The sequence below is a fragment of the Perognathus longimembris genome, chromosome 5 (genome assembly GCF_023159225.1).
Source record: "Perognathus longimembris pacificus isolate PPM17 chromosome 5, ASM2315922v1, whole genome shotgun sequence".
Classification (NCBI taxonomy): Eukaryota; Metazoa; Chordata; class Mammalia; order Rodentia; family Heteromyidae; genus Perognathus; species Perognathus longimembris.
This window is the reverse complement of record NC_063165.1, coordinates 74,555,876-74,840,141: the sequence shown is the minus strand read 5'-3', so window position 1 is coordinate 74,840,141 and position 284,266 is coordinate 74,555,876. Positions and strand designations below refer to the sequence as shown.

At 40.4% G+C, this 284,266-nt stretch overlaps 5 protein-coding genes across 13 annotated transcripts; 4 read left to right on the top strand and 1 right to left on the bottom strand.

The window, feature by feature from the left end:
- Positions 1–6,987: 6,987 nt before the first annotated feature.
- Positions 6,988–33,790, top strand: Sec62 (SEC62 homolog, preprotein translocation factor). The gene is made up of 8 exons (XM_048347146.1): positions 6,988–7,145; positions 13,987–14,095; positions 15,257–15,362; positions 21,166–21,370; positions 22,208–22,300; positions 25,230–25,290; positions 28,525–28,644; positions 32,248–33,790. Exons 1-8 carry the CDS (start codon positions 7,110–7,112, stop codon positions 32,712–32,714), a joined length of 1,197 nt encoding a protein of 398 aa, XP_048203103.1. The 5' UTR covers positions 6,988–7,109; the 3' UTR covers positions 32,715–33,790.
- A 14,974-nt stretch (positions 33,791–48,764) lies between these two features.
- On the top strand, positions 48,765–75,414 carry Gpr160 (G protein-coupled receptor 160). 2 transcript variants are annotated; one of them, XM_048347145.1, is made up of 4 exons: positions 48,765–48,988; positions 49,192–49,302; positions 61,203–61,311; positions 73,890–75,414. In XM_048347145.1, exon 4 carries the CDS (start codon positions 73,956–73,958, stop codon positions 74,964–74,966), a length of 1,011 nt encoding a protein of 336 aa, XP_048203102.1. In that variant the 5' UTR covers positions 48,765–48,988; positions 49,192–49,302; positions 61,203–61,311; positions 73,890–73,955; the 3' UTR covers positions 74,967–75,414. The 2 variants fall into 2 exon arrangements, with proteins under 2 accessions (XP_048203102.1, XP_048203101.1); XM_048347144.1 differs by lacking the exon at positions 48,765–48,988 and having other exon boundaries at positions 49,144–49,302.
- Positions 75,415–83,598: 8,184 nt separating this feature from the next.
- Phc3 (polyhomeotic homolog 3) lies at positions 83,599–146,772 on the bottom strand. Of its 6 annotated transcripts, none has more exons than XM_048347138.1 (16): positions 146,682–146,772; positions 143,275–143,440; positions 136,837–136,992; positions 135,408–135,485; positions 127,179–127,337; positions 124,977–125,075; positions 118,732–118,978; positions 110,468–111,339; positions 110,127–110,174; positions 105,680–105,833; positions 100,853–101,103; positions 100,061–100,220; positions 95,765–95,879; positions 92,651–92,783; positions 92,329–92,560; positions 83,599–85,733 (listed from the first exon to the last, which is right to left on the bottom strand). In XM_048347138.1, the coding sequence occupies exons 1-16, from the start codon at positions 146,693–146,695 to the stop codon at positions 85,579–85,581; spliced, it is 3,039 nt and encodes a 1,012-aa protein (XP_048203095.1). In that variant the 5' UTR covers positions 146,696–146,772; the 3' UTR covers positions 83,599–85,578. The 6 variants fall into 6 exon arrangements, with proteins under 6 accessions (XP_048203095.1, XP_048203097.1, XP_048203096.1 ...); XM_048347140.1 differs by lacking the exon at positions 146,682–146,772 and adding an exon at positions 146,603–146,678; XM_048347139.1 differs by lacking the exon at positions 146,682–146,772 and adding an exon at positions 146,103–146,229.
- A 15,205-nt stretch (positions 146,773–161,977) lies between these two features.
- Prkci (protein kinase C iota) lies at positions 161,978–220,016 on the top strand. Of its 2 annotated transcripts, none has more exons than XM_048347135.1 (18): positions 161,978–162,329; positions 177,884–178,005; positions 184,554–184,643; positions 186,430–186,480; positions 188,701–188,786; positions 191,339–191,479; positions 194,051–194,105; positions 195,762–195,820; positions 200,431–200,607; positions 201,700–201,797; positions 202,458–202,544; positions 204,862–204,997; positions 208,654–208,741; positions 210,135–210,260; positions 211,935–212,014; positions 213,534–213,623; positions 213,986–214,101; positions 219,183–220,016. In XM_048347135.1, the coding sequence occupies exons 1-18, from the start codon at positions 162,229–162,231 to the stop codon at positions 219,268–219,270; spliced, it is 1,791 nt and encodes a 596-aa protein (XP_048203092.1). In that variant the 5' UTR covers positions 161,978–162,228; the 3' UTR covers positions 219,271–220,016. The 2 variants fall into 2 exon arrangements, with proteins under 2 accessions (XP_048203092.1, XP_048203093.1); XM_048347136.1 differs by lacking the exon at positions 161,978–162,329 and adding an exon at positions 169,746–169,803.
- Positions 220,017–250,416: 30,400 nt separating this feature from the next.
- Skil (SKI like proto-oncogene) lies at positions 250,417–282,618 on the top strand. Of its 2 annotated transcripts, XM_048347132.1 has the most exons (7): positions 250,417–250,602; positions 252,127–253,862; positions 271,050–271,147; positions 272,840–273,072; positions 275,918–276,147; positions 276,904–277,128; positions 278,383–282,618. In XM_048347132.1, exons 2-7 carry the CDS (start codon positions 252,771–252,773, stop codon positions 278,539–278,541), a joined length of 2,037 nt encoding a protein of 678 aa, XP_048203089.1. In that variant the 5' UTR covers positions 250,417–250,602; positions 252,127–252,770; the 3' UTR covers positions 278,542–282,618. The 2 variants fall into 2 exon arrangements, with proteins under 2 accessions (XP_048203089.1, XP_048203090.1); XM_048347133.1 differs by lacking the exon at positions 250,417–250,602 and having other exon boundaries at positions 251,817–253,862.
- Positions 282,619–284,266: the final 1,648 nt, after the last annotated feature.

Sequence of the window (284,266 nt, the reverse complement as noted above, 5' to 3'; positions counted from 1 at the left end):
GTGAGAGTGGATGGACCTGCATCATGATTCAATCACATCCTAGAAAGACCCATGTCCCAGAATCCCCTTTAAAAACAAAACCTCCAATGAACTTAGAAACCTCTACTGGGCCCTGCTTAAAGTCCACAGCATTTCCCAATGCCATCATTCAAGGCAACAGATTTTTAACAAAGGGACCTTTGGGACACATTCACCCTTCTCCAAACCATTGCACCTTTTTATGCAAATCAACATGCTACATCTGTGTTTTTCGCAGAGCAAACTATCCAGAGATTATTGCAATTCTTCCCTACAGGGCTTCCACACTCCTTTCAAGAGTTAGATATTATTCCTTTATGTGTACATACCATGCTTTGTATATCCCTTACTAGTAGACTGAATATTGTTCTAACTCAAGGTATACAGTGTCGCACTATCACAAGAAAATTAGTTGAATGAAGTTCCCTTATTGTTAAAAGATGAATGCAGACATCCATTGATCTTATTGGAGTACAAAGATTAGTTCATGAATTGAGTAGCACCTAGAACTAGAAGAGATTCAGAGTGTTCTGCTCTGCTGTGGCAGGGCAGGTAGTGAGCTTGTATAACTAATGCAGAAGTACACAAAGAATACAGATTTTACTGATTAAATAGCCAGATGGTACATCGAGGTTAATTGACATTTGTCTACCCCAATTCCTTGATCTCCTCATCCCCTCTCCAACTTTTCCTTTGGAAATATTATCAGACTTACTTAGAAAACTGCAAAAATGGCACGATGAATTCTCATATGATCTTCACCCAGCTTCTACAAATGTTACCATTTTATATAAGTACATATTATATAACTACCGTTTTATCTGCCAAATGGCAAATTTTCTCTTTTACCTACCTTTCACCCAGGAATTGGCAATGTGAAGTGCAGTGGTCATAATAAAACAGTCCCCCAACCCCCCTGCAGAGACCTCGTCATATTTTCACCAGGGCAGATCTTGCCAAATTACTTTCACATTCAATTGGTATTCTGCCCTTCAACTTTCTGCAATAAAACAAATGCTTAGGTTTAAGTTTTGCTTTTTGAAAATACCTGAAGAGGGGCTGGGAATATGGCCTAGTGGCAAGCAAGAGTGTTTGCCTCATATACATGAAGCCCTGGGTTCAATTCCTCAGCACCACATATATAGAAAACGGCCAGAAGTGGCGCTGTGGCTCAAGCGGCAGAGTGCTAGCCTTGAGCAAAAAGAAGCCAGGGACAGTGCTCAGGCCCTGAGTCCAAGCCCCAGGACTAGCAAAATGAAAAAAACATATACCTGAAGAGGGCTGGGGATATGGCCTAGTGGCAAGAGTGCTTGCCTCGTATACATGAAGTCCTGGGTTCGATTCTCCAGCATCTCATATATAGAAAACAGCCAGAAGTGGCGCTGTGGCTCAAGTGGCAGAGTACTAGCCTTGAGCAAAAAGAAGTTAGGGACAGTGCTCAGGCCATGAGTCCAAGGCCCAGGACTGGCAAAAATAAACAAATAAACAAACAAAATCTGTTTCTTTAAAAAATATATACCTGAAGAATCCCACACATGATTAGTCAAAGGAGAAGGTTGCTTGTCCAGTCTTAAATTCAAGGGTAGAGGAGTTTCTGTTCATTAATACATCTTTTCACTCTTTTTATTAACCAATACTGTAAAGTAAGGGAATTTTGTGCAGCCAGTATTGAAATTAAATTTTGTTTCCAACGTTTCTTTTCCTTTTTATAAATTATCCTTTAAGTAGTTGTGAACAGGGGTTTCAATTCTGCATGTCAGTTTATGTGTACAATGCATCTTGATCAACGTCAAACCTACCATCCTTCTTCCCCATCTCTCCCAATCCCATCCAGCCCCTCAATTTACCTGGTCCATTTCACATATATACATTAAATATTATGACTGTACCCACTCGACCTCTCTAAATGTATACATATACATATTAAACAGATAGGTAGGTAGATAGACAGATAATTAAAATGTGGTCTCAAGGAGTCAAATGTGTGGTTTCACAAGGGAGTAGAAAGGTAGGAGTGGATGATGAGGTTATGTTAAGGAGAATTAAAAGTATTGAGTAGGGTCAACTGGCACACAGTAGCAGATGGAATGCTGACACTTCATTTCCCAGCCTCCCTCTAACCCTGGTTCTGGGTCATTACCTGCACTGGGAGGATTTCAGGAGCACACATGTGATAAGGAGTCCGTTTTTACTGCTGCTGCTAGATAGCAAGGTCACAGAGACAGGGTATTTCTATAGCTTTAGTGCCTCCTCTTTTTGTGTTACTGACATTTGAACTCAGGGCCTCACATGTGTTACATAGGCACTCCCCTACCAGCCACTCCACCAGCCCTTTCTGCATTATTTTGAAGACAGGTTGTATACGCCTTAGCTACACAATGATTCTCTTTTTATGCTTCCCTTTTTGTCACTGGGTAGGCAGGCACTCACCAGCACACGATCTATTGGTTGAGACGGAATCATAGGAACTTTCCTGACCAGACTGGTCTCTAATCACAACCGTTCGGTCTCTGCTTCCCAACTAGCTACCATGACAGGCTTGAGCTACCACCTTCAGCTCAGTGTCTATTCCTGATCTTTGTGGAAGTAAAAGCAAATGCAAGAGCATTTGGCAAGAACTTTCTGATCCTGCCTTTCTAGCACTGGATCAAAGCCCACTTGTTTTCCTGTACTCCTGACTCTTCAAAGGTACAGGCCACCCTGGTTGGTCCCTGCAACAGTGTCTGGCAGACATTTGGGCAGACCCCCCTGGAGCCTGCTCTGCCAGCTTTCCAGTAGTTCTGGAAGGATCTAATTCCCCTAAGTCCCTTTCTTAATTAAAAGTAAATATCCATATTTTTTCTCTCTTTTTTTTTTGCACGGAATCTTGGCTAATACAGAATAAAAATAGGGAAACCTCATAGTTAAGAATGATTCCACTATCTTTTCTGTTTGAAATGATGAAACAAGATTAATTCTGTGAAGGAAACAAAGTGATTTTGGGAGGAGGGCATGGATTGAACTCAGGGCCTAGGCACTGTCCCTGAGCAATTTTGCTCAAGGACTTTAAGTCATAGTTCTACTCCTAGTTTTCCGGTGGTTTTCTGGAGATAAGAGTCTCACAGACTTATCTGCCCAGGCTGGCTTGGAATCATGATTCTTAGTTCTCAACCTACTGAGTAGCTGGGACTATAGGCGTGAGCCACCAGCACCTAGCTTAAACACAGGGATTTTATGCTTGTAGTCTAATGGTAGTATGTTCAAACTTACACATCATACTTTTTCACAACAAAGTATCTGCTTTTCAATGGTATATATTCTTCATCTTTTTTGAGTTATTTCTTGACTAGAAGTCTAAAGAATGGACTCCTTTATAATATTAATCCAATTTCCAAATAATATTAGGCTTATTTAATGTATATTAAATACATTTTGCCTTGAATTTACTTTCCCTTGTACTAAATCACTAACATTATTAACTCCATATTTTTTAATGTTTTTGTTAAAAATCATGCTAGGAAAACTGTGAGTTAGAAGCCAGCATGAAACAAAAAAAAAATAGAAACTGGTTTGAGTTACATAGCAAAACCCCAACCACTCCCCAGATAAAAGCAAATGGCAAAATATTCAAGATGTCCCTATATGTTTTTGATCACACATATGTTTAACACATAAAATGAGAAACGGAGAAATACAGTTTAAAACTAAAAACTGAGTATGTCAGCTTCCACATCGCATAGATCTGATCAATTTGTCCCAATTGATCCACTTCCACCTGAGATAGTAAACTACAGGAAACTGAATTTGATTCTTCAGCCATCCAGAGAGGAATTCCAGATTGGAGAAACCTTTGGCATACCATAGTAATGAACTGTTTAATTTATCAAATATACCCAAAGGAATGCAGTATAAGGAGTTCAAGTTTTCTACATTATAAAGTTAGAAAAATTATAAACTTTAGAGGCCATCCTAGGGAGAAGTGACAGAGCCCAGAGACAAAGAGATTCAGAAAAGTAGGAAATGTTCTAGAGAGAGAGAAAAAACATAGAGGAATGCAGGTAGGCAGGAGCACTGGGAATAGCAAAGGGAAGGCTTACAGGGAGAGTAGCCAGAGACCTCTTGGATAGCAACAACTGCAACACTCCAACGCTGGGAGAAGTGGAAGAAGAGAACTCAACAAAAGAACAAGAGAGGAATTGGGGGAGGGGGGCGGGCAGAACAAAAGGCTGCAGTGTCCTATGAGGAGGTAAGACATACCCCAGATTCTTTTTTTTTTTTTTTTTTTTGGCCAGTCCTGGTTCTTGGACTCAGGGCCTGAGCACTGTCCCTGGCTTCTTTTTGCTCAAGGCTAGCTAGCACTCTACCACTTGAGCCACAGTGTCACTTCTGGCCATTTTCTGTATATGTGGTGCTGGGGAATTGAACCCAGGGCCTCATGTATAGGAGTCACTAGGCCATATCCCCAGCCCCCCATACCCCAGATTCTTAGACTTAAATATCATCTATACACCAGTGGGTAGGAGAAGGAAAGCATTTTTCTCTCCATCTTAGGCCCTCCATGGGGAATGTGAGAAAATGTGAAATTAATTATGAATTAACCTGACCAAAGACAAACAGAAGAAAAGCACACAAATTCTATTTAATGTTAATGTTTTTCTCATTCATGGAGGTAAATTGAAATGTCCTCATAGGCTTGTGTATTGGACACTTAGTCCCCAGCTAGTGACACTATTTGGGTGAGATTTTTAGAAACTTTACTAGATCAGGCTGAAGGAAACAGGTTATAAGGTACGCCTCTAACGTTATATCTAGTTTCCAGTTCTTTCCTCCATGTGTTTCTGGTTCTCCACAAGGCCACCAGCTCTCCACCATACTTTCCTGCTGCCATGTTCCACCCAAGTACCCTGGACTCAACCTTCTGGAGCCATGAGCCAGTACAAATCACTCTTCCCTTACGTTATTCTCTCAAGTGATGACAAAGCTAAGGAATACAGAAAACTGGTACCAGAGAAGTGTGGTCATTGTTTCCTTCTCCCTGAAACATAAACTCAATGAGGGCAACAATGCTGAACTCTGAATCACTAGTATATCCTGGAATGCCTAGAACAAAGACTGGCAATCAACCCTGAATGGACACTGAATGAATAAATCTTTTTTTTTCTAAAAAAAAAAAAAAAAAAAGAACAAAAAAAACCCCCAAAACTCCCTTAACCAGTCTCTAGTAAACATTAGAGAAAGGAAGCGAGGCAGAGCTTCTCATCCAGGAGAGAGAAAACATTCCAAAGAAAGGAATGAGATTTCAAATTCAGAGGGAAATCAGAGCAAGATTTCAGCAAAATCAGAGGAGAAACTCTTCTCACTAATACCATCAAAGATATAGCTGGTGGTGGGAATTGGGCTAAATGTAAGGGAAATGTAAAGAAGATAAAAAAAAATATTAGCCATTACTCAAACTGCTACACACAATAGGGACTCGGGAAAAGGTTTTAAACAAGAGAGTAGATGACCTGGAATATAAAGAGGGTAGAGGTGGGAGAACTATTAGGAAACTATTGCAGTAATTGTCATGTAGGTGACAATAAAGACCTGGTGAATGCAATAGCAATAGGAATGATGAGGAAGGAAAGAATTCCAAACATCTCAGTTGTACAATCAGTAGGCCTGATGAGTGATGCACAGAAAGACATGGTTGGAATATTCCTAATGTTTCTAGCATGAATTGCTGAATGAATATCAGAGTTAAAAAATATATAGTGGAAGTGTGGGGGGGGGCTTGCTGGGGCAAATGGTACTTTTAAGTTAGACATCCAGTAGGGATATCCGAATGAGGTGGAAATGAGCACTGAAGTCGTATCTTTGAATGAAGCTAATAGGCATGAATGAGATTTCCCTGAATGTACAAAGAAAAATGAAGAAAAGTTGAAAATGATAGCATGGTGGGCAGTTTTCTAGGATTTGCAGTGTGGAAGGAGTTCATGGTAACGATAGATTTATCTTGCGGACCTGGCAGAACTCTGGAAGAGTTCGAAGTTTCCATCCCATGCTTTTATGTATGAGATGCACTGCATATGCATGAGGCCTTACGTAGGAGCTCATTAGGAAAAGGTCAGGCGAAGGAAGCCAGGCCTTCCACCGCACAGGTGCCTCAGCTGGGTTACAACTGGCTCAGAGGCTTTCTACCTTTAGGGAGAAGGCCTAGCAGAAAACTGATCACTAATTGCCTCCAAGGAGAAGTAGCCATGGGAGATAGTAGGGAGGAGAGAGGACCCACGGATGTGTCCTAGAGTGTGACCGGGAGAGCAGGGTTCAGCATTCTTTTCCTAGCGCTAACCTGCCTCACTAACAATTAGGCTGGAAGTTGCCTGCAGTCTTCACCCCCAATTCCCAAGTCTCTTTTTTCCCCTTTCCATCTGGCCCATCACAACACCCCTGTATCCTCCCAGCCCTGTGGGTTAAGGTGAGTTACGAAGAGCCGCTTGGAAATGGGCTGGAGAGTCCACCACTGCCCGGGGGGCCGCGTGAGTCAGCTGGCGTCTCCGCCTGCCCGCCCGCCCGCCCGCCGGGGCCCGGGTTTGCCCATCTTTCCAAAATGGAATTCCAACATCTAAACGAGGTGAGCTGGAGCCAGCCGAGAAGTACTACAAGAACTGCCCCAGGTGGGTTTCTGGGGCTCCGCAGGCCTGGGTCTGCCCCTCGAGGGAAGGCCCCAGCCCGGCCGGCTCCACCGGCCTCCAGGGAAGGCCCCACCCCGAAGGCCCGGCCGCGGCCTGCATGGCGGGGCCCGGGAATCTGCATTCCACCCGCTTCACAGGTGATTCAGATGCCCAGTCAAGCTTGATACTCGATGCCCTCGGCTTCCACGACCCACTTCTCCACTTCCTCCCGGCCCTCAGCCAGGCTCCAGTTCCCGCCACCTCCGAAGCCGGGAGGGAGAGTGAAGAGAGCGCGCCGCGCAGCCCCTCCAGCCCCTCGGTCTCCCGCTCCCTGCCCCCCCCTCCCCACACCCCGGCGGCAGGTTACATAACGGGCCGCGCGCCGCGTTCTCGCGAGATTTCCACCGCGCACCCCCCCCCCCGACTCCACGTCAGAAGGAACCGGGCGGAGCGGCCAACATGGCGGAACGCAGGCGACACAAGAAGCGGATCCAGGTAGCGAAGTCAGCGCCGGGGGTAGGGGCTTCGGCGCGCTCGGAAGCCGAAGCAGCGGGAAGAGCCCGCCGAAAGGCTGAGCGTGGGGGTGGGAGGGGGCGGGGCGGGCTTTCGCCACGGGGCCGCCGGCTGCGGCGCCGAGAGCGGCCTGAGGGCCGAGGGGGTGCGGCGGGGGCCGACGGAGGGCGCGGCGGGGGCGCCGGGACGGGGGGTGGTGACCGAGCGCCCCGCTGGGATCCGCCGGCCGGGCCCGCGCCGGCGCGGGAGGCTCCGCCCGCCCTGCCGCCTCGGCCGGCCCGCCGCGGAGGCCGCCGTCCCCGGGGTGGAAGGAGGCGGAGGACCGACCCCGAGTCCGCCGGGTCTTTGTGCCCCGGGTCGGGGAGGATCCGGACTGGGTTCGCTCCGCTCGGGGGTGGCTCGCGACCGGCCGCGATCTGGGCAGCCAGGTGTTCACCCGCGCTGGCCCTCCTCCCCTCCTCAGTATTTATAACTGGAATAGTCCATTTGAAGCTTGCCGCCTTTCTTGCAAGGCGACGCGGGTGTAAACAAACCCAGCCCTGTCGGTGCTGCAGTGAGCTAGCTAGCTAGCTGGTGGCGGCCCCAACCTTTTTTTCCTCATGCCAGTTTGTCATCCTCATAACCTACATAACATCCCTCCCTCAGCCCACGTGAATGTCATTCGTGCGTTTCTTCCCGGCAGTTGTCCCTCTATTGTTCAAGGGAGCTATATTTTTTTTTTTGCCTCAGGGATTGGGGGGCGGGGAGGGGGAGGGAGAATCCAAGTTTAAACAAGTCTTAAAACCGAGGCTTAAGGCCAGTAGAAGTTTCTAACAGTTCCTAATCTTTTCAAGATTTAGCTTGAGATGGATAGACAATATTGGAGTTTGTATTGGTTTGCCAAGTTTATACTTACTGCATACCTATACACACTGGACAGTACAATTCTAGGCTTTTTCAGACAGTTTCAACTGCTCTTTAATAATGGTTTTTAAAAGTGGTATATCTCGCTTTTAGACTATCTGTTTATATTTCAATTGTTACCTTCTACTGAACCGAATTGCAAGGAAAGAGGCTGTCAGTACTTTCAACAACGGTGGTCAGGAGCCAAAATGTCAACCAGAATGTGGCTGTTTGTGCCCCAGCTCCACCAATTAATAACCCCTTCTCTCCCAAGATAAAAAGTTTAGTTTGGTTTGTTGGTTTAGTTTTTATTATTAAGTACTGATTTATTAACAGCTCTCTATTCAGTAAATAAACAATTGGGTTGTGATTTATATGATGTATAGCTAATTACTTTCTATTTATTTGAATCTGATTGTTGAAAATCAGTTTGCCATACTAACAATAAATGAATGATTTTCTTATTTTCCAAGTTTTCTAAATGATTGTGTAGAATGTTTCTGGGTGATAGTGGAGTACTGAATTTGTGCAGTTTAATACATTAATAAAAATACACTGCTCTAGGGAATTCTTCACTTTTTCTTTCCCCTAAAGAACCAGAAACGATAACTGGCAACACTTGAAATAAAAAGATCACATGCAAAGACAAAGTTCAGAGTTTGTTGCAGGAAAGATTTCTATCTTAGGACTTTAAGGCAAAAGACTCTACAGTATCAACTGAATTTCCTGTCCTTTGTTACTTGGTACTTCATGTTTAGAAAGGATTTTTTGTGTTTAATAGAATCAGTGACTTTGGGTTACTCTTTGTACATTTGGAGGGGAGGGGTGTTTGATACAAACAAGTTCAGATTGAAAAAGTAACAAAATCTTTTTCCCCCTTAGCACAGCATTCTCATGTGTCACACAATTCTTTCTTGGACTCAAATTACTGGCCACTGGAAACCTGAAGTTTTAATGACAGATTGCCAAATGAGAGTAATAAAACGTTGTAGTTATTTAAGAAGTAAGAGTTGATGGGCTGGGAATGTGGCTTAGCAGTAGAGTGCTTGCCTAACATGCATGAAACCCTGGGTTCAATTCCTCAGCACCACATATATGGAAAAATACGGAAATGGCGCTGTGGCTCAAGCAGTAAAGTGCTATCCTTGAGCAAAAAGAAGCCAGGGGCAGTGCTTAGGCCCTGAGTTCAAGCCCAGGGACTGGCAAAAAGAAAGAGAGAGACAATTGTAAATGTTTTTAAGGAAAAAGGTAACTTTATAAGTAGACAAAGCATTGTTTACTAGAAGTATTGATTCAGAATCCTGTGTATGGTAAAATTAAAGAACTGAAAATTAGTAGTAGAATGTATCCTTTTTCATAAATTCAGTCTGATATGAAAGTACAGTGGTAGGCCTAGAGCTTATTGATCCCACTCAGCAACCTCGTTTTATAGATAAATTGAGCTCCAGGGAAGTTATATAACTTGACCTAGGAGAAAACAGTAAAGCTATCTTTGAACTTCCAATCTTCCTTTTATTTGTTAATACTCCCAATCAAATTGAAGAACAAATTGAATGTTCTTCAATTGAATGTCCATGTCACTACTGATAAAAAATAATTATTCTGAAATACTTTAATCCTGAATTCTATATAGTAATCTTTGTAACTTAAAGACTTAGCATAATTTGTCCCTGCTTCAGGGATTCATCCCATCTAGTATTCTGCTATGTGTACAATATCCAACTGAGTTTTATGACATTTAAATCACTGTACCTTCGAACTTTTATAACTTAAATCAGTTAGTTTTGTTGTATCCAGCTGCCTCCCTGGCAGTAAAATCCTGAAATATTATGTGTTTATATGGTTAATTTCAGGAAAACAGGGAACAAAAGAGAAATTTGGGACTGTTCATCCAGATTGCAGGTCTGTGTTCTAAAGAAAAGAGAAGGGACCCAGAAAAGCAGTCTTGAATCAGAAAAATCCCTCCCTCCCCAAAACCCTAACAGGCTTAATGAGGGCTTTGTCCTTGTATAACTAGCCTGTCACTACAGAAAGAACATGATAGAAGTGATTTGGAGGTATTACAGGAAAGTGTTGCTATAATCGAGGTAGAGTTGTGTGATTTTGAGTAAATGATTTATATAAGGTCCCCTTCACTTTTACTTGTGTTAACATGTTTGCATGTTCACAAATATTTCATACTGCTGTTTTGTGTCTTTGTGTATAAACTTGCAACTTAAAAACTAAGACTTTCTCCTTTGTGTTTAACTCAGCTAAGCTTATTTTTTTATTAAACATGGTTTAAAAATCCATTATCAGATATCATGAAAAATCATAGCTAGTGGTTTACTCAGAATGTATTTTTCCTTACAAAAGGTCAATTATTGGCTAAATAGAAATAGTAAACTCTTTCATTATTTAATTGTTGATGTTTTCAAATAAAATGGTATTTGTTTAGGCAATTTTCTGAGTGTTTTAACCAAAATTTCAATTTAAATTTTGGATTATGATTTGCATCATCCAGTTTATAGGTATTTGAGTGCAAAGAAAGGCTTATATTAGTAGTATTCTCAAAACAAAGCAAAGATGCTTAGAAAAGTTAGGGACATACTCTTGTTCACATTAAAAGGAAACAAAGAGGGGAGGAACATTGTAAGACTTTTTATATCCTCTTCAGGTGATAGGGAAATAGTGACAGGGAAGACATTTATTTGAGATCTCCTGTATGTCAGGTTCTCACAGTACTCTTCTACCACAGTCTTCATTTCTGTTCCCAGAACTCTTGATAGACAGCTCAAATTATATTATGTTCATTAAAGAGGGCCTACAATAAAGTGCTAATGGAGCTTGGTGCTGGTGGCTTACACCTATAATCCTAGCAGGAAGCTGAGGTCTGAAGATCATGGTTCAAAGCCAGCCTGGACAGGAAAGTTTGTGACACTCTTCCATTAAGCACCAAAAAAAAAATCTGGAAGTGGGGCTGTGGCTCAAGAAGTAGATCACTAGCCTTGAGCAAAAAAGCTCAGGGATAGCAACACAACCCTGAGTGCAAGCCCCAGGACGGGCACACAAAAGAAAGTAGTAATGGATAAATAATGTTGTGTCTAGATAGAAGAGATTATTCAAATACTTGTTTTCTTAATCTCTTCTGTTCATTGTTGTTAGTAGTATCTTTGCTGAGGAGGATATGCACTTGTTGTAGAAAAGTTGGTTATCTTAAAGCTTGTTGTAAAATGGGATTTAAAAAATTTACAGATACATAATAGTATCATATTCCTTATTGCATAATATAGAATCAACTTGGCTTTTATATAGTCTGATAAAACCAGATTTTACATGTGATATCCTGATAAGCTGTTGGATTTTAGTACATTAATCTGTGATCAGTAAGTAGTCTAATTAGGGGTTAGTATGAGTATTAAAATCCAAGCTCTACAACTGATATGATTATTTTCCACATCTACCTTCCTCCAAAATTTCCTTTGTGTTATTAAAGACTGTACTTTCAGTTGATGAACTTGAAAATCTGACTACTTTTACCAAGCTGTTCCATTTTTCTTTGGGAGCGGGGATAAGGTTGAACTCAGGTCCCAGGTGCTGTCTCAGAGCTTCTTTTGCTCAAGAATAGTGCTCTACCACTTGAGCAACAGCATCATTTCCAGCTTTTTGAGTAGTTTATTGGAGATAAGAGTCTCATAGACTCTTCAGCACATTCTGGCTTCAGAATGCAATCCTTGCACCAAGGCCTCCTGAGTAGCTAAGGTTGCCAGCATAAAACACCAGCGCCCAACACCATTTACGTGTGTGTGTGTGTGTGTGTGTGTGTGTGTGTGTGTCAGTGTCAGTCAGTACTAGGGCTTGACCTCAGGGGCCAGGCACTTGTCCCTGAGCATTGTTTTCAAGACTAGCACTCTATCACTTGAACCACAGCTTCACTTGGTGGTAATTAGAGATTAGGACTTGCCTGCCTTTGCTTGCTTCAGACCTCAGTCCTCAGATCTTGGCCTAGGATTACTGGTATGAGCCACTGGCACCCAGCTTATTTGTATTTATCACTGAATGCTATGTATGTACATTTGATAATGTTTCACATGACTCCATTCCCTTGGTACCACATAAACACCCCCACAAAAATAATAAAATTGTTTTTTAAAAGAAACTCACTCCTCTTTTAGTTACTCCTCTTTTAGAACTCTTCTTTTTGAGCTATTCTCATTCCCATTGATAACCTCATTCCTACTCTGTGCTCTTCTGAAATGTTTTTTCTACTTTCAGAAAAGAGTGATGGCTGTTCTTGATAGTTATGTAACCAAGGATACTTATCAGGCCTCACAAACACTGTGTACTACAGCATCCAAACATGATAGGATAAACACTGAGGAAGTATGCATGTAACTAAATGCTTTGTACTTTCTCAGGCCTTCCACACACACACACACACACAATTTTTAATTGAGCCAATTCTATTAACAAGTTATCAACTAATTAGATAAACATTAAAAATTGGCAACAGAAATATTAAATGAGGAAAAAAATAAACATGTATGTGTATGATTATAAAATAGCTCTCTGGAGCTAGGTGCCAGTGGCTCTTACCTGTAATCCTAGCTACTCGAGACTGCGATCTTTGGATTGTGGTTTAAAAAAGCCTAGGCAGGAAAGCTCTTGATACGCATGTCCATTTAACCACCAATAAGACAGAAATGGAGCTGTGGCACAAGAAGTAGAGCACCAGCATTGAGGGAAAAAGCTAAGGGACAGCTAGCTCCCAGACTCTGAGTTCCAGCCCCATGTCTGGCACACAAAAAGTTACTGAAAACTATTTGTCGTATTATTTTCAAGTCTTGTGTTTTCATTTGCATAAATATGTAGAATATTAATATATGAGGCTTAAAGATAATTAAATATTTCCATTTGATATATAATACCAACATATATTAAGATATTCTAGCATGTTTTTTAATCTTCTAATAAAGGAATTATCAACTTTTATTATGTTTGGAAATGTATTTTATAGGTAGATCTCTTAGTCAATCATTAGAAATCTTGTAGATGTTAGTGAATTTGAAGTGTTAGATTTTGAGTTTGTAATTTTTGTTTTTCTTTGGGTCATATTTTCATAAATGAAAATAAGCTCTTTTCATAAATACCAAGATTTTGCTATAGTCTTTTGGTTGAATGGCTTGAACTTTCAGTTTTTATTGTCACAAATGATAGCAGTGTATGTAATAGAAAACTTAGGAACTGACACCTATAAAGGAAAACAAGCAAGGGATTCAAGCTGCCTTTCTAAAGCTACTCTGTCAGTGTATTTCCATTAATCATTTCTTGAAGTGACATAGTAATATCTCCATTTCTGTAGTTATGCCTTTTTGCCTCATCCTTCCTGGGGAAGAGAAGTTAGTCTGGTGAGAAAGTGTTTGATACCTAAAAGCACAAAGGAGTGCACTTAGCAGCAGCTCACTGAATGTTATAGCTACCACACTGAAGCAGCTATCTGTAGTTAGTTTTCACAGTCCATTAGTCCTTGAACAAGGGACATTCTTTCAGTTGTTGTAGCATTTATTTATGGCACCTGTTTCTTTGACATTTTGGCACTTATGTGGCAATACCGTATCCTTTATTGCTTTGTAACTATTTTTTTAAAAGGCACACAAAAGCGAAAATCAATTTGTACAAAGTAGTTTCACTGGAAAAACAACTCAAATGGCATAGTTGAGGCCAAGAATCAACAAGCTCCTCTGGCCCTATCAATTTATATTTGAAAAATATGGAGTTGTTGTTGTTTTTTTAAGTATCCATTTTGTCTTTTGTATGCATTAACCAGGTTTGTTGGAGAGAAAACCTGAAAGCAGGGCCTAAATAAACTTCACTTAAAAGATTGAAGACTGTATCTGTAAATAGTTCTTTAGTGCATGAATTTCTCAAGTAGACGATCTCACAAAATATTCTTACATTACAGGAAGTTGGTGAACCATCTAAAGAAGAGAAGGCTGTAGCCAAGTATCTTCGATTCAACTGTCCAACAAAATCCACCAATATGATGGGTCATCGAGTTGATTATTTTATTGGTAGGATTAGATCCGTAAAATCATTTTACTGTAAACATCCTATAAAACTTCCTTAATTTGGGATATATGGAAATTTTAAAAATGCTTTTCAAGTGTGATTTTGGCAATGAGCATATGGCAGTTGATTGTCTTAGTCTTTTTTTTTTATTAAAAATGTCTATCATTAAAGGATAAAGTGCTTTCTAATTACATTATTTTGAAAAATTTTTACCTAGAGCTTATTTTCAGTGTTCTAAAATATCTTCTGATAGTATGTATACTTGGTACGAATCAAACTTTGGTTCTTCATATTATCCACAAGAGCTCAAGAAAGGCCAATGTCATAAATAATGTAGCCCATAGCTTATAAGTAGTGATTGTGCTTTCCTATCATCTATTAAAATTGAGCTGTCATAAAAAGAAATTCTTTATCTTTCTTTAGTGTTAATGATTTTAATATTCTAAGTTTAGGATAAGTAGATATGCCATTTCTTCACATCTGATATAGCAACTGCTTAGTGACAGTAGTGGATGGTTCTCAGAATTAATTTTTAGTGGATTACAGTAAAATTTAATGAGAATTTTTATTACTGTGAAGACAAAAGAAAGGTTTTTTGGCTTGATTATTTGATGAGTAATGGATACATACAAATAATTTGCTTTTTTTTTTTTTTTTAAACTGGGCTGTCTTTGAACTGCAACCCTCAGGTCTCAAGCCTTCACTGTAGCTGGATTACAAGCATGAACCACCAGTGCCTAACTTCCATTTTTGTTGAGAACATTTCCCCATTAATTTATTTTGCTTTACTTGGTAATTCTAAATGCCATTTGAATCCAGCATTACTTTGTTTTTTACCAGTCATGGGGCTTGGACTCAGACTGAGCACTGTCCCTGGCTTCTTTTTGCTCAGCACCACTTCTGGCTTGTGTATGTGGTGCCGAGGAATCGAACCCAGGGCTTCATGCATGCTAGGCAAGCACTCTACCACTAAGCCAGCATTACTTTGAAAAGATGCTTATCAATTTGTTTTTCAAATTGAAGTTTTAAGGAACTTTTATGATCATTAGACTTAATTTTCTTTTGAGCTTGGTTTTATTTTGTTGTCCTAATGTTGAAATTTACTTTATGAAGTACTGTATTGTTTAAGTAGACTTAAATCCCATGTGTTGTTTCTTCTTCAGCTTCCAAAGCCGTGGACTGCCTTTTGGATTCAAAGTGGGCAAAAGCCAAGAAAGGAGAGGAAGCTTTATTTACAACCAGGGAATCTGTGGTTGACTATTGCAACAGGTAGTGTTTCTTAGTGAAGGAAAACGTAACTAGTAATTTTAAATTTTCTCCATAGTTCTGAAGCTCTTTACCTATTTTCATCGTTAAATGTATTATTACAGTAGAGTTCAAACATAGCTTTCACATGTAACTTGGATTTCATCAATATTTATGGGAACATGTTATTAGACTAGTTCTTTCTAATCACATAACTTTTATTTGTTTTGCATTACCAAAGCTACTGAAGTATAGAATCATCAGTAAAAACATGTAGCGGTGGTGTCTACAAGGCTCAGTAGAGTAGATGATCAAGGAGTCTTTTTTCCCCACTGGTCTGGCAGGCATTCCTGTTATTAAGAGCTTATGCACTGAACCATAAACCTATCTTCCTTTCCGGTTTTAGCAATTACTACTGTAGTATTCCTCATGAAATCAAGGCAACCTCACCATCTACCTCATCTGTTTTTTAAAGAATTTCAAGATGAGGTACAGTCAACTTGCTAACATACATGTTTTTCACAATAGGTACTTTTTTCTTTGGACACCCCCACACAAAATCTTGATGGTGAATGATGTACCTGAAAGACAAAAAGCACTTTCCTTTTAGAAAGAAATAGGGGTTTTTCTTTCCATTTTGTTCCCCAATTTACTTTATACTTGTTAGGCGTATTTGTTAGTTGATGTTAACTAAAATAACTTTTCTTACCACTGACATTTATAATCTGAGAATTCAAGATTTTATTACTTTTTGTTGTTTCAGTGAGTACAAGTTTATTTGACACAGCTTTGGCAGGGAGACTGTCAAGAGATTAGTAAAACGCAACTTAGAACACCTGTGTCCTGACCATCCACTTACTTATTATAAGCTGCTAGCAACCTCAAAATGAAATTATGCTAGAGAGAGATTGCAAAAACTATGTCTTACTTTAAAATATTGTGTGTAACAGAATCTGAGATTTTTAATGATTATGTCTGTTTGGTAGGAAGATGCACATAACGTTCACTTAATATTGTGTTTAATAGTATCTAAATTATCAGCCATCTCAGAACTACTTATTTAAAAACACTTTACAACCTAGGTTCTTAAGCTGTCAAGTTAAATAATTATGAATTTTTTTTATTTTAGTTGCCCAGATATTAGAGATGACTATGGATACTTCACAAACTACTTCATTGTTGTTGGGGTGGAGATAAACTGAGAGTGGGCAGTTGATATTTACTTGCTTTTTATGGCAATTTGTCTCATTACAGTTAACTACAAAGTACAAACTTCTCTGCCTGCCTCAAAACATTTATCTTTTACATACACTATAAAAATTAAAAGGTCTTATACATACAGAAACAGACATAGAAACATTAAGAGCCCTGTCCAAAGCCACACAGCTACTAACTTCCACAGTCCCAAATGCAGCATTACATACTGTTGACCACTGTGCAAAATGAGGATGCATTTGATTGAGTAAAAATAAAATTAAGTCACCAGCTAGTACTATTATTTGTGGTATTCGTTCTGTGAGCCCAAATCTTGAGGAGAGCAGCCAGTATTAGTCTATATCTTCTGGTCTTTTAGGAGCCTTGGTACCTTATATGAATAACTCAAACGACTGGGTACAAAGAATGTTCAAGAGTCACATTCACTTTTCATCAGCTTATGTTTTTCCCATTCACATATAACCAGTTATATCATTGTGACCAGTCCTCATAGGCTCCTGCTAGACATAAAGAAAACTACAAAAGAACTTTTCCAGCTATGTTTTTTTTTTAAAGCACTCAAGTAGAAATGATGAAGTCTGGAGTAAAACACAAGTTAAATGTAGACTAGTAGCATGAAAATTTCACATAGGAACTCTTAAGCCTTGCTGCCATGAGATTTTACATTGTGCAGTAATGCCCTTCAGACTCTGCACTTATTCTCTCTTTTTTTTCCTCCCTGTGTGTTATGGGCCTGAACTCAGTTCCTGGGTACTGTCCATGATTCTCTTTGTGGTCAAGGCTAGCACTCTACTACTTGAGCCACAGCTCCACTTCAGTTTTGAGTGGTCTCATGGGGACTTTTCTGCCTGGGCTGGCTTCAAACCTTGATCCTCAGATTTCATCCTCCTGAGTGCTAGGATTGCAAGTATGAGCCACCAGTGCCTGGCTTAGTCTTTGTTTTAATCTTTCTGCAATCCTAATTTGCCGCTTTGCCTAAATGAATCTCTTTTCTATGTCCTACCTACCTGTCATTATTACAAACCCATCTTTCATGTTCTTTTTCAACCATGTAGTCTTCAGATCCTCTTATTAACCTTTGTATCTACGGTCCTCCTGATTCATCAAGGTAGTATCATCTAGTTTAGCCATTAACTATTTTAGAATTTTGCATATATGTTCATTTTTTTAAATCTCCTGCTAGCTAAACTGTCAAAAATGACTTCACAATGGGGCTGGGGATATAGCCTAGTGGCAAGAGTGCCTGCCTCGGATACACGAGGCCCTAGGTTCGATTCCCCAGCACCACATATACAGAAAACGGCCAGAAGCGGCGCTGTGGCTCAAGTGGCAGAGTGCTAGCCTTGAGCGGGAAGAAGCCAGGGACGGTGCTCGGGCCCTGAGTCCAAGGCCCAGGACTGGCCAAAAAAAAAAAAAAAAAAATGACTTCACAAGGATAATTTGTAATCAAATTTAAAAGTATAAATAGATGATTGCCCAATAAGCAAGAAAAGAAAGCATTTATTCCCAGGAAGAGGCACAGCATACGCTAAGATAGGGAAGTCTGAGTAGTTATGTGAACATGTCAGAGTTTTGGATTGGCTATTTATCCTATATCACATATTTTAAGCCAAACAGCAGAGGATCCAATTTTATTACAAACTCTAATGTTAGTCTTACTTTTCTATGTGGAGAATTAGTTTAAGTAAGACATTCTCTAAAGACTCATTAAGGAATAGGTCAGTGGCTAACATTTAGTGAATACATATATTCCAGGAACTATGTTCAGCATGCTTTTTATTTCGTCTTAAAAACCCATATTTGGGGCTGAGAATGTGGCTTAATGGTAGAGTGCTTGCCTGGCCTACATGAAGCCCTGGGTTCGATTCCTCAGTACTACATAAACAGAAAAAGCTAGAAGTAGCGCTGTAGTTCAGGTAGTAGAGTGCTAGCCTTGAGCAAAAGAAGCTCAGGGACAGTGCCCAGGCTCTGAATTCAAGTCTCATGACTGGCAAAAAAAAAAAAAGTATGTGATATATATAGACAACTAAAATTAAGTAACCAACTCAGTACCACCCATGTTGTTAAGTGGTAAAAGTGATTTTTTTACCTGTCTACTTAAATGTAAACTTATTCTTACACTAGCTTGATTAATAGTAGAGAATCTTTTCTTTTATGAATGTGGCACAGATATTCAGGAAGAATAACAGAAGCAGGTGGTTCTTTCTTCCCTTTTTTTTTTTTTTTTTTTTTTTAATTTTTGCCAGGCCTGGGGTTTAAACTCAGGGCCTGAGCACTGTCCCTGGCTTCTTTTTGCTCAAGGCTAGCACTCTGCCACTTGAGCCACAGTACCACTTCGGGCTTCTTCTATGTATGTGGTGCTGAGACTCAAACCCAGGGCTTCTTATATACGAGGCTAGCACTCTACCACTAGGCTATATTCCCAGCCCCAGAAGCAGATGGTTCTATGCTCTTCTCTATATGCTGTTGGAGAAAAGTTTTATTTTTTCTACTAGAGTTCAGTGGTTTCTTTCTTTTTTTTTTTTTCTGCTTTGGGTTTTTTTGTTGTTGATATACTAGGGTTTGAACCTGGGGCTACTTGGTAGGCAGGTCCTGTACTACTTAATTTACTCTATCAACCCCTTTGTGCATTGCTTTTTGAGATAGGGTCTTGCTTTATGCCTGGACTGTCCTGAACTGTGATCCTCCTATTAGTGCTTCCCTGCTTCGCTAGAATAGCAGGAGCAAGCCTCTATACCCAGTGATTGTGTTTACCCCATAGCTCAGGGTGCCAGATGTGTGCCACCCCATTGGCCTAGGTAAAGTTTCTGAATTTTTTTATTGCCTAGGTTGGCATCTAACCTCATTGTGTGATCCCTACCTCCCATGTTCCCTTGAGCCACTGCTTGGCTCAGTGATTTATTTCTTAAGTTTTTTTAAAATTAAATTTTATTGACAAGATGTTGTACAAAGGGGTACAGTTACACAATAAGGCAGTGGATACATTTCTTGTGATATTTTACACCCTCGTTTTTCTTAAATTATTTTAGAATAGTATTTTCCATTAGATTTTAGGGAACCTAAAGATACAGAAAATGATGTAGAAAAAAAGTAAATCACTGGTAAGAGTACCATTTGAAAATGCACCCTTCGATTATTTATAGGTATACACATATAGTGTATGTGTATGTGTGCATGCGCACATGCACACATGTACTGCTCCTGGGACTTGAACTCAGGGCCTGACTCTGTCACTGAGCTTTTTTTATTCAAGCCTAGTGTTCTGCCACTTGAGCCACAGCTCCACTTTTAGCTTTTTGGTGGTTAATTGGGGAAAGTATCTCACAGACTTTCCTGCCTGGACTGGCTACAAACTGTAATGAGCAGATCTCAGCCTTCTGAGTAGCTAGGATTACAGGTGTGAGCTACCAGCACCTGCTTCGCATGTACTTTTAGTATATAGACAGACATCTATAATATGAATGAATATCAAATACTATTTACTCAATTAAAACAAGGTAACATTTTTGCTTTTCTATTGAGCAGTATAGATGTTCCTTATAGAATGCGTGGAAATTTCATAAGTTCGCAAACAAAATTATATATTCTTCAGTGCATCTTGAAGCACAAAATATAAGGCTTTTCATCATATTTAAACACCACACTACTAAGTCCTACATTCTGTTCAACCCACAGGGTTCATTTAATTTGAGATCATCTGAGCTTCTGGACATAGCAGATAAAGGAGTAAAGTAAGGAAGGTCATTACTATTAACGAATTTACAGTCTAGGGAAGATGCAAATGTAAATTAGTAAGGAGTTATGTGTTGTGAATGAGCCAGCAGTAGAGGATAAGAGTGGGCCTCTGGTCTTAAACAGGTTAGGTTGCAGTTGAGTAAAGCTCTGAAGGAAATAAGAGAATGAACCATGTGGAAAAAAAAATGTTTATTTAGAGAGAGGACACACAGGTGAAGGGAAGGGTGTGCTTTTGTGAAAGCCCAGGAATGAGTACAATAATACCTTAAGAAAAAAGAATGTATTGAGTGAAATTAATGAAACTAGGAATACATAGTGCTTGCCACATCACACATACTTTTAGATCACTTGTTAGAATCTTTATCAGGGTGCAGAAATCTCATCTTAGTATATTTAATTACTCATTACTTAATTAAAGGGTTCACTATAGATGTAGGCTGAATCATGAAGTACATGTAGAAAAAGATAACATGAAAGATAGCTGAGAAGACATAAGTAGGATTAATAAAGGAAATAATCTATTAATATCCTAAACTGTTTTCCTTTGACATTTTAATTATATAAAGCTATATTCCTGATGAAGTGAGAAAGATGCTTATTATATAGATCATCTTAAACCTTTCATTTCCTTTATACCTAAATTAGTTAAAATTGAAAGTTCTATTCAGCATCACCCAGTTTTTACAACTTTCTATAATTAGTTGTAAACTTTTTTGACTAAGTGGAATTGACTTCTTCCATGAGCTTACTAGTTGAAATTCTTCTCAAGAGTTGCCAATTTATGTTTTTCTTTCCTCGTTTTATTTGGCTCTTGATTTTTTTTCTACTCATTTCTATATAATTGATAGTGTAATGTTCTACCTTCTTTTCCACCAAGGCTTTTAAAGAAGCAGTTTTTCCATCGAGCACTTAAAGTAATGAAAATGAAGTACGAAAAAGATATAAAGAAAGAAAAAGATAAAGGAAAAGCTGAAAGTGGAAAGGAAGAAGATAAAAAGAGCAAGAAAGAAAACATAAAGGAAGAAAAGACAAAAAAGGAAAAAGAGAAAAAAAAAGATGGTGAAAAGGAAGACTCCAAAAAGGTGAGTTCAAAATAATGTTGAGTGAGACAAGCCTAGAACACAGAAAACAAAGGGGCATGATCTCCCTGATATATGACTGTTAACAAAGGGAGACGGAGAGACAGTAGAGACCAAGTCTGTGAATACTGTATATGTTCTTGATACATTGTATATTGCATATATGTCAACCTGACCTAGACAAGGGATAGAAAAACAGGTTGTAAGATATCATAAGAAATGTACACACTGCCCTACTATGTAACTGAACCCTCTTTGCACAACACCTTGTAAAAAAATTTATGTCCAATTAATAAAAAAAAACAAAAACAAAAAGGTGAGTTCAAGTAAAATTGAAAAATCAAAATCAGTAGGGTGCTGGTGGCATGGCTTAAGTGATAGGATGCCTTCCAGGCAACCTTGAAGTCCTAGGTTCAAACCCCAGTATCAGCACCTGGACAGCCTCTACCACCACCACCACTCCTCCCCCCAAAACAGAAGTAAAAAGCTGAGTGCCAGTGGATCCTGCCTGTAATCCTAGCTACTCTGGAGGCTAGATCTGAGAATTGTTTTTGGAGCCAGCCCAAGCAGACAGCTCCTCAAGATTTTTATTTCCAGTTAACCAGCAAAAAGCTGGAAGTGAAAGACATGACTCAAGTGGTAAAATGCCAGCCTTGAGTGAAAAGAAAAAGTTGCATATGTGATCTCTGTTAGCATTTGGCCATATTTAAATTTTCAGTCAAGTATAACCATATTAGGATTATAAAGTGGTTGAGAATGTTTGTTTGTGTTATAAGTGGAAGTATGAGTTCGTACTGCTTTTTCTTTCTTGGCTTATTTCGCCTACTTGTGTATAAATAGGAGGAAACTCCAGGAACTCCCAAAAAGAAGGAAACTAAGAAAAAATTCAAACTTGAACCTCATGATGATCAAGTTTTTCTGGATGGAAATGAGGTAAGATAATATTAAACTGGATTATGATTAGAAATCCAGTTTTCCTATAGAATGTTTGAAATATGTTTGATACCATCTAAGAAAAGAAATAGTTTAGATAATTTTGTTCTCTTATGTGCACAATATTACTCTTAAAAATCTATTTCTAGGAATTTAGATTTGTACATTGTAAAAATAAGATTAGACTATTATAGTGTTGGGAAATCTGAAATACCAGTGGCTATTGTAATCAAGAGGTATGTACTACAGCATGGCAACTCCAAGGAGGACCCAAGACCTCCCTTTTCTCCTTTGGGATGTTTCATACTAACCTTGCTAGAGGAAAGCCTTCTTTTTAGGGACCTTGTCTTGTGGCCACTAACCAGGAAGCTGGTGATTTCATTTCTGTTTGGAATCCCTTGGGTTAGAATCTGGTCCACCTGGTCATAATTACCTGAAGTAAAGTTTTACAATTGCATTTTTTATACTAGAATGGTTATTTGCCCAGCTAGAATGCAGTTTCATATTAAAAAAATAAAAGGAGCCAAATGCCAATAGTTCATGTCTATATTCTAGCTACTCAAGGTTGAAGTCTGAGGATCATAGTTCAAGGCTAGTCGAGGCAGACAAATTCTCAATTCTTATCTCCACTTAACCAGAAAAAAGCTGGAAGTAAAGGTGTGGTTCAAATGGTAGATTATCTGGTGAATAAGAGAGCAGAGTGAGAGCAGAAGGCTCTGAGTTCGAGCCCTGCACAAAGAATGGGAGAAGGAGGGGAAGAAGAGGAGTGGAAAGAGGGAGAAGGAAGAAAAGAAAGGAGGGAGGGAGCACACGAGCAGAGCTGGGAGATGCTTACTGATGATTTATGTATAGCCAGGCACATCTTTGTGGAACCTGAAATTTTCAGCATTATTTGGGGGGGGGCTTTTTTGTATCTTTTATAATATGTGTAGTGGTAGGGAAATTTACATAGCTATATGGTAGTCTTCATTGAAGACTGTTTGGTATAGTCACCAACACAAAAACATTAGCTGTGTGCTGGCTATTGAACTACTATGAACCTCAAAGACATATTCTTTCTTGCTTTAGTTAAAGTATCATCTATAAAGTACTGTAGACTCCTAGGGCTATGTATTTGAAAATCTGAGAAAGCTTTTTGGTGTTGTTTTGTTTTGGTTTTAGTTTTTTAAGAAAAAATACATAGTGTAGGCTTATTCTAGACATTCTTGTATAATCTCTGGAGTGGAGGTTGGGAGAACAGGAAGTGTGTACTTGTATAAAGTATCCTCATGGCCAGGTGCTGGTAGCTCACACCTATAATTCTAGCTACTCAAGAGGCTGAGATCTGAGGATCAAGGTTCCAAGCCAACTCAGGCAGGAAAGTTCATGATACTCTTATCTTCAGTTCACTACCAAAAAGCTAGAAGTAGAGCTATGGCTCAAGTTAGTAGAGTGCCAGCCTTGAGCAAAAAAGTTCAGGGATAGCACCCAGGACCTGAGCTAGGTATCCTCACACAATTCTAATGATTAAAAACTTTGGTTTAGAACCAACTCCTGTAATAGAAGATAACAGGTTTTTCCTAAGGTGATGTAGCTCAAATACTTTCCATTAGGCACTGAATATCAGCTGTATACCAGACTTTTTGGGGTGCCAGTTCTGGGTCTTCGACTCAGGACTTGGGTGCTTTCCTCGAGCTTTTGTGTTCAGCCACTTGAGCCACAGCTCCACTTCCTACTTTTTGATGGTTAATTGGAAATAAGAGTATCATGGACTTTTCCTGCCCCAGCTGACTTGTAATGGAGATCCTCATAGCTAGGTCTCCTGAGTAGCTAGGATTATAGGCATGAGCCACCAGCTCCTGGCTGCATTCCAGAACTTTTAAAGATGGAAAAAATGTCTTCACATAAAAGTGTTTTGGAATAGTAATGAGTGAAAGTAATACGTGTGGTTCTGATTCCCAGGGGCTGAAGTGGAACCCTGGTTGTTAGAAGTGAGCCAGAAAGTCAATAAAGTTCCAGTTAAAATAGAACTAGGGGGGCTGGGGATATAGCCTAGTGGCAAGAGTGCCTGCCTCGGATACACGAGGCCCTAGGTTCAATTCCCCAGCACCACATATACAGAAAACGGCCAGAAGCGGCGCTGTGGCTCAAGTGGCGGAGTGCTAGCCTTGAGCGGGAAGAAGCCAGGGACAGTGCTCAGGCCCTGAGTCCAAGGCCCAGGACTGGCCAAAAAAAAAAGAACTAGGAAATGAAAGAATACTGCTAGTTATGGAAAGAAAACATAACTAAATTTTATGGATGCAGGGTAAACACCTGTAACCTGCATGATGGTGGATTCTGTTGTGATGTAGTAAAAACTGTGAAAAAACAAAACTGTGTAACAAAGAGTAGCCTGCTAAAAGTAAATCAAGCTTTGCAGCATTGCTTCTAGCTCCCAAGTTACAAACCTTCCATGGAGGAAGTGGGCAGGGAAACTAGTTTTCTATGATAGTCTGGTAATACTTCTTTGTGGTATATTGTCAGTAGGAGAGAATATGGTGGAGTTTAGAGCTTCTGGGTCTGCAACTGGACCTGGCTGGAATCTGTCTTGATTGTGTTTTTAGGCCAAATTGATTCATTATTACATTAGGGACAAAAAATAATGATAGCCCTATGTTGAATAAGCACTGGTTTGCACACATTAACAAATTGTTAGATGCATGTAAGTACATACACATTTACTTAAGTACATTATAGAATTTTTAGTTTTCTTAAAAGTAACTTTCTAGCTGACTAGATGCCCAAAGAACCACTAGTATTGAAAGAAGGTCTTTGGAATTTGTTTACCCTACTTGGAAAGTAGTTGTCATATGTTAAGGGTTGGTGACTACTTTAGAGAACTAAAGTATAGAACTTGACTTTCTAAAGCGGCCTTATAACTTTTAAGCACTGAGGTTCTTGGTTCTTCTAGGTTTATGTGTGGATCTATGACCCAGTTCACATTAAAACATTTGTCATGGGATTAATTCTTGGTAAGTAGCAATATGTAAGTAGTTTTAAAATACAATGTAAATTTTAGAAAACAAAATTACAGCACCACAAAGGAAAATACTTATAAATTTAACATAAAATAGTTATTGCTAAAAAGAGTATACTTTAAATAAACCCAGAAGATAAATAAATGATAAATTAAGAAAAATATATTGGGGCTGGGGATATAGCCTAGCGGCAAGAGTGCCTGCCTCGGATACACGAGGCCCTAGGTTCAATTCCCCAGCACCACGTATACAGAAAACGGCCAGAAGCGGCGCTGTGGCTCAAGTGGCAGAGTGCTAGCCTTGAGCGGGAAGAAGCCAGGGACAGTGCTCAGGCCCTGAGTCCAAGGCCCACGACTGGCAAAAAAAAAAAAAAAAAAAAAAGAAAAATATAAATACAAAGATCTCTGCATTTAACCCGGTAGAAAAGTGGCAAAGGTAGCCCACTGACAAATGAAATCATCACTCATTATGGATGATACCTACTCATACTTAGAATAGCGACAAGGATGAGAGAACTACAAAATTTGGCAGAGATGGCCTTAGGGGGAAAAACATTCCAACAGTTGATGAGTATGTCCCTTATTTGGCTTTTAGAGCAGGCGGTTTAGCAATATCTTTGAAATATTAAATGCATATATCCAGCATTTCTACTTTTAGAAATTTATCCCATTTTGTATGTGTAGTGCAGTGTATATATTTACATATAATCTCTTTTAATATAAATTTCTCAAATTGTATTTAAGATGGTAATCTAGCAAATACCCTTCAAATTTTACATTCCTAGAGCTTTTGCCACACCCATTCCATTTTAAGCAATTTATTTTATTATGCTTTTTGTTGTTTTTGTTTTGTGGTGCTTGGGATCAGAAACTAGACAAGTACTGTACCAGTGAGCTACATGCTTAGTCTAGAATTTGCTCTATTATATCATCACAGTTGTACAGTCTCTGGAGTGGAGCTTGGGAGAACAGGAAGTATGTAGTTGTATATCTGCACTATTAGGTTATTTACACCTCTAGTAAATTAAAACAGAAAAGAATTCAGATTCCCTAATAGGTGAAACAAATTACAACATAATAGAATACTATACATCTTTTAAAGAATTATGATGTGCTGGTAGAAAGATAACCTAGGCTATGTTAAAGAATAAAAGGAGTTGCAGAAGTAAAATTACCTAAGTATATTTAGAGAAGAAATTATATGTAGATAGTTTTAATCATTGATAGGCAGTCTCTGGGAATAGAAGTTTAGTAGTATTTACCTCTGGAGAATGGAATAGAATTAGATGAATGCTTAGTGCCTTTGTGTTACTTTTGTTTTGTCTTTGGTACTGAAGATTAAATAGGGCCTTTGCACACACTAGGCAATTGTGCTACCACTTCAGCCTACACCTCACCAAGCTTTTATTTTATTTTATTCTTTTTTGTGCGAGTACTGGGGCTTGAACTCAGGGCCTAGGCACTGTCCCTTGGCTTTTTTCACTCAGGCTGGAGCTCTACCACTTGAGCCATAGCTCCACTTCCAGCTTTTTGGTGGTTAATTGGGGAGAAGAATCTCATGTACTTTCCTGTCCAGGCTGCTTTTAAACAGCAATCCTCAGATCTCAGCCTCCTGAGTAGTCAAGAATACAGGCGTAAGCCACCTGTGCTTGCCTTCCCCAAGTCCTTTTGTTCATTGATTTTTTTTTTCTTTTTGGCCATATTAGAGTTTGTACTCCTGTCTCGAGCTTGCTAATTAGGCTTTCTGCAATTTAAGCCAATTTCCCAGCCCTTTTTTGCTTTCACATTTTTGCTTTATGCTGGCCTCAGACTTCAGTACTCCTACCTGTGCCTCTTTATGTCTGGGATTACAGACAAATACCAGTAGACTAATCTTATTTGTGGAGATAGGGGTCCCACTAATTTTTTAGCTGGGTTATTCTATAACCACAGTCTTTTCAGTCTGTAATCCCTGAATAGCTAGCTGGGAGTAGGCACATACCAGCTGTGCCCAAGAGTATTTTAGTTTTGAGACAGGGTCTTGAGTTACCTTTTTTTTCCCTCCTCTACTCCCCAAGAACTGGAATTACAGGTATACACTATCTTGCCTACCTTTTGTGTTGTTGTTTTTTATTTGGATTTTAAACATGAATATATCTTTCAGGTATGGGGGACCCAATTTAACAAATAGAAAAAGGTATTCTTAAAATTGGCTTGGTCAATATGATAGGATAGCATTCCAAATAAATAACTCAGGAAGAGTTGGAACTGTTAACTTGGAATAGCTAACTAATGGCTGTTGATTAGTTACCATATACTGACTATTTTTTCAAATACTTGACATTCACTGTCTCCTCTCTCCTCCCAACATTTTTGAAATAGGAACAGGCACTTAGGTAACTTAGCCTGAAAGAGTTAAGTAACTTGCCCAGGATTACTTACTGTATGCGTGATGGAGCTAAAATTTGAATCCTCTTATTTCTCAAAACCTTATAATCAGGCTTCTAATTTCTTAACAATTCTTTCATGTGGTCCCACTTCCAGTTTCCCTCGCTGCCAGAGCAAACCTCTATTAGAATTACTGGGTGTTGGGGCTGGGGATATAGCCTAGTGGCAAGAGTGCCTGCCTCGGATACACGAGGCCCTAGGTTCGATTCCCCAGCACCACATATACAGAAAACGGCCAGAAGCGGCGCTGTGGCTCAAGTGGCAGAGTGCTAGCCTTGAGCGGGAAGAAGCCAGGGACAGTGCTCAGGCCCTGAGTCCAAGGCCCACGACTGGCCAAAAAAAAAAAGAATTACTGGGTGAGCTCTTTTTAGCCTGTGGGTGTGAAGGATCCACCCACAATCAGTCTCTAGGGTGGGATCTTTGTAGTCTTTATTTTCCCAGAGGAAGGTGTTGTTTAAGCTCCCTAACCTAGTAAACAGGCTAATGTTTAAAAATAATATAAACATAGCTTGAAAATGTTAAAAGAGTTGGTAAATTAAGGAGTGGTTTTTAATTTCTGACAGTTTTTTTTCTAATTAAATATAAATTAGATTAAAAATCCTAACCTAGTTTAAGAACAATGTAAAAAGTTAGGTTAAGTAATGGGAAATTACTCTAATTGATCGGTTTACTTATACAAGTGACAATATTATGTTTCACAGTTTTTTCCCCTAAGAATGTGTTCAATGTTACTGCAACCAAGATATTTAAATTTTTATTCTAAAAGTTGTCTTTGTAACTCATAACTTGTTGTTTCTTTCAGTGATCGCAGTAATAGCAGCCACCCTCTTCCCTCTTTGGCCAGCAGAAATGAGAGTAGGTGTTTATTACCTCAGTGTGGGCGCAGGCTGCTTTGTAGCCAGCATTCTTCTCCTTGCTGTTGGTAAGTGATATTTATTACTAGTAATACTGACCTCAGTAAGGTAAGTATTGAGCAGTTGGACAGTAACCTGAAACTTCAGGAAAGCTTAGTAGCAAAATTAATGCAGGTAAATTAAAAAATGAAATATGTAATCCTACTTTGTGAGTCCATTCTGAAAAAAAGGTTTTACCATATGACTTTATAAAAATTATTTTATCATGGGCTGGGATGTAGTTCAGTGGCAAAGCGCTTGCTTAGCAAGTGCAACGTCCTGGGTTTGATCTCCAGTACCAAAGAATAAAAGACAAAAAAAATACAGTTAAAAGAAAAAAACAACAACCAAAAACTATTTTATCATACTTGGTTGACAAATGGTATGGCATACTTCATAGAGTACAATATAATGTTTTCATGTGTATACAATGTGGAACTTCAAGTAAATGTAAGCACATACATCACTTTGCTTACCTATCATTTTTATGGTGAGACATTAGAAATTTATCCTTAGTTACTTTGAAATATACATTATTATATGCCTCCTTCCCCTTTGTATGGGATTTGAACACAAGACTAGACTTGCTCCTCTTACTTATTCAGCTGGCCCTTTATCATTTTACCCACATCTCCAACTCTGGTTTTTGTTATTTTTCCAAAAAATAGGGCTGGCTTTGAATCTATAATCACCCTCCTAAGTAGCCAATATTCCAGCATGAGCCATTAACATCCAGCCATTATTCTTTTTCTCAGAAAACAACTGTATCTTAAAAATTAGCTGCAACAGGGCTGGGAATGTGGAATAGTGGTAGAAAGCATACCTAGCATAGCATGCATGAGGCCCTGGGTTAGATTCCTCAGTACCACATAAACTAAAAAATAAAAATTAGCTGCAACATGGACTTAATAATTTTTCAGTGGTGAATCATTTATTAGATATGATAATAAGTAAGCCCTTTTTATATTTAGCTTAAGGCAAATGCAACTTGTGTTAGATATTTAAGCTTCTAGGCATGATTCTAAACAATTTGCCACTTTGGGGAAAATCAATAATTTTCACTCGAATTAAATTCTAGGTTATATTATGTACTTAAATGCTTAAAAATCAAACCAAAGACTGGGCTTGGTAATTCAGGACTGTAATCCAACATACTTAGCTGTTGACTGGGGGATTGAATTTTGAGCCTGCCCAGGCATAGAATTTTGCAAGACTCCATCTCACTCAATGGCTGGGTGTAGTGACACAGGGAAGCACAAGCAGAGGCTTACAGCCAAGGACATCCTAGAGTTGATGTTAGTATATAATATAAAGTTCTAGTAATTTTCCTCAAATGACAGATTAATTTTTTTCACCAAGCTCTGCGATTATGTTTTCTTTTGCCAGGACTAGGGATTTAAACTCAGAGACTCATGCTTGCTTGCTCCAGCTTGCATTCTACCACTTGAGCCACACCTGTAGCCTTGCTTTTAGTTATTTTGGAATTGAAGTCTCTTAGACTTCCTAGCTTGCTTCAAACTGTTATCCTCTGGACCTTAGCCTTGGACTTGGATTACAGGCATGAGCCGCCAGCACCCATCTAAAAATACTTTATAAAAGAAAAACCAGGACCTACGTTGTAGACCTAATAGAAGACATAATTTGGCCAAGGTTTTTCTGAACTGAGTGCATTTTTTTCTCAGGTGCTGTGATATATAAAATAGATTATTATTATTATAAAGCATTGCTCCTACAGCCCTAAGCAATTTGTCTTCGTACATCCCTTTACTCTGGCCATCAAAGTGTCCTGATGTGGTGCCACCAGCCATGAACCCACAAGTTTTTCCAGTGCTGCCTTTCAGTCATATGTCTATGATCTCTTAATGAGGCTTCTCATTTTTCTTTGATCTGGCTTAGTCACCTTGAAAAAGAATCCCCTGCTGCTATAGTTGTGGGCCACAAAATAATATCTAAGCCTGTTGTGCAGGTAACTAGCGTTGGTGTAATCAGATAGTAAATTCGTAAGTTTAATCTGACATTAGACATAATTCCCACTCAAACCAATGAAATTTTAAAACTACTTCAAATTATTCAGTAAATTTTAGTTCTACTGAATAGAATTGTTCATATGTTTATCCTGTAATTAAGCCAGTATTCATTATTATTTGCTATTATTTTAAATGTGCATTATTAGCATCAATTCCCCCACCCCCTTTTTTTTCTAGTCCTGAGGCTTGAATTGAACTTTTGTGCTCAAGGGTGGTACTCTACTACTTGAGCCACAGCTGCACTTCTGGCTTTAATTATAGAGATAAAAGTCTCACAGATTTCCCACCTTGGTTGGCTTCAAACCACAATCTCAGCCTCCTGAGTAGCTTTATGTGTCACTTTCAGTATAGAAATTGTATGACAGCATATGACATCGTTTATCCCAGCTTCTGGGAGACAGAAGCAGGAGTAAGCGTTCAAAGCCTACTCCCTGTCTCCAGACAAAAACGTCAAAGGATTGGAGATATAGGCACTTGCCTAGTCTCCATAAATCCCTGGGTTCAATCCCCAGCACTACCTGGGGCTGCAGGATGGAGTGACCTTACTGATTATATATTTGCACGATCTTCCTTTTGTTCACTTTATGTTGTTTCTTAATATTGAGACAGGTGGTCTTTAAGCAAAAATTATGTAATTGAATTAATAAAACAAGAGAGATTAGAAAATAGAAACTTAGTGGTGCTAAGATTTTATCTAAGACTGACCTTTGTTTTAATGAAAGTAAAGATTCACAGTATATGTGGGGCTCAAAGAAGGTTTATTTTTCATTTCTTTTAAAACCAGAAATAATGATGTATACATTTGTGTATCATAGTACACCTGTGTGCATTTATATCATAACATGTATGAGATAATATAATTTTCACTTTATAATGGAATACGTACTCTACAAAACTAGAAATACTGAGGTCCAAGAAAGTCATATGGTAGCACTTCATTTTGCTTTTTAAAAGGCTTCTTTCTTAGGATATTTTTTTCCATTATCTACTCATTTTTTTTCTTTTCATACACCATAATCTCCTGAATGCTTAAATATCCAGTCTTACCACTGTGTTTACTGACGTAAATAAGACATTGAAAAGTGCATAAAGTCATAGCGTATATGAACCAGCCCCCAGAAGTAAACTAGTTGTGTATGTGTGCATGTATGCGCTAATGCATGCACTGGCCTAGGGGCTTGAGCTCAGGGCTGGGCACTGTCTCTGAGATTCTTTAGCTCAAGGCTAGTACTCAATTACTTGAGCCAGAGCTCCATTTCTGTGTTTTGTTTGGGGGGAGTAGTTATATTAGAGACAAGAATCTTGTGGACTTTCCTGCCCTAGCTGGGGATCCTCACGTCTCAGCCTCCTGAGTAGATAGGATTTCAAAGGTGAGCCACTGTCATCTGCTTATAAGTGGGTTTTGTTTTTAAGAATAACAATATAGCATTGTGCTTCCAAGTTCAAAGCAGAATGCCTTGCTCATGAGATATTGTCATAGCTGCTAAAGTTGTCAGGATTTAAATTCTCATGTTTAACATAAATGAAATGTGCTGATAAAAGGAAATGATGCTCCCTACTGAGTCAATGCTTAAATTATTCAACTGAGAAATCTTTCTCCCACAGCTCGTTGCATTCTGTTTCTAATCATCTGGCTCATAACTGGAGGAAGGCACCACTTTTGGTTCTTGCCAAATCTGACTGCCGACGTGGGCTTCATTGACTCCTTCAGGCCTCTGTACACACACGAATACAAAGGACCAAAAGCAGACTTAAAGAAAGATGAGAAATCTGAAAACAAAAAGCAGCAGAAGTCCGACAGTGAGGAAAAGTCAGACAGTGAGAAAAAGGAAGATGAGGAAGGAAAAGTAGGACCAGGAAATCATGGAACAGAAGGCTCAGGAGGAGAACGACATTCAGACACAGACAGTGACAGGAGGGAAGATGACCGGTCCCAACACAGTAGTGGAAATGGGAATGATTTTGAAATGATCACCAAGGAGGAGCTGGAGCAGCAGACAGATGGTGATTGTGAAGAGGAAGAGGAAGACAACGATGGAGACACACCGAAATCTGCACATGAAAAGTCATAATCTGACCAATTTGAGGACTGAATAAGTGCAAGAGGTTGGATTTTCTATGTTGGCCGGTCATCATAATGTACACATGACATTGTAGCATTCTTTAAATTGATTTACCAACGTGTATTTGACATTCAAGCAGTGATAGTCCTTCGTTTTATAGAATATTGGTACTATTCTTGGTACAGTCTACAGCCATTAATAAGTTTTATCCATTTGATAATTTTACAGTAAATAGATCTCATTCATTTTGATAGTTATCAAAGATGCATTTTCCACATTGACATTTAGATTAAGGGCATTTTTGATAGTTATATGGCTTTTTACTGTTAGACTAATCGAAATAACTTTGAAAAGAATAAAGTAACTCCAACATGTCAGATTCTGCATAGTTACATAGCCATTTCACAGTTTATTTAGAATGAAATGCTTAAACTCATTGTTCTCAATAGTTTTTCTCTTTATAAAATTATACCAGAAGTTTCTTCTAATATTCTGAGTTAGCAGGGATCAAAAGCGTTTTGTGGAAACAAACCAACTAATAACAATGCAACAATATTTTTAATAAAGCTACAAATTCTCCTTTTCCAACATAGGAAATCCAAACTGAATTGTACATTTGATTCAGAGAAAGATGGTCATCTCCAACAGACAAACTCTTCTTCCTTCTCCCCCTCTCCTTGTCGTAACGTAAAGTGTATTCTGTACATAATTTACAAATAAAACATTTTATTTTAATTGTTACTTATTATTTAGACTTCAACATAAATTTGTACAATGAAGACCATGTAAGGGTATGTTTTCGGAGGAATGAAAGTTTCCATAACCCACAGGACATCTGTGATCTTTCCACAGCAGCTTCAGTTTTGTGCCAACATTCCATGTATTTGAAAATGAGTAAAAACTGATCACTTTTAAACAGAAGCAGACCGAAAGTAGCTGTTTGTATGCCTTAATGTTCATCTTGATTTATTTTAAATTTTTCCATTCAAAAATGGGGTATTCTGTTATCCGACCAGGAGACACTGCTGTGAGAGTTTACTGTTCTGAAATATCAACTTAAAATAAAGGCTATAAAAGAAAACATAGACAACTATTGGACTTTAATTACTTCAATCTAGTTTTGCTATTTGATTTTCTATCTTGCATACATTAGTTACAAATCATAGAAAAGCCTGTTTACTTAGAGCATAATCACTCTGTAGTTCTATTCTTGTTAGCTAATAATGAGTAGTAAATGACTTTCCTCAGTCACTGAGCATTTTGTTTTGTGGATGAAACATGGCGTATGTAGGACTTTTTGTCATCTAAGTGTCTGACTAAAGATGTTAATTCTTTGCATTGTGAAAAAATACACTTCCTGTATATTGATGAATCTTAGGCAACACGACTCAATCACTTTGTTACTGTATTCCTTGTGAATTGGCAGGAATGTGGCTGTTTGATATTAGTGAAACACTGCTGGGCCACAGTCATTTTAACAAGTTTTTTCTTTGCAAAAGCTCATTGAGTTTAGTGCCTAGGTATATTCCCTTTAGATTTGCATAGCTCTCCTACTTTATGTTCATAGTAAAGTATAAGTATTGTTTCTCAGTTCTTGGGGTTTTTTTAATGCCAGTACTGAAATGAACTCTGGTCCTCTCATTGCTTTTTCTCTCTGCCTCTTGAGTCACACTTGGACCTCTGGAGATAATTGCTGGTTGACTAGAGATAAGAGTCTCAGATTTGACAGGGCTGACTCAAACTGCCCCTCAGATCTCAGCCTCCTGAGCAGTTAGGATTGTAAGCATGAGGCATAGGCACCTGGCTCTGAGTTTCTTAATTACTAGTAATAGTACCTATATTAGAGTATGGAAATGGTACCAGAAGTAAAGTTGATTTTGTTAACAACCTTTATTCTGATAATACTCAAGCACTCAGTTATCTGAAAGTTCTTTATAATACAACTGCATATGGAACATGCAGATGGGAGTTACGCTTCTAGTTGATGTGTGGATTCCTACAGAATGTTAGTACAAACTCGTAGAAATGTTTGGTGATCCTCTGGGAGAAATCTTATTCTTACTGTGGTTAGAAACTGAGCTAGAAGCTGGGCCCTGTAATCCTAGCTACTCAAGAGGCTGAGATCTGAGGATCACAGTTCAAAGCCAAAGCCAGCCTAGGCAGGAAAGCCCATGAAACTCTTATCTCCAATAAATTACAAAGAAAAATGTGGGAAGTGGTGCTGTGGCTCAAGTAGTCTGAGCAAAAGAAGCTCAGAGACAACATCCAGGCCCAGAGTTCAAGCCCCAGGACTAGCACACACACAAAAAAACAAATTTGGGATGCTGTTACAATAAAGAGTACAAGGGTTTTACACAATACAGGATTTGTGGTGGCATGGTTGTAAACTGGCATACTGAGGCAAGACTGAAGCAACCAGACTTTGACGTCTAGATGATAAAAATAATACATGTGTGAGTACTCTTGAAATCAGCTTACTGAAAAAGGGTGCTTTTCCTCCCCACTTAGAATTTTTAAGTTATATGGCCTTCTAGAGGATGTTAAATAATTAAATACTAATTCAGGAAATAATTTAATTCATTGCACTGAAACAATGCAGTAGTCATGGGTTTTGATGTTCCTTGCTTTCTGGTTTTATACTATGAGTTCCAATTAAATGCTGACGAGGAAATGACCTTTTGTGTGACTGTCCTGGGGCTTGAACTTTTTTGCTCAAGGCTAGCTCTTTACCATTTGGGCCACAACTTCACTTCCAGCTTTTTGGTGGTTAATTGGTGATCAGAGTATCACAGACTTTCCTGCCTGGGCTGGCTTTGAATCTTGGTCTTCAGGTCTCAGCCTCCTGAGTAGCTAGGATTACAGGTGTGAGCCACGGGTCCCAGCTTTATGTCTTTTTTTGTTTCCCATTGAATAAGAACATTTTCCCCCATACATATTTAGATTACCATTCTTTTTTTTTTTTTCTTGGCCAGTCCTGGGGCCTCAGGGCCTGAGCACTGTCCCTGGCTTCTTTTTGCTCAAGGCTAGCACTCTGCCACTTGAGCCACAGTGCCACTTCTGGCCGTTTTCTATGTGTGGTGCTGGGGAATCAAACCCAGGGCTTCATGTATACGAAGCAAGCACTCTTGCCACTAGACCATATTCCTAGCCCCTAGCTTATCATTCTTATCCTTTATCATTCTCTTTCCCTCTACCTGTTCCCCCTCGTCCCCACAAACAGACCAGAGTTGATTACAATCAAGTTCTATGTGTGTGTATACAGATATATATATACATATATATACATACACACACATATCATACGCACATGTGCATCTTTAAAGTCTAGATTCTGCAAGTGACCAGAACCATGAATTATTGGGCTTTTCTTGGCCTATCTCATCTCCATCTCCATATGCTTTCTTGCAAATGACAAAATTTCATTTTGCTTTAGCCTGTGGAGTGCCTTTGTGTACACATACCATATTTCCCATACACATACCATATTCCCATTTATCAGTTTCTATGCACCTCTGCTAACTAAACCCTTTACCATTTGTGAACAAAGACGCCATAAATGCATGTAAGCAGATGTCTTGTATATTGCTTTAGTCTCCTTCAGATACATGCCAAAGAGTGAGTCGTATGGTGGTCACAGAAAAGTAGAACAAAGTAAAAATATTTTGTAATAAAAAATTATGAGTCAAGGCCTGGGAATGTAGCTTGGTGGTAGAGTGCTCACCTTGCATGCATGAAGCCCTGGGCTCGATTCCTCAGCTCCACATAGACAGAAAAGGCCAGAAGTGGTGCTGTGGCTCAAGTGGTAGAGTACTAGCTTTGAGCAAAAAGGAAGTCAGGGACAGTGCTCAGGCCCTGAGTCCAAGCCCCAGGACTGGCAAAAAAAAAAAAAAATTATGAGTCAAAAATTCCCTTCTGGGCTGGGGATATGGCCTAGTGGCAAGAGTGCTTGCTTCATATACATGAATCCCTGGGTTCAATTCCCCAGCACCGTATATACAGAAAACAGCCAGAAGTGGCGCTGTGGCTCAAGTGGCAGAGTGCTAGCCTTGAGCAAAAAAGCCAGGGACAGTGCTCAGGCCCTGAGTCCAAGGCCCAGAACTGGCAAAAAAAAAAATCCCTCCTTCCATCCTGTCTGCACAATATGTCATCCTATTCTAGTCTTCTCCAGGCATGTTTAGAGTTTCTTCATGCATGTACAATAAAGTACAAATATAGATTCTTATTTCCGCTGAACTCTTTCTTCCCTTTTTCCCTTTTTAAAACCCAAAGCACGTATTTTGTTGTCTTCTGTGTGGTGCTTTTGTCATGACAGTATCTGCAGCATTACATGGTGAGCTGTGTGCTTCAGTACAAAGTCTTACCTGCCTGACGCGCATGTTCTCTGTGTCTTTCCTTGTTATCTAACACCTGTTACTTAACACCATAATACTCAGGCATTTTGAGGTGTGTTTTTTTTTAAGTGCAGCAAGTTGGACAGTAATTTGTTGGAAATATTAGCCAACTCTGGTTTTCATCTTCCAAATCAGTTGTCAAATTTAGAAATGAAAATCAACACCAGGATTGACTACTCATGAGGAGACAAAGTCCTACATTTTAAAACAAGAGCCTTGTTGAGGGTTACAGTGGGGAAAGATAGAAAAACTGGTCTTCGGGTTAATGGCAGGAAAATAGCAGTACTTCAAAGCTGATTGTGGTTTAAAAAAAACAAAAAACTTGGGGAACTTGGAAGAGTAAGATAAGACAGACAATTCCGCTTTGGACAACAAGAAAATATCATTGTCAGTTAATGTCTTGAAGTGACTGCCTTGAACTAAGCAGAAATATTATCTTCCCAGAAATGTTTGGATGAGAAAATAACTCACTTGCATTTTGTGTTTTGAATAAAGAATTAAGAATCCATTTCAGTCTTTTTAACAATAATACTATGTAATAAATCACAATTCAGGGATTTTAAAAAAACCAGCCTATACCTCAGATTTGGCAATGATGTATAAGATAAAATATCAAAACTACAATCCATGGCCGGGAATGTGGCTTAGTGGTAGAGTGCTTGTGTAGCATGCATCAAGCCCTGGGTTCAATTCCTCAGTACCACATAAACAGAAAAAGCTGGAAGTGGTGCTGTGGCTCAAGTGGTACAGTGCTAGCATTGAGCAAAAGAAGCTGAGGGACAGTGCCCAGGCCCGGAGTTCAAGCCCCAAGACTGGCAAAAGGAAAAAGTACAATCCACAAAGAAGCTTGATAAGGTAGATCTCATTCATGTTTAAAAGTTAGGATCTACAAAAAGACACTTTCCAGAACAGAAACACAGACCACAAGCACAAGATTTGCCAAACACTATCTGATCTATGACATATCCAAAATATACAAACTTAAAACAGTAAGAAAAGGGGAAAAAATTTAAAGTGAACACCTCATCAAAGAAGACATACAGATAGCAAATAAGCACAAGACCTCCATGTCATGTCTTCAAGGAACTTGAAAAATTAAAACAATGAGTGTATTACATATGTCATTAATGAACCTCAAATTAAAACAGTGTATTGGTCAGCTTTGCATTGCCATAATGAAATGCCTACGGTGGTTAGCATATAGAGAGGAAAGGTGTATTTTAGCTCCTCATTCTGGAGGTTCCAGTCTAGTATCTGGCAGTCCCATTGCTCAGTATAAGTCTCCAGGAAAAGCTGCAGCTCAGGGCAAGAGTATACTGGAGCAAGGAGAAAAAGAGAGGCTCAGTGAAGTCCCCTGATCCCTTTCAAGAGCCAATGACCTGACAACCTATGAGACTCGGCTTCCCAGTCCAAATGCCTTTGCATAGGGACGTGTGGGAGACATTCATCCAAACTAGCAAGGAGGTACCTCAACTCCACACACTTCTAAGAATGGCCAATGTACCAAGCACTGAAAGCACAAGGTTGGCATGGGTGGGAACAAAAGGAACACTTAATCGGTGGCCATCTGGCTGTGGCATGGTGCAGCCACTTTGGAAGACAATCTGGCAGTTTCTTACTGGGCAGAAATATGAAGCTCCACAAATGCACTGAAAATAGTAGCTGATCTTGAAGACTTGTAATCTGTGAGTTCTTGGTTGTCTCTCTCCAGGAGATCTGTAAAGACAAGTTGTCTTCATTATTATGTTATGGTGTTACTGCTTTTCTCCCTTACATCCTTCACAAGTGTTCAGTGGAATTTCCCAGTATAAAATGGAAACAGCTTAGCTGTACAGGCAGATAGGAGAATCTAACTTTCTTGAATTAAACTAGGTATATAAGGTTTTAACATAAACTTAGTGCCACTTGTCTTACTAAATTGTTGCTTTAGAAAGTTTTCATAAGGCTGGGGATATGGCCTAGTGGCAAGAGTGCCTGCCTCATATACATGAGGCCCTGGGTTCGATTCCCCAGCACCACATATACAGAAAGTGGCCAGAAGTGGCGCTGTGGCTCAAGTGGCAGAGTACTATCCTTGAGCAAAAAGAAGCCAGGGACAGTGCTCAGGCCCTGAGTCCAAGGCCCAGGACTGGCCAAAAAAAGAAAGTTTTCATAAAGAAATTTGTGTGAATATGTACTCTCTTTTATTGTTATTTTAAAAGATACATTTTGAAACTTAAGTTTTTAATTTCCAGTGTGGCTAATATGGAAAGCAGAGCTCTTTGGCATTTTCAGTATTTTGTTTGTGTGTGTGTGCCGTTACTGGGATTTGAACTCAGTGCCCGGAACTGTCTCTTAGCATTTTCTCTCAAGGCTAGCTTGGGCCACAGCTCCTCTTCTTTTTGCTGGGTCATCTGGTAAGAGTCTCATGGGCTTTCCTGCCTGCTCTGGCTTCGAATGGCAATCCTCAGATCTCAGCCACCTCAGTAGTTAAGATTATAGCCATGAGCTACCAACACCTGGCTTTCTAGAGTATTTAAGGGATCCTAAATACAAAATGTGTGAGCGCTGTTATTGTAGAGCAACATAACATTAAAACTTCCTTGATAACGCTAAGTGACAATAAGGAAGCTTGATGCCACATAGAATAGTGAGGTAGAAACAAAGGAAGGGTTTCAGAAATGAATTCAGACCAAGTAGGAAACAGAGATTACCTCAAGAGGGGAGGAACAAAGGGTTTGAGCAGTTAGTCTGTGAAGTATAAATCATTCACCTGCTCTGTGTGTAGACCAGTTGTGCCTGGCAAATATAATTACCTGGCAACCCCCAAGGTTAGTTGAGACAGATAGAATTGCAAATGCATATAATAATAATGCCACTTACATTGCATCTGGCACTAAGGAACATAGTCCAAATCCCTGTGGCATCATTTTTCACAGTTATCTTTCTGCCATCATGCAGTCATTTTATTTATAAAGAAATCACAGGGAGGGAAGATGGTGCCGCCACAGTCAGGAGATACCCCAACTTGCTCCAACTGAATAGCGAGCTGGGAACTCCAGCACCCAACACCCCATCAAGAACCCAGCAAACCCAACAACCAGAAGCAACAGAGAAACACAGGGGGAAAAAAAAAGAAGAAGAAGAAGAAGAGGCTATAACCTACACGGAGCCAGAAAATCTCCGGGGTACCCCCCCCCACCCGCCGACCCTGGCCCGAACAGGGCCAGGCTGGAAAAGGGAACCCAGCACCGGCAAGCGAGGCCACAGACCTTCAGCCACCAGAGAAGCAACAGCCAAAAAGTCACGCCAGGAGTTCCACGGACCCCAGACGGAGCGCAGACCGAGTGGCCAGGCAGCGGCGCGGGACGGAGCAGCCGGGAACCGGGCAGCACAGAAGGGGAGAGCCGGGACCGCCACCACCAAATGACTGATTGCCACACCCTGGCACCCAGCCTGAAAAGCCTACAGCAACGCGGTACACACATACACCTGTGTGTGTGTGTGTGTGTGTGTAGCATATAAAAATGTATGTGTGTGTAAAAGAGAGAAAGAGAGAGTCACTTTTTTTTATCTACTCATCCATTGTAGGGCATCTGGGTTATTTCCAAAACTTGTCCATTGTGCACAGTGCTGCAGTGGACATAGTGTGAAGGTTACCTTTATTGTATCCTATCTTGCAGTCTTTTGGATAACTGCCTAGGAATGGTATTGCTGGCATAGGGTAGTTCTGTTTTTAATTTTTTTAGGTATCTCCATGCTGATTTCCATAGTGTTTGCACCAGCAGTGTAGGGTCTCATTTTTACCCCATCCTCTTCAGCATTGGTTATCTCTATTCTTGATGATGGCCATTCTGATGAGTTAAATAGGATCTCAGTGCTGTTTTGATTTGCATGGCCATCTTGCCACAGGGTAGAACCTGAAAGTGAAGCCAACCTCCAGTAGGACAGAGGAGAGAGAGAAGGAATGTTCTAAGAGCATCCTTTGAATCTCTGAATCAAATTGTGCCAACTCCTTCGTAATTCAGTGCCATATGTAGAGGCAATGGAACTGCTGTAGGAATTACATTCTAACTACTTTAGATACATTCTCCTATACCTTGGTTCCTAACTTTGTAAAGAAAGCAAGGTAAAACTGTGCAAACCATCTCTGTCAGTGTCCTATGACTGCTGTAACAAACTCCCATCAGATCAGGGACTTTCAACAACACAAATTTTCATCTTCCAATTCTAGAGCTTAGAAGTATGAAATGTATTTCACAAAACTATCATTTCATGAAGGTATCAATTGTGGTTTGAGGCCAACCCAGGAAGGAAAGCACAATGGTGTGGACTTTTTTTTTTTCCTGTCAGTTGTGGGGCTTGAACTCTGGGCTTGGGTACTGTCCCTAAACTCTTCTGCTCAAGGATAGCACTCCACCACGTTGAGCCACAGCCCCACTTCCAGTATTCTAGTGGTTAATTGGAGATAAGAGTCTTACTACTCTCCTGCCCAGGCTGGCTTTGAACTATGATCATCATAGCTCAGCCTCCTGAGAAGCTAGGATTACAGTAAGCGTGAGCCACCAGCACCCAGTTCACACGAGACTCATCTCCAATTAGCTACCATAAAAGCTGGAAGTAGAGCTGTGGCTCACGTGGTAGAGCACTGGCCTTGAGCACAAAAGTACAGAGACAGGACCCAGGCCCCGAGTTCAAGCTCCAGGTCTCACTCAAACACATACACACACAAATCAATGTGTCGGTTGGACTTGTTTCTAGAGTCTGTGGAGAATTGACTTCCTTGCATTTTCCAGTGTCTAGAGTCTTCCACAATCCCTGGTCATGACCCCATCCCTCCATCAAAACCAGCATTAGCATGACCCATCTCTGCTTCCATCGTGACATCTACTTGTTGAACCCTCCTGCCTGCCTCTCTTACCCACAAGGACCTTTGTGGAGACACTCAGCCCATCTGGTAACACACGACACCTCCTCTTCACGACACCTCCTCTTCACAAGTCCTCATTTTTTACACAAGCACAGATCTTCCTGCCATGTAAAGTAACATTGAAGAGCCTTGGGGACTGGAACATGGGCATCTTTTTTAGTAGTAGGGGGATCATTATTCTGTCTCTTCATTGATTTTTTTTGCCTTATTATCCCATTTAACCATTTCTAAAGTTCTAACAGGAATTCAGTTATTACTTCCTCCCTCCCTCCCTGCCTCCCTCTTTTCCTTCCTTCCTTCCACAGCCATTTTCTGAGCATTAAGACTGAGCACCTTGCTGGAATACTACCATACATCTAAACTCTGAAGGTACTAACAACAGTCTATTTCTTTGGATTGCCTTCTTACTTGTCCAAAGTTAAATGGACTAGCCTCTGAATAAAGGCATGCAATCACAGCAGCACAAACCATAGTTCCCATGCTCTACTCTCTCTGCTAAGTTTCTACCCCTAGGGTCCTTAAAGCATTGTCTGATGCTCAGCAGGAAGAGTCACTAAACACAGAGAAGGCTAACAATAAAGAGTGGCCCGAAGGGCAGGGAAGGTGACCTAGTGGGAAAGTGGCCTAGTGGTGGAGTGCTTGCCTCGCATGCATGAAGCCCTGGGTTCAATTCCTCAGTACCACATAAACAGAAAAAGCCAGAAGTGGCGCTGTGGCTCAAATGGTAGAGTGCTAGCCTTGAGCAAAAGAAGCTCAAAGGGGCTGGGGATATAGCCTAGTGGCAAGAGTGCCTGCCTCGGATACACGAGGCCCTAGGTTCGATTCCCCAGCACCACATATACAGAAAACGGCCAGAAGCGGCGCTGTGGCTCAAGTGGCAGAGTGCTAGCCTTGAGCAAAAAAGAAGCCAGGGACAGTGCTCAGGCCCTGAGTCCAAGGCCCAGGACTGGCCAAAAAAAAAAGAAGCTCAAAGACAGTGCCCAGGCCCTGAGTTCAAGCCCCAGGATTGGCAAAAAAAAAAAAAAAAAAAAAAAAATAGGCTGAGATTTGAAAAGCTGGTACCACCTATGCCTAAGTGAGTTCAGGTGCTGAAAAAGACATCCACACCCTCACCAAAAGGTTCTCACCTCTGACCTCCCTCTCCTCCCCTCCCAGGAGAAAAACAACTGTAAAACAACTGAACCATTTCTTGGCAAATGTTCCCACAAAACTGATCTCAGGAAATGTTTAACAAAAACAATTGGCTCCAAACAGTCTTTGTGTTTTAGAAATACTAAGATATTTATAAGTAAAATGATATGAGGTCTTGAGGTCTTGGACTTGCTTCAGAACAAAATATATGGGAGATGGTGGGTGGGGTGGAGATCCAAAGCCAGGTGCTGGGAACTCGGGGAATCATACTATTCTTTTGTTTTTGCACATTTAAAAGTTTTTAATAGGGCTGGGGATATGGCCTAGTGGCAAGAGTGCTTGCCTCGTATACATGAGGCCCTGGGTTCAATTCCCCAGCACCACATATACAGAAAATGGCCAGAAGTGGCGCTGTGGCTCAAGTGGCAGAGTGCTAGCCTTGAGCAAAAAAGAAGCCAGGGACAGTGCTCAGGCCCTGAGTCCAAGCCCAGGACTGGCAAAAAAAAAAAAAGAAAAAGTTTTTAATAATAAAAAAATTAAAGGGAAAATGTTTCTCCCTCTGTCATAGCTGAACTACTTGCCTCCATTTAAAAATAAACAAGTATAGGTTTATGCATATTGACAAAACAGTCATTTCCTACAATCATTCCAATCGAAGCAAAGAGGAAAGAGCTACATATTTTATCTTTTGGTTATCTGGAAACAATAATCCTCTCCAGGGAAGGAACACATAAAACTCTGAAACATCATTCTGAAGTGTGGATGTGGGGCCACTGTCTTGTTTTTATCTCTGTCTTGGCACCCTAATAGAGGATGGGGACTTTCCTAAAAAACTCTAGAGATGAATTGCATCGCAGATGAGTCGTGTTGTTGAGCTCCAGAAAGTCTTGCTACAGGGAATTCTTGCCCTAAACACCTAACTGTTCCTCACCTGGATTGCTTTACTTATGTCATAGGTTTAACTCCTCACACCACATGTGGATTTGGCCTATTTAAGCTTTGTGCCAGCTACATTCACAGTTGCAAGTTTAGGGGGACATAAGCCCACTTGCAGATGCTGGCTTTTTAATAAAGACTCCCAACTCAGCCTCTTAAAGTGTGGTTTCTCTGTATCTTGCTGAACAAATTGCCATGTAACAATTCCAGTAATTGAATTTATAGGACTAAAGATGTCATCTGGGGAAAGGTAGTTCAACTTGGTAATAAAGGTGATGAACCAGCTTGACCTGTCTCAGAATTTTCAGATATTAATTTCCTGACAGCCTATTCGTACTGGTGTGGTATTATGAAATTGTGGTTCACAGTTTCAGTATAAACCTGAGGAAACAAGTGAGGTGAGAAATCTCCATCTGCCTTTTCAGTACTCCCTTAATTCAGTATTATCTACTAGAAAGGCCACAAACACTACAACCCAAAATGTGACTTGACTTCATCTCAGATACTGGGGGAGGATGGGGAGGCAAGTTCCAGAACCTCTCCCAAACTCAGTTTCTCTGTGTATAAAATATAAAATACTGGATACTTGGCACGAATAATGTTCTGGCTTGACTCTGAAAGGTCCCCCACAGGAGCAGGTGTTGAATGCTGGGTCCCCAGCTGCTGGTGCGGTTTGGAAAGTGAAGGAAACTAGGAGGTAGGGGTCTGACCAGAGGAAACAGGATATTGTGGCCTGACTTTGGATCCTGATCCCCAGTCCCTTCTTCACTCTCTGCTTCCTCCTCTGCCACACACTAGCTCTGCCAATAAATGGGCCGAAGAAACAATGACTGGACCTTCTGAAACTGAGCCAAAGTAAGTCTTTCTACTGTTACACGGTTGTTTGTTTTGTTTCATTTGTGCTAATCCTGGGATTTGAACACAGGGTCTGGGCATTGTCGTGAGCTTTTTTGACGTCTAGTGCTCTACCACTTGAGCCCCTGCTCCACTTCCAGCTTTGGGCATTTAATTGGAGATAAGAGTCTCACAGACTTTCCTGCCTAGGTTGACTCTGAACCTCAATCCTTTGATTTCAACCTTCTGAGTAGCTAATATGACAGGCATGAGCCACCAGTGCCTGGCTATCTTTAAGTTTTTTGCTCAGATATTTTGGTCACAACCGTGCAAAAGTAACAAGCACACATACTTTGAGGACTATGGAAAACATAGCAAATGCTTCTATTATCATCCAGTCTGTGAGAGCTTTTTGTATTTGTAATTTCACGTCATCCCTCCCACTAAAATGATTAGCATGTACAGAATGCAAAAAAAGTCTGTGAGACTATATTAAACCTTAGATGATATTAAGACTGTACTAGTATCCTCTCTTCACAGGCACTTGAAACCCACTCAAGACACCGCCCACTTAATCTTCCTTACCTTGAATTAACAGACAAGTTCTATCCATACAAGCTCCTAGCATCTCTAAAATCTAATGACTTCCCTTAAATTCTGTGACTTCTTCCATTCAAGATTTTCTCTTCTCTTGAACCAAGTCGATAGCTGTTGGGGACTCTGATTTGGCCTTGGTGGGGGAAGGGCACCAAGAGTGAGACGCTGCCCTTCCCCCCAGCCCTGGGACAGTGTGGGAGGGAGCCCCTCCCACCTTCCGGCCTCAACCGGAAAAGAAGCCCCCTGCCCTGGGGGCCGAACAGGTGCATGGCACCATGATGGGGTTGTCCCGCCCACAAAGGAAGTTTCATGACATCACCTGATGGACATGGTCTTTAGCCTATGACTGGCCCTTTGGCCAGCCCCCTTTCTTTCCCGCCATTACCTCTATATAAGTCCCTTTCCCTATCAAAGATTGTTGTTGTCCTTACTGTTCTGTGCGTCTCATCCGGGGGTTCCTGCAGATGGATTCTAATTTTTTTTTATTTTTTTTTGGCCAGTCCTGGGACTTGGACTCAGGGCCTGAGCACTGTCCCTGGCTTCTTTTTGCCCAAGGCTAGTACTCTGCCACTTGAGCCACAGCGCCACTTCTGGCCGTTTTCTGTGCTGGGGAATTGAACCCAGGGCCTCATGTATAGGAGGCAAGCACTCTTGCCACTAGGCCATATCCCCAGCCCCCCTGCAGATGGATTCTAACCAAAAGGAAATGTACTATATTTTAAAAAGGAGAAGTTGTTATATCGTAAGTTAAAATGTGGAATTCAAAACCACAAAAAGTGATTCTGTGCTAATTGTGTACATTTGGAAGTTTATCTTTAACACTGTATCAAGAAAAATTTCAGTCATATCAAATAGTTTATATAGTTTATGCTCACCCCTCTGCTTTAACAATTGTTCATTCATAGCAATATGTTTCATTTCTGTTACTGTTTGTCTGACCCTTCTTGTTTCGTTTAGAAGAAAACATATTTGAAAATAATTTGTATGCTATGTTCTGTTGGTAAAACAGAAAATAGGAGCCAGGCACTGTTGACTCACAACTGTGATCCTGACTACTCAAGAGGCTAAAATCTGAGGATCACTGTTCAAAGCCAGCCTGGCCAAGGAAGTCTGTGAGACTCTTATCTCCAATTAGTCACCAAAAAGCCAAAAGTAGAGCTGTAGTTCAAGTAGTAGAGTTCTAGTATGGAGAAAAAAAAAAAAAGCTGAAGGACAGAGCCCAGGCCTTGAGTTCAAGCCCCAGTATTGACACAAAAAGAAAAACCCCACAAAATATGGACTTAGTTGAAAAAAATGCATGACTCGGTGAGCAAAGATGGTAAGGGAAACAAGAAGAATGTAGAGGACTGTAAGGGCTAACCTGAGAACCTGCGTGACTAAATATAAGCTTTAGTGTTAAAATTATTACAGCTTCTAAACCCTGGTGATGACTCCATGCTAGAGGGCTGCACCCCCACCCGTGAGACTAGTTTCTTGTAGTTTGACATTTAAAAATATAGGGAGCTCTTGTTCCCCTCTGTACCTAGGTATCAACCATGGTAAAGAACAGTAAAAAGTGATCATGGTCATAGACTATAGAGATAACCATAATAGTAGTAGAAATGCCTGGTAACTGTTGGGTTGGTTTACTTATGATTAAGTACTGGATTGTTCTGGCCCGCTCATGCAACTTGCTTAGTGGTAATGGGAAAACATGGTAGCCATTGTTAAAATAAAGTTGGTACTAGGTCAGCCTGACAGCAAAATTCTGCTTCTGTAAACAGCTTGCTTAACCCATTTGTGACTTGCTCTACCCCCTGCATTAACCCCCTGCTTCAGTGCTACTTGACCACCTGCTGTCAGTTCCTGATACCAAGGCCAGTTCCCATTATCAAAGCCAAAAGAGGTAACTGAAAGGGTAGATAGCCAATCAGGAAAACGCACGCTGGAATTTCCCTAGTGTGAGCCAATGGTGTTAAAGAGCAGCTGTTGGCATTGCGGTTTGCACTTACTTTGCTTTAAAAGTACCCTGTGAGATCAGGGAAGGGTCGCTCCCCAAGGGGACGACCCTGGCCCCAGCCAGCTAGTGATCTCAATGCTTGACCCAAAATAAACCTTGTTATACTTTCCCATTTGTTCAGTCTTGTTCCTTTGATCACAGACCCTATTAGGACTACACTGATTTTGACTAGAGAAAATAAAGGAAGACTGGAGTGGATATTGGAGATTTTGCCCAGTTACAATACAACACACCATACAAGGGAAGTTTTGATTGTGGACAAGAACAGTGGTTCTACCAGTAGCGGTCCTGAGCAACCAGCTCCATACATTGTTCTTTCTACCAAATATTCACTCAGGGCATAAGAAAGACTCTTGTTTGTGGATCCACATTGGCTCCTCGGTCTACCTCAGCTGCAGCTGCAAGAAGGAAGCCCTGGAGCATCCCTGTCCTGCCTGGAGCCATTCTTAAGTTCTTGGTAGAGCCAGTTCAGACTAGACTTACTGAGAGCTGATGGAGGCCCAGGCCACTCCCTTTGTGAAAGGCTTTGCTTGGAGGGAGGAAGAGGAAATAAAGAGGAAACGGTGGCAAATTTTCAGTGTTTAAATCATGAGTGTTTAACAGTACTTTGAAACAGGACTGTGAACACACACAAAAAAAAATCAACCTAACAGTGTTCTTTGCAGATTTTTATTTTTAAAAAAATATCGAAGCTTTTAGGCAGTTGCTTAGTGGCATGCAATTTTAAGTCCTAACATCCTGGGTACATATTCTCCTGTCAGAGGATTGGCCCAAAGACACCCTGGAGTCTCTGCACCCCCAGACATTGCTCTGCCAGCCACAACCCGGTTGCTTGCCAGGTCTCCTGGGATAGCCGACCCTGTCGTCTCTTTATGTCCCCGCCAGCAGGGGGCTCCCGCGGCCTTCCTCCCACTGAGGCCACTACAGTCCTAGCCGGGCCCGGGGCGGTTCTGCCTGCGCCTCCCTGGGGCGCACAAGACTGAGGGAGAGGCTAAACAAGGTGCACGAGCAGCCTCGACCGTCTGGAGCAGTCATCCCAGGGTGGGTGCAGCCGCCTTAGGGCGGGGCGCGGCAGGTGCCTGAGCGGGATTGGCTGGGGGCGTGCCTGGGGGCGGGGCCTTCCGCGCAGCCACGCCCTCGCGGCAGTCACTCGTGGTGGAGCGCCGCAGTTGTGGGAGCGGGATTGGCTGGGGGCGTGTCGGTGGGCGCGGCCTGTCGCGCGCAGCCACGCCCTCGCGCCGCTCGGGGGACGTTGAGCGAGCGCCAGCCGCGGGGAGTGTGCGACGGCTAGAGGTGGCGGGCCGCGTCTCCCGCTTCGCTTCCCTGCCTGGGGCTGGGTGGTCGACGCCGCCGCTCCGCTTCCCGGCTTCCTGGCTTCCCGGCTTCCCCGCGGGGCGCTCCGCAGATGGGAAGAGGAAGATTTCCCTGACAGGAGTTGAGAGGTGAGGTTTCTCGGCCAGGGACGCGCGAGCCTCGCTGCTTCTGGGTGGGGACCGCGAAGCCCGGGGCGGCGACCGGCTGAGGTGGGCGTGGGCCGGGGTGCGGGCCCTCCCTCCGGGGAGACGCTTCCCAGACCTCGCTGGCGACGGGTGGAGCGGGCGGTCGTGGTCGTCCCCGGTTCCCGGGCGTCCGGCGGGGACCGCGGGCCGGGGAGCTCCCCCCCGCTGAAGCGCCTTTCTACCTGCGCAGGTGGCGGCGCGAGGTGGCCGGGGCGCGACCCCGCACCGCGAGGGGACCGCACCGACCCGGCCTGGGGAAGGCCGCGCAGCCGCTGTGCCCTCGCCTGCGCAAAATGACCAGGTAAGGGGAGGTGGCTCCTATCCGGAGATAGCCCTCACCCTCGCAAAGGACGTACCGTGGTTTCTATCTAAACATACTTAAATACATAAGTATATAGACACATACATTCATTTAGAAGCGGCGTTTGTGTGTGGTACACCGGGACTAAAGTTACTGGAACTTGTCAGTGGGGTTCGAATGTAAGAATCACCAAGAATGGCAACCTGTAAAAACAGTGTAATCGCCAGAATTAGCTAGAGATGCAGTTTGTGGACCTTGATTGGATCCTGATTTGGTGAATATTTTTTAAATTGAGATAATGAAGGAAACTTGTACCTGATTGTTGGATAGTACTTTACTTGCTTTGGGTTTGGTTGTTTTTTGTTTGTTGGTTTGTTGGGTTTTTTTTTGCAATTATAACTATTTTGTTTATGCTAGTCTAGCGTTTGAAGTCAGGGCCTCAGCTTGCCTGCTACCATTTAAGCCACATTCCCAGCCCTCATTATGGTTTTTAAAAACCCCTATCTTCTAGGGTTACTGGTCTAAGGGTAAACGATGGAAATCTGCTTCAAAATAATCCTGTTTAGAGGAGCCAAGGGGATGGGAGATTAGCCTTGAATTATTCTTAGTTGGAGCTGAACTAGGACGTGCAAGTCTCCACCATTATTTCTATTTCTGTGTAGTTTGGACATTTTCCTTTAAAACTAGCACCACTGCCCCTTTTTGCAGAAGGTACGTTTGGCACTAGAGATAGTTCTAGTCCTTCCGCAGTACTTATTTCTTGTAAACTGCCTCTCTAGGCTGGCTATCAAAAGACTTCTTTTTTTTCCTTTCTGGGAGGTGCTGATTTATTTTGCTCAGAAAGTTCGGGATGTTTGTAAGGGTGTCAGAGCTGAGAGGATCAAGTTGATGCAGGTGGATGCTGGCTCAGCCTTTTCCACACAAAGGGCTTAGCACGCTTGGGGAACCCATTGCCTCCACTCAGGAGAGTTGTATGAAATGTGTTAGCAGTTTTTCCCAGTTGCCCAAGTCCCAAGTTATACTCATCAACAAACAGGGGGTAATACTAGGGATGTGCTCAGTGGTTGAGCACGTGTGTTCATATGTGCTCTGGGTCCTGGGTTCAATCCCCACCTCTAGGGAAAAAGAAGTCAATAAATAAGAGGCTAGTGTCACCCACACCTATACACCACTAGAAGCATTGTACATATCAAAGGAAATCTCATAAGGTAAGTTAGGACCTATTCACAGTTTTAAAAGGTATCTGTGTTTCTCTGTTTATCTCTGCTAATTTGCTTCAGCTATCATGACTTGTTTTAATTAGCAAAGAACTGACGCCTAAAATTGTTCCAGGGTATATGTCATTTTTTTTCCCTTTCTAAGTATCCTGTTTGGGATTGGGGGCAACATCTATGTGGTCATCCAACTTGGAATTTTATAATTCCTACCTACTCATATTATTAGTGATTTGCAAAAATATTAGCTCTAGGAGGGACCTGTTGAAATTCAGTAGAAGGAGGAGGGGGAGACATATGCCTGAAAGATTAATCTACAGTTTTTAGTAGCCTCCTTGCAGCAGAATCAAATGCCAAATAAATGATAATCTGTGGTAATTAAAAGTTAAAGTGTCACTAGGTGCTGGTAGTTCACACCTGTAATCCTAGCTACTCAGGAGGCTGAGATTCAAGGATCCTGGTTCAAAACCAGCCTGGGCAGGAAAGTCCATGAAACGTATCTCTAATTAAGCACCCAAAAAGCCAGAAGTGGAGCTGTGGCTCAAGGGGTGGAATGCTAGTCTTGAGCAAAAAAGCACAAGGATGGGGCTCAGGCCCTATGTTTAAGCTTCCAGACCACACACACACACACACACACACACACGCACACGCACACACACGCATACGCACACGCACACACACGCACAAAGTTGAAGTGTCAGACAAATGCTCTCAGCCATCTGAGTTCACTAGTATAAAAGAAGTAAAGATCTCCTCAAAAAATAAAATATATACTGGGAATTGAACTCAGGGTTGTTCTTCCACTTGAACCATTCCCCAAGCCCTTTTTGCTTTTAGTTTGGTTTGCTTTGCCTGGGCTGACCTCAGATCTTCCTACCACCTCTCAAGTAGCTGAAATTACAGCTGAAATCCATACCCAGTCAGAAGTTGTAAAGTTGTTTTTAAGTTTCAGCTGAGGGATATTCCAACACATGTACAAACTTTACAGCAAAATGTGAGAAAATAATAAGAATCAACAAAAAATTCCCTTAGTGCTGGAAAACCGTGAATTCATGCTAGTACTTTAGTGAAATCATTTGGCTTCTGGTTCAGTTTTCTCTGTATGAATTTAAAAATGCGGGGGCTGGGAATATGGCCTAGTGGCAAGAGTGCCTGCCTCGTATACATGAAGCCCTGGATTCGATTCCCCAGCACTACATATATAGAAAATGGCCAGAAGTGGCGCTGTGGCTCAAGTGGCAGAGTGCTAGCCTTGAGCAAACAGAAGCCAGGGACAGTGCTCAGGCCCTGAGTCCAAGCCCCAGGACTGGCACAAAAAACAAAACAAAACAAAACAAAACAAAAATAATGAATTTAAAAATGCAACTTTCAGTGACTTTTCTACCTCAGTTTCCTTGCCAGTTCCCTAAAACAATAGAACTTAGAAACTTGCCAGGGGGGCCCTAGGTGACCTGGCAATGACCTAACACTTCTCTGGATGCTAGACTGGGACCCTGGGGAGTTCATTGCTAAAAGCCATTTAAAGGAATTACCACAGTGTGACACCCTGGTCTTTCTACTTTATGCCATGGAAGGGGATAAACACATTAGAAAAGCAAATTGCTCCTTTGTTGCCCTAGAAATGACAGGAAAGGGTGTTGGCAAACCAATGAGCACTATTCTACATTTGTAAGCACTTGGCTGCCCGCCACAGCACCAGGCGGGTGGGTTGGCTTTTAGTAGAGGGTACAGTGAAATCACAGAAGACTAAGACTTGCCTTCATTGTCATTTCCTTACGGGTCTGGCCGAAGGAAGCCTTAACATTTACTAAGAGTCACAGTAGTCTTCACATACTGTTTATTGGGGGAGAACTGAGACAGGGTCTCACTACGCAGCTCAGACTGGCCATGAACTCATGGTCCTCCTTCCTCAGCCTCAGGAATTAGAAGCTTGTACAACCATGCCCAGCCATGCTTTCAAAGTACACAAATCTGAATTGGGTATTATGGCCCCTTTTTTGAAGATGGAAATTGAGACAGGTTACTAATTTGCTTGAGGACTTGAATCTAGTAAATGAAGAGCTCAGATTCAAAGTTGGCTGTTTGTGGCCCCAAGGTCTGTTGTTATCTCCACACTCTGCAGTTCTGGGCCTTCAGCAAGCACTACAGCTGCACTCCCAAGGGGCCAGACAGGCTGTCTTTCACCATTTCCTGCCACCCTGACATCCAGGCCATGGGGCCACTCACAACCAGAGGAGGTGTTCTATCAGCCACACTGAAAACCAGAAGATCCCAAATGTTCTGTCCCCAAGAATGACATCAGGCAGTAATGGAGCAACTGCTTTAGGGAGGATTAGTGCATCCCAGATCCTTCTAGCCTTCACTGCTCCCCAAAATCTCCCTGGCCTTTGCATTGTGCTGCTTCTCTTACCGTGTGGTCACCAAGGAGAGATGGAGAAACCCTTGGTCTTTGGGGAAATTTTTGCTACCCTTGAAGTAGAACACAAATGGAAGCCGTGTGTGAACAGGCCTCAATAGGGAAAAGGAATGCGCCCTCTGAGTGGCAGGCTGGGCTTGTGTGCTAGACTCCAGGAACCACTTGGAGCCCCAGCGGTGCTTAGCTCAGGAGCTGCCCTGAGCTGGGCACCAGCCACTCTGATGACTTCCAGAGGCGTGGCTCTCCTTGTCCCCTCCGCCTACCTCACTGCTGCTAATGACAAACCTGCTCTCCACACCACCTAGCCAATGCCTCTCAGAAAGCTGCACAGGCTCAGAGGGGCCCCAGCCTTCAGGAGGTTATGCAAGAGTCCAAGGGTGGCTTCATTTCCTGCCTTGAGATTTCCGGTGTCACTGCCCAGAGGTTCTCACCCCAGCATGTACCTGGAATCTCATTCCAGTTTCAGTTCTATCTAGATCTATTTCCTCCTGAATTCACTCTTTCCTCCCTGTCCAGTTCTGAGAGTTCACAAGCCTGTGGGGAGGGGGTGGGGAGAAGAAACCCCACAAAATTGAGCCTGTAGAGCCAGGTGCAGGTAGCTCACACCTCTAATCCTAGCTACTCGAGGCTGAGATCTGAGGATCACTGATCAAAGCCAGCCCTGGGCAGGAAATTCCATGAGACTCTTCTCCAGTCAACCAGCAAGAAATGCAGCTGTGGCTCAAGTGGTAGAGCACTATCTTGAGTGGAAAAAAAAACTAAGGGATAGCACCCAGTCCCTGAGCTCAAGCCCCAGTTCCAGGACAAAAAAAAAAACCAACTTGTTGGCTGGTTTTGAGGAAAGGCCGGGTGCTATTTTGAAGCCTTTGGTGCTGTAACTGTCAGGATTCCTGTGGACATGTCCTAATGTGATAAGAAAGGTAAGCCCACCAGTGGAGTGATCTTGTTTAGACTGAAAGTAGAGGGAGATGCGTTGTGTAGTAGATGCTGGATCCTTTCAGAAGCTATGTGGGTTTTAAGTTTGTGGGTGTGTGCTTCCTAGCTGTACCAGTGTGAACAAACACAGCCTAGACAAAGCAATGGAAGTGGACCAGCCACCACTGGGGTTGATGTTTACCACTGTGTGTCATCAACTTATTATTTTAGCCTGCCTACCTCCTTTCCCCTCATTTCCAGTGGTCATCAGAGTGCCTGCCTTGTCACCGAGCTGAGGGTGAAATGGTACACTGGAGCCCCCCTCCCCAAGCTTGCCTCAGCAACAATCACTGTGGGTCCCTGTGGTTGGCTGAGCCTGCCTCCTTTACCTTCACTTTATGGGGGGTAGTTCCTCCCAATAATGTTAGATAAGCTCTAACTTCTATATTGAGTAAGCTGCCATGTGCTCTTAGGGAAATATTCTCCAGGACAAATGCTGCAGTATTTGCTGCTGCAGCCGCTCTGGAATGAATGAGAATGGGCTTAAACCTTCAGCTTTGAACTCGGGCCTCTGGATCTGTTGTTTGGCGATGAAAATCTTTTCAGACTACAAAAGCAGCAGAATCCCCTGGCAGTCATGTGGATATAAACTCCACCCCGTTTGCAGAAGTGCAGGCTGGTGTCAGCATGGAAGAAGAATTGGACCCAGGGGCCCTACCCCCTAAATGTGCCACCACCTGCCTGAGGGCCCTGCTATCAGCTCACAAGACTGAGGTGCCAGGTCCAAGTTTCAGGATTCCTGACACACAGCCAAGGAAGTGGCTGGCTTTTTGTTTTGCCCTTATTATCTTTTTTTTTTTTTTTGCCAGTCCTGGGCTTTTGGACTCAGGGCCTGAGCGCTGTCCCTGGCTTCTTTTTGCTCAAGGCTAGCACTCTGCCACTTGAGCCACAGTGCCACTTCTGGCCATTTTCTGTATATTTGGTGCTGGGGAATCGAACCCAGGGCTTCAAGTATACAAGCAAGCGCTCTTGCCACTAGGCCATATCCCCAGCCCCTTCCCTTATTATCTTACAGAGCAGAATTGCTGGGTTGAGTTTACTATCACCTAATGTTTACATATGCAATATATTGACTCCTCTACATCTATCTATTTGGTCTTTAACCAGTGATGTGGTGGTCTGGTCTCCAGTCCTGCCTATACAGAGAAGTGGGAGTGAGCAAAAATTCATGCCAGAGATAACCCCAAAATGGGAACATGGGATGGGCTTTATTTGACCTTATCAGAGTAACTAGTTCTTATTTCTTTAAGCCTAATGAGTGGTCCCATTCTGGGTAGAGAGAGGGAGAAAGCTGAGCTGTTGCTAGAAATCTGGACGCATCCACTGTGTTCATACATGAGTCTCACAGAAGTGAGTAAATGTCCAGGAGGGGTTGTGCTTCCCCTCACCCCCTCCAAATGGCTGAGCAGATGTTGATATCTCCAATGCAGGTGCATTCAGCAAGGGGTGTGGGAGGAGTTGAGGTGGTGAGCTTTGAGCCTCCTTCTCCCCCTGTACAAACCCATTGCTTCTGTCTTGCCTGCCTCACTCAGTGCTCTGCCGCGCTGCTGTTCTGCCTCACTCCCAGCTAGGTGTTCTAGGGAGAAATCCAGCATCCCGTGTGTTCCCAGGCCTATTCCTTTCTCTCTAGTCTTGAGTGGTTTTCTCTCTCCTCCCCTTCCTCTGCCACTTTCCATTGGTAGCCTTGCCTCCCAATCCCAACTCCACCCTCCTCCAACTTAAGAATCCTGGAAAGCCTAAGCGGGGTGGGGGGAACCTTTAAACCCCATATGATGATTAATCTTGTCACCTTGCTTGGGTTGAGAGACACCTAGGAGATTAGGAAAGCACACTTCACAGAGTACAGTTCTGTGTCTATGCTCTCTTCCTTCTGGTCCATTGTGAGGTGGTTGTAGTTTCCTCCACTGTGCCATTCCCTAAGGATGTTTCTGCCCTGCCGTGGAAGCCAGCCACCGTGAACTAAAGCTTGTGAAACTGTGATACAAAACAAACCTTTCCTCCTTCAAGTTGATTTTTTTCAGCCATTTGTCACAGCAACAAAGTCTGACTAACACATCATCACCACTCAGAGAGCATTACTATTTTGTCCTGTTTCTTTGCTGTTTTGCTTTTGCATAGACTTAATGAATTTAACATTTTATAAACATTTAATTCATCTGATGTTAGCACTTAAACATAGCTGTCATACTGTAATGAAAATTTATCATTACATTCTCCATGTCTTTTTTGAAATAATTTTACATTTTATAAAATGTCTTCTATATATTTTATAATTTACAAACTTGATAAAGTTTCATAAACATACAAATATTCTTTACTTTTCCTTTGTAAAATATTTTAATGGGTTTCTTTGGGGGTGTTGGGGGTTTTGTTTGCTTGTTTTTGGAGTTTTTTGTTTTGTTTTGTTTTGTTTTTGGTGCTGGTACTGAGGCTTGAACTCAAGGCCTGGGGGGCTGTTCCTTAGTTTTTATCTCAAGGCTGTTGCGCTATCACATGAGCCACAGCTCCACGTCTGGCTTTTTCATAGTTAAGAGTCTTTTCTGCTCATGTGAGCCACTGGTGCCCAGCCATTTCAGACTTTTTTTTTGCCATTCTCTTAAAATTGGACAGCTGGGGTGGCAGCACAGTTGTAGAGCTTTTGTTAGCATGTGTGAGACTCTGGGTTCCAACACTGCAGACAATTAGGGTAAGAAAATAATAAAACAAGTAGAGAACAAGGTGGTTGCTTCTTTTAAGTGTTACAAATCATTCTAAGTTGAATATGATAAATGTTTGATTCTGATATTTGAGATGGATCCCTATAATTAGCCAACTCCACACCATAAGAATAATTATCCAAGTCTAAGGTTTTGAAGGATACACGTAGAATAACTAAGTCAAAGGTTGTGAAGGATAATTTTTTTCTTACTACAAAAGTACTAAAATTTTAGAGTGACAAACATAAGAAATAAATACACACCCATAGTCTCAGCAGTGAGAGTCTGCTAGGGTAGCTTGGTCTGCCCCTGTGGCACCTTGCTTTTCTATTGTGAGCCAGCAGCAGAGGTGCTCTTCTCCCTAGAATGCAGACTCTCAGGCCACCTTGCTATATTGAATTAAGATCCCTTTTTAAGTGATATCCGTCTTCAAGTATGAGAAGAACTGATGTACAATGGCTTTCCAGTCCCACAGGGCTTGGTAAGTACACACACACTTACAGTATAGGTGTACATAGATGGTTTTACTACTCACCGGGTACTGGGCTAACACCGTGTGGCTCACTGGTTTTCAGCCTTCCCCCTCCCATACCATGACTGTGAGAACCAGTGTATTCTGTCCTTGACCTTGATTGAGTGATCAGTAGACTCGGGAATGATCACTTCTGCTGTAACAGGCTTTGCCACACATGCCATTATCTCGTTTCTATCAGCAAACATCATAGTTGGCAGTGTTCTCCTGTTTAATTTTTCCCGGGAGCTTTCCTATTAAAGCAACAAGGAAGCATTCCATGTACTGACTGTATTGTAATTCATTTGACTACTTTCCTGTTGTTAGGCAATACACTGTTTTGACTTCTTTGTGGGGCAGGATATTTTTGGAGTTCACTGAGCCGGCTGCTCCCACAGTGGTTCCTTTCTTCACCTCTGATTACTTCCTTGTGATGAATTTTTGGAATGTCAATACTAGTTCAAAAGTACAGACAGGGTACTGGGGGTTCATGTCTGTAATACTAGCTACTCGGGAGACTGGATTTGTGGGACATGGTTTAAAGCTAGCCTGGGCAGGAAATCTCTAAGCACCAAAAAAGCCCAAGGTAGAGCCATGGCTCAAGTGGTAAAGCACTAGCCTTGAACACCAAAGCTCAGGGACAGTGCCCATGTCCTGAGTTCAAGTTACAGAACTGGAAAAAACAAACAAAAGAAGACACAGACATTTAAGTGCTCTTTAAAATGTCTCATACAGGCTGGGACTGTGAGTTAGTGGTTGAGTGCTTGCCTAGCATGCATGAAGGCTTGGGTTCGATTCCTCAGTACTACATAAGCAGAAAAAGCTGGAAGTGGCACTGTGGCTCAAGTGGCAGAGTGCTAGCCTTAAGCAGAAAGAAGCCAGGGACAGTGCTCAGACCCTGAGCTCAAGCCCCAGGACTGGCAAAAAGAAAAAAGCCATGCATGTAGAAAGTGCCCTACCAGGCCTAGTAGTGTGGGGGACAGATTTCCTCCATCCTCACCATGCCTGCAGGCCTGGCTTGGGCCTGCTCTGCTCTACTCCAAGGGAAAGAAAAGGAACAGAGAGATGGACAGCAGTGTGTGGTGGCAAAGTCCTCTCTTCCTCGGCTGAGCCATAACAGATGCTACTGAGCAGGCAGCAGCCCCTTCAGGGATGGGCCTGACATGCATAGAGGCCAGATAGGACTTTCCCAGAAGTCCAAATATCCCAGGACCTGATTGGAACCAAACTTGTTTTTGCTTCCGAAGTCTGAGACTGTTAGGTTATCTAATGCTTCTTTCCTCTCTTGAAATCAGGGTCCTCACATTAAGTAGACTTTATTCTGGAAGGTATCCTCAGACTCTTACTCTGTCTCTATATATCATTTACTGCATTACTATTATATCAGTGATTTAGGTGGAATTTGAACTTGAATACCTGAACTATAGTTTTTTTGTTTTTGTTTTTTTCAGTTTATTATTATAAAGGTGACAGAGGGATTTCAATTACATGAGTCAGATATTGAGTACATTTCCTTTCATATAGTGGTCTTCGTGCCTCCCTCCTGTACCCTCCCTCCAACCCACCCAAAGATATACATTTGAATATACTACATAAAGAAAATAAAACAACCATCAAAAAATAAAACATCTAAAAACTAAAAAAGAGGCACTTAGACATTGCACCTTTACACTTCTCTTTTGAATATCCTCTTTTGGTCTCACTGTGTGTGAATAGCTAGACTCATATAATTTATCATATCTCAGTATATTTTAGACCTAATTTCCACATATCAGAGAGAACATGCACCATATGTCTCTCTGAGCTTGGCTTACGTGATTTGCTGAACTATATTTTTGATCCTTAAAAAATACTTTGGAAGAAATGAGTAAATGAATATAGGAAGAAATGATTGTAAATGAATTATGAAGAATAAGTGAATTTATATTTCATAATATGTATGTGAGATGTTTTGTATATGCTACATGGCCTAATTAAAACATTTAAAACAGTGTTAAATCGGGCTGGGGATATGGCCTAGTGGCAAGAGTGCTTGCCTCGTATACATGAGGCCCTGGGTTTGATTCCCCAGCACCACATATACAGAAAATGGCCAGAAATGGCACTGTGGCTCAAGTGGCAGAGTGCTAGCCTTGAGCAAGAAGAAGCCAGGGACAGTGCTCAGGCCCTGAGTCCAAGCCTCAGGACTGGCCAAAAAAAACAACAAAACAGTGTTAAATCAGTTTTATAGTCATTGTTACATGTTAAGGTGACCAGATAGTCACACAGACAGCAGACACGTGTACCTTCTAAATGTGAGATTCATTGAGTTTGAGTTTGTCTTGTAGTAAATCTCATGAGGTAGGGACATTTTGGGCATTGATAAATGCATAGTAAGTATTGAGTTTACTGTGTTGCTGTCAGTCTCCCTGCTTTGGACAGAACTGGTCTGATTTCTAGCACCGTAAATGAGCTCTGCCTATTTTGGAGCTTTCTGTAAGTGCAATGCAACATACATAGAAGAATGAAGTGACTTCCTCTGTTCAGCTGTTTCTGAGATTCATGCCTGTGATGGCATATTTCAATAGTTCTCTACTAGTAACTACTATATCATTCTTTGAATATATCATAATTTACTCATTCTCCTCTGACCATTTGTGTTGTTTACAAGTTTTAGCTCTTATGAATAAGGACGCTACAAAAGCTTCTTATACGACTTTTTTGCCAGTCCTGGGGCTTGAACCCAGGACCTGAGCACTGTCCCTGGCTTCTTTTTGCTCAAAGCTAGCACTCTACCACTTTGAGCCACAGCACCACTTCTGGCTTTTTTCTGTACATGTGGTGCTGAGAATTGAACCCAGGGCTTCATGCATGCTAGGCAAGCACTCTATCACTCAGCTACATTCCCAGCCCCTTATATGACTCTTAAAAAAACTATTTTATTGAAGTATAGTTTATCTGCTATAAATCTACCTATTTAAATTCATAATTTTGTGATTTTAAAGTTTATATGTATTTGTGTGTCCATCACCATAATTCAGGTTTGGAAGTGTGGGGGGGTACTTAATTCATTGATCCACTAATGGGCACATGAATTGCTTCTGGCTACTATGAATCGTATTGTTCTACTCATAACTTAGCTCTCAGTTCACAAGAGTGTCAAGTTTGTTTAACTTCTTAAGAACTGCCAACCTGTTTTCCAAAAGTGGCCCTCCGGTGCCAAAGTCCCTGTAACAGTGTGTGAGGCTTTTGATTTTGGTTATTTGGAGTTTCACAGGACTTTTCTGTCCAGGCTAGCTTTGAACCACGATCTCAGATCTCAGCCTTCTGAGTAGCTAGGCTTACAGGTGTGAGCCATTGGCACCCAGCTCTGGCTTAACTTTTTTGTTAATGCCTTTTTTTTTTTTTTTTGGCCAGTCCTGGGCCTTGGACTCAGGGCCCGAGCACCGTCCCTGGCTTCTTCCCGCTCAAGGCTAGCACTCTGCCACTTGAGTCACAGCGCCGCTTCTGGCCGTTTTCTGTATATGTGGTGCTGGGGAATCGAACCTAGGGCCTCGTGTATCCGAGGCAGGCACTCTTGCCGCTAGGCTATATCCCCAGCCCTGTTAATGCCTTTTAAAGAAAAAAAATTAAACTTTGATGAAATCTACAGTATTGATTCCTTTTACAGTTTTAGGGTCAATATCATAACTAAAACCTAGATTGCTTAACTCATACAAAATTAATAAATAAATTAGCCATTCTGGCAGAAGTTGCTTGTCACTATGTTGTTGCTTTTTTTTTTTTTATAAAGATTAATGCTGTTGAATTCCTTTTGGGGTGTTATTGACTATACATTTTCCTTTTGAAGCATCTGTTCAAATATTTTGCCCATTTTTATTTTGAATTTTTCATTTACTATTGATTTGTCACACTTCTTGTATATATAGTCTTATAGTGTAGACACAAGTATGGACACAAGTCATTTGTTGGTCTCAGTCTCCTGAGTAGCTAGGATTACAGGCATGAGTGACCAGCACCTGGTACACATTTTTAATGAGCTATCTTTACCAATTTTTATATTTCATATTTTGAGGGCCTCTCCTTAAGAACTTTTGACTTGTTCTTAGGTTGTCAAGATGATTTGGCTGTGTGTCAAGATGGCAGAACAGAGGCGCCTGTCACTCCCCCCCTCCACCAAGAAGAACCAGAACAGCAGCTGGCAGGCTGCATTTTAAGGTGGGTGACCATGGGAGAACACTGGAAACAAACAAGAAAAGGCCTAGAATTTCATTACATTCGGATGCCTAGGACATCAGCATAGCACAAAATAATATCCTGGAACCTAGCACCCCAGCTCCATAGTTAGAGGGGAGAGAGACTCCCCTTTGCAAGGGGAAGAGTAGCAAAGCCCTGGTAAGGTCTCTAAGCAGGGGTGCTGGCATTCCTAAGTTACTGAAACTTTTTCAGGTTACGTACATAATCTGTCTTGCTTGGATGAAGGATCTCATGTCTCTCATGAGCCCCAGAGTGCTATCATGAGGAGCTATCTCAAGAAGTGTTATCTATCACCTGGATTTGGATTAGTCTTGGGGTCCGAAACCCTGATATTCCCATCTCTAGGAGTCCACACTTATGGTGGGGAGTTGGCTCCTGAATCCTCCTAAGATTTCTGGTCACCCTGCATTGTAGGGGACAGGTGTTATTCCATAGAGGAAAAGAGAAGGTCACCTGTGAAACTAAGACTGTGGCTCTTTCCCCCATAAGGGAGGCTGACCTCCCAGGGCCTGGCCTGCCACCACATGTGGACACAACCCTGTGCTGGGGCTGAATGTGGGCTCCCATGTGGAACCGGCCTTCCCCACTGGGCCGTACTCAGGTTTCTGCTGCTGACAGGGCATAGAGGGTACTGCAGTTCTCACTGCTGCCTGGACCACAGGGGCAGGCAAGGGGCCTGCAAGCAACTCCTCCATCCCGCCATTAGCTGTTCCTAGGTGCCCGTAGTTCAGGGGCCCTGGAGAGGAACTTTGCTCGGCTCTGGCTAAAGTCCTGCTCCTGATGGCACTGGCCAGGCTTGTCCTGCCACCCCACCTGGCTCAAGCACTGGCCACACTCTGCTGTCTAGACAAATGATCATTAGAGATGATTTTGAAAACAACAACAACAAACACCTTATATAGCTAACAAGTCAGGAAACCTAGAAGAAATAGGCACAGTTCTAGATACATGATACCAAAACTGAGCCAAGAGGATTAAACAAAAAATACGTCCGAGTAACTAGACCAATATCAGCTAATGAAATTGAACCAGTAATTAAAAGTCTCATAACAACAGCAAGCCACTGAGCTGGGGGCTTGGCGCCAGTGGTAAAGCAGTGGGAGACTCAGCCCTCACTCTGTGGGGTCTGTCTAGCAAGCCTGAAGCCCTGAGATCAAACCCTAGTACTTCTGTTTTGTTTTGTTTTTTGCCAGTCCTGGGGCTTGGACTCTGGGCCTGAGCACTGTCCCTGGCTTCTTTTTTTGCTCAAGGCTAGCACTCTGCCACTTGAGCCACAGTGCCACTTCTGGCCATTTTCTGTATATGTGGTGCTGGGGAATCGAACCCAGGGCCTCATGTATATGAATTAGACACTCTTGCCTCTAGGCCATATCCCCAGCCCAAACCCTAGTACTTCTATGAGGGGAAAAAAATAAAAGAAAATTAAATGGCTTCACTGCTAAATTATACCAGGCCATAAAGAATGCCAGATCATCTAAACTATTACATAGAATTGAAAAGGAGAGAATCCTTCTAAACACTTTCTGTGAGACCACCACTACTTTCATGAAAACTACAGACTGTGATCCCTGAAGACTATAGACAAGTTCTCCACAAAATAACTATCAAATTCAATGGCTTATCAGGAGGTTGATTCTCCATGATCCAGTTGGTTTTATCTCAGGGATGCAACATAGTTCAATGATGAATAGAATTTTATTTTTATTCATTGAGGAATAAACATTTTATGATCTTGCTTGAAAGTATTTGATAAAATTTGCCATCTCTTCATGATGAAGTCTTGAACTTACTAAGTGTAGGACTACAACATGAGAGCTATATATGACATGACCACAATAAACATTATACCAAATGAGAAAAATCTGAAACTATTCCCTCTAAGACCAGGAATGAGATGCAGGTATCCACATTTATTACTTTTATTCAATATGGTACTAAAATTTTAGCCAGAACAATTACGCTTATTTGCAGATACTCTTCTACACTTAGAAAAACCTAAAGATTCCACAAAAAGACTATTAGAACTAATTAACAAATTTAGTAAATTTACAAAAGTAACATACAGAAATCAAGACCAGCTATGATGTACATGCCTGTAATCCAAGTGCTCAGGGCGATCTTGAGTTTGAGACCAGCCTGGGCTATATATATAGCAAGTTTAAAGCTAACTTGAGTTTCTAGATTCTCGTATTCTCTATTTAATCTTTGACTCTAATTCCTGATGCAGAACTTTTAAAGACCTCTGTAATTTCTTGATAGTGATAATGATGACCTCCTAAAGTCCTGGGGATTTCCTGGCTAAGGAAGCATCTTTTGTACTGACATAACAGATGTTTTCCTGTACAACCTCTGAATGGGATCTTGTCAGGATAGCTACCATGTGATTAGAGGGTCTCATCCCACCCTCCATCAAGGCAGGGAGAGGGGCTGAAAGGGGTGTTAATTACCAGTGATCAATAACGTAATCCATCAGGCCTCTGTAGAGAAGCTGCCATAAAATCAAAAAGGACAGGAGTCAGAAAGCTGAGGTAGCACCCCCAGAGAGGCCAAGACGCCTTCTACCTGCCTGCTGCTGTATGTCTCTCCATCTGTCTGATCTTAGGTAAAACGTTTCTTTGGGTTTTGTGAGCTGCTACGGCAAATCCAGTGAAGCAGAGGAGAGGCTCATGGGAACTCCCAATTTATAATGGGTTGGTCAGAGGTGCAGCTCATGTGTGTGTAGTTGGAATCTGAAATGAGAAGTCTCGGGGGACTCAACCCTGAATCTTCTCCAGGAAGAATTAGAATTGACTAATATGACACGCTCAGTTGTCTGCTGGAGAACTGCATTTTCTGTAAGGAAAATCTCACACACTTCTGGTGTTAGAAATGTGTATAAGAAGAGCTAGCAAAAAAATACTTTTCTTTAGAAATCTCTTTCCTTGATGGGCATGACGCATGCCTGTGAACCAGCACTTAGGAGGGAGGCCGGGGCAGGAAGATCATGAGTTTAAGGCCAGCCTGGACTACACAGCAAGAGCCAAAAGAAAATCCAAAAGAAAACAACTCTTTTTTTCCCCCTTAAGTTTGAAGGAGAGATGATAATCGTTGAGAGCCTGGAGTCCGCTCTAGCTTGGACTAACCCTCTTCTGTTCATGTGGTTTGAATATCCTGTATTTGCTCATGTCTTTAGATATATTTCTGTTTAGTGCCACCTGTCACAGGTAATGAACTCCTATCTCATTAACTCAGAACATGATTAATGATGTTACATGCTGCCACCCAAAGTTAGGCTAGATGAACATGGGCAGAGAATTGTCAGTGAATTAGATGGTCATGGTGTGAGGGAGAGATATATGAAAATGTATATCACCAGAATTTTAATTCACAAGGAAACCTAAGCATTGGGTAAAAACGAATGACAGCTGCATGGAACAATGAATCCTATCAGCATAACCTAATTTTTAAAGGCAGTTGCAAGGATCTGGAGGGAGCAAGGCACATATTCCTTCCATGGGCGATTGATTTAATTCTCAACCGTTCATTATTAACAACCCAGGGAAACACACGTTAGCCTAGATGGTAACACTGTTAGGTTAGGAAGGTCATACAGAGCCATTGCTAAGGGTATATGCCGGGACGCGGTAACTCTTAACATAGCCCCAGCTCATCACTTTTGATCCATAACTGGTGCTGTGTTAGGAGATCTGTTTGTGTGCCAGAAATATTGGAAACAGAGTTGAGTAACCTGGATACATTGGGTGTTTCTAAATTGGGCAAAATCAAATGAAGGCTAATTAATTTAGTAGGCCGTTCAAAGCAGAGAACAATTGGCTGTGTGCCTCTTCCTGGCAGAAGCAGCCTCGTGCTGTGGCGAGGCCCTTGCGCAGCAGCTGTGGAGCAGGCGGCTCTGCACGCTGCACGCTGCACGCTGCACGCGGCACGCAGCACGCTGCATTGTCAGCAGGGCTCTGGCTATGAATTCTTCTGCGAGCCTGAAGAACAGGCAAGAGACAGAGTCAGCCCATGATTTGCAGTACTGAACTATGCGTAGCACATAAAGAACACAGCACAACACTTCTGCAGGGAGAGGTAGGGGAGAGAACAAGACACACATTTAAGTTTAGACATAAGGTCAAGAGGAGACAGGAGTTCAGACTTGAGATGTCTATTAGAGGTAGCCATTCTGGTTGCTGAGCATTCTTTCACTGTTGCCATAGGCTAATGGCAACTCCCTCCAGTCCTGAGCCCCCAGCCCTCTAAGCAGAGGCTTAGAGCTCTAAGCCTTGAGAACTGGACAATTAGGACTCCAGGCTTCAGATGTCAGAGACTCAATGCCTCTGGCCTCCAACCAAAGGCTTATTGCTCTGAGCTGTGGGAGCCCAGCAGCAAGTGACAGCTTGTAGCCTTGCTGTCAGGACCTCACTCTTAGCCTCTGTGGGTGACTGCAGCTCCCTGGGACCCTCCCAGTGGCCAGGCCTGCAGCCTTGTTGCCTTCTCAAGTCTGACTCCCACCTCTCTAGCCACCTCAACAGCTCTAGGTCTCTGCTCCGGGCCACTCTCTTCAGTCGCCCTCTAGCGACTGCTGCTGAGCATGCAGTCTGTAGCGCGCTCCTGGTGCAACCAGCTCTGACACAAGGGGCAGGCAGGGCAGGCAGGGCAGGCAGGGCAGGCATGGCTTGCTTAGCTGGTCATGTATGCTGGCTGTCAGGGTGGAGGAGGTGCTCTGCCCCACTGGATCTGGAACTGCTGTGTGAGGTCCAGCAGCCGCAGGCAGGGTCCTGTAAAGGTCATCTGAAGCTGTCACATGTGGGACAAAGGCTCCCATCCATACACGGTGCCTGGTGCTGAGGTAAAAAGCAGAGTCCTCTGAAGCAGAACCTTGAGATCAGTGGTCATGAAAACTGCGGTGACTTCCAGGGCTGGAATAAAGTCTCCTCAGGGATTGAATTGGGATTTCTTGTGGACATTCGGCTAGATTGGCACATTTTCCTGAACATCAGCCTCAGCTGTCATGGTGACAGCTTGAAGTGATAGTTGCCATGCTCTCCATGAAAATGTCAGTGCTGGAGTTGCACTGGCCGCTGCATCTTCAGGAGCCACTGAGTCACTGTTTTTAATCCCAGAATCACCAGGCAGCAATGGGAGTGCTGATCCATCTTCTGTTCAGCCTGGCCCAGGACAGTTGCTCAGTTCCATTCCTGGGCAGCTCTGCTATAGAAATTAGGTGTTCCGGTATGTGCCTATAATCCCAACATTGGCATTGTTGAGGCAGAAAGGTTTTGCCATAGGCCATAAAACCAAAAATTACTCTAAGAGCTTACCCATGACAGCACTAATCATTTCAGACAGAAACATTAGTGTTCCCAACATAGATCTAACAAAACTGGTCTGAAATTAACATCCTCAGAAAGCCTGTGTAACTACCCTTAAATCCCAGCCACACACAGGGGCATAGGTGTTTCATTATCAAATCGAGCAGCAGCCAAGTGGGTTTACTGGGGTTGGACTGTAGTTATTCTGTCAGTAAGAGACACTGCAGGCCACTGGCCATGTAGTTCAGAAGCCTTTGGAACTGGTGGGAGAAACTGGAGAAAATTTTGGAGCATGGGCTATAGAAGCCCTGGAATATTATAAACAGAGCTTAATAGATGATTCTGAATACTCAATAATGCAGACAGAAAAGACTGAATTCCTAGTTCAGATGGGAACAAGGACTCTTTGGGAATTTGGCTAGAAGCCATTTGTGTTCCATGTTGGAAAAAGAAAAACTTGTGTGCATTTTGTCCATACCCCAAGACATTGAGGGAGGCTAGATTTAAACATGATGAGCTTGTTAATATTGGGGCAGGGGAAGTTCAAGGCTGCCTTGGCAGTCCGTGAGTAAAAAGCAGAAAGGCTTGAAAACCTTGAACTTTGCCTGAGGTGAGGAAAGGTTGACAACGTTGGGAGTAAGGAAAATGTGAATGTTGAAAAGATTAGTGCCAGTAAAAAGAAGAAGCAAGTACTTTGCACTGGGTCACTAGGAAAGATGCCTGGTGAGTCAGCAGGACCCCTCCCACACAGGCTCGATGAAGGGTACACTCATTAGAAAGGATGCCCTGAGAACAGTTCCTCCAGGTACTCTGCTCTCACATGGCGTGTCAAGATGTTTCCCCAGATCCTATTTCACCTTGCTCAGCCCAAGGGGGCTGGCTACTGCTCAGCCCGGTAGCTGTGACCCTGAGGTCATTATACAGTGCTGGTTTGGAGGCTTCCACCCAGCCTTCAGAGGAAGTGGGAGGCCAGCGCGTGCAGCCGGGCCTGAAGCCCTCCACACATTCCAATAGGTGTGTGAGCGCCAAGTCAGGTACAGTGAAGATTCCAGAAGTTAGAGGGGCCAGGAACAAGATCAGCTGCAGCAATGAGTGCAGCAAAGTCCAGGAGGAGAGGCCCCGTGGGCCACCACTGGCAACACTCAGGAGTCAGGCTGCCCACGCCTTTGGAGCCCACGTTGTGGAGCCCATGGCTGCATTTGGACGTGCATTCGCTTTGGTGGTGCTTATGCGCCTGTGCCCTGAACACACTTCATGTAGCAAGGGCTCAGGCTCTCACCATTCTTCCACTGTTTTCCAGCCTTAGACTTCTGTCACCAGAGGTTTATTCTTTTCTCTTTTTTTGCCAGTCCTGGGGCTTGAACTCAGGGTCTGGGCACTGTCCCTGAGCTTTTGCTCAAGGCTAGCACTCTACCACTTGAGCTACAGCGCCACTTCTAGGGTCATCCTCCTGGAGTCCCCCCAAACTTAAGTCATCTCAGAACCTGAGAATATGTCCTTATTTGGAAAGATCTGGCAAATTTGAGGTGTTTGGGTGAAATTAGCATATGGGCAAATGGACTTGGTGATTCATAAATACAGTGATGGTGTTCAGATAAGCTGGGGGAAAGGGAGGCACAGGGAAGACCACGCAAAGATGAGCTCAGCCTTACCTTGCCATCACCACGAATGCCAGGCTCTTCCTCCCAAAGCTGGAACTGGCAAGCAAGGGTTCTCCTCTGGGAACATCAAAGGAGGACGCTACTTGAACCCTCATTTCCAATTTCTAGCTTCCAGAACTGTGCGAGTTTTACATTTCCAATGTTTTAAGCCATAGTTTAAGTGTTATTCCCAGTGGTAATTTGTTATGGCAGCCCTAGGAAGCTAACATATCTTCCAGAGTCAAAGACCTTTTCCCTGCTCCCTAGAAATTTGTTTTACCTCTATATATAGTTGTATGGTCCAAAGCAATAGTCTTATTTTTGTGTGTATAGTGTTGGGTGAGGGTCAAGATTCATGGTTTCTCCTTATGGATGATCACTTCCCAGCCACCTGTAGAAAGACTCTGCCTCTTTTGTTGAAAGTCAATGGACTATAGTATAGATGCATTTCTTCTGAAGTCTTTTCTGTTTCATCAATTTACAATTTTTCTTCTTTTTTTTTGCCAGTCCTGGGCCTTGAACTCAAGACCTGAGCACTGTCCTGGCTTCTTTTTGCTCAAGGCTAGTACTCTACCACTTGAGCCACAGTGCCACTCCAGGCTTTTTCTGTTTATGTGGTGCTAAGGAATCGAACCCAGGGCTTCATGTATGCGAGGCAAGCACTCTATCACTAAGCCATATTCCCAGCCCCATCAACTAATAATTTTTCTAACCTCACACTATCTTGTCTATATAGCAAATCTAATGGGTTTAATAAATCCTCCAAGTTTATTCTTAAGAAATGTTTTCAAGTCAGATGCTAGTGGCTCATATCTGAAACCCTAGCTACTCAGGAGGCTGAGATCTGAGAATCATGGTTTAAAGCCAGCCAGGACAGGAAAGTTAGAGATTACAACTCCAATTAAACAACAAAAGAGCAGGACTGGAAGCCTGGTGCAGGTAGAGAATTCCAGCTGTGAGCAAGCAAGTCAAGTGAGAGCTTATGGTTCTCCCGAGCTCAACCCCTGGGTAACAAACAGAAAAGTTTTCACTCAACTAGGACCTTTGTTTTTCCATATAAATTGTAAATTAGCTTGCTAATTTCTACAAAGTAAGTATACTGAGTCTTCCAGACCAAGGTTTATCTGTTCACTAATTTAGTTCTGCAATGTTTATAAACTTACAGAATGCTCCTATGTGCTTAGGCACTTATACCTAAGTGTGTTTTATTTTATGATACTGTAAATTATTTTTCCAGGTGTTTCTAGTATTGCAGAGAAGTACGGGTTTTTGTTAATCTGCAGCATTGCAAAATTCACTTGTTATATTTCCTTCTATTGTAGATGCCTTAGATTTTCCACCCACAAATAAAGCCAGCTAGCTCCACTGCTTCTCCCCCAGCGGCGGATGGTGGCCTTCCCTACTGCGCAGGTGTGGACCTCCAACCCTGCGCTCAGCAGGGGAGTAACTGCTCTGGGGGAGGCAGCTTCCCATCCATCGCTAGGCATTGCCTAAATACCTCTTATTGGTTCTTAATTGCTTCTTATTCTGGTTGGTAAAGTTCCCATCTAATACTTGTTAATGAGCTTTTATCTTGTTGGATTTTGTTAAATGCTTCTGCATTTATTCAGTCCACTATATCATTTTTCTCCTTTAGACTCTTAAAATGGTCAATTACATGAATTTTTTTTTCTAATGTTAAGCTGAGCATGCATTAACTATGATGTATTGCTCTTTTTGTATGTTGATTAAGCTTGCTAGTATCTTCTTAAGGCTGGTTGACTGATTGACGTTTCTTTAGACAGGTGTCCCTACATGCCTAGAACTTTTTTTTTTGCCAGTCATGGGGCTTGAACTCAGGGCCTGAGCACTGTCCCTGGCTTCTTTTTGCTCAAGGATAGCACTCTACCATTTGAGCCACAGTGCCCCTTCTGGCTTTTTCTATATACGTAGTGCTGAGGAATCGAACCCAGGGCTTCATGTATACGAGGCAAACACTCTACCACTAGGTCATATTCCCACCCCTGCCTAGAACTTCTGATCTTCCTGCCTCTGTCTCTCAAATGATGCCCTGTTAGGATGCTGATTTATAACTGAATGTCTTTGGTTTTGGTATGAGGGTAATTCTAATATTAGGTGTGTTGGGAAGCATTTCCCTTCTGTTCTCTTTAAGCTTATGACTTCAAATCCGTGAAGACATAGGAGTATGGACATGGTCTTGGACGGTGTTACCAGAGAGTGAGTGCAAGAGCCCTGGTCCTTGCGGACGCAACATGAAGCATAGTGGAAGTGACAGGAAAGCCTTTTAAGGAAAGGAGTATGATGACAGCATTTTAGGAACCCGGACCAAAACTCCAGGAGTTGCACACAAGCTCAGCCCCTCACCACTATATGCCAAACAGAATGGTGAAGGGCAGAGAAAGAATGCTTATTATGTGGAGTGAGCATGTTACACAAAGATGGCATTTTAGTTTCTCTCCAACCTCTTCAGGGGAGAAGTATTCATGTTGAACAGCGTGTTGCCGGTGTGGTCCTCCCCGTGTGGGCTCCATCAGATGAGGGAGGGTCTGTCCTGAGAGGCTCTGCTGTTCCTTGGCGGTGATTTTCCTTATTGATTCCAAGGTGACTGAAGGGACTGTGGAGAGAATGGCTTAGAGTAAAGAGTACAAGATGGCGGCAGGGAAGGCAAGCTTTTCACCTGCTCTTAGTTAATTGATGGGCCCAAGAATGCTTTTTGCTTTTCAGCACCAAGTTTAACTATCTCCCTCAGTATGTGCTACATAATGCTTTCAGCAGACTGTAGGTCTAGGTGAGAACAGCATTAGTATTTGGAGTTTGAGTATGTACTGAAATTGCCCGTGGGAAACTCCTGTCCCCAGCTCCAGCCTCTGTGGGACTGAGATCACGGGTGACACAGGACGTTTGATTATGGCACGGGACTTCTTCAGACATTCCACTGCCACCCCTGAGGGCTCTCTGCAGTCATTTCTCCCTTTAAGGGCCTGAGGCTGTGAAGAAGGTTCCATTTGGCTTTTCTTTGCACATCCCCTTGCTTGTGTGGTCCCCAGCTGCTTCAGAAGAACCGGTCTTGCATTGCTTTTTGTTTTCTCTTAATATTGTTCATCCTTGCTGGTCTTTTTTTGTTTTGTTTTGTTCATTACCTTGAATATCCTTGAGGACAAGAGTTTTTTTAAGTCAAGCATGTTTAAGGAGTGAGCAGTTTATTATTTATTCCTATGGTGCTAAGCAATCACTCTACCACTGAGCTACATGGGTGGTCCCATCTGTGCTGGTCATTACATACATTCAACCTCCTTTGAGCTTAATAGTTTTCGCTAGAAAAGTAATTCTTCTACATTAAGAGACATTTTTAATAGCTGTATACACACACCTCTGTAATTTCTACGCTATCCTATATCATGAAGATGTACCACATATTCGCACATTATTATTTTGGTGGCTTGAACTCAGGGCCTGGGTGCTGCCCCTGAGTCTTTTTGCTCAAAGCTAGCACTCTACCTCTCCAGCTCCACTTACGGCTTTTTTGGTCGTTATTGGAGGTAATTCTCACAGACTTTCCTGCCTGGGCTAGCTTTGAACCTCGACCCTGAGATCTCAGCCTCCCGAGTAGCTAGGTTTACAGGTGTGAGCTGCTGGCTCCCAGCTACATATTACTCTCAACCTACCTCCTGCTGTTGACACATGCAGGTGAGTTTGCTGTGTTCTGTTCTGCTGTGGTGGTAGGGGTGGAAGCCTGGACTTGGGACTCGCACACGTGCTTGGCAGCATTCCACCTTGAGCTACATTTCTCAAATCTCCTTCCTTTTCTTCCATCCTTTCCTCTCTACCTTCTTTATTTTCTCTTATCTGCTTTCAAATCACCTGAGTCTCGACTGCGGCTCCTTTTCCTACCTTTATTTGGGTGGGGAAGCTGCTAGGTATTAAGCCTAGGGCCTTACACATCCTTTACCCACTTACCAAATCCAAGCCCAATCCTTCCTTCCTTCCTTCCTTCCTTCCTTTCTTCCTTCCTTTCCTCCTTCCCTCTCCAGCTGCCATACCCAAAAGCACAGCCAGAGGCTCCATCTGCCCATCTTTACCTGTGTTCCCACTGCCTGTTTTAAGTTCCCGAGCTTCAGAGAAGGCTGCCATCTGGACAGAAAGGTGTGAAGATGGAGGAAGGCGCAGGCACAGCCTGTCAGCATCCCGTGCCTGCAGGGAGCCCAGCACAGGGAGGGCCGAGGCGGTGGCTCTGAGCATCAGGATAACCTATTTTAGGCATGCGTTTTGCCTCCAGCGAGTATGCCTTTTCTCTGTGTCTTTGACAAGCTGTTAGGGTAAAAATTAGGTGCATATATATTGATAGGGCTAACCTGAAAACTGGAGTAACTAAATATAAGTTTTAGTGTTAAAATTATAGCAGCTTCTAAACCCTGGTGATGACTCCATGCTAGAGGGCTGCACCCCCACCCGTGAGACTAGTTTCTTGTAGTTTGACATTTAAAAATGTAGGGAGCCCTTGTTCACCTCTATACCTGGGTAACAACCATGGTAACGGACAGTAAAAAATGATCATAGTCATACACTATAGAAATAACCATAATAGTAGTAGAAATGCCATGGTAACTGTTGGGTTGGTCTACTTATGATTGAGTACTGGATTGTTCCGGCCCGCTCAAGCTTGCTTAGTGGTAATGGGAAAACATGGTCAATGCATTTGTTCAAATAAAGTTGGTACTAGGTCAGCCTGACCGCAATATTCTGCTTCTGTAAACAACTTGCTTAACCCATTTGTGACTTGCTCTACCCCCTGCACTAACCCCCTGCTTCAGTGCTACTTGACCACCTGCTGTCAATTCCTGATATCAAGGCCAGTTCCCAATATCAAAGCCAAAATTGATCATTGAAAGGGTAGATAGCCAATAGAAATAGGACAAGACTTGTTTGCTAAATGCCATCCAATCAAGTATCTGCCAAGTTGGAAATAGCTTGCCCCTGTTGTAATCACAATAAAAACCCTGCCTATCTGAGGGTCGTAGCTCTCAATCCAGATCCGGTGACGGTTGGGAGTCCAGGCTCGAGCTTGCAATAAAGACTCTCATGCGCTTGCATCGGTATTGGCTCCTTGGTGGTCTTTGGGGACTGGAAATCTGGCATAACAATATATATATAGCTAGATATAGATATAGATATATCTATCTCATTTGGCTGAAAGACCTCAAAGTTCTGGACCATCTGGGCCTCAAAAAATGATCAAAGTAGATACATTCTTAATTGAGAATCTATACTTGATTTTCTTTTGTTTTTTGCCAGTCCTGGGGCTTGAATTCAGGGTCTGAGCACTGTCCCTGCCTTCTTTTTGCTCAAGGCTAGCATTCTGCCACTTGAGCCACAGCACCACTTCCGGCTTTTTCTATATATGTGGTGCTGAGGAATCAAACCCAGGGCTTCATGTATGCGAGACAAGCACTCTTGCCATTAGGCCATATTCCCAGCCCAAGAAGCTATACTTTCTACTGATATCTTTCACTGCTCAGGAGGATTGGATTAGAGAATAGAGGTGCTTGCTGTGGAATGTGTTCACGTAAACAGCATCAAGGTAACGACTGCTCTTCACTCTTTGCAGGGATGGAAGATGGAAAGAAGTGTCATTTTATCCATGGATTGCAATAGGTCTTCTTGAAATTTAACTATGCCAGCCCTCTCCTCAGAGAACCTTCCTCAGTACCAGCTACACGCACCAAACCAACCCCTAGATGTTGACTGTATGCTGCTCTTGATCATACTTGGGAAAATACTATTAAATATCCTCACACTAGGAATGAGAAGAAAAGGCACCAACCAAAATTTTATGGACTACTTTTGCATTTCACTAGCACTCATCGATCTTGTTCTTTTAGTAAATATTTCCATTATATCCTACTTCAGGGATTTTGTATTTTTAGGCATTAGGTTTACTAAATACCACATCTGCCTGTTGACGCAGATTGTTTCCCTCACTTATGGCCTTTTGCATTATCCAGTTTTCGTAATAGCTTATATAGATTATTGCTTGAATTTCTCCAGGACTCCGAAGCTGTCGTCCAAGGGTCAAAGGTTATTTTATTTGTCTATAGTCATTTTAATTTGGATTTCAGTCCTGGCTTACGTTCTGGGAGATCCAGCTATCCACCAAAGCCTGGAGGCACAGGGTGTCTCCTACCAGTGTCCGTCCTACGTCAGCTCTCAGAGTTACTGGCTCTCCGTTTCTATGATGTTGCTTTTGTCTGGGGCATTTATAACCTCTTGGTCAGAAGTCCTGACTTTGATTCAGGCTGTGAGAATAACTTCCTATATGAACGACACCATCCTGTATTTTCCCTTCTCCCCACACAATAGCTACACTGGGAACTCTAAAAAGACCCTCACGCCCAAGCTCACTGTCTGCTTTCTTGGAACCTGGTTGCCGTTTGTGCTGCTTCAGGCGGTCATGCTCTTCCTCAACGTGCAGATGCCGGCCTACATTGAGATGAATGTTCCCTGGCTGTACTTTGTCAACAGTTTTCTCATTGCTACCGTTTGTTGGTTTAATTGTCATGAAGTTTATTTAAAAGATTCTGTATTTCCTGTGGATCCCTTTGTCAACTGGAAATGCTGCTTCATCCCGCTTATGATTCATCATCTTGAGCAAACTGAAAAGCCTATATCAGTAATAATTTGTTAGTGTTGCTACGTTAAAACTACAATACAAATCCTAGTTTACAAACCAGAAAGAATGGCGGCTCAGGACATAACCCGAATGGAAGCTCTTGTTGCCTAACTTTTCCATCTTTTCAGCACGTGTCTTTTGAGGCTTTATTATTTACTGAATAATCTTAAAGATAATGTCAAAAAAATTATGCCTCTTCAGGAACACTGTATATTTGTTATTAATACAGAAGTAAAATAAGTTAACATACATTTGGTCATACTGATGTTTGCTTTACCCCACAATGATGTAAAAAGCTCTATAAATCTAAGATTTCACTGCCAACTTTAAGACATGAATCTAAACATTTTATCAAATTTAGAACAAGAAAATCAAGACCATTTTCCTCAAACAGTTTGGTGTAAATTTTAAGGGGAAAACTGGGTCATTTTAAATTTAGATAATTAAAAAAAACTTTAAATCTGTGTTTTGTTGGTGGTATTGGAGTTAGACCTTCAGGCCTCCTGATGGTGATATATGTGTGTGTGTGTGTATACATATATATATTCATATATAATATATATGCTTAAGTGGGTATCATAATGCTTATCCTTACCTGTTAGAGTCTTTATACTTTTTTTTTTAAATGCTAGTTTTGTGGCCAACTAAGCTGAGTTCCTAATCCATAGATGGATTTTCTTAATTTTAGTTTAAAATTTTTCTCGGGGGGAGGGGGGGAGGCAGTCCTGGAGCTTGGACTCAGGACCTGAGCACTGTCCCTGGTTTCTTTTTGTTCAAGGCTAGCACTCTACCACTTGAGCTACAGCACCACTTCCAGCCTTTTCTGTTTATGTGGTGCTGAGGAATTGAACCCAGGGCTTCATGCATGCCAGGCAAGCACTCTACCACTAAGCCACATTCCCAGCCCCTCCACCTTTTTTTTTTTTTTTGGCCAGTCCTGGGCCGTGGACTCAGGGCCTGAGCACTGTCCCTGGCTTCTTTTTGCTCAAGGCTAGCACTCTGCCACTTGAGCCACAGTGCCATTTCTGGCCATTTTCTATATATGTGGTGCTGGGGAATCAAACGCAGGGCTTCATGTATACAAGGCCACTAGGCCACATTCCCAGCCCTCTCCATCTTTTTTTTTTTTTTTTTGCCAGTCCTGGGCCTTGGACTCAGGGCCTGAGCACTGTCCCTGGCTTCTTCCCGCTCAAGGCTAGCACTCTGCCACTTGAGCCACAGCGCCGCTTCTGGCCGTTTTCTGTATATGTGGTGTTGGGGAATCGAACCTAGGGCCTCGTGTATCCGAGGCAGGCACTCTTGCCACTAGGCTATATCCCCAGCCCTCCATCATTTTTTAAATGTCCTAGAAGTGTGAGATCTGAAGATTGGCGTTTGGAGCCAGCCTGAGTAGGAAAGACTATGAGATGCTTATCGCCAATTAACCAGCAAAAAGCCAGAAATGGAGGTGTGGCTCAAGTGATACAATGCTAGCCTTAAGCAAAAGAAGCCTCAGAGAGAGTCCAAGCCCTAAACACAAGTCCCATAACTGGCACCAAAAAACCAACCAAACAAAAACAACAAAAAAGGACGCGTGCGGGTTTTAGCATCAGCATCTGGATCAGGGTGAGGACTGTCGCTGGATATGTGGAAATCTTCTGTGTTGTAAGTAGGCAGAGCACAGCCATAGCCTGAAACTTTTTAAAGTGCTGGCACTCAAAAAGTTTCAGATTTTGGAGCATATTGAATTTTTGGATTAGGGATACACAATTGGTAAAATCTACACAAATATTCTAAAAATTCCCAAACATTCTGAGACGCTGGGCACGGTGGCACACTTCTGTGATGCCAGCTAGTAGAGGGAATGTGGCCCCAGGCTGCCCCAAGCGAAAATTCAAAAGACCAAATTCCAATAAAACCAAGAAAGGATTGGGAGTGTGTGGCTCACGCAACAGGCAGCCCGAGTTCAGACAATTAAAAAATAAACTGTGAGGACAGGAATGGCCATCACATTGTTTCTTTTTGAAACACAAGAGCTGCAACTGTACCCAGAGCTCAGCAGGAAGAGCGCACATGCCAAGAGCAGGATGCGGAACAGCCCTGCATGGCAGGTCGGTCCTTTCACGTCACTGGCTCCGCGCCCTCACAACACATGGCCTTCCAACTGGCCATAAGTGAGGAAGGAAATAGTTTTAAATTCACTAAATTCAATTAGTAGCAATTCATGTTCTTTGTAAACTGTAAATCAGAACTTATATAACTATTTCAAACCCCTGTGAAGCTTTCTAATGATTTACTTACATCTACCATGTCTCATAAGCTTAAAGGAAAAAAAAAATCAGTAACCAGCCAAAATAAAAGCCAGGCTTTTATTTGTAAAGAAATGAACTTACAACTGGTCTACAATATATTATTGTATATAAACAATATAAATAGATGATCCTGTAGGCCCACCGATCCATCCAGACCCACATGAAGCAATGCTCCAACAATCTCTATGTGACAGTGTGCAGGTAGCGAAGGTGCAATTACAAGCAAGAGTAAGCAGCAGAGTATAAGGTGCTTTCAGGTCGTAGTGTTGCTGTCGGCAAACTCAGATGCCCAATTTTAGTTCACTGAACAGACACGACGTAGAGGAAAAGCTATCAGTCATACACATGCTACTTGTTCATACAAAAGTGCTTTCTCTTTTTAAAAAAAAATACACCAAATGAACTTTGTACATAGCTTGTGATGTGCTCTCATAATGCAAGTGAACTTTTGTTTTCAGGTTCCCGCTCTGAAATGGCAGCTCAGACACCCATCTAGGACTTTAATACTAAGAGGGGAAACGACCTCATTTTCAGCAGGAGGAGTCTGGACAGGCCCCCACGGGCCCCCATCCGTGTACGGCCTCAGCGTTTGCCTTCTGTACAGATGCGATGTTCTCCTCCCCTTGGGCATGCCTGCTCTACCTGCTGAGGTTTTCCAACAGTCTCAATTTAGATCCATGGAGGAATCAAGGGGAGGAATTTTTTTTAAGAATGTGCTTAAAGCATATTTTTCAATAAGGGTATCACAACAATTTTCTAAATCAACCAAATTGGATGCAGAAAGACAGAAAGTGCTAGTTTAATCAAGAGGCTTGCGGAGCCATCCCACTACCGTGGGTGTCGGCCCTGTACCCACCGTCCATGCACGTGAGGGCCTCGCGAGAGGCTCACGAGGGTCACGAGGGTCACGTTCCTGGAAAAGACAAAGCCTAGCCTTTCCCAGGAGGAGACTGGGCTCTTACTAAACAACTTGGAAATTATATATCCAAAATTATAACATCTTTGCACACTAAACTTTAAGAATACATATACAAAGTATTTATGCAGTAGATATCTTAACAGCATAAAATATTTGAAAATTTAAGTATTTTAAAAATTACAACACTTTAAAAGTAATTTTACATTAACCATGGAACAACCCAGACTATCTGGCCACTTAGACAATATTGTTGCTCTCTCTGATCAGTTTGAATATAATGTACACTGTAACCCAACACTGGGCATTTTCCTGCTTCAGAAACATCAGCTACAATATTTATAAGGGTTTTAAAAATATATTGTTTGTATCTTTATGGAGAATTTTCTATCATCTGACAGTATTTAAAGTTACAGTGATACATTCTGATTCCCAAAATGACAAGGGAATTTTACCCTATTAATAATTTTTTTCACTCAGTGTCCATTCCTCATACAAGCTGGGAAGTACTTTTTTTTAACCAATTAACATTTCCAACACCTTTTTCTTGAGCAGGGACATGAAGCTTTTTGGTGGTAGTGGTACCATGGATTGAGACCTGAGTTTTGTACTTCTACAAGAGACACTGAGCTACTCATCCAGCCTGGCTCTTGTGAGAGAGGATCTCACTCTGTGGCCCCAGGCTGGCCTGGATTTCAGCATCCTCTTGCCTCTACCTCCTAAGTGCTGGAATTATATGGAAATATATGTGCCACCAAATCCAACAACATACATACATATTTTTAAAAGGTAGCTATCTGTTATACCTCTTACATTTTATTACATATAATTTTTCTGGCTTTTTTAAAGTCTGATCTTTAAGATTTTTTCACTTTTGGAAAACAGCTACAGTTACATTGTTGTGACTGGGCATGAAGATTCTGTAATGAAAAACGCACACCACCATCAGCCTGTTCCCTGCCACACACCATATATGGCATCCACCCTGACAATACCTACCCCAACCGTCTCAAGTGTGAGTACTTGTCATTTTGTAAGCTGCTAGGGGATAGTCACTAGGTGTGGAGTGTGCAGGAGAGGCGCTATGCCGCACACACCTCTTAGAAGTTATCTAGCCTAACCTCTTTCGGCACCAAGTGTACGGTCAGTACATTAAGTTAGTAACTCAGTTTAAGAAGACTTGACTTCCTAGTTCCGTAGGCATGTATGCCACACACATGTTTGTGTTCAGAGGGTTTGCTAAATGAGGAAGGACATGAGTGACAACAATATGTATTCATATGTTCAGTGGTTAGCCAATAGTTAACACTTAGCAAAAGATCCTCACTTGCTTGATTACAGGTTTCCATCTCAGTCCTTGGGAGAACAAATACTGTATATGAGCCAAGAAATAATTACCAGAAGTACTTCAGTATAAAAAGAGAACTAGCTAGGCACTGGTGGCTCACTCCTATAATCCTTGCGACTTGGGAGACTCAAATAGGAAGATTATGGTTCAAGGCCAGGCTGGGCAAAAGTTTTCAAAGACCCTTTCTCAACCCATGGATGGGCACAGTGGCGCACTCCTCTCATCCCAAGCTACACAAGGCTGAGGACAGGAGAATCCTAGTGGCAGGCCCACTAGGGCCAACTAGGGCAGAGAAGCCTGAGAGACTCATCTCCATGGAGGGAGCTGGAGATGAGTGTGCATGCCGGCATGAAGACAGGAAGCCTAGCGTAGGTGAATTAGGGTTAGGACCAATACCTAGGAGGGAAACAAAACCCTACTCTAAAAATAACTAGTACAAAACAGAGCTGAACAAAATAAGCGCCAGGAATTGGTCACCTGACAGTGGAGGACAGAATCAAGGGAAAGAGGGGTAAACGAATGAAGAGAGGAAGAGGGCAATGCAGTCACAAAACTCAATGCATATCGTACAACGCTGAGAAGAGGGAGCGAAAGGGGTGGATGAGAAGGTTGAAGGTGGTGACGCTGATCAAGATGCACTGTGTTCATAAACTGCTTTTTGAATAGCAACTCCTATACAACTACTTAAAACTAAAATTTTTAAAAAAGCAGGGCTGGAGGCATGGACCAGTGGTATTGTGCCAGCCTAGCAACTGTGTCCCCCTAAGTTCAAACCCCAGAACTGCCAAGAAAAAAACATTTTAAGGCAAGAGTACTATTGCAAGCAACTTTAGAAACACCTCTTATGGGCCTTACATACTAAATTAGCTAGAAGTACTTCAAACCCGAATCAACACTTGGTGGTGTTACAATACTGTACATCCAAAAGAGGTTAAAAAATAATTCCTAAAGTGCCACAGAAAACTAACCAACTGAAAGTGGTTGTCATTTTTAAATGAAATGCAGTGTCTACATGCTATTTTTAAAAGGGAGGAAAAAACAAAATATATGAGAACATTTCCTCCAAAGTTCCATAAACATGACACTTGGGCATTTCTTTTGGGGAAGCACTGGGGTTTAACTCAGGATTTGTTTGCTAAGCAGACACTCTACCACTTGAGCCACTCCAGGGCTCAAACCTGACACTAGGAGGGTGTGCCCTGCGCCTGCGCAGAACAGCGCGTCCGCCTCGGGAAGCCGGGCCGCGGCTGGAGGCGTGCCCACCTCCTCGCACAGTTTTCTTTGGAATATGATGGCAATAATTAAATGTGTAAATTTGTAAGTTAAATTTGTTTTAGTGACTTACAACTTCAAAAAAAAGCTTTATTTCACTATAATTTTAAAATAGATTTTACAAGCTCTACAAATAATGTGTAAAATTTTGGACATTCTTTAAAAATTTTAAGAAACTTCTTTCAAAGAAGGTAATATACTTTTAAATATTTTTAAATCGAAGAAATAGCTTGTACTATTAAAAGAAAACACTACACAGCGATACATTTTATAAAATTCTAACAAGAGGAATACATTCCCAAAGATATTTTAAGATGTATAGTTTAATGCATTAAAGTTAAATTTTAATAGTTATATATTTTCTTTTCCTAATACTGTATTTGTGCTTATCTAATTGAATACCCAATCTATGATGCTGAAATATTCTAGATGGGCAGTATCAATACTGATACAGTTCATGCCATGATTCATACTGGTAGCCTTGTTTACAGATCCACACTAGTGACAAGAAACCTACATTTCTCAGTCACTCAGTTCTTAAGACTGAAATACAACATATCAAGTAAAATACCACCCTAAAGTACCCTTCTTTATAATAATCTACAAGGCTAATTCAAGTGTGGAATTTGAATTTGGAAACTCCTCTATAATTCTGGACACTCAATTATAAAAATTAATCTTTGAATTTTTGACAATTATTCTCCAATTATAATATCTATCATTTCCAAAAATAAAAACAGAACACTAACTTAGTTATCACCGGTACCACTGGTATGAATGCTCATAAGGGTTAGTTGATAAAGACAGTAAGTTTGATTACAGGCAAATCTTATATTGAAAACCACAGGGGCCCTGGGTTCAATCCACAGTATCTCCTCTTCCATTTAAGAAGGTAGTTTTATACTGCTATGATGGTAGTGCAATAATTTTTTTGAACTATGGATGAAGGCCATATCTACATTGAATGGCTTCACTTCCTTAACTGCAATATCCTCTCTTCCTCTTATTTGTCTCTTCCTTCGTATTCTTCTCTCACCACCACCATCCCAGAAGACATTCTCTGGGCACAGCTGGTTATGTAGATGATGCACAAGAAACAGACTCAGAAAACAACTTGCATCGATGGGCAAGGCATTTCCACAGCTCAAAGATTTCACTGGAATATGACTCTGGTAACCAGGAAAACCCACCAAGTTGCCTCCCTGTTACCAACCCTCTAAAGGTTTCCAGGCCAAAAATGCCTTTTAAATAAGAAAGCTTTTGTGCACTTTTTATGACTAGGGGAAGATTTAGGGGAGGAAGTCAGGTGAGGCCTTTTCCTGCCACTAAGAAACACCCAGTGACAGTGGGCAGCAGGTGTCCCTGTGACTCATCAGGAGTAGGAAAGCCTTCAAGCAACAAAGGTAATCACAGCCTCCTCTGGCTGAAAACTAGTCTTTGAAATGTTTCCACAGCGTTTCATCCACTCGATATAGCTGTGTACAGCCAGGCACACCTCAGACTTCAGGACTCCATCTCCTCACTACACTATGCCACGCAATCACTCTGCAAAGCCCTGCAAACCCGAATGAACACTGCCCTCAAGACATCTACTGAGCAAGCGGTGATAGACAGGGGCCGCATGACTTCCAACCTGCCTACAAATTTACACTTCACATATGAAAATGAGCTATGTCAAAAACTCCTACTTGTTCATACAGTTGTGTTTCAATACACTAGGAAGTAAGAAATAAACTAGACTATCTAGAGGAAAGAAAAATTGTTTCTGTTAAACTAGGTAAAACATGAACCTAACTTCAAAAGTGCAGCCATTGGTTTAGTGTTGTGGTGAGCTAAACTCCCACAGATGGGAGCAAAGGGCTCTTGTCTGCCCCCTCCTGCCCTCCAGCGTACTCACTAAGACCTCCCCTCCCACCCTCTCCATGCCTACGTCCTACGTCCTTACAACGTAACCGAGGATTCCATAGCAAATGAAAAATACCAGCAGAGCTAAGGGCAACTCAGAAGGTGACAGGCTTAGGGACAGTTCTGTCTCATACTATGCCAAGCTGCATAGCTGTGTCTTACATATCTCTATACGAGGCTGAGGAGTACTGTCATAGAAAAATAATTTTTACAAACCCTATCTGTTTTTCTAGGAACAAAGGCTTAAAACAAAAACTTCAAAAGTATGCTTTCCCCCCAACAGGAAAAGAACACAGTTTCAAGGCAGAAAATGCAAACTTAAGTAACAAAAAGAACCTCCATGTTTCCCACTTATCATTCCTTGCCAAGCAAATTCCTTAGTGCTTAGGAATATGAAAGGAAAAGGGGCTGGCACTTCCTGAGTGCGGCACACCAAAAGTGCTTAAGGCTCGGGAGAGGTGGGCACGAGGAGTTAAAGTGCAGATGATTAAATCATCTACAAAAGAAGAACTACTTCAATGGGAAACTACTCACTGCAAAGGAATTATTTCCAAATCAAATCACTCACTTGAAAAAAAGCAAGTGTATTTTCTGGTTTGTTCTAAGTGGAGAGAGACAACAGAAAATCTGGACTCGTTTTAAGATTTCTGACTCTACTGTACTAGGATAGAAAGCCCTGTGCATGCGTTAAGACAGCGCCAGGTGCAAGTGCTTTTCATAAGTGCAGATGACTGACACCTGCAGGGGGAGCAAAGAAAAGGGATTTACACAGTTCCGAGTTAACAGTTTAAAAGCTATAGATAAACTAGTTATGGGATATAACTATTATTGCTAAGGGAGTCTAAACCCAAATAATGAGTTTTGTATTGATTGTGGAATACCAAAGTTTTAATTGTAGGGGTGATTTTTCCTTTGTGCTTCCCTCTCATGGGCTAGGAAATTTCTTCTTACTGCTTAGTATATACTGCTTAGTATATCTTTATGCTCTGAAATTGCAAGGGGAGGGGAAAAAGCATATGACAACTGTCATGATCATTAACCATTAACTATTCATTAATAAATGAAAACTGATTGTAGACTGCCTCCCTACCCTTGAAACTTTAAAATGTGATACAAAGAAATGCATATCATGGACTACACGCTACTGTAGGTCTGGAACATGAGCCTTACATTACATATTCTAACTCTATACATAACTATTAGTAATCATCTTCATTTACAACTACTACTTAAGGAATCTCACAAAGCATACATTCAAACAAGAGGCATCTAGAGATTAAAAAAATTACCCGCTATATTTTTGTATAAAAATAACCAATATTTTCTAATGTACACAAAGCCAAAAGATAAATATCTGTCATGTCTTTAGTGACATCTTTAGTTTTCTACTAGCTCAACACAATCTTTCAAAGGAGGGGTGGAAGTAAAACTTACGGACTCTCTTTACCTTCACTTACTGAACTGTGGCCACATCTCTGTGCATGTTCATTCAGTTATTAAACTACCTCAAAGATGTGGTGAAGACAGAGGAAGTGATTAAACAAAACCTTTATAAGTTTTAATAAACAGGACCATAGGCTCTCAAGGTGCCCACAGGAAATTCTGTTTTAGTGCGATAATTCTGTAGAAGTTAACTGGTGAAAACTTTTGCTTTTTTATAAGTTTTAAAATTAGATTTGATCACTCAAATCTAATCAATTCATAAATGCTTTGCAGGAGGAATGCAAGGATTCATTAAGGGAAAGGAATGAGCCTTCTAGCTAGAGTCAACATGCTTCCAAGCCCTTGCCAGGAGAGGTACCAGCTAACAGTACAGAGCAGGGGAGCACAGAGATATGACAAGTATTAACATGAATTGGTACTAGCTGAGTCCAATGATTTTGTCTTTCCCTAATGAGCAATTTCATAGGTATTTTTCTTTTTCTATTATGCATAACCAAACTGGAAAAATATACTTTAGCACAACATTAATGCTGCCTGAACAATACTTCCATTGTACATGTATTCATTATAATGCCCTGCCCTATGCCCGCAGTGTTTCTCTGTGTGAAAAAGAGCAACATTTATCACTCCGACCTGCTCAGTCTTGGCACTACTGACACTTAGACCAGACAGTACTTGATGAAAGAACATTCTAGGCATTGTAGACTTTTAGGAACCACTCTGGCCCCTACTACTATGTATCCACAGGCAACTCTCCCAACCACCAACCCCAAGCTCTCAACCAAAATGGGTCTAGATGTTGTCAATGTCTCCTAAAGAGTAAAAGTGACTTCCATTAAGAATGTTGCTGTACATGTACAAACACTGAGAAGAAAGCTAACTATCACACAAGCCGAACTGTTGGTCAAATCTGAAGAGAAAAAACCACTCTTTTAATCTCCAGATCAATACTGCTTATGCTAGAACACAATTCTTTCTTACAAAGCATTTGTCTAAAAGGTCTGACTCTCAGAATGTAGTCTTATTTCTTCACATGCAATTGCATCATTGGACTTCTAAATTATTCCACATCTCTATGACAACCTTTAAAAAATTAATAGGATACAAAAATGTGTAAGAAAACTGAATCAAAAGAGAAGAAATGTAAATCATTAAATTATTTTTTAAAGGATTCTATATATTAATGATGAACATCCCATTTAAAAAATTAGCTAGTATAACGTTTCTTTGAAAAATATGGCCATCTGTAACGTCTTTCAATGTTGCATGTACCTTGTAAAATTAATTTCACCAATGTTGGCTAATTATAATGGATTGCTGTATCTGTAGAAGTGATCCCAATGTGTTTGGCGTTCCATTGTAATTGTATTATTCTAGGCCAATGAAAGCCTTTACCTTACAAGTCTGAGTAAGAACAATCAAACTGGTGTTATATCAAAGCTTCATATTCTGTTAAGATTCCTTCAAAGAGTTGATGCGTGCGCAGATCTTCAGGGCAGGGCCCAGCTTAATATTCATTGCACTCATGAGATGGTCTTCTTTGAGCAAAAGAAGGGCCTGTCCATCAATCTCTTGTGCTCTGAACTCATCTGCAATATCCTGGCAGCCTGGAATGTGATCAGAGAAAAGGAAGTTAGAATTAAATTTACAACAATTTGACTTACTCTTAGCAATTATAGTTATGAGCTCAGTAGGTCTCAATCTGAAATATAGGCTGATAAGCTCATATATAATTTACTTATAATGCTCTGGGTTCACCCCTGAAGAAGAGAGTATCTGTTGATATTCTGAAATAGGAATTCAAAATCCAAGTAAAAAAATTTACTTGGAATTCTTGATATAAAAATAATATAGCTGGCCCAGGTGCTGGTGGCTCACTCCTCTCAGGAGGCTGAAATTTGAGGATAGTGGTTTGAGACCAGTCTAGGTAGAAAGTCTGTGAAACAGTTATCTCTCATTAACCTAAAAAAAAAAAAAAAAAAAAAGAAAGAAAAAGAAAAAAAAAACGGAAGTGGAGCTATGAATCAAAGTGGTAGAGTTGCTAGACTTGGACAAAAAAAGTTCCGGAACAGTACCCAGGGCCTGAGTTCAAGCACCACAATCAAGTAATACAACGAATAACAGTGGTAGTAGTAGTAACAGTAATAATTTCACCAGGCACCAGAGGCTTCAACCTGTAATCCTAGCTACGAAGGAGGCTGAGATCTGAGGATCACAGTTCAAAGCCAGCCCAGGCATGGAAGTCTACAGAACCTTTATCTCCAATTTTAACCACCAAAAAGCCAAAAGTGAAGCTGTGGCTCCAGTGGTATAGCTCTAGCCTTAGGCAAAACGGCTCAGGGACATCACCTAAGTAAGCCCCAAGTTCAAGCCCCAGGACTGGCACAAAAACAAATAAAACAAAACAACATAAAAATAGATAATTAGTGGGGACAAAATGTAGAGAGTGACCAGGCACCACCTCTAATCCTCACTACTCAGGAGCAGAGATCTAAGGATGAAAAGTATGAAACCAGCCCAGGTCAGAAAATCTGTGAAGCCTTATCTCCAATTAACCACCAAAAAAGCCAGGAGTAGAATTGTGGCTCAAGTGTTAAAGCACTACACCTTGAGCAAGAAACTCAGGGACAGCCCCCAGGCCTCAAGTTCAAGCCCTAGGACTAATACCAAAAATATTTTTTAAAGTACAGAATAGAGCCAAGTACCAGTGGCTCACGCCTATAACCAAAGTTACTCTGGAGGCTATGATCTGAAGATCCTGGTTTGAAGCCAACCTGGGGAAGCAAGTCCCTGAGACTCTTACCTCCAATTAACCACCCAAAAGGCTGGAAATAGAATTGTGATTCAAGTGGTAGAGCACTAGCCATTGAGCAAAAAAGCTCAGGGACAACACCTAAGCTCTGAGTTCAAGACCCAGAACCAGCACATGCACGCGCGCGCGCACACACGAAGTACAGAGTAATCTATGACATTATGCCACACGCATACATCATGAACTCATCTTTGTGTACTCTCTTGTTTACACACAGGTTCAAAGACAAAATAAAATAGCATGTTTTATCATATAAACAATCGAAGTATTTTCTCAAGTATTATGATTTCTGCTTTCACTATTTACACTTTGTTCTGGTTTATAAATTTTACTGCCAAGTACCGCTCTGTACAGCTCAGAAGTACTTGGCAGTAAGATTTATAACTTTTATTGTTCACTCAAGATAGAACTCAGGACTATAGTATCAATATACTATAAAGCTACTCAATTTACAATCAACTCCAAATTTTAGTACCAGTGGACTTTGTTCCCCCTTTTCTTGGTGCTGGCCCTATGGCTTGAACTCACCCTGGTATCCCTGAGCTCTCCTGCTCAAGACTAGTATTTGATCACTTTGAGCCACAGCTCCACTTCCTGTTCTTTGGTGGCTAACTGAAGATCAAGACTCTCACAGACTTTCTTGCCCAGGCTGGATTCGAATCACAATCCTCAGATCTCAGCCTCCTGAGTAACTGGGATTACAGGTGTGAACTGCTAGCGCCTGGCTTTTTGTTTTTTAAAACAGGATCGTGCTACATGTAGCCCAGGCTGGTCTTGATGTTACAATCCTCCTGTCTCGGCCTTGCACATACTAGTACAGTTATGTACCACCACACTCACTTCACTTCACTTATGATAACAAAACCCCCATTGAAATTATAGGCTTGTAGGCTAATGTGTCAAACAACAAATATTTTAGCCTGCAGGTACGTCAGCAGGTAGCAATGCTGCTATCTACATAAATCTTTTTATTGTCTACCAGAAATTTTGCACACCCAGGTTACTAATAACTTCCCCATAAAGGCACAGAAACCAATAGGGTAGGCAATGAATCAGGGAGGGAATGTAAAAACATTGCATGAACACAGTTCAATTATAAAATGAACATTGGCATTAAAAACTACTCACTTTGGGGCTGGGAATGTGGCTTAGTGGTAGAGTGCTTGCCTAGCATTCATGAAGCCCTGGGGTTTGATTACTCAGTACCATATAACAGAAAAGGCTGGAAGTGGGGCTATGGCTCAAGTGGTAGAGTACTAGCCTTGAGCAAAAGAAGCCAGGGACAGTGCTCAGGCCCTGATTTCAAGCCCCAGGACTGGCAAAACAAACAAAATGAAAATGGTTACATAATACCTATGGATACCATGCTATTGCAAATGTATTATCACCTTGTTTTTATTAAGATAATGTCTTCCTTGTAAGCTCAGCCCAAACACAGGCCTTCAAAAGGCATAAAGGTCTCAATAATGAATCAAATTATAAAGGACAAAAATATAATCTACCACAGAAGGGCTATCTGTAAGAGTAATACATATTCTGTGTAACACCTGCTCTCTTGGCTACGTTATTCCCACATCCTGTTATTATATGTCTACTGTTTCCTATCTTGCAACCAGATTTTCAATTTATCTGTTAATTTTTAAATTGACATTTCAAATTCCTCTACAAGGTAAACTTTTATGGCCTCTCCCAACTACCATTTATGAATCTAGACATAAAATGGAATTACTCACCATAGAAAAGCCCCTTTGCTTTTCCTAGAGGTAGCTCTCAACAGAACTGGGCAGACAAAACTGACTAATCTTGCATCTAGTTGTGACTTCATCCTTCTTTTAGTGAAAGAACTAATGTTCTTCTCTCTTCAGTCTTACAAGGACACAGGGAAGGAAAGAAGAGAGAGAAAGATAGGACAGGGCTTACTTAGATTCAGAGAACAGGAGTAAAAGGAAATGAGAACCATAAGAACTACATTTGAGAATAGAAATAAGGAGTTCTTCATCAAGAAGAGATCTATACATATATGTGTGTATGTATATTTGTGTATAGAGCATGCTCTCCTCTGTACTGAGACTCCTCCTCAGATGTCTTCTTTTTAAAGGTGGATAGTGAAAGCATGGCAAATAATACAGAAAGTGTACCACAGGGAACAACATGACTAAGAATGCATTATCTTCAAACTTTTAGATCACCACAAAAAAGTGTAAGTACATTAGTACAGAGATGAAAAGTAAAGTAACTTTTTTAAAGTGGAGCGGAAGGGAGAAGCAGAAGCAATAATGATTCTAGAAAACTCCCTGGAGAAAAAAAAGGTTTTTAAAATTCCAAGTGCTCAAGGTAAACTTAAGTTCTGTGGCATCCTGACATTAGCATCTACATCTGTGAAATGCCTGGCACCCAACAGTGTGTACAAAACACACACCACCAAAGCAACCAGTCAGCTCAGTGACCTAATAGCAGAAGCAAGCATCAGTTCTGAGGAAGGGCTGGGCCTTTGTACATGGGTCCCTAGTGAACTTTCCAGTGTCCAGAGTCATTTCTCCAGAAAAGCCCAAACCAAAACTAAATAAAAAGAAAGAAATGCCCTGCACAAAAACTGACTTCAGCAAAGTTGTTGAAAAGGCATCTCATCACTCAGTACTGTGGAATAAACTACCAAATTTAGTATTAGCAAAAAAAAAAAAAAAAGCAGTAATATTCAGACTTGTAAGAAATGAGCTGAGGGGGCTGGGGATATGGCCTAGTGGCAAGAGTGCCTGCCTCATATACATGAGGCCCTGGGTTCAATTCCCCAGCACCACATATACAGAAAATGGCCAGAAGTGGCGCTGTGGCTCATGTGGCAGAGTGCTAGCCTTGAGCAAAAGGAAGCCAGGGACAGTGCTCAGGCCCTGAGTCCAACCCCCAGGACTGGCCAAAAAAAAAAAAAAAAGAAAAGAAATGAGCTGAGGGTGAGGTTCAAGTAGCAGAGTTCTTCCTTATAGACGCAAACCCCAGTCCCACCAAAACGTAACTAAGAAGAAATTATTCATACTCTGAATAAATCTAATTTGGAGATTTGTAAGATTAATAAATACTAAATTAATCTTTGCAAAAGGCAGTCACCATATCAAGGTACAGTTAAAGAAGATAAACTACATTAATTGAAAATAAGAATTGCTCTTACAGAGAGAACTTTCAGTGCACAAGTGATATATATATATAAATTTTCCCCCTGGTAACAACTCAGATATTGGTAAGCCATATGCAAGTTCTAACAAAGAAAACAGAAAACCTCAGGGATACCCTGATTAGAAGGGGAAGAAATTCCATGGTAACTTACAAGAAAATACAAAATAAATTAGGAAATTTATAAGCTTTCCTCATACTATTAAAAAAGCTTAGGAAAAGACTGAATTCAAGGAAAACAAACCCGAATGAGCTGCAAGAGGCTTAGAGGATGTTTGCACAGGCCAGAGAAGCAGAAACAAAGATGAAGACATTAAGCTATAGGGCATTATTCAGAGAAAACCTTTGAAAAAGGCAATGTAAATGAACACAAAAATAAGCTTATTATTTGGCCTGTCAAAGCAATCTGAAAATACTCCCATTATAGCAGTAAAGAAGAAGTTATTCTGACTAAAAAATAGTATAGGCAGACTGCAAATTATGTCTTATTATAATGATATGTAATATTCCCTAAGCAACTTAAAAAGAAGTGTTTCAACTCAATAAAACAAGAATGTCAAGTGTATTGACAATAAATTGAAGTTTTTTGTTCTTTTTTGTTTTTTAACTCGAAGGAAGAATGAGACATGGGAGTTACCCTTTGCTCTTAAAAAGTACCAAGATTAGCCACAGGGCAAGCAGATTCCAGCAAAAATGATTTCTAAAAGCCCACAGGGAGTGATAGAAGAACCAGAAGTTATCTAGTACCAGTTATTGGGACAACTAATTAATTCCTTGGGATAGAAATCATCTCTTAAAGGAAAAGAAATATTGCCCTTAAACATGAACTCAAGCTTACAAACAGATGGCTGCCCAACACGGTGAAGTGATTGCCGAAGAAACAGAGTTCACGTCCAGCCCCATATAGTCAGTTTGGGACTCCAATGTTAATTCGGAAGATGGAGATACTGGTTTAAAATTTCATTAAAAACCCAAACCAGTGAAGACAAACATCTCTACTATATCAAATTTGAAACAGATTCTAAGCCTCCATGGTCAGCAGTTAACTCAGAATTTAGTTGCCTTTGGTGTGTGCTTGAAAATCTTCACATGAACAAAGTGTATGTCCTTGAAACAAGCCCATCTTCCTTGAAAAGTGACCATATCTTGTTTATTTTAGCATTTATAAAAGATATTGGTAAAATAATTGAGTACATTTTTTAAAAATTGTGCATATGATGTAAACTGAGTGGCAGTTTTATAACACTAGTATTTCTAAATATATTTTCTTGTAAAACATAGTACTCTAAATTTGCTTCTAAGACTATGGTCACTTTCACAAGAAACATATAACAATGGGCAGATGATTAGTTTAATTTTCAAAGCCTGACTGATATAACTCAAATGAGATACATTCTTATGAATCAATGCAATAAAATCTAAAGGGAACCAATTTTGAAACCCCCATTTTCCATATTCATAAGATCAAAGTGAGAAATGTTTGCAAATTTAAAAAGAACCTATGTCTTAACACATATAACCAGTGTGGGCTCTAGTTACCAGTTCCTGGGAGAAAGTAGATAAACAGAAAGATTGTTGTTGCTTTAAAAGCAAAAGGAGGCTTTAAGTTGATGGAAAGAATATCAAAATGAGAGATCAGAAAAATAAAAATAAGAAAGCTACCCTCAATATCCGAATGAACATAACTTCAGCTGACAACTTGAAAAATTTTGGACATGCTTTGATATATATTTACTGCAAAGAATCAACTTGATTTTTAAAAAAGAAAGACCAAAATTTTACCATATTCTATAGTCTTGATTAACTTTCAGAAATGGAAAAACAATGAAAAAACTTAAGAGAGACTAAGTTAGGGAACAGGAAATAGGATAGAAAAACAGAAGAGCAGAAGAGAAGTGATGTCTGATTCAATCTCTCTACTGACCTCTCGAGAGAAATCAGACTGAGGAGAAGAGAGCACCTTAATATTTCTTCACCGGCTGGGGTGTCACAGCAGAAGCAGGACTAGTCAGTTTTTATCGACTTGGGAGGTATGAAAAATTACCCAGTTGTGCTAAGGGAATAAGGAAGAGGAAACAGATCACATTTCAACAGCAAATGCCATTTCACTTATACATGTACACAGTACTGCTCTGGCCCTTTTGTGCAAAAGGTGTGGATGAGTCTTTATCATTCTCACATATACATGCACAGGAAAACCTAAGATGAAGGGGTGAATTACATACCCGGCAAAGAATGGATGAAAGCCCAGACATCATCAACTGTCCATATAGAGGGCTCGGTCTGTGCAACTGGTAACAAGTCACTATTGTCGGGCATTTTCCTAATTCTTACATCCCGAAGCTCACGCTCTCTTTCCCGCTCACTCTGCCTGCGCAGACGAGTTGTCATAGCAGATGGCACAGAATCTTCATGAGTAGCCAAGTCTTCTTCTGCAGATGGATAAGTAATTGGAAGCTGGAAAATGTAGTACAAGTAAAATACAGCATTGCATTTCCCTTGCATTTCTAAAAAGGGTAATATACATTGAACAAGGTTTCTACAGACCTGCCTAAGGATATGTTCTCTTGCTGTCCCTTCGGGGCCACTTGGACGGCGGCCACGATGCCCAAGACTCTGATTATCAGGCTTACGATTCCAACGACTAAGGGCAAATTTTTTAGAACAGCTAACATTGTACCTAAGAGTAAGGGGAAAAAAAGATTACATAACACTCCATTTTATTATGACTTGAATGTATAATTGTGAATCGTTATTTGTTTCATTAAGGACTATAATATCTCATTAAGTAAATCCACATTGTTCAAGGGACTTATTTATGCTAGAGGTCAAACAATGGCTTCTGTAGATATCATAATGTCTTTTTTTTTTCCCTTTCTGGTGCCAGTTCTGGGGCTTGAACTCAGGGACTAGACACTTTCCCTGAGCTGTTTTGTTGTTGTTTTTTTCTCCTCTGAAGGCCAGCACTCTACCACTTAGCTGCAGCTCCAAAAAGCTTCTGGCTTTTTGGGAGTCTCATGGACTTTCCTGCCCCAGCTGGCTTCAAATTGTGACCCTTAGATCTCTCAACTTCCTGAGTAGCTAGGGTTACAGGGATGAGCCAGCACCCAGCCATAACGTCTTTTAAATACTGAGCATCTATAAAAACAGATTGATATTTTCTTGCTATGCATGAAAGTAAGAAATGTTCTGCCTAACACAGAGAGTAACTAATTTTAATAGCAGCAAAAATATTCAAGGTTCCAGGAGAAAAATATCTGTAGTAATTAGAATGTATATTCAAACTGATATTTTCTCAAGTAATAATTTCTGAAGAGAGGTATTTTGATCTCTGAAGAGGTCAGAGATCTGATCTCTTCAGAGATCAATATAATACACAGTTCAAGCTGGTAGTAAAATATTTTAAAATATTACTAAAAACAAGTGAAATATAAAGTTGAGATTTCAAAGTCATGTAATAGATTCATTGCTCCTAATCTTCTAGAAATTTGGAACTATATATTTCTTTAAAATTGGCTTAAAGATAATTTCTTCTTTATTAAAAGAGAACAACTATCCTTTTTCTTTAAAACACACATCTCTGTTGAGACATGACAACAACTTAAAAAGCGTTCTCTGACATCAAAGGGGATCCACAGACTAGACTTCAGTCTCGGTAACTGATCCAGTAAGAAGCCAGAGAGTAAATATTTTAGGTATTACAAATCATGCAAGTGTCTGGCACAAACACTCAACTCTGCTATTATATAAACACAGTCACTGAAAACACTGAGCATATACAGCTATGTTCCAGTGAAATTGTGTTTTTAAACACTCAAGGTGCATGCAAAACCTAAGCAGCAGGATGGACTTAGTCTTTTCTAGAAGCGTGAGAGAAAACTGTCTAACAAAAATATATGCAGGGTTTTGTTTTTTTTTTGCACATATGAAACTGACTCTACAGTTATTATTTTCAAAACTCTCATGCTTCAAGAAAATTACAAGAAAAAAAATCCCAGATAACTGTGCCATGAATAACTATTCTAGGACCAATAACAAAATGAATTTTCTTCAACTATTTTACTCCAACAAATATAAAAATGTCCTGATGGCCACTTCATTTTGCCATAAAATAATTCAAAAAGCTCTCGCTGTATTCATTACGCATTTACAAGTTCAACAATGTAAGTTTGGGTTCCTCATTTTATTTGCTGACGAAACCTGCTTTTTTTTTTTTTCCCCCAGAGCTGAGGACCGAACTCCGGGCCTTGCACTTGCCAAGCAGGCGCTCTTCCGCTGCGCCAGATTCCCTTGCTTTCTTAATTGTAGGAACCACTAAGCTTGTTTTTGCTCACAGATGGCACTCTACCACTTAGTCACAACTCCAGCTAGTGTTTTTGGTAGTTCACTAGAGATGTCTCATGGACTTTTCTGTTCCAGCTGGCCTCACACTAAGATCCTCCGGATTCCAGCTTTCTGGAGTAGCCATGATTACAAACATGAACTTTACTCTTGAAAAAGGATGAGAGAAGTCGTTTGTATTTGATAATAAGTTCTCTAAGACTGGCAGCCAAGCAGACATGTAAGCAGCAGTAGTGCTGTCTTCCTCTCTTTCTTGTTCTTTCATCTCTAGTTCCCTGTGTTAGAGCTCCTAGCCCTCTGAAGAGACTCATTTAAAGGTACAACAACAAGAAACAATCATCTCCAGGCAAAGTATCTGTCATATTAAATATTCTGAAATATTTCTAAATAGTATGGATAGAATTACCAAAAACACAGAAAAAATAAGTAACATTTTATAAATTTGCAAAATTTACCATGCTCATCTTCTTTGTATTGTTCTTGTTTTAGTATATGTGCTGCTGATGCAAGTACCCAATTTGCTCTGGACAAATTTTGATTTAAAATCTTAACTTTATGGTTATATCTTCTTATTTTTATTGTCATTTCATACCTTATTTTCCCATATAACAAAATACATCCTTATCTTAAAGGGACCTGAGAAGCTAACTCCAAATGAGACAATGACTCCAAATGAATAGGCAGCATCTTTCAGATAACAGCTAAGCTGGTTTAACAAGCTTTAAAATTTTTAAACAAACCTGATCATTTAGCTAACCCAGAATAAATCTGAAACAAATTTATGAAGTAAGCACAAACTATTCTGAGAAATAACAAGCTAGGGAAAGACAAATGTGGTAAAAATTATTTCATTATCTGTGAAATAAAATTCTCAGAATTCAAGACACAAATTTTTAAGTATGCAAGTTTCAAAACCCCAACAGGAAAAATGTTTGGGTTATCTGATCTTGAGAAGTATAAATCAGAACTCTGATCCCAATATAATTGGTAGAAAACTAACACCCTGGTATGGAAGACTAGATCATCTTTTGAGGTGTCATTTAATGTAATATCCCTTTTCTCAAAACCCATTTTGCACAAAATGAAATCTAAAAATCTTATTTTGCCTTTCAAAGTCATCTAAAAAATATAGACTTATTTGATCATTCCAAGCTGTTTCTCATTATTTAATAACTCCTGTGTGCACAAATGACTAGCAAAAGAAGGCTGAAACTTTTGGGTTGTTTATACCTTTCTAAATCCCTAAATCCACAAATTTCTCTTATGGAAGTAGTAGTCATGAAAAATAAATGACATTTTTAAAGATAAAAAAAGTATTACCTTTTGGCACATGACATAGTACAGAATCTTTTTGACCTCAAAAATTCATTAGCATATCCCATTTTCCCACAGAATTCACACTTGAGCAGCTCACTGTCCATTTCTTCTAATGTCTCTAAAAAAAATAATAAACACAGGGAAAAGTTCCAAATGATCAATTTGGACATTTTTCTTTCAGTTTCTGTTTTGATTTGATGATCCTTTAACTTCAACCCAAAGTTACTTTTCTTTCTGTTTCTGTTTTGATTTGATGATCCTTTAACTTCAACCCAAAGTTACTTTGGCAGGACAAGGCCAACCAACCACCTCTGTAAAGTCCCTCTTGCCTCCTCATTATATTATATGAGTTTTGTTCCCATGTAATTTGTTTTGTTTTTGTTTTTTTTTGCCAGTCCTGGGGCTTGAACTCAGGGCCTGAGCACTGTCCCTGGCTTCTTTTTGCTCAAGGATAGCACTCTGCCACTTGAGCCACAGCGCCCCTTCTGGCCTTTTTGTATCTATGTGGTACTGAGGAATCAAACCCAGAGCTTCATGTATATGAGGCAAGCACTCTTGCCACTAGGCTATATTCCCAGCCCGTAATTAGTATTTTTAAAGGTTCATTTTGCCGAGAATCCAGTATGTCTTACTTTACTAACACTGTGAAAAATGAAGGTGAATAACTCACAATCACTACCCTCTAGAAAGAACACTTCCCAAATGCACAATGTGGGAAAATAGGCAGCAAAGCCTTTTAATTTAACAGAGGAGAATGGGGATGACTTCAAAATGGTCAAATTCTGATGTCTCTAAAGATTTAATATACAAAAGTGTATATATCTAATCATAAAATGGTTCCTTTTAATTAAATCAAAATTAATACTTTTATAATTTCCAATTGCTGATGCCGTTTTCAGGGTATTCTCTATTAAGTCAGAATATCCATATCCTACCACTTGAAAGTCATACCAAGTTCTTTCAGCAGGCCACAGTCTCAAAGGCAAAGAACCTTCCCAACTAAACCAGACAGTAGTAGTCATTCATAAGAAAGCAACCCAATGGCCCACAGTTTTGTCATCTGTAAAAAGGAGTTTATAATACCTTTCTCAAAGAACTGAAGTAACAAACCAGTGACAGTTCCATTCCCATTTTCCACATAAGAACAAAGAGTACTAAAGGATGTATTATGTGAATTCAGTGCAAAAGGAAAAAGGAAAAAAAGGAGGAATATTAGGCCTTCAAAAATTTCTGTTTTAGGGGCTGGGAATATGGCCTAGTGGTAAAAGTGCTCACCTTATATACATAAAGCCCTGGGTTCAATTCCTCAGCACCACATATATAGAAAAAGCCAGAAGTGGTGCTGTGGCTCAAATAGTAGTAGAGTGCTAGCCTTAAGCAAAAAGAAGCTAGGGACAGTGCTCAGGCCCTGAGTTCAGGCCCCAAGACTGGCAAAACAAAACAAAACAAAAATTTCCATTTTATTTTTAACACCTAGTAATGCTCCCAATGTTACTTTACCCATTTATTTGTGCATTAAAAAGTAGCAGAACTGGGGCTGGGGATATGGCCTAGTGGCAAGAGCGCTTGCCTCGTATACATGAGGCCCTGGGTTCGATTCCCCAGCACCACATATACAGAAAATGGCCAGAAGTAGCGCTGCGGCTCAAGTGGCAGAGTGCTAGCCTTGAGCAAAAAGAAGCCAGGGACAGTGTTCAGACCCTGAGTCCAAGGCCCAGGACTGGCAAAAAAAAAAAAAAAAAAAAAAGTAGCAGAACTAAATAACTTTTTTACAAGTGTTGATATAGCTAATCAGATTGGGATTTCATGGTAAACCCCCCTGATAATTCTCCAGCATCCATTCTTTCCCCAGCAACGAAGAGCTTGGCACATGGCTACATAGGATAAAGGCTGATCTGTCTTGTGTGCAGCTGATTTCCAAAGAGTGTCTTTCCTCATCAGCAATACTGGAAATAAGGATACTATTCTAGGGATGGCAGACATGGACACTGGAAACCAAGGTGGTGCTAAGGGTCAAAGCGCCCACCACCACTATGCCAGAGAAACCTAATCATCTTATTTAATCCAATACCATTCTGGATCTCTAGAGAAGTGGACAAACCTTTATCCTAATAACTAATGCAAGTCTCCACTTACTCTGTGTGAGAAATTACTTTTCATTTGCTCCAAAGACTTGAAATCACATGCGCTTCAGCAGCAAAGTATGGCAATGAGAAGGAAACCATCATCAATGTGACTTACCAGGGAAGCAAAGCTACTGGTTGGAATGCTGGTCATAGAAACAGCCAAATAAAAGCACACTTTACACTTTAAAACCATGAAGCTTAGTAACTAAAAACAAGTATTTTTAACAGAAACTATACAAGTACTAACTGTAACAAGTACAAGTCTCTAAGTGACTTCACCATTTGACCCTACAGTAGTATTTCCCATAAACACTGGAGAACACAGTGAGAACTGCAATTATGAAATTAAATGATGAAGCTCATAAACTTGTAGCACATTTCTGTAGTATTTCTCTACTGATACATTAAGCAACTTAATTTCCTTCTTTATTCTGAAAATGACCTGTTACTGTCTTCCTTCAGTCCTTTCCTTCCTCTTCCCACCAGTTACAGGTTTACATGACAAACTTCTATACACCTTCAGCAAATAACCAACAGTCCTCAAAACACTCTTCACTGCAAGTCAGCTACCTAAAAATCAGCAGTAATCAATGCCCTTGGCAACAAGATAACTGCTGCTTCCACCAAGGTAGTCTAGAGTGTGACAAGCACTCACCCAGACTTTGTGGATGTGTGCTTGGTGTTCTAACCTGAACAGTTAGTTCTTCTTGTTTAATTTATATTGTTTTTTAAAAACACTGAAGATACATAAAAAAATCTCATCCCAACAGGAAATTCAAACTGCAATACTCTCAGCAGTGAAATTCTTCGTGTATATACAATTCATTGTAAATGAATCATTTGTTCTGCTGCAGAGATTCCCAAGTCAAAAGCTCCTTGAAGGCTTTCCTTTATTCATATCATTCAAGTGCTAGCACAATCTAGCACATGCTGTCTATTATATTATATACCCTATCATGAAATATGCATGTTCCTTCTATGTGTGTATACCAGGGCACACGTTATAAACAAGTTTTTAGGTAAGAACTTCTATTTGCATACCACTGTAGATATAAGCAAGAAAAATACCTGTACATCCACCTTTACTCTCACTTTATCTCAAAAAAGTCCTCATATAAAATGGTTGCTTTCCTTTTGCCAGTTTGAATAATTTTCATTGTTAATTCGCATTCGACCACTTAAGCCATACCTCCAGACACTTTTTGCTTTATTTTTTGGACAAAGTCTCACATTTCTGTACAGAACTGACCCCAGCATGATCCTCCTACCAGAACCTCCTGCCTACATAGCTGGGTCTACAGCTGTCTACCACTATTACCTGGCTTATTTGTTGAGACAGGAGGGGTCACACTACCTTTCTGCCAGTCTCGCCTCAAACTATGATCTTCCAATTCTCTGCCTAAGGAATAGCTGAGATTACAGAATGAAGCTACTGGCACCCAGCTTTGAATACCATTTTAACCTGAATGGAATAACAATTATTTGAACAAAACTATTAAAAATAAGTATTTCACCAGGCATGGGTGGCTCATACCTGCAATCCTAGCTATTCAAGAGGTTGAGAAAACTGAGGATCATGGTTCAAACCCAGCTCAAGGAGGAAAGCAAGGTGGTGCTAAAGCTCAAAGTGGCAGAGCACTAACCTTGAGCAGAGAAACTTAAGGACAGTGCCCAGAGCTTGAGTTCAAAGCCACATGACCAACAACAACAACAACAACGTCTTCCAAATTAAGGAGAATTAATGATCTTTTTCTCCTTAAACAAATGTAATCTCTTTTCTGAAGAGTACATCCCTAAAAATAATCATATTATCTATCTACTACTGCAAACCATGCAAAGTATAAGGAACAACCTGGAAAGCTCCAGATTTTTGAGCAAATTCTGTAAAATAGTTATACTTAAAGTCTGCTTTACAAAGAGATAACTGGTTAGCGTGATAAAAAAAATTCTGAATTACTTTTTCTCTTATGTGGAACTTTTCCATCCACAGTCCTTCAAACTTCAAACTACACTGCCAACCTTGCTATTTTAGTGTGCTTGGCTAGCTTTTCCATTATTTTAGGCAAATAATACTGTTTAAGAATAAAAGTGAATATTTCCAAATGAAAAAAATCTGTCTTTGCAAATACCAAAGTAAGATAAAAAGGGTATCATCATAAATGAAATCACAAACCTTCAGCCATCATATCTTCCATCTCTGTGTCAGATGAATTATCTGCATGCTTTGTATTGTTCTGTAGCTCTTGCTGAACACACACAGAATTCACCACCTGATTATCCAAAAGAGGTCGTTTTTTCACAGGTTGTTCTATTAGTAAAGATGAACGACTCACCTTTAAAAGAGAAAGAATAAGATAAAATAATCTCAGGACTACAAGCATGAGCCACCAGGGCCTGGCTTGAAGAATTTTTAAAAACCCAATTGAAGGCAGAAATTTAGAAAGAGAGAAAATCTATATGGTAATTATAAACCATCAACTGGATAAGTTCAAATGCATTATGGCATTATAAGTTAGTATTTTCTGCACTCAATTTAAAGTTCACCAAGCATCACATACAAAGAACACCATTTCCAAAACAATATTCTTTAGATGTGTTATTTCAATTTTCTTAAAAAAAAAAAGAGGCATGGAAGCAGGAGGATCATGAGTACAAAGCCAACCTGGACTATAAAGCAAGACTTTGTCTAAAGAAAGAAAAAGGGAGGGAGGGAGGGAGGGAGGGAGGGAGGGAGGGAGGGAGGGAGGGAGGGAGGGAGGGAGGGAGGAAGAGAAAGGTCTCCATGCTATATGGATAGCATATTATTCTAGGAATATATTTGGAAATATACAACATATATAGTTAAGTTCTATAGAATTAACTTTTAAAATAAAATTGCAAGCTTCTTAAGAGAACAATGATCATTTTTTTAAAAAAATACTGTCATGTAGACAATGCCAACATCACAAACGTGCTTCCTACTTACAGGGAATGGCTCCAACCCCTCCTGAATCACAAAGCCTTCAATAACATGGGTCAAGATCTGTGGTTTCACGATAGCCTGTGGAGGCTTGTTTTCTATGCTGGGGAGGCTGCTTGGCATCGATGTACTATTAGCCCTGGTGGCGGCCGCTGGAAGTAAGAGTGGAGGTGGAGGAACAGAAACATGGGAGGGATCCGATGGAGATTTAATTACTGAGGCACTGACTGATGCCACAGCAGGTAATTCCACTTGCTCTGAAAGAAAGTTGTTTTGATCTTTAGCATTTTGACCAAGCAAATATGAAAGAGTGTTAAAGAATAAACCCAAAGCCAGGCATCAATAGCCCATGCTTGTAATCCTAGCTACTCAGGAGGCTGAGATTTAAGGATCACCTGGGCAGGAAGGAAAGTCCATAGACTCTTACCTCAAATTAATTATCAAAAAGCTGAAGAGTGGTTAGAGCACTAGCCTTGAGCACAAAACCTTTGAGACTGCACCCATGCCCTAATTTCAAGCCCCATGACTAGCAAACGCATGCGCACATACACACACAAAACGGAATAAAACATGCATATTGGTGTTTTAAAAACTGGGGCTGGGGATATGGCCTAGTGGCAAGAGTGCTTGCCTCGTATACATGAGGCCCTGGGTTCAGAAAACGGCCAGAAGCAGCACTGTGGATCAAGTGGCAGAGTGCTAGCCTTGAGCAAAAAGAAGCCAGGGACAGTGCTCAGGCCCTGAGTCCAAGCCCCAGGACTGGCCAAAAAAAAACTGTTCCAAAAGCTGGGCACTGGTAGCTCACGCCAGTAATCCTAGCTACCCATGTGCTTGAGACCTCAAGATCACAGTTCAAAGCCAGTCCAAGCAGGGAAGTTCCCATAAGACTCCAATTAATCAAAGAAAAAGCCAGAGGTGGTGCTATAGCTCTAGTGGTAGAGTGCTAGCCTTGAGCAAAAGGAGCTCAGGGACAATACAATGTCCCTCCCAGAGTTCAAGCCTAGGGGGGGAACTGTTCCAAGAACTTTCTACTTATTATCCTACTTATTATCTCATCTAACCTGTACAATAACCTTAAAAAACTACTGTTGTCCCCATTTTATAGAAGAACAACTTGATCAGTCATCACTGAAACATGGGTAAAATAACTGCCCCCCCCATAAAACATGAAAATGTCTTAGAATATCAAGAATAATACAAAAAATGGCTTTTTAAAAGATATACAAATATTAAATTTCCTATGGTTCTATATCTTCATTCCACATGGTAAGAACAGATAGGCAAATACTACAGAAAGGGAAAAGGCTCATGAAATCTACAGAGTACGTAAGAATTTTAATGAATTACACAGGTTATCACCTTAATTTCAGGTAGTTAAGGTAATCCTCCAATCCTCACAAAAACATGTCTTTTGGCTTTTGTGCCTGGCCCTGGGTCTTGATCTCAGAACTCAGGGTGTGGGCTTTGTTCCTGAGTTCCTGTGCTCAAGACTACCACTCTACCACTTCAAGCCACAGCTCCATTTCTGGCTTTTTTGGTAGTTAACTGGGGATAAGAGTCTCATGGACTTTCCTGCCCCGGCTGGCTTTGAACTGTGATCCTCATATCTCAGCCTCCTAAGCAACTAGAATTACGGTGTGAGCCACCAGGGCCCAGCAAAAACATGTGCTTTTCATATTTAACTCTTTTCAACAGTGTAGCACTTTATCAACTGCAAGATGCTAAACTGAATCACAGTGATTCCTCTCCATCAAATTCTAAGAACCACATTAAGAGAGATCTAACGGCCTACAAGAAATGGGGACTTTACCTTCCCATTTAGTGTCACCAGCCCTTTGCTGCCTGTATTACAGTACAAAAAAAAAAAAAAAAAAAAAAAAAAAAAAAAAAAAAAAAAAAAAAAAAAAAACAGGTTGTATCTAGGAATATCTGTGAGTACAGATGTTTGAGAAAAACAAAAGGATGTGTGCAAAGACAGTAACAACAATTACTAGATATTCGTATGCCGGGTACCATGTCCCATTGTCCTACATGTTGTAAGTCATTTGATCTTACAACTAGTCTATGGATAGACACTATTATTATCTCCATTTAGATAGGTTTAATTACTTGTTGTAATGGCACACAACAAACAAGCAGTGGACAGAGACACAGACCCAGGTGGTTTGGGTCTAGAAAGCAAGTTCTTAACTGCTGTCAATTCCTCTCCAACATAAGTATGAAAAGGACTGATACTGCCTAGCACAGATGTTCAAAACCTCATTACAAGAGGAAGAATAGGAAGCCTTAAAGAACAGAAGCTCAGCAAATAGAACAGTCTCATTTTCTGCACAAGACCTAGGAACTTTTCCTACCTCTTTGCATGGATGCTTTTAGTCTTAAAGATTTTTTGGGTAGAGGCATAACTTAAACAGTAGAATACTCATTTGAAGCCCTGACTTCAAATCTCAGTTCCACAAAGTAAATGAATAAATAAAATTATAGATTTACTAAAACCGAATCTTGGTTGGAAGTCTAGTTTTTCAAGGTAATTTCATAATTTAGTGAAGAATTATTCTAAAATCAGCCTGTACTTCCCTTCAGTGTGCTACTGACAAGTGATGAGTATGAAGTAAATTATAGAAAGATCAAAATGTCTACCTGGATTTGACAACTTAGCTAGAAAGGTGAGCTTAACAGAACCTCAAATTATATTCTGAGGAAATATGTAAAGATATTCATGTATTCCAAAAATGTTTGTATTTGGTGTCAGTACATTAGTAATACTTATACTGTAATTATAATCACACTGTAAATTTATTATTCAGTATAGCATGGATTTTGGCTTTTAAAACAAAATTTCAGAAATCTACAGAAACATAAATCCATTTTCAGTATAAATAAACCACAATATTTGATATTACTCTTAAAGATTTACTTAAATCAATCTTTTTTTATTATTATTGGTCACGGGAACTGTCCCTGAGCTCTTTTGCTCAAGGGTAATGCCCTAACACTTTGAGCCACAGCACCACTTCCAGTTTTCTGGTAGTTAATTGGAGGGTCTCATGTGAACTCCAAGAAAAGAAAGTAAGACACATTTTTTAAGTTGCCATAGTTGCTGACTGTGTTTTCTCTTCCTTTTGTCTTGTTTGTTAGTTTGTATTTGGGAGGGTAAGAGAGGGCACATAAAAGGTGGAACAAAGATGAATAATACATTAGTGATACTCATTAGACACTATCTGGAAAATGAACTGGAAATTTTGTGGGTTGGGACAGCAGGGAAAAGCCAGGAGAAAGCAACAGAAGATTCAAGAAGAACTGTACTCATGGGGCTGGGAATGTGGCCTAGTGGCAAGAGTGCTTGCCTCATATACATGAAGCCCTGGGTTCGAATCCTCAGCACCACATATATAGAAAAGGCCAGAAGTGGTGCTGTGGCTCAAGTGGCAGAGTAGCTAGCCTTGAGCAAAAAGAGCCAGGGACAGTGCTCAGGCCCTAAGTCCAAGCTCCACGACTGGCAAAGAAAAATTAAAAAAAAAAAAACAAAAAACTGTACTCATTACTTATTACCTAATTCATGTAACTAAAACCCCTCTGTACACCAACTCTACAATAACACTAATAAAAAAAAAGTCTCATGGTCTTTCCTGCCTGGGCTGGCTTTGAACTGTAATCCTCATATCTCAGCCTCCTGAGTAACTAGGATTATAGGCATGAGCAACCAGTACAGGCTTTAAATCAATCTTTTGAGATGCCATTTTGAATAAGCAAAGGCAATAATCTAGTCTAGTAGACAAATATAAACTAATAACAGTCTTAGTTTATCTAACTTTGTTGACTAAACATTTCCTCTTTCCAAGAAGGGGAAAAGGAAGGTTGATTTTCCTCGTCCATGCTTTCCAGAAAGTCACATTAGCAGTAAGGAATTAAGGAGGGGGAGGGTGTATAAAATGATGACTAAGCAAATCAAGAGCTGTTTTGCTATGAGACAGAGTCAGTACCTCATAGTTACAGTGGGGTTTCTTGGCTGAAAATGTTCATGGAGGCCATGAGACATTCAATATAACAGAATACTTACACAAAGGCGACACCAATATTGGTATTACTTAGATCACACAGATCAGTACACTTTCAATAAAGGGTATGTGTCCTCTGCTGCTATTCAATGTTTATGGATATTAACTAGCACAAAAGCAGCTTTTAAAGTATGAAACCTGTAAAAAAAACAGGCTGTTTCACCGCAATTTTGAGAAATGAGATATGACTTGAAATGCTTTTTTTTAATTTTTGGAAAGCATAATTCAAATCTTTAGGCAGAATCTTGGTTTACTCTAATTTTTAAGATAGAAGCACCTCAGCACATAAATCTCAATAAGCATATGAAAATGAGAATAGTAGAAATGGCATGACTTTTCATTCAAGTGGTTGGTACCCAGTTTATAAACTACTTATTTTCCTGCTAATAAAGAATTTTCCGAGCTGGGAATGTGGCTTACTGGTAGAGTGCTTGCATGAAGCCCTGGGTTCAATTCCTCAGTACCACATAAACAGAATAAGCCGGAAGTGGCATTGTGGCTAATGTGGCAGAGTGCTCTTGAGCAAAAGAAGCTGGGGGACAGTGCCCAGGCCCTGAGTTCAAGCCCCAGAGGACACGGACACACACACACACGCAGAATTTTCTAAGAAGGCAAGTAAATATTTGCTCTTTAGTAAAATTGTTCTTCATACATATTTATATTCTATTTTTCTCTGTGCTTTAGAGTAACACATTAGTTCAATAGCATCTCTAGTGGAAAAATATCTCCTATTATTAACATTATTAATTTCAACAATGTTCTGGCACTTCCTTACCCAACAAAGGATGTTCCGAAGTCAAATCCTCCCCTCTTCCCACAGTTATAGCTGCTGGAGACAAAGTGGGTGGTGGTGGGGTTCTGTCCATGCGGACACATTCATCCGATTCTTCAGGCATTTCTTCTTCACACATGTCTTCAACCTGGTAAACCTGCAATGACAAACAACATTGCCTTAAAACATCTCCAAAAGCACACATAAAGAAGTGTTCTTAATTTAAAAAAAAAATAAATTCTAAGTGTATTAAATTTAAAAACAAGGCAAAGGAGTATTCTGACACATTGAAAGATAAACTTTAAAGCCATCCAAATCTTTCATAATAACTGATAATATTTCACTGAAAGCAAGCTGGATCACTTTTTAGCCAAGAATTACTAAGGTTTCCAAGATAATGACTTTTTAATTTCTTGGGAACTATTTCTAAAAGAACTTATCTAACAAAATTGTTTTTTAAAGATTTTACTGTACACAAATAACTACTTCAAGAATCACACTACTGTTTCTATTAATTCCTAATAGAAAAATTTCTGTGAAAATTAAATTTTCATAAACTAAAATGGATACTAATAATTTTCACAGGCACATTAAGTTTTCAGAGTAATGTATAATAAAAAAATATTGTCAGAAGAAATAAATCATAAGCTCTCCTTTATTCTTATTATGAGTTCACAATTGGATTATGGAAACTAATATCTGAAAAGGAGATGTGCAATTATATTTTCCTTTCTGTTCAAATGAATCACTGATGTATGTAACTGAAAATATCTTTCTCTGAAACAACACACACATGCACATACTTCCAAAGCATTTAGATAAATGTTTTAGCTAATATCCCATATGAATGGGGAAGCCTTAAAAGTCTTTACCTTTTTGTTCAGCTTTATAATTAAGAGGGAAAGCTCTCTGAGAAGGAGCTATGCAACTAGAAATAACATTTCACTAGATTTAAGGCTTAATTTTCAAAGTACATTTGTAGGAAAGGTGTCTTGGAAAGGTGTCTTATCAATATCATTTTATTAATTATTTTTTACTTAGCCATTGCTTATGAAACAGGTTGCTAAAAACAAAGCCATAAAGCCATTCACTTCTTTTCTTTTACATACAAATCTTTAATGAAGTATAGGAAGATTATGAGTTTATGTTATTTAATTAACATTTCAACAAACCTTAACCAAGTTAAAAAAATCAACATTCATAAACTAACTTTAAGTGATATCTAATACTGTATTTTAATTTACTGAAAAAGTTTGATATTAGAAGTACATAAAATCATACAGGAAAGTAATATGAATTTCTGAATATGAAACCATATATAAAAAGACAGTATGAGGTTTTAGTTATAAAGGAAGAAATTAAAAGTTTTCTAGAAATCTTTCCAAATCCCTAAGAATAAAACATCTTTTTCTTTAAAAGTCTACTGTTACCAAATATAATATCCTAAACTGTAATCCAATCAACTAAGCAGGCAACATATTTAAAGCTATCTGCTCACAGCCCTGCAATTACAAAATTGTTTCACCCCAGAGACTTCTCTCCTGGTGTCTGGATCTCAGAACTGAAAGCAAGTTATTTGTTACTACATGGTGCAACAATGGTGGCTACTAGTATCTAGTCATGATAACAGTAATTTTTTAAATGGTTATAATGATCTCTACATGAAAAATCATCTGCAGGGCTGGGAATATGGCCTAGTGGCAAGAGAGCATGCCTCATATACATGAAGCCCTGGGTTCAATTCCCCAGTACCACATATATGGAAAACGTCCAGAAGTGGTGCTGTGGCTCAAGTGGCAGAGTGTTAGCCTTGAGCAAAAGGAAGCCAGGGACAGTGCTCAGGCCCTGAGTCCAAGGCCCAGGACTGGCCAAAAAAAAAAAAAAAAAATCATCTGCAAAAATATTTGGCAGTTGACAAACATCCATAGAACACTGTTAGTACACAGAAGCATCTATTCAGTGATTCATTTGCCTGAGTGTGGAGGAATCAATTCAGAATAAACAAATATGGCTTTATTAACTAGCTCAATTTATATAGCATTTCCTTTTGTAGATAATTAATCTTTATTCAAATATCTGCCACAGTATCTTTTAAAAAAATCAAACCAGGAGCTGGAAACATGGCCTAATGGCAAGAGTGCTTGCCTCCTATACATGAAGCCCTGGGTTCAATTCCCCAGCACCACATATATAGAAAAGGCCAGAGGTGGTGCTGTGGCTCAAGTGGTAGAGTGCTAGCCTTGAGCAAAAAGAAGCCAGGGACAGTGCTCAGGCCCTGAGTCCAAGCCCCAGGACTGGCCAAAAAAAAAAAAAAAAAATCAAACCATGATCGTGTATGGAATTCATTCTTTTTAAATAAAGTGTTTTCAAAAGATGGAAAGAACCATAATACAAATAGCATTTTTAAAAAATAACCCACTAAGGGATATTATGAAGTACTTTTCATACTTCCTAGTTAAGGCTAACTTATTCTTCCCATATTAAGGCAAAACAATTAAGTCAAAGACACCTGGCATGATCAGCACAAGAAATCTAGATGCAACAACTAAAATTCTGAAGAAAGTGAAGAGGTGGAAAGTTTACTCACAACATCATTATGAAATGTAAATCATAATTTCTGTTTAGCTCAGAACTATAACTACTCTAAAAATAACAAAGACTGCCAAACTTACCTCAATAAAGTCCATTATGCCCATGTCTCCCTTTCCTAAATAAACTGAGGAACATTTGTTTATTAGTTCTAAATTATCTACCCTCAACATAACTTATTTATTTAAATGTCAATAAAACTACAATTCTTTTATAAATGTAACTTTGAAATACATACTGATTTTACTTTGAGAATTCAGCATTATCTTTCAAAATTTCACATCTTTTAAGAAATGTGTCTCTACCTTTAATATTTGGAACAACCATTAAAGTATAATTTGTTTTTTTTTAAAAGCAGTTAGTCAAAGATAATAAAAGAAAAACATAGCAATTAAATAACCAGACCAGTTACTCAAGGAAAAGAAAGAAGCAAAGACAATAGGAAATCTGTGGCAAGCATAGTATCAAATAAGTTATAGCAAGAAAAGTTTTTAATACCTTAAGAAAAAGCCTTCCAAAAACAAGACACAACTTTATTTTGAGAAGAATTCTTACAAAGAGGAGGACAGAAAACCAACAAAACAGAACCGTAATATTTAGGGGCTTTAATTTTAATTTTAAAGTGTTTGATATTTCTATCCAAATATACTTTCCCAGTATCTCTTCACATTAAAAAAAATTAGAAAACATAAGGAACATAGAAAAGGTTTATTTCTCATTTGTTGGAATCAAATAACTTAACTAGGGAGAAAATTAAATTTAAATTAAATTTGATTTCTTTGAAAATGCTACACGCTTCCAAAAATATAGTTTTATTTTTGTCTTAACTCTGCCAATAATACCAAAGATTGAACCTAGAGCTATGCATGCTAAAAAAGAATAACAGTAATTAAAGGGCAAATTTGTTTCTAGAAGTGCTGTTTTTGTCCAAGTTCTAGCTCTAAAAATGGAAGGGGAAATGGGATTCAATCTCTTTTTTGCTTCTGTTTTTTTCTGTTAGTGTTTTTCAACAAGACAATATCTTTTACTATCATAGCCCAGCCTGGCCTCAAACTTGCCATCTTCCTGCTTCAGTCTCCCAAGTGCTGGGATTACAGGTGTGTAACCACCAGGTCCAGCTAAAATTTAATCTCTTTATGCTTAGTAAGATTACTCAGAATGACAAGAATAAAGTATCTATAAATGTGCATCCTGAGATCCAAAGTATTCCAAAAGCACTGAAACTCCTTTAGCTAAAAGTTACTAGTTTCTAAGTGATAAAATTTCTTCAGTGAGGTTTGATTTTTAAAATCTCCTTTTAGGAAGATTCTTCTTAGAAATTATTATTTTGATTATTCTGATAAAACATTTTCAGATCTTACAATCAATTTTATTCAAAATTAGGTTATAAATCTTAAATTCTTTTAGATAATATTTAAAATAAATTACAAGATTATTTTCCTTTCTAGGTAGCATATCATTTTTAGAAGTTTACTCTGATGAGTTTCGTTCATAATTCCCACTGTTTAACTTTTTCCATTAACAGTATTAAAGTCATTAGTGAAATTTTGTGCTTAAGTGATGTTTATATATATGACTAAGAAATAGGAAGTATATATACTTTTCTTAGTACAAACTTTTAAAAAATGACTTAATATTTTTGCAAAGTTGGACTTTCCTAGAACAAATTATTTTTACAAGATCTTAATTATAAAAGGTATAAAAATAAAAAGTACATCTTACAAGCATACCTCTTCCACCTTGAAACAAAAGCCCTTTGAAGCCCAGGACTTCAGAATGCACACCACCAAAAGCTTAGCTAGATAAACCATACGTTTAAGAACACACAAGCCAACAGAAGGGATCTATGAAGGATAATCACCTTAAGAGAAAAAACTTTGTGCAGATGACACTGGTTCAAATGCATTCCCTTGGGGAAAAAAAATCAACTCTGTAAAGATAGCAGATGGATTTGTTTAAATAGTAATAAAATTAACGAGGGACTTTAACCATCACAAATTATCAAGCATGCAACCATTCTACAACAAATAATGGCCTTTTTTGTTTTAGCCCATACAGCATGTTTGTCAGAATACTGACATATGGAAAACCCAAATATTTTAAATTCACAGGCATTTAGAGTTAGCAATATAACACAATATGGGAGAAAACAGTTTTTACTTTCAGTTCAGCAAGAAAGTCAAAGAGCTTCCAAGGGCTTACCACTGGTGGATCAACAGGTGCTGGTGGTTGTACTTGTAGATTTACCGCAACAGTCTGGGGAGGAGGAAGAGTCTGAAATGGCAACTGGACCAAAGCCTCTGCAGCCGGAAGTTCCTCTTCTGACACCAAAGCATTCTGCACCAAAACCTGGCCCTGGGACAGAATTTCAGGCTGCACTTGTAAAGATTGCATAGACTGCAAGGGCAGTGGTGGAATCTGAGCTGGAGGAGATGCTGACATCTGTGGTGGGGTTGCAATTGGAATTGGAGAGGACTGAAGGGCTGAATATTGCTGGTGTGATGCTGGAGACACAATCTGCTGACCAGGGGACACCAAGGCAGACTGCTGAACTGGACCAATGTGTACAACAGGGGAAGCTGAAAGTGGAAGATGGGATGGAAGATTCAGCTGTGTTGTTGGTGGCACCTGATTAGTAGTGGACTGCTGCAAATTTGGCCCTGGCTGAAGAGCTGATGACACAAGAGGGTGTGGCTGCATAAGTGCTTGTGGATGGATAATTATAGTAGGAGACTGACTCGGTGAATGAGGTGGTGGAGGAGACACCACTACAGACTGCTGGGCTGACTGTGACTGATTGGGAGATACATTTAAAGGAGGGGGGTGGCTCTGAATTGGTGAACAATGTTGTGACTGGGTATTACTGGAAGCTGGAGGAAGGCCGTGGTTTGGGAGTGGTATACAGTGCTGGGATGGGGGTGGATCTTGAGTTGGATTCTGAAGGGTGATTGGCTGAATTTGCTGCTGTTGCTGTTGCAATATCAGCTGATGATGGGAAACCTTGGGAGGTGGTGAATGAAGAGGAATCTGTTGATGTTTTATTAGAGAATGAGGCTGAATTGGAGAATATGAAGCTGTGAGAGAGAGAAAATGACAATTAGTATTGATTTCAAAAATATAGAAAGTACTAAATAAATGTAAAGAAAAGTTTTCACATCAGGTCATAATCACTAGTATTCTATTACAAATCTTTTAGATAAAGATTTGAAATTTCATAACCAAAAAAATAAACTTGGATGAAATAACCTGTGTTACAAAAATATCCAAAAGAAAACTACCTACAAAAATCTATTCATGGGCTAAGAATGTGGCTTAGTGGTAGAGTCCTTGCCTAGCATGCATGATGCCTGGGTTCAAGTCCTCAATACTACATAAACAGAGTAAGTCAGAAGTGACACTGTGGCTCAAGTGGTAGAGTGCTAGCCTTGAGCAAAAGAAACTCAGGGACAGTGCCCAGGGGCTGAGTTCAAGCCCCAGGACTGGCCCAAATGTGTGTGTGTGTGTGTGTGTGTGTGTGTGTGTGTGTGTGTGTGTGTGTGTTTTCATAAATCTGAATGTGTACCTAAGTTATTGGTTATTGTTAATAAATTTTATAGGTTTCCAGAAGAGTTTGTAGCATTTCTTCCTAGAATGAAAAGGGAAGTATCCTTAATGAAGCAGTATGTATATATAAAAATAACTTCAAAATCATAAAAAGTTATTACTAAAATTCATAAAATAAAGATCTCATCCTACCTATGTCAAAACATGCTTCTAACAAAAAGTCAAGGCAATTAGCTAAAGATTCCCAAATGAGTTTCTAAATTTGTGTCAGGTAGTCTTATTATTTGACTAGAATGAGAAAGTGCTTTGTATATAAAATTTTATTCAATGAAGCAAAACACAGGTGTGACTCTCATGGGGCTGGAACTCTGGGTCTGGGCACTGTCCCTGAGCTCGTCAGCTCAAGGCTAGCACTCTACCACTTGAGCCACAGTGCCACTTCCGGTTTTCAGATGGTTAAATGGAGATAAACAGTCTCACGGACTTTTGTGTCCAGGCTGGCTTTGAACCATGATCCTCAGATCTCAGCCTCCTGAATAGCTAGGATTACAGGCATGAGCCAACGGCACCCTATGAGGTGTGAATCTTATAGTAATTAAATAATCACTACAACTAAGAACTGAAATTTAAGGGCCATTCCAAATCTAGGAGATTGGTTTTACTTGCAAAAATGAGGCAATCAGAAGCCATACCAGCTAAATAAAGATCCTGTTTACCTCTCTCACCTCAAAAATCCCACAAGTAATATTAGATCTGCTCCACAGGAGCCACTAACAACAGGGATAAATATAAAAAATTATCATAATCAAGTTGTAAGTAGCTAGCAGTGGCTCACACCTATAAATCCTAGCCACTAGGAAGGCTGAAACTGGGAGGGTCATGGCTTGTGTCCACCAGACTATCTCAACCAACTGCAAATCTGTCATCCCAGCTACATGTGAAGCACATGCAAAATCCTATCTGGAAAATAATGAAAACAAAAAGGACTAGGAACTGGGCTCAAGTGGTAGACTGCCTGCCAGCAACTATAAAGTGCCAAGGTCAAACCCCACTACCAAAAAAAGGCAAACAAATGCTGTGAGTTGCTCTCCTATCACTAGGCCTCCTCTAGAGACTAGCTCACATGTTTATAGAGGGAGATGCTAGTGAAATCTTCCTTATCTGAAATTGGAACCTGGGTTATTAATCAGTTGATAAAGTAGCACACTGCTTATACTATAAGTAGAAAATTACACATAAAAGCTGGGTACTGGTAATTAATGTGTGTAATCATAGCCACTCAGGAGCATCAGAGATACTACATAGCATTTGAGTGCATGCTTAGCATGCACAAGGCCTAGGGTTGAACCTCCACCTTTGCTAAAACAAAAAGGAAATTAGATCTGAAATTTTATCTTAAAAAATAATTTTCAGGGCTGGGAATATGGCCTAGTGGTAGAGTGCTTGCCTCGTATAACTGAAGTTCTGGGTTCGATTCCTCAGCACCACATATATAGAAAAAGCTGGAAGTGGTGCTGTGGCTCAAGTGGTAGAGTGCTAGCCTTGAGCAAAAAGAAGCCAGGGACAGTGCTCAGGCCCTGAGTTCAAGTCCCAGGACTGGCAAAAAAAAATAATAATAATTTTCAGACTAACACATCAAACAAAGACTGTCAACCCTTTAAATGTGATTATGTGCAGACTATGCTATATAGCATTCAAAAAACAAGAATTAACAAAATCTTAAATTTCCATAGTGCCTGCCTCCAAAGGGCTCAAATGGTTTTCACATCATTTGTTCATACTTATAAAGTATCTGAGTTAAAGATGGGACTATGAAGATATTTGAAGACCTCTGTACAAGAAACTATCCCTATTTGCAGATGACACAATCTTACACCTCAAGGACCCAAAAATCTTCACTCCCAAACTCCTAGAACTAATATATCATTCTGGCAAAGTAGCAGGATACAAAATCAATCCACAAAAATCATTAGCCTTTCTGTACACTAATAATGTACAAGCAGAAAAGGAAATCATGAAAACAACCCCATTTGCAATAGCTAAAAAAAGAATAAAATATCTAGGAATTAACCTAACCAAAGATGTAGATCTATTTAGTGAAAAAACATAAAAATCTAAAGAGCGAAATCAAAGAGGACACCAGGAAATGGAAAGACCTTCCATGCTCATGAATAGGTAGAATCATCATGAAAATGGCCATACTGCCAAACATGATATACAAATTCAACACAATCCCCATCAAGGTCTGAGGATATGGCCTAGTGGCAACAGTGCTCGCCTCCTATACATGAGGTCCTGGGTTCAATTCCCCAGCACCACATATACAGAAAATGGCCAGAAGTGGCGCTGTGGCTCAAGTGGCAGAGTGCTAGCCTTGAGCAAAAAGAAGCCAGGGACAGTGCCCAGGCCCTGAGTCCAAAGCCCAGGACTGGCCAAAAACAAACAAACAATCCCCATCAAAATCCCAGTGTCATTCTTTACTGAAATAGAGAAAACAATCCAAAAATTCATATGGAACAACAAAAGACCTAGAATAGCCAAAACAACACTAGGCAAAAGAAGCAGCGCAGGAAGTATCACAATACCAGATTTCAAGCACTTCTACAGAGCCATAATAACAAAAACAGCTTGGTACTGGCACAAAAACAGACCTGAAGATCAAGGTAATAGACTAGAAGACCCAGAAATAAAACCACATACTTACAGCCAGCTGATATTTGAAAAGGAACCAAAGACATACAATGGAAAAAGCATAGCCTTTTCAACTATTGGTGCTGGGAAAACTGGACAGCCACGTGCAGAAAACTCAAAGTAGATCCCAGCCTGTCACCATGCACTACCATTAACTCAAAATGTATTAAAGGCCTCAATCTGACCCCAAACTCTGAAAGTAGGAGAAACATTAGAACTTACAGGCACAGGCAGGATCTTCCTGAGCAAAGTTCCAGGGGGCACAACAGGTTGCAAAGAGACTTGACAAATGGGATACAATAAAATAAAAAGTTTCTGCACAAGTAGAGACATTGCTACTAAACTAGAAAGACAGCCAACCAATTGCAAAAAGATCTTTACCAGCAATGCAACAGACAAAGGCCTGATATCCATCATATACAGACAGCTCAAGAAACTAATCCCTCCCAAACCTAGTAAACCAATCACTAAATGGGCAAGGGAGCTAAAGAGAGACTTCACAGAAGAAATAAAAATGGCAAAGAAACATATGAGGAAATGTTCAGCATCCCTGGAAGTAAAGGAAATGCAAATAAAAACAACCCTGTGACACCACCTTACCCCAGTAAGAATGGCCTGTACGCTGAACTCAGGCAACAACAAATGCTGGAGGAAGTGCAGAGAAAGAGGAACCCTACTGCACTGCTGGTAGGAATGTAAACTAGTACAACCACTCTGGAGAGCAGTCTGGAGATTCCTCAAAAAACTAAAAACATAGACATACCCTATGACCCAGCCATGCTGCTCCTAGGCATATACTCTGAGCAATAGGACCCAGGATACCATAAAGACACTTGCACATCCATGTTCACTGCTGCACTGTTCACAACAGCCAAGGTATGGAAACAACTCAGATATCTCACTACAGATGAATGAACCCCAAAAATGTGCTACCTATATACAATGGAATTCTACACAGCTATTAGAAATGATAAAATAATGGCATTCACTGGGAAATGGACAGGACTGGAACAAATCATGTTGAGCAAGACAAGCCAAGAAAAGAAAGAAAAACGGTACATGGTCTTCCTGATATGTGGATGTTAAAATCAACTTGCAAAGAGACATGACAAAGCAAACAGGCCCCAAGATACCAATACACAGTGAGACAAAAAAAGGACAGTCTTGGGAGAAATGCAACAAAAAGTAAGACCCAAGCACTACTTCATATGTACCTAAAATAATACACAGACTGAAAAGAACTCCAAAGATAGGGAAACAAAAGACTCTTCTTAATTAGTCTTATATAGTATTTAGAGGACCCTATGTCCTTTACCTCACATATGGTGTATACACATGCACATCTGAGGGAAGCTGGGAGGAGGGCACACAATGAGTGGAAAGTGAATGAAAAAAAAATACAGCAGAGGGAGCCCAACAGCTGCAATGCACATTGATAAAAGTGAACTAAGCAGCTGAAGGGAAGCAGGTGGGGGCAGGGGAGGGAACAGATTATATTAAGCAAAAGGGAAGAAATATGGCTTAGTGGTAAAGTGCTTGCCTAGCATGCATGAAGCCTGGATTCGATTCCTCAGCACCACATAAGCAGAAAAAGCAGGAAGTGGCCCTGAGGCTCAAGTGGCAGTGTGCTAGCCTTGAGCAAAAAGAAGCCAGGGACAGTGCTCAGTCCTTGAGTCCCAAGCCCCAGCAATGGGAGGAGGAGGAAGGAGGAGGAGGAGGAGGAAGGAGGAGGAGGAAGGAGGAGGAAGGAGGAGGAAGGAGGAGGAGGAGGAGGAGGAGGAGGAGGAGGAGGAGGAGGAGGAGGAGGAGGAGAGGAAGGAGGAGGAGGAGGAGAGGAAGGAGGAGGAGAAGAGGAAGGAGGAGGAGGAGGAGGAAGAAGAGGGAGGAGGAGGAGGAGGAAGAAGAGGGAGGAGGAGGAGGAGGAAGAAGAGGGAGGAGGAGGAGGAAGAAGAGGGAGGAGGAGGAGGAGGAAGAAAGAGGAGGAGGAGGAGGAGGAAGAAGGAGAAGGAGGAGGAGGAGGAGGAGGAGGAGGAAGAAGAAGAAGAAGAAAGAAGAAGAAGGAAGAAGGAGAAGAAGGAAGGAGGAAGAAGAAGGAGGAGGAGGAAGAAGAAGACAGAGGAGGAGGAGGAGGAAGAAGAAGGAGAAGGAGGAGGAGGAGGAGGAGGAGGAGGAGGAGGAGGAGGAGGAGGAGGAGGAGGAGGAGGAGGAAGAAGAAGAAGAAGAAGAAGAAGAAGAAGAAGAAGAAGAAGAAGAAGAAAGAAGAAGAAGAAGAAGAAGAAGAAGAGGAAGAGGAAGAAGAGGAAGAGGAAGAAGAAGAGGAAGAAGAAGGAGAGAAGAAGAAGAAGAGGAAGAGGAAGAAGAGGAAGAGGAAGAAGAGGAAGAGGAAGAAGAAGAAGAGGAAGAGGAAGAAGAGGAAAAGGAAGAGGAAGAAGAGGAAGAGGAAGAAGAGGAAGAAGAAGAAGAAGAAGAAGAAGAAGAAGAAGAAGAAGAAGAAGAAGAAGAAGAAGAAGAAGAAGAAATGTATATATCACCTGACCTGAAAGAAATTGTTTTATTGTTAATGTTCATTGAGTTCATAAGCATTGTAGACTAGAATAACAATGTCTATCATTGGGAAGGTTAAAAAAATGAGGAAGGGATAACAAGTAGGACAAGAAATGTACTCACTACCTTAAATATGTACCTGTAACCCCTCTGTACATCATCTTGACAAAGAAAAAGCCCTAGAACTATAGAGAATCATGCCCATTAGTTAATTTCTCTGATTTTAATACTTTATTATTTCCTTATATTTGATGAATTGATGATTGGCACCATTTCTCATGTTATTTACATATGACTTCATTCAATAGTTACTACAACCGTATGAGGTAGAAATAGTAATTAATTACATTAACCCAATGCAATGTATTACTGAGTAATTAAATGACTTCTTTGAATTCCTGTGACTATACGGGGCAACCCTGAGCCTAAATGAACCCATAACCCTGAGTGGCATGGGCTGTTATATGAACTGTTTATGCCTCTCCCCCCAAAATCTTATATTAAAATCTTATGTTAAAGCTCTTACCTTAGTTGTCACTGTGTTTGCAGATGTAATCTCTAGGGAATTAATTTAGGCTAAATGTGGTAATAAAGAGTAATGGGGGCAGGCGGGGGCTGGGAATGTGGCTAAGTGGTACAGTGCTCGCCTTGCCTACATGAAGCCCTGGGTTCGATTCCTCAGTACCACATAAAGAGAAAAAGCTGAAAGTGGCGCTGTGGCTCAAGTGGCAGAGTGCTAGCCTTGAGCAAAAAGAAGCCAGGGACAGTGCTCATGCTTGAGTACTGGGACTGGCATACACACACAAAAAAAAACGATGCTGCAATAACTACTAAACAAGTTAAAAAGATGGGAGTGATAACATAAGCAAATGGCTGACTACAAGTAAGAGAGCAAATAGAGCTGGGCACAATGGTTGCTTGCCTATAATCCCAGCACTCTGAAGGCTTACCAGCCTACGTTACATGAGACCTTGAGGAAGCAGATAACAATTTTTTAGAAATAAAGAAAGGTCAATCCTGAGAAATTCTGAGATGAACATAAGAGACCATAAAGAAGCTCACTCTGGATGACTATAACATTTTTAGCATAAGAACCACGAAGTACAATCAACTACAAAGGAGAGCCACAGGTAGGCTTCAAAGATGGATGAGGATGAAAGTGACTTGTCTTGATTCCCTTCTTCCTCATATGAAATTAAAGACAGGGGAAAAAAGCAACATATTAAGGAATATAATTTTACTTATTTTGCATAATCCTCAATCTTGGAAAAGTGACAGGTTATTCCATTAATGACATTAAGCAAAATAATATACTTGCCTTTTTACAAGCTTTCAAGTTTATCCCACTGAAGCATATTAAATAACTATAGGCAAATTGTTTTTAAAAGCTAAAAGATTGTGATGATACACTGAAAACCCAGCAAAAGTGTTAATCAAATGTAAATTACCAAAAACAATATAATTTGTTTTAGCTACTGAGATTCGATTGATTTGTTTATTCTGCCATACTAGGAATTGAACTCAAGGCTTTGCACTTGCTAGGCAGATGTTCTACCAACACTTGATGCCTCCAGCTCTGAAAACTTCTATATAGTAAGATGCTTTTAAAATTGTTTTCAAATGTCATTCTTTTCGTTTTGCTCTATCTACTAAAAAACATGAATAATGCAACAAAAATTTTATCCCACCTGGCGCTATTAGCTGGTGAATACTTGATGTCCGAGTGACAGCTGTGCTTCGTGATTCCAGACTTGAACTTTCTCCTTTCTTGTTACTTTCTGGAGAAGGATCTCGTTGGCTGATTTTAGAACTGGTCACTGTTGTTTTGTTATGACAAATTGTCAATGATTGAGTTTGACTAGTGCTTTTCGGTGGACCATTCTGTGAGCTAGACAATACACCCAACTTCTGGCTGCGTAATGTTAAATTTTGAACCTAAGAACCACATAACAAGAAAATAAAGATGAAAACAGAATGTAACGGATATGGAAATCACTACAATTATAAGAATATGACAACACATTAATATACTTTTCACATAGAAGTTCAAGTACTTCAAACAAGAGATTGATCCTGAAGGAATGGAGAATTATTCTAAGTAATTTTATCTTAACTATTGCATGGCCTTTTTCTGTAAATGCAGGGGATAGGGATAGGATAGTGGCAAAGGAAGAAGAAATGGGAAAGGAGAAAAGAGAGAAGGAAAGATGAATCATTTAGAACTAAGTGAAACAGAATGAATGAATGTATGTAGAGAAAAAGAAGAGAGGGAGAGGAAGAGAGAGACAAAGCCAGAGGGAAAAGAAAGCAGAAGAGATAAATGAAAGAAAGGACAGATACAGATAATTATGAATATGAAGTAAGTATGCTGCAATATGCACATTAAATGTGACCAGCTCTAACTATAGAGATGAGAACACTAACCTTGCTGTATTTTTAAAAAGCATTTTCAGAAAACTTTCAAAATTCTGTTGTTACTGAACACTTATTCCCTTTAAGAACTTTCATGAAATAAAAGGGTTAGTGAATAGCCCTGAAATGAGTTTGTATCTTAGTCCTGTCTATAACTGAGGTTACTCTAAATATTCTACAAGTAGAAAATTACAAGAATTATCCCAAACTCTCAACCAAGATTCCTAACATTTCTAAACATTAAAGAAAAAAAAAATTCCTCACCAAAAGTTGCCTTTCACTTCTTGCCTATCTAGAATTGACATCAAATAGATTTTTGTGCTAGATTTTGTGACCCTGGGAGAGAAAGTCAAATAAATGAGACTCTAAAGTGACTAAGTGCTTTATAAAAGTTCTTCAGTTTCATTTATGTTCTCTCTACATTACTGGCTGATGCTCAAAGCCTATACGGTCCCAATCCACTGTCAAAAGCAGTGCTCAGTCAAAAGAAAGTACTAAGTAAATATTCTTATCAGGCAAACTGAAGTATTAACCAGTTTTGATATAAAATGTCAGCCTAAAATGCTTGTGCATTGAAGGCTTGATACTTGGTGAAGAAGTGTTTAGATCATGAATGCTCTATCTTCAATGGTCTCATTTCATTGCTAGATCTAAAGTTTGAATAGACTATTGGGATGTGGTAGGACTTCTATGGAAGGTGAGGCACGGATGGAATAAATGAATCATGGGGGCATGTTTTTGAGGGGTGCTCTGGAACTCTAATCCCTTCCTCTGATACTCTGCTTCCTTCTGCCATGAAGAGAGAGACTCTACCCCACCACATCCTTCTTACCCTAATACACTGCCTCACCCTAGTCCAGAATCAAGATCCAGCCCACCATTAAATCTCTAAAACTATGAGCCAAACTAATTTATTCCTCCTCTTAAACTGTTTCACTCGGGTACTTGTCACAGTGACTAAAAAAGAACTAACTAATAACAGAAAATAAATACCAGAGAAGAGAGATCATTACTGTGACTAAATATTTTTCTTTTTTGCTTTTGGGTTTTGTGGGGGTTTTTTGGGGGGGAGGGGGAAGAGTGTTCATGGGCCTTGAATGCTAGGCCTGGGGACTGTCCCTGAGCTTTTGTGCTCAAGGCTAGCACTCAACCACTTGGCCACAGTTTCATTTTCAGTTTTCTGTGGTTAACTTTCCTGCCTGGGCTGGCTTCAAATGGTGATCCTCAGATCTCAAACTCTTGAGTAGCTAGGATTACAAGTGTGAGCCACCAGCACCCAGCCTATCTGTGGTTTTTAAGCCTTTGTAAGACTTACATTAGGAAACTGGAAATTTAGGTATACAGGTTAGAGAACCCTAGAATGCTATAAGCAGAGCTTAATGAGTGATTGTGGAGAGAGCTTAGAAAATAAGAATGTTGATATGAACGGGAGCAAACTTCATAGACTCATGAAATTTCAGATAGAAAAAAAATAAAAAGGATTCTATTAGGTGTCAGACTACAGGGTATGCACATCATACTGTGGCAAAGAACGTGTCTACATTTTGTCCATGTCTGAGACTTTGTGGGAGACTGACTTTAAACATGATAATCTGGCAGAGGAAATCTCACAGGCAGCTCAGCATTCATGCTAGGACATGGATATTGCCAGCAGGTTTTAATCAGTTACAGAGAGACTTGGGAGTAAAGAGCGGAGTAGGAATAGGTATAAAACTTGTAGCTAGGGCTGGGGATATGGCCTAGTGGCAAGAGCGCTTGCCTCGTATACATGAAGCCCTCGGTTGGATTCCCCAGCACCACATATACAGAAAATGGCCAGAAGTGACGCTGCGGCTCAAGTGGCAGAGTGCTAGCCTTGAGCAAAAAAGAAGCCAGGGACAGTGCTGAGGCCCTGAGTCCAAGCCCAGGACTGGCAAAAATAAAAATAAAAATAAAAATAAAAATAAAAAATAAAACTTGCAGCTTGGCCAGAAATTGATTGTGTTTAAAGCTGTGGACAAGGAAGATGTTGCTGTAAAAGAGATTAGTATAATCAAAAAGATGTCAAGGAATTTGCACTGGGAATATAGGAAATATGCCTCGAGAATAACTTAGGAATCATGAGACGGCACCCTGGCATGGCCAAGGGTGTAAAGTGCAAACTCTTTTCAAAGACTTTCTCTTGAGAAGATCGCACACTGCAAGGGGACTCTGCCTACACAGGACTGCCTAGGAAAGTGCTTTCCTTCCTTTAGTAGTCCAGGTACTCAGAGGCCACTACAGCCATGTTCAAGGCAGCCAAACTACCACTTGAGCTTGCAGCCAACTGTGGTGTCATTTCCATGATGCTGCTTCTATAGGCATACACCAGGTTAGGAAGGCTTCCACTTTCCATGGCCATCCAGATTTTAAAGCGAAGCCTAGGCAGCCAAACAATGTGTGGCAGAGATAGGTTTCCTGCAGGCAGCCTCTAATGCATGAAGCTGAGAAAGTGAACCCAAAACTGGACTGGAGTCCTAGAAAGTTAGAGATGCTAGGAATTAGGACTATTTGCCAAGGAAAGCCACAAACAGCAAAGGAAGCCAACCTTAAAGAGAAGCCATGTGGGCTGCAAATGGCAAGGCTTTAGGGCAGAGCTGCCCAAGCCCTCTGGGGTCTATATTCCATATCCCAGATGTTGCTTATGGAGTTACAGGCCTTTCTGGGCTTCTTTTGGTCCCATTTCTTTCTATGTTCTTATTCTTCCCTATTGGCACAGTATGTTTATTCCGTATCATTGTAGGTTGGAAATATGCAATTTTCTTTCTGGCTTTACAAGGTCTCACAGCCAAGATTTGCCTTGAAATTCAGAAGGGACTCTGAACTTGTACTTTTGAACAATATTTTAACTCTTGAGAATGTGAAGGCCCTTGAAATGGACTGAATACATTTTGCATCATGAGATGAGGGACCTTCTGGGAGCCAGGAGTAAAATGTGAAGGGTTTGTATAAAGTGTTTCCCCAAAAGGTTCATATACTGAAGGCTTAGTCCCCCAAACAAGCAAGTGTTCAGGGGTGAAGTTTAGAGAAAAGGATTGAATCATGAAGGCTCTGCCTCTGCCAATGATTTAATTCACTAATGGTTCCAAAAACTGAATGGACTAATGAAAGGGGTAGAACTGTGTGCACTATAGGGTATGACTGGAGGAAAAGTGGGGGAGGGGTGTCCTTGAGGAGTATTTCAAGCCTAGTCCCTCCTTCTTTCACTCTTGACTCCTGTGCCGTGAGATGTCGCCATCCCACTTCACCACATACTCCTTGCCATGATGTGCTCACTCCCCAGGGCTCACACTCCACAGAGCCTGCCAACCACAGGCTAAAGCTTCTGAAACTATCATCCTAATTAAAATTTTCTACCTTTCAAGTTGTTTCTCAGGTTTTTAATCACAGTGACTAACTCAGATACTGAAAGAAATTCCATGTGAGGCACTTTCTCTAATTTTTTTCAACTATGTCATATCAATGTCAACATAACCGACTACTAGCCATTGTATTACTAAATTTTAGTACAAAAATAAAATGTACTAAAATATTTATTTTTTATAGGTATGGAAAACAAAATGTATTAGAATATTTACTTTTCATGGAAATAGAGGTATGACTAGTAGTAGAGCACAGGCCTTGAGCAAAAATATTTATTTTACAGGCTACCACTCAAAGTCCTCCATAACCTATGTTTAAATCACACTGAGACCCACTTTTCACAGCTCCTACCCATAATTCCTGCCACAGTGTTCCACTCATCATTCTTTAAGGGGCAGGATCCTCTAGTACTAATGCCGTTCTTCCTTAAAGCTATCTCTAACAACAGGCACTGGTAACTCACACCTGTAATCCTAGCTACTCAGGAGGTTAAGATAAAAGAATTGCAGTTCAAAGCCAGCCTGGGCAGGAAAGTCTGTGAGACTCTTATCTCCATTTAACCATGAGAAAACTGGGAATAGAGTTGTGGCTCAAAGTGGTAGTGTGCTAGCCATTAACACAAAAGCTAAGGCACAATGCCCACGCTCTGAGTTCAAGCCCCACCACCCACCCATACTTACACACACACACACACACACACACACACACACACACACAGAGCTAACTCCTGAAATCCAATCCATTATCCCACCCACTTTCCCGAAAAACATTGTGCCTCAGGTATCATTAATCTGATTTTTTTTAACTACAGATTGTTTTGTCTTTTCCAGGATCTCATATACATGAGAAAATGCACTTTATCTCTAGCTCATTTTGCTTAGCATAATGGTTTTGAGGTGCATCATTAGTTTGTTCCTTTTTATTTCTAAGTAGTACTCTATTGTGTGAATTACCATAATCTGTTTATCCATTAGCATATAAAGGACAATTAATTGTTTCCATGTTAGGGCTATTCAGAACTAAGCTGCTACAAACATTTTAATCTATCTTTACATGGTTATATGCTTTCACATCTTTAAGTATAAACATTAGGATTTGCTGGGTGAAATGTTAAATATTTAACTTTATAAGAACTGCTTCCCAAAGAGGTTGTACCATTTTACTCCCTCATCAAAAATGACAGAATCTGATCATGCTACACCTTCAGTAACATGAAATACTATCAGTCTTCCTCATTCTTGCCATTCTAGTGACATGATGATGTTCGTGGTTTTGGTTTGTGTTTATAAAGTTAAAGACAGTTTCAGGTACCTATTGGCCGTTTGTTTTGGGGGAGATATGGCGCTTTAAATCTTTTGTCCATTTTTCAATTCAACTGCTTATGATCTTATTAGTAAGTTGCAAGAATAGTTTGTATTTTCTGGGTACAGTCTTCATCAGATACAAGGACTGTGGTTACTGTGGCTTGCTTTTTCATTTTGTTGATTTTTTTTTTTTTTTTTTTTGGCCAGTTCTGGGCCTTGGACTCAGGGCCTGAGCACTGTCCCTGGCTTCTTTTTGCTCAAGGCTAGCACCCTGCCACTTGAGCCACAGCACCACTTCTGGCCATTTTCTATGTATGTGGTGCTGGGGATTCAAACCCAGGGCTTCATGTATATGAGGCAAGCACTCTTGTCACTAGGCCATATTCCCATGCCCTGATTTTTCATTTTGTAATGTCTTTTAAAGAACATTTTTTACTTTTAATAAATATCATTTCATCCCTAATTTTTATAATTTCAATCTGAAATGCATGACAAAGAGCTCTGGAAGTACAGCAGCTGAAACACAAATTCAATGTTTATCTTTTCTGTGTGTGCCAGTATTGAACTTGAACTGAGGACCTCATGTAGTTTTTTTCTCTCAAGGCTAGCATTCAACTATTTAAGCCACACCTCCATTCCCAGATTTTTGCTGGCTAGCTGTAGGTAAGGATATCTCAATGTCTGCCCAGGTTAGCTTTGAACCCTGATCCTTGGATCTCAACCACCTGAGTAGCTAGGATTACAGGCATGAGCCACCAGTGCCTCTGCTATAATGCTTATCTTTAACCTGAAGATCCATACTTCAAGTACCACATTATGAAGCCAGACAAGCTCACCTGAGTAGCTGTAGACTGACAGGAAGATGACGATGACGACGAGACAACAGGAATGTCAGACTGTACAGCAGCCACAGTGGTAGCGGGTGTGAAAATCAGCTGTACAGACAGAAAACCAAAAAATACCCTAAGGCAAAAGAACATGTCCCACACACAATGTATAGCAGGCAAGAGACTGAAATTTGTGACAGGACAAAGCAATTTAGGACTATCCTCTAAGCAAAAGGTTTCACATGACAAATAGAAGTTTCTGATAGTAGAAAACTCAAAAAACAAAAAAAAAACTCAAAACAGCTTTGAATCAGCTTATGATCCTGATCAGTAGGAAAAATAAATCAGTACTCAAAGAAGAAAATATATTTTGTTGATATGATATACTCAAACCATATTTTGTTCCAAATAAACTATTATACTTAAATTTTTCTCAGCTCAAATTTGTTCTCAGGGTTCCTAAAATAGAAAACTACCATTACTATTTGGGGCACAAATTTAATTTCAGTAGGAAACAAAGAAACACTACAAAAATCCTCTGTTCTCTTTACAAGAATAAGTGTGCTACACATAAAACTACAATGTTTCACTCAGATAAGCCTAGGGTGATTTCAATTTTATGAAGAAATATTCATTCTAAATTTTATGATAAAATAGAAAAGAAGAAAATACACAATTTGTTTATGTGCCATTGTTTCTTCAAATTTAATATTAAACAAACTCTATTTATTTCTAATCTACTGAATTCAACTTAATAAATTATGGCAGTTATTTCAAAGAATGTCTAAGTGCCCCATTTTAAAACTACTTCAAGAAGTATTCAGTTCCTCACCGTTTTTTAAGCTAAAATGACCAACTAATGGATCTTTTAAGCTTAAATTTTGTGTTAATATGTCGTAAATACAAATTTTAAATACATAATAATGGGTTTCACTGACATTTCATCTACTCACACCTATAAAATCTCTGATCATATTCGCCATCCCATTACCTTCCCTTATCCCCCAACTCCCTTTCTCCCCTTAAAGAGATATTTAGTTCTTTATTATTTTACTGAACATATATTCAACCTAATCTGATAAAAACCATTCCAAATGGTTCAACCTAATTACATTATTTTGTGCAGATCCAGGGACTTGAACTCAGGGCCTAGGCATGGGCACAGCTTCCCTGAGCTCTTTTGCTTAAGGCTTGCCCTCTACCACTTGAGCCATACTTCTGACTTTCTTTGGAGTAGTTTATTGGAGATGAGGAGTCTCACAGACTTTCTTGCCTGGGCTGGTTTGAACCACGATCCTCAGATCTCATCCTTCTGAGTAGCTAGGATTTATATGCATGAGCCACAGATGCCTAGATTATTTTTAATTATATTTCCAACCTAATTTTAAAGAACATTATTAAAGATGTTATGAGAACAAAAAAATTTAGAAATAATGGCAATGTCTATTGAACAATCTCTAAGATGAGTGATATCATTATTTTCTGTTAGAAATATGAGTGAAAACTAACTTTCCAATTTTAGAGTAAGAATTGGGAATCTAGACATATATAAACAGTTGAATGGGGGGGGAGAAAAAGAATACACATTAGAGCCAGCCAAAGCTTTTGTCTAATTTCTGAAAAAATAAATGTCAACCAATTTCTATATTCCTTAAAGATGCCAAACAATTAAATTAGGAAATCAGTATGCAACCAAAAGTAACCAAGGCAAAAAATCATTTGGTTAATTATCAGGAACTGCAATCCAGGTATTATAAGGTTCCAGGGTATAAATTCTTACTTACAGCTAGTGATTAAGTTATTAATATTTCTTACAGTTTAATTAAATCTAAGGTGTCAGAAGTATACAGTGTATGCAGTATAATGTAAGTACTACAATTATAACTATAAAAACAAATCAACTCACTTCAATTTCAGAAATATTAATATGAAAAAAATTCTGAAAAAGACAAAACTTAGTACTACAAAATAATCATTACAGATTTTGTTAGCTTCCCATGACTGACCATTAGTATGTTACCAAGAAGAAATAATTCAAAGTAGATTTTTCTGTGGTGTTTATAAACTGAATTAAAAGCTAAGGATACAACACACACAAAAAAATTGTTAACCATTTCTCAAATACTAAAAATGCCTCATTATACTAAGCCTAGAAACGTTTTGATCTCTCAAGTCCTTAGACACTAAAACCCTTTGGTGCTCATGTCTTACCATTTGAGCTCGGAGATACATTTGAGCTTGGCTTGCAGTTAGGGTAGGAGAGGTACTCCCTAGTAACATAGTCTGTTGGGTAATACTGCCGCTGGTAGAACTGGAAGCCTGGGAACGGCTTATTAACTGTGCAGGAGTAGGAGAAGTGGAGAGGTTGATCTAAGGAAGAAAACATATCAAGTCATAGGCTTCCATTTCTTGCCTCCAAGATACTGAATTTCACCAAGATTCAGTTAGTCAATCAATGGTATAGGAACCCCAGAGGGAGCCTCTTTAGTTTTGACAGATCTCACTTTGGGCAATTATTTGCATATAAGAAAACAATTCCATGGACAGGTTAGTAAGCAGGACAATTTTTAAGGATATCCACAATATTTCAGTAAAATTTCCAATAACTTAACTATGTTATTTCTACTACTACCCAAAAACTAGAGCTAACATTTTATTAATATTAAATATAATGACTTCAAATATTCTAATCAACAATTTTTGTCCTCTTCTCACATTTTGGGAATTTATAAAGTGAACAAAAATTATAATACAGATAAGCATTTACATATAAAAACATACAGAAAACATATAACTAGAATAAAGTTGTAACAAACTCTCAGATCAGAAGCAATACAATTGTTATTTGCCAAAAAAATGGAAAAATCCTGAAACTAAACTATAAACACTATGCCAAAGTTTAAAATTGCTAGGAAGGTGCTAGTGGCTCATGACTGTAATCCTAGCTTCTCAGGAGGATGAGATCCAGAGGTAGGAAAGACTAGCTTGAGCAGAAAATCCACTAGACTCCATCTTTAAAATAATCATCAAAAAGCAGGGCCAGAGGCATGGCTCAAGTGGCAGAGCACCAGCCAAGTAAGTAAGCAAGAAGCCCTGAGTTCGAAAAAATTTTTCCCAGGGGGACTCAGGAGGAGGGAAAGTGGGAGAAAAAACAAAGGAGGGGGTAACAATATTCGACAAGAAATACACTCATTACCTTACTTCTGTAACTGTAACCTCTCTGTATATCACCTTAACAATAAAATAAAGTTTAAAAAATTTTTTGAAGTAACTTATGTCAAACTGTAGGAAAAACAAGAGTTCAAGCCCCATGACTAAAAAAGAATCTGTTTTCTTGTGTAACGCACAAAGGAAGTCACTCCCTGAGACCTATACCTGCAAGTTCTCTCCTCATGAGCATTATTATTTCTGGAAATCACCAAAAAATAAAACAAAACAAAATAATCCCAAGTCTGTCACCAAAGCGTATTCTCTAAATGTTTTTATTCCACATCTGAAAAACCAACAAAATCTCAGTCATTCTTCACAGACAAAAAAAATATCAATCCTAAAAGTTACATGGAGTCACAAAAGACCCAGAACAGCCAAAGCAATGCAATGCTAGATATATCTTAATAACTGACTTCATATTATACTATGTAAGCCACAGTGATAACAAAAACACAGTATTGGAACAGATATTAACCCATGCCATCTACAGCCATCTAATGTTTAACAAAAGTGCCCAAAATGTACACTGGAGAAAGGATACCCTCCTCAGCAAATGGTGCTGAGAAAACTAGATAGCCAAATGAAGACAAACTAGATTCCTACCTTTCATCCTGTACTAATATCAACTCAAAAATGGATCAAGGATTTTAATGTAAGAACTGAAACTTTGAAACTACTACAGGAAAGAATATGGAAAACACACAACTTATTGGCACAGGCAGGAACTTGCTGAATAGAATGCCAGTAACTCAGCAAATACGATGAATGAATGACAAATAGTATTGCATTAAGCTAAAAAGCTTCGGCACAGCCAAGGATATAGTCACTAGGCTGAAAAGACAGCCAACATACAGAATGGGGGAGAAAGCCTTTGCCAGTTATACCTCTAGCAGAGATTAATTACCACAATATACAGGGAGCTCAAAATTCTAAACTCCCAAAGAACCCATAACCCAATTAATAAATGGGCAGATAAAATAAATAGGTATTTCTCAAAGGAAATATAAATGAGGGGTCCAAACACATGGGGGTCCAAAAAGAAATGTACTCTATAGCTCACTTATGTAACTATAACCCCTCTGTATATCACCTTTATAATAATAAATTTTAAAAAACACATGAAGAATTGCTTAATATCCCTAACCATAAAGGAAATGGGAATCAAAACAACACTAAGAATCCATCTCACTCTAGTCTGTATGGCTATCACGAAGAACACAAACAAAAATAAATGCTAGTGTATAAAAGACTGGTGAGAATGTAAATTAATACAAATACTATGAAAATCAGTATGGAAGTTTCCCCAAAAAACTAAAAATCAAACTACACTAAAATCTAGCAATATCGCTCTTGAGCATTTAGCAAAAGGAATGAAAATGAGAATACAACAGAAACACTTGTATTTACTACAGCACTATTCACAATAATCAGGCTATGAAAACAAACCAGATGCCCTACAAACAATGAATGAAGAAAATGTGGTGTACATCTACAATGGGATATTTATTACTCAGCCATAAAGGAAATTAAGTCATTTGCAAAAGAAAAACAGATAGACATCGAGAACATCAAATTAAAGCAAAGTAAAAAGCCAGTCCCAGAAGGTTTCACATTCTCTCTCATATGTAGACATTAGGCACAAAATATAAATGTCTATGTAAATATATACAGGATCACATACACATATGACATCAACCTCGCCAAAACATGGTACTTGTATGTTCTTTCTCATATGTGGATATTAGACACAAAATACATATATATGTAAGCATATATAGGATCATATATGTTTATGTTCAACCTGACTAAAACATGGTATACACATAGGTATGAGGTACCATGGAAAAATCACTTGGAACAATTAACAGGCAGTATAACAGAAGAAATATTAGGAAGCTGAAACATGCCTAAACTGCTGAGTAGTGGGAGGCAGGCAGAAGGAGAGTGCATATGGTCATAACAATCTATGTACATGTTTGAAAAAGAACAAGGAAACTTAAGACTAGTCTGAGAAGGGGGAGGGGAAAGAAAGAGGATGGAAGAAGTAACTCTGATCAAGATGCACTGTGTACTGCATCCACAAACTGAAATGTTAAAACAAAACATATTTACATAACTGACACAAATAAAACTAAAAATATAAGCTATATGACACAAATGGTGCAAATATATTTTCTCCCATTTCGTTCATGTAAATTTTGTTTTTTTGGTTTTTAATTTTGTTTTTGCCAGTCTTTGGCTTGAATTCAGCATCTGGGCACTGTCCCTGAGCTTCTTTTGCTTAAAGCTAGCACTCTACCACTTTGAGCCACAGCACCACCTCTGGCTTTTTTCTGTTTATGTGGTTGGGAGGAATCAAACCCAGGGCTTCATGAATGCTAGGCAAGCACTCTACCACTAAGCCACATTCCCAGCCCAGATTTTGTGTTTTGTTTTTTTAATTCACTTTTTTTTTTTTTTTTTTTGGTCACGGCACTGTCCCTGAGCTTTTTCACTCAAAGCTAGTGTTCTACCACTTTCAGCCACAGAGCCACTTCTATAAATTTGTGTTCTTTTTTTAAGGCTTATATTTAATTTTATTAAACTAAATCTTAGCCTTATTCCATTGAAGTGCAGAAGACACCCACCTGAGAGCTCAGTCCTATTAATTTTAGAGCCAAGCAAACATAAAATCACCACCATTAGATCTAATATCTAAAATATTTCTGTTTCAACATAGGAAAAGAGGATTGTTGGTACCTGCTAGTGTTACCTATACACACAATTAAGTCCACTTTCCAAAAAACATACATAGTTTTACCTCAGGATGTACAAATGATTTTTTTAGCCCCGTTTTCACATAACAGTCCTTTCTCCCACTGAGGTTTCCCCTCTACTCTAAACCCTTCTCTATCTAGCTGGTTACCTGATAGTCTCTTAAGGCCCATTTTCTTTATGCATGCTGAACCCTTCCACCTTCCTTCACTGTAATCTGGAACCTACCTCAAAATAACCAAAACTCTAAAATTAAGACTACTATCTAGTAGTTCATTATCTCTCTTTTGGATATTGGCCTAAATTTACAAGACGAGCACTTTACCACTAGGCCATATTCCCAGCCCTGGCCTAAATTTACTAAGCTACTATGACCATTATAATACAATGCTAGTCAGTTCATTTAAGGAACAGCTATCTGCAATGGTAAATAAACAAAAACAGCATTGTTCCTCACATTACACTGTCTCACATTCATATTTATTTTCCCTAACCAACCATTCACAAGATCTGGCACACTTCAGGTACAAGACATTAGCAATGGCATAAAAAAAAAAAGCACACTCTTTCTAATTGCAATTTCTGTGAATGTCACACATGTGAAATCATACAAGAAAACAAGTTAACAGGATGCCCTTTTTACAGTGCTCTTGAGCAAAAGAGCTCAGGGACAGCACCTAGGCCTTGTTCAAGCCCTATGATCAGTACATGCACACATTAAAAAAAAAAAAAGAATACCCTCTAATTACATAAAAGACAGCATTTAAAACCACTTAATTATATATTACCAGTATTTCACAGAATAAAGACTTTGTCTAAAACCAGACGCTTGTGATTCACACCTGTAATCCTAGCTAAACAAGAGGTTGAGAGCTGAAGATCAAGGTTTAAAGCTAACCCAGGCAGTAAAATCCATGAAATTCTTATCTCCAATTAATAACCAGAAAACCAGAAGTGGTGCTGTGACCCAAAGTCCCAATGTGGTAAAGGACTAACCTTGAGCCAAAGAGCTCAGGGACAGTGCCCAGGCCCAGAGTTCAAGCTTCAGAACCAACACTAACAATTAAAAGTCTTTGTCTAACTCACAAAATGCTTACTACTCCTTTCTTTTTCTTAATTATCACTGTAATTTCCTTTTTTATATATTTATTTCTCTTCACATCTCTACTGTCATCAGTTATACAAGATTTCATTTCTGACATGTCCATATACACCATAATGTATCACTCCTTTCCTAACTACAACTATTTTAAGCATATAGACATCAATAAATCTAAGTGTAGTATCTATGCCTAGAGCTAGATTGCATTGCTTAAATTTCGTTTCCTTGGGGCTGGGGATATGGCCTAGTGGCAAGAGAACTTGCCTCGTATACATGAGGCCCTGGGTTCAATTCCCCAGCACCACATATACAGAAAATGGCCAGAAGTGGCGCTGTGGCTCAAGTGGCAGAGTGCTAGCCTTGAGCAAAAAGAAGCCAGGGACGGTGCTCAGGCCCTGAGTCCAAGCCTCAGGACTGGCCAAAAAAAAAAAAAATTTCATTTCCTTCCACTTAACATTCTAGGATCATAAATATTTTCTATTTTGTTGGTTTATAAATCATTTTTAACAAATGCCATTCATATTCCAAAATACTTTCATACTCAAAAAGAAATTTTTACTTAAAAAAGCAAGACTATACAGGAGCCAGTAGCTCATGTCTGTAATAGTAGCTATTTAAGAGGCTGAGATTTGAGGGTCAAGGTTCAAAGCTAGCCCAGGCTGGAAAGTCTGTGAGACTCTTATCTTCAATTAACCAAAAGAAAACCGAAGTGGCGCTGTGACTCAAAGTGGTAGAGCATTAGCCTTGAGCTGAAGATCTCAGGGACATTGCCCAGGCCCAGAGTTCAAAGCCCACGACTGGAGGAAAAAAAGAAATTAGACTAATATCCAGAAAAATAACTATATAGTAATCACAGAATATACTTAGCAAAGACCAAACCTTTAACTAAAGAACTACAGTAGATCATATTCAATTCCTAAAAGCCTACAAACCACATTCCATTAGAATCAATTTTACAAAAATCAAAGTAATACCATCCTAAATCCAGAAAGAAGATGAAGAATGGACATTATCAGGATTAGGTAAACTCAATGGTTTTCAATTGAGTAGTTTGCTCCCCTGCCCTCCACCTCGCCTGACCTGACTTCACCCCCAAGAAGTTTTTGGTTGTCATACTGAGTACTAAAGGGGATCAGAGCATACTGCTGGTATCTATTGAGTAAAAAGCAGGGATGCTGCATCCTATAATGCCAAGATGCCTTCCAATAATGAAGAACTATCTTTAGTTACACTAGAGAAAAGTGAGAAACTGATGGAATTTTAATATGAACTACATTTATCAGTTACATTTCTAGAGTGTAATAATTATGGTTTCACAGAAGAATAACCTTCTTTAAGGGCAGGGATGGGAAGGGACATGGGGCAGAAAAAAAGGAAGAGATGACATTCACTAAGAGCATTGTACTCATAATCTCACTTGGAGAATTGTAACCCCTTTGTACAACTACTTAATAACAATAATAATTTTTAAACAAGAATAACCTTCCTAGAAATACATAACACATACCAAAGTATTTAGGAGCATGTCTCAACTAACTCAAATGGTTCAGAAAAAATAATGCAGAAAATTTAACAATATATGACTGAATAGATGTTAAATAAGACTTATTTATTACTGTTGTAACTTGAAATTACCAAAATAAAAAGTTAAACCCATTTTAGCATTACCTAAAAACTTCTTTTATTCAAGAAATTTTATACAATTTCCCAGGGCATATGTATGCTATAGCAAAATAGCTTTGTTTCACTTCTCAAAATCCATTATGATATCTTAATAAAAACTAGCAAATTTGGCCTCAATTACATAGGTAAGCTAAAAAAACATGTTTCTTGGGGCTGGGGATATAGCCTAGTGGCAAGAGTGCCTGCTTCGGATACACGAGGCCCTAGGTTCGATTCCCCAGCACCACATATACAGAGAACGGCCAGAAGCGGCGCTGTGGCTCAAGTGGCAGAGTGCTAGCCTTGAGCAAAAAGAAGCCAGGGACAGTGCTCAGGCCCTGAGTCCAAGGCCCAGGACTGGCCAAAAAAACATGTTTCTTTTCAAACTCTTTTGCTAAAAAATATAATTTCTAAAATATGATCTACACAAAACTAGAACTGCTTAGATGTCTTCCAAAGACATACTTTAATGTATCACAGTACATGCATGGCCAATATCTGAGTCATATATTTCGGGGTTTTAGTACACTATAAAAACAAATAATTTAGAATCACATAACAGCTGATCACGATCAATGGTAAAGATGTTTAAAAAATAACATAAAGAAAAAAATAACACAAAGAGGTTTTTAAGGAAACAAATTTTCAGAAATGGCATAGTGGCTCAAGTGCTAGAGCACAAAAAGGCTCAGGGACAACACCCAGGCCCTGAGTTCGAGTCCCACAACTGCAAAAAAACAAGTCTACTTTAGCAGGAACTCCCCATAAGACTCTTATCTCCATTAACAACCAGAAAACTGGAAGTGGCACTGTGACTCAAGTGGTAGAGTTCTAGCCTTGAGCTGAAGATCTCAGGGACAGCTCCCGGGCCCAGAATTCAATCCCCACAACCTACACCAACCCACCCCCCCCCAAAAAAAAGAAACAAGTTTTCATGCTAGGCACTAGTGGCTCATATCTATAATCCTAGCTACCCAGAGGGGCTAAGATCTGAGGATGCTAGCTACTCAGGAGATTGAGATCTGAGGATTTCTGTTTGAGGCTAGCACAGGCTGGAAATTCCATGAGACTCTTATCTCCAATTAATCATCAAAAAGCCAGAAGTTGAGCTGTGGCTCAAGTGGTAGACCACCAAGCCTTAAGCAAAAGAAAAAAAATTAAAGGACAATGCCCAAACCAAAGTTCAAGTTCAAGCCCCAGTACCAGCACACACAAAAACATGTCAGATTTCTAAAAAGTTTAGCAGTAGCTCTCAATTCATGAACCATATCCTTCTGATTTTTTTACGCATTGATTACTAAGATAGTATACAACATTTCTACTAAACAGCTTCATGAAAAACAAGAACTTAAAATGACAAGAATGTAAAACAGGTCCTATCCTGGATTGAGGGAACTAGTGGAAGGGGGAAGGTTTGTGAGAGGGGGAAGGACAGTGAAGACAGCCAAAATATTTTAGGAACGTGTGTAAAAATGAAACAATGAGGTGTGCTGAGTTTTGTCTAAGAATGGGAAGAGGAAGGTGGGAAATGATAGAGGGGGTAAGTCTGATCATGGTACATTGTATACATATATGGGTATGTCAAAAAGAAATGTCCTTGTACAACTAATTGATGCTAATAAAAATGGTAGAAAATAAGTAAACACAACAGTTACTTTTAGAAAACTATAATTAAAATGTTTTAATACAGGAAAAAAATTTAGGGTACTTACAGATGTCTGGGACATACTTGACTGTTGTGTGACACTTCCTGTAGGGGATGTAGGTGGTCTTCCACTGGACAAACTTGCCTAAAACAGTAAGACCATTGTAATATAAAAAGTGTAAAGTTAAAAGCTTTCTGGAGTTAAGACATCAGTGGCTCAGGCCTAGCTACTCAGGAAGCTGAGATCTAAGGATGGTGGTTTGAAGCCAGTCTGGGTAGAAAAGTCCCTGTGAGACTCTTATTTCTATTAACCACTCAAAAACCAGAAGTGGATCTGTGGCTCAAAGTGGTAGACCGCTAACCTTGAGCAAAAGAGCTCAGGGACAGCACCCAGGCCCTGAGTTCAAGTCCCAAAACCAAAAAAAGAAAAGAAAAAAAACCACCAACTTTCACCAGCATAATACAAAACGACAACAAAAGTCAAAAAGTATATGCATGAAATAAATTTTATGGTCAAAATGGCTTAGCCTTCGGCGATCAAATGAAAAAAAGAGAGAAACAGCTAAATAGTAAAATTAAGACCAACAGCTAATCTTATTTTATGAGCTACATTCACTGTCACTTTTGCTCTTCAGCTCTCTAATCTTTGAAACTGAACCATCACTAGAACATTATGAAAAAGAAGCTGGGGGAGAAAAGAAAGAAAAAGAACCTGAAGCTGTACCAAGAGTCTGTGGGTTCCAGTTTGCTGGTTCACATTATAAACACAATCTCATTTAAAATTATACTACTACTGACAAGAAGCAACAGCTAGTATCTGTTCATAATGGAAATAAACCTTTTTCTCAGGTTCAGTTAACTGAGATCCTCCTATCATGAGGAGATTTAGAATTGAATTTCATGGTTTCATTTAAATAATGCAATAGTCATAGAAAAATCTTTTTTTAAAAGTAAACATTTAATCAGAAAATGACTGAGTTATTAGTAGGAATGATGACGGGATTTTGGAACTGTGAATATATGTATTTTAAACAAAATTTCTGGACAGACACACACAAACTATTACAATGACTATCTCTGAAGAATGGGAAACAGCGGGAGATGCAGCAAGAAGTATCTCTACTTCGTTTGCCCCTTACTGTTTTATAACTGTTCAATATTGTTTAATGAATATAAAACAACTTCCTTTTAGATCAAGCAAATATAATTCATATACCACTAAGTACTCATTTTTATGCCTAGAATTTTGAACACAAAATCATGCCTTTAACTCAGTATTTGTCCAATATGGATAAAAATCAGTGAGACAAAAAGCTACCTATCCCCCCTGTCCCCCCCACCCCCGCAATGTTTGTCAGCCTATTAACATAGTTTCTTCAGGAAAAATAATCACGGAATATCTGAGAACTCTGAAACACCCAGTGTACTTATTTTTCACAATTGAGTGACAAGAATATACACTTCATCCTCATCAGTTATGGGTCTATCAGTCTCACCTGCACAGCAGCAAGGCTCTGGAGCTGGGAGCTGCTCAGATGCTGCTGCTGAAGGGCTGCAGTGTGTAGCATCAAGTGCTGTTGCTGAGCCGCATACATCTGCTGCAGGTACTGAGCAGCTGAACTGGGGGGGCGATGCAATGCCTGTTGAATGACCTGTGGGAGAAGTCAAATTACAACATTAGGCCACAGTCTCGGCCTTTATCTCCTTTTCCCCTCCTCGTACTAAGGATCAAACTCACAGGCCTTGTATACACTAAGTACTTGTACTAATAAGCTATAGCCTCAACTCAAGCCTTGTCTTAAAATGAACTATAGGAAAAAATGAGGTAAAATTTTTACTGCTTTATAATCAACGTCATTAAACATATTAGTATATTTTTCTCCTCCTTACATGTCACTAGGAGTCACCAGTTATAAAAATTAAGTTACCTAGAAAAGTCAAATATGCATTTGAAGTACCTTTAAATTAAAACAAGATGCTATTTTCCAGCTCTGAGGTAGATAAAAACTTAAAAGAATACTTCTGTTAACTAAGAAAAATAAGTCAGCTGGGCACTGGTGGCTCACATCTGTAATCCTAGCTACTCAGGAGGCTAAGACCTGAGGACTGTGGTTCAAAGTCAGCCCCAGGTAGGGAAGTCTATGAGTCTCTCTCTCTTTTTCTTTTCTTTTCTTTTTTTTCTTGTCATTCGTCCTGAGACTTGAACTCTGGGCCTGGGAGCTCTGAGCTCCTTTGCTCAAGGTTAGTGCTCTACCACTTTTCAGCCACAGTGCCACTTCTGGTTTTCTGGTGGTTAACTAGAGATAAGAGTCCCACAGGGACTTTTCTGCCCCAACTGGCTTCAAACTTCAAATCATGAATCTCAGATCTAAGCTTCCTGAGTAGCTAGGATTACAGGTGTGAGCCACCACACAGGCTTCTATGAGACTCTTATCTCCAAGCCCTGGGATCAATAGAAAGAGAAGAGAGAAAGAGAGACACAGCCAGAGAGGGAGAGGGAGAGAGACAGAGACAGAGAGAGAGAAATAGAAAAAGAAACAAAGAGAGAGAGAGAGAGAGGAAGGGAGGGACGTGGGGGGGGAGGAAGTTCTCCCATAGTATTCTATTAGTGCACTGAATTTCAGTTAGTATAATCTTTTGGCTAAAACTTGGTAAAATTCAAGGCACAGGTATGGTTAGGAATACTTTTGTCATGTAGTCATTACAAACTGTAACACTTATCATACTGTCCTACAAAGCCACTAAGCCACATGTCTATTGAGCTCTTAAAATATGGCTAGTGCAACTAATGAACTGGGTTTTAACTTTAAACTGAAATTCAGTGAATCTCAATTTTATCTCATGTTTTTTCACATTACTGGGATTTGAACTTAGGGCCTCTACCCACAGGGCTTGCTTGTTCAGCTGGCATTCTACCACTTGAGTCACACCCTCCAGCTCTACTTTTTTATGTATGCTACTACTGGAGCTTGAACTCCTGGCTTGACACCCTTGCTTAGTGTGTTTTTGCTGAAGGCTGGCATTCTACCACTTGAACCAATCTCCACTTCTGGCTTTTTTCTAGTTGACTGGTGATAAGAGTCTCTCATGGGCTGGGAATATGGCCTAGTGGCAAGAGTGCTTGCCTCCTACACATGAAGCTCTTGGTTCGATTCCCCAGCATCACATATATGGAAAACTGCCAGAAGGGGCGCTGTGGCTCAGGTGGCAGAGTGCTAGCCTTGAGCGGGAAGAAGCCAGGGATGGTGCTCAGGCCCTGAGTCCAAGGCCCAGGACTGGCCAAAAAAAAAAAAAAGAGTCTCTCATATGTGGCTGCCTTGGCTGGCTTTGAATGTTGGTCCTCAGATCTCAGCCCCCCTGAATTAGTAGCATTACAAACATAAGCCACCAGTGCCCAGATAACTTAAATTTCAATTTAAACAGCAAAATGTATACCTAGTGCTATATACAGTACAGTTCTAGATCTATATTTACTAACAAAAAAAATCTCAAACATATCATGTTTGAGGTTACAAAATGGTTTCAAGACATTCTTACATTAATATATTTGAAAGGACATTCAGAAAAACTTAAGACTACTGAAGACAAACTAGATTTTAAGGGGTTTTTTTTTGCTTCTGATTTGTACTTTCCTATAAATGTCTGAAAAATCTATAATAAGCATGTACTATATCAAAAATCATAGATTTCCTTTTGAAATTACTCGACAGTTATTTTTAAGTGTCAGATTCCAAGTTTTAATTGTTTAAATCCAGGAATAAAACTTCTACTGAAAGAAAATAAAATTACTCCTAAAAAATTGCTATTTACAGAAATGGAGAGACAAAAGGTAAACAAGTGCAGCAGTAGTACTCACTAGACACTATACTGAAAATGAACTATACAACTTGTGGGTGGGGACAGGAGGGAAAAACTGGTAGTGAGGGAAGGGGTGACATTGTCCAAAAAGAGGTATATTCATTACCTACTTATGTAACTATAATCCCCCCCCGTATATCACCTTTATAATAACAATACAAAAGAAAAACAATTTAATTGCTATTTACAGTTGGTTCCTATGGCATGTAATCCTATCTACTTGGGAAGATAACAAATAGGAGAATCACAGTTCAATGCCAGCCTGACAGAAAAATCCACACAAAACTCTCCAACTCAATAGAAGGATAAATGTAGTGCACATCTGTAGTCCAAGTCACAATGTAAAGCCTAAAATAGGCACATCACAGTTCAGGCTCATGCCTGGAAAGAAACAGTACTCTATTTTTTTAAATAACCAATCTAAAATATGCTGAAAAATTCTATATACTCTTAGGAAAGAAACATAGGTGCAATGCCTATGGTGGTCTCTTCTTATTTATATAAAATATACATACTGAAATGAACTCCAAGATGTGGGAACAAAGTCTTTTTTTATTTTCAGTTTTTTAGTTTTTGATGAGTCTGTCTTTCTTTACCTTATGTATGGTGTATTCTCATGTATATCTTCAGGAGGGTAGGAGGAAGGGCATAGAATGAGGAAAAAGGGATGAAAAAGTACAGTAGTAGAGCTCTCTGGACATCGATGAAAGTGAACTATACAAATCCAGGATGGAGACAGGAAGAAGGGACTGGGAGAGAATGAGGAAACAGAAGACAAAACGAAATGTACTCATTACCTGACTCATGTAATTATAATCCCTCAGCATATCACCTCTATAATAACAATAAAGTGCGAGGCCCTGAGTACCACAAAAATAGTGACTTACAGTGAATACTAGCAAAATGTAAAATGTGAGACTGAAAATTCCTAAGTACAGAAATATACTTGAGTATTTTAATAAAACCAGAGACTTAGCTGTTGAAAAGCAGAGCTCAATGATGTCAGTCCTCTGTAGTCACATCACAGTCTTATTATGACCACTGAACTTTGAAACGGCACAGAACCTTTACCTCTGAATCAAACCAAAATTTTCGAAGTTGTAAAGGAGTAACAACCATAATCCTACAGCTTGTGGGTGTAAACCAGGACACATGAGACCATCGTCATGAACTTTCAAGAAAGCACATTTCCCTGAGTAATTTTTGTTTACGTACTAGCATGGCTCATATCTCATCTCTCCATCTGTAAATTACTTTTTTTTTTTTTTGCCAGTCCTGGGCCTTGGACTCAGGGCCTGAGCACTGTCCCTGGCTTCTTTTTGCTCAAGGCTAGCACTCTTGCCACTTGAGTCACAGCGCCGCTTCTGGCCATTTTCTGTATATGTGGTGCTGGGGAATCGAACCCAGGGCTTCAAGTATACGAGGCAAGCGCTCTTGCCACTAGGCCATATCCCCAGCCCTGTAAATTACTTCTGCCACAAACTCTTGTCACAAAAATCAAGGCAAACTTTGGATCCCTTGTTGTTGAAAACTGTAAGCCAAGGATTAAGTCATTTAGAATTACAATAATTTTGGGCCACATAAACCTATGTCTGTTCTTCTAATCTCATAATAAAATTCTAAGAATCAAGTGAAAATAACAGATAATCTTTGGACACATATTTCTGCCAAAGTACAGTAATTTATTACCGCTCAACATTGTTCTTATTTAGTTTCACCCGCAGGAGTAGGGAACAGCCCAAGGGCTACCCTAAGGCCAAATAGGGCCCTCAAAATCATTTGGCATGAAATGCAGAAATATCTGGTTCTCATCAGTTGCAATGGCCATCTGCCTATATTAATAATTGTGTATGGCCTCAAATAGTATTATCAATACCCAAATAGCCCTTGGCAGAAGAAAAAGAATCTCCACTCCAGCTCTTCAGGAACAGGAGGGTAAAAAGAATTCACAGGACTGAAAAAGGAAGGTGAAAGATTAAAGAACTACTTAGTAAATCAATATTGGTTTGACTGGATGTTAAGAGAGATAATTCAATGATCTCATAAAAACTAGTCAGAGCTACTGGTGAGATATACCTACATATTCACATCTCCAATAACATTTTTTTTTTTTTTTTTTGGCCAGTCCTGGGCCTTGGACTCAGGGCCTGAGCACTGTCCCTGGCTTCTTCCCGCTCAAGGCTAGCACTCTGCCACTTGAGCCACAGCACCGCTTGTGGCCGTTTTCTGTATATGTGTTTTGTTTTTTGTTTTTTGTTTTTTTTGGCCAGTCCTGGGCCTTGGACTCAGGGCCTGAGCACTGTCCCTGGCTTCCTTTTGCTCAAGGCTAGCACTCTGCCACTTGAGCCACAGCGCCACTTCTGGCCATTTTCTGTATATGTGGTGCTGGGGAATCGAACCCAGGGCCTCATGTATACGAGGCAAGCTCTCTTGCCACTAGGCCATATCCCCAGCCCCTGTATATGTGTTGCTGGGGAATCGAACCCAGGGCCTCATGTATACGAGACAAGCTCTCTTGCCACTGGGCCATATCCCCAGCCCTCCAATAACATTTTTATTAGTATATGCAAGTAAAAACTAGAGAATAAAATGATCTATTAAAGTATCACCTCATCTATATGCTCAAAGATCTAAATACTCTTTCTGTATCAGTTGACTCAGCAAAGATAAAACATTAAAAGCACACTCTGCATCTCCGCATTCCAGTTTGAATTTCTGCTGAGATGGCTGGTTCCCCAACAATTCTGATTCTACTCTACAAAGATTCCAGAATAGGAAATCCTAAAACATGGAAGTTAAGTCATTACACTGGGATATCCACCACAGAAAACTGGAGCAGGGGAAGATTGTATCCTAACAGGTAAGAATTAATTATGAGAGGGCAGGGATATGGCTCAGGAACAGAAGGCTTGATCCCCAACACTGCAAAAAGGAGGGGGAGGAGGAGGAGAAGGGGAAGGGGTAGGGGAAGGGGAAGAAAGGAAAGGGAAAGGGAAAGGGAAAAGGAAGGGAAGGGAAGGGATGGGAAGGGAAGGAAAGGAAAGGAAAGAGGGGAGAGAAGAGGCAAAAAGAATGCAATTACAAGGATCTTAATAAGAAAGCAAATGGCATAAGAGAAAAAACAAGAACTCACAAAATGTTTAAGACACAAACTCTAAAGTCAGAAAACCTACTGCCAAAGTTTAGGAAAATTACATTACCTTATTTAAAACACTTGTTTCCCCATTTGTAAAATGGAAATCATAATTCTTCATATAACTATAGCGAGGATTAAAACAATCCACACAAAGCATTTAAGTGCTGACACAAAGCAATTGTTCATTTCATACTATTACTATGCATTAGGTACCTACAACGTTCATTGGGTACCCTACGCTGTCCTAAACGTGTTATTACACCCCTATAGTAACTCATGAAGTAGAAAGTCATATCCTCATTTTACTATTTCTTGAAACTCAAGGAGAGTATGCCACAGATACTAATGATAACAAAAAAGAAATTCAAGCATCATATCACACCACAATGCTCATGCCCTTTATATGTAACACTATACTGCCTCCATTTTTATAAAGTTCAACTTAGTAAACTTTACTTTCTCAGAACTAAGTGATCTTTAAGTTTCTTTTTTATCACTGTTCCTAAGAGCTGTGCAATACATCTTCCTGCATAGCGGTCCTAGGCTGCCTAGACCTAAAATAAACCTAACACATTTTCAGACCTGAAAATATTGTCATTTGTGTATATTTTGGGCTCAACTATAAAAATACCCCCCAAACCTAAAGCCATGTACCCCGCTCAATACTATGATTATTAAATAACTCTGTTGGTTATTTGAGACATTCAGAAATTTTATTTTCTTTTTGACAGTCCTGAAGATTGAACCCAGGCACTTGCTCATTCAATGTTAAGTACTCTTATCACTCAGCCAAATGAGCCACTCTCCCTCATCAGCCAAATATTATCAATTCTAACTCCATACTTGAGAATATGAACCAGTCAATACATGCATCTTGCTTAAGCAAAAATGTAGTATGACATTCTAAGTTTTAGCCTATCCATCATTATAGCTGAAATACCTGTACAGCATGTCGGTCTGAACCACTGTACACAGAAATCTGTGGCTGCTGCATTCGCGAGGAGGATGTGGTGATGGTGGTGGTGGTAGTGCTACTGGCTGTTGTTGACACAGAAGATGCTCCAGGATTTGGTTCACTATCCATAGTTGTACTGTGGTCCTTAAATCTGGCAGATAACAAATTATTTGTATTGGTAAAAGCACTATCTTATGAGTTTTTAAAATATTCATTCCAAGGTCAGATACAGGTTTCTTATCCTTATAACTGCAGACAGAGACTAGGGAGATTGGAGTTGGAGGCTAGCCTAGGCGTAAAACAAGACTCTATCTCAATCAAAAGCTGGATAAAGTAGGGCATGCCCGTCATCCTATCTATGTGAGAAGCATAAATAGCCAGATTGTAGTCCAAGCCAGCCTTGAAATACACACAAATCTTTATTAAAAATATAATGAAGGCAAAAAGAGTATGGATCAAGTGGTAGAGCATCTGCCAAACAAGTATAAGGCCCTGAATTCAAACCTAACCCCATACATACACACACACAAAAATAAATTCAGTCCAAAGAAATAATCAGTAAGTGTCTAAATTCCTAAGGCATTTATAAAACACAACTACCACACTGTCATCAAAAACATTTTAAGGAAAAAATACTTCACATACATAGTGAATGTTTAATAGTTAATATCAACCAAACAAGTTCAAATGATTAGTATACATAACTCGGGAACACATAACTCACATAAAGTCTAGCTTGAAGCTTATTTCTGCATTACTGGATAATGAGGGATATGAAACCAAAACCAAACCAGGAGGTAAGAAAACACTAAACTATCCAGGAAAGTATTATCATTCTTTTAAAAACAATTCTTTGAGACAGGTATCAGTGGCTCATACCAGTACTCCTAACTACTCAGGAGGCTGAGGTATGAAGATCTTGGTTCACAGCCAGGCCAAGCACGAAGTGTGTCCAACTCTTATCTCTTAATTTTAACCACCAAAAAAGCTAGAGGTAGAACTGTGGCTCACGTGGTTTAAAAAAAAGCAAACTAGCCTTGAGCAAAAAAACTCAGGAACAGCACCCAGGCTCTGAGTTTAAGACATAAGATACCCACAACTGTTAAGTAGTTTAAAAAAAAAGCAATTAGTTAATGTACATATGGCTTTTAGTCTACTTCTAATAAATGAGTTTTGCTTATGGCAGGTTGGCGCAGCTGGGGAAATAAAAGCAGAGCAGCACCTCACACATCTTTGCAAAATTCAACCCGAATATTTGAAGAAAGCATAATTAGGTCATTTTCCTCATGTACAAACAGTACAATTCTGTAGAAGACTTTCTGATCTTAATTTTCCAATATTACAAGTTTACTTTGTGGTACAAAATTTCACCCAATTGAGAATTCCTATACTTTAATAAATTCAAACATTTGAAGACAACCATAATGATTTCAATATTGTTAGAAACTAAGGTTTTGTTGGGGGGGGGAGGGGAGGTGTCTGTTGTAGGGCTTGAACTCAGGGCCTGGGCCCTGTCCTTGAGCTTTCTACCACTTTAAGCCACAGCTCCAGCTCCAGTTTTATGAGCAATAATTGGAGATAAGAATCTCACGGTGACTTTTCCCAGGCTGGTTTCAAGCCATGATCCTCAGATCTCAGCCTCCTGCATAGCCAGGATTGCAGGCATGAGCTACTGACACCAGGCTGAAAGGAGAGTTTCCATAGGTCAGAAATGCACACTGGTGACACCTTATGGGTCTTTTCTGACAAACACCTCTTGATTCACCTCACATTTGCAGCATTGACAAGAGCATAAGAATATTTTCTATTTTGGAAGGAGAGAGAAGGGACTAGGCAGGCAGATACTATTCCTTTTATGAGTTCTTAAAAAATATTTTTACGTCTAAATTTTCTTTGTTGTTGTATATCACCATCTGTAAACTATACTTTTGGGTTCTGGGAAGCCAAGTGTAAAAAACATCCATTTTTGTTTTGAGATAGGGTCTTATTTTGTGACTAGATCCTCCAGACTAGGCCTCCCTGAATGCTGTGGTTAGAGGTGTACACTACCACCACCTGGGCTTAAAATCCCCAATTTGTAAGATGCAAATGAAAGGGGAAAAAAAGGGGCAGATTCTTCACTTATTTTTTTTATTAGAAAGTAAAACAGACATTTGTATGCTATTTTTTTCAAACTGCCTTCCAATCACTAAATCACAGTCTTGTACATTAATTGTCCAATATGAAGAATCAGTACTACATATGACTTTTTACCAAACTACTACCTGTCAAAACATTTCCTCACCATGTGCCAGCGGCAGGCAAAGTGTCAGCTTAAATTCTGGTCTATCAGTCCACGAAGCCAAATACTACATATGTTTGCAAGCAAGCAGTCCTAACTTCTAACCAAACATGGTCACAGAGAAACCGAAAATCTAGCCATTAAGTCTAAACGTGGGTGCGTACAACTGGACAAAAAAATCACATTCCATTCCGAGGCCTGGCACAAAAAGGGCAATTTTTGGTAATTCCAATTAATTAATTACCAACAAAATACCGCTGGCAGTGCATAAGGGGCCTACCCAGGAAAACGGTAACTTTCAGACGCCCTAGGTGAGCCACACCAGAATGAGACCCTGAGGAAGGCGTCCACCCCACTGCAGCCCGAGGCCATGGGAATCCAGATCTTTTTCCGCGGAGTGCTCCCGGGCCTTTCCCGCGCCGCCGCCCGCGGCTCTCAGGTCCACATCAGGCCGCCTCCACTCTGGCCCCGCCGGAGGGGGCGGGCAGCCTGACCTCAGGGTCCTCAAGCCGGAGGGGAAGGGCAGCCGGGCCTCGGGGTCCCCAAGCCAGAGAGGGCGGGCAGCCGGACCTCGGGGCCCCCATGCGGGAGGGAGCGGGCAGTCGGGCCTCGGGGTTCCCCCGCCGAAGGGGGCTGGCAGCCAGACCTCAAAGTCGGCCTCGCCGGAGGGAGCGGGCAGCCGGGCCTCGGGGTCCCCCAGCTGAGAAGCGGGGCGGCGCAGAACCCGCGCTCGGCCGGAGGGAGCGGTACGCGGTGGAGGCCTCGGCCTTGTCGCCGGGCCCGCTGGGCCCGCCCGGCCTCCACAGCCCCCGGCTGCGATGACAACGCCTGAGCGGCCCACCCAGGCTGCTGCTGGGTCAGTCCCCGGCGGCCCGGACCCCAGAGGTGACGCAGAGCGCCGGGCCCAGCCCATCCCGGACTAGACGGTTGAGGGGGCGCACCCGCCGGAAGGGTTCACTGCACCGGGCGGGATCCTCCACGATAAAGTGTCTCTCGAGTCTCTCCCTGCACCGCCCGCGTAGGGACCCTGACCTCTCCCTCGAGAGGACTTGTGGCAGCTCCCGCCAGCTCCCCCCACGAGTACGACATCAGTCACCAGCAAGTCACTCACTCCGCTTCCGCCATCTTCTCTCCTCCATCACTAACAGGGGCTGCACATGCGCCCCCCGGTGGCGCGCGGGGGAGGCGGGGTCAGAGGCTGGTGGTCACGTGGGGTCTACGTGGCCAATCACCGCCCAGAACCGTCCCCGCTCCCTCGGGGTAGACAGGCTCCCCCGGACCACCTTAGTGGTGGCGGGTCCGCAAACCCTCTTTTCCGATTTACCCGGGATCTGTAGCAAATAAGTAAAAAGTTCTGCTGTGACTGTTGAACGTGCCAGCCTGTGCGGAGTGGCTTGAAGGGAAATGCCCGCAGGGTTGGAGATTGCGGTTTCAGGGAAGGCAATGCCTGGCCGTGCTTGTTGGGCTTGCTGTCCGGGGCGCCCGGTTTGGACGGTCTGCAGTCTTCCCGGCTCAGAGGTCGGGTTCACGTCCCGGGCGGCCCGCGAGTCTTTGACACGCTTACCGTGTACGTAGTAGAGATTGCAAATTTGAATCGGAATTATCAGGAACGGCCACGGAATTGTTGGTTTACTGTGTTGTGCCAAGTCGCAAGACCACCCCCAAGAAGACCACCGAGATTCAGACACTCCGAAATGCAAAAGCAAGGCAAGGCTTTATTTAACGAGCTGCCAACTCGGGCCTCGTCCTACCCACCGACACAGCGGAGGTTAGGAGGGAGCCCCGAGCTGTGATTACACAGGGCTTATAAAGGCAAAGAACAAGGTTACAACCATCAGCTGTGCAAGCAAGATTAGAACACAGGTACAAATCTGATTGGCTCGGGGTTCGATTCTAAAATGGGGTTCACGTGGTGGGGCCTGACTTCAAGGTCTGGCACCTCATTTCCCCCTTTTTCTTTTTGGTACCTTGGGAGCCAATCATGGCTCCATTCTGTCCATTTCAATGGCTTGCATGTCTAGGGGATGATATAGAGGTAAGGCATGGGCCAGTAGGGCCCAATGTAGTAATCAAAGGGCCTGTCACCATTTCTTACAAGAATATTCTCTGTACCTCTGTTCTGCATGTCTCTAGTTTATCCTGCCTCATCTTCCCAAAAACAACTCTGGTCCCTTGATTTTAAAGGGGGGCTGATGGGTGAAGATCATCCATCTTCTGTAATTTCTTCAGGCTGACTCAGGGGCGTTGACCTTACCTAGCCAGGAACCTATAACCTTAGTCTACTTTTCCAAGGGACTGCAGGATTACTGCAAACTGAAAATTAACTTTCAGCTATACAGACTTACCATTAGCTCTATAGTGTTTAGTATCCAAATGTAAGCAACAAAATAATACATAAACTTCTCAACTGTGCTCTAAGGGTCGGGTGGCTATAGCCGTACTCCTGAGCAAGCCCAAAACTACCTAAAATAAGGGGGTCACCTCACTTTGGAGTGAGCTGCCAAAATGACATCAACACTTATCCAGGGTAGTAAGGAAAGAAGGCAAAAAGAAAATTATAACAATATTCAGTCTAACTTTCTTTTCTTGAGGCGAAGGCGAAGCGGCTGAGTTGGGTGCTTGGAGACCTCCCATGTTCCATCACGGTAGTTGTCATCCAGGGCAAAGGGGTCAGCTGGCCTGGCGTAGAAGCAATGAACCCAAGTGGAGATGCCATCTAGGGTCCCTTCCACCGTGGTTCTAAGGAGTTCAGTCTCCTGGGTCGGATTTCTTTCAGGATCTTCTTAGCCACTACATTCGCAGTCTCATGCTTTGTTGGATAGACTTCAACCCATCCTGAAAAGGTGTCTACAAAAACTAGCAAATATTTGTAATTTCTGTGAAATCTACTTCCCAAAACACGCCTGGCCTATTCCCACAGAGGCGAGCTCCTTTAGTAATCTGTTGATTGGGGGCATTGGCAAGCTGACAGGCCTTTAACAGATCTCAATAAGGACACAATCTCAGGTCTACAAGCTTTCTTTACTAAACAGATGTATGAGCTTAAAATTCTCACTGCCAGTCAGGGCTTTGAGTAAATGCGGGGGGTGAGATTTTAATCTATCCTCTCATTTGACAAACTTACCCTTACTAACCACTATCACAGATGACTGGTAGATTCCTGCCCAGTAGACAGACATGGGCATTGGAAAGGCTTGCTTACGAACTATTCTTATAGGACTTCCCGGCTTTAACTTTTGAAAGGCCAACAGTAGTGACTCTAGGATCTGACACCATCTCTGCCATCCAAGCAGTGGCTTACTGCCTCTGGATGCTCCATCACTTTTGTCCCAGGAGGAGTGACTTCCCACTGGACTTAGACTCAGGGCCTGAGCGCTGTCCCTCAGCTCTCCAGCTCAAGGCTAGCACCCTACCACTTTGAGCTCCACACAACTCTGTTCCCAGCACTCTGCTGGCTGATTAGAGACAAGTCTCTCACAGGGACCTTTCTTTGCCCGGGCTGGCTTCGAACCGCAGATTTCAGATCAGTGAGTCTTACAAAAGGCCACTTTACTCCAATTAGAAGCAACAAGGTGGTCCACACAGAAGTAGTTTTTAAGCATGCTCTCTTACCTGGAACTTATTAAGGGCCAGTATTAGATCTTGACAAACTTGTAGGAATCACCTGTGCTTCTCTGTGGGCCTGCTGGAAACTGTTACAAAAAAACCTACAAAGAAGCTGGAATGGCAATTAAACATTTTGGTAGCCATAATTCTCCTTTTCTCACTTTGCGATAATTATTTAGGACAATTTTACTTCCAAATTTCTTATCTAGAAATGTATTCTTGATTTCCAAAGCCTTTTTACTAACCCAACACTTTAGCTTTTATCTGCATTGGAAAAACTGAAGCTCACAGACATTCTGAAACCAGGTGCCGCCCTTTGCCTACAGACTGCTTGTTTCAAAAGAGCCTCTTTTTTTTTTTTTCAGTCCCAGTTACTGCATGGCATGAAGACCTTTGAACTCACATGACAATTTTTCCTTAATGCAAGAATTACAATTAAAAATACTTATCCATTCAGCTTTCCAATATATTAGTGAGAAACATTGGCCCATTTTGCCATTTCTTCCTACATACATAGAGTTAATGAGAGTTTACTTCTATGCCATTAGTTTAATATATATTCTGCTTAAGAAGGCTGGGTGGGGGTCCCCCCAGAGTTCTTTCTGTGGACACACACTCTGTGAACCATCGCCTGTACATCTTTCCAATGAGCTATGCAGGTTTGACACAAGAGACTGTTAGACTTACAAACAACACAGAGATGACAGCGCAGCATGGTGAGGTCACTCCCTGCCACCTGTGGGTGGCTTGGGCTGGCCCTACGTCCACCCTGTCGGCGGCTGCGGGTCAGGACTTGGACTTGGGGCTGATGCGTCCGTGTCCTGGGCTGTCGGCGCCGTTGGGTTGACTGGGCAGGACCCTCCGGAGCGGAGGGCACAGCTGAAACATTTTCCTCAGAGTCTTCCTCTTGTAGAGTTAACTGGGGTGGGGCGTATGGAGGGGGAAGCATTTCCTCCTCTGTGCTTCCTCCCTGGAGGACAGGTGGATATAATTTCTTTTCTCCCCTCTTAGGTTCTCTCTTGGCACCCCGTGTTTTTTGAGTGAATATTGGGGTAGGGGAAGGAGTGGAGGAGGGAGTTGGTAAGAAAGGCCGAACCCAAGCTGGAGTGTCCCTGTCAACTAGTTCTTTCCAGGTGTCTATATAAGGAATCTGGTCTATATAGCCTGAACGAGGGGCTTCGATTAGGCTTTGTAAGGTACTGATCTTAATGATGTCAAAGCTTCCCTCAGGTGGCCAATTAACTCTCTCAAGGGTGGGCCATTCTGACTTGCACAGGGTAATCCACTTTTCCTTCTTAAGGGCCACACCTCGGTTCTGAGCTATCTCCTTGATCTCCTTCCAGTGAACTAGAGTCAAATCTAGGGGGCTAGATGGAGGACCCCAAGATAGAACGTTACCCATAGCTCTGATCAGATGTTTAGTCCAAAAGGCTACAAAAGAAAAGAAACCAAAACAATTAATACAGAAGGAAAAAAACATAGGCAAGATCAAGAACAAGAAAAACTGGAGATTTCCCAAGTTGGCCCACACATCCCCCTGCAAGGATGCAGAAAGAGTGAATTCAAGTTGAAAGCGGGGCTCCAGAGATCCCCCTTTAAGGGTGAAGAGTCTGGGACATCCCCCGGTCTCACCAGGATTGTCAAGTAAGTACATCTGCTTCGACAACCCCTTCAAGAAATAAGCAAAAGCAAGACAAACAAACAGGCACATTACAGGACAAGACAAATGAACAGCGCTGTTTTCTTACCTTCGGAGTCTGGGATCTCGGGGTCTCTGGGGCTATCCCGGACGAAACCCCAAATGTTGTGCCAAGTCGCAAGACCACCCCCAAGAAGACCACCGAGATTCAGACACTCCGAAATGCAAAAGCAAGGCAAGGCTTTATTTAACGAGCTGCCAACTCGGGCCTCGTCCTACCCACCGACACAGCGGAGGTTAGGAGGGAGCCCCGAGCTGTGATTACACAGGGCTTATAAAGGCAAAGAACAAGGTTACAACCATCAGCTGTGCAAGCAAGATTAGAACACAGGTACAAATCTGATTGGCTCGGGGTTCGATTCTAAAATGGGGTTCACGTGGTGGGGCCTGACTTCAAGGTCTGGCACCTCACTGTACGTATTACCAACCTTCTGGGATCGCATGAGACAGAGTAAAATGAGTCGGGCACAGGTGGCTCACGCGTGTAATCCTAGCTACTCAGGAAGCTGAGATCTGAGGATCACAGTTTGAGGCCAGCCCTGGCAGAAAAGTCTGTGAGACTCTTATTTCTAATTAACCACTCAAAAAAAAAAAATAGCCAGTAAGCTGAAAGTGGAACTGTGGCTCAAAGTGGTAGAGCACTACCCTGTAGCAAAAATAGATGTGGGGGCTGGGAATGTGGTTTAGGATTAGAGTGCTTGCCAAGCATGCATGAAGCCCTGGGTTCGATTCCTCAGCACCACATATATAGAAAAAGGCCGGAAGTGGTGCTGTGGCTCAAGTGGTAGAGTGCTACTAGCCTTGAGCAAAAAGAAGCCAAGGGACAGTGGTGCTCTGGCCCTGAGTTCAAGTCCCAGGACCAGCGGGAGGGAGGAGGAGGAAGTGCATATATCAGGTAAAATAAGACCAGTATCATTCTTTAGAAACATTTGTCACAACAGAAGTAGAAGGAAGAGTTATATTAAAAGATTTAGTTAGGGGCTGGGAATATGGCCTAGTGGCAAGAGTGCTTGCCTTCTACACATGAAGCTCTCGGTTCCCGATTCCCCAGCACCACATATATGGAAAACGGCCAGAAGGGGCGCTGTGGCTCAGGTGGCAGAGTGCTAGCCTTGAGCGGGAAGGAGCCAGGGACAGTGCTCAGGCCCTGAGTCCAAGGCCCAGGACTGGCAAAAAAAAAAAAAAAGATTTAGTTAAAAGCCGGGCATCCATTAGAAAGGATAAAATAATGGCATTCGCTGGAAAATGGATGGAACTAGAACAAATCATGCTGAGTGAGACAAGCCAAGAGCAGAGAAACAAACGGCTATGGTCTCCTTGGCATGAAGATGTTAGAATTAAAATGCAAACAGATACAATAAAGTAAACAGGTCTTAAGATACCAAAATACAGTAAAAAGAAAAGAGGACACAGAATGAATGGAAAGTGTGTGAGAATAGTAATAATAATAACAACAATAATAATATAGCAGTGGGGACCATCCCTACATTGGACACTGATGAAAGGGAACTAAGCAACTCATAGGTGGGAATTGGAAGGAAGAAATGAGTAAAGGAGGGAACCGATGTTGCTAAAAAGGAAGGTAATGTCCATATCATCTGAAATGAAGAAAATGGTTTTATTGTTAAAGTCTATAGACTTCACAAGCTATGTAGAGTAGAATGAGAATTTTCATCATTGTGAAAGTTAAAAATGTATACTGTGAAATATATATAGTAACTTAAACCCAATAAAAATTTCACCAAAAAAAGCCAGGCATCCATGCCTCACACACATAATCCTGGCTACTCAGGAGGCTGAGACCTGGAGAATCAAAACTGCCCTGGTAGAAAAGTCCAAGAGACTTCATCTCGAAAATAACCAGCAAAAAAGCAAGGCTGGAGGCGCAGCCCAAGTGGTAGAATGCCTTCTGAACAAGCAAGCTGAACGATAAAGAGGCCCTGACTTCACACAGTTATGATGGGAGATCAAAGAAGGGGAAGGGAGAACAGGACTTAGTTTCAACCCAGGCACGGTGATGTGCCCTATAGTAGTAAGTACTTAGTGAGCTGAGAAATTAAAACTTAAACTCTTCATTGAGTCAATCTTAGGTCAGGAGCTCATTAGCTGTCTGTGCCTGTGGTTGGTTAACAAATAGGACAAGGCATATTAGAACTTTGCTACTATCACAGGTAGTCCTGAAAAGCACTGATCTGGACTCAAGATCAGGGCTCGGTAACTGTGGCCCACAGGACAGATCTCACCTGCCACTTGTCTTTCAATAGCCATCAAGCTAAAGTTTTTTGGTGTTTTTTTTTTTTTTTTTTTGCATTTTTCACATTTTTTCCAGTCCTGGGGCTTGAACTCAGGGCCTGGGCACTGTCCCTGGACTTCTTTTATCAAGGCTAGCACTCTTCCACTTGAGCTATACCACCATGTCCAGCTTTTTCTGTTTATGTGATGCTCAAGAATCAAACCCAGGGCTTCATGCATGCTAGGCAAGCACTCTACCACTAAGCCACATTCCCAGATGATTTTTTGATAATTTTGTTTTGTTTTGTTTTGTTGCCAGTTTGACAGTTCTTCAAGATATTGAACATAGAGTTGCTATGTAACCAATACATTCCACTACTTGAGCCATAACTCCACTTTTGGCTTTTTCAATCACAATCCTCAGATCTCAGCCATCTGAATAGCAAAGATTACAATCATGTCCCACTGGTGCCTGGCTTCTGCCTTTTTATTATAGTCCAATCTATCTAATGGTTTTGAAGTAGTATCTCATTGTGATTTTTTTTTACCTGCACTTTCCTAATGACTAATATATTTTAATGTTTTCATTACCTGTCTGTGAATTTTGAGAAATGTCTGTTCACATAAGGAGAATAGAGGGAATGTTTTTTTACTGTTTAGTGGTATGCATCACTATATATACTATTCCCCTTTATATGTAATTTTCAAATATTTTCTTCCATTCTGTTGAATTATATCTTTTTGTGGCAGTACTAGGGTCTGAACTCAGTTTGTTTGCTGTACTGGTACTCTTATCACTTGAGCTTTGCTTCCAGTCCTGCTTTTTGCTAGTTAATTTTTGGAGATGAAGTTGGAGAAGGAATCTCACAGACTTTTCCGTCTTGAGTTGAGGAACATTGAGCCTCCAGATCTCAGTCTCCTGAGTAGCTAGACTTACAGGTTTGAACCACTAGCACCTGGCTTAAGATAGTTCCCTCCCTCCCTCCTTCCCTTCCTTTCTCTCTCTCTCTCTCTCTCTCTCTCTCTCTCTCTCTCTCTCTCTCTCTCTCTCTCTCTCTCTTTCTCTCTCTCTTTCTTTTGTGTCAGTTCTGGGGCTTGAACTCAGGGCTTTGGCACTTTCTTGAGCTTTTGTGCCCAAAGATAGAATTCTAACACTTGAGCCACAGTTCCACTTCTGGCTTTTTGTTGTTGTTATTGTTTTGTTTAGTTTTTGCTTTTGGTAGCTAGTTGGAGCTGAGTGAGTGTCACAGACTTTCCGGCCTGCCCTGGCTGGCTTCAAACCCCAAACCTCCTATCTCAGCCTCCAAAGTGGCTAGGATTATAGAAGTGAGCCACCCATGCCAGGCTGGGTGGCTTAATGTTTGTTTGTTTGTTTGTTTTTTCTTTTGGGACCTCCTGCATGTCAGGCAAACACTCTACCACTAAGCCACATTCCCAGCCTTGAATGACTTTTCTTAATGGCACCCTTTGAAGTATAGCATTTTTCATTTTGATGAAGTCCATTTTTTTCTGTTTTTTCCTTTATTATGTGTGCTTTTGTGTCATATCTAAGAAATCATTTCCTACTTCAAGGTTATACAGATTTACTATATTTTCTTGTAAAAGTTTTATAATTTTTGCTCTTCTATTTAGGTCTTCAATTCATTTTGAGTTAACTTGTATAAATAGTACAGGTAGGAATCCAGATTCACTCCTTTGTCTGTGAATATTCAATTCTCAGTATCATTTGTTGAGAACAACAGGAAAACTATTCTTTATCAGTTGTCTTGACCTTATCAGGTGTTTTAAAACAAATATTGACACTTCCCTGCTATTGTGAGCTTTTGAAGGCAAGGATTTTATTTTCTTCCCTTCATGTCCAGCATAGGACTATGACATAAAACACCCTCAACAAACATATTCTGTCACTGAAAAACTAATTGGAGATTTCCACCAATCAAAACCAAGTTGTAGGCCCTACAAAGTGCTAGGAAAGGATTGTTTGTATGTGAAGCTGACAACTGGGTATATTTTTCAAATCAAAAGTTCTAAGGGGTTTTACATCCCTTAAACTGGAATAGATCTTGGCAATAATCCATTCTTTTTGTACAGAAATGAATAGCGGGCTGGGAATATGGCCTAGTGGCAAGGGTGCTTGCCTCGTATACATGAAGCCCTGGGTTCGATTCCCCAGCACCACATATACAGAAAATGGCCAGAAGTGGCACTGTGGCTCAAGTGGCAGAGTGCTAGCCTTGAGCAAAAAGAAGCCAGGGACAGTGCTCAGGCCCTGAGTCCAAGGCCCAGGACTGGCAAAAAATAAATACATAAAAAATATTTGAAAAAAAAAGAATGTTCCTTTCTTGAATCTACCAGGTATGAACACATTCACCACTGTATTGTTCTTTGGAATCTTATGTTTGAAAGAATGGTCAGCTCCCTATTGAGTCAGGTGTGGGAGCTGCAAAGGCTAAGCAGGTGAGTGCAGGAGAGGAAAGTGATCCAGCTTCCAACAGCTTAAACTAAGTGTTCATGAAGGGCAAGGAAGATAAAAGGCCATCAAAGTTACTGAAGTGAATAGGAGGCAAAGCGTCTACTAAGTGTCATAGGAGGAGGCTCACGAGGTGAGACCAGCAAGGCAGAAACAAGCAGGGAGGTAGACCAGGAAGAAACAGATGGTAGTCCATGCAGAGGAAAGGGTAACAACACTCAGGAGTGACACCGAGAACACAGGAGAGAGGGAGAGAGAGAGAGAGAGAGAGAGAGAGAGAGAGAGAGAGAGGAATAACACAGCTTGAAAGGCTGACTACCAGCATACATAGCCTATCTCAGGTAAAATGAAGGTCCTTTCTGTCTTTGATATTCCATTCTGAATAATACAAGTTATCCAAGATTTTTTTTCAGTTAGTTTTTGATAAGGTATATATTTTTACAGTCCTGATGAAAGTCTTACTAGATGAAAGACAACTGCTTCTGTTTCATACCATACTAATCTTCTAAGATAAGTGTTACCGGAGATTTAAGGAAAAAATTTCTTTAACATATTTGCATATTACTACTTTTTTCTGAATTTCTACAGATCTTACATGCTTTTCCATAAAGTTAGTTATTTATTTGGTTTTTCTCTATTGCTTTGTATTACATATCTTAACTGTTATTTGGTCTGTCAACATTTTTGTATCTATGCTGGTGCAGGGGTTTATACTTGGGTCCTCATACTCTCACTGGGCTTTTTCTCTCAAAACTGGCACTCTACCACTTAAGCCATACTTCCACTTCTGTTGTTTTTCTGGTCAAGTGGAGATAAGAATCTCTCAAATTTTCTGCCCCAAATGGCTTGAAACAGTGATCCACAGATCTCAGCCTCCTGACTATCCAGGATTACAGGTGTGAGAACTAACTTTTAAAGTTATAGAGTTAAATTAAGGAAGCAGAAAATAAAGACTTGCTCTGCTCATTTGATGTTGCTATCATACTAAGTTTTTTTTCTTTTAGAATTTAAGTACACACAAACTAGGGCTGGGAGTATGGCCTAGTGGCAAGACTGCTTGTCTTGTATATATGAAGCCCTAGGTTCGATTCCTCAGCACGACATATATAGAAAATGGCCAGAAGTGGCACTGTGGCTTAAGTGGCAGAGTGCTAGCCTTGAGCAAAAGGAAGCCAGGGACAGTGCTCAGGCCCTGAGTTGAAGGCCCAGGACTGGCAAAAAAAAAAAAAAAGAATTCTTCTGGAAGTGGGGCTGTGGCTCAAGTGGTAGAGCACTAGTCTTGAGCTGAAGAGCTCAGGGACAGTGCCCAGGCTCAGAGTTCAAGCCCCATGACTGACAAAAAAAAAATACAACACACAAACTATGGGTTAATTTTATAATATTTACTGCCTATAATTTATTATAATACCTACAATTGAATATCTATAATTGGATACATATGATTTACTGAATAGTTACAGTTTTAAATATCAGAAAGTAAGAGAAAAAATTATTCTCTTTGAGGCATCAAATGAAGATAATAGCTTGTTTTGAAAGACTCAGTGACTTGAGGTTCAAAGTTTGCCTGGGCAAGAAAGCCCATGAGACTTTTATCCCCAGTTAACCACCAAAAATCCAGAAGTAGATCTGTGGCTCAGGTAGTAAAGCACCAGCCTTCAATGACAAGGCTAAGGGACAGTGCTAAGAGTCTGAATGCAAGCAAACAAAACAAAACAAAACAAAAGTCTTAGTGTAGATCTCTGGATTGATTTAATTATAGGCCACTTCATAATTTCTTCTTGTTATCTAGAGTAGAAAGCCACACCAATTCAGTAAACCATGTGATGCCTAAGTCATAGGATGATAAGCCCAGGGAATAGATGCACTAACAGGCAGTTTTATTTTTGGATTTTCCTTCCCCTTGATATTGTGTTTGCGAAAGGTAGCCCCAAATCTTTATAGAATAGGAGCTCTACATTTCCTCCGGATTCATCTGTGGCCCAAAATAGGATAAGGTTTCATTTCACCCAAGGTCAGCAGAAATTCAAAGAGAAAAAAACTTCAGTCTGTTAAGAACTAGGCAGAGGTAGGGCTGGGGATATGGCCTAGTGGCAAGAGAGCTTGCCTCGTATACATGAGGCCCTGGGTTTGATTCCCCAGCACCACATATACAGAAAATGGCCAGAAGTGGCGCTGTGGCTCAAGTGGCAGAGTGCTAGCCTTGAACAAAAAGAAGCCAGGGACAGTGCTCAGGCCCTGAGTCCAAGGCCCAGGACTGGCCAAAAAAAAAAAAATAATAATAATAAATAAATAAAGAACTAGGCAAAGGTGTTGAAGACATGACCTGGGCTTATATGAGAGGGGAGAGGACCCCCAGATGCTGTGGGAGAGAACTTGATCACAGAAAGAGGCTAAGGCTGGGCTGGATAAGGGAGACTTCATTAGGACAGGTGTACTTTTTACTTTTTTTTCTTCTTCTGGCAGTACTGAGGTTTGAACTTAGGTTTTGTATTTGCCGTGCCAGACTTTGAAGTCAGGCCCCACTTTACCACGTGAACCCCACCTTACCAGGTGAACCCCACTTTACCATGTGAACCTGAGATAAGCAGGCCCTGTGAGCAGACCCAGGACAAGCCCATTAGGGCCCAGTCGGTCTAGAACTCTAACAGTTGTACCTGTTTCCTAATCTTGCTTGCTTGAACACCTGATTGTTGTAACTTTGTTTTTTGCCTTTATAATCCCTGTGGAATCGTAGCTCGGGGTTTCCTCCTAACCTCCGCTGTGGCCGTGGGTAGGACGTGGCCCGAGTTGCAGCCTTGCCTTGCTTTTGCATTTCGGAACGTCTGAGTCTCGGTGGCCTTCTTGGTGGTTGTTTCGCGACTTGGCACAACACTATATGAAACCTGCCTCCAGTCTTTCTTTTTAAAAATTAGCCTAGTTGGCTGGGAATGTGGCCTAGCAGTAGAGTGTGTGCCTATCATGCATGAAGCCCTTGGTTCGATTCCTCAGCACCACATATACAGAAAAAGCTGGAACTGGTGCTGTGGCTCAAGTGGTAGATTGCTAGCCTTGAGCAAAAGAAGACAGGGACAGTGCTCAGGCCCCGAGTTCAAGCCCCATGACTGACAAAAAACAACAAATTAGTCTATTTTAGTTATACAAGGAAGGATTTCTTTCTACATTTCTACATATGTTTACAATGTATTCCAGTTGGTCTTACCTCTCTATCACTTTCCCTTTCACCCTCCAGCCTCTTCTTGTTTTTATTTTTGTTTTTTTGAATTTTATGTTGCCCTGGTGCCAGACTGGTGCTCTACCACTTGAGCAACAGCTCCACGTCTGGATTTGGATGGTTAATTGGAGATGAGTTTCACACACTTTCTTGGTAGGGTTGACTTTGAACCCTGATTCTCAGATCTTAGCTTCTCGAGTGGCTAGGAATACAGGCATAAGTCATTGGCATCTGGCCACATAGTTATTATTTTTTAACCTGGGTAGGTGTTGGGGGCACAGGTACTTTTCTGTGGGTCCTTAAAACAAATGTCTTCATTTATTTGCTTTCTTGTATTAACATTTTACAGCTTAAATATGGAGGATTATTTTATGTAACAGAAATTCTTTTTTTTTTTTTTTTTCCAGTCCTGGGCTTTGGACTCAGCGTTTGAGCACTGTCCCTGGCTTCTTTTTGCTCAAGGCTAGCACTCTGCCACTTGAGCCACAGCGCCACTTCTGGCCTTTCTGTATATATGTCATGCTGAGGAATCGAACCCAGGGCTTCATGTATAGGAGGCAAGCACTCTTGCCACTAGGCTATATTCTCAGCCCCTAACAGAAATTCTTTATCAAATAAAAAAGTATATTTTTCAGTCCTGAAGATCAAATCCAAAGCCTTAGGTATCTAAACAAGAACTGTACCACTGCGCCACATTTCTGGCCTAAGATTTTTATTTTATTTATTTTTTGCTGGTCCTTGAATTCTAGGCCTGGGTGCTGTTCCTGAGCCTCTTTGTGCTTAAGGCTAGCACTCTACCACTTGAGCTATAGTGCCACCTCTGCCTTTTTCTGATTAGTTTATTGGAGATAAGAGTCTCATAGACTTTCCTACCTAAGCTAGCTTTGAATTGAGATCGTAAGATCTCAGCCTCCTGAGTAGCTAGGATTACAGGCTTGAGCCACTTGTGCCCAGCTCCAAAATTTTATTTTTAAGAATGCTGAAGGGTCTTTTTCTTCGCCGTTTTTTTGTTTTGTTTGTTGTTGTTGTTTTTGCCAGTCCTGGGGCTTGGACTCAGGGCCTGAGCACTGACCCTGGCTTCTTTTTGCTCAAGGCCAGCACCTCTACCACTTGAGCCACACCACAACTTCCAGCTTTTTATGTATATGTGGTGCTGAGGAATTGAACCTAGGGCTTCATGAATACTAGGCAAGCACTCTACCATGAGACCACAGTCCAGCCCTTTCTTCTTCTTTATTTTTCCTTCCCTCCTTCGTTCGTTCGTTCGTTCCTTCCTTCCCTCCTTCCTTCCTTCCTTCCTTCCTTTCTCTCTTTGTCTTTTTCTTTCTCTTGGTGCTGATACTGGTGCTTTAACTCAGGGCCTTGATATTGCTCAGCTTTTCTTTTCTTTTTTGTAGTATATTCATTTTTTGGAAAAAATATTCTGAAGATTATATGATCAAAGGAAAAAAACTGGTACAGGTAAGCTGAGTGTCTAGAACTAGCTGCCAGGTGTAACCTGTGCACAGCCATCTCTGCTCTACAGAAGGCATGGTGGGATGGAAGAAGAGATGCCTTCAGGCCACCTAATAACTGCTGTTCTACCTCTTCAGCCATGTTTCTGGTTCACCTTTTTTATTTCCTCGCTAATAGGAGATAGAATCTCTCAGACTTTTCTGCTCAGACTGGCTTCAAACTTTGATCCTCAGATATCAGCCTAGGATTACAGGTGTGAACCATCGGCTCTTGGCTGAGTTTTTTTTTTTTTTTTTTTTTTTTGCCAGTCCTGGGGCTTGAACTCAGGGCCTAGGTACTGTCCTTAAGCTTCTTTTGCTCGAGGCTAACAGTCTACTACTTGAGCCACAGTGCCATTTCTGACCTTTTCTATATATGTGGTGCTGAGGAATTGAACCCAGGGCTTCATGTATACCAGGCAAGTACTCTTGCCACTAGGCCATATTCCCAGCCCCATTTCTGGCCTTTTCTGTTGGTATGGTTCCGAGGAATCAAACCCAGAGCTCTATGCATGCTAGGCAAGCACTCTACCACTAAGCCACATTCCCAGACTCTCAATTCTAATTTGTTATTATAACTGAAGTTATCTCTTTAAGTATTCAAATTCTTTTCTTTTCTTGAGGTACTGAGATTTGTACTTAGGGCTATGTACCTGCTAGGCTTACTTGTTATGCTGATGAACTACCACTTGAGCCACACCTCCAACCTGACTTTTTGTTGGCTAATTGGAGATGAAGACTCAGCGACTTTTCTGCCAAGGCTGTCTTCAAATATCGCATCCTCTAGATCTCAGACTCCTGAGTACCTAGGAAGCTGGCTAGTTCCAACTCTTTTAGCATAAATTAGTACCAGGAAGGACATAAGCTGGATTCATGTTACCTGTAACGGTAGTATAAACTAGATTATAAGAACACATTCTTTTTAATACTTAGTTAGCCAGTGCCTTAGAACAAATGCTAATAGATTATTATGCACCTGTTCATGCAATTGCAGTAGAGACACAGATAAGGCAGTGAGGAATAAAATTCTGTTTTCTATCCATCTTCTACTTGAGTTTCTTCCTCTATTGCATTCGTTGAGACATTAGTTACATACTATTAAATTATTTCCAGGCTGAGCAGGTAAAACCACATCTTGTAACCCAAAAAGGCACTGTATAATTTAGATGATTTATGCAATTGGCGTGGAGCATTCATCAGAGAACAAAGTCTAGATCGTGACGCAGCCTAGTGATTTCCAGTGCCCTCAGATAACCGCGCTGCTCTCAGGATTCCCATGCTCACCAGCTCGGGGCAGCAGCAAGAAGGCAGGCAAGGCTCACTCTAAGTAAGGAGCAAATCCCAGAATCCCACCGGGACTCCAAATCCCAGAAATCCGTGCGGCAAATCAATCCCGGGTGCCTACTAGGCAGATTGCGGAAGCGACCAAGTTGGAAAACTGGGGGGAGTCTGTAGTATTTGACTCTTAGTTTGCTTTTCTAAGGGAAGAAGCATTTTATATAAATACATTTGTTAACATAATAATATTCTTTTCCTGGAAAACTCAGTCTAGAGGCGTTTTGTGCTGTTTTCAGGGGTTCATATTGCTCTCATCTCTTTCTGTCATTCCCGTGAAGGTGGATCATCCCGGCACCGGGGCTCCCAGGCTAGGGCCGATGGTCGTGCCCGCCCTGCGCCGGAATGTGGGCCTCGAGAGCGAGCTGGGTGGGAGGGGCCGCGGCGGGGAGGCGCGCGGGGCCCGGGCGCCGGTAGGGGCGGCAGCAGGCGGGGCCGTGCGGTTCCGGCTGTCGGGGCCCGGCGACTCTAGGGTTCGCTGCGCGGGCTAGGCGGGCTCCGGGGAGCGAGCGTCGGCTTCCGCTCGGACGGGCTCTGGCAGCGGGGTCGGCCGCGGCGCCCGGCGCGCCCCGGTACCCTCGGCCTCCGGCGTCGGGGCGGGGGAGGGAGGAGATGCCGACCCAGCGGGACGGCGGCAGCATGTCCCATCCGGGCGGCGGCGGCGGCGGTGGGGACCATGCCCATCAGGTCCGGGTGAAAGCTTATTACCGCGGGTGAGTGTTTGGGGCCCAGTGTGGCGGGGGTGGGGGGGGGGAGCGCTTGGCCCGGAGGAGGGGAGGTGGGGGCTGGAGGTGGGCTGGGCTGGCCGGGCTGGGCAAGAGGCCTGGGGGCAGGGGTCGGTGGTCACCGAGCCTTCAGGTGAGGAGGACAGAGGATTCAGGGGTGGGGTGTAGGTCCCCCCCACCCAGGTGCTGTAGGAACCCCAGGTGTTGCTGGGGGTAGGGGTCGAAGATGCAGGGGCCGAGTGGAGTCCAGGGAGGAGGCTTGGAATCGAATGGGGTGCGTCTGGTATTTTGCGTCATTTGTCAGCGTGTGTTTATTTGGGGCTAAGGATTCCGGGAGTGATGCCTCAGTTAACTCGTTGAGTTTAGAAGACCGGGCTGCTTCAAGAGCCTGGACCTTTCGGTTACTAACAGGCCTAAAGCCTTTTTTTTTTTTTTTTCCTTTTAATTATGTTTATCTTCGCGCTGGGAGAGTTCATGGAGTGTTATCTGGTCTGTGTTCAGACTGCCAATCGCTTAGACTTAGGAATTAAGAGGAAAGTTGATACGTTTTTAAGAATTGCAGTAGGTGCACTTACCTATCGCCAGTATTAGATGGAAAATGTGTAAACAAACATTTTGTGAACCCTTCTTTGTTAATGTTGTTTCTAGGACCGTCCAATAGGGTGAGATATTGCAAGGTAAGAGAAGGAAGAGACATTTAAATTCTGTGATCTTTATTCATATGATTATCTAAGATGTAAGTACTGTGTAATCTAGTCTTGAAGCCATTGCAAATCGCAGTCCATCACCTGCCTGGCAAATTATTTTCCTATCTTTGCATCCGCTTGTGATTTGAATTGCTTTGAGATTGTTTAGGAGCCTTAGTAAGCTAAAAGGCTAGTGTGAGGTTTGAGATTAACAGAAAACCCAATTGCTTTAGCCTGTCTCATGGCTTGTCTAGGCAGAAGTAAATTGCTTAAAAGAACAACAATAACAACAACAACAACAAAAAAAACCCACCAAGATCCCTCAAGGACTGGATGGTGGAAAGGCAGAGCATACTTTCACATTCCTCAGGGGGTCAGTCAAGATAGCAAACTTCCAAACTGCCTGTCTTGTTTTGATTTCCAAGAAGCTTGCATTAAGTCCTACAAGTCTTATGGATTAGATGTAAGGGTACCTGCTACCAGGAAGCCTCTGGTCTCTCTTACCCTTGATTGTATTCAGGAATAGTTAACAGGAGTTATACAGGACAGCATTAAAACTTTTTAGTTAAAGCACAGGTAGAAGAGATTTTGATTTTTAAAACAAAATCAAGAAATTTGTTTTTCTTTTTAAAAATCCATTGTCCTAAGACCTATTTTGACCATTTAAGTTCATGATCTTTCTAAGGTGAAAAAAGCACAACCAAAACCTTCCTTGGTCTTTCTTTTTTCTTTCAAAAAATTTATATTGCTGGACACCAGTGGCTCACACCTGTAATCCTAGCTACTCAGGAGGCTGGGATCTGAGGAACTCTTGTTTGAAGCCAGCCACAGGCAGCCTATAAGGGTCCTATCTCTCTAACTACCAGAAAACTAGAAGTGGAGCTGTGGCTCAAAGTAGTAGATTGCTAGCCTTAAGCACAAAAGGTCAGGGACATCACCAGGCCCTGACTTCAAGCCAAGGGACTGACAATAATAATAGTGGTAGTAGTAGTTGTAGTCATAGTAGTAGTAGTAGTAGTAATAAACATTTTTGAAAACCTTACCTAAAACTTGATAGATGAGATGTTTTACTTTTGAATGTGTTCTGTTTTATTGAAGTTGACAGTCTTTGAGTTGTTAGGTACGGAGAAAGAAATACAGTGTTTTTTTTAAAGCTGTCTGGTTATTAACAGTTTAACAAACTGGATTTAAAAATGAGTATGTGCGCAAAGTATGAAAGTATCAAATTATACAGAGGCATAAAAGAAAAAGGGTCCCATTTCACTTCCCCAATCTCCAAAGATGACCTCTGTTGGCAGTTTATTTTTGTTTTTTCTGAAGGTTACATTTATTATTTCAAAAAGTTATTCTTAAGTTACTTGATGTATCAGCTTTAGGTACAGTATTTATTGATTGCTTCCACTGAATGATGAAAAATCCAAGCATGCTCTCCTGTCTCCTATCTACTCAGTTTTTGCTTGCTGAATGATTATATTTAGTTCTCTGGAAGGATGGGGGGGGGTTATCTTTTTGGGTTTCAATATGTAAATTCTTTGGATCAGGCAGTATTTGGGATTAAACAGAGCCTTGTGGTTGCTAGTCAGGCTTAGGCACCACTTGAACCATGACCTCAGCACATAGTGATGTACATTCTGTTTGTTTTTGTGCCAATACTAAGGCTTGAACTCAGGGTCTCATGTTTTCACTGGGCTTTTTGATTGAGGCTGCTGCTTTACCACTTGAACCACACCCTTACTTCAAGCTTTTTGTTGGTTAATTGGAGATAAGAATCTCATTGGATGGCTTTGAACCTCTTAGCCTTTAGAGTGGTTAGAATTACAGGTGTAAGTCTTCAGCATCCAGCAGTTCTTTCTTTTTCTTAACTTTTTTTTTTTTTTTTATAACCATTTCTGTGGCTTGAACTTAGGACCTGGGCACTGTCGCTGAGCTTCATTTGCTCAGCTACTTCATTTGCTACTACTTGAGCTACAGCACCACTTCTGGCTTTTTCTGTTTATGTATTACTGAGGAATCGAACTCAGGGCTTCATGCATGCTTGGCAAACACTTCACTACATCCCCAGCCCTCCAGCAATTCTTTTTTTTTTTTTTAAATTAAATTTTATTGACAAGGTGTTGTGCAAAGAGGGTACAGTTACATGATAAGGTAGTGAGTACATTTTTTGTGATATCTTACACCCTTGTTTTTCTTTCCCTTCCCTAGATCAGGTAGGCATATATACAATATCCAGTGTACCAAAAATCATATACAGTAATCACGTAAGGTATGCCAAAGGAAATTCACCTCGAACTTTAAACGTAACGTCAACAATAGAATCCTCCTGTGTCCCTTCTCTTGGAGTTGTTTTTGCTTATTCTTGTCTTATATGATCATGTGTACATAGCCTCCAACAATTCTTGATGTATTAAATTTAAGTAGCCTTCAGTGTCTGAAAGATGAAGAAATAGTGTTTCTTCATTCCCTCCCCCCGATTTTTGACCAAGTGTAGATAGGCATATAATTGAAAATCATTGTAAGCATCTTCTTTGGAAAGAAATGTGCCTGCTGTTTTAGTAATATAAACATTTTGTAGATATTTTCTTGACATATTGTTGTATAGGGATATATAACTTTTTGGTGTTTGACCAAAACTTCTCCAAGACATTCTAGTTAACATTGTCTTTCAAAACTTGGGAGATTTTGCTGAAGAAAGGCACTAATAACATCTTGCCCTTTACTGTTTTTTATTCGAGAAAAGCTTTCTAAGCGTCTTCATTTTAACCTCATTTGAAAACATCAGTATTCTACACCAACTTCTGTGCTCTGAAAATCAAACTGCTATGATTTTACGTTTAAAGCTGGGCACTGATGGCTTACGCCTATAATCTTAACAATTCAGAGTGGCTTGAGATCTGAGGATCACAATTCAAAGCCAGCCCAGGCATAAAAAGTTCAGGAGATTCTTGTTGCTAATGACTAGAGGAAAGACAGAAGTAGAGGCGTGGTTCAAAGGGTAGAGTGCCAGCCTTGAGCAAAAAGCCAAGCAAGAGCACAAGGCCTTGAGTTTAAGCCCGAATACCAGTACCAAAAAAGAAAATGTAGTCTAAGCTGATAGTTATACTATTAGAGTCAGCTGCTCATTAATATAGATGAAACTAGATGAGTCACCAGCTAAGATAGTTAATAAACAGGTTGGCTAACTAAAACACCTACCTGGTTTTAAAATAGAAAATCCTACCCTTATACTAAGAACTATAAGGACAACTTGCACTTGGAAAAAGTTTTCTTTTCTATCACCCAATATAACCTTTATCACCTAGCTTCTCCCTACTCCTTTTTAATGTTGTTAGAAAGTTTTCCCCAGTGAATAATGAATCTGTGAATAACTCATTTTTTTCAGACTATAATTGATCATTCCTTTTTCTTATTTTATTTTTTGGTGCTGGTCCTGGACATGTCTCTGAGCTTCTTTGGCTCAAGAATAGCACTCTACCACTTGCATTACAGCCCCACTCCTAGCTATTTTGGCGTTTCATTGATAACACAGTCTTATGGGCTTTCCAACCCAGGCTGGCTTCGAACCACGATCCTCCTGATTTCAGCCTCATGAGAGGCTTAGGATTCCTGGCATCAGCCACTGACACTTGGCTTGACCATTCTTTTTAAATATCTGTTCAATATTCTATTTCTGTTAAACTTGATCTTTTTGACAGTGTGATGTCTTCTTAATTATAGTAAACATTAAATTTGCTTGGTTTCTTAGTTTTCAAGCAGGGAATTAATATATTTGAGACTCGGATTTTATTGACTACTAAGCTAAGAGTGCTTTTCTCATGGTAGCTTTTCAGTGAGTGGCTTTCTGCAATCATTACCTAGTGGTGTTTGTTTGAAGGAAGAGAAACAGGTTTTGTTGGTTACTGGTAGATTGCTATTATAAGTGCTTATCCTTATATAAAGTTACTTGATATAGGATAGAGTTTAACTAGTTAATGTCTGGACTATGACTTTTTTGTGGTATTGGGATTTGAACTTAGAACCTTGCACTTGCTAGGAAGGTGCTGTACCACTTGAGCTATGCCCCCCTCCTTGGTTTTTAGAACTTGTGAAATTCTTTTTTTTTTTTTTTTTTTGCCAGTCCTGGGTCTTGGACTCAGGGCCTGAACACTGTCCCTGGCTTCTTTTTGCTCAAGGCTAGCACTCTGCCACTTGAGCCACAGCGCCACTTCTGGCCATTTTCTGTATATGTGGTGCTGGGGAATCGAACCCAGGGCCTCATGTATATGAGGCAGGCACTCTTGCCACTAGGCCATATCCCCAGCCCGGTTTTTAGATAGAGTTTCACTAATTGCTCCACCTGGCTTGGAACTTGAGATATTCCTATCTCCTTCCAAGTAGCTGGAATTACAGGATTGTACCTCTATGCCCACATGGACTACTTTATTTTTTAACATTCCATATGTATGGGAAAATCTGCAGAAATCTTGAAAAATGCTTTTAGAGCCTCTGTTATTGAACAGTGGTAACAAGATGGAGAATTCTTTCTGCATACATCTAGAAATAAAAAGAGATGTTAGCATTTTTTTTTTGAGGAACTATGGATAAAACACAGGGTCTTACGCACACAAGCTTTACAGCACTGATTTATATCCCTAGGTCCAGATTGTTATCTTTGCATATTTGGAATGTACAACTGGTTCAGTAAAGAAGTACGTGGGATATTTTTCACTGTGAGCAAGTCTTGGCAAGACTTGTTTTTAAGAGTATTGCAAAATAATTTCAGCAGTATGCTCTAGTCATGGTTCTGAGGGAATAAAAATAGATAGTATCTTGAGTTAGTTAAAGGTTGGTATAGTGGTAGCTGATTGGGCTTGGAGGGTCTGAAATAGCACTCAGCCAAAGGGCAACAAATCCACAATGTGGCCAGAGAGAGAAAAATGGTGGCTTAGTGTCAAATAAGTACAAATCTTTTCACAATTTGAATAAGATAAGTTGCTTGAGAGCTCTGGGGGCTGAAGCTAGGGAATTGGAGAGAAAAAGCTACTGTGACCAGAACTGAACATGTGCAAAACTAAAGGTGTGAAAAAGCAGAATCTGAGAAGTAGAGGAGAAAGAAGCTCTATAGAAAATTCTCCCTAGAGATACTTAGTTGATCATAACTTTTTTTTTCTTCGTACTGAATGCAGAAGTTCACACTTGCTAGGCAGACACTCACCATTTGATTTACTTCCACCAGCCCTTTTTAGTGTTGGTTGTTTTTTGAGATAGGGTTTCACTTTATGAACAGGCCAGACTACTTCTATTTATGCACATGACAGGCACATGGTACTGTACCCAGCCATTGATTGAGATGGTATCTTAAACTTTTTTTTCTTTGAGGGGAGAGGGCCTGGGCTGGCCTCTAACTGTGATTCTCCAAACTCTTATCTTCCAAATATCTGGGATTATAGGCTTGAGCCACCATGACTTCTAATATAGCTTCCTTCTTTTCTCTAATTATAGTTATACCAGTGCATATTAATTGTGTACATTAATGCTTTCACTGTATCATGTCCACTTCAAGGTATCTTGGGTGTCTTTTTTTTTTTTTTTTTTTTTTTGCAAGTCCTGGGGCTTGAACTCTGGGCATGGGTGCTGTCACTGAGCTCTTTTTGCTTAGGGCTAGCACTCTACCACTTGAGCCACAGCCCCACTTCTGGCTTTTTCTGTGATGAATTGGAGATAAGAGTCTCACAGCTTTCCTGCCCGGGCTGACTTGAAACTGCAATCCTCAGATCTGAGCTTCCTGAATAGCTAGGATTACAGGCATAATAAGCAACTGGTGCCCAGCTGAGTATCTGTTTTTTGATGTCCGAAATGATCATAATTAAAACATAAGCTTTCAGATTCCAATCTTGCTTAGGATTTCAAATGTTCATAGAGGGGTTGGGGAAGAGCACTTGCCTGGAGGCCTTACATGTAGTCCCCAGCTCTTCAAAGACAAAAAAAAGCTTAAGAATGTTCAGAAATTACTTAAACTTGTTTTACTAAATATTATTGATGGCCACAGAGGATTTTGAGGTAGACAGAAAAAGGCTCTACCTTTGAGGAACTAAGAGACTTTGTAGCGAGAAAGCTAGGTAAGAGTTGCAATATGAAAAAGTAAATTTGACACATGCACATATAAGGTACTTGAATATTGGGGAGAGCTGGGGGTGGTGGTAGTGAGGAGAGTCATCCTAGTGGAGGAGATGTCTGAGGCTTTTAAAGGATAAATAGAGTTGAGGGCATAGCTCACTGGTGTAGCACATGCTTAGCAAGCATGAGGCTCTTGTTCAATCCCCAGCTCCTCACATACCCCTAAAAAGATAAATAGAGAGCTTGCCTGGTGAATGATGTCATCCCAGGCATTGAACAACTATTTGATAAGTTTCTCAAGTTAAGTAAGGTCGGTTGGGTTGTTATCCTTACTAGGATGTAAAGTGTGAAGTGGGTGCTGATAAGAAGTGAGGTTAAGGAAGCTCACAGGGTTAGATCATGAGAACCCTTCAATGTCAGACTGCAGAGTTCAGAGCTCCTTCTCATTAGTGAAGATTTTAAGTAAGAAAGACATGACATTTTAGAAGTATCACTGTTGGAGAAGGATTAATAGAGGGTAAGACTGATTTGGAGGCATATACAGGGGTCCAGTTAGGTGAAAAGGAGGATAGATAGATTCAATGGAGATATTAAAAGGTAGAACTGATATGAATTAGTGATTTTTTCCCTAACTAGGAAGAAGAGTCTGAAAACTCAGAAGTTTGAGAGAAACTGAAAAGCAGGTCAGTGGGGGAAATACAGAAGGAAATATTTGTGAGAGAAGGTAATTCATTTCCTGAAACAACTGATTTGAATTCTGGGTACTTATGAGACATGCAGGTGAAATGCCTACAATTAACTGAGCAGTCATATTTATTCTATGTGGCAAGCACAGCCAACCAGTGTAGGAATGTGGCTGAGAATGATGATTTAAAAAAAAAAAGCCATCTGTGGTCAAATACCTATCACAGATGAGACACTAGAGCTAACTTTTCAAAATAAGTGCATAAATTGAAAGTTCCCTGAAGCTTCACACTTTTCCTTTCTGGTGACAGCCATTGTTATCAGCTTAGGATATTCTACATCCTATCAGTAGTACAAGTAGAACTATTTTACACACACACACACACACACACACACACACACACACACACACACACTCCCTTTCGTTGTTATAAACGGATTACATTTTTGTTGTTGTTGTTGTTAGTCATGGGGTTTGAACTCAGGGCTTGGGCTCTGACCCTGAGCTCTTTTGCTCAAGTTTAGCTGTCTACTGCTTTGAGCCACAGTGCCACTTGTGGTTTTCTGGTAGTTAATTGGAGATAACATGTTTCGTGACTTTCCTGCCTGGGTGGGCTTTGAACCAGGATCAGATCTCAGCTCTCAATCTGTCTCACCCTTTCCACTGTTTTTCGCCATTTCCCCCCCTCCCATCCCGACTCTCAACTTATGTAGCTTAGGTTTTAAAAAATGTACATTGAATATGAGTGCATTTTCTTACTGTTCCTTTGTTCTTATTTTCTTTTTAATGCCCTTCCCACCACAGAACATATTTCTACTTCATTTTATTAAAGAATTGCTCAGAGGAGTTATACCATTGGATTTGTGTTTATCTGCAGATTAATATTTCTTTATACTCTGCTGCAACTCCCCCCCCCACTTATGGTCATTTTTTTTCATGCTAGGATAGACAGATAAATAGATCTCTTTATATTTTCTGTGTAGTTTTCCACAGTATTATTGTACTATAATTTATCTCTTTTTATTTTATTTTTTGAGACAGTGTTTAACTGTATTGTAAGATGGCCTAGAACTCCTGAGGCAGTAACTCCTGCCAAGTGCTGGGATTACCGGTGTGCTTCCCTACATCCAGACCTATTTTTTTCTTACTGTTTTGATGGGACATTGACATTTTGTCTCTTAAAGTTGTCATCATTTTTCAGTCTGTTGCTTGTCTCAAGTTTTTCATTTTTATGTAATCAAATCTTTTTTTTCCTTTCATGGCTTGTAGGTTGATGAATTTTTTATCTAAAAATACTCTATTTTCTATTATGCAGTTTTTAAAGTTCCCAATAAATCTGGCATTTTTGGCTTTCATTTATTTGTAATGTTCTGATATAACTTAAAAAAATTAGTACCTGTAATTTGTGAAGAGGTCATCCTTTCACTGCTGATTTGAAATACGAATTTGGTTATATGCTGTATTTCTCATAATGTACATGGGTACTTTCTATTCTGTCTCATTGATTTGGAGTTGTTTTTGCACATACCATGAATTGCTTGGTTATTTCAATGTAATAGTTTTTGGTTATAATAAAAGAGCTCATTTTGATATGGGAAGGCAATCGATTTTTTTTTTGCAATTTTTAATTGCAAATCACAATTTTTAATTGTTATTTATTTTTGATGGGTCTTGTGCATTTTCTTATCCATATAAATTTCAGGTTTTTGTAAATTCTCCCCTTACCTCCAAGTCTCCATCCTACTGACCTTTGATTTTGGATTGTATCTGTTTATGGATTTGTTTGAAACTGATAGTTTTATGATACTGAGCCTAGCCTTTGAAGTGTGTAGTGTGTGCCTATTTGTTCAGGTATATAACACGAGTATATTCATTTCTCTCATGTTTCTCAACAATAAGATTTTTAGAATTCCTGTTCCTCAGGGCTAGAATATTTTATTACATTCCTCTGTTTTGTTTATTTTTGTAGGTTTGCTGCTTTTATAAATGAGATTGTTTATTTTCCTAAGCTTCTAACTTGGTATGTGAGTTGGAGGTTTTTCTATGTTGCTCTAACTGGTTTCCTAAGCTCTAAAGGTCCTCTAGCCTCAGCACCCCAAACAGCTGGGATTAGAGCGTTTACCACCATGCCCAGCTTTATAATCACCTATTTTTGTATGTTTAAATTAAGCTTACTACTTTATACTATTTCCTAATTAACTGACTTAGAATCTACAGATCGTGTCATTGCCTAGAAACAGTTTTATTTCATCATTTCTGTATCTTATTTTTATCCTTTCTTTCTTTTTTTTTTTTTTTTTTTTTGCCAGTCATGGGCCTTGAACTCAGGGCCTGAGCACTGTCCCTGGCTTCTTTTTGCTCAAAGCTAGCACTCTATCACTTGAGCCACAGTGCCACTTCTGGCTTTTTCTATATATGTGATGCTGAAAAATCGAACCCAGGGCTTCATGTATGCAAGACAAGCACTCTAACTAGGCCATATTCCCAACCCCTGTATCTTATTTTTCTTACCTTAATTATTTGGTTGAAGTTTTTCAGTGTTGAAATTTTTTGTTTGTTTTAACTTTTTGTTGTAAAGGTGATGTACAGAGGGGTTACAGTTACATAAGTCAGGTAATGACTACATTTAATTTTGAACAATGTCAAACAGTGACCTTTTTATCTTAATGAAATATAAGCAGTAGTAAGAAAAGTTTTATAGTGTCTATTAAGATACCCTACTCTCTCTGTTAAAGAGCAAATTTTTACAGCAAAGACATTTCAAGAATTGTGGTGACACTTTTTATTTAATCCTTACAATTTCGCTCAAAGGGAGCTATCAGTTTTCTGTTACAGATGATAACATTGAAACTTAGTGACCAACTGTGCATTACAAAGCTGGGTCATAACCTTCCAAGACTCTTCTCTTTTCCTTTTTATTGGATTGATGGGCTTTACGAAACATTACATTTTTCTTTATCATCAAATTTCTATTTCATGATTGTTTTGCTACTTGAGGATACACACACACACACACACACACACTTTTTTTTTTCCAGTCCTGGAGTTTGAACTCTGGGTCTAGATGCTGCCCCTGAGCTTCTTTTGCTCAACGTTAGCCACCACTACTTCTGGCTTTTTTTTCTTTTTTGTAGTTTGTTAGAGATAAGAGTTTCTTGCCTGGGCTGGCCTCAAACCATGATCCTCAGATGTCAGCCTCCTGAATAACTAGTATTATAGTCATGAGCCCCTGGCACCGAGCTTATTTAGGACCTTAGGAACATTGAATGCTTAAAGCAGTTTGCTTCTGACTAAAGTAAAACTATATCTAACTTTCCCATATGGGGATATTTATAAAGGAGATTAATCTGTTGATTAGTGGTAAATTAACTTTTTCTAGTGCTGAAGTTAAACCAGAAAAAAAAAACCAAAAACGAATCTGTGCATAATTTGTTTTAAACTTTTATATGTACTCTCCATTTTATAACTCATTTTTTCTTACTATAGTAAGAATTTGATGACTGTGAAGTGTTAGGAAGGTGGTGCTTTCCCAATTACTTAAATAAGTGTTTATAGAAAACTCCTTAAGTGTTTTAGTTCCTGGAACTTAAGGAATGATAGTTGATAAAGCCTGACTCCTTCACTGAGTCTCTTAAAGATGTATGTACTTAGGGCTTTGAAACACTTAAAAATATTTAAAAAAAATATTTAAGCCAGGAGTGGTAACACATGTTGGTAATACCAACACTAAGAAGTTGAAGCAGAAAAAAAAAATGAAGTTGAAGCAGTAGGATCAAGAGTTCCAGGCCTACCTCTGCTATATAGTGAGACCCTATCTCAAAAAACAACAGCAACAAAAATATTTTATATTCTGACAAAACATTTGTAGCTCTCGGGGGGCCTAGTGGTAGAGTGCTTGCCTCGCATGCATGAAGCCCTGGGTTCGATTCCTCAGCACCACATATATAGAATAAGCCAGAAGTGGCGCTGTGGCTCAAGTGGTAGAGTGCCAGCCCTGAATTCTAGCCCCAGGACAGGCAAAAAAAAAAAAAAAAAAAAAAAACAAACCCAAAAATATTTGTAGCTCTGGAGAAGTAAAGTTTCTGAAAAACCTTGTTATTCACAGTTATATGTGTTGGTTTTAACTCCATGAACAACTTAATAAGGAGGTCTTTTTGATACTCTGCTACTCTTTTCCCCTTGTTTGAAAAAGGATAAATTCACCCTTTTTTTTTCCTTCAGAGAAATTCTTCAGTAGCCTTTCTTTGTCTTCTGTTTTAATTCTAAAATATACTTTCCCAACCCAGATGGGCTATAAATAACCTTGAGGGTGCTTTGAAAAAAGAGATAGTTTTGTGGCAAGTTCTCTTTTAAAATACAATTTAAAGTTATTTCTGTGTAAAAATTCTCCTGAGCTCTACCTCCTGAACAGCTGAGATTATAGCCTCAAATCATTGCTCTCAGCCCTGTGTGTTACTTTTTTTTTTTTTGGTTACTCCTGTCCTTAAGCTCAGAGCCTGGGCTCTGTCCCAAGCTTTTCAGCTCAACACTAGAGCCACAGCTTTGCTTTTGGCTTTTTGATGATTAATTGGAGATAAGAATCTTACGGACTTTCCTGGACTGGCTTTTGAACTGCAATCCTCATATCTCAGCCTCCTGAGTTAGCTAGGTCTGAGCCACCACTGCTGGCCATGTGTTGCTTATAGAAGGCAGAGTTTTTGTTTCTCAAATGAAGTTTTATTTTTATTGAAAATACTATATGAATATGCATTTAAAATTAATAAACACATATTGTATGTGTAGACTAGTCGTTCTAATTACGAATAGTTTAAATTAATATGGTTGGAATTTAATGAATTTAATCGACTTAATCCTTAGGACATCTTGTGAAGTATCATTGTCTGCTATGATCTGAATATTTGTGTCCTTTCCAAAATTTATGTTGAAACTTGTCTGACAAGACGATGGTATTGGAAGGAGAGGCCTTTGAGAGGTAATTCAGCCCTCGGGAATTGGATTAGTGCTCTTATAAAGAGACCTCAGAGAGTCAGCTACTCCGTCTACCATCTGGACATAACTAGAAGGTGCCACACTGAGAACCACAAGTTAGGCTCTGACTAGACATCAAATCAACCATGCCCTCATCTTGGACTTCTCAGTGTCTAGGACAGTAATAAATAAATTTCTGTTTGTGAGCTCCTTTTATGATGTTTTGTCATAGCAATGTAACCCAATTGAGACAGGTGTATAACATAGACTCTGCTATGGAAAGCCACAGCTCAGGAGATTAGCAGCTGGCAGGTTTAGTGAGGAATGCTCTTGGCATTGACAGAGAAGAGAGGGAAGGAAGGCAGCTGCATGAGGCTGTGCTGCTGTAACAGAATAACACAGTAATTTACAAAGAGCAGAAGTGATTTCGCATAGTTTGGAAGCTAGAAGCCCAAGATCAAAATGATGGAGGATTGGTGTCTGGAAGGTGTCTTCTGATTGTTCTTTCCTGGGTAGCACCTTGCTGTGACATCATCCAGAAAGAATGAAGGCTGGGTCTTCAGTTGGTGGACAGATGGAAGGGCAAAGGCCCGCACTAGTTGTCTCCCGCTGTTACAAAGAGGCATGAGTCCCTTCATGAGGTCCAAGCCCTGGTGATTCAATCACTTCCCCAAGCACCCTGTTTCCTAATACCTCCACAGTGGGATGGAAGTGTCACCATGAATGTAGGAGGAGGTCGTACTCAAGCCATAACACAGGCTCAGCAGAAGTCCATCAGAAATCTCAGTTGATTCTCTTGGAAATTCTAAGGATGAGTTAACACTTTTGTTTTAGAGTTGTATCTAGGATCTTTGTGTTCCACAGCCAGTCATTGTCGTTGCTTCAGGAAGGGAGTTGTGGCTACAGGCAGATAAAAGCTCTGAAGGAGGCTGATAAGGGGAAACTGTGTCCACCGGCCATACGCAGCAGCAGGTTCTGGCATTGACTCAGTATAGGGGTAATGTTGGACCATAGCATCCACAGATTGCTGTGAGATTTAGACTTGAATTCATACTCATTTTCTGTTGTGAGACTGCAAGTATGCCTCTGTGCTTTCCCTTTATTTATTTATTTTTGCCAGTCCTAGTGTTTGAACCCAGGGCCTGAGCACTGTCCCTGGCTTCTTTTTGTTCAAGGCTAGCACTCTACCACTTGAGCCACAACACCACTTCCCGTTTTTTCTATATATGTGATGCTGAGGAATCAAACCCAAGGCTTCATGTATATGAGGTGAGCACTCTACCACTAGGCCATATTCCTAGCCCTGTGCTTTCTTTTCCTTTTAAACCTGTAAGATTTACTCTTTATCAAAATTGACAGTTATTGTCAGTGTTAAGATGAGTCTTGTTCAAGCATCTGGAACATAGTAAGTATTCATAAATGTGTGTAGGGAAAAGGAACACAATAACATTTCCATGTCAGAAGTACATATGCTACTGGGAGCAAGTGGCTCATGCCTCTACTCCTAGTTCCTCAGGAGGCTGAGTTGTGAGTATTGGGGTTGGAAGTCAGCCTTCACAGGAAAGTTCTCTTAGATCCAGTTAACCACCAAAAAGCTAGAAGTGGAGCTGTGGTTCAAGTGGTAGAACAGTAGCTTCAAGCAAAACACCTAAGGACAGTGCCCAGGCCCTGAGTTCAAGCCTCATACACACACCAAAAAAAAAAAGTGTAATTGTTGGCAGATAAGTTTCTCATAGAAAGTGTTTTTTTGGAGGGGGGAGGGGCACTGGGAATATGGCCTAGTGGCAAGAGTGCTTGCCTCGTATACATGAAGCCCTGGGTTCGATTTCTCAGCACCACATATATAGAAAATGGCCAGAAGTGGTGCTGTGGCTCAAGTGGTAGAGTGCTAGCCTTGAGCAAAAAGAAGCCAGGGACAGTGCTCAGGCCCTGAGTTCAAGGCCCAGGACTGGCCAAAGAAAAAAGAAATTATACGCTGCCCTATGTATGAAACTAACCCCTCTGTACATCACTTTGACAATAAATAAATAAATTTTTAAAAGTTTTTTTTTATATTGAGTGCAGTGTAATGTGAGCATATGGTAAAGTCCAAGACTATTTGTCTTCTAGTTGTTTATGATTTAGTTGAGGGTGTGTTCTCAGTGTATGATGAGTTGAGAATTACAGGCTACTTTGTGGTTGAGTTGTGTTTGGAAAGTAAGTGGAAAGTAGTGTTGAAGTCCAGTTTCAGAGTAGTTTCTCCTATTCTGTGTATATTGAGCCTTCACCTGAGGGAAAGTTTGAGTTAGACTTGGGTAATTCATTAAGAGCTTCATGTGTGGGCTGTGTGTAAATCATTTACCTCTAGTAGAGTGTTTAGGTGGTGAGATCAAATTGAAGGAAGTTGGAACCATATTATTGAGTCTTAAATACCACACAGATTGAAATTACAGATTTAGGAGATTTCTATGTACAGGTGATTGTTAAAACACTGATAGAGTATATAATGTGAGAGGTTAGAAAGAATGTCATGTGATTAGAGACAAAAGGAGACCTAAGTGTTTTTAAGTAGACAGAATCAAGGAAACACACTGTTATGAAAGCCAGGGAAGAGGCTTCTACGAGGCAGGGGCAGAAAAACATATGTTTAGGAAAAGAGTGATGAGCCAGAAAAGGCCATTTGATTTCCCTGCCTGCTTACTTCTCTGCTTTTTAACTTCTATCGAGCTAAAGAGTGTAGCTGCAACTTTTTCTTTTTTCCTTTTTTTTTTTTTTTTGGTGGTACTGAAGATTGAACTCAAGGCTTCACAATTGTGAAGCAAGTGCTCTACCGGTTGGCCCATGCCTCCAAGTTATTTTTTCATTTGTTATTTTCCACTTAGGATCTTGTTTTATGCTTAGGACTGCCTCATTGCAGTCTTTCCCACAAAGATGAGTGAGAGATTGAATTATGGCTTCTCATAAGCCCAGTATTTTTAAAAAATTATTTTTAGTCCATTTGTTGTTGAGTTTTACATCTTAGAGATACTGTACTGAAAGAACTAACTACATGTTGGTAGCTGAAGTCTGTGGAGTTATCAGAGCACTGCAGTTTTCATCTCTTTCACACCTAAAACTTCTTTGTCTTCCAGGGATATCATGATAACACATTTTGAGCCTTCCATCTCCTTTGAGGGCCTTTGCAATGAGGTTCGGGACATGTGTTCTTTTGACAACGAGCAGCTTTTCACCATGAAATGGATAGATGAGGAAGGTGAGTATAGAGGACCATGTGAAAGAGTCCTAACCAACTCATGAGGGAAAGATACATTAGGAATTAATGCCATTCTTATTTCACTTTTAAGTGTTTAAATGAAAAGAATACAATTTTTGTATTACCCTTTTTATCCCAAAATGAAATAAAATTAATGACTTTCTTCAGCGGTAAAATAAATATTTCATCAAATAATGTGACATTTTAATTTTGAATATATGTCTTAGATTTTAATAAATTATCTATTTTTAACTGAACATTACCTTAAAGAAAATGTTTTGGAATCAGAGTGACTGTGATAACCATTATTTCAGAGTGATGTCAGAAACTTGATGGCTTGGTGACTCTTATTCAGAAGTATTTATGGAATATCTGTGTTCAGAAGAGCCATTTCCTGTCTTTAAAATCCAGTCTGGTAGAAAGAGGGATGGATGTGGGAATACAAAAGAAGCAGCCTCTACATGGGCCTGAAATATCTTCAGTGTTTGAACTAAATTTCAACCAAGAATACAGGTTTTAAGGTAGGGATGTAAGGTAGGGATGAAGGGAAAAACTAGACAGCTGAAGAGCAAGGTATAAAAGGCGTAGAGACATTGAAGAGCATCACAGGTAGAAGTAATTCAGTGCCGCTGATGTGTGTGAGCAGCGTGAGGATGAACTTGGGCTAGATCTTTGCTGCTATCTAAGTGTAACTCGTAGAACCTATTAGACATGAGAACTCAGAGGCTCAGTCCCTATCTCTGTCACCTGAATCAGACTCCATTCTGACAGGATACAGTTGTGCAGTGGGAAGGTGGACTTGTGTAGGACTAGTATTTATTTTACATTATGGGATGCCATTGAAACATAATTAAAAGTTACCCTGAGTACATCACTTTTGTATAATTTTTTGTGAATTATAATACATAGAACTTAATTTTAAGGAATATCATATTTAGCTCAATATTTGGAGCCATTTCTATGTTCCCTGTCACAAGACCTCTGGAAAGAGCTTATCCTAGTCTCTAGCTCTATGTAAAATCAAATGCGCAGTGTAATTCTTTTTTTTTTTTTTCCAGTCCTGGGGCTTGAACTCAGGGTCTGAGCACTGTCCCTGGCTTCTTTTTGCTCAAGGCTAACTCTCTACCACTTGAGCCACACGCCACTTCTGGCCTTTTCTACATATGTGGTGCTGAGGAATTGAACCCAGGGCTTCATGTATACAAGGCAAGTACTCTTGCCACTAGGCCATATTCCCAGCCCCCACAGTGTAATTCTTATTTTAACTGTTTCCTGACCATTGCATACCATTTATTTGGCTTTTGGGTTTCTGTTTTGTTTTGTTTGTTTTGTTGTTGTTTTATAGCGAATATAATTGTATAGATATACATATAGTCCATAGGAACAGAAATCAATCTGTTTTGCTTACCATGTGCTTAGAGCAGTACTCAATGACAGTTTACTCATAGAAACATGTGAATTAATTGTACAAAAGGCTGGCAGCTTTTCCATGATTAAGCTCTTCCTAAGTTATTAGAGACTTATGTATTGAGAGTTGCAATTCTGTTTTTTAAGAAAAAATATTTTGATTAGTCTATTTTAATTAACAGATTTATGTAATAAAGTAAATGTGTATGTGTATGTGTGTGCACGCACATGCTGGTCCTGAGGCTTGAACTTGGGGCCTGGGTGCTCTCCCTGAGCTTTTTTGCTTAAGCTAATACTCTACAACTTGACCCACTGCTCCATATCAGGCTTTTTTATTTTTATTTTTGGTGGCTAATTGGAGATAAGAGTTACACAGAGTTTCCTGCCCAGACTGACTCGGAACAGATCTCAACCTCCTGAGTAGCTAGTACTACAGATGTGAGCCACTGGTGCTTAGCAGCAAATTATTATTATTATTATTATTATTATCATCATCATCATATTTTGCTTGTCCTGGGGCTTGAACTCAGGGTCTAGGCACTGTCCTTGAGCTTCTTTTGCTCAAGGCTAGCACTCTACCACTTAAGCCACAGTGCCACCTCCTACTTTGTCTATTTATGTGGTATTGAGGAACGAACCCAGGGCTTCATGAATACTAGGCAAACACTGTACCACTAAGCTACATTCCCGGCCAGCAAATTAATTTTTTGATGAAAGTCTTCTCTATTATGTGATTAAAAATTTTCCCTTCTCTGAATGGCAATTTTAAGTAGTCTAGCTGGGCATTGGTAGGTTGTGCCTATAATCCTAGCTACTCAGGAGGTTGAGATCTGAGGGTCGAAGTTCAAAGCCACTAGAAAATTGGAAGTGACACTGTGACTCTGGTAAAGCACTAGTTTTGAACAAAAGAGCTCAGGGACAGTGCCTTGGCTCTGACTTCAAGCCCACAACCAACCAGGAAAAAAGTATTCTAATTTTCTGAATTCTTGAGCCTTTGTCTTATTCAGATAAAAAGCTACCTTTTCCATATGTAGTCTTTCTTATTGCTTAAGTTCTGATGCCAATCTTTTCTTAATTTTAAGTATGTGGAGCCAAAATAATAATTATTTTCTACTGTAATTTTGTCACCTATTTTTATCATGCAGGCATTGGGGCATGCTGATCCGAAGAAAAAAAATTCTCTAGGATTACAGACAGGACTATAGTTCGATTTCTTTGACATATGAGAAATATCATTTGATAAGCTAAACATTTAATAATAGGATTTTATATTGAATAAGTGATAATTGTAAGCTTACATCATCTCAATGGATTAACACACCTACCTTTTTCTTTGTACTTGAAACCAATTTAACTGATTTGTTTTGATATAGAAAAACTGGTTTACTTAATCTAACTAAACATTTTAAAGTGAATAGTAATTTACTTAATGATTACTTTTATTTCTCAATACTGTTGTATGATGGGATGCAGGAAAAACAAATGGGACTTTGTTTTCCTTAGCAAATTTAAAACTGTACTTTTAATTGACAGGTAACATGTATGATCATGGGCACAGTGTTCTATTATTATTATTTTTGCCAGTGTCCTGGGGCTTGAACTCAGGGCCTGAGCACTGTCCCTGGCTTCTTTTTTTTTTTTTTTCTCAAGTCTAGCACTCTGCCTCTTGAGCCACAGCGCCACTTCCGGCTTTTTCTATATATGTGGTGCTGAGGAATAGAACCCAGGGCTTCATGTATGCGAGGCAAGCACTCTACCACTAGGCCACATTCCCAGTCCCCAGTGTTCTATTTTGATACATGTGTAATAATGGAATGATGATCAAATCAGGCTAGTTAATATATTACCTCAGATACTTTTCTCTTTTTGTGTTTTTTTTTTTGCAAGTCCTGGGCCTTGGATTCAGGGCCTGAGCACTGTCCCTGGCCTCTTTTTGCTCAAGGCTAACACTCTGCCACCTGAGCCACAGCGCCATTTCTGGCCATTTTCTATATATGTGGTGCTGGGGAATCGAACCCAGGGCTTCATATATAGGAGTATATGGCCACTAGGCCATATTCCCAGCCCTTTTACTTTTTTTATTTTAATTAAAAAAAATTTTTGTCAGTTCTGGCTGGGGCTTGAACTCAGGACCTGAGCACTGTCCCTGGCTTCTTTTTGCTCAGGGCTCTACCACTTGAGCCACCACGCCACTTCTGGCTTGTTCTATATATGTGGTGCTGAGGGCTTCATGCATATAAGGCAAGCACTCTACCACTAGGCCATATTCCCAGCCCCCTCATCCTTTATCATTCCTTTGTGGTAAGAAAAGTTAAAGCCAAGTCTTCACTGTTTTGAAATATATTTTAACTGCAGTCACCATACTTTGCAATAGATTATTAGCATTGATTCCTCCCTTACTGCACCTTGTACTTTTTGATAAATATCTCCACTTCCTATCTTTGTCCCTGTCCAGCCTCTGGTAACCATCATCTGCTCTCCCTTTCTAAGAGCTTGACTTGTCTAGATTCCACATACAAGTGAGGTCCTGGGATATCTGTCTCTCTGTGCCTGGCTTCTATCACTTAGTGCAGTGCTGTCTAGGGTCATACATGTTGCTGCAAATTCTTAAAGACTGAATAGTATTTCATGTATAATGATTTTTTTCCTATCTTGAGTGTTGAAATACTGTAATATAGTTCACCATATTTTAATTGTGAGTGTTGTCTTTTACTTAAAGATATTTATATGCATATATGTATCATAAGTGTGTATTTTTTATAGTAATGATGTGTATTTTTGTGATACTGGAGTTTGTACTTAGAACCTCATGTTTACTAGATTGGCTTTTTACTACTTGAACCATGCCTCCAGCCTGCTTTTTTTCTGGTCATTTTGGAGATGGAGTAAATTGTGTGTTAAGATGTGAATTTAGACTGTAATAGGTAGAGTGCATTTAGAAGACAGCTTTCCTGCTTTTGTTTCGTTATGGCTTACATGGAATGTTCTACTTCTAAGTCATGCATTTGTCTTTATCAGGCATTAAACAAGATCCAAAGAGGCAATTCTTGAAGCAAACATTCTCAACCCAAGAGAAGCAAACTAGATTTGAACATATGAAGTGTTTGTTATGAACTTATTCTCATACCTCTTTGTGATTATTTAGAGTGAGCCAGTGGCACTTGGGTCCCTTGGCTTATTCTTAAATATAGTGCTGAAGAAGCAAAAGCTGCAGTATACATTATACACATACACATATGCTGAAGTTTACATTAGCCTATGAAAATAATTCTGGAATATAATCTAAAAAAACAATGAATCTTAATTACTAAAGCTTAAGAGTAGTGATACTAGCAATTCGGATACAACAAAGAGAAGCCATAAAGTACTTCCTTTAAGCAAAAAGGTGAACATTCTTGACTTAATAGTCATATGCTGAGGTTGCTAAGACTTACAGTAAAAATGAATATTCAAATTGTGAAAAAGCAAAAAGAAGTTCAACTTGATTTTTGCTTTGAACCTCAGTTAGGGCCACAGTGAGCCGTAACTACTTAGTCAAGATGGAGCTCCCGTAGCTCACACCTGAAATCTTAACTACTGCTCAATTTACTTTTGACTGTGCTTTTGATGTTATAACCAAGAAATCACTGCAAAATCCAGTGTCATGAAACTGCCCCTATGTTTTTTTCTAAGTATTGTAGTTTCAAAGTTCTTATGTTTTTACCCATTTTGGTGAATATTTGCTGATGGTAGAAGATACAGTTTGAGCTTTATTTCTTTTACATGTAAATATATTTGGATATGACAGGTATTCTTATAGAGTAGTAGTGGTATGTGATTTTATTAAGGAATTATTATCTAACAGTTTGCTAAAAAGTCATACCATGATGGGAATTAAGTGGCAGGCTATATAGAGTAGATTTTAAATTATGTCTCAGAATTCCTAAAATAAGTTTAAGACTTGAAGAGCTATAATTTCAGCATTTGAGAGGCTGAAGTTAGAAGATCATAGATTTGAGGCCAGCCTGTGCAAGACTGTCTCAAAAAAGAAAGATAAAATGGCAGTAGGGATTCAGCAGCCCATTCAGTAGAAAAGGGAAAACAAAAGTCACTTTGTTTTTAAAGACAGCTCTAAAGGAAGTGACTGCATTTTTCCCCCCCTTAGGTACCTGGGTTCTGTACTGAGACTGCTTGAGGCTCAGGCTGGCTGGTAGCATCTAGTCTGCTGTCATGTTTAGTGTAGCCACAGGAATGAGCAAAAGAATGACAGAGCGGATGCCCCATCTCAGTCCCACTTTGTTTTCAGTGACTTGTTGCTTGAGGAATGCATTGTCCAGGGAGATGTGGCACTTCTTGAATGTCAGGGATGATTTAGTTCTTTGGTTGGCTAGCTCAGAGAGATGCTACTTCCTTCCTTTTTCTATGTGCACGTTTACCAAAACAGCATTTATATTTAAAAACAGCTCAGCCCCACCATTCTTGAGTTTATAGTGCTTTAGTGGTTTCTGTGCTGTGACTCCTGGAGCTGGCTGTCATATGAAGGGAAAAAAATTGACAAAATGACCAACAGTTAATGTCATAGTAGGACTACTTTCCCCACTTTTCTCAAAGTCAGCTAACACAAAGCTTGCTCTTGGTCATGCCCACCAGTCAGGCAGCCCTGAGTTCAAAGTGTGAGTAGAGTAGATTTTGTTTGCTTTCAACAACATATACATTCTCAACATATACTTTTTTTTTTTTGGCCAGTCCTGGGGCTTGGACTCAGGGCCTGAGCACTGTCCCTGGCTTCTTTTGCTCAAGGCTAGTACTCTGCCACTTGAGCCACAGCGCCACTTCCGGCTTTTTCTGTTTATGTGGTGCTGAGGAATCGAAGCCAGGACTTCATGCATGTTAGGCAAGTACTCTACTGCTAAGCCACATTCCCAGCCCCAATATATGCCTTATTAAAAACAAAATGGTTTTCTATGTGTAAAATTTGGTATGTGAACCTCGTGTAGTATTTTGTGCATATAGAAATGTCACTGCTTCAGAGAATAGAGCTGTGTAAATAAATACCTAAAGATCTATCCTTGCCAGATAATTCCCAAAACATAGAGCTTGTCTACTAATCATCACATTTAGAGGTTTTAAAAAAGTGAGTTTTCTTTTCTTGATTTTTTTAGGAGACCCATGTACAGTATCATCTCAGTTGGAGCTAGAAGAAGCCTTTCGACTTTATGAGCTAAACAAGGATTCTGAACTCTTGATTCATGGTAAAAGAATAATTGTTTCTTACTCTTCTAGGGCTGTATTTTTAAATAACCCTTTATTGTTGATCATTTAAAAATATAATCCTTGTATCTTCTTACTCTATGTGCCTCAGACCAATGAAATTGTCCTTCAGAAGTTTACTAAATGCTAGAGAAAGCAAATCAATCTACACTTGACAATCTTTGTTATAGTTGCATACCTCCTTGGACTAGCATTTAGCTAGTTAGATGGAATATCATGGACTTTTCTGCCAGGGCTGGCTTCAGACTGCTGTCTTCCAGATCTCAACCTCCGGAGTTGCTAGAATTATCTTTTTGGATATTGACATATGATCTTTTGTTTCACAGCAAGTTTAAGAAAATTTGTTATGATACAAGTACAGCTTTAAAAGTTATCTTTTTCTGGTATAATATTACAACGAATATCTAGAGAAATGATTGATTAACCAGGTATGATAGCACACCTATAATCCAAACTCTCTGCCAGAGGTAGGAAGATGAAAGAATTCCAGGCCAGTCTAGGTTACATAGCAAGACCTTGTCTGAAGAAAACCAAGGACTGGTTGCTCAGTGGTAGAGCGGTTGCTCAGCATGTGGAAGACTAGATTGGATGCTGAGCACTGAAGAAAAAAATAACAAGGAAAGAAAAAAGATCAATGGGTAGTATTAATCAAGTTTCAGTTTTATACTATATCCCAGGTTTATTTCCATAAGTGTTAAGAATATATGTTTTAGCTTTTAACAATATATACCATGAGAAATTGTATTTTCTATACTCTGTGCTCATATTAAATAGTGCCCTTTAGTTTATCACAGAATACAATTAGTTAACTAGATGTTCATAAACAATCTGTTCCTTATTCTTATAAAAAAATGCCTTTATTTGCTGTGTTTATAGGTGTATACGTCCTAATATAAAGTTAAATTTTGGACTTTCAGTACTATTTCTGGTGTTAATCTACCTTAAATTTAACATAAATCTTTTAAGAACTCTTAAGATTTTATATTGTGCATTTGTATACATTTTGGTGATTTACTTTTAGTTCATTATAGCAAAGGCAAGACATCAAAGATTTAAGAAAACTATTTTAGGACAAAACAAAATCATTAATTAGTAACATAGGACTAGAATTCATAATTTGAGCTTCTAATGCATTGTTTAAGGAGATAATGGTTTTTGTAAAACATTTCTTGTATAGTCTTGGTAAAATAGATCTCTTCCACAGATCTATTGACATAAGCTAGGTAAGTACATTGTCTCAACGGAAGAGAAAGTCTGTTTGGAAATTGGGTCAGTTTTAAAATTCAGTTTAATACACATGCTTTTTAAAAATTGTTATTATTAGGGCTGGGGATATGGCCTAGTGGCAAGAGTGCTTGCCTTGTATACATGAAGTCCTGGGTTCAATTCCCCAGCACCACATATATAGAAAATGGCCAGAAGGGGCGCTGTGGCTCAGTGGCAGAGTGCTAACCTTGAGCAAAAAGAAGCCCGGGACAGTGCTCAGACCCTGAGTCCAAGGCCCAGGACTGGCCAAAAAACAAAAAACAAAAACAACAACAAAAAATTGTTATTATTAAGGAGTATAAAGGTGTTACAATTCTATAAGTCTGGTGATAAGTACAATGCTTCTTGGACAGTGAAACCCCCTCCTTTGCTTTTCCCCATTTTTCCCCTCTAGACCCTACCCACAGTTGCATAGTTTATTTTTTACATAGTATGTATTGAAAACAATGACTGCATTAATACATATGCTGTTAATTAATTTTAGTTTATTTATTCTTTCAGTATTTCCTTGTGTGCCAGAACGTCCTGGAATGCCTTGCCCAGGGGAAGACAGTGAGTGATACTCTCTACCCTGTAAAAAGTTATGCTGTGGCCCAGTAAAAGGATACTAGAAACAACTTTTAATTCACTTGATTCCCCCCCGCCTCGTGTTTTCAGCTTGATTTACAGTATATTAGTGACTGTCTAAATTCTACTTTTGCCAGATGAAAACTAGATAAAATCTTAAGTCGTGACTTCAGTTTTTCATTGGTTGTGGGGCTTGAACTCTGGACCTGGGCGCTGTTCCTGAGCTCCCTCAGCTCAAGTCTAGTGCTCTACCACTTGAGCCACAGTGCCACTTCCTGTTCTCTGGTGGTTAATTGGAGATAAGAGTCTCATGGCTGGCTTTGAACAATGATTGCTCAGATCTCAGCCTCTTGAGTAGCTTGGATTACAGGAGTAAGCCACCAGTGCCTGGCTTTGACTTCATGTTTTTTAATTTGGGAAGTTTTCAGATCTATGGAAAATTTGAAACTACATTTAAAACAGAGCTATCTATGTTTCCTTTCTTTTTTTTTCTTCTTATTTATTGTCAAAGTGATGTACAGAGAGGTTACAGTTTCATGTTAGGCCTTGGGTACATTTCTTGTACTGTTTGTTACCTCCTCCATCATTCCCCCCTCCCCCCTCCGCCATGTTTCCTTTCCTGGGTAGTTCTTAATGTCATCCCTTCCTCTCTGTACCATCTAAGGTGCCTGTTTGCATGCAAATATATATAGAGAACAAACTCCCTTGTTTTATGTTTATTTTTGTTTCACACTTGACAATAAGTGATTGACATGACATCTAAACAGTTTAACACTAATCCTTAGAAATTGCTAAAGAAGTTTCTTTGAATGTTTACTCTGGTGGTTATGGTTTTTTTGATTTGTCTGTGTTTTGCGTTTGCTATGTAAGGGCTCCAAACCAAGGTCTTGCCCATGCAGGCAAGTGCTGTGCTGTACTCTACCTCCAACCCAGCTGGTTATTATTAGTGAGATTTGACTGCAGGAATAAAATTACTTTGTTCCTATGTAATTTAAATGTGTAGCTTATGTTTGATCATAAGTTACTGCTTAATTGTGGGCATTAAGCAACTCGTTTTTATATTTGGTTTCTATACATCTCTATGACTTTAGAAGGAAAAGTAGTTCTAGTTTGAATTAAGTGAAAGTTCAGGGTCATAACTTTTAATTGTGTCTCTTAATACCCTGGGAAAAGGAATAATTAAACAACAATGGGTGTTTATATGCAAGGTTAAATGGGTGTGACATGTACTATATAGAAAGATGGGGAAATGCAAAGCATAGAAGACCAATGCAATAGAGAAAGATGACTATTTTGATCAACTAGTAATGTGTAGTTGGGCTGCCAGTGACAGATGGTTAAAGCCACGTAGGCTAGCTTCAAAGAACTGTTGGAAAAATAGGGGAGAATAGAGTTCTTCTTTTTGTCCAGAGTCAGAATTTAAAGGTTTGCCATTGTAGCTCATTTTCTTGATTCCAGTGTCCTGTCTCCATCCAAATCTGTTATAGATCTATAAACTACTTCCCAGATATAATGTAATTTCCAAAGTTCTCATTTTCATGCTCATAGTCTTTCTTTAAATGTATTGGTGGAGATTTTGACATTACCTCTCTCTCAGTAAAATAAATATTACTGCATTAGAACATTGAGAAAATTTGATAACTATTATTAAGAGTATTTGAACTTTGTGAAATCTGTATCTTCTAAATGATTCTGAAAATAAATATGATTTTATAAAGAGGAAAGTGATATGATTAAACAATAATTGGTAAAGTAGTTAAAGAATGCAACATTCTTTCAACTCTTCTGTGGGCTTAAAACTTTTTCAAAATAAAAATGTATAGAAAATTTGTTGTTGTTGTTCTTTTTGGTGCCAGTCTTGCAGTTTGAACTCAGGCTCTGGGAACTGTCCCATAACACTCTACCATTTGAGCCACAGTTCCAATTCCAGCTTTTTGGTGGTTAATTGAAGATGAGAGTCTCATGGACTTTTCCTGCCCAATCTGGCTTTAAACCATCCTGAGTAGCTAGGATTATAGGTGTAAGCCACCAGCACCAGGCTGGGAAAACTTAAAAACAAAACAAAACAAAACAAAACAGCAATAGGAGTTATTCATTTATATTTCCTGATCTTAGCCGTATTTTTTCAGTAATTATCATGAAAAAAATCAGATTTAATTGAATGATTTTTACTCACACCTGATTTTTTGTTTTTTTAATGTTCAGAATCCATCTACCGTAGGGGTGCACGTCGCTGGAGAAAGCTTTATTGTGCAAATGGTCACACTTTTCAAGCCAAACGCTTCAACCGGGTAAACTTAGTTTGTTGAATACTTTCAATTTGAGACATCTATTTTTTTCTTTCTACTATGAGGAAAAATTAGTTATTAAATCTTATTATTCCTTTTTAAAATAAATACTGAGGCTTTACATCCTCAGCTTGTCTTAAGATACTGTATTGTATTTTAACTATCAACTTAACCCTCACCACTCAACTACACTCTACACTCCCAGCCCCTTTCATTCTTTTTTGTTTTGTTTTGTGGAGGGTGGTATAGGGGTTTGAACGCAGCATGTTATATGTGCTAGACTGCTGCTCTACTGTTTGAGTCTAGGCTTACTTTTAAACAATTTTTATTTTCATAAAGATGTACACAGGGGTTACAGTTTTATGTCAGGTATTGAATACATTTCTTTTTGGACTATGTCATTCCTCAGGCCTACTTTTTGCTGGCTATTTAGAGATGAAATCTAGATAACTTTTCTGCCTGGGCTGTCCTCAAACTGTAATGCTCTGGATCAAATCCTTCAGAGTTGCTCGGATTATAGGTGTGAGCCACTTATACCTTGTTTTCCTTTCACTCTTTTTTTTTTTTTTTTTTTTGGCCAGTCCTGGGCCTTGGACTCAGGGCCTGAGCACTGTCCCTGGCTTCTTCCCGCTCAAGGCTAGCACTCTGCCACTTGAGCCACAGCGCCGCTTCTGGCCGTTTTCTGTATATGTGGTGCTGGGGAATCGAACCTAGGGCCTCGTGTATCCGAGGCAGGCACTCTTGCCACTAGGCTATATCCCCAGCCCTCCTTTCACTCTTAAAAATGCTTCAGATTGAGTTATTAGTTACATGGTTACCTCAGCTCTAAGAAAATTGGATATTTTTTAGTGTGTGGGACTTTCCTGCTCAGTTCTGCTCTGCCATATATGAGCCATACCTCTAGCTCAGCTTTTTTTTGGCCAGTTGTGGGATTTGAACTCAGGGCCTGGGCACTGTCCCTGAACCTCTGTGGGCTCAAAGTTCTTATCACTTGAGCCACAGCATCACTTCTGGATTTTTCTGTTTATGTGGTGCTGAGGATTTGAACCTAGGGTTTCATTCATGCCAAGCAAGCACTCTACCACTAAGTCGCATTCCCAGTCCCCTAGCCCGGCTACTGGCTGTTTTGGAGACAAGCTTTCGGGATTTTTCTGCCTAGACTGACTTTAAACTGTGATCCTCAGAATCTCAGTCTCCTGAAAAACTAGAATTACAGGCATGAGCTGCTGTCATCCAGATAGAAAATTAGACTTATTTATTTATTTTTTTGGCCAGTCCTGGGCCTTGGACTCAGGGCCTGAGCACTGTCCCTGGCTTCTTCCAGCTCAAGGCTAGCACTCTGCCACTTGAGCCACAGCGCCGCTTCTGGCCGTTTTCTGTATATGTGGTGCTGGGGAATCGAACCTAGGGCCTCATGTATCCGAGGCAGGCACTCTTGCCACTAGGCTATATCCCCAGCCCGAAAATTAGACTTTTAAATATAAGTCGAAGAAGCCAGAAAATTGGCAAACTAGTTTTGTTTTACAAACTAGTTAATCATGCAATTTAATTTTCACTGTTCGGCAATAATACTAACGCTTACCTAACTTTTACTATGTGTCAGGCAGTTTCCCAAAAGCTTTATCTATACTAATGCACTTATTCCTTACAACCCTGTGAAATATACTATATTATAGATGAGGAAAATGAAGTCAAAGGCAGTTAAGTAACTTACCCAAGATAACTTAGTTATTAGTAAGTGGCTAGGCTGGGCTTTGAAAGTCGGCAGGCTGTCTCCAGAAGTCCATGTGTTTAGCTTCTCCATAACTGTAAATTATGGCCTTCGTTTTTGGTCTGTAGCTAATGTCATGTCCTTATTTCATTAATGGAAATAAAAATGACCACCTGAGATGCTCAGACTTTTGTTCCCAGTAGCACTGATATTTTAAAAAGGCTTTGAAAAATGTAGTCCCTTTAGGAATTGCTCTATAGAAAAGCATGTATGCTTTTCAAGTCTAATTCACTTTTTTGGTTTTTGTTACTGTGAACTTTTAATGAAGGTGAAAATTTCTTGAATTTGATAATAGAAAGAAACATGGTTGCAAATTTCACTGTCTCTTCAAAACAAGCTATTTTCTGTTTATTTTACTGTCCTGGCATTTAGAAAACTATGTATGGGGAGTTGTGTCTTTTTTTTTTTTTGTCTGTGGGGCTTGAACTCAGGGGTCTGGCGCTCTCCCTAGCACTTTTGCTCAGGCTAGTTGCCCTACCACTTTGAGCCACACCACCACTTCCAGCTTTTGAGTAGTAATTGGAGATAAGAGTCTCATGAGGACTTTTCTGCCTGTCTGGCTTCAAACTGCCATCTTCAGATCTCAGCCTCCTGAGTAGTTAGGTTATAGGTTACCAGCTTGAGCTTAGTTTTATCTTGTTTTCCATGGGCTGGCAATGGATATCATGGTGAGGGAAATGGAGCTGGAGAAGAAAGTCACTTATTTTTACTATTTTATGAACCATCTTAGAAAATGGTTATAGTCATTTTTCATTAATAAAACACTGTGCATTACTCTTCCCAGCGTGCTCACTGTGCCATTTGCACAGATCGCATATGGGGACTTGGACGCCAGGGGTACAAGTGCATCAACTGCAAACTACTGGTTCATAAGAAGTGCCACAAGCTGGTCACAATTGAATGTGGGCGGCATTCTCTACCCCCGGTAAGACGCACTTATCCCTTTTTATTTTCTGATTATTTTATTCTATTTTTAATTTTAAGTAGTTGTACAACAAGTTCAATTTGAGTATAATGCATATTGATCAATGTCACCACTTCTATCACTCTCTTCCCATCTGTCCCAATCCCATCCATATCTTCCAGTTACATGGTTCCATTTTCACAAATGTTCATTGAATATTGTGATTATATTTACCCCCTCCTCCCCTTCCATTATCTATTTGTCTGCCTCCCTCTCCTTCACTGCTTGACAAAACAGCTTCCTGGTAGTAATTTTGTTTAACTGTTCCTTAGTTCAGAAGAGTTACACCTTTGGACTCCTCCCCTGAGCACACCATCCTTTAGACAATTTGTTTGTGTATACATGCATATAGCCTTCTATACACTTTCATAAATGTTTACATTTTAGATCTAATTTTATGTATGAGGGGAAACATGCCCAGTTAGTCTCTCTGAACAAAGTTTTCACTTTACATGATTTTTTTCCCTGCAAATGATACATTTTTTCTGATGAATGAGCAAAATTCCATTTTTGATCCATTTTTCCATTGTGGTGCATCTGGATAATTTATGTTACTTAACATTTTAAGTTTTTATATCTGGATAAAAAGGAAACATGAAAGTGGGTAGGACAGTGTGATAAATCTCCACTTACCAAGCACCCAGGTCTAGCAGTTTTATGTGACAGGTCTTGCTGTCAGCTGTATCCCCACATAGCCTCTCATCTGATATTAATTTTGAAACATACTTTAGTGTACTCTAAAGGAGTAGAGTCTGAAATATAACTGCAAAACAAATTTCCCATTTCAAATACCCATTCAGATAATAGTCAAAAGTTCATTTGCTCCATGAATGTTACAACTCTGTTCTTTGTTCTTCATTCTTTGTTGATTGAAGTCTCTTAGCTATATTTTAATTTCCTGGTTCCTTCTTCCTACTGCCTTCTATTTTTTCCTTATAATTTTATTGTAGAAGAAACAACTGTTTCTTTGTTAAGTATTGCAAAATTTGGCTCCTTATATAACGTGTTAAGCAATATGCTGTTTCATTTGTATTATAAGTAGACGTAGACATTGGATTAGATTTTTTTTTTCATTTCAGATTAGATTTTTGTAGGTTTTTTTTTTGTGTGAATTGTGTTTGTGACTATGATGGCACATGTGTTTGAGTGTATGACCTTGTATACAAGTTTTAATAGAAGTGACCTTTGTGCATTCTTTTCTAACTCATTATTCTTACTGTACAGCACAACTTATCTCTTTACATTTATTTGTATCTACCATAATTGTAGCATAATAGTTTGTTATATGTCTCTACCATAATTTATTTAACCAGTTTCCTTCACTGAATATTTAAGTTGTTTTCTTAAATTTTCCTACAAAGAAAATCCCACCTTATGATAAATCTTACTCTTGGGGATCCAGGAGTAGAATTATTAGGCCAAAAAGATTTTTTAAAAAATCAGGACACATCTTTCTAGATTGTCCTCTAAAATGATTATACCATGTTTATTAATATCTTCTTTGGACATTTGTGAAACTAGCTAACCTTGGTGGTTCTTTGTTCTTAAGGTTAGGATTCTAACTCATTAATTTAAGAATGAGTTTCGTAGTTAAAAATCCAATCTTAAGGGCTGGGGATATAGCCTAGTGGCAAGAGTGCCTGCCTCATATACACGAGGACCTAGGTTCAATTCCCCAGCACCACATATACAGAAAACGGCCAGAAGCGGCGCTGTGGCTCAAGTGGCAGAGTGCTAGCCTTGAGCGGGAAGAAGCCAGGGACAGTGCTCAGGCCCTGAGTCCAAGGCCCAGGACTGGCCAAAAAAAAAAAAAAAAACAAAAATCCAATCTTAAGGAAAAACAAAAGGCTAAACCTTGCAAACATAATTTACCCAGGTTACTGTGGATAGCTTGAATATTCTTAGATGATAGGAAAACTTCTGTGTTCATACTAGTGAGAAGGAAAGAGGGTCAGAATTAATTATTACATTGGTAATCTGGGATAGGGGTTGACACGTATAATGGATGGGATGTTCTTCCTCAAGTTTATTTTTTTCTGGCTGGTATTGGATAATCTTGGAGTTCAAGTTAATGAATTTACAATTTTGGTATAGATAAGCATTTTTGGCCTACTGACACCTTTAAGAAAAGATTTTTAAAGAAATCTCCAAAATATCACATACAGTTTCAAGGGTTTATAAATGCCATGGGGTTTATCTCTAGATTTCACATACTAGAGACTTATAATTAAGGAGACACAGTTAATATAGAAGAGAAATATAATACATAGGAGTTTGATTTGCTTTCTAATTGGTGATTTGAAGTCAGTTTTGTGGGTTGTTTTTTTTTTTGCAAAATGTGACTAATATGACCTCATTCATAGGACTATTGTATAGCTTTATAAAATAAAATTTCAAATTAGATATAATTCATTTGAAATTTAAATTTGAATGCACTATGTCCTGTTGAAATGCTGTTGTTTCCAGATTTATAGAGGTATTGAGATTTTAAAAGAATGCACTCAGTCATTGTGTCTTTGGAAATGTTCCTAGGAACCAATGATGCCAATGGATCAGTCTTCCATGCACTCAGACCATGCACAGACAGGTAAGAACCTGGCAGGAATGAGCCAACCATTGTTCACTAACAAAGTGACTTTTCAACCAAGTTGAAAAACATATTCTTCCCTAATAAGAGTAGGCAAGTATATTTGGTGGTAAATTAGTGAAAATAGTAGCTTACATATTTGGCATTTCAAAAAGACACCTTCATAACCTTTTTTTTTTTTTTTTTTTAGTTCACATACCTTTTTTTTTTTTTTGCCAGTCCTGGAGCTTGGACTCAGGGCCTGAGCACTGTCCCTGGCTTCTTTTTGCTCAAGGCGAGCACTCTGCCACTTGAGCCACAGCGCCACTTCTGGCTTTTTCTGTATATGTGGTGCTGAGAAATCGAGCCCAGGGCTTCATGTATATGAGGTGAGCACTCTACCACTAGGCCATATTCCCAGCCCCCATACCTTCTTTTTTTTAAATCCTTTTTTAATTTAGCAAACCTAGTTTCTTTTGTACAGAAAATTTTTGAAGCTGATTTTGGGGCCATATGAACTATGTTCAGGTAATCTGTTGTTTATTCATGGCCTTATTATTAGAAGTAGAAATCATGCAAAAGATATAGAAATACAGTATAGGAAATTCTAAACATAGGTGAATGAGTTAAAAAATTAATAGGAGCCAAATCTTAAACATGTATCTGGGAAACTTGGAAAGCAAATTTCTCAATCCATCTGAACCAAGAAGGGGGGCAGAATAAAGTCTCTTGGTAATGGCAGAAGCTTGAAAAACCCAAAGCTCTGGAATTCAGGCTCTTTTTTACCTTCAGGGAGCTTTTTGGAGTAGAGCCATATCCTGTCAATTTTCAGTCATTTAGAGGACCAAGAGGGCAGGCAGTGAAAGTTATTGGCCTTCCGTCTTACACCTCAGTCATTCTAAATAAACAGAGTTTAAAGAATTGCCCTTAGGGGGGCTGGGAATATGGCCTAGTGGCAAGAGTGCTTGCCTCCTACACATGAAGCTCTCGGTTCAATTCCCCAGCACCACATATATGGAAAATGGCCAGAAGGGGCGCTGTGGCTCAGGTGGCAGAGTGCTAGCCTTGAGCGGGAAGAAGCCAGGGACAGTGCTCAGGTCCTGAGTCCAAGGCCCAGAACTGGCAAAAAAAAAGAAAGAAAGAAAGAATTGACCTTATGGAAGGAATTGTTTGATTTGTAATGAAGAGCAGTGTTTCAAAAACAGGAAAACTATTTATTTAAAAGTGGTTCATGCCTATAATCCTAGCTACTCAAGAGGCTTAGTTAGATCTGAGGATCACAGTTGGAAGCCAGGCTGGGCAGGAAAGTTAACCACACAAAAAAGGTAATAGAGTTGTGGCTAAAGTGGTAGGGTGTTAGCCTGGAGCAAAAAATTCATGGGCAGTGCCCAGGCCCTGAGTTCAAGCCCCAAGACTGGCACAAAAACAAAAAGGGCAGTACTTGGCTACCAGGTTAATGTTTATTTTCTTTACCTTACCTTCAGTCAGTATTAAGATCTAATTCATTTATATGTAATTTGTTATTAGTAGGACAAGTACTTAGTTTTAAATACTGAATCAGAAGTAGGAACTAAAAAATCTCACCATAAGAAAAAAATACATGTCAAACTCACTAATGGATGATGTTTTTCTCCCTCACTCCCTTGTTTTTTAATGTTTGGCATTCGGATTTCTTAGTAATTCCATATAATCCTTCCAGTCATGAGAGTTTGGACCAAGTTGGTGAAGAAAAAGAGGTAAGATAATTTGCCTTATTGTACAAAATATCATTTGCGTGTTAACTAGACACAACCATTTAGAAATGTGACACATTGACATTCTAGATATTTTTAGATCATAATGATAAAATATAGGAATAATTTTAATGAGTTTAGAGTTTCATTCTGATTTAATCTAGTAATTCACTATTCACTTAAATTAGGAAATAGTTTAGTGGGAAAACTTACTTTCATTTTAAGGTAGCATAATCAAAAATTATATAGTTAAATTATCATTTAGAATAATTGGTACTATTGTTTAAAATATGTCTGTTTTTGGACTACTTACTTATCTGGAGTATAAATCATTATGTGTGTTGTCTTTTTTCATACAAAGATTTTTATCAGCTTTTAAAACACGAAATTTTTAATACCTTTAAAGCTTGTAATAAGAAGGGTAGTTTGGGGCTGGGAAAATGGCCTAGTGGCAAGAGTGCTTGCCTCGTATACATGAAGCCCTGAGTTCGATTCCCCAGCACCACATATATAGAAAATGGCCAGAAGTGGTGCTGTGGCTCAAGTAGCGAACTAGCCTTGAGCAAAAAGAAGCCAGGGACAGTGCTCAGGCCCTGAGTCCAAGGCCCAGGACTGGCAAAAAAAAAAGGTAATTTTGTGTTATACCTCTTGTTGCTAGCTTGACTTCTGGGTAGCCACCTTTTCTCATTCTAGTTCTGTCAATAGTGTCTCCTTGCCCACTCTTTCTTTTTCTTTCCAATGTTTGATGTGTGCATTAGGTTTTACTCTTTTCCTGATTCCTCTTTAAAAACTCAACTTGTTAGTATGAACAATCTGAAAAATAAAAAGTAGGCAGAATAACAAAGTACCTGTATGAAGTACTCAGTTAAAATAATTATCAATTCATAGTCTATCTTGTTGCCTACCCACTTGCTTTATTTTTGTAATATTTTAAAATGTATTACTTGGCCACCTATCTCATAGCATTTCTTAATCTGACTTAGTATGGTTTGTGTTTGTTTGCTTGTTTTTAAAGAAAAGGTTTCAACATGTAGTCTAGGCTGGCCTAGAACTCATGATCTTCCTGCCTCAGTCTCCTGAGTGCTAGGATTACTGGTGTATTACCCCCATGCTGGGTGAGTCAGTATTTGACTCCCCTACTCTTCCATTTTTCTTGTAGTTACATATTCATTTTTCCATTGCCAAGGTCAACATTATAATTCATAATTCCTGCAAGTGTAACCAAATTGTCCCTGTTTAGAAAAAGTCAGACAAAGGGAAATTACTCCAAATTAGGAGTGAATCCTCTCCCTGGTACCTTCAGCTTTTAACATTTTATTTGTTTTTTGGTGGTCCTTTTTGCTTTTTGTTTTATTTTGAATTCCCATTGTCATACTGCTGCTGCTGCTGCTGCTGCTATTGTTTTGGTTTAGATGTTTACCAAAAATGTATCTGCTTTTAGGCAGATATGTGTATGCTAGTCCTGGGGTTTGAACTCAGGGCCTGGGCACTGTCCCTAGGGTTTTGTGCTCAAGCTAGTAGATCTACCACTTGAGCCACAACTCCACTTCTGACTTTTTTTGGAAGTTTATTGGAGATAAGACTCTCATGGACTTTCCTGCCCACGCTGGTTTTCAAACCATGATCCTCACATCTCAACCTCCTGAATAGCTTGGATTATAGGTGTGAGCCACAGGTACCTGGCTGCCTTTAGGATTATTAATATTTTTGAAATTGTGGGAAATACACTTACAAGAATACACAGATTATGAACATTTAGCTAGATGAATTTCTACAAAATGAATACTATGCAGTGACTACTGGAGTCAGGAAGTAGTATCTACTGACATCACAGAGGCCCATGTGCCTTCTCCCAAATCAGTAGCTTTCTTCCCCTATGGCACTACTGATCAACACCACAGATGAAGCCCCATCCCCTTTTTTTTGATGATATCTAAACTTTAGGTAAACAGACTCCTATATAACATGTATACAATATGCACTCATCATATGCTCTTCACAGGCAAGGTCAACCATGTTTCACACAGCAGTGTTTCATTTATTTTCTCTGTTGTTACAGTTTATCTGTCCTACTGATTTTTTTCCATAGATTGATGTTACCATGATATGCTGTTATGACAGTACTTACAAATGTGGTTTCTCATACTTACACAGACGCAGACAACACACACACACACACACACACGGTTTACTCTAAATATATAACTAGTAGTGGGACTGTTAGTTCATATGCATTTAGTTTTAAGAGATAATGACAGTAATTTTCTGTTTATATTGGTTTATACTTTTATCAGCAATGTGTGTGTTCCATTTCTCCACTCCCTTGTCAACACTTTGAATAGTCAATCTCTTTCATTTCAGCCAGCCTGTTAAATGCATTGTGACAACATAGGATTAAAAAAAAAACAACTTACTTGCCATTCTTTTACTAGTTTTTCTAGGATTGTATCTTTCATCCTTATTAAAGTTTAATACAAGTTCCTAATAGCTTCTATCATTTCTTAGAAAATGTAGTGATCATAGCACACTTTTAACTCCTTTTCCCTTCTTGCCTTTGCTACTATTTTAGTTGTGTTTTAAAATTCTGTGTGTATGATGTAGAGTTTTAAAACAAGTGCTCTTTGCCCACATTTTACCCTTTTTGTTTTTCATTTCTTTGTGAATTCCCATCCTTCCATCTGACAAATGACTTTTCTTCTTGAGGAATTGCACTTTGTAGGATGAAGAATAGTTTTTGTAGGATATACAATGAGCAGATACTTCCTTAAAATCTTTTGTGTGTGTGTGTGTGTGTGTGTGTGTGTGTGCATGTGTGTGCATGTGCATGTGCACAGGCATGTGCCAGTCCTGGGGCTTGAATTCAAGGCCTGGACACTGTCCTTGAGCCACACCTCCACTTCCATTTCTTTTTTGAAATGTCATTTTCCTTTGGTTTTATTTTCTGTTTTGAGCTTACTGTTTCCCTCCCTCCCTCCTTCCTTCCTTCCTTCCTTCCTTCCTTCCTTCCTTCCTTCCTTCCTTCCTTCCTTCCTTCCTTCCTTACCAAGGGGCTTGAACTCAGGACCTGGGCCCTGTCCCTGAGTTTCTTATGCTCAAGGCTGGCACTCTACTACTTGAACCACAGCACCACTTCCTGATTTTTCTGTTTATGTGGTACTGAGGAATTGAACCCAGGGGCTTCATGCATGCTAGTACCACTAAGCCACATTCCCAGCCATCTTCTCCCCTCCCATCCTCTCCCCTCCCTTTCTTTCTTTCTTTTTTTTTTTTTTTTCTGGACCTGGAGCTTGAACTCTGGGCCTGGGCATTGTCCCATTGTCCTTGAGCTTTTGTGATCAAGGCTAGCACGTATCATCTGAGCCACAACTTCACTTCCAGCTTTTTCTGTAATTAATTGGAAAGAAGAGTCTTATGGATTTTCCTGCATGTGCTGATTTTTAACCACAAACCTCAGCCTCCTGACTAGCTAGGATTACAAGTATGAGCTACCAGTATCCAGCTGGGCTTAATTCTTAAAAACATTTTCTCAGATTTTATCCTCTGCGGGGCTGGGAATATGGCCTAGTGGCAAGAGTGCTTGCCTCCTATACATGAAGCTCTCGGTTCGATTCCCCAGCACCACATATATGGAAAACGGCCAGAAGGGGCGCTGTGGCTCAGGTGGCAGAGTGCTAGCCTTGAGCTGGAAGAAGCCAAGGACAGTGCTCAGGCCCTGAGTCCAAGGCCCAGGACTGGCCAAAAAAAAAAAAAAAGAATTTATCCTCTGCATTTTCTTTTCTTTTATCTTCTGCAGAATCGGGGAGGATGTACTGAGGTTTTAACTCAAGAGCTTCATGTTAGCTAGGCAACTAGGCAAGCACCTTACCACTTGGCTATGTCCCAGCCTGTCTTTTTCTTTTCTTTTTTTTTTTGCGGGGGATGGGGGGTGGTAGCCTTAATGAGGTCTCATTATTTAGCTCAGGGTAGTCTCCGACTTCTGGGTTCAAGTTATTCTCTTGAGTAGGTAAGAGTCCTAGTGTATACCACCGTGTGCTGTAACATCTCCAGTGATTGTGTCTTCTCATTAGCTCAAATGGCACGTAGCAAGCTTGGAAGATTCTTCCATCTTCACATTGTAACTGCTGTGTTCAGGATAAAAAACTAAACTGTTACCCACAACAACTGTGTTATCCTGTCCATAGACTTCATTTTATCTATCAGCCTTAATAGTTTGTGTTTTATTTATACATCTCTGTTGCTGTCATACCTAGAATTTATTCAGGGCCTTTTTAAGGCATCCGTCAACATTCCTCAGATTTCACCTCCCTTGATGTTGCTGTTGCCACCTTTCTTAACCTAGGAGCTCATCCTACCTTTGGAGATTATATAGTTTAGAATGTTATACGAACATAAGAGAACATAAAATGTTGTTATGTTAAAATTAGTTTGTATTAAAATTAGGTTTTGTTTTGATGATTTTATTTCGGTTTGACGTATGTTTCTTTCACACTGTAAAATGCGATAATGTTAGACATCTCTAGGTGTTTAGAAATATAAAATATATAGTGTTAGAAATATAAAACACTGCCTAAAACCTTGCAGGTATAACTTCTTGATACAAATGTCGTCCACAGGCAATGAACACCAGAGAAAGTGGCAAAGCTTCATCCAGTTTAGGTCTCCAGGATTTTGATTTGCTTCGGGTAATAGGGAGAGGAAGTTATGCCAAAGTACTGTTGGTTCGATTAAAAAAAACGGATCGTATTTATGCAATGAAAGTTGTGAAAAAAGAGCTTGTCAATGATGACGAGGTAAGCACAGCACTGTTTTACTACTGTTGGGCTGTTAAACTAGCATGTCCAAAGCCTTTGGTTTGATTCACAGTAAAAAACAGTACAAAACAAAACTATTGAATTAATTTCAGGGACAGGAACCATTTTCCTGCTAGGGGCTATTTGGATATTGGATATTTGTAACATAATTTTACAAGCCTAGATTTACTAAATGTGGCTTTCTAGAATTGATTTTATTAATTAATTAATTAATTTGGTGCCAGTAACTGGAACCCACGGCTTCACACTCTCATTTGTCTCTTTTTTACTCAAGGCTGGTTGGTACTCTGTCACTTGATCCATGCCTCCAGCCCCATTTGCATTGGTTACTTTTGAGGTAGGGTTTTGCTTTATGCCCAGGTCTACATGGGATGCAATCTTCCTACTGTGCTTCTCCATGTTGCTAGATGACAAGACAAGTACATGCCACTGTGTCCAGCTATATTTTGATGTGGAGTCTCAGGAACTTTTTTGTCTAGACTGGCCTTAAACTACTACCCTCACTCCCCCTACCCCCTTCAATCTCTACCTCCCAAGTAGATAGAATTACTGGCTTGAGCCACTATACCTAGTTGATTATTATACTAAAAACAAAACAAAATCAAATCAAATCATATTTTTATCAGGGAAAGTGCTAGAGCCTTGTAAAAGTTTTCCAGACTGAAAGATCTACTAGTGGTAGTTTTCTCTATGTTTTTTGCTTTTTTGGCCAGTCCTGGGGCTTGGACTCAGAGCCTGAGCACTATCCCTGGTTTATTTTGCTCAAGGCTAGCACTCTACCTCTTAAGCCATAGTGCCACTAATGGCTCTTTTTGTTTATGTGGTGCTGAAGAATCTAACCCAGGGCTTCGTGCATGCTAGGCAAGCACTGTACCACTAAGCCACATTCTTAGCCCCAGTTTTCTTTATGTTATATCATTGTTTTGTTCCATTATTAGTAATGGTTGTGATGGTTAGCCTAAATTAAATTCAATATTCCTTGTGATCATTGAATTGCTAAGAACAAACTTATTGCTCATTGTGATGATTTCATTTTAGTTTAACATAGATTTCTTTTGTGTTTTGAAATAGGATATTGATTGGGTGCAGACAGAGAAGCATGTTTTTGAGCAGGCGTCCAATCATCCTTTTCTTGTTGGGCTGCATTCTTGCTTTCAGACTGAAAGCAGGTAAAAACAACAACAACAACCATAGAGTAATTAATTACGGGGTTTCATATATTATGGAATATTATGAAATGAGAATCTGTCTTCTGTAATTTCTGAAGTAGAAGTCATGATGGACAGGAGAATATTGTGATTCGAACTTCCTGCTTCTCATATTATACAATCAGTGGTTGCATCTTAGCTTTGGATCACTAATAGGAACTGGCAAAAAAAAGAAAGGAAAAGGAAAGAAATAGACAGGTCATAATTATGACAGTAGAAATCACATTTTTTGAATATCCTAAGGATTCTAATTTTATGCACTAGCATTTCTTCAAGTACAAGAGGAAAACCCTAACTTCTTTACTTTAAATAACAGCTAAAAAATGAGTGATGTTATATAGACACAGATGGAGGGAGTGGCTTATATACAGCAGGATAGGAGTGGGTGGCTCTGGAGTGTGGTTCTGCTTTAGAAGCAGATTTCTGAAGTATTACTGTGCTTGTTTTATTTTCTTGTCTGTTTTGTACGCTAGATAGCTTTTGTTTCCACTGAATTATTGCCGTCTTTCTAAATAGAGATCACAATAGAGAGAACACTTTTAAAATTGTGAATGATTTCTATAGATTTTAAAATACAGAGTTATAATACATAATTGTAAGTTTTGGTTTCATGTGTTTTAGATTGTTCTTTGTTATAGAGTATGTAAATGGAGGAGATCTAATGTTTCATATGCAGCGACAAAGAAAACTTCCTGAAGAACATGCCAGGTACATTTTTTTGTTTGTTTTTTTACTGTTTGTGCTAGATTTTTTTCATTGCTGCATGACTTTTTATGTGCAGTAATTGGAAATAGTATATCAAGAATTTTTTTTCTTTATTCTGTTCAAGTCATGTAGAGGCTGGACTAAAAGTTAATTTGCATAATTTATGAGATTACTACAATTTACTGTTTATTTGTATTTATTATATATTTTGGACATTATCAAAAGGTGGCCCTTCATAGGAAAGCCATGGGTGGTATTTTGAATTGTGAACATAGCCACCAGTAGTTGTTCCTTGTTTGTTCAGCTGAACTGGGAAAAAGTACATTTGGTTTTTTTCCGCTGTATTAAAGGGCAGTTCTGGTTTTATGCCATCTTTTGCTTTACTAGGAATTGAAACAGAATAAGAGCTTAAGTTTCTGAATTAGATTGAGCAGTTGGAAGGGTATATCTCCAAACTTCACTGTGATACATCAAAGCAGCCATAATCCAGTTTATTTCATTTCTATTAAAATTATTGATTAATATTAAATTTTGTTATCAAATATTTTTAATTTCTAGAATCTTGGTGTTGCAATTATATTTTGAATAGTCAAATCTTAGTATTCTTGCTATTTTAGGTTTATCACTAATTCTTAGGATTTGCGGGGGTTGGGGAGCCGGGGGTGGAGATTGGTCCCTTAGGGAAATGATATAAACTATAGAAACATTTTTTTTTTTTTTTTGCCAGTCCTGGGGCTTGAACTTGTCCTGAGCACTGTCCCTGGCTTCTTTGTGCTCAAGGCTAGCAAGCACTCTGCCACTTGAGCCACAGTGCCACTTCTGGCCATTTTCTATATATGTGGTGCTGAGGAATCGAACCCAGGGCTTCATGTATACAAGGCAAGCACTCTTGCCACTAGGCTGTATTCCCTAGAAACTCTTATTTTAAGAAGTATAATGTAATCCATACATTATGGGACCTGCTTGAAATCCCAGCATTCAAGAGGATGAGGCAGGAGCGGCTAGAGTTCAAGGCCAGGTTGGGTTATGTAACAAGATGTCATCTCAAAAGGAACAGAGGAAACAAAGAAACAGAAAGGAAGGATGAGTGGGAAGGAGGGATGCAGGTTATGAAGGAGGGAAGAAAGAAAGGAAGGAAGGGAAGCTGGGTGTGCTGGTGGTTCACCTTGTAATCCTAGCTACTCAGGAGGCTGAGATCTGAGGATTGTGGTTTAAAGCCAGTCAGGGGCAGGAAAGACCTCTTATCTCTAATTAACCACCAGAAAACTGGAAATGGTGCTATGGCTCAAAGTGGCAGAGCACTAGCCTTGAGCAGAAGAGCTCAGGGACAGTACCCAGGCCCCAAGTTCAAACAAGATGACTGACAAAAAGAAAGAGAAAAAAAGGAACAGAAAGAAAAGGTAAGGAAGGAAAGAAAGAAGAAAGGATTGTCAAAAAAGGAAGTGAAGCATCTCCTAACAAGGACAAGGCCCTGAGTTCAAAGCTAGTACAGGGACAAAGGGCAGGAGATAAAATGTACATATACACACATGTATGTGCACGTTTGCATTATAGCAGTATGGACTACCAGAAGACCATCCAAAGTCCCAGATTACAAACTACTGTTTGAAGATAGGTGCCCATGGCTCACACCTGGAATCCTAGCTGCTCAGGGGACTGGGATCTGAAGATTGTAGTTTGAAGCCAACCTGGGCAAAAACATCCATGAGACTATTATCTCTAGTTAACCACCAAGAAAGCCAGAAGTAGAACTGTAGCTCAAGTGTTAGAGCAGTAGCCTTGAACACAAAAGCTCAGGAATAACACCCAGGTCCTGAATTTAAGCCTGTGGACTGGCACACACAGAACTCCTGTTTGAAAATTTTAATTGCGTAGTTTTATGAGAAATACAAGTTTATATTAGACTAGAAAATTTATAATCCTATTTTGCGTTTGTATATTTTTTAATGGTGCTACGTTTTTTTTTTTTTTTTTTTGGCCAGTCCTGGGCCTTGGACTCAGGGCCTGAGCACTGTCCCTGGCTTCTTCCCGCTCAAGGCTAGCACTCTGCCACTTGAGCCACAGCGCCGCTTCTGGCCGTTTTCTGTATATGTGGTGCTGGGGAATCGAACCTAGGGCCTCGTGTATCCGAGGCAGGCACTCTTGCCACTAGGCTATATCCCCAGCCCTGGTGCTACGTTTTTAATATTAGTTTAACAAATTGAATTGATTTTTATGTTTACAAGTGTAGATAGGAATTAAACTTACATACCTATCTTTAGAAAATTATAGCAATTTAAAAATTTGGATTCAATTTCTTGATTTTTTTGTCTCATTTTAGGTTTTACTCTGCAGAAATTAGTCTAGCTTTAAATTATCTTCATGAGCGAGGGATAATTTACAGAGATTTGAAATTGGACAATGTATTGCTGGACTCGGAAGGGCACATTAAGCTCACTGACTATGGCATGTGTAAGGTGAGCAAAACTTTCTAGACTTAATCATCTCATAATTGTTTTGGTAAGATAACTTTATGCTTAAAGAAATGATTGCTACCTTATTCAGGGTAAGCTGTGGAATTCTAACACAGACAAATGAATCTTTTCCCTAGCCATCTGCAGAATTCCCCATCTTCTCTGTTGTATGTGCTACAATAAGAATTAATTTCTTTCTATTATTTGTAACCTTTTGTCTTGTGTGATGCTATTGAAGGCAGCTTGGGAATAAAATGATCTATATTCCCATTACTTCAGCCCATGTGCAGATCACATTGTTGTCTTTGCCAACTCAAGTGGGATTTTCCTTGGAAGTCTAACATTTTTTTATATTTAAATTTTCAGGTAAGAATTTGAGTGGCTTTCAGCATGTCTTTATTATTTGGCGTGTGTGTGTGTGTGTGTGTGTGTGTGTGTGTGTGTGTGTGTGTGTGTGTTTTGCTGGTCCTGGGGCTTGGACTCAGGGTCTGAGCACTGTCCTGGCTTCTTTTTGCTCAAGGCTAGCACTCTACCTCTTGAGCCACCATGCCTTTTCTGTATGTGTAGTGCTGAGGAATTGAACCTAGGGCTTCAAGCATACTAGGCAAGCACTCTACCACTAAGCCATACTCCCAGCCTGGCATTTTACTTTTTTGATCTCTGTTTTACTTAAAAGTCTGATCATTTTCCATAAAATGTGTAGAGAACTAAATGTGTAGCTAACTAAATGTAGCCGGTAGGAAATTATCTTCACAAGTGTGTAAATGTGAGAACCACATCTCCATTCACCTGAGGGAAATTCTCACATGGCCCAGAGTTTCTAGATGCTAACATTACAGAAGATTTAGCCTTACCTGTTCAGCACAAATTAGAAAATAAAATTTAAGCACATTATATATAAAACTCAGTGCCAGTTTCTGAGGCTACTAACTTATTCTAATATGTAAAATTTCAGTCATAAATTATTAGGAAGTATAGTGAATGAAAACTTCTATGTGTCCTTCACTTAAGTTTGTGGTGACTTTTTAAATTTTTGGGTCTTTTTAGCTAGGGCTTTGCTTCCCACTATCATTAAAAAAGATAACAATAATAATAGAATCTTACATGAGTCAGGTAATGAGTACATTTCCTTGTGTCGTGTCTTCTGTTCCCTCGTTCTCTCCCAGTCCCCTCCTCCCGTCTCCACCCACGAGTTGTATAGTTCACTTTCATCAGTGTCCAGTAAGCTCCACTGCTACATTTTTTCACTCTTTTTCCCTCAAACGATGTACCCTCCCCCCAACTCTTCCAAAGATGTACTCTTGAATACACCATACATAAGGTAAAGGAGACAGAATCATCAAAAACTAAAAAAACTGAAAAAAAAGAAGTCTTTTGTTTCTATATCTTGGAGTTTATTTTGGTATGTATATTATTTTGCATAAATATGAAGAAGCATTGCACCTTTGTGTTTCTCTCCTAAGAGTATCCTCTTTTGGTTTCCCTATGTATATCTAGAATCCTATATAATTTATCATGTCCCAGTGTATATCAGAACAAGGGCTGTTTGTCTTTCTGAGCTTGGCTTACCTCACTTAACATTATTTGTTCTCATTTCATCCATCTCCCTGCAAATGACATTATTTTATTCTTTCTTTCTTTCTTTTCTTTTTTTTCCCCCCCAGACCTGGGGCTTGGACTCAGGGCCTGGGCACTGTCCCTGGCTTCTTTTTGCTCAAGGCTAGCACTCTACCTTTTAAGCTGCTGCAACACTTCTGGCTTTTTCTGTTTATATGGTGCTGGGGAATCGAACCCAGGGCTTCATGCATGCTAGACAAACACTCTACCACTAAGCCACATTCCCAGCCCTATTTTATTCTTTCTAATGGCTGTGCAAAATTCCATTGTGTATAGCTACCACATTTTTTTAATCCACTCATCTATTGTGTACTGTTTCCATATCTTGGCTATTATGAATAGTGTGGGAATGAACATGAGTGTACAGATGTCCCTATCATATACTGGCTCATGATGTCCAGGGCAGATGCCCAGTAGTGGTGTGGCTGGGTTGTTGTAGGGAAGGTCTGTGTTTAGTGTTTTGAGGAACCTACAGACTACTGTCCAGAGTGGTTGTACTAGTTTACGTTCTCTAGGAGGACACATAAAAAAACTCATATTGGTGGTTACAGGGAGGTGGAACTGGTTAAATTAAGCTGAGTTTGTATCACAGTCCTGTAATCCCAGCACTTTGGAGGCTGAGGGAGGAGAATTGTAAGTGTGAGGCCAGCCTGGTCTACAAAGCAAGACTGTCTGAAAAGTTTCCTTAGGGAAGAATCCTTAATTTTTAGTGTTTCCCTCTTCCATTTTTTGTTTGAAATATTGTATCACATAATCTAACAATGGGGGAATGGTTAAATTCTGGTTATTTATGTTCAGTTGAATTCTATCATATGATTAATAATAATAAATCTGTAGTTACATGGGGGACTCTTATAAAGTAAAAATCTAAGTGCTTTATTATATATGTAATCTTATCCAGTTGTTTTTAGACCTGTCTTTTTATTGATGATTTCTTATTTAATTGCTTTTGTGTCCAGAGAATGGTCTGAACAATGTTGTTTCTTTGAAGTACATTGAGCTTTATGTATTATGTATGACTTAGTGTATAGTTAGTATCATGTGCATATTTTATACTGGAATATATAGTTATTTTACACAAGAATATGATATCTTTAATATCTTTACCACCTCCCTTTCTTCACACACACATACAAACATACATGCCCTCTGTGTGTGTGTATATACATAATTTTTAGCCCTAATTTCTTTCTAGATTTTTTTTGTTTACTAGTTATTCTGTGTGCTGTCATTTTCTGATTTAGCTGTGTTGAGGTTTATCATTGTTGAAGATTGTGAAATCCTAGTAATTAAGTCCATTTTTACTCCTCGCATTTTGAGGCTATATATACATCTGTGCTTTTTATTCTTTTTGGTGATTGTTTCATTTATTATGTCATTTTGTCCTTATGCATTATATTTGCATTATACATACAGTATATATGTGCATTATATATTCGTATGCATTTTATTTGGCCTTCATTTTCACCATTTTATAAAGTAAAAAATAACACCAACCTTGATTATTAGGGGAAATCACCAGAAGCAAGAACATTAGAATGTCAGCAGTCAGGGAAGGAGGTGTGATTTAAAGTGCTTTTTCATGAAAAAAATCTTTCTATTCACATGACTTAAATTTGTATTGGATTTTAACTGAAATAAATCTTTTTTGGTGTTAAGTGTTTCCCCTATGTAATCTTTTTTTTAATTTTTATTTTTATTGGGTTTAAGTTACCACACATATATCACAGTATACATTTTAACCTTCACAATGATGAAAATTATCATTCTCTACATAGCTTACAAGGTCTATGAACTTTAACAATAAAATCATGAAATAAATCATTTTAAATGTAGTTTTTATTTAATAGAACTGACTTTTTAGCAACATCGAATAGGAGAAGTTTTAAGCTAGTGATAATCCATGATGTTAGCAATTTTTCAATGATGTATTATTTATGCTGAATGTGTTTCCCTACAGGTGATGAATTTAAGTGGCAGGTAAAACAGAAAAGGTGAATTTAAAGCAGAAAGTTATATCTCATTTTTTTCTTTCTGTTCAGGAAGGTTTGCGGCCTGGAGATACAACCAGTACTTTTTGTGGTACTCCCAATTACATTGCTCCTGAAATTTTAAGAGGAGAAGATTATGGTAATAAATAAATAGGTGATATTTTAGCTATTGCTGGATGGGAGGTTTGATGTGGTGTCAATGGCCTGGTATAGCATTTTAATACTGCCGGATACTTTTTTTTTGTCCCATTAAAATCTATATCAAAGCCCAGTACTGAAGGCTCACACCCTAATCCTAGCTACTCAGGAGGCTGAGATCTGAGGATCACAGTTCAACACACACACACACACACACACACACACACACACACAAAAAAAAAAAAGCCAGCGGCCAGGCCCAGAGTTCAAGCTCCATGAACAAAAACACACACACACACACACACACACACACACACACACACACACACACCAAACAAAAAAAGCCAACCCCCAAACTCTGAAATCAGAGGTTTTAGGGGTGTAAATTTGAATCATACTTTGTTAGTGACAAACATTAGACTGCCAAGCATTAGGGGTTTATATTAATTAAGTTAATCCTCATTAACTTTTTCTGAGTGCTATTTCCATTTTACAAATGAAGAAACTGATGAACAGAAGTTTTGAACAATATGCACAATATTCTGCCAGCTAGACATGGCAAAAGAGTTTCCACCCCGCAGCCCAGTGACTCCCGTGAGCCTCTGCAGTGGTTCAGGTTTCTGGGAAATTTTCCCCAACAGTCTCAAATGTGGTGGAAAACTTGACCGCTTAGACAGGCCCCAGAAAATTAATTTTATTGTATCTTAAGAAAGCACTTGGCTTTTTGGGTCCTGGCCTTCAGATTCGGCAGATGCAAAGAGGACGTGGCACTTCTGAAGGCAGCACACAGTTGAATTCAAGGTTACTCAAGCTTTTTTGTTTGGTGCTGGTCCTGAGGCTTGAACTTAGAGCCTAGGCGCTGTCCTTGAGCTTTTCCACTCAAGGCTACTGCTCTACCACTTGACTTACAGTGCCACTTTCAGCTGTTTTTGGTAGTTAGTTAGACATAAAGTCTGACACTATCCTCCCTGGACTGGCTTTGAACTGTGATCCTGAGATCTCAGCCTCCTGAGTAGCTAGGATTACAAGTATATGCCATCAGCAATGAGCACAAAAGCTTTTAATAAACTAGCAAAATACAAGTTTCAGATCAAAAGAGCTCATTTTCAAATACAGTTTAATTATAACCTCAGAACAGAATATTAGATACTGGGCATTAGTCTGAAGTTATACCTATATTTATATAAAAATTTTGTTTCCCATAATTTGGTATCTGAACATATCTTTTAGGTACTGTTGTTGTCAAGTGAAGTATTTCTGTAATTCTCAGTGCCTTACATAAAATAATAATCCATTTAGAGTTTATTTTTTTTTCATTATGTGATAAAATGGATTTCTACTCATGCTAGAATTGTAGAATGGATGGTTTATTACTGTAAAAATTTTTTCTGAAGGTTTCAGTGTTGACTGGTGGGCTCTTGGAGTTCTGATGTTTGAGATGATGGCTGGAAGGTCTCCATTTGATATCGTCGGGAGCTCTGATAACCCTGATCAAAACACAGAAGATTATCTTTTCCAAGGTAATATACAGTATTTTATGGAGTTTCTTTGTGAATTATCTATTTAAAGTGCCAATTAGAGTGATTCAACTTATTACTTTGGCTAAGAAAATGGAAAACAAGCTAAAAGTTTGGCTCAAGTGGTAGAGTGCTTTTGTAGTAAGCCCTGAGTTCAAACCTCAGTATGCCCCAGAAAGCTCCTCCCCCCAAATCCTAGCAGATCATGAATACTAATGAGCTCTGTGACTATGAACAAAAAAGGGAGACAGTTTGTACAATATACTCCTGTGTGAGATTTTGAACTTTTGAACATCTTTCCTACTTCTATAGTCTCCAGTCCCATTTGCTATTACCCTTTTCATACTAGTATTATAAGGAAGAGGTTCCTTTATGTTTATATATCACAAATATTGAAGAAGGGGGTCTTGTGGCTAAAGAAGACAATCTACACATGAACCCTGAGGCTGAGTATATAAATGCAAACATGTGTAGAAGAAAGAGGAGTATTAAGAAGGTAAGAAGGATTAGAAGGGACCTGGGCTCTACAGTATTGTGCCTACCTGCTTAGCAAGCACAAAGCCCTGAGTTCAAACCCCAGTACCACAAAAAAGAAAAACATTAGAAAAGATTGGGAGAAGCTGGGAATGTGCTTAGTGTTAGAGTGCTTGCCTAGCATATGTGAAGCCCTGGGTTCAATTCCTGAGTACCACATAAACAGAAAAGGCTGTGGCTCAGCTAGTAGAGTGCTAGCCTTGAGCAAAAGAAGCTCATGGACAGTGCCCAGGACAGTGCCCTGAGTTCAAGCCCAGGACTGGAGGGAAAAAAAAGGGAGAGTAAAAGTCATAATATTATGTGTGTGTCTGTATATGTATATGTAAAAATGGAACCAAGTTACTTGAAGGAATAAGGGGAGAGATGAGGAGATGGATGGAAGGGGTAACATTGACCAAAATGCATTGTATTCAAATTGGCCTGTACGACTACTTAAATATAGTAAAAATACATTGAAAATACAAAACCTCAAAAAATAGGGGTGGGCATATAGGGAATAATAATTGAACAGAACTGAAATCTGAAATAAGCAGACAGGGTCAGTGACCTGGACCTCTTAATACATAATCCAAAGATGTGTGAAGACTGCCACAAAAGTTTGTATTTGTTAATTAAGGCCATCTATATGAATTTCATATAACAGGAATTCCAAATTGCCATGTGAAAAGACATGTAATTAGGATAATATACACTCAAATGTTAATAAGCTACCAAGTGATACCTGTGTATTTGACTGTGAAAGTATGAAGCAACTGGAACTCTCCAAGACTGTTGGAGGGAGTGAAACTGATAGAATAGCTTTGGAGAAAAATAACATTACCCAATAAAGCAAAGTCACATATTGTTATGTCCACAAGAACTTCACAAATATTAACTCTGCTAAGTATCATAATAGTTCTACAAAGCAGATATTTTTCCTATTTTGCAGATGACAAAATAATGTAATCAAAGAGTAAGCATGCATGTAAGTGACAGGTGGTGCAGTGTACTTATAAGAGGCTATCTTTAACAAAGGAGAGAGAGAACACAAGGTGCTTCAGTTGTACATGGAAGATTTTTCTGCTTTAAGTATCTTTAATGGAAATGTAGAGATTAAAGCCATGTGAAAACAGAAACATAATGTTGTGGTTTTTATCTTTCCAGTTATTTTAGAAAAACAAATTCGAATACCACGTTCTCTATCTGTAAAAGCTGCAAGTGTTCTTAAGAGTTTTCTCAACAAGGTATAAACTATATATACAAATCTTTTATATTTGTCTCTGTATAAACCAAATTGTTAAGTAGAGTCCCAGACAATTTAGCATTCCAAAACAGAATGTGTAACTTTTTCAGCTTGATTTAGAATTTGTCTGCTAAGCAAAGACTAATAATGGTTAGTATTTTATCCTCAAATGGCTTTTCCTTCCCATTTTGCTAATGTGATTTACCCCCATCTAGGGACCATGCATTGTTTCTAATCTGAGTGGTCCCTGTGTGGACCACATTCTTAGTGGGGGAAAGTTGCATCTTTGGGGTTAGCCACATCTGTACTTCCGGCTCTATTTTTCCAGGGTTTCTGTGTGAGTAGCTGCATCATTTGTTCATCCCCATGTAGTTTTTGGTCACATGAACTGTAGTGTTCTCTACACATTGTCATATCAAATAGGACTATAATTCTGTCAAATTTAGAAGAAATGAAATGCGGGCTGGGAATATGGCCTAGTGGCAAGAGTGTTTGCCTCATATATATGAAGCCCTGGGTTCGATTCCCCAGCACCACATATATAGAAAACAGCCAGTAGTGGTGCTGTGGCTCAAGTGGCAGAGTGCTAGCCTTGAGCAAAAAGAAGCCAGGGACAGTGCTCAGGCCCTGAGTCCAAGGCCCAGTACTGGCCAAAAAAAAAAAAAGAAGAAGAAATGAAATGCTATCTTAAAAATCTGAGTATCATTCAATTGATGGCTGTAGTTGGTAGGATAGAAGAGTTTTAGGACCTAAGAGTGTGATTTGGGGAGTCATAAATTCTGAGGTAAATAGGTAATGATGAATTTCAATAAAAATCAGAAATTGAGGGCTGGGAATATGGCCTAGTGGCAAGAGTGCTTGCCTCGTATACATGAAGCCCTGGGTTCGATTCCCCAGCACCACATATATAGAAAACAGCCAGAAGTGGCGCTGTGGTTCAAGTGGCAGAGTACTAGCCTTGAGTAAAGAAAGAGAAGCCAGGGACAGTGCTCAGGCCCCGAGTCCAAGCCCAGGACTGGCAAAAAAAAAAAAAAAAAAAAAAATCAGAAATTGAAGCTTATTTTAGATAACATTTTGGTATGAGGTAAGATTCAGAACTTGAAACTTCATCTTTTACTCAGTAAAAATGGAAAGTAAGAGGTGTTTTTGTAAGGTATGGCTCCTTTTTAGTCTCATAATTCAGACAATACTTGTGTCATTGTCTTAGACAAATTATGCATTGTGGCTATAATTGAGCATAGGACTTTATAATGAACAAACTGTGGTAAAGTTTGGAGGTTTCTATATTTTGACCAGTGTCCTAGTTGGGTGCTGCCCACAAGTCTCTGCTTAAACTAGATAGAAAAAGGAAGGAAAGGGACATAAAGAAATCTTAGCCACTATAAGCTTCAAATTATGCCCTTGTGTTGTTTCAGCTTCAGAAATAAAAACATCATGAAATAGGTACAAAACAGATCACAAAGGTTTATTCAAAGCACTTGATATTCATCCAGTTCTTGAAATATTTCTGTCTATCACAGGACCCAAAGGAGCGGCTGGGTTGTCATCCTCAAACGGGATTTGCTGATATTCAGGGACACCCATTCTTTCGAAATGTTGACTGGGATATGGTGTGTACATTTTCATTGTTTTCTCTGTTAGGTTTCATTATTAGCACAGGCCAATTTTTGTTGTTCTAGAAGAGTGTTGAAAAAGTAGTATGTCGTAGTCAAGTGATTTTTGAAAGTGCTTTTGAAAAACTTTGAGAACAAAACAATTAGAATATCAATACAGTGAATAGATTACAGTGAATATCAATACAGTGAATAGCATTATTGAGGTTCGTCTCAATGTTCAGATTTACAAATGATGTCTATCATTGTTAAAATTGTCCAGAACCATACCTAGGGAAACATCTGCAAGCAGAGAGAAATGTAGAAGTGAATTTTTTCTAAGAATGCAGACTTGACTGGTATCCAATCTATCTTTTTAGATGGAGCAAAAACAGGTGGTACCTCCCTTTAAACCAAATATTTCTGGAGAATTTGGTTTGGACAACTTTGATTCTCAGTTTACTAATGAACCTGTCCAGCTTACTCCAGATGATGAGTAAGTAATTCTGTTCTTTTGAACATCTCTCTCTCCCCTCCCCCAGTTTTAATGGCTACTAAATATTATCCAATTATACTATAATTTATGTAATCATTCTAGATCAATAGTTGAATCCATCATACTGTTATAAATTAAATCTGTAACTGCCACTATTTTCTGCTTTGCTTTCCATGAATTGTATAATTCTCACAACCTGGTAAACTAGGTATTGTCATCTTCATTTTACAGATGAGGAAGCTGAGGCTCAGAGAGGTTAAGCAAAGTCACACAGCTGTCAGTTGGCAGTCAGGATTCAGACCCAGATCCTGTTGACTAAGGCCTGTGCTCTTTCCACTCTGCTTTCCTGTTTGCATTTTGATGATGAACATCTTTGAGTTTTTGCATATTAGCTTTAGATGTGACATCAAGTTCTGAAACACTTTTGTGCTCTGGTGGCTCATGCCTGTAATTCTAGCTATTCAGGAGGCTGAGATCTAAGGATCACAGTTCAAAGCTAGCCCCAGCAGAAAAGCCCCTGTGAGATTCTTACCTCCAATTAACTACCAGAAAACTGGAAGTGGAGCTGTGGCTCAAAGTGGTAGAGTGCTAACCTTGAGCAAAAGAACTCAGGGACAGCACCCAGGCCCTCCTTGAGTTCAAGCCCCATGACTGACCAAAAAAAAAAAAAAAGTTGGGAATAATTTGCGGGTGTTTTGCAACCTACCTATCATTGCAGATTCATTCTCTATAACCTTAAGGAGGCCCTTACTATTTGTCATTGGCTTTACTTAACATTTGAATTCTTACCACATTCTTTCCCACAGCTGTTACAGGTGGTCTATATTTTTTCCAAGTCTTCAGTCCTACCCCTGTTGCCATCACTCTTCCTGGATTAACCTTGCCATCTGTGAGGACTGAGACCCAGCTGGTGTGAGCTTGCTCCCTTTCCAGCTGTCATCAGGCCACGGTGTCTCAGCACTGCTTTCTTCATTCTTGTTGACCTTTTTCTTATTCCTCTGTGAGGAACCACCTGTCTTTTATAAAAGACTCTTCTAGTTTTCTGGACTCGTTTTCTTTGTTTCCTATGGGATTTTGTTTACCTTTGTTTTGTTTTTTATAGCTTCTTTCCCTCTACTTACAAAAATGCTCATTTATTCCAAGAGTTTTACCCTGAATCTTAGTCCTTCTTTGAGCTTCCACATTTTTCACTTTCTTTTCATATTCAGATATTACAAATAGTTAATGGGTACTCTTGGTAAGAGAGGAATAAATAAATAAGTCTTTCTATCAAACTTCAAAGCAGCCCACATTGATTCTTGGTTCTTTGCTCCTGCCAACAATATACATAACCTAATCCTTCAAGTTTAACTTTTGAACTGCAGATTAAATGGACTTGACTTCTAAACAGTAAAGCACTTATTAGTCATTCCTCATTTCCCCTGATGTCTGTAGAGCATTTGACATTCATGGCCTTGCCCTGAGTAGCAGTACCCTTTCCAATTCTGCTCTGTGTCCTCTGGCCTGTCTTCTTTCTTCTTCTTTTCCTGAGACTAAGATGCTCCTTGCTTCTGTTCATAGCAACTTTCTATTTGCTACATTCAGATGGAGATATCAGCCAGCCCTATAGTATGGATACTAGCATTTAAATGACTCCTGGCTAAAACAACAAATGCTTATTCAGTAAAATATATGCTAAAGATACAACATGCAAAGATGAGCAAAATAGTCTTGTCTTACCCAAAGCTTACTATCTACCAGAAAAGGAAGGTCTGTACCAAGTCATTATTCCTAACAGCATTGTGTTTTTGAAAGAACACTGGATTTAATCAAAAGATAAGAGTTTAAGGGGCTGGGGATATAGCCTAGTGGCAAGAGTGCCTGCCTCGGATACACGAGGCCCTAGGTTCGATTCCCCAGCACCACATATACAGAAAATGGCCAGAAGCGGCGCTGTGGCTCAAGTGGCAGAGTGCTAGCCTTGAGCGGGAAGAAGCCAGGGACAGTGCTCAGGCCCTGAGTCCAAGGCCCAGGACTGGCCAAAAAAAAAAAGATAAGAGTTTAAATCCTGGGTAACCTTGACTGTGAATTGCAGAATGCCTCTGAGCCTATCACTTTTCATACCTGTTTTGTTTTGTTTTTTGGTCGGTCTTGAACTATGGGGCCTGGGCACTGTCCCTGAGCTCTTGAGCTCAAGGCTAGCACTCTACCACTTGAGCCACAGTGCCACTTCCGGTTTTCTGGTGGCTAATTGGAGATAGGAGTCTCATGGACTTTCCTGCCTGAGCTGGCTTTTTTTTTTTTTTGCCACTCCTGGGGCTTGGACTCAGGGCCTGAGCACTGCCCCTGGCTTCTTTTTGCTCAAGGCTAACACTCTACCACTTGAGCCACAGCACCATATCCAGCTTTCTCTGTCTATGTGGTACTGAGGAATCGAACCCAGAGCTTCATGCATGCAAGGCAAGCAATCTACCACTAAGCCATATTCCCAACCCCTGAGCCCCTGAGCTGGCTTTGAACCGCCATCCGAGGATTTTGGCCTCTTGAGTAGCTAGGATTATAGGCATGAGCCACCAGTTCCCAGTGTACTTTTTGTATTGTTTACATACAAGGTTCCAGTGAAGACTGAGTGGTGTTTAGAACCCTACCTTACTTTCCTGAGCAATATTTCCATCTGCTTAATATCTCCCAGGAGATGTTAAGATAAAGATGTCTGATAAGCACCTCAAATATATGAAAGTCTAAAGTCAAAGTAATCTTTTTCTTTTGCTGTCAGTTGACTGTGTTATTTCCTGTGTATACTCATTGCACTGCCATGGAATCAGATTTGAAATGTCAATAATTCTTGGTTCCTTTTTGTAACAGATCATGTTACAAAAAGTTGCCAAATCTGTGTATTTTTTTCTTTGTTCATTCATTATTTGTATCTAAGCTTTCTTTTCTCATTCCATTGCCATAACCCTAGTTCCTATGTCATTGGAATCATGCCAAGAGTATTACCAGCCTCCTAATTGACTCCTTTACAACTTTACTGTGCAACCTCTACTCTTTACCTTATGAAGGGCCACTCTCTTTAATTGGAAACTTTCCTTAACTCCTGCTTCTTTAAAAAAAATTTTATTGTCAAGGTGATGTACAGAGGGGTTATAGTTATATATGTAAGGTAGTGAGGACGTTTCTTGTCAAACTTGTTGCCTCCTCTCTCATTTTTCTCCCACCTTCCCTCCTCTCTAATCCCTCCCCCTTGAGTCATGCAGTTAGTTTACAACATATTGTCTTGTAAGTATTGCTGTTGCATTGGTTCATCCTTTGTCTCACCATTTTTATGTTCCCTTCCCTAATTCAGACAAATATATACAATACCCAGGGTACCAATATCAAATACAGTGACAACAGAGGCTAAACCATAGGGAAGATAAACAAAAAAGGAATAATTTCACATAGTACATTAAAAATAACAACAATGATAAATCGCTTGTTTCCATATCTTGAAGTTCATTTCACTTAGCATCATCTTATATGATCATATGTACATAGCGATTGAGCTATTGTGATCATCTGCTAGACCTATCCTGACTGTTAGGTAACAGCTATCTTCTTGGCTCAGTTTTCAATCCTGCCCACCTCTGCTTTTGCCTGACTCCCCAGCCATCTCTCACTGGAACACAAATGGTGCTAAAGTCATTCTTGGTCACTTAACCAGTCCCTGAGATATCCCCATCTCTGTTCCTGCCTCTACATTCTTCATTATTTTTACCTATTGGAATCTTCCCATCTTTCAGAATCACCTCAAATGTCACTAGACTCTTAGGTTAGGATGGAGTTTTCAGTATACACATCTCTGACTTCTTTGATGTACCCACCCTTCCTTCCAGCTTCATCTGCCATATGACACCCTTCCTTCCATTGCTGCCTTCCAACTCTGATAGACAACAACAACAACAATGTGCATTTCTCTAGCCCTACCATAGTCTTTCATCTTTTTACTCATTAAACGTGCAACAAATGTTGCCTTTCTTGATTTCTCCAATGAGAAGTCCCTCCTCTCTTTATGTTTCTTTTTTTTTTTTTTTGCCAGTCTTGGTGCTTGAACTCAGGGCCTGAGCACTGTCCCTGGCTTCTTTTTGCTCAAGGCCAGCACTCTGCTACTTGAGCCACAGTGCCACTTCTGGTTTTTTCTATATATCTGATGGTGAGGAATTGAACCCAGGGCTTCATGTATATGAGGCAAGCTGTGTACCATGAGGCTATATTCCCAGTCTTACTCCTCTCTTTAGTACTGGGCTTGGAACAGGACTTAGCTTATTCTGTAAAAAATGTAGTAGCTCCTACTTCATCTTACTGCTTGCCTTCTTCTTACTTACTGCCTCCTTCATGGAAGAGACTGTATATCTTCTGTTACTTTGTGCTCTGTGGCAACTGTTTAGTAGTACTAACTCTTACTGCTTGTTAAAGTAGAAGCTTGGTGTCACAATACCAACATCTCCTCTGTCTTTGACCCATTGTCTCTTTGTGGGGTTGGTTCTCTCCTTATTCCAGGACTCGTGGTGTATTTGTTCCTATTCCCTTTTTCCTTTTGGCTAATTTCTGAGTTTTCTCTTCACTATTTTCCCTCTGGCTGTTGAGATGACTGCTAAGTTAGATGCTAGTATAGATCTGGATGCTTACCTTAATTAAGAATGTTGTTCAGATAAAAAGTTAACTGGAATCGTGACTGTCCTTGCCTTTTTTAATCCCAGTCCTTAGAACCTTTTAGTTACAAGCTTGTTTGGCTTCTTTTTCTTCCCTTTCCCTTTCTCTTTTCCTTTCCCTTTCCTTTTCTTCCCTTCCCTTCCTCCTTTCCTTTCCTTTCCTTTTTCCTTCCTTTCTCCCTCCCGTCTTCCTTTCCTTCCACTTTTCTTCCTATCTTACTTTTGCCTGTCTTTCTGTCTTCCTTTCTTTTCTCAATACTCAGCTTGATTCTTGTAGAATCTATTTTGAAATAATGTTTTACACAATTTATATCATCAACTCTGCTTTTAAATTTGTAATCATATTTACTGTTTAAAGGTCAAAAAGAGATGTTGATTATGACAAAAATGAATTCATTTTTCTTTTAACAGTGACATTGTGAGGAAGATTGATCAGTCTGAATTTGAAGGTTTTGAATATATCAATCCTCTTTTGATGTCTGCAGAAGAATGTGTCTGATCCTCACTTTTCAGCTCTGCATTCTGCTTATGTTGCCATTTAATGCATGGATGAACTCCTTGTCAGCCTCCATAGAGTTAACCCACTTATATTTGCCACCTGCTACAAAACCATCCAACACCCTATTATATATAGACTATCGTAATTGGTACATTGAAGTGTAACTGTGAAAAGGAATCAAAGCTAGCTTCCAGACAATCATGTCAAAATTTTGTTGTTCTGGTTCTTCAGAGGCCTATTGATGAGCACTGAAGTTATCCTTTTTGTTTAAGGAAACACCACTGCTTTTTAAAGGAAGTCTGTTTTGCATTAAGGCACATAGTGAGATTAAGCATAAGCCAACCATAATTTTGGTCATTCTGTATTAAATCATTTGAGGATTTACTTTTGAAATAGAAGTTTAATTAACAATACAACTTTTTATAGTACATTTCTGCTTTGGAATTCTTTATATTTAAAAATCCTGCTATAAATGTTCTCATTGCCTTGGATAATTACATTTTTCATTTTAAGGCCACAGCTATTAAATTGATAATAAAAGATATTGCTTGTTTAGAATTGTGGAAAACAGATTCTTCTTGAGTTGAAAAATAGATATGTTTTATTAAGAATCAGATTCCAAGCTGTGTGCTGGTGGCTCCTGCCTGCAATACTATCTACTCGGGGCTGAGACTTGGAAGATCAAGGTTCAAAGCCAGTCTGGGCAAAAAAGTCCATGAGACTCCATCTCCAAAATAATCAGCAAAAGGGTGGCCTGGAGGCATGGCTCAAGTGGTACAAGCAAGCCAAGTAAGCTCAAGGCCCTGATTTCAAACAGTGATACTGGCAAAACAAAATAAGATGAATCATATTCCAAACCATTTGCTATTTTTGAAAAACTGGCACAAGTGATTGTTTTCGATTCAGAAGGCAGCTTCTGAGCTGTCCTTTCAGTGAACACTAACTGGAATGGTGATGTGTAGTCCAGAAGACCAGTGTGGAGTTGGATGGAAAACCGCTCAGTCTGTAGGAAGGAAAAAGATAAGAAAAGTGCAATGGTATGGTAGTATTTATTTTTTATTGGAGAGTGAGTCCTGCCGTTGTTTTTTTCTGACTTGATTTAAATAACAAGAGGCCTTCACTTGTTACCAAATTTGTAAAAGCATTCCATTTACTCAGTGGAGGCAGAATGTATAATAATAATTTTTCTTATTATTTAGTATATGGAAATAATTTATCTCCTTAGTAGACAAAGTGTCTTAACTCTCTGTTTCCTCTCCTAAACCACCTAATCTGTACCTTTATTCCATATTTATGGAGTCTTCAATGAAGTCCCCCCAAAATAGAATAAGCATGAGTCAGTGTTTAGACCACACATATTCACACACGACAGTTCCAGCTCTTTCATAGGTAACAAATTTAATACATAGTAGAGGACATTTCAGGGGAAGAGTTTACTAGATTATTTTTAATAATATTAGTGTTTAGCAGTTTGTTATTTAAAGAGGTACGAGATAATAGCACCCTTCTGTTTATTTTATATATCATTTTTATGGAAAATATTTAGTCATCTAAATAAATTACAACTGAGTAAAATTCTAGAGAAGAAGCTATCTAGTTTTAAACTTTATAATGTGTGTAGGCATTTATTCATTCTTTCCTTTTTGGCTGATACATTTCATTAGAAATGTAAATTCTCCAAAGTGTATAATTATGTATTATTCCCTTTTCTACAAAAAATTAAGCCTGAAATTAAGCCTGAAAACCTCCAATGATAAAAGCCAAATAAATGCACTGAAATATACATCTGAAAGCAAATATTTGTATACATTCCTGTGTTTATTTGTGAATTCTATGTTTCTCTTAATACCTGAAACAACTTGTTTTAAACAAAGAGCAGTGTTCACTTTACATCATAAACTTAGAGAAATATGTTTATGAGCTTGCTTTAAAGTGGTGCTGTTTCCTCCTGGGCATTTTAGAATGGCAAGTGATCCCCAGGAACTCGGTTTAAAATGCACATTACTGGGCCCGGGTCCATCTCAGAATTCTTTTGAGAAACACTTTGTGCAAGTTACTCTTCTTTTGTCTTGTGGTTAAATATTAGAAGGATTATCCTTGAGCAAACATTTTGCAAAGGAGTAAAGCAGTGAATTAAAGTCTTAACCACATTTTAAAGTAATGATCTCAAGTTAGATATCCTCCCTGGCCTACTTTCAACAATCAGTTTTCTACCAGTAATGTACAAATGATAAACATTTTTCTATGATGAAGTTTTAACCATTACTAATGGCGGTCTTTTATTTTAAAATCTTTTTTAACTAATAAGATTTACTGTGTATATTTTATACAGGATTACATTACAAAAATGTTTTTAATTGTGTTCTATTTTTTTGTAGTTTTTAAGTGCCATGTCAATTCTTTTTCATGTTATCTAGAAGGTCTCAAAATACTCACCAGGGGAGTAAAGCAGTGACTGTCAGAATGTTTGGTATTTTGGTGTTCTAAGAAATAATTTATTTTGCATAAGCATGTGGTCAGATCATTTTATGCCCATGCAGGCTGGATTGGGTGTTAAGTATATGCTTGTTCAGTACCGGTACATTTACTTGATAAGTTTGTCTTGTTTTGATTTTTGTCATGTAGACTACTGCCTTGGTCACTATAATGTAATCTGTACTTGTTTACTTTTTTTAATGTTAAAAATCTTAAAATAAAATGTATTCAAATAAAATTCACATCAAAAGTAGACTGTGTGTGTGTGTGTGTGTGTGTGTGTGTGTGTGCACGCATGTATACAAGCCCTTGATCTTGAACTCAGGGCCTGGGTGCTGTCCCTTAATTTCTTTTACTCAAGGCTAGTACTCTACCACTGGAGCCACAGCTCCACTTCCAGCTTCTTGGTAGTTAACTGGAGAGAAGAGTCTCAGGTACTTTCCTGTCAGAGCTGGGTTCAGATTGTGGACCTTAGATCTCACCCTCCTGAGTAGCTAGGAACTTGCCACTGGCACCTGGCTAAGAATGGACCATTTTATGCAAAGAAAAATATCATTTGTTGAGGAAACTAAATGGAAAATTGGAGAGTTTGGAATACTTGCTATACTTAACACAATAGCCTCAAAGCTATCGAATTGAATTACTTGTTTAAGGATTGTCAGTGTGTTTTTAACTTGCCCTTTAGTTTGTCTCTTCTGTTGGAAAACAAATTAGTAAGAAATCAGCTGAACATTTTAACTGGCTTTAAAGTTGGAGCAAATTCAAAAAGATTCAGAAGAGATTATTCCCGTTATTAATGTTCTGTGATCCATTAAAATCTGTATTCACATATAAACAACTGTAACCCCAGTGTCCCCCACATTCAGTCCCCTTTTCTGTAACAAAATTTTCTTCAGAAGGAGAATGGTATCTTAGGTGCCTTTACTTTCTTTTTCCCCCAGTCCTAGAACTTGAACTTAGGGACGGGGCGTTGTCCTTGAGCTTTTCTGCTCAAGGCTAGTCTAGTATGCTATCATTTGAGCAACAGCTCTATTTCTGGTAGTTTATTGGAGATGAGAGTCTCATGGACTTTCCTGCCTGGGCTGGATTTGAACCGTAATCCTCAGACCCCAGCCTCTTGAATAGGATGACAAGCATGAGCCACTGGTACCTGGCACTGTATCCAGGTGCCCAGTCTGTATATTAAAACCATTCCTGTTTTTATCCTAATTTCAACTCTTGTTTAAAATGGAATTATGGGCAGTATAAGCCAAATGCCATGCAAGCTCCTCCCTGGGTCACAGTACACATTTACTTCCTTGTGTGTTAGTAACATTCCAAAACAGAGTCCAAAAAGAGGAACTTTGAAGCTTTAGGGAAATTTTGTGTTAAAAGCATTTGGTTGCTGTGGCAACCATGTACTCCATGAAAGGTAAAACCAGTGTAGCCCTTGAACTTGAACAACTTGGTTTCTACTTAATACCCAGGAGTGACTCATTTGGTAGATCTGATAATCTTGCCTAGAAGTACTCTGCTCTGGGGCTTACAGAATGAGGTAAGATCCAGATAGAGTAGTTTGTGTCCACACTTAGGTGTTACAGAATATACTATAATTATTACACACCAGGCTAAATAAGGCTAATACAAAACAACTTAGGTCTTTGATAATCAGGAGAGAACAAATAGAAGGGTTTGTCAAGCAATAAAAGCCCCTGCCCCCCAAATGCAGTAAAATACACATCAGCTTCACTAGTGATATTTGTATGGATTTTTCTGGACTGTTTTCCAACTGTGCCAAACATTTATCAGATTTATAGTAGATTCCACAAAGCCTTCTGAGCTTAGATGTACATAGGAATACAATTTTAGGGCCTAGGAGTGTGGCTTAGTGGTAGAGTGCTTGCCTAGCATGCATTGATTCTTCAGTACCACATAAACAGAAACACTAGCCTTGAGCAAAAGAAGCAGAAGCTCAGGGACAATGCCCAGGCCCTGAGTTCAAGCCCCAGGACCAGGGCTGTCTCCCTCTTCCCTACACACTGTCAGATTGCTTTTTGCCGTTGGATTTTATATGGGAATAGGAGAACAAACTGTCAGATGCTTCTGAGGTCTTTAGAATTCATCTCTGAATATAAGTGAAAGGAATCAACTCAGAATATGGGAGGGGCTTAGGACTGTGACAGCATGACAACTCATGCGCGCCCTATGGCATTAGCATTGGATTTTTACCCCAGTGGTGGAGAATTAAGAGTCTGTTTAGTGTGAGCTTTTTGGGTGGTTCTGTGGTTTGAACTTTGACAAGTCTAGGTGAGTACTCCACTACTTGAGCCACACCTCTAGCCCCCTAGTGTTACCTTTCACAGGATTTCTGAAGATTGACTCACACTAAGTGGATTCACAGTGTGTGTGTGTGTGTGTGTGTGTGTGTGTGTGTGTGTGTGTATGCATGCACTCACATGCGTGACAGTACTGGAGCTTGATTTCAGGGCCTGGACCTTGAGTTTTTTTGCTTATGGATAGCACTCTACCACTTGAGCTACAGCTCTCCTTTCGGCCTTTTGGGGCTAATAAGAGTCTTGTGGACTTTCCTGCCCAGACTGGCTTTGAACCACAATCCTTAGATCTCCGCTCCTGAGTAGCTAGGATTAAAGGGTGAACAACTGGTGCCCAGTTTCAGCTAGATTTTTAATTTTAAAGATCTCAAAGAGCTCTGCATTTGAGAACAGTTTACTGAGATGTACTCCATTTGAAACAATGTTTTTGTTTGTAGGGTTAAGGATGGAACCCTGGGCCTCACAGGTGCCAGGGAAGCCCTCTTCCCATCAAGTTTATACCCCAACGCTAAACCTATTAATAGTCTAATTGGGAACTTTGAGTCACTGTGCTGAGGATTTTATACTACTCTTAAATTTTAAATTAAAAATTATGTTCATTTATTGGGGACTTTAGTGCTATCTCAAGGACTTTTTGAAAATATATAATGTGGAGCTGGGAATGTGACTTAGTGATAGAGTGCTTGCCTAGCATGCATAAAGCCCTGGGTTCGATTCCTCAGTACTACATAAACAGGAAAAACTGGAAGTAGTGCTGTGGCTCAAGTGGTAGTGTTAGCTTTGAGCAAAAGAAGCTCAGGAACAGTGCCCAGACCCTGAGTTCAAGCCCCAGGACTGGATATACATATATATACACATACATACATACGTGTGTGTGTGTGTATGAAAGTGTCCCAGAAAAAACTGGGATCAAAACAAAAAAAAAAGTCTGTGTAGCCAGATGCTGGGGCTCATGTCTCTAATGCTAGCTTTGGGTTCAGTGAGTAAATGGTAAGTGGAGTTGCACACAGTAGCCCGTTTTCACATCAGAATGGTGATCCCTTCCCCACCACCAGGGGCCAGTCTTGCTGTAACGCAGGTCATTTAACATCCCTTTCATCCAGGGGAGCCAGCCACACACGACAAGTTCCAGGATTTGATCAGTACTGACATGTGTGTTTTGCTTTTACAGAACTATTAAATGTCAACGTGTCCTTTGAACTGCGCTTTACTGGAAATCCCTCTGTTATTTGCCCATCTGGCTTTCTTAGAATTACTTTGTCCTTTAATCATTCTGGAGATTATAACTTTCTCATTATTCATTGTGAATGAAAGCCTACTATGTATCAGACACTGGGGATACAGCAAGCAAAGGTCTAAACATTTTGTGTCATTTATGAAGAATGCTTTTTGTTGAAAAATATCATGGCTGATTTTAGTTATTTAACTATACATTGAAATGCAATTAAGACAATCTAAGAGATTATCTATATATCTTAGTTGTGAATTTTCTGTGTCAAATATTGCATGACATTAAAATAGTAACATTCACAGACCTAACCCATGAATGCAGATACTCAGATTGTGTGTAAAAAATACGGTTTCAGAATTGGTGCTGGTTGCTCACACCTGTAATACTACCTACTCAGGAGGCTGAGATTTGAGGATTATGGTTCAAAGCCAGCACAGACAAAAAAACAACTCTGAGAGACTATCTCCCATTAACCAGCAAAATTCTGAACTGTAGGCATGGAAACACTGATAGATTACTAGCTGTGAGCAAGAAAGTCTAGTGAGAGTACAGACTCTGAGTTCAAGTCCCAGTACTGGCACACACACACAAACAAAGTAAAAAGTATGATTTCAGAGGAATTTTGACAGTTGCTATTTCATAAACATTAAAACACTAAATACAAGGGAAGCCAAAAAACAAAAAGTTGAAATTATCCATTTGGCAAGGAAGGGCACTTTTTCTTCTACTCTGTTGAAAAATCCAGGCAGCTATTTACTTCATTGCCCAAAATAACTGATCGTACAATGTGCCATAAGTTGCATTAAACAACCTCACACCTTCTCCTTCACAAGTTTTTCATCAACAACTTTTTTTAGATTTGTTGTGTTGTTGACACCACCTTGTAATCTGTGCATTGTAACTTTGTAGTAAGAGTAACTGGGAAATATGATAAATATATGTCTAGTTATAAAGTATTCATGAAAGTATAAGAATTATTATCATTTGCATTGATCCTGGGGCTTGAACTCAGGGCTTGGGCACTGGCCTTGAGCTTCTTTTGCTCAAGGCTAGCACTCTAGCACTTGAGCCACAGTGCCTCTTCCAGCTTTTTTTTGGTAGTTTAATGGAGATAAGAGTCTCACACACTTTCCTGCCTGGACTGTCTTCAAATTATGGCCCTCAGATCTCAGCCTCCTGAGTAGCTAGGATTACAGGCATAAGCCACCAGTGCCCTGCCAAGAATTCTTTTTAAATTTTAAAACAAAAGGGAAGATTGCATCTTCTAATCCTATTGAGGCCTGGAGCTTTTAATCTTGTGTTTGATTTTTCAGAGATGCTAGAGGAATTTTGTTTCCCAAAGGAAGTTGTTCCTCATGGTCCACTCAAACAGAAGCATTATGGGTTATCAGCCATGTGCTAACTATTTTGTTCATGTCTTTAGTCCTAATGAACTGGCAGCATCTGAACTAATAGCTCCTGAACTAATAGTTTTGCAATGTAGGATCTGAATGTAGTATCTTAGGCCAGTCTCAAGTGAAATTCTGAGAACTACTAACTGCATTAATATATACTATTATCTCCAATAAACATATGGCCAAAAATAAATGTAGGGAAGTTAGGGAACTTATTTAAGCTTCAGTGTGACTGTTATGTTGCAAGTTAGCATACAGAATGTGTACTAAATGTCTGTGCCCCTACAGGAAAGCACACACACACACACACACACACACACACACACACACACACACGCTGCTACTGGGGCTTAAACTCACAATCTGAGTTCAATTTTTTCACTCAAGGCTGGTGCTTTACCACTATACCCAGGCTTCCTCATGCAGTTTGTCTGCCAGCCCTCCCCTGAACCTCACAGCCTGCCTACACAGCTTCTAGCCTCCTGGTATTCATCGTGGTAAGCTATAAGTTAGTTATACATACATATATATATATACACACATATACATGGTGTACACATGTACACATATACACATGCATTACACATGTGTATATTCCAACATAGTGGTTCTTATTTTTTTTTTTTAAGGTAAACTGAGTGAGTGTATTTGAAAGTGAAAGGAATACCATGAAAGGAAAGTAGCAAGACTATCCATCAGTACAGGGGCCCCAAAATGAGTCCAATGGCATCCTCCCCTTCCTGTAGTCCTCTTCCTTTTATAGTATGGGCCCCGTCCCTGTCTCCTCCCCTGAGCTTTGAGCTGCTGCCTTGCTGGCTTCTGCCTGCGCCATCTGGGCTCTTTTCATTGGTTTGGCGGGCACCCAGGGCATTATGGGAAGAAGAAGCATTCACACAGGAGCCCGGGGCACTATGGAAACAAGGAACACCATGATGGCACACATGTTATTTACCATGTACCAACACAGAGATTCCTCAAAGCTGTGCGCCTTGTCTCTGCATTGAGCCCACTGGAGGGGTCTCAGGTGCTTGCTGGGGCCAGGGATGGAAAGGAGTCAAGTTCAGAAGCATTTCCAAACCAATATTTCCAGGACCCAGAAAAGTACTGACCTGACTGTGCTCCAAGCATCATGAGGTAGTATGTTAGATGTTAGGACTGGGTGTGTATGGGGGAGGGAGCACAGAACCCTGGCTAAGAACTCACATTCCTGGAGAGCTATTGAACCACGTAACCCATTCCCAAGCACCTGTGTTCTCTGTGGGTGCACTCCAGGATAGCACAGAGTCCCCTTCCGCTCTGCTACTCCTTACTCTCTTCTTTCCCTTCTCCCATCTTTGCTGGCAAGATGGAGAGAGGAAACAGAACTTCGGAGATTGGGGTGAGGAGGAAAGAAGTGGAATTGCCTTGCTTTTGTTTTGCTTGTGCATTTTCATTTACTTGGGCCACTCCCAGATTTCTCGGAGAAAAACAAAACAGACATCTTGTGTTGTGAAGTTTACAGGTCTACATTTAGGATTCATAGTCTCCTTGCTGGGTTGAAATCCATGCTTTTGAGACAGTAGGCTTTAAGAGATCTTCTATCTCCTTTTAAGTCTGGAGTAACATGACAGAGTCCCTGTCTAGTATTTTTTTTCCCCTGATACAGGGACTTGAACTCAAGGCCAAAGGCTCTTGCTTGATTTTCATTCTCAAGGCTGGTACTCTACCACGTTGAGCCACAGCTCCACTTTCAACTTTTTGCTGGAGATAAGAGTCTCAGTGACTTTTCTGCTCTGGCTGGCTTTGAACCTTGATCTTGAGATCTCAGCCACCAGAGTTGCTAGGATTATTACATTCATTAGCCACTGACACTCTTGGCCCTTCTATTAATTTTAACTTGACAGAAGTTGCATCTGATTTTCTTTTCCCAGTTTCCTGTTTTCTTCACCCACATTTGCCAGGACCAAGACAGTATAAATGACAGGCGTCTTTAATGAACTACTGTTTTGGGTATTACTGGTTAAAGAGGTGCCAGCATGGGGATCTTGCTGTCAATTCTAAAACTACATACATGGGACATGATCCTCAGCCTTGCAAACAAAGGACAAGCAAGCAAACCAGTGTCTCTAGTGTTACCATGGAAACAGTTCTTTGTACGTCCACGAATGATTATATACCTAGACACCTAAATGTGATGTTTTAAGGGCATGTTTTTTGTTTTTTTTTTAAATGATAACCCTCACGGGATCTTGAAAAATCTCTGGCCACTGGATTATTATGTTAGTAAGCCACCCTGCTCTAGCAACATCGACTTATAAGGCCATGGAAATTTATTTCTTCCAGGACAGATGCTCTGACCCCAGAGCTAGAAGAGCGGTGCTCTGTTTCCCATGGACAGTCAGGAGCCTGGCTGATGGAGATGTGCTATTTTCCCACGCAGGGTTCTCAGGAAGTAGAGAAGCTGGAAGGTACACTTGTAGGAAGTTTCACAGTCCGGGTCTAGCAGTACCTTGCCTCACTCTGACTCACCTTGCTTTGGCTAGGACTCAGTCCCACACCTTTCCTAAATAAGAGAGGTGGAGGAAGGTCAGCTGGCTATGTGCCCAGGAAGACCTGAGCTTAGTGCTGGCGGCTGACACCTGTAATCCTAGCTACTCAGGAGATCTGGAGGATGGTGGTTTGAGGCTAAAATAACCAACAAAAAGCAGAGCGGAGGCATGGCTCATGTGGTAGAGTACCAGCCAAGTAAATATAGGTCCTAAGTTCATACTGTTCATACCTCATACTGTGTTGCCAAAAAGAAGAAAAGAAAGAGAACAACGAGGAGGAAGAAGAGGGGGAGGAAGAAAGGCAGAAGGAAGAGCAGGGGGAGCAGGGGGAGGAGGAAATACATTTTGGGATCCTGCTACGTGCCTGGTACTGAGGCAGAGATTCATGCACACCAAGTGGAATGAGTTCAGAAGCTTCCTTGGAGTGGCACTCAAGAGTCTCAGGCTGGGCTGGGGATATGGCCTAGTGGCAAGAGAGCTTGCCTTGTATACATGAGGCCCTGGGTTCAATTCCCCAGCACCACATATACAGAAAATGGCCAGAAGTGGTGCTGTGGCTCAAGTGGCAGAGTGCTAGCCTTGAGCAAAAGGAAGCCAGGGACAGTGCTCAGGCCCTGAGTTCAAGGCCCAGGACTGGCCAAAAAAAAAAAAAAAAAGAGTCTCAGGTTGAGATATCAGGTGGGATGGCCTGCATTTGTGCTTAGAAGGTCGCCAGCTCCATCCTCATTGGTCACCTCAGTTGTTCACTCTTCAGTACCTCGCTCGGGGGGACTTAGGGCTTCTGTCCTGGTCCTTCTGTCATGGTCCTATCCCCATCACTGTGGCTGTGCTCAAGCTCCCAGTCTCTCCTGGCTACCAGGGATCCACCAACAAGTTTTCAGGCTCCTTATTCACTTGCTGAAGCAGCTCCTGGCAGCAGACTTTGGGCTCGGGTCTTAGGGAACACGTGGACACACATGGCTTCGGTTTCTACTAATACAGACAACAGAACTCAAGTCTAAGGCCTGGTCAGGACATCTCAGCCTCCTGAACCGCCATTAAAGGCATGGGCCACCAGCACCCAGCCAGAATAACTCGATTTTGAAATGAGAATCTGCCTGAGAAAAGCAAAAAAGAAAAGTCTGGATGTTGCCTGACCAAGAAATTCTTGTGTTAACTGGGCACTAGTGGCTCATGCCTGTAGTCCTTGCTATTCAGGAGGCTGAGAGCTAAAGATTGCAGTTCAAAGACTGCCGGGCAGGAAAGTTTGAGAGACTCTTATCTCCAATTAACCACCAGAACGCTGGAAGTGGAGCTGTGGCCAGCCTTGAGCAAAAATGGCTAAAGGACAGCACCCGGGCCCCAAATCCAAGCTCGAAGAAAGAAATTCATGCGTGCGTGCGTGCGTGCGTGCGTGCGTGTGTGACCAATCCCAGGATGGTCTGGAGCTCACTCCATAGCTCAGGCTGGCTCACTGGGGATCTCCTTGTCTCAGCCCCCCGAGTGCTGTGATTATGGGTGCCCATTGTCGTACCTGGTGAGAAATTTGTTAGAGACTCACTTATGTCTTTTATTTAACTGGACCTTGAGAAAGAATTGCAAGTTAGTGGGTAACAGTCAACATTTGCAAAGAGACATCTGCAGAGAATGAAGCAACTTCTTTACAGAATCCGAGTCACTTGAAAGGAGAGGAAAAACTTATAGATGGCTTAAAAGGAAATGTTTGACTGAAACCTGCCTGCTGTACCCATAGCTACCTGCCCACCAGACTGTGGCTCCCTGGTGACGGCAGCACTAATTATAGAAAAATGAGTGGAGGATGAATATGTAAATTTACATTGACTGAGAGGATTCTGTTGGAGTGCTTAGGAATTCTGGTGATCAAAATAACTCAGGATTCTATGAGCAATTATGGGCTGGGCATTTGGCTCAGCTGAGCAGGTAGAGTGCTTACCTAGTAAGTATAAGGCTTTGAGTTCAAAGCCAAATTCCTGCCAGAATATTTTCTAAAGCAATTAAAAACCAAAGGATCATTTGATATAGTCCTAGAATGAAATTTGGATCAGTCAAAATAATATTTATTAACATTACTGTAAATTGTTTTCTGGTAACCACCACTTTGTGGATTTGGAATGAAATATCAAGAGGTTTTTAGGATGTTTGTTCTTTTTTTTTTTTTTGCCAGTCCTGGGCCTTGGACTCAGGGCCTGAGCACTGTCCCTGGCTTCCTTTTGCTCAAGGCTAGCACTCTGCCACTTGAGCCACAGCGCCGCTTCTGGCCGTTTTCTGTATATGTGGTGCTGGGGAATCGAACCTAGGGCCTCGTGTATCCGAGGCAGGCACTCTTGCCGCTAGGCTATATCCCCAGCCCCAGGATGTTTGTTCTTTACTTAAAAAAAAAAAGAAAAAAGAAAAAAAAGAGCCAGGCACTGGTGGCTCACACCTGTAATCTTAGCTACTCAGGAAGCTGAGATCTGAGGATCATGGTTTGAGGCCAGCCCACGCAGGAAAGTCTGTGAGACTCTTATCTCCAATTAACTACCAAAAAGCTGGAAGTTGAAGTATAGAGCTGTGGTAGAGTGCTAAGCTTGAGTGGAAAGGCTAAGGGACAGCACCCAGGCCCTGCCCACCTGCCCACCTGTGCACGCGCACATACACACACACACACACACACACAATAAACCCAGGCTTAGTGACTATGTTCCTGAAGCCAAAAGAAACTGATAGTTCATTTTTTTCCTAGTGAAATGTTACTCGACTTTTCATTTAACAAGTTACAGTTTTAAAGGAATCTTTTTGTTTTACAGCTACCTTGAAAATGAAGCTAAATTGTGTCTGTCACCTGCTCAGCAAATGAAAACACAAAATGAGATATCCAAGTATGTATTATTTGCTGTGTTTCAGGAAGGGTCACTGAAGGGCCTTTTTCTCCATCCCTTTCAGATCACGGCACTTGAGTGAGTGGAAGCAGCACTTAGGTTCAGGAAACCACACTAAGATGAGCACTGGTGGTTTACACCTTTAATCTGTGCTTCTCAGGAAGCTTAGATCTGAGGATTGAAGACAGCCAGGCAGAAAAGTCCAGGAGATTCTTATCTTGGACTAATCAGCAAAAAGCCAGCAGTGGAAGTGTGGCTCAAGTGGTAGAGCACCAGCTTTGAGCAAAAAAAAAAAAAAAGCCAAGTAAGAGTGTGAGGTCCTGAGGTCAAGTCCCAGTACACAGACACACACTCTCTCTCTCTCTCTCTCTCACACACACACACACACACACATACATACATACACACACGGAAAAAAGAGAGAAAGAGAAAAAAGAAAACAATAGCAACAGAAACCCACAAAAATCATATGAATGCAAACCATTCTGCTTGTCCTGTCACTCTTAACCTTGAATAGGCATATTTCAGTAAACTACATGCAGTTCAGGGGAGGATGCTCAAACCTTCTTCCAAGTGCACATTTTGCACAACTTGACTTATGCTGCAGCAGTGCAGACAGACAAAGGGCAGCTGGATGATGCCCACACGGTCACATTTAGCACTGACACAGCAAGCACTTTGATCTGTAATGTGCCTGGCAAATGTTAACTAATTAAGAGGAACAACACCCTGCAAGCTATTTAGCAGGATGTAAAAATGAAAATCTACCAGCAAGTCAGCCAGGATGCATGAAAGATGAAGTGTTAAATCAACATGACCTGAAAACCAGCAGGACTCCCTTCCTCTTCTCTTGCCGTGAGGGCTTTTGGGAAAGGCAAGAAATTATTACATTTCACGACAAGGTGTGTATCTATGTGTGTGCATTGTGGGGTGGATATCTGCTTGGGTTAAAGGAGAAGACTGTGATCATTCTTTGCTATCACTTGTTACAAAGGGGAGGCATTCTAATTCAGAGAAGGAGTCTCATGAATGTAGTCCTTTGATTAGTTCCCTAAAGAATACAAACTCAATGCAGTGTTTAATTAACTACTACTATAGTTTGACTTCATATAAAGAAGTCTCGGGTAGCAAAAGGCCTTGCTGGGAAATGAGTCTGGGCACAGTTGGAGAGCCACCATTGATGGATTGTTTATACCAGGCTTTGCCCAAGAACTGAAGCAGTAAGGACTTGGGCAGGGGGTGGAGATCATATGCAATGGAGACCAGAGGGCCTTCCCTGCATATCCTAGAATTCATGAGACCTCCTGGCTCTTTCATGGCTTTTGAGCTAAGGGCTCCAATCTGAAATGAATTTCTTGGCAGTAGAATTATTTAAGTTCGAGACACATAGAAATGTGACAATTTTTAAATTAAAAATATCTCAATCAATAAGTGTACATGGTTACACAATTTAAAATGTCAAATAGAAATAAAAATAAAAGTCCTCTGCTACACCCCTACAGTCCAGATTTTAGCTCCCAGGAACAACAAACATCAAATATTTTTAGCTGTTACTGTTGACATTTGACTCACTAATTCTAAACAATGTGCTTTAACTGTTTTAGTTTTTTCCTGAAGTTTCAGCATTTGGTAATTTTCCTAAGAACTTCCTATGAAAGAGGAAAATTCAACTTCCTTCCTTCCATCCTTCCTTCCTTCCTTCCTTCCTTCCTTCCTTCCTTCCTTCCTTCCTTCCTCCCTCCCTCCCTCCCTTCCTCCCTCCCTCCCTTCCTCCCTCCCTCCCTCCCTCCCTTCCTTTCTTTCAGTTGTGGGGCTTGATTCAGGGCCTGGGTGCTGTCCCTGAGCCTTTTTGTTCTCAAGACTAGCGCTTTACCACTTGAGCCACAGCACCACTTCCAGTTTTTGAGTGGTTAGTGCAGGTAAGAGTCTCACAGGGACTTTTCTGTTCAGGTGATTCTCAGATCTCAGCCTCCTAAGTAGCTAGGATTACAAGCATGAGCCACCGACACCTAGCTCAACTCTCTTTAACACGCAGACACATACGCAGACACATACGCACACCTTTCCCCTCCTCTCCTCATCAATATGATTAGATCATAATTTTTGACTATTAATAGAGTGCTTACATTATTATGATGAAGTCTTCTCTACATCAGAATTAGATGATGTGTTCTGATTTTCCTCTGTTGAATACTCCTTTATTCATTTATTTTTAAGTTAGTAAGTACCTTAAAAAGCCTTGGCTTGGAGCTGTGTGTGATGTCTCATGCCTGTAATCCCAGTATTCAGGAGGCTGAGGCCAACCAGAGCTACACAGCAATGCTGTGTTTCAAACAACAGCAACAAACACCAAACAAACAAACAAAAATCCCCAAACCTTGCCTCATTTTCAATTTACCTAATTATCACTTCATTTGTCTGCTTGGACTGGTTCCAAACTTGATTCTCAGATCCCAGCTTCCTGACTAGCTAGGATCCACTAGCTAGGATCATTCATGTTGAAGAACCAGAGGTTTAGTGACTAACGCATTTTGAATAAAAATGAAACTGTAGGGGCTGGGGATATGGCCTAGTGGCAAGAGAGCTTGCCTCGTATACATGAGGCCCTGGGTTCGATTCCCCAGCACCACATATACAGAAAACGGCCAGAAGTGGCGCTGTGGCTCAAGTGGCAGAGTGCTCGCCTTGAGCAAAAGGAAGCCAGGGACAGTGCTCAGGCCCTGAGTCCAAGGCCCAACTGGCCAAAACAAACAAACAAACAAACAAAAAAAACGAAACTGTAATGGATTGAGAAATATAAAATATGCGAATGATCCATGAGCTCATAAACTCAGATTAGAAGACCAAATACAATGTAAGTATAGTGGTATACGCCTGTAATACCAGCACTCAGAAAGATCACAAGTTCGAGGTTAGCCTTAATTGCCTAACCACACCTTGTTTCAAAAAACAAACACATACACACACACACACACACACACATACACACACACAAAAACTCTTTGTTATCTTAGGAGGCTTTATTTTTCACTAGTGAAAAATTATAAATGAAAGGAACTAACCAATTATCCTATTTTCCTGAAAAACAGAAAAGCTATTTCAAGGTAAGCAGTAGCTGATAAGGGAGAGTTCCTTTCAATAAATAATTTCTAGCCAGGCATCAATGGCTCATACCTGTAACCCTAGCTACTCAGGAGGCTGAGATCTGAGGACGGTGGTTTAAAGCCAGCCTGAGCAAGAAAGTCTGTGAGACTCTTACCTTAAAAAAGACTCTTAACTATGAACAAGCTAGAAATGGGCTGCGGCTCAAAGTGGTAGAGTTTTAGCCTGAACACAAAAGCTCAAGGGCAGTGCCCAGTTCCTGAGTTCAAGCTCCAGGATTGGTGCATGTGTGTATACACACACACACACACACACACACACACACACACACACATTTCTGGTTACTAAATGAAGAAGGAATAAATGATATTGGTACCTCTAATGAAATAATGAAACTATTGCTGAAAACTGATGGGGAAGTTCAGCCAACACCTGTGCAGACTGCTTTGTCCATTACAGAACACAGAAACAGTGTGTGCACCTCAGGACATATAGGAAAAGACACACTATGGCCATTAAATAGTGTTGGTCTCAAATCCCATGTAATTTGACCAAGTCTCTCAATTTTTACCATGGCTATTGGGGGAAAATAGAGGAAACTAGAATATGATACATCACTCAAATTAAGAATATAGGAATTTCTACAGGACAAAGGACAATTTCTTCACAAATAAAGTACAAGGAAAAAAAGAAAGCATATGAGTAGATGAAGAGCCTCAAGTAATCCCAGTTAAGGATAATATGTGAACTTTGATTCAAACACACCAACTAAAGTACAAGCAAACAAATCTTTAGGAGACAACTAGGAAAATGTGAACACTGATTAGTTATAAGATGATATTGATTCATTTTTATCAATTATTTAAGGGTCCATACTAATACTGGGCTTATAGAGTTTTTCTTTGGCTGGTTGGAGGTAAAATTTTTTGTGTGTGCCATTTTTTTTTTTTTTTTTTTTTTTTTGGCCAGTCCTGGGCCTTGGACTCAGGGTCTGAGCACTGTCCCTGGCTTCATTTTGCTCAAGGCTAGCACTCTGCCACTTGAGCCACAGCGCCCCTTCTGGCCGTTTTCTATATATGTGGTGCTGGGGAATTGAACCCAGGGCTTCATGTATACAAGGCAAGCACTCTTGCCACTAGGCTATATCCTCAGCCCTGTGTATGCTATTTTTAAAGCTTGAACTCAGGGCCTGGGTACTGTCCCTAAGCTTTTTTGCTCAAGGCTAACACTCTACCACTTGAGCCACAACTACACTTCCAGCTTTTCGGTGGTTAGTTGGAGATAAGAGTCTCATGGACTTTCCTGCCTGGGCTGACTTTGAATCTCAGTTCTCAGATCTCAGCCTCCTGAGTAGTAAGGGTTAAAATCATGAACCACAGGCACCTGGCTCTTGGAGATACACATTTTTGAATCAGGGCCTAGTGCTTGCTAGGCAGGTCTCCTATCATTTGAGTTACTCCACCAGCTTCTTTTTGCATTGGTTATTTTTGAAATAGCGTCTTGCTTTATGACTAGGACTGCAATCCTCTTGTATTTGTGCTTTCCCAAATTGTTGGGATTACAGCACCTGCACACCACTGGGCCCAGCCACTGTGCTTCCCCCAGAGCTGGGATAACAGGTGCCAGGCACTGATTGAGATGGACTTTTATGCCCAGGTTGGCTTTGAACTGCTATCCCCTGATCTCCACTTCCCAGGTAGCTAAGATTATAGGCTTGATCTACTATACTTGCTGTAATCATATCTAAGAGGGACTTCTTACTGTTTATAGGTACAAATATAGAAGATTGTATAGCCTATCTTTTACCACACAGGCTTGGCTTTCTTTACAATAGAGGCAGAGATTGGTATAGGTGCTCAACCCTCTCTTGCTTGTCACGGAGCATGCTCTCTGTGGGCTCCTGGAGGCCAGCCTAGGTCTGGAGTGCCAACAAAGATGCAGGGTAGCTGGCTATTGTCAATGGCAGAAATTTCTGGGTGTGAAAATGTCTGCCTGGATCAGAGAGTAGGATAGTCAGGGTTCCTTGAAGAGCAAACTCTGTCTGAGAACAAGGAGAAGAAAGAAGAGGAGAGGAGCTGAAGAGGAAGAAGGAGGAGGAGGAAAAGGTGAAGAAAAGGAAGAGGAGAGGAAGTGGGAAGAGCAATTGAGAGAGAGAAGAGAGAGAGAGAGAGAGAGAGAGAGAGAGAGAGAGAGAGAGAGAGAGAGAGAGAGAGTCTGGAGACCAAAGAAATCACAGCTCTAGGCTATATCTTTTCACCAAATTTATATCCCTGCCTTAGATGTAAACCTGTACTTGAACAAAATCCTTGTTTTTATTGGAAGTAAGTATAAATTTTGAGCATATGCATCTCCTTGATAACCAATAGAAAACTCTAATGCTCCTCAGGGTACTGAAAAAAATTATTACGCTTATCAATTGACAAAGTTAAGAATGATTAGGGAACGCTATACCAGGAAAAGGCAGTCCCTGGGGAGCCAGACTGTGTTGGTTTAGTGATAAGAATCTGTACACTAAGGGTGTCAGCCAACACAGGAAATCCGTCCGTCCTGGTGAAACGCAGAAATGCCCCAGTCACGCCGATGGCCCAGGGCCACATCGACCTGCTCCAAAGGGCGTTCCTCCCTCTCGGGCAAAGGGCAGTAGGTCCATTCTTCTGTGTTCCGAAGGCTTTCCTGGACTCTGGAAGAGTGGGAAGGGCAAAGATTAAAGGCTGAAGGAAGAGACTAAATCATGTCTATGGTTTTGAATCAATTTAAAAATAATTCTGCCTGGTTGTCGGTGGCTCATACCTGTAATCCTAGCCTACTCAGGAGGATGAGATCTGAGGATCAAGGTTCAAAGCCAGCCTGGGCAGAAAAGTCCCTGTGAAATTCTTTCTTTAAAAAAAAAAATTTTTTTTTTTTGCCAGTCCTGGGGCTTGAACTCAGGGCTTGATCACTGTCCCTGGCTTCTTTTTGCTCAAGGCTAGTACTCTACCACTTGAGCCACAGTGCCACTTCCAGCTTTTTCTATGTATGTGGTGCTGAGGAATTGAACCCAGGGCTTCATGTATACAAGGCGAGCACTTTACCATAAGGCCATATTCCCAGCCTGTCCCTGTGAAATTCTTATCTCCAAATAACCACTCAGAAACTGGATGTGGTGCTGTGACAGCTCAAAGTGGTAGAGTGCTAGCCTTGAGCAAAAGAGCTCAGGGACAGAGCCCACTCAGTCCCTCAATTTAAGCTATACAACCAACTAACCAACCAAAAAAAAAAAAAAAGATTCTGAATCCTGGTGCTGGTGGCTAACACCTGCAATTCTAGCTACTTAGGAGGCTGATATCTGAGGATTGTGGTTCAAAGCCAGCCTGGGCAGCAAAGTCCGTAATGTTAGAAGTGGAGCTGTGGCTCAGATGGTAGAGCACTAGCCTTGAGCAAATGCTCAAGGATAGAGTCCAGACCCTGGGATTAACCCTAGGACCTGCACGAGTACACACACACACACATATACACACACACAAACACAGACACACAGAGAGACTTATGGAGTCTACCATATAAAGGATCATAGGAAACCCTACGGGGACACAGATATGAAGGTGATGTAGTTTCTGCCCTGCAAGATCTTTCTTAGTACACAGGTCTAAGAATTAATGGGGGGCTGGGGATATAGCCTAGTGGCAAGAGTGCCTGCCTCGGATACACGAGGCCCTAGGTTCGATTCCCCAGCACCACATATACAGAAAATGGCCAGAAGCGGCGCTGTGACTCAAGTGGCAGAGTGCTAGCCTTGAGCGGGAAGAAGCCAGGGACAGTGCTCAGGCCCTGAGTCCAAGGCCCAGGACTGGCCAAAAAAAAAAAAAAAAAAAAAAAGAATTAATGGAAATTATATTGAAAGATAATGTGGTAAATAAAATGAATGTCGAGGCTCAGGCCCATAGAAGATAGAAGTGATTTTAGCTTTGAATTATGGCCCTCATTTCAGTGGGTTTCACAGGAAAGAAAGCCTTCTTTCTGTGAGTTGTAATTCTTTCATGGTGAACTAGATGTTTCTTGAGTCTTTTCATCCACACTCCCTTACAAAGAAGCTGCTGCTTCTTCTGCCCCCACCTCCCCTCCTGCCATTCTTTGAGCCATGGTTCTACTTCTACCAGCTGCTGCTTCTTTCTCTTTCCTCCTCTTCCACCTCCTCCTCCTCTGCCTCCTCCTCATCCTTCTCCCCACCCCACCCCAACTTTCCTGCCCTGGATAGCTTTGAACCTCAATCCTCAGATTTCAGCTTCCTGAGTAGCTAGGATTATAGATGTGAGTCATTGACATCTGGTTTTACAAAGCTTTTATATTTTCTTTTTCTTGCAGTGCTGGGGAGCAAATCCAGGGCCTTGCATTGGCTAGACAAGTACTATACAAGTGAGTCATACCTCCAGCCCTGGGAGGGAGTTGTTGATGCCCGGGTCCTTGTGTTCCAGTAGGTTAGGCAAGAGGTTACTCAAGAACTGCCAGTCCCTGATGTGGCTTGACTAGTATGGCGTGGCAGAGAAAGACATTCTGGTCCAGTGAGAGTATCCTTGCCAATTTAAATGTAGGTACATGGGAATAGCTCCAGTCTGAGGATTCCATGTGTAAATCAAAGTTACAAGAAATGGAAGTGGTACTGGGCTACTCTAAAAAGCCTAAAGACTTCCTGGTTCCCATTATAGGTGTGTTTATCATTTCCCATTCTGAAGTGACTTGCCCAAATTATCTGAAATTACATGTACATAATGAACACAAACGTTAACAAGGGTACTGGGACTTGAATTCAGGGCCTCAGGTTCTTGCTTGGCTTTTTCACTCAAGGCTGGTGCTCTCTCTACCACTTGAGCCAAACATCCAAGGTCTTTTATTCTTTTTGTTTTGGCAGTACTGGGATTTGAACTTAGGACTGACTACTTGCTAGCCACCTCAACCTCTTTTGTTTTGTTCTAGAGACCTTCTTGGTACAAGACTTACCTTAAAAGTCTCATGAGTCTGTGGCCTCTTGTAAGCAATCTTAGAACTTACTAGACGGACATTGCCCTTACATTTATATGCAAGTGGAACAAGCAAATAACATATTAACCAGAGCTTCCAGTTTCTCTTCCTTTTACCCAGGGCTTGCCCTCTGTCCTTCGCTCCTTCTCTTCTTTCTTCTCTGTCTCATAGATAGAATGAGATCCAGGAGATATTTAAGGTAGGAAATAAAATCAAACTAGGGGTAGAGCCAATACACTGTTGGAATAACTGGTGGTTAGTCTACAAAGGGAATTGTGAGTCTGGGGGATAATCATGCTGAAAATAGTCACATTTCTGAGTATTCAGTAAGACAGAAGAAAGCAGTTGAAACCTCAGAGAAACCCATCTCCTCCTAAAGGGAGCACTGCATCATCTTCAACTCACACCTTGTAGGTGGCTCTTCCTCAGAAAAATCCTCATCCAGACACAGAACACAATCCCCAAAATTCTCCTCAGAAGAACCCTCCACGTTTTCAATATTAACATTTCTGATGGTCAGATTTGATTCAAGGAAAGCAATTCAGCGAGGAAGACTGAAGAAGACGAGCTAGCCCTACGGTTCTTCAGGCCATATTGGATGATTAGTAGTCCTCCCAAATGGATTTTGATAAGATTTAAAAAGCAGAGAACTGCTTCGTACCAGGGGCTCACTTCTGTAAATCCTAGCTACTCAAGATCAGAAGACTGAAGTTCAAAAGTAGCCCAGGCAGGAAAATCCTTGAGACTCTTACTTTCAATTAACCAACAAAGAACCAGAAGTGGAGCTGTGTCTCAAATAGTAGAGTGCTAGCCATGAGTGAAAAAGCAAAAAGAGAGCATCCAAGCCCTTTGTTCAAGTCACAGTATCAGCACATGTATACATACTCACACTTACACACAAAGTAGAGATCTTATATCATGAAGGGCAGAAATTTGATATAGCCCATTGACAGCAACTGTTGCATATTCCTAATATTTTGATAATTGGACAATCAGTGGAGCAGAGGTTATAGTTGGCATCGTTTCCTGGAAGCAAGGAGCCAAATATGGAGAGATGACATCAGGTCTTCCAGTTAAGGTAGAGATCTCCACGGAATATCCAAGCAGTGAGAAGATCGCAGAGGCTTGTGGTAAACTGCACTGATATTTTCCTATTTATTTTGTCCCACCATAATCTCCATAGTGTCTATTTCATGGGTGGTCCTGGAGATGATTCTCAGTATGGTTGATTGTACACCGCTAAACCATTTTTAAAATCTATTATCAAACTGTTCTCCATTTTCTTAAAATTATGTTAATCTTGTTTGTATTTGTACCTATTTCTGAACATGTAAGATATTTAAATATTGAATACTAACTTCATTCTTTCTCCTTTCTCTTCCCAATTGGCTGATGCAGGGCTGGAGGGGGTAGCTCAGCAGTAGGATACAACAATCCTCAGTTCAAATCCCTACTAAAGGAAAACAAACAAAAAACCCCAAAGAAACTGGTTGTCAGCTGAGTATGGTGGTTCACACCTGTAATCTTAAAAACTTTATAGGCAAAGGTTGAAGGAGAATGTGCCTCAAAATTTGAAAAAGAAAAAAATTAAAACTTTGGATAAGTCAGTCTGGATCTTACCAAACAAGTTTACAGAGTATACAAAGCTTTGTCACCAATACTTCCCAAATAAGAATACTACTGGCCATCAAGACCTTTTTTTTTTTTTTTTTTTTTTTTTTTTTTGCCAGTCCTGGGGCTTGGACTCAGGGCCTGAGCACTGTCCCTGGCTTCTTTTTGCTCAAGGCTAGCACCTTGCCACTTGAGCCACAGCGCCACTTCTGGCCGTTTTCTGTATATGTGATGCTGGGGAATCGAACCCAGGGCTTCATGTATACGAGGCAAGCACTCTTGCCACTAGGCCATATCCCCAGCCCAAGACTTTTTTTCTTTTTAAACATTTTATGAGTGCTTTTGTATTATCTAGGCTGACTATAAACTCCTGGGCTGAAATGGTCCTTTAGTCTCAGCCTCCCAAGAAGCTGGGATTCTAGGCATGTACCACCACACCAAGCTTACTATCATCCTTTATAATGGCCACGTTGGTCTCACAGTCTTCCATTTTTAATCTTTGTTTTTTCATGTTTTAATTAGACCATAACAGAACATTGCAGGATTTTTACTTTGTCTTTCTCCTGTTTTTGGAAATACTGTTTAGAAGCTAAGTCCCTGGGACAGGTCAAGGGGTTGGGGAGGTCATCTGGCTGTCTTCCAGGGATCTGACCAGACTGATGTTATCTGGGTTAATTAGAATCTAGCTCTTTGCCTTAAAGGTTCAGGCAGCTGATTTTGTCAAGAAACATTGGCTCTGATCTATGAGCAGGTTCATAGTAACCAAACTCGTAGCACTAGAATCATACAACCAGCCAGCCTGCCATGTTTTTGTTTAATTAATTCATTGATCGATTTTTGTGCCAGATCTGGGACTGGGTGCTATCCAGAGATTTTTTTGCTCAAGGCTAGCACTGTCATTTGAGTCAGTTCCACTTCTGGCTTTTTAGTGGTTGACTGGAAGTAGATAAGAGTCTCAGGAACTTTCCTGCCCAGGTGGCTTCAAACCGTGATCCTTAGATCTCAGCCTCCTGAGAAGCTAGGATTATAGGCTAAGCCACCAGCACACAGTTGTTTACACTTAGGAAAAGAACTACAATATTTACATTGGCACAGAATCTTCTCCCCTATATGCAGATGGCTTATTCTTGGTTTATGAAGCCCCAGAATAAGCAAAGTTGCATCACAGGTAGGAAATCAGAATAAAGAATGTTAACTTGCTTTCATACTACCTTTAAGCTAATTTATTTCCTCAACTGAGAAAACTTTGCTAACTTTGCCTTTGTGTGTGTGTGTGTGTGTGTGTGTGTGTGTGTGTGTGTGTTGGGGCTTAAACTCAGGGCACTGCCCCTTAGGTTTCTCTCTCTCTCTCTCTCTCTCTCTCTCTCTCTCTCTCTCTCTCTCTCTCTCTCTCTCTCTCTCAGCTCAAGGCTGGCAATTTACCATTTGCATCTCACCACCACTTCTGGGGATCAAAGTCTCACAGCTTTCCTTCATGGTTAGCTTCGAACTACAGCCCTCAGATTGCAGCCATTTGAGTATTACAGGCATGAGCCACTAGCCACAAGCACTCAGTGTAACTTTTCTTTCTAAGGGATATACTTACTTTATAGATTTAGTAATGCAATTCAGTGGGTTCAGTTTTCACTCTTTTTTTTTTTTTTTTTTGGCCAGTCCTGGGGCTTGGACTCAGGGCCTGAGCACTGTCCCTGGCTTCTTCCCGCTCAAGGCTAGCACTCTGCCACTTGAGCCACAGCGCCCCTTCTGGCCATTTTCTGTATATGTGGTGCTGGGGAATCGAACCTAGGGCCTCGTGTATCCGAGGCAGGCACTCTTGCCACTAGGCTATATCCCCAGCCCCAGTTTTCACTCTTAATATCTCATAGTGAAGATTAAACTTCAGCATGAACCTTGGAACAACCTATATTCAAACCATGTCATCATTATCTTTTTTTTTTTTTTGCCAGTCCTGGGGCTTGAACTCAGGGTCTGGGAACTGTCTCTGAGCTTCTCTTTGCTCAAGCCTAGCACTCTTACCAGTTGAGCCACAGCACCACTTCTGGCTTTTTCTGTTTATGTGGTGCTGAGGAATCGAACCTAGGACTTCATGCATGCTAGGCAAGCACTCTACCACCAAGCCACATTCCCAGCCCCTCATGTCGTAATTTTAATATACCCTGGTCCCCCAAGTTATTTATTGTCCTTTGGTGTTGTTTCTGCAATATTCATGTCCAGTTTTTTTTATTTTCTTTTTTCTTTTTTCCTTTTTTGCTCTTTACTCTTTGCTTTTTTTTTTTTCCTCAAGCCTAGCATTCTACTATTTTTTGGGCCATACTTCCTCCACTTCTAGCTTTTTGTTGGTTAACTAGAGATAAGAGTCTCCTGGACTTTTCTGTCCAGGGTTTTCCATTAATGAGGATCCTCAGATCTCAGCCTCCTGAGTAGCTTGAATTATGGGGGTTAGTTACTCCCATGCCCAGCTCACTGTTTGCTTCTTCTATACAAGACATCTTTTCAACATATCAGATAGCTATCTAATATGATAGCCACTAGCCACAGTAACCACATTTTAAATACTGAATAACCACATGCAGCTGGTGGGTACATTGGATGGGGCAAGACTTAGACCTCATCTTTCTGTACAGAAGGTTCTATTGGAGAGTACTGGTTTAGAATCTACATTTAAAAGCAGAAGCAAGAAGAGCCTTAAATATTTTATATTCTAAGCCAAAGGCAAACAAAGAGTGTTATGATTATTTGATTTCTTTGACTTAGATTTGGCCTTTATAATGAAATCCAGTGACATATAAAATTGAAGTGGCGGATGTTTGCTGGCACTTCCCCTTCTTCTATTTCTCTCTCTGAGCCCGTTACCCTTAAATCATGTAGGACTCCCTGGGCTGCCAACCATAGAGTCACACTATTGGTTCAAGCCAAGAAGGTTGCAGAACGATCCAGAGATAGAAATTCAGCTCAGATTCTGTAAGAAACTGGAACCTAAGACTTGAGTCTTATCTGCACTCTGCTTCTCTCTGGCATCTGCCTCATTTAGCTCTAACTCGGCTGATTGGTTTATACTGCTCTTCCACTCCACAACATAGTCAGAAAGACTGCCAAGCACTCCTAAGATTATATTTCTTCCATTCAATGCACCAGCCAGGCTGAAGTTCTTTCAGTGGTCATTCCAAACATCTTTGGGAAGGCACTCATTGGTGAGGCTTGGCTCAGGCATCTATTCCTGGTCCAACTGGCTGGGGCTGAGGACAAGCTCAGCCTTAGCCACTTGAAGCCCTGCTCTTCCTGGTCAGGTGATCATATGTGTGTGTGAGGGGAGGGGTGGGCCGTAGGGAGGGGGGGCAGCCAATCTCAAGTGTGATCACTGCAATTGCCACTCTACCATTTGGGGACAAAGTAATTCTCATTTGGCCTTTCACCTGAGTACATTTTCTGTGGGCTTAATACCTTTATTTTAATGTTTCTTTGTCTTGTGTTCACTACAAGGGGACCCTGCTAGATGATTACTTAATCTGATGCAGACAATAAACTATAGCAAAGATTTCAGTTGAACCCTGAATATGTTTTGTCACCGAATGAGTGATGATGAAATTGCTTACCTTGAAGTATTTGTGTGAGATTTAATGATAATATTATTATTCTCTTCAAAGGAAAAACATTTTTCATTTAATCTGGGTCTCAGCTCAGAGTATAGCGCTTGCCTAATGTGCAAAAGGCATTGGGAAAGAAAGGAAGAGAAAAAGAAGGAAGGAAGGAAGGAAGAAAAGAGGGAAAGGGGGGAAGGAGGGAGGGAGGGAGGGATGGAGAGAGAGAGAGAGAGAGAGAGAGAGAGAGAGAGAGAGAGAGAGAGAGTGACCCGCCTGTACCTAGCTACTCAGGAGGCTGAAATCTGAGGATTGAAGTTCAAAGCCAGTCCAGGAAGGAAAGTCAGTGAGACTTATCTAAAATTAACCACCAAAAAAGCCAGAAATAGAGGTATAGCTCAAGTGGTAGAGAGCTAGCCTTGAGTTTATGCCCAGTATTGGCACACACACAAAAGTTACTTGGGTTTCAATGGAAACAATAGGTGAGGGAGATAGAATCTTTTAGCACTGTAATCCTCAAATCGTACAACATAAACTTTCAGATCCCTTTATTCCTTTTTACATCCAACCTGATCCTGCCTAGAGCTCAGATATGAAAATCAAGTAAAAACCTTTCACACATTCCAAGGGTGAGAATGTATCCATCTGTGATCCAGGCAAAACTTTATACCCCTTTCTTCATCTGTAAAATAGGATAATAGCTACTAGTTCTTAAAACAGTTATGATAATAGAATTATGTAAAGTGCTTAGAAGAGAGTCTAATAAAGTTAGACAATACATAAATGTCAACATTGATTGCTATTATTTGATTCATTGGTTAAAGTTCAGGTTGCAATATGTTAGTAGCAGATTGAAATGCAGAATAGAATATAATAAAATATGAAGCACTGCACGTATGAAAGTATTACTATGGGTTGGGAAATGGACCCAACCTGTGAGTTCCAGCATTTTTTCTTTTTGACTAATTGGAATAGGTCCTAATTGCTTATTTGCATGTACATTGAGAAGAGCCAGAGAATGAAGAGTAGAAGAAACTCCTTGGGTGTTGTTCACTTGGTTCTAACTCTAGATCTGCCAGTGTCGAGCAATGTGGTTTGGCAGGTGACCTAAACTTTGCCTCACCGTCCCCTTTCTTCTTTTTTTTTTTTCCTTTAGGTCCAGACTGGATCTCCTATTTGGTGCCTGACTCTCACTCATTGGCTAGTGCGCTCTACCCACTGAACCATGCCTCCAACCCCCACCATCCCTTTTCTTAAAGGAGTTAATTTCTAGAAAGTGAGATATTTTGAACTGCTCAGTATTCACATTTCTACATACACAAATCTCTCTCAGGTCGAAGGCTGGCAACACCATAGGCAAATGATTCCTGTCTTCTTTAACTTTTAATTTGGAATAAAACAAACTTCACCAAACTTCCTAAACACTTACAAAGTGCCTACAAGTGACAATGAAATACACTCAATGTGACTTATATTTTTGTTTGCAATTTACAAACAAAGTTTGAACATTTCTGACATTTCTAACACGATCTTTCTCTATCCTTTCTGGCTATTCCTTTTGATTTTCCTCTTTCCCCCCCTCCTATTTTTTCCCCCTTCCAACCTGAGCTCATTTTCCCTGGGCTTGACACTTTTTTTTTTTTTCAAGTGTTTCTTTGTTTTCTGCTTAACTACAAAGGGACCCTGCTAGGTGATTACTTATTCTGATAGACAATAAACTATAGCCAAGATTTCAGTTGAACCCTGAATATGTTTTGTCATTGAGTAAGCGATGATGAAATTGCCTGAGTAGCTAGGATTGTAGGCAAAAGCCATGATGCCAGGCCCAATCTTGTTTCTGTAATAAGATCGTCATTTGCAGTCAATGTTTTACCTTTTTTTCTTGTATGATAAATTTTACTGATAATTTCAGAAAATCCTCAGATAAATCTTAAAAACCATGACTCAGAAAGCCTCCCCAGCCGCACTTCCCCTGTACCTTTGAGGCCAAGACCTTGGCAATTCAAGGGCAAAGTGAATTTTAATTTAGTACATCTCGTACTTTGACGAATCAATGGAAAAATATGTCCTCAAAGCTTGATTGGCTCTGGCTACATTTGCCTCTATTTTTTCAAACGATTATACATAAAATCACAGGCACAAAAGATCCTTTCCTTGGGAAAGCTAATGCAAAGGAAAGGAGAGGAAGGGAATGCATTTGATTTTTCCCAAGTCGATTTATTTTACTATTCAATTTAGTTTGGTTCTTAGGTCTTTGGACATTCTAGCAAGTAATTACTTTTGCGGTTGATAAGATGGCTATGTTTATTAATTGCAGTTTCAGAATCACGTCATTTATCAGTCACATTGGTTTCTGAAAATTGTTTCTTCCTTGCTAAGAGGCAGATGCGGAGAGCTGGTGAGGGGCAAAGTCTCAGGACTGTGCAGCCGTCCAACCTCAGCCGTTAAGCAGCAGCTAAACCTTCCGAATATACTCGAAGGTTAGAAAATCTATTCCCCCAGACTCACAGATGCTGTTTCTTCACCACCACCACCCCCAGCCCCGCCCTGGCTCAGCACAGAACATCATTATCTTTGCGGAGCTTCTGTCTCTATGGCAATAACAGATGGAAAATGCTGGGGGAATTATTCATGTTCAGAAAAGGAGGCGGGGAAGGTGGGGGTGGGAGAGGGGGCACGACCTGGGAGCAGGGCGGTGGGCGCGTGGGGGGAGGGACCCCAGCGGGGGGGCGGGGAGGAGGAGGAGGCTGGTGAGCCTTGGGTGAAGGCTGGGGGTGGTGAAGAGGGTGGGGGAGAATCCACACGTCCCCCCTCCCCCGGGGGTTCCCAGTCGGCCGATTTCCAGTGCGGACCCCAATATGGGCAACCCCGAAGCTGTAAAACAAGAATCGGACGAAAATGGGGCAAACAAGGTCGCTGGGTTGAAGCGCCTCGAGTCTCTGCGGGGCTGCTCCCCGAAGCGTTTCGGTTCCCAGTCTCGAGGCGGGGTGCCGAAAAGGGGATTTCTTGAAGTTTCCAAATATGACAGAGCAGCTGGGCGGAATGGAACCCAAATTCTGCCGGGCTATCCTGGGAACGTGGCCCAGGAAGGTCTCCCTCCCCCCCCCCCCCACGAGGCCGCAGTTCCCCCTTTCTCCACCCAAACCAGGACCCCATCCCACTAGCAAGAACGCGTCCTTTAGACCCCCAGCCCCGCCTCCAGAGGAACGCGTCATTTACAGACCCCCCCTACCCCCAGGAAGGCGTCGTTTACAGACCCCCCCCACCCCCAGGAAGGCGTCGTTTGCAGCTCCCCTTCGGGTCCCGAGAGCAGCCTGGTGGGGTGGGAGCTGAGAAAAAGGCACAAAAGTCTTCTCTCGCTTTTGCCGGAACTTTGGTCACCGTCCCCCACCCCATCTGGCCCAGTGCCGACGGAGATCGTCGTCCCCCCTCCCCCCGCCGGGCACGGTGGGGTAGAGGTCCTCCCGCCCTCGTCTGCCTGGCCCGGTGGTCGTTGCCCCCCCTGCCCACCCCCCCCGCCGGCTGGTGGATTGAGGTCCTCCCTCATGCCTGGCCCGGCGGTCATGGGTGTCCCCCCAACGCCTGGCCCGGTGGTCGTGGTTGCCCCCCCCCCAAACGCCTGGCCCGGTGATCGTGGTTGTTCCCCCCCTCCCCAAACGCCTGTCCCGGTGGTAGTGGGTGTCCCCCCCCACGCCTGTCCCGGTGGTCGTGGTTGTCCCCCCCACGCCTGTCCCGGTGATCGTGGGTGTGCCCCCCAGCCTGTCCCGGTGGTCGTGGGTGTCCCCCCCACGCCTGTCCCGGTGGTCGTGGGTGTCCCCCCCACGCCTGTCCCGGTGATCGTGGGTGTCCCCCCCCGCCGCTGGGCCCGGTGATCGTGGGTGTCCCCCCCCACGCCTGGCCCGGTGGTCGTGGGTGTCCCCCCCACGCCTGTCCCGGTGGTCGTGGGTGTCCACCCCCCACGCCTGGCCCGGTGGTCGTGGTTGTCCCCCCCACGCCTGTCCCGGTGGTCGTGGGTGTCCACCCCCCACGCCTGGCCCGGTGGTCGTGGGTGTCCCCCCCACGCCTGGCCCGGTGGTCGTGGGTGTCCCCCCCACGCCTGGCCCGGTGGTCGTGGGTGTCCCCCTCCCCTCCCCTGCCCGCTGCAGGATGGAGAACGCCCCCTCCCCCTCCCCCTCGTCTGCCCTGGTGGCCGATGGGGGTCGTCCCGTTTCCCCTACCCCCCCTCGCCTGGCCGGGTGCCGGATGGAGGTCAGCCGGGGGAAGGCGTCTGGGTGGAGGCCGCCCGGGCTAGGCGCGGCCAGGCGAGGCGGGGGCCGCTGGGCGGGGCGGGCGCTGCGCCGGCAGCTGGCTGGGCGGCCCCGGGCGGGAGGCCCCGCGGGGGTGGGGGGCCGGCGGCGGGGGCCCCTCGGGGCTGGCGGGCGGGCGAGCCGGGGCGCGAGGCCAGCACGGGGGGGGGGGGGGCGAGGCTGGGCGGCCACCACTCGGCCAGCTCCGGGGCGGGGCGGCCCAGCTGCCGCCCGCGGGGCGGGTGAGGTCGCCCGCGCCCGACCTCGGGCGGCGGCCAGGGTCGCGCACAGTGCACCGGGCCGCCCTCCACTTCTTCCCTCCCTCCCCGACAGTCGCGCGGTGGCCCCGAGGCCAGGGCGCCCGGGGTCTGGCTCGCCACCACAGAGCCGCGGGTGGGGCGGGGGCGGGGCGGCGGCGGCCCCAGACAGCCGGCTGGGCGACTCGAGGAAGGAGGGCGGGCGGCGGCGGCGGCGGCGGTGGGGGCGGGGCGGGAGGGAACATCCTGTCTGCGCCGGGTGCGCCGCAGACATCGCCCGCGCCAGCCGCCCAGACGGCGCGCGGGGTCGGGAGCGCGGGGCGCGTGCTCGGGTTGGGGGGAGGGGCGCGCGCGCACGGAGGTGGGGGGGGAGGGGGAGGCCGGCCGGAAGAGCCGCGACAGGCAGGCGGCGCGCGCGTCCCTGGGTGCCTGGCGCGCGCGGGGCGGTTGCGGCGACGCGCGCGCACGCGAGGCCGCCGCTGGCTGCGCTCCCGTCCCCTCCCCCTCCGCCGCCCTCGCTCTCCCCCGGGCGGCCGGAGACGGCGGCGGCGTCTGCGGGAAGCCGAGTGTCTCCGCAGTGACGTGGGCGGGCCGAGGCCCGGTGACGTCAGAGGGCTGTGTGTAACGATGTGTGTGGGGTTCGGAGCGGCGCCGGCACAGCCGAGGGGAGCGGGCGAGCGGCGGCGGCGGCGGCGGCGGGCACAGGTGCGGCTCCGGCTGGCGGGGGAGGGCGGGAAGGGGACGCGGCGGGCGGTCAGGGCCGCGCGGACCCCGGGGAGCCGGACGGCGGTGGCCAGGGGTGGCGGGGAGTTGACAAAGCCCGTCGGGCTTCCTGGGTGCGGAGGCCGGAGTCGGGGTCCGGATGCGCGGGTCCGAGGTGAGGTCGGGGGCTCGTGGTGGACACCTCCCCCTCCCCGGTGGCGCTGGCCTCGTTGACCCCGGGCAGCGAGGGCCGGCCGAGTAGGGCACCGCACTTGACCGGTGCCACGGGGACCCCGGGGACCGGGACGCCGCCGTGCGCTCCGCGGGAAGCCCTGGGCGCGTCGGGGTCGGGCGGCGGGGTCACCTGGGCTAGGCGCTGGCTCGTCTGGGTTGTCCCGGGTTCGGGCTCGGGGTGCCGGCGGGCGGCAGCCTTGGGGGCGCCGGGGTAGCTGCGGGGAAGTTCGGGGGTGTGTGTGCGCGCGGTATTCCCGCGGCCCCCGCCGCGGGGCGGTGTGGGGAGGGCACTTGGGGTTACCTCGCAGATAGAGGTGGGGCCGGAGTGGGGTGGAGTGGGAGGACTCTTACTTCCTCCCCCTGCACGCCCCCCCTTAGGGTCCCGGGGCCCCGACTTCCGTGCGGCGGCTGTCGGGTGGGGATGGGTGAGTGGCTTTCCGTGGCCGGGGGTTTGGGGCTCCCCGGTTCTAGGTCATGCCTTCTGCCCTCTTTCTCAGCTTGCCTTGGCTGAGGTGTCCCTGTGGTGGTGAAAGGCAGCCCATGATGGCTGGGTGGGTGGCTTTCGTCCTTAATCCTTTGGGTTTGTGTTAAGGTAAATGGCTAGGAGTTTGGAAAGAAAAAAAAAAATTGGATTTCTTGTGGGGTTTTTCGCTCACTGAGAAAATGGAAGAAGAATCTTCGCTTCCCCCCCCCCCTTCCTCCATTTGCAGCCTTTGTGAGGTCTTGTCTGCCTTGTGCTTTTTGTCCCGGATTAGTCTTGTTCAAGAATGGAGATTCCCAGGCATGGAGGCTTAGAGCTTTTGGCTTCCATTAAGCATTCGCTAACCTTTTAAAAGGAAAGTTAATTTTTTGCCCACATTCCAGAAGGGTAGTGTACACTGACCGGATGAATTATGCACTTGAGATTGTAAATTAGTTTCATATGGTAGATATGTTAACGTATACGGGGGGGGTGTTGGTTAAACTGGTGGGCTTTTCTTTAAATTAGGTGAAGTCGGAGATTTTTGAAAAAAATTATTAAGGTGGCATAGCTGATAAAACCTCTGGACAGAGTTGGTTTAATGTTCTATGTCTGTGTAGCCTTCCTCCTTCGGAGGGGTATATTGCTCCCTTTACTCACCAGATTGCTTTTCTATCTAAACGAAAAGCTTCTGGTTAACTGGTGTGTAAGTTAAAGTTACCTTTGGTAAAGTGAACTCAGGTTAAGATTAAGGAACTGGTTTGAAACTGACCCTTTGGCCTCAGGACCAAACTCAACTGTAATTCTCCCCCATCCTTTTTCTCTTCTTCCAGATTAATTAAAAGAAGAATGAACGAATCTCCAAAGATAACTGGACAATTTTTCATTATCTTTGTTTTCAATTATAGAAGTTGAAGGGGAGTCAGAAGTGGTTCTTCAGCTTGTCAGCACAGACCAACAGACCATCATTTTTAGTGAAGATACTTTCCTTCTCCTTTTTTGGTGTCCCTGGTGGCAAAAACTAAAATTGATTACATCATTTTGACTTGTGTTTGGGCCTAGGTTTTATGACACAGTAATAGCTTACTTTTCTACATGCTTTGCTTGAAAACAACCATTAAACACAATCATTGCATTGAACCTGGACATCTTGAATAGAGAAATTGGTAACTTTATTTTGACATATATTTGAATAAATCAAGAAAACAAAAGCATTTTCAGATCTCTGCATATGATTATGTTCTGTATTATAAGCAAAATGAGGAATTTTATAGCATTTGCAGTGACCTTGTACTAGAGGATAAGCAGAACCAATGCCAAGTTGCAAAATCTAGTAGGAAAATTTCTCCTTGGAAATTAACATTTCCTATGAAATTGAAAAGTAACATTTCCTATCATCCTCATTATTGTTTCTCTATAAGCAACAAAATGCAAATGCAAACCTCAGATTTAATTATTTAACTCAATTAACGTAGCAATGGAAAATCTACAGACAAATTTCTCCTTGGTTCCGGGCTCAAATAAAAAACTGAACGGGATGGGAGATGATGGCAGCCCTCCAGTGAAAAAATTGATGACAGACATTCATGCAAATGGGAAAGTGGTGAACAAGGTGCCAACTGTAAAGATGGAACACTTGGATGACTATGGAGACACACCAATGGAAACTGATGGAGAGCATGGCAAGCGAAACCCCATGACGGAGCCTTTACATTTAAATCCCAGTTTGAAACACACACTGGCACAATTCCATTTAAGTAGTCAGAGCTCTTTGGGTGGACCTGCAGCATTTTCTGCTCGCTATTCCCAAGAAAGCATGTCACCTACTGTATTTCTGCCTCTGCCATCCCCTCAGGTTCTTCCTGGCCCACTGCTCATTCCTTCTGACAGCTCCACAGAGCTCACCCAGACTGTTTTGGAAGGGGAGTCGATTTCTTGTTTCCAAGTTGGAGGAGAAAGGAGACTCTGTTTGCCCCAAGTCTTAAATTCTGTGCTCCGAGAGTTTTCACTTCAGCAAATAAATACAGTGTGTGATGAATTATACATCTACTGCTCCAGGTGTACTTCAGATCAGCTTCATATCTTAAAAGTCCTGGGAATACTTCCATTCAATGCCCCTTCCTGTGGGCTGATCACATTAACTGATGCACAAAGACTGTGTAATGCTTTATTGAGGCCAAGGACTTTTCCTCAAAATGGTAGCATACTTCCTCCTAAAAACTCATTGGCCCAGTTAAAGGAAACTGGCAGTGCCTTTGAAGTGGAGCATGAGTGCTTGGGCAAATGTCAGGGTCTATTTGCACCTCAGTTTTATGTCCAGCCTGATGCTCCCTGTATTCAGTGTCTGGAGTGTTGTGGAATGTTTGCACCCCAGACATTTGTGATGCATTCACACAGGTCACCTGATAAAAGAACTTGCCACTGGGGCTTTGAATCAGCCAAATGGCATTGTTACCTGCATGTGAACCCAAAATACTTAGGGACACCTGAAGAGAAGAAACTGAAGATAATATTAGAAGAAATGAAGGAGAAGTTTAGCCTAAGAAATGGAAAGAGAAGTCAATCTAAGGCAAGTTTTTAAAAAGTAATTTGGGGTAGTGGGTAATGGTTTACTTTGAAATTTTTTGTAAGAAACTTAACTGCTTATACAACAAGAACCTTTATCAGTGTTATGTGTGTATTGCAATTTTTGGCCTATATTTTTCTGTATCTTTTCTCACTTGAGTTTCCAAATAACAGAAGTAGGGTTATTGCCATTTTCAGACAAAGAATGAAGCCAGAGACCAAGTGATTTTTTTGTGGGAGGGAAAGGGGCTTGATCTCAGGCCTATGAACTCTCACTTGGCTTTTCTGCTCAGGCTGCTGCTGGCACATTATACCACTTGAGCCACATTTGCATTTTCATCTTTTTGGTGGTTAATTGGAGATAAGAGTCTCACAACTTTTCTGCCAGGCTGGCTTTGAGCCTGTATAATCAGATCTCAGCCTCCTGAGTACCTAGGCTTTTAAGTGTGGAGCCAGGCAAAGTGACTTTCTTACCACTAGGCCATATTCCCAGCCCCAAAGTGACTTTCTTATAGACAAGGAATAAAGGAATTGAGACTTTGGTTCTCCTTGGCACATCCTGCTTCTTTGTTTGTTTGGTTTTGTTTTTGTTGCCAGGTCTGGGGCTTGAACTCAGGGCCTGAGCACTGTCTCTGGCTTCTTTTTGCTCAAGGCTAGCACTCTGCCACTTGAGCCACAGTGCCAGTTAGGGCTTTTTCTATTTATATGTGGTGCTGAGGAATCGAACCCAGGGCTTCATGTATATGAGATGAGCACTTTACCACTAGGCCATATTCCCAGCCCACATCCTGCTTCTTGATGACTAAGTATATTGCTTTTATAGGACTCAAGGTAATTTACACTGAGGTGTTATCTCCATTTGCAAATGTTGTAATGGTTAGCTAAACCAATTCTGGTGGTAGGCTCAAGGTGCACCTATGATTCTGATGGTTTTGTGCTTTGATAGTCAGGCTTGATCATATTGAAAAAAATAGAACATGTTTGTCTGAAGAATTTGTCATTCTAGGAATCAAAAATAATTTTAAAGTAACCAGTAATTAAAATTATGACACAAGTAGAATAAATTTTATTTTAGATTAATAAAGTTAGTATAAAAACCTTATCAACTAAGAGGTCTTAATATTCTTCCCACTGCATTATCTGGTAGGATAAGTGAATATCTTAATTCTGTTTTTTTTTTTTTTTTTTTTGGCCAGTCCTGGGCCTTGGACTCAGGGCCTGAGCACTGTCCCTGGCTTCCTTTTGCTCAAGGCTAGCACTCTGCCACTTGAGCCACAGCGCCACTTCCGGCCGTTTTCTGTATATGTGGTGCTGGGGAATCGAACCCAGGGCCTCATGTATATGAGGCAGGCTCTCTTGCCACTAGGCCATATCCCCAGCCCCGAATATCTTAATTCTGATTAAGAGTTTGGATGCCTAGGATTTGAATTAAGTATTTGGTTTCATCTAGTTATTTTATGTATTTTCCTACTTGACTTAAAATGGATATTATGTAATAGTACCTAGCACAATATGTTTAAAATGTGTGAAACATTGTTTTTGAGGTGTTTTACAAATACAATTTTACTTAGGTCTTACAGGAAAATCTTTCTTTTTTTTGCCAGTTCTGGGGCTTGGACTCAGGGCCTGAGCACTGTCCCTGTCTTCTTTTTGCTCAAGGCTTGCACTCTACCACTTGAGCCACAGCCCCACTTCTGGCTTTTTCTGTTTCTATGATGCATAGGAATCGAACCCAAGGCTTCACGCATGCAAGGCAAGCACTACCTCTAAGCCATATTCCACGCCCCAGGAAAATCTTAAAAACCCTGTTTTAAGAACTGTAAAATTTCTTCACTGTTGGCTTTAATCCTTTAAAATAATGCTTCCACTTTCTGTTTACAGAAGAAACGAAGTATACCAAATAACTGACTGCAGAGCACTCGCAGCAAAGTCAGGGCTTAGACTAGAATTTAAGACTAGGTGTTCCATGCTTTATGACTGTGCTCTTAAGGCCTTGAGGGAAATGTAGAGTATTTAAGGCAGTGAGTGGTTTGCTTCTGAAACTCAGTAAAGGCAATTCATTGTAAACTAATTTAGCAGAGTTGGCTGTTTGCTTTCCAAAAGGTTAGCCCTTGAAATTTCTTGCCAGTGGCTACCAGGTAAGTTTATATTCTTCAGACAGTTATTAACTGGTTTTAAAGCAGGATTGACTTTAAGCCAGGGTAGGAAACATGCTTACAGCTCTACTTGTGCAGGGCTGAATTTCCTTCTCACCATGATTTATAGCCACAAAATGTGAAATGCCCTTTTAGTATTTCTATCTTGTCCCCTCTTCCCTAACCCTTTTAAAGGCCTAGGTAGCTGCCAGATACTCTCTCTCTAATCTTTATTACTCCAAGCATTTTTGGGATAAACTACCTTGCCTATTCCTGTGCTGTGTTTGGGTGGGAAAAAAAAAAGACAGCTAATAACAAAAACCAAGAAGAAGATAGTGATGAATCTATGTGGGTGAATGTGCTAAATAAGGTTTGGTTAATTAAAATCATTTTAAATTGGTTGTACCCTTGTATCATCCCAGTATATATTAATGTAAATACATTTTTTATTTTGGAAAAGTGTATTTCTTTCCCCTCCATTTACTTTCTGGTGAAGACATGCTATAGTTTTGTTTTGTGCTGGTCCTAGGGCTTGAACTTAGGGCCTGGATGCTATCCCTGAGATTCTTTTTCTCAAGGCTAGTGAGCATTCTACCACCTGAGCCATAGTGCCACTTCCAACTCTTTCTGTGTAGTTTATTGGAGATAGGAGTATTACGGACTTCCTGTCTGGGTTGGCTGCGAACCTCAATCTTCAGATCTCAGCCTCCTGAGTGAACTGGGAGTACAGGTGTGAACCCCCAGTGCCCAGCTTCTAATTTTATGTGTTGAAAAAATTAGGAGAATTAAAAAAATTCTAACAATCAGATCTTTTAAGAAAGTAATTTTTGATTTGTGATTAATGAATACTTGAGTGATTTTCTTAAAAAAAAGTCACCGCACACCTTATAAGTTTATTCCTGAAAACATTGTGAGGTAGTTTTTGAAGGTCTGTGAGGAAGGCATGTGAGAATATTTCCTTCTCGTGGGTAATCTGGTTGTATAACAGAGAAGTGGACCTATCAGTTGAATGCAAGTCTCTGACATGAAGTCCACTCATTTTCCTGAAGCAATTGCGGCAGCAGAAAATATATTTTGAAGAATGTTAACTTTCCTTATCATCTTACCTTAGACAGTGGTTCTTAAATTCTTCACTAATTTGTACATATAGACTAAAGTTTTTAACGGGGAATGGGGCAGATTGATAGTCCTTGATTGAGGAACATTTTAATTTGTAAAGTTGGTTGCCAGATAAACCAAATTGATGAGAGGATGCTCATTTGTAAAGAATCAAACCTAGCTGGGCCCCAGTGGCTCACAGCTACTCAAGAGGCTCAAAGTCAGGAAGACTCTTATTTCCAATTAACCAGAAAAACCAAAAACTAAAGCAAATGAACCCTCAACATCCAGGCCATGAGTTCAAGCCCTAGGACTGACTGGCATCACAAAACCAAACCAGGCCTTTAAAAAATTTTAATAAGAATGTGCTAAATAAATATATTAACCTGTTATATTAAGGACCTTATGTTTAGCGTGAATAAGAATGTAATTTTTTATGCTTATATAGTAAAAAAAGAAGCCTGAGGAAATGGTGCTGCAACTCAGTGGTAGAGTGCTAGCCTTGAGCCAAAGGAGCCTAGGGGTAGTACCCAGGCCCAGAGTTCAAGCTTCAGCACTGGGCAAAAAAAGAAAAGGAACCTGAAAATCAGTGAGTACTTGTTTGAAATGTAGCAACTTTTAGATGATGGAAATTGTGTTAATATCCAGTAGCTTTTTTACAAACCTAATGGATGTTTAGTTTGCAAACCTAGGACTTACAGGTGGGAGAAATAAGTTGGTTAAGGTTGTTATAAGTGAAGACCTGAATTTATTCTTTGTAGGAAGAAAAGATGTGTGTTTGTGTGTGTGCATATGTGCATTCTGATGTAGAATCTTATTTTTCCATCACATAGATTTCTAATCTGCACATGAAAACCTGGTGTAGTCAATTTCTGTAGCCTCATTTTACAGATGAGTAATTAATTGGACGCTGGGGATCAAATGCAGGTGTTTCTGAGTCTGGATGTCATACTTTTGTTTTTGTTTTTTGTTTGTGGCTTCTGGGGTTTGATCTCAGGGCTTCTTGCTTTTGTTAGGCAGCTGCTTTAGTGTGGAGTGAGCCACACTCCAGCCCTTTTGTTCTTGTAACTTTTGAGATACAATCTTGCTTTTGCTTTTTTTCCTGGTCCTGAGGCTTGAACTCAAGGGCTTGGTTATCTCTGAGCTTTCTTTTGCTTGAGGCTAGCACTCTATGCCTTGAGCCACAACTCCACTTCCAGCTTTTTTTGTTGCTTGACTGCAGATAAGAGTTTTCTGCCCAGGCTGGCTTTGAACCATGATTCTCAGATCTCAGCCTCCTGAGAAGCTAGGATTACAGGCATGAGACACTGGCACCTGGCTGGATCTTGCTTTTTTTTTTTTTACTCAGTCTAGGTTGGACAGTTTTCCTCCTACTTTTGCTTCCTGTATGTCTAGGATGACAAGTGTGTAGCACTGTGCCTACCTTTTTATTGATAGAGCTAGGGGGTCTTGTTGAGTTTTTGCTGAGGCTGACCTTGAACCTCTTTCCCCGTCTCGGGAGTAGCTGGCATTACAGGCATAAGGTACAGCACCCGATCCACCCCAGACACTTGACTCAGTTCAGTGGAACATGGCAAGGAGAGGCTTGAGCTGGACTCTCAGCTTCAGTTGAAAGAGGGTATTTGGCCACCTCTTCCAGGAAACTTCCAGCCCTTAGGCGTGCAGGGTTTGATCCTGAACACTTGTTTATTCTTCATTGATTTGCCCTCCAGCTATGATATTTGGGCTGGAGGGCTGGGTGCCTGTGGGTTCCAGGGTTGGATGCTGTTTCAGCCAGCTTGGCCCATCAGAAAAAAGCTCTGCAGATGGGGTGGAGGGCTGAAGCGATAGATACTGCTATCCCACAGTCCTGGAGGCTGGAAGTCCATGATCAAGGCTGGCAGGGCTGTTTTCTAGACCCCTGGAAAAGTATCTTCTAAACTCTGTTACTCAGGTTATAAGAAAAAAATATATGATCTTAGATCTGCCTAGGTTTGCCCTGCAGAATTTGATTTGGAACTCTTTGTGCTTTTTTGAAACCAGAAAATGAGTATTGTATTTAAAAATGCACACACAGGCAAAACAGTTGTGTTCTCAATTATTTACATCTTCAGTGAGTATTCAGCTAAATCAGAACTAGATCAAATAAATTTTTGTCTATGGAAAAAAGGTTGCAAATGAATCTATCATTAGTACATAAAATTTAAAGGGTGATATTTCCTTAAGATTATTTTCAAGTACATTAGAAGAGACCATTTATAGTTAGTTGATTTTGGCCGAGGTCAAGGGAATAGTAGATAACCACAATATAGGTGATTCTTCATTGTTATAGCACATGACTGGAAAGCTAGTTTTTTTTTTTTGTTTGTTTTGTTTGTCCTCAGGGTCTGGGTGCTGCCCCTGAGCTCTTTTGCTCAAGGCTAGCACTCTACCACTTTGAGCCACTGTGCCACTATGGGTTTTCTGGTGGTCACTTGAAGGTAAGAGTCTCACAGAAGTTCCTGTCTGGGCTGGATTTGAGATCTTCAGATCTCAGCCTCCTCAGTAGCTAGATTACTGGTGGGAGCCACCGATGCCCAGCTACATCAAACCATTCAGATTGGTTTTAGGTAAAATAGTGTTTTTGTTGTTTGTTTGTTTTTGTTGTTCATGGGGCTTGAACTCTGGGCCTGGGCACTGTCCCTGCCAGTTGAGCCACAGAACCACTTCTGGTTTTCTGGTGGTTAATTGGAGGTAAGAGTCTCTTGGGCCTGGGATATGGCTTATTGGTAGAGTGCTTGCCGTGCATGCATGAAGCCCTGGGTTTGATTCCTCAGCACCACATAAACAGAAAAATCCAGAAGTAGTGCTGTGGCTCAAGTGGTAGAGTGTTAGCCTTGAGCAAAAAGAAGCCAGAGACAGTGCTCAGGCCCTGAGTTCAAGCCCCAGAATTGGCAAACAAAACAAAACAAAAGGACAAAAGGCTCATGGACTTTTCAGCCTGGGCTGGCTTTGAACTGTGATCCTCAAATCTCAGCCTCTTTGAGTAGCTAGGATTACAGGTGTGATCTACTGGTGCCCAGGAAAATAGTGTAGTTTTTATTTTGTACTTTGGGAAAAATAATAAAGGTCATCTGATACAAATAGATATTCTAAAGATAATCAACTTAAAATTTTTTTTCCTCTGGTTGAGTGTGAGGCTCAGTAGAAGAGCATAGGCTTAGCATACATGAGGCCCAGAGTTAATTCTTTAATTTTTCTTTTTTTTTGATGGTGGTTTGTGAGTTTGAATTCTGCCCCTTGTTCTTGCTAAGCAGATGGCCTTATCATTTGAGCCACAACCACAACCCCTCCCCCGCTTTTTTTGCTTAGTTATTTTGCAGATGTGGCCTCAAGTTTTTTGCCTGGCTAGACCTAGAGTACAATCATCCTTATGCTGTCTGTGAAGCTGTGATGGCAGGCCTACCCTACCATGCACACTTTTTTTTGTTGTTGTTGAGATAGTTTTAATAACATTTTGCCTTGTTCTTGTACCACAGTCCTCCCCATCTGTACTTCCTGAGTGAAATGACAGGCATGAATGCCCTCGGAAAGCATATTAACCATTTCATTTGGTTTTGTATTCCCATTTATTTCTGCAGAGGTCATTGGAATTATAATAGTATAAAATTTCCTCCTCTGGTACTTTATGCTAGAAGACATATTCAAATAAACCTAAAGAAGATTGTGCAAGTACACTAGAAAGAGTTTGTTATCCTCAAAGTATAGTGAGTTCAAGCCCCAGTTACACACACAAAAATGAACTGGTAGCATATACCTGTGTTACTACTAGCTACTTAAGAGGCTGAGATCTGAAGATCTCCGTTCAAAGTCAGTCTGGGGAGAAAAGTCTGTGACACTTACCTCTAGTTAAGCAGTAAAAAAACAACTGGACTGCAAGTGTGGCTCAGGTGGTAGAGCACATAGTATAGAGTGCTCAGTGTCAGAAGAAAGCTGAGCAAGAGCACAAGATCCTGAGTTCAAGCCCCAGTACCAGCCCAAAAAGAAAATAAGGACTTAGGATAAAAAAAAAGGTAGCAAGTTATCATTTTGGTCTAAGTTTCCCAACTCTCTCTTTCTGTGTATACTAATATATATATATATATGCACACACATACATGCATACATAGATATTCAATATTTATATATACAATATATAGTCTTTCTGATTGGGGGTTTCATGGGAGAATTAAGCCCTACAGAAAATGATTTCAGAGATGATTTTGTCAGTTCTCCCTAGAGTAGTACATAGGACCAATGCTCTGGGGCATTTTTCTTTCTTTTTTGCCAATCCTGGGGCTTGAACTCAGGGCCTGAATACTATCCCTGGCTTCTTTGTGCTAACACTCTACCAACTGAGCCACAGCACCACTTCTGACTTTTTCTATATATGTGGTACTGAGGAATTGGACCCAAGGCTTCATGTATGTGAGGCAAACACTCTATCATTAGGCCATATCCCAGCCCCAGCTTTGGGGCATTTTTAATTCTTTTAACTCTCTCTTAGGACTTGAGAGGATCAGGAGGGTCATGAAATCACCAGCATGAAAAAAGAAACATGAAATATTTTAAAAAAGAATATATATGTAGTATGTCTCATGATCAAATATATATAATGTATACAATAAAGCAATACATATTATATATAGCATATAATATATGTAGCGTACATTATTTGAAGACCACAATTAAAAGCATATTCTAAAATGAGATGGAGAAGTAAGGCCTTATTTATTTACTTATTTATTTATTTTTTGGCCAGTCCTGGGGCTTGGTCTCAGGGTCTGAGCACTGTCCCTGGCTTCTTTTTGCTTAAGGCTAGCACTCTGCCACTTGAGCCACAGTGCCACTTCTGGCCATTTTCTGTATATGTGGTGCTGGGGAATCGAACCCAGGGCTTCATGTATACGAGGTGAGCACTCTTGCCACTAGGCCATATCCCCAGCCCAAGGCCTTAGATTTCTTATGCACCAAACAGTCTGACAAATATTTTAGTAAAAATGTGTGTATGATGCTGAAATTTCTGCAGTTAGCTGGTTAGCTAGTGGTAGAATATTTCTATGCTAAAGGCCCTCAGAGTGCAAAAACAAAACAAAACTGAAAATATACCCTCAGTCCCCCAAAGCAGCATAGCTACAGTTTTAATATTAAATGGATTAAACACTGAAGAATTATATATTTTTACTTTATTTATTTTGTTGGTAGTGGGGCTTGAACTCTGGGCCTGGGCACTGTTGCTGAACTCTTCAGCTCAGTGCTAGAGTTCTGTCACTTGAGCCACAGCACCACTTCCAGTTTTCTGGTGGTTAATTGGAGATGAGAGTGTTAAGGCCTTTTCTGCCATGGCTGGCTTTGAACTGGAATCTTCAGATCTCAGCCTCTTGAGTAGCTAGGATTATAGGCGTGAGCCACTTGTGCCCAGCAAAATTTTATTTTGAAAAGCCCAAGAAGTTAGGATTTTTTTTTATCAGTTCCTTCATGTTAAGAGGGGAGTGCTGCAGCACACTTTGCCAGAGGATTTTAGATAATATTTGTATCCTTACTCTAAGAGCTTGAGCCCTTGCTTTGCCTGGGAACATTGTTCAGCACTTCAACCTAAAACTGGCTTAAGTGAAGTAGGAGATGAATATGATCTTTCAGTCTGTGGGGCAGCAAGCATTTCTGTGACTTCTGAAGATCCAGCCATGATAAGTTAGCCAAACCTCTTGTCTCAGCTTTGCATTAGGTTAATTAATTCTAATGATTACAGTAAAAGGAGCCATAAGACTAACCCTTAAATCTCCTATTTGCTACCTTGCCACACTATTCCATTGCAGTTGTGGAGACATTTCATTCACAACATGCTGGCACTATTCAGGAAACTTGAGAACCACTGAGGGATTTGGTTTCTTTCAGTAAGAGTTGTTGGCAGCTGTTTGGTGGGGTGTGTTTTATATACTTCTAAAATCATTTGACTACTTGAATGTCTTAGTGTTGTAGATGGTAAAAAGACCATGGCAGGAACAGTCACTTTATACCTACAGAGTTATTTTGGGGCTACCCCCCAAATAATATGAATTTATTACACATATCCCTTCTTGTATAATCATTAGGAAGATAGACTGTTAAATTACCAAAGTACTTGTTTTGAACACAATTTAAAAATGAATTTTCAGTTGAGTACCAGTGTCTTATGCCTGTTATCCAGCTAATCAGGAGGCAGACATCTGGAGAATCATATTTTGAAGCCAGCCCAGGCAGAAAAGTCTGGTAGATTGCATTTCCAAAATAGCCAGCAAAAAAGCTGGCGGAAGTGTGACTCAAATGATAGAGTGTCAAACATAAGCTAAGTGGGTACAAGGCCCAGAGTTCAAACCTAAATCCTTCCCCCACAAAAATGAATTTTCATCATTTGTATAACTTTTTAAAATTCTGTTTTTAAAATAAGTTTTTTTTTTTGCCAGTCCTGGGCCTTGGACTCAGGGCCTGAGCACTGACTGTCCCTGGCTTCTTTTGGCTCAAGGCTAGCACTCTGCCACTTGACCCACAGCGCCACCTCTGGCCGTTTTGTATATATGTGGTGCTGAGGAATCGAACGCAGGGCTTCATATATTCGAGGCAAGCATTCTTGCCACTAGGCCATATTCCCAGTTTAACAGTTGATTTTTGTTGAGATTTTGGGAGTCCTACTAGTATGATGAGCTATTCTTAATTTCTTTAGTTCATCAGTGATTGTTATTAGGACTTAAAAATCATAGCATTCTGATGTTGTAATTAAAAATTAGAATGCCATTTGAAGGCAAAGTTTATTGAACATTACAGGATTTACAAAGCTTTTTTTAAAGCACAAATTGGATATTTGTATATGAATAGTGATGAGTGGGTGGATTTATTTTTTGTGTTTAAAAAGTAGTGACAAAAATGACTCTTTAAAATGAAATCAAGCCCTCTAAGTTATTTGCCACTGTGTTGTAAGACTAATAACTGTGAATCATCAACACAGCTTATTAAGAAATCTCATTATGAAGGGTAATGTGCATAAAGTAACCATAGTTAAGATGCAGGATTTAGAGAAACATCAGTAAGACATTTCCTAATTTTTACTTGTTAATTAACTTTCTTTGCATATTGGGGTTGTATAAATTTTGCTTCTATAAGTATTATTTGGTGCTTAGAAAAAGAACCTTTGGAATGAAATAATACATCTCAAATGTTGTTTATGTGTGTGGAGATGCCATCTGTTCATTTCGGGGAAGATAATGGTGGTGAAGATGAACAATAAAAGCATTTAAAATGCTGAGGCTTTAACCTATCAAATGATATACTTTTCTTTGCTTAGTAATATACTGTATTTTAATGTTTAAACATATAAAGAAGTAAATTTTCTAATGTTGAAAGGTGAGACAAAAGGCAATAGATGCTCATATCTTGGTATCTAATTTGTATTTCTGATAAGTAACATTACTGCTGTGCCGTTTAATTCTTTTTCTGAAAACCTAATTTGTATGTTGATACAAATGCAGAATAGATGAGAAAATCTGGCATGTCTGTGAATGTTTTGTTGTATAGTATGTGCTTTTCTTAATTGTTTTTAACATGCAGTTAGGATAATTTGTAACAAATGTGTTTATGGTCTCCCATAGCATATTAAGTAAAATTAACGTGGGGCACTTTATCACTATTAGTGCTGTGCATTTTCCCATCACTTGTATTATTTAATTTGTATATCTGATAAAAGGCAGCCTAGAGACTTTCTGGGTGCTTCATGGAGGAGAAAGGTACTAAATGTGAAAGAGACTGTCCTGTGAACTTTACAGAAGCTAGTAATTGTGACTTCATAGTAGCTAGTAACTGTGTGTGTGTGTGATTGATTGTGCTAGGGGTGGTCTAATCCAAGACCCTACCCATACTAGGCAATGCTCTGCCACGTCTCCCCGAAAATCTACCCTATGAATTAATGAGCCACACTGTCCTTCAAAATTCATTCAATAAATGGTTGAGTCTCTGTTGAGTGATAGCATAGTAATACATACTGATAATACAAAAAACTGAGGAAAAATGTATTTTCTCAGTACACTCCCCCCTTTATTTATGCCAGGCCTGGGGCTTGAACTCAGGGCTGAATACTGTCCCTGGCCTCCTTTTGCTCAAGGCTAGCACTCTACCACTTGAGCCACAGCGCCACTTCTTGCTTTTTCTGTATATGTGGTACTGAGGAATTGAACCCAGGGCTTCATGCTTGCTGGGCAAGCACTCTATCACTAGGCCAAATTCCCAGCCCTATATGTAACTTTTTTTTAACCTCAAATTGCTTTTAAATTGTAGGCTAGAATTCAGACATTGGCTAGGGACTACATTTGTAAGATTATTAAGGGAATTTCCTTAGAACCACTGATTGGTAGGGTACTATAGAAATGGTGGGAATTAAGAGGGATATGTGCTTAAATGGATGTACTAGCTATTATTTAGATTGTCTCTGAAGTGTAGAGGTATAAGAACAATACTGGGTTTGTATTATGTGTAATGAAACAAAAATGACTAAGATTGTCAGATTTTAAGTCAAGGTCTTTGAAGAAATGTATGCTTGCTTTCTGAACATTTGAGCTCCCATATCCATACTAGGAAAAACTTAAGTGCTGAAGTCAGTTTCAGTGATGTTTCTTTTTTTAAGGTATTGGGGTTTTGAATTCATTAGGGCCTTCTTGCACTTGCAAAGCAGGTTCTCTAGCCCTTTTAGCTTTTGTTATTTTTCAAATAGAATCTCACTTTTTAGCTGGGCAGACCTAGACCATGATCTTCTATTTTTTCCTCCCTGCATTGCTGAGGTGACAGATGTGCAACATTGTGCCCAGGTTTTTCTTGATTGAGATGGGATCTTGGGTGTCTTGAGTTGGCCTTTAACTGGGGTCTGCTCAATCTCAGCCCCCTGAGGAATTAGGATTACAGGTGTGAGCCACTGCTTCTAGCTCAGCTTTCTGTCTTTTAACTTAAAAGGTTTGAAAATGATTTATTGAGCAGCATGTCTAGAATTGTTCCAGATATAAAAATGATTTAAAAAGGCACTTTCTTCATTTTCTAAGTGAGCTTAACCATAGAAGTACCATTGAATTCAAGATGATCTTTGTTGTCATGGATTTGTTAGAGTAACTTACACATGCCTTATTAGTAACACTTTCATCATAGATGATTGGGATAAAAAGTATTCTACCAATTAAGCTAATTTTACACACTAAGGTTTTTTTTTTTTTTTTTTTTTAACTTAAATGGTACTAAGGTTTGGAACCCAGGGCTAGTGCTTTACTGCTGAGCCATGCCTCTGGCTCAAAAGCACCAAGATTTATTTTATTTTTTAGTGTACTGGCCCTGAAGTTTGAACTCAGACCCTGAGCTTTTTTGCTCAAGGCTAGTGCTCTTCTACCACTTCTGGCTTTTTGGTGGCTAATTGGAGTTAAGAGTCTCACAGACCTTGCTTCCCTGGGCTAGTTTGGAGCTGTGATCCTCCGATCTCAGTCTCTTGAGTAGCGAGGGTTATAGGCGTGGTCCATCCACGCCTGGCCTCCAAGATTTTTTAAAAAATAAACATTTAAATTTTTATTGTTAGTAGGTATAATAAAGGTAATGTACAGAGGGGTTACAGTTATATAAGTCAGGTATTGAGTACATTTCTTTTTGGATACTCATTCCTCCCCTCATGCTCTCAGTTTTTCCCGCCCGTCTCTACCCACAAGTGCCTATGAGTACCACAGCTGCATTAAACAAACATTTTTAATGAGTTAATCTAAGTGGTATACGAAACATAATTTAACATCATATTGATTCAAGACTTAAATACCAATTATTGTACTCTATCTAAAAGTGTGGGACATATAAAAAAGTGTGAGATATCTAAAAGTGTGAGATACATAAATTATTTCCCTGGCCCATTTCAGAGGTCTCTGATTTTCGTGCTTTTTGAGGTAGTTTTTGTGTTTACATTTTATTTCCTTTTTAGGCTGTTAGCTGCCAGTTAGCATTCATTGTTATCATTTAGTATTTGTTGACAATTCAGTTCCCTTTATAAGTTACTACTAGAACTGAGCATTAGGCTGAGAAGACAAGTGATTGGTTTTTACAAATAAGATGTTGAATTTGCCCTTATTCTCAGTTCTGACCTAATTATCAGAACTGTGGTGCATATTTGGATCTTCAGAATATTTGATCAGCATTTTAAAAATACTTATTTACATATAGTCTGGACCTTTACTGGAATAGTCAAATCCTTTTAAGTATTATTTTCCTTTAATTTTGTGATCTTTCAAATTCCTTACTCAATAACTATTAGCCAAAATTTAGATCTCTTACTAATACAAATTCTCATAATTTTATCTTATTTTATTATTATTATTATTTTGGCCTTGGACTCAGGGCCTGAGCATTGTCCCTGGCTTCTTCCCGCTCAAGGCTAGCACTCTGCCACCTGAGCCACAGCGCCCCTTCTGGCCGTTTTCCATATATGTGGTTGGTGCTGGGGAATCGAACCGAGAGCTTCATGTGTTGGAGGCAAGCACTCTTGCCACTAGGCCATATTCCCAGCCCCTCATAATTTTATTTTTGACTTTTTGTTAGCTTTAAATCGTCTCCTTTTTGATCAAATTGTGTAGGGTTTGTTGCAGGAGTTGCTTCCTCTTTGTTTCAGCCATTTTTGTTGATGACACTTGGCTGTTGGTTATGTCTCCCCTGCGTTCCTTCACTTCCGTTGTTTTCTGTCTTTCTTCCTTTCTTTCTTTTTTTTTTTTTTTTTACCATTTACAAACAGCAAAGAACAACTTTATTCTATGACAAAGTTTAAAATATCACCAGTAGTATAACATGAAGGTTGTATATGTGTTTTTTCTGGATATCATTCCACTAGAGGACATTGATTCATCCAATTGATTTATTCTCAAGGCTTAAGATCTTATGTATAACATATGGTGTGTACATAAGATATGTAGTATATACATAATATGAGAACTTAGATTCATAACCCAAGCCAAATGATTGTGAATCTCTACTGATATTTACTTCTTTTTTCTTCTTCTTTATTGTCAAAGTGAAGTACAGAGGGGTTATAGTTTCATATGTAAGGCAGTGAGTACATTTCTTATCCAACTTGTTATCTCTTCCCTCATTCTACCCCCTCTCCCCTCCCGTATCCTCCCATCCCGCCCATGAGATGTTCAGTTGGTTTACACCAAATGGTTTTGTAAGTATTGCTTTTGGAATGGTTTGTCTTTTTATCCTTTGTCTCTCAATTTTGGTTTTCCCTTTCCCTTCCCTAGTTTGATACACACACACACACACACACACACACACACACACACACAGTATTCAGGGTACTAAGATCAGATACAGTGATAGTAGGGGTAAAACCATGGTAAGAGAATACGAGAGAGAAAATAAAGGGTACGGTTTCACATGGCATGTTGAAAATAATTACAACAATGATATACCACTTGTTTCCATAACGTACTCCCATTGTTCTCTTGCATGAGCAAGATGTCCCTGACTGAACCATGGACAGTTCACAGTTGAGTTTGCTTTAATTCCAGCTGCTTAACATCCTTTTCTTCCTGCCTTGTTCTGACTCTGATACGGAAGTGGAATACTGGTAGTATTGGGTCTCTCTTCCTTTCCATACCTCCTCCTCTTTGGTGGTGCTGGCAATAAAAAAACCCAAGGCCTCACTCATGCTAGGCTTGACCACCAGTACCTATTCCCACCCCTATATTGGCATTATTGAATGTTGTCATTCTCCCATCCCTACCTCCTACACCTTTCTAACTGAAAAAGGGTTTGGAGGCTCACAAAGGTAATAGCCAGCTCTCTCCCCCTCCCCTTATCCCTCTCTCTCCCTCATCTTCTTTCTCCCTGCACTGGGCTTTGAACTCAGGGACTCATGCTCTTGCTTGTTTTTTCATTTAAGGTTAGCACTCTACCACTTGAGCCACACCTCCACGTCTAACTTTTCCCCTGGCCTTTCCTGCCTGGGCTAGTTTTGAGCTACAGTCCTCACGTCTCAGCCTCCTGACTTGAGCCATAGGCACTTGGCTCAGCTTTGTCGTCTCTTCCCCCCTCCACCCCTCCAATGCTGGTTCTGGGCCTGGGTACTGTCCCTGAGCTTTTTTTTGCTTAATGCTAGCACACTACCACTTGAGCCCCAGCTCTAATTTCAGCTTTTTTTGGTGGTTAATTGGAGATACGAGTCTCACAAGATTTTCCTGCCCTTGATGGCTTTTTTTTTTTTTTTTTTTTGGCCAGTCCTGGGCCTTGGACTCAGGGCCTGAGCACTGTCCCTGGCTTCTTCCCGCTCAAGGCTAGCACTCTGCCACTTGAGCCACAGCGCCCCTTCTGGCCGTTTTCTGTATATGTGGTGCTGGGAATCGAACCTAGGGCCTCGTGTATCCGAGGCAGGCACTCTTGCCACTAGGCTATATCCCCAGCCCGCCCTTGATGGCTTTGAACCACATTCTCATCAGCTCTTCTTTTTTACTTATTCTGCCTTTTAACTCTCAGTCCTGTACTAAGGATTCTTACTTATTAGTAAGAGTACTGTTCTGGATTTGTTTATTCACCACCTATGTCTCATGTCCACGGCTGTCTGTCAGCTACTTCTTTCCTCTTCCACCAGTGAGGCTTCTTCTTAGCAAGGCATTCTTTTCCTGTAAGGGTAGGGTAATGACTAGTTTGAAGTATGTGTGGGAGCTTAGCAAGGGAGAACAAAGCTATAAAGCAAGTCAAAGTAAGGGAGATGTTAGTGACCATAGTGATTTATTCCCTTTTTGCTTCAGTTTCCTAACTTTGGTTGTTTTATTTAAATATGTAAATGGAGATAATGATACCTACTTTGTGTGTGTGCTTGTGTGCACACCTATATGTGGTTGGTATTCTCAGCAAGTCAATGTGCATTAAGTTGCCAGTTACTTTCTCCTTTTCCTTTGTTTATAGGTATACAGCTTCAGTGCTTAACAATTTTAAAGATATGGTTTACTGATACTTGTTAAGAAAGTGATTTCAGAGTTAATTGGCAAAAGTGCTTATTGCTCTAGAAGGTGATCTACTTAATATTCTAACAAATACAATGGAAATGGGATATCATATACATGATTATAGCAGGAAAAATAATCAGAATTTCTCAGCACATTACATTTTCAGAGGATGGGGTTGGGGATATGGCCTAGTGGCAAGAGTGCTTGCCTCGTATACATTTTCAGAGGAATTTGTTGAGGTCATTCCTGTAACTCATGTTAACATACACACTGAAACTTGGGACATGACAGCTCTGATGAGTCTCTGAGTCAAAGTAATTACACATGATACTTTAAAGTATCTTAAAGGTATACTTAATAGAAGATGGCCCTTTATGCCGGGTATCCATGTCTCATATCTGTAAGCCTAGATACTCAGGCTGCTGAGATCTGAAGATTGTGGTTTGAAGGCAGCCTGGGGAGGACCAGAATTGCTAGAACTGGAGCTGTGGTTCAAGTGGTAGTGGTTTAGGCTTGAACACAAAAAAACTCAGGGATAATGCCCAGGTGCCTGAGTTCACGCCCAGAATTGGAACTAAAAAATTAAAAAATATTTTTTTTTTAAAAAAGAAGATGGCTGGGCTGGGAATATGGCCTAGTGGCAAGAGTGCTTGCCTCATATACATGAAGCCCTGGGTTTCATTCCTCAGCACCACATATATAGAAAATGGCCAGAAGTGGCGCTGTGGCTCAAGTGGCAGAGTGCTAGCCTTGAGCAAAAAGAAGCCAGGGACAGCACTCAGGCCCTGAGTCCACGGCCCAGGACTGGCAAAAATAAATAAAATAAAATAAAAATTAAAAAAAAAAGAAGATGGCCCTTTAGTGTTGGAGAACTTACTTGGAATGGGCACAGGCCCTGGATTTGATCCCTGAAACTATAAAAACAAAGTCACATTTTACCCTCAACAACTTTACCTTTTCTACATTTTTCTACAGACTGATACACCACCAGGAATGGAATTACAGTCATGGTATCCTGTTATAAAACAGGAAGGAGACTCTGTTCCTCAGACACATTCATTTTTACACCCCAGGTGAGTGGGTATGCATTCATCCAACAGCTTGCTTCTGTGTACCGATCTAGGAGTTTAGTTACTTTTAAGATTTCTTCTTAAATTCACAAGTAAGGAATTTAATGGCTTTTGTCTCTTCTTCATCTTAGGGAAATCATAGGGAATTAATATTGTTTAATTATTCTTATTAATGAAAACTCAAAGAATCTAAAGAATGTTTATTGTACTGAATATGTGAGACAACTGTTACTGGTGTTTATATGTTTTTTTCTAGAAGTAGGTCATTTCCTTTCTGCCCTAAGTGAGACATGAAAGTTGTCTTTTTTATTTAATTAAATGGTTGTACAAAGAGGTTACAGTTCCATGTGTCAGGTGAGGAAATCAATTCTTTCATTTTGATGTGCAACTTTAAAAACGATGAAACTTGGAGCTTTTATAATAATAATCTCTCACCATCAGGTTTTTATATTTTCAGTGAGAGCATACCATGGGTTATAAGTATAAACTTCTGTTTATTGAGTCCTAGAATTTGATATGCTGCCTTCAGTCTTACTTATACTTGTACAAAATCAGTGACATATCTATTGCATTAGAAGTATTAAACTTGCCAGTTTTTTTTTTAGCAGAATACTGCTGAGCCAGGTGGAACATTCATGATATTGATAGACAGCAACAGTACAGATGCCCTGTACACATGTAAGAGGAGGTGATTTGTTGAAGTATTAATCAAATAGTTACATATTTTTGCTAAAGGTTTACATGCTGTTTAAATACCTAGCTCAAATTTGTTCCATGAGCCTTGAAGGTAATCTAAGGCACTTTTATGTGACCGTTGAGCAAACTGAGCAAACTCAGTATTAATTTTGTACAATTTATTGTTACTGTTTTATAGGTAGAAAGCACTGTTGTATTCTTTTTTTTTTTTTTATTTTGGCCAGTCCTGGGCCTTGAACTCAGGGCTTGAGCACTGTCCCTGGCTTCTTTTTGCTCAAGGCTAGCACTCTGCCACTTGAGCCACAGTGCCACTTCTGGCCATTTTCTATATTTGTGGTGCTGGGGAATCCAACCCAGGGCTTCATGTATATGAGACAAGCACTCTTGCCACTAGGCCATATTCCCAGCCCCCACTGTTGTATTCTTAAAGATTGCCTTGTTGGGTTTGATAGTAGGAGAACTGCCTAGCAGCCAGGAAGCATCTGGAGTACTTGTTTTCTCTCTGAGCTCTGTGGCTCCTGGAAGCTTGTCATGGCCTGCTGTGGGCCAGGGTTTTGCAGTGTAGTGGGTGATTAGACAAACTGTGACAAAGACGAGTGTTCCTCCTTTAGAGATTTGTGGGCAAGAATATAGTCCTCAAAGTAGCATCTAGCCTGTTCTCTTTCTAGAGTAAACTTGACCTACTCAGCAGCTAAACAGCTCTGGAAAGTACTTAATGCTTTAGTTTTCAGCTGGTTTTGTGGGGAGGGGAAGAGACTTCTTTTCCGTCAACTGTCCTTGTAGTGCTTAGACATGACTTGCAAAATAATAATTCCTCCTAAGTTTTGGTCTCCTAGAGTGCTAATGGTTTCCATTTATCACGAGCTCTTATTTTGTGAATTGTTAAACTTTTTGATAAATGAAAAAAATAGTTTAACTGTAGAAAGATATCACACATTGTATGATTTACCCAAATGTAGTATATAATAGTTACCTTATTTTGCCTTTCTTTGTTTTCAGCTACTACTTGTACATGTGTGATAAAGTGGTTGCCCCAAACGTGTCGCTTACTTCTGCTGTGTCCCAGTCTAAAGAGGTCACAAAGACAGAAGCAACTAAGTCCGTATCAAGACAGTCTGAGAAACTTCACAGCAGTAGTAAACATCAGAAAACAGTGTCTTATCCAGATGTCTCACTTGAGGAACAGGAGAAAATGGATTTAAAAACAAGTAGAGAATTATATAAACAATTAGGTAAGTATTCAGAAGTTATATTTTAAAAATCAGATATCTAATATAGGCACATTCTGTATTTTTAAAAATTTATTGTCAAAGTGATGTACAGAGGAGTTACAGTTTCATATGTAAGGCAATGAGTACATTTCTTATCCAACTTGTTACCTCCTCCTTCATTTTTCTCCCACCTTCCCCCTCCCTGTTTCCCTCCCCTGCCATGAGTTGTACAGTTGATTTACAGCATATAGTTTTGTAAATTTATTCTGTACTTTAAAAGAAGCTTTTTATTCTTTGAACCTCAGCCTGTGGAGGCTACAGAAAGACTGTGTTATGTGGCTTCTCACTGAAAGTGATTCTTGTATTTTTCTTTTTTTGGCCAGAATTCTGCAATAGGTTTCTATTTTTCCTAATTTGCTGTGGATTGAGATGTTATTAATATTGAGAAATATTTGGGTGGCATTATCCAAAAGGAATTGTACTCTTCACCTCTATATATCACCTTTATAATAATTTTTTTAAAAGAAGAAATATATGTAAGAGCTCTTAGGTATAGAATTCAGGAAAATGTATTCACAGGATTAAGGATTGAGTGCCCTGGGAATCAGGCAGATGTCATAAGTTTAAAATTCTTTTTTTTGCCAGTCCTGGGTCTTGAACCCCTGGCTTCTTTTTTTTTTTCTCAAGGCCACTTGAGCCACAGTGCCACTTCTGGCTTTTTCTATATATATGGTGCTGAGGAATTGAACCCAGGGCTTCATGTATATGAGGGGAGCACTTTACCACTAGGTCATATTTTCAGCCCGTAAGTTTAAAATTCTGAGTGGTCATCTAAAAGAAGCCAGAGACAGTGCTCAGGTCCTGAGTTCAAGCCCCAGGACTGGCAAAAAATCTGCCTATTCACTACACCTTGTAAATGTTGTGGATCAAACAAGATCTGTCCATTCCACATCACTCCATGTAACAGGCAAAAATGTAACTGCCTGTTTCCTTCCATGTTAAAAAAAAAAAAAAAAAAAGAAAAAGTGCCCAGCTTGTGTGAAGATGTTAGTTGTGTAGGAACACCTGGACAGTCTTGCAGTTCTTTTTTTCTTTTCAAATTTTTATTATCAAACTGATGTACAGAGAGGTTACAGTTTCATATGTTAGGCATTGGATATATTTCTTGCACTGTTACCTCCTCCCTCATACCCCCTCCCTCCTCCCCCTTTCCCTTTCCCCCCCTGAGGTGTTCAGTTCACTTACACCAAACAGTTTTGCAAGTATTGCTTTTGTAGTTGTTTGTCTTTTTTACCCTGTGTCTCTCAATTTTGGTATTAGTCTTGCAGTTCTTTTAACTGTTTTCACAGGGAATTAAGATTCTTGATTTTTTTTTAATACTTTGAGTTTATACAACTCAATTTTCCTTTGGATTGAAATATGGTAAGCAGTAATTCATTATGCATCATTGTGTCATATTTGCATTGTATTTTGTTTCCCAAATGAATTTCAGTAATTAAAAAATAATTGGAATGTAATTTACATGCCATAAAACTTAAAGTGTACAGTTCACAACTGTCACAATGTAATTGGAGAACATTAAGTCACTCCCCAAAGCAACCCTGTAATCCTCTAATAATCACTCCTCATACTCCTTTGTCTGCTTTCTGTCTGTATGAGTTTGCTCACTCTGGACATTTTCTTTTTTTGTAGCTTAATATTTCATTATATGGATGTGTTATATTTTGTTTGTCATTCTTCAGTTGATGGGTATTTTGCATTGTTTTTACTTTTTGGCTATCGTGGAGGCTGCTGCTATGAACACGTGGGTTCAGGTTTCAGGGTGGACATATGTTTTCCTATTAAAGAGTAGAATTTCCGGATCGTTATGTTAACGAGTTCACACTTTGAGGGCCTCTGAAATTACTCTACAAAGTAGCTGCACCATTTTGCATTCTCTAGCAGTTTTGGAGGGGTTTTGAGGTTTGCACATTTTTGTCAACACTTGTCACCGTGTGGTGTGTCATGATTGTCGCATTGTCACATGGTACCTCATGGTTTTGATCTGAAATCCCCTAATGAGGGCTGGGGATATGGCCTAGTGGCAAGAGTGCTCGCCTTGAAATCCCCTAATGACTGATGATGTTGAGCATTTTTAAAAAATGTTTTCCTTGGTACTAGGAAAGTGTAATTGAGGAAAGTGTAATTTAGATCCTTTGCCTGGATTGGCTTGTCTCTTTTCTTTTGAGTACTAAATTGGGTTGTATGTTACTTTTGAGTGCTAGGCATTATTTATATTCTGGATTCTTACCATGTAAATATTTGTCATCCTGTCACTTTTTTACTTTATTGATAGTGACCCTTGAAGCATATTAGTTATTAATTTTTGTGATTTTTAATTTTCTTAATTGTGATTTTTAATTTCTTCATTTTCTTGATTTCTTTAGCTTTGTAGTACGCTTTAAAATTGAAAATGATGAGTCCTCCAACTTTATTCATAAGGTTGTTTTAGCTATTTTGGATTTCTTACATTTCTGTGTGAATCTTAAAATAAGCTTGTCGGTTTCCTTGCACATATCTGAATTAGGACTTTTGATAGAGATTGAATTGAATAATGGACTAGTTCATCAAGTATTGCCCTCTTTACAGTGTTGCCATCTGCTCTGTTCGTTCCATGAATATGCGATACCTTCCAATGTACTTAGGTTTACAAGTTTTGTATTTATCATTGTAAACATCTGACACCATTGTTAATTTTTCCTAAGTATTTTATTTTTCTTGATTTGTAAATAGAATTGTCTTGGATTTCATTTATAGATTATTACAGTGACTTTTTAACAGTCTTAATCATATTTTATGAGTGAATTTTTTTTTTTTTTGCTCAAAGATCCATCGATCTCAAATAATTCTACAAGTAAGAAGAAATCTGAGTCTGCCATTGGCAGCTTAGTAAGAGACACAAACAAGCATGATGCTGCAGCCTCCTCTCCACTTCCTGTCAGAGATGTTACTTGTGAAGATGATAAAGGAAAAATCATGGAAGAAGTAATGAGAACTTATGTAAAGCAACAGGAAAAACTGAACTCAATTTTACAAAAGAAGCAACAGCTTCAGATGGTAAAATTTCTATCTAAAGTTCAAGTCCTATGACAACAAAACAACAACAAAGGAATAATTATAGTTGTTAAAACATGCTTTCTAACAGTTTTAGTGAGAAAATCAAGAGAAAACGGTGAAACTGTACTTAAAACTATTTAGTTTTATATTGATAAGCATTTTTGATATGTAATATTTTATTTTGTCAGTCATGGGCCTGGAATTCAGGGCCTGGGCACTGTCCCTGAGTTTTTCTGCTCATGGCTAGTGCTCTACCACTTTGAGCCACAGCTCCACATCTGTTTTTCTGGTAGTTAGTTGGAGATAAGAGTCTCATGGATAGTGGCAAGAGTGCTTGCCTCGTATACATGAGGCCCTGGGTTCAATTCCCCAGCACCACATATACAGAAAATGGCCAGAAGTGGCGCTGTGGTTCAAGTGGCAGAGTGCTAGCCTTGAGCGGGAAGAAGCCAGGGACAGTGCTCAGGCCCTGAGTCCAGGCCCAGGACTGGCCAAAAAAAAAAAAAAAGAGTGTCATGGACTTTTCTGCCTGGACTGGCTTTGAACCACAATCCTCAGATCTCTGCCTCCTGAGTAACTAGGATTACAGGCATGAGCCTACCTGGATGACATTTAAATTTTTAGCAATAGCAGTTTTAATAATTGCTTCAGTAGAGAAGTAATAAAGATATTAGATATTCTCTAAGATAGTTTTTCTTGAAATGATGTTTTTAATATAAGTGAAGTAAAAATTGTGTCATGATTTTTCTATTACAGGAAGTAGAAATGTTGAGTAGTTCGAAAGCTATGAAGGAGCTCTCTGAAGAACAGCAGAATTTGCAGAAAGAGCTTGAATCTTTGCAAAATGAGCATGCTCAAAGAATGGAAGAATTTTATGTTGAACAGAAAGACTTGGAGAAGAAATTGGAGCAGGTAATGAAGCAAAAATGTACCTGTGACTCAAATTTAGAAAAAGACAAAGAGGCTGAGTATGCAGCACAGGTAAGAATAATTCAGTTTATATATTAATGCCTTTCAACATGGAAATGGAAACTGTCACTTTTTAATTTGAGGAGTTTCTTTTTCATGCTATTCTAGTTTGCAAAATAGTTAATTGTGGTAAATTATTCAAAATGATTTTTTTCCTTTTTTCAAAAAAAACATTCAGTAGTCTTCTATAACTGATAATTCCTTGAGTGACTAATGTGTAGTTGTCTGAATATAAAATTCTGTATTGTTTCTGGCTAGAGCTGTAAATGCTCTCAGAACACTTGCCTTGCATTCACAGCCCTGGATTGGATTCCCCAGCACTGAACAAATAAATAGACAGACCAACAAATAACTAAGTTATGTAAAATATGTACACATAGATATTTGGGGGGAGCAGTAGTGGGGTTTGTTTTGCTTTCTGCCGGTCCTGGGGCTTGAACTCAGGGTGTGAGCACTGTCCCTGGCTTCTTTTTGCTCAGGGCTAGCACTCTATCACTTGAGCCACAGCGCCACTTCCAGCTTTTTCTATATATGTGATGCTGAGGAATCGAACCGAGGGCAGGGCATCATGTATACGAGGCAAACACTTTACCACTTGGCCATATTCCTAGCCCAGTACTGGGGTTTGAACTTGAGTCTTTCTCTTGTAGGCAGGCTCTCTTACCACCAAGCCATACCTCTATCCCTGATTTTGCATTGTTTGAAATAGGGTCTCACTTCCTGCTCCCCTGCTCACCTGAACACGATCTGCTTCTGTAGATTTCCCACTGCTACCCAGGATTGCAGGCCCATCCCAACCATGTCTAACTCTCTATGAAGGAGTCTTGTGGATTTTTCTGTCCCAGTGGCCTTGAACTTATGATCCTCCCAATCTCAGCCTCCAAAATAGGTAGAATTATGAGCATCAGCCACCAGCACCTGGCTAAAATTTTATTACTTTGATGTAGTATATGGGCTTTCAAGTAAAATGAACAAAGATAAACTACTTCCTGTTATATTGGAAGTGCTGGTGATGAGTAATAGTAGCTCACAATGTGGAGACCATGCACGAGCTGGCTGTAATGAGATCTGTGGAGAGTGTAGGGTAGTGAGCGTGCTGGAGGTAGGTATTCCCTCAATCCAGCATCATGTCAGATGTAAGGGGACTCCAGGGATTGTGTAATATGCACGAAATAGCTGATTCTGTAAAAAGTCATTTGAAAATAGGTTTTAACCATAATAGGATTAAATGAGAAATGAAAGCTGACAGTTTTTTAAATCACACAGTTGGCAGAACTGAGACAGAGACTGGACCATGCTGAGGCTGACCGCCAAGAACTCCAGGATGAACTGAGACAGGAGCGGGAAGCAAGACAGAAGTTAGAGATGATGATCAAAGAGCTAAAGCTGCAAATCCTGAAATCATCGAAGACTGCTAAAGAGTAGAAATGGTTGAGAAGGTTCATCTGTGGATTATGGACAGGGTTTCTTTTTGTTTGTTGCTTGCTTTGGTAATTGATTTCTGAGCATCTTATCTGCATTCTGTTCATTTGTAGATCAGAGAGCCAGAAGAGATTATATATTAGTACATAAATTTTTACATTTTCCAAATGAATGAAAATGTGATTTCTTTGTACTTTTTTCCTTCGTCAGTTGGTAACAATACTATATGAAAATCAACCTATATTTCTAATGCAAACTTACAGTTATGTTTTAAAGAGCTGAATTAAGTGATGGAAAATAGTTGGGGTAATTGCATTATCCATATTTCATGCTCAATTTTAGATACAAGTAGTAGCATCCCAATTCCAGTATCTAACAGAGCTAGCTACTCCAGGAGTTGTATTTGTTTTCCTCATTGATGGTCTCTCTTAAGTTGATAATATATAATAATTATCATACACCAAATTTACTTTTACTTTGTTCATATTGTAGAGCAAATTTCCACCATTTTTCTTTTTAATGTCTCTTATGAGGTGTTCTGTTAATGAAGTTACAGCACACCCCCGTGAACATGGTGGTAGGGTTACATGCTTTATTATGCCTCGCTGCTAAACACAGGGAGCAGTTGTGATTTGTCTTTAAGTGTGGTTTCATTTAGTTGTGTGTGTGTGTGTTTTGAAGTGACTTCAGAAAAAAATTCTGAACTTTAAATAGTGGTGTTGAAAATATTAATGTTCTCGAGAAAAACAGATGCCATTGATGTACATTAGTTTCAATATAGTCCATAATCCTCCTGTACACATTTATATGTAGTCTTATGTGGATCTTACTAAAATTTATATAATGGATTTGTTCCTTTTAAATGATAAAATATTAAACACCTCAAAGGTTATTTTGGACTTTTGTATGTTTAAATATTGTGTTTATCAAAATTGCACGAACGGACCATTTTCAATTGCTCTTTAAAGAAAATCAGGAATTTACAGACAGCCAATAGGTTAATATAGCATAATTTAAATGTCTATCGCTGAAAGGCTTATAAAATAAATTTCAGATAACAAAGGAATTTCATAACTTGAGGAAGGGCCACATCTGCACTTTGTTTTTTCTCTCGTTTTTGCACAGAAAAAAGTCTCATCTTAAATATTAAGTTTCGCATTAATAATGAGTAGTCCTTAGGCTAAAAGTTAGTAGGCAAAAATCTCAGTCTGCAGTTATTTTAAAGGAGAAATTTTGGATACCACGGCACATTATCCCATCATGTTTTCTCTTAAGGTACTAGATGAAGCTATTTTAAAATCTGAATTTATTTTAAAAGAAATTAGTTGGATGGAGGGTATGTGCTGTTTCTACCATAGGTCCCTCTGGCAGTTGAGGACTTTAGGACTTGCTAGGTTATAATGGATTGTTTTTATATTTTGCTTCATGGTACTCTCATATGCAAAGGACACCTTTGTATTTCCCCAAATGTAGTTTGTTTTCTAAATATTTTCTGATCTAAATGTGTACTTTGCATTTTACTATATTAACCTTATAATTTAATTTCTTGATTCTTAGAATTTCCTCAAGGAGGAAAAAAAATGTTAAAATTACCATATCCCCCCCAGTGCCATTTATTTAGACCTGCAGAAGGAAAAACAATAGATATATAAAATAGTTTTAGTTAGATTGTGAATTGATTGTGTCATAGCTAACCATTTTGGGAGGTAAACTCAAGTACCTGTAATTTTATTGTTCTAATTAACTCAAAACCTTTCTGCTTATGTTACTTAGAAAATGATAATCTTTAAGTTTCAACCCCAAATTTCCAAGATCCTTTGCTTATTCTTTGAATATTTTAGAATTCTAAGTGGACATCAAAACACCATTAAATTATAGACTGTTAAGCTAGAATCAAAGAAACATTTTTTTTTAGTCTTTGAAGACTTTGTAAGATCTTTACCTTCCAAAGGATACATTGATGTGCCATAGGTTTCTGTCCTTCCTTCCTTGAGGATCATTTGAGTCAACATGTAAATATGTCTTATTATTAAAAGTAGCTTTAAGTTAAATTGCACCACATAGCTTGAAAAATAATGTAAAGATTTTGTAATACTTTAAAAGTGACCTCTGCTAAAATATTCATTTAACACCCTTCTATTCTTTGCATGCTCATTTCATGTGCTAGTTGCTATCTTAAAGTTTGTTTTGGTGTTAGGTTTTGTGTGCCATGCCAAGTTCACTAAGCAAGCAGATTCCCTTAGATTTCATATCTATTTATCTCTATATATGCATCCATTTATATGCATATGTATTTTTATTTTTAAGGTAAAATAAGAATGGTTAAAAAGCTACATTAAGTAATGGCCTGTAAAGTTCTGCTGGAGCCTCACTGGAAGAAAGAGTATTGGCTTACTGGGTAATGAGTGATACTTCGTTTGGGTGGTGATAGTTTCTGTGGTCTAAACTTTTGTGAGGAAAATGAACCAAATCTATAAAAGGGAGTAACTGTCACTTAGAAGCTTGTAAACATGCTCACAAGTGCAACTTCTAACACGCAAAAGATTTCCTCAGTGACTTAGGTTTGGTTTGTGCTTTAATTTTTGTAAAGTATATTCTTTTGCTTGAAATTTCTGTGTCCTTCATAATGAGGATGTTTTTGCTTCTTGAACTGAGTTTATAACATATTTAATATATACCAATTTAGATATTAAGTCATTGTACAGGGATAAGGAAGAGGAAAGGAAAAAAATCATGTGTACATACTGAATTATAGAGCTGTCATGAAAGTAGGCAAAAACAGCCCAAGTACTATGATGTTTGCAGGTGGCCCATACTTTCTAGAAGTCATAGCAGAGCAACTAGTTCATTTGCACACCTGTGGCTTCTGTGTGACAGAACATTAATTGACAAGAAGCTCAAGTAGTGGAAACTGCTTCCCTATACAGAGTGGCAAAGGTAGTACTGAGGAATTTTTAGTACCTTCTGAAGCTTTCTTCTCAATGACTGTGTTTGATTACTTAGGAAATATTTTTTATTTGCCCTTTTTATGCATTTATTTCGCACAACAGAAAATTGAATATTCAGATAAATTTGTGCTCATACTGTACATCTATTCCTGTGCTTGGAACTACTTGTTAATAGTTTTTATTGAAGCTATCAGCAATAAGGAACATAAAACTGCTGTATTATACATTATGGAGTTGAATAATTTAAACCGAGCTTAATTTTTTTTTTTCTAGAATAGAATGCGTAAGTGTTTCCACTGTGGACAAAAGCATATGGGTATTTTGTATTGCATCTTGTTTTAAAAGGACAGTTTTTTTAAATACACTTAAATGGCTTCTAAAATATATAGTGTAATTTGGAGCCTGTTTAGAAATAGAATTAAATATGTAGTGCTACTGTTTTGAATTACAAAGTGATCAAATGTAAAAACATTTAAAAATTAAGCCCAGAAAACAAATAGTGTTTGAAGTCAGTTTAATATAAATATGTAAGATTTTTTTTTTCTTCAATATAGATACCTCACTGGACAATAAAGGAAGCACAGCATACTTAAAGTAGTTCTTACAAAAACATCCTATTAAAACAGTTGCTAAGTCTAGGATATCTTTTGGAAGTTAGAGTTTATAAGAAATAAAATATACCTGCTTTTAACTATCTTGTTAGGAATATTTGTTTTATCTTGATAATTTTCAGCCAACATGGTAGTCTTAAATTGTTTCTGAATTTCTAACTGGTGAAAGCAGTCAATGAATGATTTGAAACAACTTGATGACTCTATTGACCACAGTTCAACTTATAATTTTGCCAATGATGTACAGTTTTATGATTAAAATTGCTGCGTTGGTTGCATTACATGACAGAACTGTCCTCTACCTCACGTGAAATAAATATTTTATATGGTTTTACTAAAAAAAATAAGACTCATCTATCTGGTCACTTAGTTTACAAATTTTGAATTCTATTTATTGAAACATGACATACTGTGCTCTTAGCTTATACCTCAATTGTATTTTGTGCTGTTTTCCATTTTCATTGTAAATAACTTGTATAGATTGTGGATGAAATTCCAAATAAAAAGTTTTAATGCCAATGAAATTTGATCCCGTGTTAACTTTCCTGTACCCTGAAACTGACATTTTCTCCATTTATTTCTTTACAATCTATGCATTACATGGGAAACATACTTTATTATAAAATAGAACATTTCATGTAATAACTAAGTGATGAAAATACCAGCATTTTGTGACAATTGGATTTTTGCTTTAATGTCTTTCCCAGATCGTGATACAGTCTTTCTATCTTATCTATCTATGAATCATATCATCCCTAAATTTAGCAACTTAGTATCTCATCTCAGTATCAAAGGGCCAGAAATCCCAGAGCAGGTTAGCTGAGTGGGCTCAGGAGTTGATCTAAAGGTACCTTTAGGGTGTTTCCTGTACCTGCATGCAAATGAGCTTGGCAGTTGGAGGCTCTGCTCCCAAGTCACAGATGTTGATCGGCACAGTGTCTCCCGTGTGTATGTACCCCAGAGGTTGCTCATGTCACAGTCTCCAGGTGGCTTGCCCAAATGAGCCGTCCCTTCTCAGACATACACAATCACTGCGTCCTGGGTTAGGGGGTGGGCCATGAAGTCTGGTTTCTACTGAAGAGGGGCTCACACGGACAGGAGATAGCAAGAGGTGGGGATCCTGGCAAGTCATTTTAGATTATGGCTCCAATACTCTCTGTATCTTAATTTTTTGTGTGTGATGTATGAACAAAATTGACCATTTTAGGTACTTTTAGCAGCAATTAAGAATATTCAGTGTTGTACAACCATGATGTCCAAACTTTTTTGTCCCAAATTTTGTACCTATTAAATAATAACTCTATTTCTTCTTCTCAGCCATGGTAAGTATTTTCTGTCTATGGATTTGCTTACTGAATATAGGCAGAATAAAAATACTTTTCATTTGTCTTTGGCTTATTCCATGTACTGTGATGTTTTTAGGATACAGCCATGTCACTTGTAGCAGAATTCCATTCCTTTTTATGGTTCGTATGTGTATAGCACTTTCTAGTTACTCTTCTAGCAGGTAGTGCTTTTGTGAATGTTGATTGACAGGTGCACTAAGTTCCTACTTTGTGTGTGTGTGCTGACCCTGGGGTTTGAAGTCGGCGCCTGGACACTATCCCTCAGCTTCTGTGCTTAAGGCTAGCACTTTACCACTTACGCCACAACTCCACTTCTGGCTTTTTGCTGGTTAGCTGGAGTTAAGAGTCTCATGGACTTTCCTGCCTGGGCTGACTTCCAATCACAGTCCTCAGATATCAGCCTCCTAACTAGGATCAGCGTGAACCACTGGTGCCTAGCTGGTTCTACAGTTTTTTTGTTCCTTTAAAATCGAATAATACAAGTATATCTAGGCCAACCACTGGTGGCTTCCACATGTAGTCCTGGCTAGTCAGGAGGCTGAGATTGGAGGATTGCAATTTGAAGCTAGCCTGGTCAGAAAAGTTAAAAGAGACTCATCTCCAAATCAGAAAACCAGAAGTGGTACTGTGGCTCAAAATGGCAGAGTGCTAGACGTGAGCTAAAGGCCCAAGAACAGTACCCAGGTCCTGAGTTCAAACCCCACAGCCAACAACAACAAAAAAGTATATCTGGCGCCTACCTTGGTTTCTATTTTCATGGAATTTATTTTTCCCACTTCCTCCTCTTTTTTTTTTTTTTGCCATTAAGCTTACCTTTATTTTA

Bases quoted from the DNA above. Each gene is read 5' to 3' on its own strand.
- Sec62 (XM_048347146.1), top strand. From the start codon at position 7,110: ATGGCGGAACGCAGGCGACACAAGAAGCGGATCCAG. The intron at 22,301-25,229 runs GTAAGATAATAT...TGGTTCTTCTAG, and splicing joins TTTTTCTGGATGGAAATGAG to GTTTATGTGTGGATCTATGA. The intron at 25,291-28,524 runs GTAAGTAGCAAT...TGTTTCTTTCAG, and splicing joins TGTCATGGGATTAATTCTTG to TGATCGCAGTAATAGCAGCC.
- Gpr160 (XM_048347145.1), top strand. From the start codon at position 73,956: ATGCCAGCCCTCTCCTCAGAGAACCTTCCTCAGTACCAGCTACACGCA.
- Phc3 (XM_048347138.1), bottom strand. The intron at 118,979-124,976 runs GTGAGCTTGTCT...TGTGGTTCTTAG, and splicing joins GTCAGTCTACAGCTACTCAG to GTTCAAAATTTAACATTACG. The intron at 92,784-95,764 runs GTAATACTTTTT...CCTTACTCTTAG, and splicing joins ACTATGTCATGTGCCAAAAG to GTACAATGTTAGCTGTTCTA.
- Prkci (XM_048347135.1), top strand. From the start codon at position 162,229: ATGCCGACCCAGCGGGACGGCGGCAGCATGTCCCATCCGGGCGGCGGC. The intron at 201,798-202,457 runs GTAAAAACAACA...CATGTGTTTTAG, and splicing joins TGCTTTCAGACTGAAAGCAG to ATTGTTCTTTGTTATAGAGT. The intron at 202,545-204,861 runs GTACATTTTTTT...GTCTCATTTTAG, and splicing joins CTTCCTGAAGAACATGCCAG to GTTTTACTCTGCAGAAATTA.
- Skil (XM_048347132.1), top strand. From the start codon at position 252,771: ATGGAAAATCTACAGACAAATTTCTCCTTGGTTCCGGGCTCAAATAAA. The intron at 276,148-276,903 runs GTAAAATTTCTA...TTTCTATTACAG, and splicing joins AGAAGCAACAGCTTCAGATG to GAAGTAGAAATGTTGAGTAG. The intron at 277,129-278,382 runs GTAAGAATAATT...TAAATCACACAG, and splicing joins AGGCTGAGTATGCAGCACAG to TTGGCAGAACTGAGACAGAG.